At 34.5% G+C, this 288,358-nt stretch overlaps 5 protein-coding genes across 9 annotated transcripts; 2 read left to right on the plus strand and 3 right to left on the minus strand.

Moving 5' to 3' along the window:
• Positions 1-6,774: 6,774 nt before the first annotated feature.
• LOC145673274 (uncharacterized) lies at positions 6,775-73,578 on the minus strand. 2 transcript variants are annotated; one of them, XM_081742816.1, is made up of 9 exons: positions 72,678-73,578; positions 66,419-66,694; positions 61,957-62,088; positions 52,472-52,676; positions 36,855-37,085; positions 28,567-28,776; positions 22,858-23,016; positions 19,301-19,450; positions 6,775-13,989 (listed from the first exon to the last, which is right to left on the minus strand). In XM_081742816.1, exons 1-9 carry the CDS (start codon positions 73,242-73,244, stop codon positions 13,094-13,096), a joined length of 2,826 nt encoding a protein of 941 aa, XP_081598942.1. In that variant the 5' UTR covers positions 73,245-73,578; the 3' UTR covers positions 6,775-13,093. The 2 variants fall into 2 exon arrangements, with proteins under 2 accessions (XP_081598942.1, XP_081598943.1); XM_081742817.1 differs by having other exon boundaries at positions 6,775-13,986; positions 72,678-73,577.
• A 523-nt stretch (positions 73,579-74,101) lies between these two features.
• Positions 74,102-100,795, plus strand: twf (twinfilin actin binding protein). Its single transcript, XM_081742823.1, has 8 exons — positions 74,102-74,259; positions 81,665-81,742; positions 85,625-85,736; positions 86,874-87,036; positions 89,865-90,102; positions 93,265-93,408; positions 96,047-96,168; positions 100,166-100,795. The coding sequence occupies exons 1-8, from the start codon at positions 74,235-74,237 to the stop codon at positions 100,319-100,321; spliced, it is 1,038 nt and encodes a 345-aa protein (XP_081598949.1). The 5' UTR covers positions 74,102-74,234; the 3' UTR covers positions 100,322-100,795.
• Positions 100,796-102,723: 1,928 nt separating this feature from the next.
• Positions 102,724-142,311, minus strand: 140up (RPII140-upstream gene protein). Its single transcript, XM_081742824.1, has 6 exons — positions 141,892-142,311; positions 131,272-131,437; positions 126,199-126,287; positions 118,891-119,024; positions 113,159-113,273; positions 102,724-107,964 (listed from the first exon to the last, which is right to left on the minus strand). The coding sequence occupies exons 1-6, from the start codon at positions 142,053-142,055 to the stop codon at positions 107,829-107,831; spliced, it is 804 nt and encodes a 267-aa protein (XP_081598950.1). The 5' UTR covers positions 142,056-142,311; the 3' UTR covers positions 102,724-107,828.
• Positions 142,312-142,409: 98 nt separating this feature from the next.
• LOC145673275 (prenylcysteine oxidase 1-like) lies at positions 142,410-172,419 on the plus strand. 4 transcript variants are annotated; one of them, XM_081742819.1, is made up of 6 exons: positions 142,410-142,543; positions 146,589-146,713; positions 148,857-149,063; positions 155,084-155,258; positions 162,368-162,576; positions 168,489-172,419. In XM_081742819.1, the coding sequence occupies exons 2-6, from the start codon at positions 146,608-146,610 to the stop codon at positions 169,304-169,306; spliced, it is 1,515 nt and encodes a 504-aa protein (XP_081598945.1). In that variant the 5' UTR covers positions 142,410-142,543; positions 146,589-146,607; the 3' UTR covers positions 169,307-172,419. The 4 variants fall into 4 exon arrangements, with proteins under 4 accessions (XP_081598945.1, XP_081598948.1, XP_081598944.1 ...); XM_081742822.1 differs by having other exon boundaries at positions 142,460-142,601; XM_081742818.1 differs by having other exon boundaries at positions 142,494-142,628.
• Positions 172,420-190,199: 17,780 nt separating this feature from the next.
• On the minus strand, positions 190,200-205,460 carry LOC145673278 (isochorismatase domain-containing protein 2-like). Its single transcript, XM_081742825.1, has 4 exons — positions 205,229-205,460; positions 198,164-198,282; positions 194,094-194,224; positions 190,200-190,837 (listed from the first exon to the last, which is right to left on the minus strand). The coding sequence occupies exons 1-4, from the start codon at positions 205,422-205,424 to the stop codon at positions 190,678-190,680; spliced, it is 606 nt and encodes a 201-aa protein (XP_081598951.1). The 5' UTR covers positions 205,425-205,460; the 3' UTR covers positions 190,200-190,677.
• Positions 205,461-288,358: the final 82,898 nt, after the last annotated feature.

Below are 288,358 nucleotides of genomic sequence, written 5' to 3' on the forward strand. Positions count from 1 at the left end.
TCACAGTCATCATGAAGATGCAGACGCTTTTTCCTCTTGGTTCAAAAAAAAAAAAAAAAAAAAAAAAAAAGTGAAAGCTTTAATAAATGGACGTGAAGATGATGACAGAAATCCATTTGCTCAAGAAAATGGTGCCCTAATATACGTTGCCACATATGGAGTTATGGATGAGAAACCAGATGAGTCTGTCTTCAAAGCAGAAGATTTGGAAAAGCGACATTACAAAACATTTGTTCGGAAACGGCTCATCGAATGCCAGACGCCTTTAAGAGAACCGATTAAAAGAAATACATTTTTGCTTTTACACATATCGCAAAATAAGGAACGAAGAAAGGATTCAAGATTCAAGAAGTCAATTTTAAAGAGTGGCTGTAGCCTGTTTTCTCGCTCATACATAGCTTGTCAAATTCGAGGTGCAGACATCAAAGATTTCTTTGCTCACGAAAACCTTTCGTATCCTCCGTCACTCTCTTCAAATTTTCAATTGCGCAAGGGAACAAAATCAGATGTCATTTCTTGCTGAGAACCACTTGGAGCATCACAATACGATGTACCTAGTGTATAGTGTGTTATATTTGATGGAGCAGTATTAGCTCACATACTGAAGCATATTCCGGGAGAGACGTTTCTATGCATTATACTAAGTCATTTCAACTATTTTTAGAAAAAAAAAATGCGAGTGATGTCAGAATGGACATAGTTTTTGACAATTATGATCCCGACAGTCTGAAAAAAGAAGAACGAGACCAACGAGGAAAAGGACCAAGAATACTTGTGAAAGACTCTACACTGACTCCCAAAAAATGGGCATTGTTTTTGAATAATTCTGAAAACAAAACTGATTTATTTCGACGTCTGTGTAAACACTTACAGAACATAAGTGATTCTGACGGTAAGAGAGAGATTGTGTGTGCATGTGATGATACTGCATCAGCAAACTCTAACATGGACGTAACAAGCCTTATGCCCTGTAAACAAGAAGCAGACACACGCATGTTCTTGCATGCATTGCATGCCAGAAACCACGGACATAAGAATATCTCAATTAAAACTGTCGATTCTGATGTTTTATTCTTTGAGCTCAATGTATCACACTTGTGGATTGAATATGGGACTGGTAAAAAGTAAGAGATATATTCTTGTCCATGAAATTGCAACAAGCCTAGGAAGGTCTTACTCAAAAGCCCTGCTCTTTTAGCATGCATTTACAGGGTTGACACAGTGTCCGCTTTTGGTGGTCATGACAAGAAGACAACTTGGCAGGTGTGGCAAGCATTCCCTGAAATAACGGATACATTCATCAAACTTTCAGTTACTTCTGTTGAAATTTCAGCTCAGGACATTGCAGCTCTTCACCGTACTGCTGTACGATCGCTCTGGTTCTTTACTAAATGTTAACGACTGTCGACAAAGATTAATGACGAAAAAGAATTGTTCTTACGAAGGGATCCCACCTACAGAGGCAGCCTTATTTAAACACTGTCTGCGAGCTGCCCTACAGGCCGGGTATTACTTGTCTCAAGCTATCCAGAACGTGCCCATAATGCTCGAAATTTGTAAAGGCGTTGAAAGAAGGTCGATCGCGGTTATTATCCTCTGTGGTTCTTACTTCCAGAAGTTTCTGCGCACTGTAGAGAACTTATTCGCTGTGGTTGCAAGACTCTTTGTCAACATCCTTGCAAGTGTCAAAACTTGGGGTTAGTGTGCACTTTATTGTGTACCTGCGATGGACAGTGTGATCGAGAAGATCATTTTATTGTGAGTTGAACTTGTCTAAATAAGAAATGTGATTAACAAAAAAATTATTTCCCCTAGTTCCCTGAAGTACGTTTCAGATGTTAAGTTAATAGTCATACTATATCACTAATATTTTATCTTTTAAATTCTTAACATATTTAATTGTATAACTGTTTATTGTGTTGTAAATTTATCTCGCGCTGATGTACTGTTAAATTCATACGTTGAGTCTGTTTCATAAACATTTTAATATAAACTCCAAAAGTATCAAATTCAGCTGGGCGGTGGTTTGAAAATATGACGCCTTGTGCCTCGAGCTATTTTGTAAAATAATATGATTTCAGACAATTACAGTCTCATTAGACTGATTAAAAATGTTTTAAATGTAAAATATGTCTTTCGAAATGCACAGTTCCCATATTCCTTGGAATTTTCATATAGCGCAAATACTTTAATAACATGAAAACTATTCACTTTCGGACAATTAGTATTAAAGAGAATATATTTCAAATTTATTTTCGAGTAATGCAAAATTTCAGCTTTGTTAGTTTTTCAGTTTAATGCATAATATAATATTCAAAATACCTACAGCGGCTACTTTGCATAACGATGTCATACACTTAAACAAGACAAATACTATCCTTTGGGCGAAAAAACGATACACCTCTGTGTTACTTCATGATCCAACTTATTTAAGGAGAAAAATAGTGGTTTTGCACGTTTCTATCACCTTTCTTAGGTGAGAAAGGCATAGTTTTCTTCATGCATATTTAAGAGTCGACGGCAATCTTGTGTTTACGACGTCATATACTCGCCTTTCGCCTCAAAGAAAAGACATTAACTTATGTTACTTTATGATTCTATATATGAAAAAACATATTGGTGGTTGTTGCACGTTTCTATCGTTTCTCTAATGCGAGAAATAAATAATTTTCATAATCCATATATAAGGCATGGCGCCATACTGTGTTTATGATGTCATATACTGGCTTCTAGACACAAAGGGAAGCCAATCACATGTTATGTCAAGATTCTTCACATCCAAAGAAAGAGATTGGCGGTTACTGCATGTTTCTATTATATTTCTGTGGCGAGAAATTCCCACTTCTCGTACCAGAGATAAACCGCGGCGGCCATCTTGGATTTATGACGTTATAAAGGGTTTTCATCAAGTACAGAAGATAAACACTTGTGATTTGCTATTCTCCACGTTAAAAGGAAGATACTGGTGTTGCTATTATCAAAGGGCCAATGGAATTACAAATTCCATTAACTACATCTACGGATACATTCGAATATTATTCACGAAAGTTCGACATTTAGTCCTACAAAAAATTGATTATCTCAGTTATTTGTTGAGATACATCAATGATTCTGGTCGCGTTCGAAAGCTATTGAAATGGCCTTTGACGGTTGTTTCAAAGTATTTTTCCATAATCATAGCAGTTTCAAACTTATTTGCTATAAAACATAGAAAATCGTTTTGAAAATAAACATTTTCCAGTTTGAGACGCCATATTTAAAAATGGCGGCAATATAAAGCAAGTATTTATAATGAGAATAGAGTTACGATGTATTCTCTGCAAAATAAAGGAGAAACGAAGTTTCTACCTTGAATGATAATGGAGTTATACATTTTTAAACCCAGTTAAGTCGAAATTCGTTGGCGGCCATATTGATGACGTCATACCTAAAACAAGACTCCCGCCGAGGTGGTTCTATTTCAGGATTTACTTCTTATTAATAGGCCTATCATCCCTGAAAGTGGTATGTTGGTATCACATTTTGCACAATTCGGCCCTTTTATGCTGCTAAGCTACTAGACTATTTAGCATCATCCCCCATTGAGAATGGGTTCGACTTTTAGAACACACAATATAGATCTACCTAGGTGTATAATAGAGTGGGACTATCTCCTAAATCTATACTATTTTTCTAATGATATATTTTAAGTGCAATTATATTTTTTACGTAATATGCAGTGTATTTACTCTTATAATTGTAAATCTAATTAGTGTTCCTTGCGCATGATCGTGTACGTATTTAAATATTAATTGATTGATAATAATTAAAGTATTGTCACGCATGATGGGCCAGGCCGAATCATGATTCCTGCGAACTACGTGTTCGCAGGAGGCGCCAGGTGAAGATGGCGCCAAACTGGAAAATGAATTTTTGTTTCAAATGTAAATATTTATTAGAAAAAATGTTATGATGAAAAATTTTCCAAATAGCTTTCAAATAAATATTTTACAAACTGGAATACAAATAAATTCATCAAAAGGATAATAAAGTGGAATCCGTGGGTGGTTGGCTTAAATACTCCTTTACAATTGAAATAGACTTATACATCAATTGGCACCAATGCTTCACTCACAAGTGATACTACTTTGAGGAGTGCACGGAGAATTAAGAGGGGAAAAAGGGAGATATTAGGTATATAAGATAACATGCCTGCCCATATGCTTCATACTTGGCTCTTGAGATTGAGTTAATAGTGTGTACAGTACATCATTATCTTTAAAATAAATCAGACTTTTGAATAACATTATTTGCACGTGTTTCATGTGGAGGAATTCTGGAAAATTTGCCAAGAAAACATTTTCAAAGTTGGATACTGTTGCCACCACACTCTAATCAATCTCTGAGCTCGACTATGGGCTATAAAAGTAAGTTTTATAACCGGCAGATATACATTTCAGATTTCGTGGGGCGACTAATAGCCTTATTAAAAAGGGCATAAAATTTCGAAGCCCAGACCACCGCTTAAATCATCCCTGGATATCAAAATCACACAAAGAATATAAAGGACACGAAGCAAGCTTACTTTAAATGACTCAAATAACCAAGATATTTTCATGAATTTAAAAGCCAATTACTATATAAAAGAAGTCCTGACTGACTGATCAACATCTAAGCCAAACTGCTTAAGCTAGAAACTTCGAATTTAGACAGTATATAGGACTTGTGACCTATACAACAGTAAAGATTAATTTTTGGACTTTCCCTTTAGAACAAGTGAGTTTTGTTACACAGTCGAGAACCTACAATAGTCTTCAGAACTATGTGAATTCAATATTGAAACAGATTCATAACTTCTGGCTGCGATAGAGAGAGACTGAGAGACGAAACCTTTCCACCACTTTCAGCCTTAATAGAGTTGATGGAATCTTTTCTAAAGGCACTGAATTGATTGTCGCTATTTTGCTGTTTTTGTTCTATGGCGATAAAGGTTGAAACCGAAAAAGGGACGATTTCTAGTACTTTCTACTCAAATAGAAGGTTAACGGAAGAAATTGAACCTATTCCTTGGATGCTGAATCTATTTCGAAAAATTGCATCTTGATATTATCGTCATAGGCAGATTAAGGGGATGAGGTCGTACAACAAGCAAAGACGAACATCGCAGTGGTCAAACAAATGAGGTAACCACGCCAAATTTGAAGAACATAAATAAATAAATAAATAAATAAATAAATAAAATGCTATTGGATGACCGTCGACTGAAAATGCACGAGCTAGCAAACATGGTAGACATTTCAAAAAGAGCTATTTATATCGCACACTGACTGAAAATTAGGGCATGAGGAAGCTGTGCGTGATGTACGTCCCGCTGTTCCTCACAATGTAACGAATACAGTGTCGTGAGAAAGAGTGTTTGGTGATGTTTCACATCAATAAAGCTGAATTTTTGCGTTGATTCATAACCATGGTCCATCTCTTCACACCTGAGATGAAGGAACACTCAAAACAATTGACCGAGAGAGGAGAATCGGCTTCAAAGAAGGCGAAGACAGTTAAATCTACTGACAAGGTCATGTCAGTATTTTGGGATACGCGTGGGATAATTTTCATTGATTATCTTCAAAAAGGAAAAACAATCAACGGCGCGTATTATGCAAACTTATTGCAGTGTTCGAGTGATGAAATCAGAAAAAAACGGCCCCCTCATTTGGCGAAAAAGATAGCGTTGTTTCATGAAGACAATGCACAAGTTCACACATCCGTTATCGTGATGGCTAAAATCAATGAGTTAAAATTCGAACTGCTTCCTCACGCACCCTATTCGCCACATTTTGCCTCCTCGGATTATTTTCTCTTTCCACACTTGAAAAAATGTCTTCGGTGGTAAATGATTTGACAACAATGAATAGATGGAGTTGCGGTTATTGACTATGAGAAAAGTGTATCGAGCTAAAAGGAGACTATGTTGAGAAATAAATATAGTTTTTCCCAAATTTTTGGTGTTTTGTCAGGTCGGATACTTTTGGACCTATCCTCATGTCTTTACTACGGATAATTTGTATTCATAACTTCTGTCCCTTTTAAGCGTGTGCTTCAGACTTTTTTTTTGTCTCGCCCCAACAAACTACAGATTTGACTGATTTCTCATATTCTCCACATCAGTCGGTGCAGGGATGTCAGATTCACAAACACGTGCACATTTACTTGTTTGATAGATAGTACTTTTTTTTTTTTTTTTTACACGTGTTATATCCTGATAGAGATATCTATGTTCATCTAATGCCTTAGAAATATCTATGTTCAATCCATCACCCTAAATGTATCGTTTACATATGTAATATGTACTAACCTTGCATTTATATATTTCAGAATTTTTTGCTTTGTTCCCATTTTCGTAAAATAATAATAATAATAAAGCCATGGCTCTTGAGGTAACCCTCGTATTGAAAAATAGAAATGCCCTCCTCCTCCTCCTCTCAGAAGCGGAATCTTTTAAAACGCAGAGATAGGTGTCCACCTACTTTTAATAATTTTTAATAAGGAGTTTATATATACCACATTTCATCTTTCTAACATAAGGAGCTGGTGAAATTCAGAAGGCTGTTCGTATTCTACCGATTTTTAACGTGTACTTACCATGTAAATAGCCGTGCCACCACCACAGTTCGTGTTCTATATGACTACCAGCATTATGGAATATCTCAACATCACCACAGGTTATCATCCTTGATATGTCATCTTGTTTAAAATGCTAAGTCATTCTTAAGGCTTAAAAAAAGTTACACTCTCATGTTATATATGTACATATTTATTTATAATTTCACTCTTTTAATACTCACGATACAAGTTTAAAGCCTTTGTTTAGTGACTTCACTTACATAATCACAAAGAAGCACAATTTCTTTTTAATTGGTATACATAAATTACACTTGTGTCTTCGCAGCACATACAGAAATACTGGGTTGATCAATATATACTAGAAACACTGGTAATGTAAAACAATACTTTACTGAACGTACCTATTACACTGCATTAGTAAGCAACTTTCCTGCTGTTGAATTGCCTAAGAAAACATGGTGAAATACTTCATCTTGTCGATAACTTTTAGATTAGTAGTTAAAGCACATGGAATTGTAGCGTGTAACAGTTAAAAAGTACTTTGCCTAGTAATCCTCGCATTTTTGTCACACTCAAATATGTTGCATTTTCTCAGCAGTCATTTCGCCACTGCGAAGTGCTCATTAGTTTATTTAATGTCTTCCGTACTCTACTTGAAGGATTCCATTCTACTGCTGATATACTCAATAACAGCAAACAGACACAAAGATGAAGAGTTAGAAATTACAGGTAAGTAATTGTGCAAAGGGAATGATGGTTTTCTCCAAGAAGCTTCTGCTTTTAACAATTATTTAGCAAGATTGCAGAATCATTACATGTCTGTACCACTCTTTAAATTCATTATTTTGTAAACGTTAGCTATAAACGTTAGCTAAAGTGTCAGATGCACAAGGAGATGTCATGCTAATGGGGCAAGCCCGTAAACAGCCCAAAAATGTAGGGGGGGGGGGACAGAAGAAGTTAAAGGGGCCTATTCAACCATATTATAGTTCATTTGCAAGCCTACCGTGAAAATTTTAGGAGGGACAGAAAAAATTAGCCCCCTCATGAATACGGGCCTGAAGCGAACCGCCCATAAGGAATGCAATCCAGATAAATATTAGGCGATCAATGATTTTTTAAAATGATCTTTCATTCAATTGTCTCTTTTTGTTTTCAAGTATCAAATTCACCTGAGTGGCTCTACTATTCATCTATAGCCGGCCCTCTACTCCGGCAAAGTCTTTTAAAGAAGAAAAAGAAAAAAAAGAAAATACAGGGCGTACTCTGCAAAATATATTGCTAAATTACAGTGAAAGGTAAGACGAAATTCATCATGTTTATAAATAGGGGTAATTAAGAGAGCTTGAACAATATCCGTGCTGGAAGTTAAAACAAAATTTACATCCGTCAGGATCAGATGTTTCTATCAATCTTAAAATTTTGTTTATTACAATTACGAAAGAGAAATATTTTGGTCTCAAATACAGGGTGATCCGGAAGTGGGCGTACCCCACCCCTTTAGTTTCAACAGTATAGTGCTAGTTATGGTAGAATGTCTGTACACAGTTACCTTGAAGTCTTGAGTGTCTTAAGAGTATTAAACATTGGTATGATCACCATCCATGTCCTAACACAGCTGAATTCTGCGTCGAGTTCTCGCAGATATTTTGCGGAGATACTCTGGAGTCACGAGGGTGAAGGCGTGTTCGACAGCTGCTGGTAATTCCTGCGTTGTGTGATATCGAGTGTGTCTTACTTGTTGCTTTATGAAATCCCAGAGATCATTGTCTGGTGTCGTCGAATCGGGACTTCTTGGAGGCCAGGCAAAAAGTGCTAAAGAAGGAGGGGGGGGGTACGCCCAGTTCCGGACCACCCTGTACATTTATTACCGTAAAGTGTTTATTTTGCTGTTTCTTATTTAACTGCTCCTCATACAACAATCAAATAATTTAGTACTGATTCTGAAAAAAAAAAAAAAAAAAAATCAATAAAAATGAAATGATCGTTAGTGGTTGCATCCACATTATCTAGTTTCTTCGTATTTTACTCGTAAAAATTATATTGTCAGTTTCATGACCACCGATAAAATGGGGTATACAACACTATTATTTACTAATGTTCAAGAGCAAACTGTATTTAGTAGATATATGGTAGTGAAAATGAACACTGCATAGATACTTCCAAGCAAATTTTGAGAGAAGTAATTAGGCAGATTAGAGAATAAGAATTAATAAAGAAAGTATTATGGCCATGGTCTTGAGTTTGATAGATCTACAAAGCAGTAATAATAGTACGGTGACAGCAAGACAGTATTAACATGGAATCACATGTATGATCAGTCATGCATTAATTCACGTGAATTCAGAATACATAAATAAATCTTCGATTTTGTTTTAACAAAACTTTAAAAAAAAGTACTGTATATTTATGTCAACACTAATTGAACATTATTTTCCTTGTGCATCTAACGAAAAGGGTTCCTAATGAGACAAATGAGACACTAGAAACATACATGATTAAGAAATTATTCTATTATAGGGAATACAACAAACTATCTTTGCACGACATACGGAATGTACGTTTAAAGTTTGTGTAAAAACAAACCAAGTATTTCTTTAAAAGATCCACATCTGAACGTTATTGCTCAGTTAGTGTCATATATATATGTTCAAACTTCTGTGCTTATTTAACAGTATTGCATATTTACTGCATTAAGTAATATTTTTCCACTAAAAATACAACACAAAAATAAGAATTCCAAAAAAGCAATAAAAAATATTCTTACAAAAAGGTACGAAAATAATATTTCACAATATAAAATGGTACAAAAATGAAAAAAAAAAAATTAAACGACTAGAAAAATAAGTAAAATTAAAAAATTAGCCAATAACATGTAACGATATTAACATTTATACTATATACACGTATTATTTTAATATAAAAATACTTCTACAGCTTTTTAAAAGCTAAAAACATGCAAAGGTAAAACTCGTATTGCAATATGTTCAACATTTACGACAAGAATGACTTTCTATACGTTAGGACTCAATGCTTCATTAGCTAACAAATGACCGTAGACAACTCTACATTGTACACATTCCTACATTGTCAATGAAGATTTATATCAACATATTCGATACTTTTCTATAAAAGATAGAAGTGTTTACAATTATGTATAAACTATGTAAAGTTGAGTTAATATTCAGAAAATTTTATTATCAAGCTACGAAATAATATATCCTTCAAGAGAAATGATCAGCTTTGTTTTAAAAGCTTGGTTACAACCTGCATAGTAGCATGTTCTACAATAACACATTATTTATTTTGTTCATACTGGCTCATGTTTATAAAGATCTGCAGTCTTCAAGTTTCTTCAGGCTTTTTCCTTAATTTCTTTTTTCTTTAGACGTTATAATCAACATTAATCGACAGATGGATTCATTCACTTATGGAACAATTTTCTCCTCCACTTCCTACCGAAAAATTTTAATCTTACGCCCTTCTACCCCTATGGGCAAAGAACATTAAGATAGTAAGATTTCTCGTAATGTATTAAGAGACAACGATTTAAAAAAATGTTAATCGGGCAATTGAATCAGAAGTTATAAGAAAGGGATTGGCTCGCGATATACCAGCTATATTTGAGCCGTATTTTTTTTTTTTTTCTACAAATAGAGAAATATTAACCATACAGACTATTATGCATATAGTAAATAATGAATAATGCGGTCTGTTCTTTCTTGACTCTAATTATAGTAGGGCATACGGAAAACATTTTTCTAACCAAACAGATAAAATGGATGATAGATCTAAAAAATTAACATCATAGTTTCTATATATACGTATAGGTACACACACGTATTCAAACAGACAAATGCAAGATCTTCGAGAAAGAATGATGAAGTTTTGTGAGGTTGCTGTATAGGAGTAATAGGACTTGGGTAGTTGAATGATACATCGTTTTATTTGTCAACCAAATAGTTTATTCAGAACAAAAACAAATGCAGTGCTACCAGAACACACTATTCTGTCCCCCCCCCCCAAAAAAAAAAGAAGTTAAAAATGCGTATGTATGTCAGTATATTTCTATTGTGAACCAATCAAAGTACGACATACTTCCAATCAATTTCACATCAGACCATATCGAGCATGTCTGGAGTAATAGTGTCAATTGCCACAATAATTAGTGCTTTCAGTGTTCACATTATCGATTTCACCACGGTACACACGATGTCTTTGATAAGACCCAACAAGAAATATCCAATAGCGTGAGGAGCCAAGGAATGGACCTTTGACGTCTGATCAATTGATCTCCAAACGGAACCCTAAAGCACGTTAAACAATACAAGCAACGTGCTCGACAGGATTTCTATAATCTGTTTCACATAACTTGATAGGAAAAAGAAGTTTTTCCCCCCACCACGCTCAAGAACCAGTGAATGTTGGTGTTCCGTGGAGACCGCTAAAGGAGACGGTGATGATGAGAAATGAATAAAAATGGTAGAATGAAGAAAGTGGGAGGAAATGGGAGAACCTTGAGGAAACCCACGCACACGGCGTTTGTCCACCACAAAGTTCACCTGGCGCGAGCTGGAATCGAACCAGGGACCCCATGCACCAGAGGTGAACGCTCTATCACTGAGCCACCGTGACCCCGTTTTACAGTAGGGTAAACTTTAGTACATAAATAATATGCAATAGTTTTCTTCAACACAAAATTTGAATACAGTAATTGTTTGTTGCTCCGGGTTGATAGCTAAAAGGAGCAGCAGTACTTTCTCAACATTAGGTGCGAGCAAATTGACGTACGAATTTAGAGTTTACACTACTTTGTTTATTTGAAAAGCTTCCCTCCTTGTGAAGGTGAACGACTTGCTTTTCCCTTCTGTAGTAGAATGTGGTGGGAGGTAGGGAAGTTTCCTATCAGGTTGCCTGAAACAGACTTTGACCTGAACTGTGTTGTGGTGTGAATGGTGCACATCTAGAAACATACTGACATGAAAACACAAACATGTATTATGCCACAGAATTGTGGATTCTGGTAACAGTGCACTTGTTTTTACACTGAATACACTATTTGAGTTTCCAAACAAAATGCCGTCTCATTTAACCACCCAAATGCCATTACTCCTATACAGCAACTCTACGAAACCTCACCATTCCTTCTCGAAGATCCTGTATGTTATCGAAATCATGAGGTACAGTCTAATATCAGAACCATATATTACACAGTCATATTTTAAAACAGAGTAAATACTTTTACTGCTATATATATCAGTAACTAAAAGTTGTTTTGATTTCGACATGTCATGAATCTGTGTCATAGGTAATAGCTATGTAATTATTATAGTCTACTGTATAGCAAAAATAGTCCATTTTGTTACTTTTACACTATTAAATAGTGCTCCTTTTGTACGTTCTAACCGCACAAGATGCTTAACTACTATCACAAATTTAAATTTAATATAATGTATGTTTAAAAGCATTTTTCTTCCATTTTTTCATTACACAACTATGTTGAGGAATGCATTCTAAACCAATTATATGTTTTCAAGCTTGCCTGAAAAGTTCTCTTCTTCTTGTACATAACGAACTTCCTCATAATGAAAATAACACGAAAGTGAAGTAAAAATGACAAATTAGGTTGTTACAGCTTATGCATAACGTTCTTTGAAAGCAATCAAAATATTATATAATCTTTACATACCTACGCTATGCAAAAATTGTAAAAGTTCATATCTGAATACTCCAAGAAAAGTAAAACTTACAATACCGATCCACTAACAAACTTATATGGCATTACCTTCAACATGACTTGTGTCTCTGTTACAAAGGTGGAAGTGTTAGACCACCGAGCCATCATTTCATTTAATTTCATCATGATTTTAATCAATTACTGAAGTTTTAACTTCATTAACTGTCTTCACATCATAGCAAAGAAATACTTGGACATTTTTCAAGAAAATACCTATTTGATAAGTGTACATATTACAATATAATACATATGGCGTCTGGCTATTTGGTACGTCTCTGGTATACAGCTCCAATTAGTCTCATCTAAGTTTTTTAATGGTTTTATCAAGTAAATAAATTATTATTTTGATGTAGTATCATAAATACATGCATGGAACCAGTATTTATTCTAAAAGATGGAAGTGTTTTAGGTGAAACGAAAGTATTACAAATTACTACACAAAATATTTGTACTTATGAATTGCATGTACAGTTACTAGCGAAAAAATGTACTGTACCTACTCTACATAGGTTCCTTCTCAATAATTTCAGAACAATGATTCAATTTAATATGTTTACGCCAACGTATAGAAAATTACATTCTCTCTATGCTAACGTAAAGTGTACACAAACTGGCTATTCGTTTCTATCTTATATATATAAACATATAAGAGCTAGATACATACTTCGCTAGCAACTGTACTTACAATGGAAATGATGAATTAAATGTACATCAAATCAGATAAAATGATTGTTATATTTACAAAGTAAACTGTTTTCAAAATAGCGGCATACATGGCTGTAGACCAGGGTACTCTCCGGGATGGTGCTGTCCAACAGGCTGACTTTGTATTGCTGGAGACATAGCCATGGAAACAGGTAGACTTCTCGGAGGTTCTAGTGCACTTGCATATGGTCCTGGATTAGCGTGAAACCGTGGATCCAACATCATAGCTGGTGGGACTTGGTGCTGTGCTCTGGGCAGAGGTGGAAGAACGTGGTGCGGAATTTGAGTAGACGAATCTAAGCACTGCAATGTATCAACCTTGGTTGAGAGTGAACGAGGAATAACTCCAGGCACAACGGCATGGCTGGAAGTTGGGGTGGACGAGGCTTGTGGTAAATGTAGATCATCAGATTTTGACTGTGATCGTGAGCCTAATGAGTTCCCTGGAGGACCCATCTGATGGAAATCAAGATTTGGATGGTGAGGTTCAAAGGAAGAGTATACTGATGATGGTGGGACAGAAATGTGCGCTTGCGATGTCGTTGGTGGGTGGGAAGATAACTGAGATCCTTGCATCATCATATCGATTTCATGCGGCTGAGGTTCACTCCGACCTCCAAGGTACATTTGATCATACTTGACTTTTCGCGGAGGACGTGGTTTGTACGGTACTTTGGCAGAAGCATTTTCACTGTGATGTCTCTGAAAGTGTTCCTTTAATTTGTCCCTCCTAGAACTTGCATAGTCGCATTGCTGGCATTTGAACGGCTTTTCGTTTAAATGAATTCGCTCATGTCGAACTAGATGACTCTTCTCTAGAAAGCCACGCCCACACACAGTGCACGTATGTGGACGAATTCCCATATGAGTTCGCATATGAGATCCTAATTGTGACTTTTTAGGTGTTGAGTATTTGCAGTGCGGATAAGAACAACGGTACACATCTCCTGGCAAAAATACAAAAAAGTAACTAAATAATATGCGTATGGAGTCACATATATTATTAACACTAATTTGAACATGATTAATAAATACAGACATGGACAAATTATTAGCAAAATTGACTTCAGAACAAGATATGGTATTAGTCCCAACTAGACTATGATTTTATTTTTTGTTATTTGGCTCAGTAGTAAAGGGTTCACCTCTGGTGCATGGGGTTCCTAACTCGATCCTAGCTCATGCCAAGTGGGCTTTGTGGTGGACAAACATCGTGTTAGTGGGTTTTCTCGGGGTTCTTCCGTTTCATCCCATTTCATTCATTCCACTATTGTATTCATTTCCCATCATTATCGTCTTAGCCTAGCCGGGACGTAAACTCAAAGATTTCATTTAATTTTTTTTTTATCACCGAGATCAATGACAACTTTTAGCAACATCTTGTCTTCGAATGAATGAATAGTCATAACGTAACGGTGATCGATATCTATAGTCGAGAGAAAGTTTTACCTTCTATGCTCTACGTTCTAGTTATTGGAAGGATCGCTATGAAGTCATTAAGAAGTTGAGGACCAGTGTAGTTCGCGAAGTCAATCTGGGTCAGTTGATATGCTCGTTCTTCCTTAAACTTAAGGAAGATTAAATGTCATCTTGAATGTCACCAATAAGCTTAGCGACCCAGAAAACTATGAATTCAATACTAACGTCGATAATTTTGGACATTTCATTTTTCAAACCCTCCCAGCCCAATGTCGATGGGGCTGAGCTTAGGCCTAAATAGCATTAGAAGTGTCTCTATTCATCTCAGCGACCCCGAAAACTATGGATTCGATACTAATATCAGCAGTTTTCGACAATTTTTACATGTCACCCTCCTAGGAGTGCTAGGGTTCTCCTGCCCCCACAGTATGGTATCGGTAGTGTTACTATAGATTCGACACTAATATTGGTAGTTCTCTTGATTATTTTACACGTCACCCTCTTCCCAACCCCTAGGGGTGCTAGGAGTGTCTTACCCTCAATATATTTGTTTCTAGATTGTATACACACGGAAAAGAAAGTATTTGACAGTTGACAAATTTTCTTTTGCCAATAACTCGGGAACAAATTAATTAATTCAAATTATAACTATTCTAAGGATAATAACAAAAAAATTAAAATTAATTAATTTGGATCTTTTTGTTGTTATCCTTAGAATAGTTATAATTTGATAACCTGCCACAATTGGTACTTTAAGAGGTTAATTTATTGTTGAGTTATTAGGGAGAAAATTTTGTCAACTGAAGAATACTTTCTTTCGTGACTGTACATCATATATGGACTAAGTTCGGAAATTTGCTTCAGATGTTTCACAGTTAAGCTAGAAAATACACACATACATATATAGTTTTTTTTTTTTCAATTTATTAACCACCCTCTTAACCTATATTCAGTTGCGTCCTTTCAGACTTGGACTTCTTAGTTTCCATTTGTGTATTAAATTTCAGCACGACCGACTGAGTACTTTTTGGTGCAGTGAACTGTCATTGTTGCATTTGTCATTCACTGAGAAGATTCTCCTTGTAGTCAAATAAAAAATAACTTTTACTGACCATACAACGACAATAAAAACCGCCAGGTGCGGAACCCAAGGCGCACCCCGTTCCTCCCTCTCTAGCTTTTGAATTTCAGATAGTTCTAAAGCACAGTTCTGCGACTTTTATTTTATTCTGATATTTTCTATTTTTTCAAGGTTTGATAACGAAACTTACCGCTTATTCCATTTTTTTTCAGGTATAGAAATCCACGGATTATTCACGGTTGGGTGAGCACCCTGTATGACGAAGAAACAGCTTCACTGGGCTGTTATATCGAAAAAAATGAAATCTTTGAGTTTTACGTCCCACGGATATGCCGGTTAGACTAAAGGAGACGGTGATTATGAGAAATGAGTGAAATGGTGGAATCAAGAAAGTGGGAGGAAACGGAAGAACCCCGAGAGAACTCATAAGCATGGTGTTTGTCCACCACAAAGTCTACACGGCGCGAGCTGGGATCGAACCAGGAACCTCAAGCACCGGAGGTGAACGCTCTACCACTGAGCCCTCGCGCCCCCAGCTGTTATATCGAGTTTAGATCATTCAACAATTGAAAAATGTAGCTTAAATATAGTACATTAATTTTAAAACTGATGTACCAAAATTAATTATATATAAATAAATAAAATAAACAAAAAATACACATTAAAAAAAATAGTAGGAAGCATTTTATTGGAAATGCGTATCTGAAACCATATTTTGTTTTATTTTATTTCACAAATACGTAAAACGAAATGCTATATATATATTATTTCCTAGGTAGTATTCATTGAGAGAACTATAATTTATACAGAGAAAAAAAGGCTGCAATATGTAAGGTGAACTTCAGCAAAATTAAAAAAAGAAAATAAATAAAAATAAAATAAAGAAAAAAATAATGTACGTAAAAGATCCTACAAAAGTGACGATTTGGAATTCTCTTTCGGCGTATGGACCAGGCAAAATCCACGTGGTAGGAGTAATATGAACAGTATAAAATGTAAGGACGTCATTACAGAATGTCTGATGCCTACAATCAATGAATTATTTTCATCTAGTGACGAAATATTAATGTAAGATGGTGTATAGTCATCGATCAAAAACTGTGAGTGAGGAACTTGTTTCTAGGGCATACAGGGAAATAACCAGACATAAACACTAATGGTCGGGAAACAGTTCACACATGAAACCTATCGAGTCGTTGTGGCACGTGCTGACATCAAAATTGAAGCTAAATGTCTTACGACAAAAACTTAATTTATGGAACACTTCTATCAATTTAGAGAGAGAATGCTGAATTTACGCAAAATATAGATTCAAGATTTTATATAGATTCACGATTTGTTAGCAAAATATAGACTTTTGGCAAAATATATGCCAAAAAGATTGTATTTATAGCTAATTTCAATGCACTTAGATGTAATTTTTTTAAAAAATTAAATTCTTTATTTTGCTAATAGTTTGTTCACGTCTGTAAATAAATCAATTACGACGCATACGTTAGGAAGTTCGCATGCATGTTTAATTTGTGGCAGAAAACTAAAAAGTACAGGACACCGACTGAATCTCCTTACTCCCATTTCTTAAACTAAATCATACCACACTTCAGAAACATTTTAACATCTATTACTGAAATATTTAAACTACCCTTGTAGATTCATCAGAAATAACTTACGTCATTTTGTAGAGTTATTAATGAAATATGAACAAAATACTTTGAGTCGTTTTTGAGAAATTTGTTGAAGAAAACACCTCGGCCTCCAAAGTACCCATTGTGGATTTTTCCACGATTAACAATTAATGCAAAATTGTAGGGTTGTTAATGAAACATTTATTTATGCAATCTGAAATCGCATGAGTTCTTTTTTGAGAAAATAATTCGAAAGGAACTTACCCCTAAAAGTAAACTACCCTTTCTGAATTCTTTCAGAAAATTGACTTAAGCCATATCATAGGGTTGTAAAAGGAATATTATTGCAGTCTTCGGTGACTTACATTAGTATATACTGAAACTAACCTTTCAACGAATGCAAAGCTACGAACTCTTGCAGTTCAAACATAGATTCAAGCATAACTTAATTATATAATAGGAAACGTCTGATAAAAGTGTGTTTAATGTAAACCTAACGTTGTTCGTATTTTTTTTTTCCCAACTCATCCAATTATTAAAATATGAAACGAAAATGCAATGATAACAATTACAAAATTTCGTACAGAATCTGGTGCTTGCTATCAACCAACAGTACTGACACCACTTGCTGGAATCCTATCTGAATAACTTTGCTACTGATTCTCAAGTAGTTACTATGTATAAGATATGTAGATGGCGAAAATGTTGTATCAATTAGGGTCTATAGTGACAAGGAAAGAGTTATGTGCGTAGTGCTTATTCGATTCTAGGAGGGCTATCCAGAAAATAACACATGTTTTAGAATACAGAGAAGATAAGTGAAAGTAAAATTTTTTTCTATACACACTTTGAAGCGACATTCTTACACCACTTTTCGACTATTAGTCGTACAAGTTCAGACACATATCACAGCGATAAACAAGCTTACAAAGTACACGCTAGCCTGAAGGTTTGCGTCGTCATCAAAACGCTGTCTTAATTTTCATGTGGGGAAACAAGTAGTAGTCATTTGGTGCGAGAGCCGAGATATATGACGGATGGTCGATAAGCTCCCAATAAAAGGCCTGGAAGAGTTCCTGAGACTCCTTGGCCGAGTGCGGGTGAGAGTTATTATGAAACAGCAGGACTTTTTCACTAACTTTTCCTCAGCTTTGTTTTGATTTGCTCTTCGAAGCTTCTGTAATGTTTCATAACATTTTTCAGCGGTAATTGTTGCACCATGTTCCAAAAAGTTGACTAACAGTATACTTTCCTATCCCAAAACACAGAAGCCACAAGTTCTCTTGCAGAAATGGTTTGCAAGCCTTTTTTCCTTCTTTTTTGTGTGTAAACTGATGTCTCCCCACTCCATAGATTTTTTTTTTTTTTTTTAGAATTAACATGCTTAATCCAAGTCTCCAGTAATGATACGATCAATAAAGGAATTACGGTCTTTGTTATAGGCCACAAAGAATTTCAAGGCGGCTGCCATCCGCTGAGTTTTCTGTTTCTCTATCAAAATTTTCGGAACCCATCTTGCACACAACTTATGGTAGAATAAATTTTGGGCCTCAACTTCACACAATACGCTCCGTGAAATTTGCAGAAACTCAAACGAGAGCTTCGTTATCGTAAAACGACGATTTTCAAGAATTTTGTCATTGATTTTTTAGACCAGAACATCTGTTACAATGCTCGATCGACCATTTCGGTCTTCATCGTAAACGTTTGTGCGGTTATTGTTAAACATGAGTCACCAACGTTCCACTCCACTTTTACTCATCATCTCTGTACTATAAACTTCACATAATTGTCGATGAATGTCAATAGATTTAGTACCTTTGCAATCAAACAGTTTTAACACACTGCTTGTGTGTGCTAATGAAGTATAGCTACTTACTATATGAGAAACAAAATTTAGAGATTGAAACAATTCCCAGAGACAACCGTGAAGGTGAAAATATTAAGCATTTCTACTTAACAAAGGGAAATCACATGTAACAACGGATGACTAAGTTTAGGAGTTCTGCGTAAAAATGACAGCATAGCTTCGTAGTTATACATATTCATCTATTACGTTATTTTGCAAATTTATAGCCAGAGAAAGACTGAAAATGAAACGAGTAAAATGTTTCATTTCCTCTATGTTCTTACCAGTATGTATTCTCTTATGGGCCATTAAATGACTTAAATATTTTGTAGAGAATCCACATATATCACAAAGGTAAGGCCTATCATTGCCATGACTTAGAAGATGTTGTTCCAGCGTACTTTTAATGGCAAACGCGCGACCACATGTTTCACCTGGAAAAGAGATATATACATGAGGTAAGTTATATATAAATATGTAACTTGTATAATATAGCTAATATGCTTATCACTGAAATAACCCAGTATCTATTAAACAAACCAAGATAGTTTTCTACTCATGTTTACACAATGCTTTTTAAAATTATACCGTTATTAATATTCCATGGCTTACTATCATGTAGTCGAGTTATTAGTACGCATCTTTTGATGTGTACGGCAAGAGGTTCCATTCCCAGTGAAAGGAGAAAATTACGAATGCTGACATTATGTAGTATCGCAATTTAGAAATTATTAGAATAAAAGGTCTAAACTCTGTTGAAAGTACAACGTCTATAATACAAACCGGAACAATCGTTCAGATCCCATTCTACTAATGATCTTATTTTGCGTATCTCGGTATTGCAAAAAGCCTTAAAAGTATCGGTAAATCACAACCTTATAAATATTGGTTTGCTAATTTGGTCTTTCTTGTATAATTAGCGATAGTATTTCTACAAATGGCATGAATTTCACTGTACCTTATATATACAGGGTGTTTCAAAAGAACACCGACAACGTTTGGGAAGTGAATCCTCACACCAAGGTAAGACAAAAAGTATAGACCAACCTGGGTGCACAAATGCTTTCTTTCGGAGTTATGGGCTGCCGAAAACGTGAAAAAATGAACTTTAACAGGTTGACTGCCAAGGTGATTTGAGGGTACTGCTCCCAGAAGGCCATAAATTTCTTCTTACCTTTGGCTCAATTATTGACAGTCATGTCACATTTTTGTCGCGATATTTTGCTTCTGCCGAAAACGTACCAATGGAAGCCGAGCACTATATGTCATGCTCATGGTCTCACAGTAATTTGTGACAATGAGCATCATATATGATGCTCAAGAACCTGAATAGGTTAGTAATTTGTGATATCGAGCATGAGCATCATATATGGTGCTCATGGCTCCACAGAAAAATAAGGTGATCACCACATATGATGCTCATGGCAATCAACTTGTTAAAGGTCCATAGCTCAAAACTATGGGGCCTACCGTAGTTGGGTCAGGACTTTACTCAGGAAATAATATGTGCTCTATCCAAAAGTACATGCTTCAGAATGCTGCAGTACTTCCGCAACAATTTTTATAGAGGTAGGTAGTGAGTACTTCAGATTATATGCCCGTAATCAAACTGCCTGTACAAAAATTGCTGCGTGAGTACCTTCTGAAACATGTATTTTTGGATAAAGCACATATTAGTTCCTAAGTAAAGTATTGACCCGACTACGATAGGTCCCATAGTTTTGCAGCTATGGACCTTTAAAGTTCATTTTTTTCATGTTTTCGGCAGCCTATAACTCCGAAAGAAAGCATTTGTGCATCTAGGTTGGTCTATACTTTTCGTCTTATTTTGGTGTCAGGAATCATTTTCCAAACGTTGTCGGTGTTCTTTTGAAACACCCTATATATATATATATATATATATAAAAGATAGAGAGAGAAATAAGGGGAGAGCTTCTCAAATTAATGAAAAAAACCTGCAGTTTGCAGCACATAAGGTGTGGTGGTAACAGTGAGGATGCGTGTGCAGCGCCTGACCGTTGTTTAGTGCTGTACTGCATGAGGAATGGTACAATATCCCTTCGGAAACCCTTCATGACTCGCATGCCAGCACCCCACGAATCAGAACTTCCTGTAGACTAACGGTAGCCGCACGCTGCGTTAATCAGGTGAGTTGCATTTTCTGCAGGTGTTTCCATTATCTTGATACGCATCTGTCTACATATGTGACGTTTACTAGTAGTACGTTACTGCTATTTGTGAAAACAGGAACACTAGCAATGACATGTGTGAGAGGAATGAATTTTATATCACACAATCGTTGCATGGCTCTAGAGATATTATTACAACTTCAGGACTGTACAACTTTTAACCTCGATGAATCAGTATGGCGTGAAGTTTCCTCGTGTTGCAATCAGAGTCTATACGTCACAGCATCAAATCGCTCAGGTGTCAGATGTGTTCCTGAAGAACTGTGTACCACGCTGCTTGTATAAAAGTCAATAAGACATTGACACTGTCTGTAGGTACCGGCCAACCATATCCCAAACATGTACGATGCGCTACATGTCAAGGCTACCGTGCAGGCCGGGAAGCAGTGATTCCAGTCGTTCACTGAAGAAGAAGAAAGAAAAAAAAAATAAATAAATGCTCAATCCGAGATATATGGCAGCGAATTGTAGCGGCGCTCTTACATTAATAATCGCCCACGGCCTATGTTCTTCGGGATTATTTTGTCTTGCAAATATTTCTGCGAAATATGCGTCCAGTGTTTATTGATGACTTCGGTCTCTAAATTCCCTGATGTACCGGTCACTTGTGATTGCCCCTCATGCATAGCAACCATGATCGCATATTATACCCACTGATGTCCACATAATCACATTCCTTTTGGCGATGACGCTCAACAATGCTTGTAACGATGTTCACGCGCTATTGTGGCCTAAGGAGTTTCTGGTTCTGGAGTTCAATGGAAGCCGACGTAAAGGAATATGATCTGCCACTGCAGCATTCAGCATACGCCACTGAAACTCGACGATGATAAGTCCACACCTTTTTCCGTGCTCTATCGTCGAAATGCCACTTGGACAACACTATATGATCCGTTACGGCCAGTGATTTCAGTGAGAGGCACTGGGGGATTGCCCCTGGAACTACATATCTTTGATTGTACTCAACGTAGGTTAGCAGTATTTTAGCAGTACTACTTTCACCTCCTGTGTTTTGAAGGACCCCCTAGGGAAAATGTTTTGAAATCACCACTAGTTAGCTATGAGGAAATATGTCTGTTATCTAGTGGTGTAGAGACATTGCGCAGTCCACTCCCGGATCATTACTACTTACAAGTTTCTTCTGTCCATTGTTTCCATATACGCACAACTATAGTGGAAGTATGTTTTGCACGCGCACCACTTTTGCGGTGTAATAAGATGCTTTTCTGTACGCCAACCATGCGGCTCCGTTCGAACGTAGTCCAGTTTATATGGAAGCCTTCGATGTCGTCGAGGTATAATGAAGCTTGCTCTAAAATTTTCTGTTAGATTGTCCATGCTCCATTACCTGAGTGTTGAAGAAATTGCTCTCTCACGGTACTACTCCGAGCACGCATATGACATCCCATTGAAATTGTAATCGTTAGTATATCATATCCTGCCGTACAAATCATGTGAGATTGAATGTATTTCCGTTATTCCGTTAAGGTGCTGCAATTTTCACAAATAGCACTATATTTTAACATTAAAAGCGTAATATAATATTCACAAGAAGATAATTTCCTTGGAATTAAATCATAATACGAAAGTCAAGACAGTTGAAACATGTGAGGCCACTAGCCAGAATTAATATAAACTTTTTACACACTTACATTTGAAGGGTTTCTCTCCCGTATGGCAGCGCATATGAACTGTAAGATTGGTTCGACTTCTGCACCGATAGTCACACTCTTCACATTTGAAAGGACGCTCATCTGAATGCTGCAACCTGTGTGTCAGAAGCAGCTGGACTCGATCACAGTTATAGTCACCTGTAAATATAAATAAAATCTGAAAAATACCCAGAAAAGTTATATGTAATACGCGTATCAATTACTGTATATATATATATATATATATATATATATATATATATATATATATATATAACAATCCCACATTATTACCCATAATAAAGTTACCTTGACAGACTAGAACCATATGTTTCACTTGCCACGCAAATGCTCTACTACCATGCGATCCAACAGTCGCACACATACAAATTCAACTGTCTATACATAGTGCTATAGTTGAAGAGTTTCATCGGCTACCGCAAGATTGCACCATGGTTATTAACAACACCTCTCGATGCTACTGAGATGTGTATTGAGTACAGGACGCTTGTATTAGTGCATTGTGTGTTCCTTGATAAACATATTGGTTTCCCAAGAGCAAATAATTTTCATTACTGAACATTATTTTGCTAGTGAATATTCGTATGCACATGTTGCAGATGAATTTCGTAGGAAATATCCTGATGTGGCAGTACCTAGTAATTCAACCATTACGAGATTAATCGCTCGTTTTAGAGAAAGTGGATCTGCTGCAGACAAGAAGAGAACCGGAAGACCGCCCATTTTGAATGATGCTAAATTGGCTGAAGTTAAAAATGTGATGCAGCGTTCGCCCTCAAAGAGCTTGTGAAGACTATCAACGCACTTCCAGATTTCATATGGAAGTGCTCAGAGAGCAATGAAGAGGTTACACTTTCGTGCATATTATGTTCGCAGTGTTAAGGAATTGAAAGAGCCGGATAAAGATAAGCGCGTAGTGTACTGTACAAGGTTTCGTCCATTTGTTGACAATCATGAAGTTGCTCAGTTTGACTTTGTTTTCTTCACTGATGAGGCATGGTTTCACCTTAGTGGCTACGTAAACAATCACACGCTCGAATTTGGTAAACGGGACAGCCATTTCGAACATATGTTGTGAAAATATATAGTATTATATATAATAGTATTAAGAAGTATTACTTAATGGCGTCTGGTTTATTATTATTATTTTGATGTGCGAGACTTTTGGACCACAAGTTACTATCACCGACAGGAAAATGAAGGCAACTAATTGTTGCGAAATTCTACCGTTCGACATAATATGTGTCTGTTCCACAATAACTTTCGTAAAATTTATCTAATTTTAACGAAGCCTGGTGTGCAGTTTAGTCAAGACTTAGAAAACAAACTTATTGTTTAGGGTTGAAATTCGTGAAGAATAATAGATTAAACTAGTTGATTGAGTTGAAGTTTAACGTCACTTTCATCAGCGTGACTATATGAGGCGGGGACTTACAGCTTAACGTGGGATCCAAACCACATGAGCTCCCGTCGGGAATCGAACCCGAGTCTCCGCGCCAGAGACGCATATGTTAACCATATAGCCACGAGAGAGCTCAAAGAATGAAACCTGCTCTTTATTATAAATATTGACAAACAAAGGGAGTGTTGGCGATTTACATACAAATTTTAGAATACTTTATTCGTATACAAATTGACTGTACACATGGTCCTCTTCATCATTCTTTATTGAGCAACTATTATCTTCTATTTGGGTTTAATTGGAATTCACAACACTCATTCTTCGACGCGGGGTTATAATCGCAATCTGACAGCTTTCACCAGTACATAGATAAACACAATAACTATTAGTTACAAGGTGTGATCAAAAAGTACGGTGAATATACTTGCACAGTGACATCTATCAACGTTATATCTATTTCAACTAGTAAGCCCGGTAGCCTAAACCTTTGGTACAGTCAGTGTCGAGTTTGAATGAGTTGTTATATGTCAGTTGGCTTCCAGAGGCAGAAGAGTGAGGACGTGTTTAGAGTATCTGTCTCGTGTCAACATTTTGTTTTAAACTGCAAAAAAGTGACAAAGAAACTAACGAAATGTCAAAACCAGTGTATGGCGATGAAGCGGTGGCATTGAAGACTGTTTGCGAGTGATATGAGCTATTCCAAAGGGGCAAGGAGTCTTGAAAACCAGCAACGATCGAGACGTCCTTCGATATCAAAAACATACGAAAACGCGCAAAAAGTGGTACAGATGCTTTATTCAAACAGGTGAATAACTATTCGAGAGCTATTCGAAGAACTAAACATCTTGTACGGGTCTGTGAAAAGCATTTTAACCATCGATTAAATGGGCAAGTGGCCTCCTTCTTCATCACGAAAACGAGCCTTGCCACACCTTGCATTTGATCCACGAGGTTTTGGTCGAAAAAATATTTCTGTCTGTCCACATTTACTGTGCTCTTCAGATATAGCATCATGCGACTTCTGGCTCATCCAAAAATTAAAACCGTGCTTTGACACCATTCCTGATATTGAGAGGACTACGAGAGAGCAGCTGAACGCCCGCTGAACTGTTCAAAATTCTTCTAGAAATGCTTCCAGTCTTGAATTCAACGTTGGGATAAGTGCACTGCTAGCTAAGAACAGTACTTTGAGAGAAATTAAAACGAATTCCATGTAAGCTTATTATTCTGTTTCTAGACCTCGTATCTTGAAAATATTCACATCTTCCCAGATACTCTACCTCATAAACCTAACTCAGACTACATCTTGCCTTCCAACTGACTCTCAACCGGTCTCTCAAAATACAAATCAAATTAGACGACAGAGTATGTGCCTTATTCGCAAGACACTTTCCATACTACAACTATTATGCAATAGAAACAATACCCAGCACAATCTACCCCACGTTACAAATTTGCACATATACATTATGTGGTAAGAAAACAACTGCCCATAACTTTTGTAGAACTTATTCGATATTAATTACTTTTCATTAAGCACTTCCAAGCATAGCCTCTATTTGAGACTAAAATCGGCCAAGGGTAAACAGGATGAATTTAACTCGAATTTCGAAGTTTATATATATAGATAATATATCAAAACAATTTTCCACGATAATTTTCTTAAAGATTATCCGATTTTGATGTAATATGGCGCATATTTTATTGTGGCTTTCCAATCACCTCCATTACTGAGATTGAAATCGATTAAAAATTAGAAAATGAATCTCATATTTTGGAATAAATAGTCCAAATAAATTTCGCAAAAAAAATCATTCGATTTTTATAAAACATAGGGCCTGTTTTCTTTGAGAATTAAGAATTACCTTATTGTTTCAAGCTTAAATTAGAGACAAAAGAATAGATTGACTACTTAAGAAATGTTAACTATAATTTTTGCAAAAATTACCAATTTTCACTTTTTTTTCTTTATTATTATTAAAAAAAAAAATCGTCCTAATGCGCCTACTGTTTAGCGTTAAGCTCGGATACGGGGAGATTCGCACTCCCAAATTTAAGACATGTTACAGAGTAATTTCCGTTGGGAAATTTCCGATTTTTATGAAACAGTATACAGTCATAAGATCTTAAACCTATTAGTTGGAATTGAAATTGGCCAAAAGCGACGTGTTGAAGTCCCGCAAAGAAAGAAATTCTTATGCTCACTTGTACAGTGTATGCAATTCTGCTAACTCTAAGAGGAGCTAGGAACATTCTGCTCACTCTGGAAGTGGAGGAAGAGCTAGGAATTTTGCTAACTCTGGAGAAGCTATTAAAGGTCTGCTCTAGAGGATGAGGAGACAAGAACATTCTCCTAACTCTGGAGAAGCAGAGGCGGAAAAAGGAGCATTTTGCTAACTCTACAGAGAACATAAGTGATTACTTTTCCCCTAAACCAAAGTGCATACACATTTTACGTAGAATTATTTTCATACAAAATGAAAGCATGTACAACTACGTTCTTCTGTGGTATTTTCTGACTTCATTACGTACAAATGGGCGCTCGAAAAGTTTTGCACAATGGGCCGTAACTTTTTTATGATTAGGACTCGGATCACACCATTTTTTGGATGTACTTGTGTCCCTTATATTGAAGTTGTATAATAAATTTTCTTCCTCTATTTACAGATACGCCCACAATAGAGAAGGAAGTAGACAAGCGCATTCGTCAACCGCTGTCTTTTCTTTAGAATTCAATTGTGTTAAAAGTCAAATTTTATCGATCAGTCATCTTTCATTCTCCTTTCACAGTTTCTGACGCGAAACGTTTATTACCGAGTGATATTTTTATCTCATCCACAACGCCATAATTAGATCTCACTTTCCTACTTGAATCAAGAGAGAAGTTGTGTGTACTCCCCCCCTTTTTTTTTCTAACATATACAAAAGTCTCAGCCAACATGGACTGACAGTTTATTACTGAAGATACAGTGAAAGAAAAAACTTGTGTTTGTTGTACAGAAACTTAAGGGTAAAGAATGGCAGACAATATGCTTTAAGGACAATATACTTCTTCCAGCCTACGTCCATCTATGAATTCGGAGAAAAGGATAGAAGGAAATAATATTTAACAGTGTTGAATACCTATGCCTTGTTTATTTTTTAGCTCACCGATTTATATGGGGAATCATTCTTCTGTTTTCTTTAAAATTAAAATGTGATTTTAATATTGGGTAACGGACACTATACGATACATATCACAAAATCCAACCAGGAGAAATGTTATTGAGAAAGGTTTAAGAGAAGATGAAAATCATATAAATTCCAAATTTCATCAGGATATAGAGGTGTATGTAATTTTTCATGATTTGAATTCAATTATTTCTTCTTCAAATCTATTTAAATTAAATGTCCCTTCCTTCATGAAAATTAATTTTTGTTATATATAATTTAACTATTCAATGATCATATTTAATTTTAGTAATATAACATATATCATGTAAAGTTCTTCTTAGGTAGAGCATAGGTACAGCAAATTATATACGGGAACGTTTTCTCCCACTATCAAATTTTATTATAAAAACCTTCCTGTTATAAACAGTATGATATAAAATCACTTTAATATAAATAATCCTCTAATAATTGGGTAAAGAAAGATATCCCAAGGCCTGAGCAGCCTACAGAAGGATCTCCACAGAACTCCGAACAAACTAAGTGAGTGGATTTAGGATCCCCAATGCTCCATGCAGGCCGGGTGGATGAGGTTAGGAATCCCATAGAGTTCCGAGCAAACTAAGTGGGCAGGATGGGAGGCCTAGAGCTCCGAGCAAGCTAGAGGCTTTTGGATTAGGTAACTCCCAGAGCTCCAAGCAAGTTAAGGGAGTGGTAACCAGTTGTAGACTGATACCAACTGTGGAATTTCTTCCGGTTTTATAGCTGCTTCAGAGTGGCAGTGGCGCTGTTTCGTCACATGACTAGTGGTGTCGCTGTTGTCCCTTTCGACTGCCACTGTAGTAGTTCGTAGTAGGACGCACATGGTGTTGTTTATAAATAAAACATGTGTTGTTTGTAAACAGATCCATGTTCAGGATATCACAATATATAATACAAATTAATTTGAGAAAAGCAACGGGGTATTTAACTAGATTTGAAGAAGAAATCAGAAAAATCACACCATTAAAATTCCAGTTCATTTCAAAGCAGAAATAAATTTCCCATATAAATCAATGGACTAATGAAGATGGTGTACACATTCAAAAACCTTAACGCATTAAATTACTTTCAACAATATATTTCCTTTCACTCACATGAATCACATTTAAATGGCGGGCCCCGGAAATGTGTCTTCATATGATTATAATAATCTTTGTTCCAATTGCACATAAACCCACATACTCCACACTTATATGTAACGTCTTTGGAATGGATATGAGCAACGTGTTGCTCGAGATATGATGTATCTTTAGCTACGTAGCTGCATAGGTGGCATCTGACTCCTTGTCCTGATTTCTCTGCATCTGCAAAGAAAAAGAAAAGAATATTTTGAAATACTAAACATAAAATACATTAGCAAAAAATTCAGTGTTTTACCTGGACTCTATTTTCTGGTAATATTTCGTTCACGTTTTAACCTGGACCTTTTCGGGCAGAGTTGATTATGAAAACGGATACCGTAACTTAATGAATTACAACTTAAGGGGCTAAACTGACCCATGATTACAAATACTCACTTGGACTAACCCTACCTCTTTTTAACAAGCCATCCACTTCTCATAACGATGCACACGTAACTTTAATACTTAAGTTAAAGCAAGATCTCATTTGCCCAACGATTTGATTAATTCCGTTTTATTTTTTTACGAGGGTAAGTCAACTGAAAACCATAAAAGTAGAAATAAAAATCCGCATATGGCGCCAGTGAGCTGTAAGTTGGCATGCCTGTTTACGATAGTATGCCGGATGTCTCCTAGGTGGCAGCAGCCGGCAGATGCACAAACACCGGCGCAAAACAGTTCCAAAATGCCAGCCCCACTAGCCACATGCACCAGCGAGGAGCAGCGTTCTGTGATTCGGTTTTTGCGAAGTGAAGGTGTGAAACCGATTGACATTTTTAGTCATGGATCGGCACATCATATTGTGAATGATGTTCTCCAGTTTCATAAGGTGTCTGCAAGATGGGTGCCCCGACAACTGACGCCTGAACTGAAACAGCGACGTGTTGATGCGTGCGAAGACCTTTTGTGGCGTGCTGAACGTGACGGTAATGACTTCCTGTCACGAATCGTCACTGGTGACGAAACATGGGTGCATTACCATCAGCCTGAAACAAAGCGAGCGAGCAAGGAGTGGCGGCAGGAAGTTCCACTCCGATGAAGAGGTACGCAACGCGGTGCACGAGTGGTTGCGCCGTCGTCCAAAAGACTTTTTTTCTGCAGGTATTCAGGCTCTTCCGAAGCGCTGGCGGACTTGCATTGAACGAGGAGGGGACTATGTTGAAAAGTGATTTACTTCTGTACCCTGTGTGACCAATAAATAATATTTAAAAAAATACTTATGGTTTTCATTTGACTCCCCCTCGTACATACATACAAGTGTAGTTTTCCACAGATTTGAGTGGCATTTTTTCGTTCCTTTTCTTAACAAGACTGTTCTTTTTGAAATGTTCTTTAAACTGTTATTCTATTGGCTGGCAGCAAATTAAAAGTTACGGATTTGCCTAGGGTAATCAGTGACCTCAGTTATTCAGGACCTAAATTAATGACTCAAAGAACCCGTAGATTCAAAACATCAGAAACATTAATCAATCAACCAGGACTGTTTCACCATTTCAAGGCGGCCCTACTTCATGTTATCCTTCAATCTCTGTGACTCACTCAAAGGCTTTTTTCGGTACTTTTTCAAAACAACTCATTAAGTATCCCGAGTAAGTTTGTGAAGCGAATATAAATTGTCCCGTCTATTTTAGATGATCTGGTTTAGTAATCCACCATATTCAGTTTCAGGTATAAATTGTGGAGTTTTTCGTCACATAACTTTCTCTATGCACTTTTGTTTTTCACACTGAACATTCTCACAGAAGTTTGTAAAAAAAGTAGATGTGTTTTATGACAATTATCTACTTTTTATTTACTCACGTTTTTGTCTTACTGTAATATTTTCATTGCTGTTGATATCGTTCCAGCGTAGACTATTCAACAAGTACTTTCTACAATTCTTCCAATTTATTGATTGATTGATTTATGTCCTTTGTTAGCTCAATGAGATCTACAGTTTAAAAGTGACATATGAAACATTGTAGCGCATTCGATGCTGTCCAATCGGTAACAGAACTTGTAACCTCATGCATTAAAGACTAGCACTGTAGCCACTAGATTAAACAGGATACTTTTTTTCTAGAGTATGGTTAATGACTGGAGTTCCTTTTCTCCCCATCACTTTGTTGTAATTTAATTAGTAATGTTAAGGCAATAAACAATATTGAAAATTTAGAAAGTACTTCATCTCGTATTTACCAAGTCCTATTAAATAAAATAACAAATAGTTCCGGGTCTTTTCTTATGGCCTAGAAACGAAAAGGGACAGTTTATGAGTAAGTCATAATTGTGGGTCTCTACACATTTTTCGTTAATACTTCGGAATTTCGGAAAATAACTTTCCCTACTATGACATTAGAACAAAGTTTTAATTAAGACAAAGATAACGATGCGAACAGAAACAGAAATTACTGTGTTATTTTCTTACATAGTCTTCACTTACATTCACACTTATCCCATCCTTTCACAAGATTAAATATCTCCTGTTCATAAATCCCTGTGTTAATGTGCGTACGGCAGCTTTCACGTCTTCACTGGTGGTGAAACATTACCCTTTTAATATCTAACTAACTCTATGGCCTATGGAACCCGGAGATTCAATGCCGCGTTTACAAAAGCTCTCCATTGACTTCTGTCCTCAGCCAACTGGATCCAGTTTCTACTTTGTATTCCTATTTCTCCGAGATCCATCTTAATATTGTCCTCCCATCTGCGCCCATGTCTTCCTAATGGTCGTCTTCCGGATGAACTTCGTTAAAATTTTGAAAGCATTTCTACTATATTTCATTCTGGCTACATGACCTGCCCACCTGAGCCTCCTAGATTTGATGACCATAACAATGTTTGGTAAACGGAATAAATTATGTGGTTTCTCGTTATGAAGTTTCCACCATTCCTTATTCCCGTTTCTCCTGGATCCGAATATCTGTCTTTCGATCTTCTCAAATACTTTCAGTCTACGTTCTTTAATCAGAGTAAGCGGCCATGTTTCGCAACTATACAGAACAACAGGCATGATTATCGTTTTACATATTTTAAGCTTCAAATTTCTAAACAGATTTCTCAACAATGACAAAAAATTTTGAATTGAATAATAACACAAATTCCCTGCTCTGAGTCGACATTTAATTTCTTCGTGAATATGGCTTTGGTCTGTTAATATCGATCCTAGATATTTGAAAGTATCCACTTTATCGAAGGTATTTGATATTTTTTACTCTTTTAATTCCTTCCTCAAAGCACTGCATATGAATTGCAGTACTGGAGGTCAATGTGCCCACTCGTAATGAACAACAGCCCTCTGTTGACCTTAGGCTAGGTTCACACAACACCTCTTCTCTCCATACCTGTCACTCACGCACTGCTCAACTCTTGCTTCTCTTCTGACACGCACACGAACAATACCCGTTATTCTTCATTATACCAACATCTCTGCTAGCGCTACGTGCACGGATATTTTGAGTGCTATTAGGCAATGGAGGGAATATTCTTACATTATCTCAGCATATTGCAAACCTCAACCTTTCTTCAGCTGCATAGCTACATGAGATCTGAACTTACTGTTTATATGAAGATTCAAACCACATATAGCTCTGGTACATGGAGTCCAAGGTTCGATCCCAGCTCGCACCTAGTGAACTTTGTGGAGGACCAACACAGTGTGCGTGGGTTTCCTCAAAGTTCTCTCGTTTTCTCTCACTTTACTCATTCCACCATTCATTTATTTCTCATCATTACCGTCTCCTTTAGTCTAGCAGGCATAACCGTGGGACGTAAAACTGAAAGATTTCATTTTTTTGCCAAACCACATATATATTCCAATCGTAAGTTGAATCCTTATTAAAGGCACAGCAAGGTCAAGGAAGTCTTTTTACTTTAAATGTTCCATCTGACCGCCCTGTAAATGTAGCAACTTAATGGAAATTATGCACTTTCCTTATCTGAATTAAAAACAAGTAAATATCCGAAGTTAAAAAAAAAAAAAAAAAAAAAAAAAAACTAAATAGGGTTGTTAGATTGCCTAGGTATCAAATACACTCTACGGGTCTATATTCCACGAACTAATTCTAGGATCTTAAATATAAAATTATCTATAATTATTTATCTATGTAATTTTTGACTTACATATATTGTTAACTTATTCACAAGGAATATAATTTTATTGTAACAAAGAGCTAGGTTTAAATTCTTTTTTTTATTTTTATTGTTGTGTCTGTATTATCACATGGTAACTAACAATATTTTTATTTAATGATTTGATAAAGATGGAGAAAAATTTTAAATAAGTTTCTATGGAAATGAAACGTACAATAAGATTTCTATTTTCAAGTCTATAATATTAACACTTAATAGGAAGGATAAGATTAACTGTTGTAAATTCATTACGGAATGAGTTTTACGAGAAAGCGGATGCATCAAACCTGTTCAAAATAATGCAGTATATTCTCGCTATACCAGTCAGTAATGTCGAACAAGTGTTTTAGCGTTAAAAAAAGCTTTAAGATTAGACGATACAAAAATATGAATAACAAGGTAGGACTTCTTAATAACTAGTCTTTAATATTATTGTCATCAGTTTGGTACAGTATACGATTGGTTAGGAGTAATGGTAGTGTTAGTAATATAAAAGAGTAGAAGTGAGTGACATCATCGCCTAGGCCATATTACTACAAATAGAACTTAAAATACTCCTTTTGTCATGAGAATTAGGGACATGGGAGGATTTTTGAAAATACATATATTAATGGGGGTAAAGAGGTGTTTACATAAGGCATGTACCGAATTAAATCTGCCCTTTTTAAAGTGGTGTAGAACCTTTATTACGCATTGTATAAGTTTATGTTTTACATTTATTGAGAGCAAGTACATTGACTTAAAGTATGCTCAAAGAAACAATGCAAAGAATTCATGGATTGTATTCATGGCGCAGCTTCTTGCGGATTCCTTTCATTAGGATTTCGACAGACATTTTCTTGATCGTCCTGGCAGCAGCAATCCACTTTCGCTGAAACTTCTGAATAGTTTTCGTAGTCTCACCTGTCTTCCTCAAAACGCCTTTCACTCGCGCCCAATAACGCTCGATAGGCCGGCACTGTGGGACGTTAGGTGGTGTACGGAATGTTACAGTGGGTTCATGTCTTTTTTGACAAATTCGATCCCGTTGTTCTTCATGAACTCTATCGTCGCTTTGGCGTAGTGGGCTGGGGCGAGATCAGGCCAGAATATAGTGGGGACATCGTGCTTTCGAATTAGTGGCAGCAGTCGCTTCTGTAAGCACTCTTGGACAGACCTGTGTGTTCACCGTACCCTTCGTGACAAAAACTGAACTCCTTTCTCCGCACTCGCAGATCGCCTGCCACACAAGATATTTCTCGTCGAATTTCCCCACTGCAACCGTTGTTTCGGATCGTGGGAGATGCTGTCCAGATGAGACAGTATAGAATTGTTGGCCAGGAAGCGCTGAAAAGTCGGCCTTGACATAGGTTTCGTCGCCATAATAATGTGGCGTTTTTCGCGTCCGAGGTAGTCATAGAGTTTGCGAGCACGTGATGTGATGACTGTGCGCTGATTTTCTGAAACACGTGGCACCTTCTGTTTTTTGTATGTCCTCATACCTTCGCGTTGCTTCGATCTCTGTACCATGCTGATACTTGTGTTGTACTTCCTGGAAACATCCCTGGCCGAAGCACTTGGATTCTTCTTTATGGCACTCACGATCCTTTTGTGAAGTCGAGGGTCACGTGGGCCGTAAGGATTTCGATTGTGTGGTTGTCCTTCGATCGACTGAGTCGTAATGTACTGTGTCAGTATGGTTTGGACAGTTCTGCGCGGTATTTTCAGGACCTTCGCAATCGAACTCCACGGGCGACAAGGATTGTGGAGCCATTCATCGACGACTTGTTGAAGGTGATCTCTTTTCATTCATTGCTGTATCTGTACCTTGCAACATAAAACAATGAAAAGTACATAAATTTTTAAGTTAACGTACGTGCTATCAATATATGTAAAACATAAACTTGTACAATACGTAATAAAGGTACTACATCAATTTAAAAAGGGCAGATTTAATTCGGTACATGCCTTATTCGGCCAAGAATGTATCTCACGAATACCTTAAATCAGAGAAATGAAACTCCGCATATAAATTCTTCATTAACAATAAGGAAATACCTATGTCAGCGTTTTTGAAAATTCCGCTCCTAATGGAAACACTTCTAAAATACTCAAACTTCCGTTTGGTTTAATCTTGGTTCCGTTCCGTTTGGTAAGTACCAAATGTGGGGGTACGTTTAAGTTGGAGATCTGAAATTTCGGTACAGACTTTTAATTAAAAATAAGGAGACGCGTATTTCAGCGTGTCAAAGATACTGAAATGTCTTTTTATTTATTCACAAAGTGCCGAATTTAGGGATTCGCTTAAGTTGGAAATGTGAATTCGATACAAAGACTCTTCAATAAAAATAATAGAAAATGTTTTTCAACCTTTTTTGAAAATTCCGTTTCTAAGGGGGAAAAATGGGAGTCATTTCTATCATATCCAAATTTTACTTCTTTATTAAGACAGTACCTAATGTGAAATATGTTTAAGTTGAAGATGTGAAAATGGGTATACAAACTTCTAAGTTTGCGAAAATTCCGCTTCTAAAGGGGAAAAAAGGAATTCTTTCTCTAATATTACGATTTTCCTAAATTTATTCACAAAATGCTTAATGTAAGAATTCGTTAAGTTGGAGGTGTGAAATTCGTGATTTAAACTCTTAATTAAAAATAAGGAAACACGCATTTCTGTGCTTTTGAATATTCTACTCCTGAAAGGGGAAAGGGTACAATCGGTACTATTATACTGAACAGTGCAAGTGATTTACTTATAGACACCCATGCCATATTAATGTACACTCATCGGCTTAAACATTATGACTTACTTTTTGAACGAAATTGTTGACTGACGTGAGAGGCACGAGGCATAGCACCACCAACAATAAATACTAAGAAAAGAATTCCATTATGGACCTAAGTAAAATAAGTTTCAAATTTTGAATATGCCCTGTTTCTTCGTTGCTTAAATAAAAAATAATTAATTATTATAAAATGAAAAGACAATAAATGAGATATTAAAATAAATATGTAAAATTTTAATGTTAATGAATTTGTAATTTTATTATGTAGTGCGGTTCAAAAAGTAATGTAACTATCATATATGTGTTATATAAACTAGTGTACGGTCCAGAGTTCTTTCTTAAATTAAGAATAATTTAAGAATTCCCATGGTTCAGGAGCCATATACAGTACAACGATGATGTTGTATGTTGTCATTATATATTTAATATAGGAATCAGGGCAGCAGTGCTCAAGCACTAGCCACAAAATAGAGAAAAAAACAATGTAAGAAATATTTGAAGGTTGATCAACATATTTATATTATTACGTTGCTTTAGTGATGGTAGTCGTTGTCAAGGGAATGCTTTTAAGATATAACTACTTTCACCTAAGGATGTATCCCAGGGGGAGTATGGGGTCCAAAACTAATACGAAAAACAGAGTATATCACGAGTCTCTCAAATTAGAAAATGAAATTCTGTATATAAACTCCCTATTACAAATAACTGGAAACGGGGCCGAGCATTTTGCAAAATTGTCGTTTTAAGTGGGAGGGGAGAGGAGCGGCAATTTATATATATATATATATATATATATATATATATATATATACAGACGCGGATCCAGGATATGATCAAGGGAGGGGCCGCTTTATCTACTGTAAAGAAGGATTGAAGCCTATTTTATCCAGTGTATACCTGAGCGACAAGGAAGGGGGCTATAGGCCCCCTTGGATCCGCGTGTCATTGGGATCGATGCTAATTGTTTGTGATAACAGAAAAACGGCATACTCGTTTCAAATGAATTTTTGAACATAGTTAGAAGCTACCAAAAGTGTTTTTAGCATGTTACTCTGATTAACGGTCGTATCCTAAGGGGATAGAAGAGATCAGATTTCGTAACAAAAACAGAGTATATTATGGGTTTTTATAATTACTTTCATTGAAACACGTATTGTAAGGGAGTTCTAATATTTTCTATAAACCTACTCTCCCCGTGCGACGAACGAAAATTTCAGTTATAAGTTTTAGAAGTAACGGTGATAATAATATGCATAGAAACCTTCAGTTTATAATTTGTATCCCGATTACACAAATCCCACTGGTCTCGGAGCTTGCCTACAATTCAATCTGGCAATCTTAAATCTAAAGTGCAACAGCACTGACTTTAGAAACTGTACTCACTTGTACCATCTTCTTCCTTTCCATTCTCTCCATCTTCATTCGATTTATCTTTATGAATGATTTTCGTCTTCTTTAAAAGAGATCTTGCTATTAATTTTCTTTTCCGAATTCTTTTCAGCATTGCCAAACGCGTAGCTGACGTACGGCCCAACTTTGATAACCTTATTCTTTGCCTACGCCGCTTTTTAAATTTACACAAACGCTGGATGCTATCCGTCTCATTTATGCCACCTAAAAGAAAGAAAGAAAAATCTTTACTTGTATAATATATATTGTACATATATAAGAATGTCAGATAAAACTTCTATTATCACCCAAACTGAAATACTTCCATAAAGTCAATAAAACCTGAAAATACAATCTTCAGTGCTAATGCATTTGGATTTGAAACTATTAAGTCAATGCTTTAAAGTTCATTAAGAAATGTTATATTGACAAATTTGCAACGACTTTCATTTTTTTCTTTCCAAAATACAGCAAAAAAAAGTAATAAAAACTTACACTTTATCAATGCAACTACACTGGTGAAAATGTATTTAAGAATACACCCTATACATCGTCCGATTCAAACGAAATTCGTACCACAAAATGTGTGTCGGGCATAGTATTAATAGTTCGAAGGCCGAAACAATGAAGCTAAGTAACTGGTATTAGATTTACAGATGCTAAATATAGTAATAACAGTAATAATAATACGGATCTCTAGATCTAATACCAGTTATTTAGCTTCAGTGTTTCGACCTTCGAACTATTAATACTAAGCCCGACATACATTTAGTGGTGCTGTATAAGGCTCTACCGGAGTAGTTTTAACAGTGTGGGGCTTATTTTCTATGTTTACCACTTTGAGAGCAGCGAGTTTATAATTTTAAGTTTGTTAAGCTTTATAGACTACGTTGGTTGGTACTAGGCACTGAATTTATGATCCTTAAAATTAAGTTTATCTATCTTTTAAGTTGTACGTCCCATGGTTATGCCGAATAGGATAAATAAGACGGCGATGAGGGGAAATTAAGGAATTGATGGAATAAAGGAAGTGGGAGGAAACGGGAGAACCCCGAGAAAACTCACGTACACTGTGTTTGTCCACCACAGGGTTCACTTGGCGCTTAAAATTAAGTTGTGATACATAGATGGTATATTTATTTATTTGAACAATACCTGTAAGGAAACATTAGCAGATTATTGTTATATTATTATTATTATTATTATTATTATTATTATTATTATTATTATTATTAATGAAGAAACATACACCATTTTAAACAAATAAAATGTTTGAACTCATCATATTGTTTCGTAAATTCACAGAAGTTGTATTATAGAATTAATTGATTAAAAAAAACTTCTAATAGTTACTTATATGCTGCAATAGACACACTACACGCACAAATACACTGTAAATAGAATACTTATAGTGTATTCACTCAAAGGAGTGTAGTTCGGCAAACCTCTTTCAGTTCCCATGCTGACTTTTATTACAACAGCATTCCTTCCTCCCTCCATCCTTCTTTTGACCGCATTTGTGGGATTACAACGTCTTAATGGCTAATATGAAACAGATGTCAGGCAATGTAAGAAAAGGAAGCTGGACTTAGGAACAGAGAATCGAGTATTGCATACATATTTAAGGAAACCAGAGTGGAAAAAAATCATGATTTTTTTTTAAAAAAAACATTTTTGTTGATTTTTTTATTTAAATCGATTTTTTAAATTTAAATCAAATCTTTTTCCTCGTATAATACAAGTCGCGAACTGAAGAAAAAGCATTAGGAATTAGTATTAAATGCTAATTATGCCATTTAAGTGAAAGTATTGGGGTTGAATTTTGAATTATCCCCAATCGTTAACCTATATCAATCCCAAATAATGTTTCTTAACCCTTTTAAATTATGGCTTTTTTTAAAGGTAAATTATAGACTTTCAGTCAAGCAGCTACAGCATCATCCCAATTTATCCTAGGATCATGGTACACTCATCACTCTCTTTAGACTAGAACAGCTTTTGAAACGGCAACATTCACATTTCCCTATCATGTCCCTGAAGCGGAAAATTTTGAGAGTAATCGGCATAAAAAAAAAAAAACCCTCTGGATTCCCCTGTGTTAACGCACAGATCTCAAAATCAACTAGGAAATACTAAGGGCTGTACTAAATGTGTATACAAAATTTCAAGATTCTATCTTGAGTAGTAAGGGTGAGGAAGCTATTTAACAATGAGCTAAGAACATTCCCACAATGCCCCAGATGACCCGGATGTAATATAAAGATTTCCTCAGACATCCCTATTTATCCTAGGATCATGATTTGTACATTATTCTCTTCAGAATAAAACAAATTTTCAAACGGTACCCTTCAAATGTCTCCATCATGTATCTGGGGCGGGGAAATCACGAAAAAAGGATTTTTCTGTTAAAAATATCTTTTTTCTTAAATTTTTACCTCTGTGGACCCCTCCCCCTGTTTTAAGGCAGAGATCTGAAACAAACCTGAAAAATACTGAGGGGTGCACTGAGTAAATGTGCCAAATTTCAGTCTTGTAGGTGCAAAAGTAAGCCCACGAAAAATAATATTCCCCAAATACCCCAGATTCCCGTATAAAACAGGATCTCAGGTAACAGTTTCCTGAGACATCCCTATTTATCCTAGGAGCATAGTACGTACATCATTTTCTTCAGAACAGAACAGCCTTTCAAACGGTACCATTCATATGTCTCCATCTGAGGCGGGAAAATCACGAAAAAAGCTATTTTTGTTAAAAATATCCATTTTGAAACATTTTTGCTCTCTGGACCCCGCTGCTTCCACGCAGAGATCTGAAAACATCTGAAAATTATAAAGGGGTGCACTGAACGATTGTGTAAAATTTCAGTCTTCTGAATGCAAAATGTAACCCGCCAAAAAATAATAATAATACGCATAACAAAAAATATATTTTTAAATTTATGACGTCATCACACACTATGCTTCAACGCAGAAAGGCATGGAAGCATATGTAACGTGTTCTAAAATGCCCACAGTTTTGAAGAAAACGAAGTAAAAATCCTTATTGGTACTTTTTAATCGAATAATGAAGATTCTACCCTATCACCTAAAAATAGGTGATCAAGGTTAAGCATTAAGGAAAAAGTACAACAACGTTTATCAAAATGACACTTTTTTTTTCACAAAAGTTACTGATATTTGGCAAGGGCCTATTTTTAAAAACTCAGAACTAGCTTGCGGCATGAAATACATAAATTTCGCCTAAAGTTATAAAATTACACACACACACACACACACACACACACACACATATATATATATATATATATATATACACACACACACAAAAAAAAAAAGAGAGAGAGAGGTGATAGGACCCCTCTAAATACGCCCTATTATCTGGGAACAAACAAACAGACACGTACAAAAAAGAATTTTCGTCTTAAATGTCGATGGTAATTTCTTCGTTGAAATAGTTAACGATTTTAAAACCCAAATCCAATGTTGCGAAAAGAAGAAAGCAGGATTGCTCCGTTACCTGTTCAAAACGGGATTTTCCCTAATCATCCTCTGCATGACACTTGTTTTCATACTATACTGTACATTTGAATCTCATTGTATTATGATTATTAACTTCCATAATCGAAATAACAGAACAGAAACGGGATTTTACTTATTTTCACTTTAAATTAATTTATTTCGGAATTCGATTTAAATCAACAATTTTTTTTTAAATCAAGTGATTTAAATCTTGATTTAAATCAGTCTGATTTAAATCAATCCACCCTGAAGGAAACTACAGTATATACCTATTAAACAACAATCTAATTAATTGAAATGACAGCGTTTGGAACTGGAACTGGAACTGTGGCAACTAAGACTCCACATGGAGTTGACAAGTGTGACTGTTAAAATTGATTTTCTAAAAACACTCACTAGTACTACCCATTTTCTATAGGAACAACCATTCGTTGCCATAAGAAAAACCTTAAGTTTTATACAATTTGTATTTCGGACTTCCTTTTCAATTATAACCAGTCGAGCAGGTCCGGATATCATGCGTGGAAGTAGATTTACAGCCTTTAACAATCATAACCATAGTCATACAGATTCCAAATCTGGGTGCCAAAAAAAATTAATGTTTATTTAAAGTACCAGGATAAAAAAAACTATATTACAGCTGGCTGCTTTTAACCGATCCGGATTGTAGGATTCATCTATTATCTCAACACTTTACTTCCTACAGTCAGTACATATATTATTTCAAGGCAACGACGTATTTCACATGACTGCGAAGCTTTATAAACAATGGCTAAGAATACATATAAAACATCCGTAACATCCATCTCGTGTTAGTACATAGGCTGTAATATTAGCTTTCTAAATTCCGGAAAATCTATATTATTTAATAAAATAATTTATTTCGTACAAAATATAACTTAATAATTTAGCATTGGGAATCATCTGGGATACGGAAGTAGGCGGTGCTAAGCTCTTAGCAATTCATATTATGGTACATTTCAACGATATTCCAAAACACGTCTTACCGTCTATATTTATTTACTGCACAAAAGAATATAAATTTTCAATATTTTATGGCAGTTTGATTAAATAACCTTATAAATTCCTTTAAACCTCAAATTAATTCGATTTTACATTTATTAACTTTCACTGTTTATCTTGTATATCCATCAATCGATCAATAATTTAGAAAAAGATAAAAATGCATGTATACAGAATTTAAGCACTTTCCGCCCATTGATTCATTTAGTATTCCAGAAAAACTATAATTCATAGACTCGTTTTAATAAACTTTGTTTTGTAAATTAATGGTAACGTATTAAAATTAATAACAATTAGCTTAAAATTAAATAAACAAGTATTTAGAATAAAATAAAAACAATCAATAATCACAATGTGAAACAAAACAAACAAGATTTGAAACGATCGGTTTTCAGAACGTTACAATTCCCCGGCTTCACCCAAAAAAATTTTATGATCTTTGTAGACAAACATAAAATTTTCACGTGCTGTTATTCATAGTTATCTTACATTTATATTTTTTTCTCAACACTGGATAAACTAATAGAAATTACAACTTAACAAAATTTTAAAAACAGTAACATTTATAACATAGAATTCGCTATTTACAGGCTCTTATTTAAAACTTTATTTGAAAAGTTCATATTTACTTTTCTTTATATTCTTACATTTAATAGTTCCAAAGATTCTTCACAATCAGGTGGACGACTTAGAACATCTGCAATTTTATTGTGTTGTCCAGCAATATGTTGAAAGTGTAAATCAAATCGTTGAAGTTTTAGTATTAGTTTCGTAGTCCTAGCGTCCAAATGTTTTAATGTGAGAGCATGAGTGGCTACGTTATTGTCACAATGAACAATTACACTTCTCCCAAGGATAAAGTTAGCAAAACGTTCGCACACCAATAAAATCGCAGCTAATTCTAGCTGAAACACAGAATACGATAATTCGTGAAGTCGTAATCGTCTACTGGCGTAACCGATAACTGATGGATCTTCGTAATTCCCATGAAACTGCTAAATACCCCGCTAGATTTTCCGCGCATGCATCACTGAAGATATGGAATCTTAATGTAAAGTCTGGCTGTTCAAGTGCAGGAGGTGTACTAGCTACTATACGTAATTTCTCGAAAGCAGTTATAGCTGTTTCGTTCCATACAAATGGTTTATCCTTTTTCAAGAGTTCATACAATGGACTTGATAGATTAGCATAGTTGTTTATGTATCGTTGACGCCATCCTACTAGCCCTAAGAAAGATCTAAGCATTTTTCGTGTCTTTGGTATAGGAAAACAACGTATGGGCTCATTTAATTTAGGGTCGACCTTTATCTCTTTTCCATTGACTATATGCCCTAAAAATTTTATCTCAGGTACGATGAAACTGCATTTTTTAAAATTTAAGGCAAAGTTGCCGGCTTGGAATATTTTGAAAGCAGCTTCCAGATGGACAAAATGTTCTTCTAGCGAAGGAGAAAAACATAAAACGTCGTCGAGATACACAATAATAAAAATTTGGTATTCATCCCAAAGAATTCATTCATTGTCTCCTGGAATACGGCAGGTGCTGATCTCAAACCCATGGGAAGTACACACATACAATATTGCCTTCCTAAATACACAAAACTTGTACATAACCTCGACGAAGGATGCAAACGTACTCCGTAATAACCGGACGTACAATCAAAAGAAGAAAATACACGTGCACCAGTTAATCGAGATAACAGATCTGCTATAGGCTCTACTTGGACTTTAGGCGATATGACCTTGGCATTTAACCCTCTTAGATCTAATACTGGTCGTACTCCTCCTGAAGGCTTGCGGACACAATGGATGGGATTACGGTAAGGTGAAGACTTTTCTTCTGCAATACCATACTCAACCCATTTCATTAACTCTTTTTCAAACTCATCCCGCAAAGATTGAGGGATGCCATATAACTTTCCCACAACTGGTTCATGATCTGTAAGTTCTATCTTATATGCCTTCGTGCGGATGGGTCTTGGATAATCTGTAAATAATGGTCGATATTTCAGAAGGATATCACATAATTTACTCTGGATATCTTCTGGCAAATCAGCGCGCTGTTGCACAAAGTCTTTGATCTCATCCTCAGATATACTAGGTTCCGGTACACGGATAACTTCCTTAACTTCGTGTAGGGACTCATCGGCGGGACTGTAATTTGTGTCACGAATAAAAGAAAGATGTACAGATGTAGGTTCTATAAGACAAACAGTAATCATATCTCCATTCTCATCAGTTAAGTGTAAAACCTGTTTTCCAACATCAATAATCCCATTAAATTTACGCATGAAAGGGCTTCCAAGTAACAGATCTGGATGCATATTTTTCACTACAAATACTGGTACTTCAAAGACATGTTCCTGAATTAAAAAAGTTAAGAGCTGCATTCCTTTAACATTAAAATTTTCATTACCGGCAAATGCTCCCAAATTTATAGTCTCTACATGTCGTAGTTTAGCATTTGGAAACTTCCGTTGAATTTTATACCAAGTTCGTTCGCTTAATAGATTTAATTCTGCGCCAGAATCTATAATAGCAGTTAAATCGAATTCACTTAAAGTACATGGTATTTTGGGGGAAGGATAATAATATTCCTCCTTGCCTATAATTTTAGCATCATCAACATCCTCGTCAATGACAAACGAAATGCTATATTTAATTTGAGTATATTCATCTGCAACTACTTTTGATTTCCCGTTCTCACTTGCAGAGGATATAAATACTGTTGCGCATTCTTTTTTCTCTGAGAGATTATATCTATTTAAGAGTTGATGTTTTCTCTCCATTGAACAATTAAATTTCTTTAAATTCTTAAAATTCTGAGTTCCCAATCGCTCTCCCTGTCAAGTTTGGATGACAGCACAATTGCGTAGTATTTTGTGCACCAAGTATGGGCCTACATAACTGTCGAAGTATTTATGAACTTTATTTTTAACCGAAGAAGAGAGGGAATGTGTTCTAACCATTACCAAATCTCCTTCTTGTAAACTAGGTGAATTATCACAAACTTTAGCACTGGTTTCAAAAGTCTTCCTTATTGTAATTTGTCTATCTTCTGGTTGTAAATCAATTAATTCTGGAGGCCATTTATAAGATCTTTTAAAGACATCAGTGGCAGCGAAAGATAAAAAGATTTCAGCTGGACAATGATTGGTAGCTTCACAAATTGAATGATTCAAGAGATCTTGCGCTTCCTTCAGATTGACTCCATTTAGAGTGATCTTCGGAGCATTTTATTCGCATTATTCTATTTAATTCCCTGTGTCTTCTTTCCACAAGTCCATTTGCCTGAGGAGAATAGGGTGATGTCAAGTGATGTTCTATGTTATGGCGTGCACAAAATTCTTTCCATTTCTTCGAGGTAAATTGTGATCCGTTATCGCTTACAATATGTGTTGGGTAAGGAAATACATAGAAATAATATTTCTGTAGAACTTGAATAATCTCTTGAGCGTGTGCGGTCCTCAGAGAATAAAAACATATAAATCGAGAGTACACATCTAATACAGATAAAACATAATAGAATCCACGACTATTAGGTAACTTTCCCACGATATCTACACAAAGCTTCTCGTGAGGACACTTCGATTCAATATGGCACTTAACAGTGGGAATCGATCGATTTCTTGCTTTTGTACGAGCACATGTTAAACAGTTATTGATATAGTTAGCTATATCTCTCTTTTGGTTCTTCCAATAAAATAGTGCGCGGGCAAAACCAAAACACTTCTTAAGTCCAAAATGACCCTTTTCATGTATTTTCTTTACTAACACATCCACCAACTTCCTAGGAATCACAAGCAACCATTTATTTTTACGTTTTTCTTTAACAAACAGTATGCCGTCATTAGTTGCAACGAAACTTCCGTTCTGTTCTAATATTGAAAATAATTTCTGACAGTAATTATCAGTCTTTTGTTCTTCTCGGATTACTTCACTAGATATTAGATCTGGGTCTTCGAATAATACAAAATCGGTTCTTATTATTCCTGTGTCGGAAGGGTTTATGCTTTTGCCCTCGCAACCGTTTACCCTTCCTATGAACGATTGCGCCACACGTTTTCCGAACTAAGTGGATTGTCACCCGAGCCTTCAGATTGGCTAGCCCCTGATCTTATATCTTCAATTGGTGAATGACTTTCGTTAGTTTGACAACTTTGGTCTTGTGAAAACTGAACTCTCCTACGTTGGTTATTGTTCGACGGTGTTCGTGCATAATTTCCCCAGTTTCTTCTCTTGTACTGGAAACGGTAATTATTGCTACGAGTACTATTGTCTGCAGTATGTGTTACTTGAGCAAGATTAACATCGATTGGTTTTGACGAACGACCATTATCCGGATTATTACGGGAGCGATAACTGACTATATTACGCTTGGCGCCTTCTCCAGCTTTGATGTTCGCGAGCCTAATCAATACATTCTGGACAGATTTTGCGGGAACCACTCTTAACAATCGAGAATCTTCTTCCGGAAGGCAGGTTAGAATAGTATCAATGAGCTCTCTTTCCCTATAATCTTCCGCAATACTATGATATTTCTCAACCAAATGCCATGCGAACTCGAGCGTGGATGGAAACTTACTCTTATCGTAACGCATGGTTAAGAGTTGTTGTTTCTGAGCCCATTCTAAATCTGGTGATAAATATTGCTCTCGAAAAAGTCGTATAAAATCTTCATAGCTTTTAATTTCAGATGCGACCGTTCTAAACCAACCTTTAGCCGCACGTGTTAGAAACTGCGGGAGCAGGAATAGTTTTTCTTCGTCAGTTAAGTGAAACATATTACCACATCTTTCAAAATCTTCAAGGAACTGTCTCGCAGCACCAGCTGTTCGTTGTCCTCCGAAACGGGGGAATTCGCGAAGGTCTTTAGGTTTTAGCGGTAACTCGTACCACACATCACTCTCATTCAATCCGAAAGGATTTCTTACTAAAACTTTTTCAGGCGTTTGACCCGTTATAGGATAATGAAATCCAGTTTCTAAAGAATTTACCCTACTCGATCTCATATTTACTCCGTTATGAATGTGATAAGGCACGCCTGAATTAACTGTATGACAATGGTTTACTATAGGAGAAACAGAACTTTGGCTATAATTTACGATGGGAGAAACAGGACTATTTACCGTAGTAACGGTAGTTGTAACAGCAGTAGACATAGACGTCACACTCGGAATCTCGGTGGTTCTGGATATATTACCTGAAAAGAGAGGAGGAATACATGCATTTGCAACACTGATATCACCACAATTACCTGACATTATCTGTTTGCCTGAAAAGGATTCAAATTTTTCTTTGAGCCACTGGTACTTACAATCTTGCTCTTGCAACTTCTTACCGTATTGTATTTCTAGATTACTAAGTTTTCCCTGAGTTATCTCCATATCATCCGTCACCTTGTTAAACTTATCTTTTTGTCCACTCACTTCATCACTCAATTGATTCAATCGGATATCGACAGTTTGTATCTCAGTTTTCAAATCCTCCTTCAACTCTTGTTTGCAGTTGGTGAGTTCTTGATGCCACTTCTGTTCAGTCTCAATCATCCTTTTATTCATCCGCTCTTCCAACTTCTGACAATGAAGTTCAAAATTCTTATTCTGATCCTCGAATTTCTTTTCCAAATTTTTATTCATACATGTCATCTGATCCTCAAAATTTTTATTCATACGCGTCATCTCCTTCCACAGTTTTGTCAAAATTGTTTCAGGTCCTATATTACTACTTTCAGCAACTTCTTCTTCCTCTTCAGAACCCTCATCAACCTCTACTAGTGACTGACTACTTTTACTGGTACATATATTGCAACACCAAGTGCTTAATATTTCTTTTAGTTTGGTTGAATCCAGCTTCTCACAGGACACATGAAAATAATTACTACAAGTACTGCACATTATACTATTATCAGTATCCTCTCCAGTTACTTCCACACCTTCACAACACATATACATTAAATTGTCTCTGCTTTTAGCAGTTTTATCACCTTTATTCTTCCTTACCATATTATTCAATAATGTTCCGCCTACTTCCAAAGTCCCAAAATTTTCTCAAGAACTTTTTTTTTTTCTGGTATCCACTATCCTCAACGCTGATATCTTTTCAGATCATTGTCGTTATCTTCTGACTCTGGATCTGCGACCAGTAACGACATGTGTCTTCAAAGTCCGGTAACACGGTCGCCATTCTCTGTGACTGTTTAAAATTGATTTTCTAAAAACACTCACTAGTACTACCCATTTTCTATAGGAACAACCATTCGTTGCCATAAGAAAAACCTTAAGTTTTATACAATTTGTATTTCGGACTTCCTTTTCAATTATAACCAGTCGAGCAGGTCCGGATATCATGCGTGGAAGTAGATTTACAGCCTTTAACAATCATAACCATAGTCATACAGATTCCAAATCTGGGTGCCAAAAAAAATTAATGTTTATTTAAAGTACCAGGATAAAAAAAACTATATTACAGCTGGCTGCTTTTAACCGATCCGGATTGTAGGATTCATCTATTATCTCAACACTTTACTTCCTACAGTCAGTACATATATTATTTCAAGGCAACGACGTATTTCACATGACTGCGAAGCTTTATAAACAATGGCTAAGAATACATATAAAACATCCGTAACATCCATCTCGTGTTAGTACATAGGCTGTAATATTAGCTTTCTAAATTCCGGAAAATCTATATTATTTAATAAAATAATTTATTTCGTACAAAATATAACTTAATAATTTAGCATTGGGAATCATCTGGGATACGGAAGTAGGCGGTGCTAAGCTCTTAGCAATTCATATTATGGTACATTTCAACGATATTCCAAAACACGTCTTACCGTCTATATTTATTTACTGCACAAAAGAATATAAATTTTCAATATTTTATGGCAGTTTGATTAAATAACCTTATAAATTCCTTTAAACCTCAAATTAATTCGATTTTACATTTATTAACTTTCACTGTTTATCTTGTATATCCATCAATCGATCAATAATTTAGAAAAAGATAAAAATGCATGTATACAGAATTTAAGCACTTTCCGCCCATTGATTCATTTAGTATTCCAGAAAAACTATAATTCATAGACTCGTTTTAATAAACTTTGTTTTGTAAATTAATGGTAACGTATTAAAATTAATAACAATTAGCTTAAAATTAACTAAACAAGTATTTAGAATAAAATAAAAACAATCAATAATCACAATGTGAAACAAAACAAACAAGATTTGAAACGATCGGTTTTCAGAACGTTACACAAGCGACTGTTAATTATTTGAAACGAAGGTTTTGGTTGGCCATTTAGTTATCGGGAGTGTTTTCCAGAAGTTAGGTCTCCGTGCGATCAGACGATGATCTATTTATGGCACGAGCTACCACATGTAGAAGGCACCATTCTTTATATACGAACTGCACTTTGGTTCAAGAAATGAACTAAACGTAAAAATTTGTACTTTGTGATTATTTTGTGTTTTAAAATTGATTAAAATTAAAAATAAAAACTTTGTTTAATGTTATTTTTTCTTATATATATTGTTTAGTTTCTTTACGAGTTTACATTTGTGGATTATTATTTTTTTAACAAAACTTTTTGTTAGATATAAATTATTACTTTCCACAATACTGATGAATATTTTTACTTTTACTCTAATTACAGGTCATTTGCTAGTCTACTTTTTGATCACTTTCTAGTGATTTGAAGCGAAATTATATAATCAATATGAAGAAAGACCTGTTTTCAAATTTTTGACACAGTATAGAATTATATTTTCTATTAATGTTACAGCTTTATAACGAAATTATTGCTAATTATTATTATTATTTACAATTTTTAATAATGTTTTATGATAAATAATCTTTGAGGCAATGTTTTACAGTGTTTTATATTATATAATGCATGTAATAATTTACTGTCATCTTTTATTTAGCTAATTGCTATAGTTTTATTTCTTTCTTTAACTAAACAAGTGACATGAACACCGCCTGATAACAGTAGGTGTATCGTGTGCCTGCTTTCGTCTATTTACTACCTTTGGTGTAAAATTAAAATTTATACAGTTTTAAACAAGTGAACACTGAAATGAGAACATTATAAGAATTTTACACACTTTTACTTGCATTACAAATATTAACTTTTGGTAAATATTAGATACAAATACCTGTATTTTCAGAGTCCGTTCATCATGAGAGGCAGTCACTAACCCTCCCTTTAGGTATTATTTAGCAGAAAATATTATAAAAACTATCTCTGAAATGCAACTTTGAAAAGGTTTTGGGAAATGGCTTACGTTATTTATTTTTTTAAAAAGTTATCAGTACTTTTAAAATAATTGTTATGCTTATGTTTTATTACTGTGTTTTTAACAAAGCCAGAAAGCATCATTCTGAAAAGGCTAGCTGACTAGGCAAGTTAAATCGACGCTATCCTAGCGTTTTTTTTTATTTTTTTTTTTATTTGGACATTGGGTTTAGACAACGAAGTGGACACATGAACTCGACACCTCGTTGTAACTACGGCCAACTCTGAGAAATTTAGCTAAATAGAGGTATGCTTTGTTTTCATACTACAAGAGATAAGGTTTTAAAAATGTTTTTGACTCAATACATTATCGGTGGTTTTAAAAACACTGCATAGCAATGTTTAACAAACTCTAAGCTTGGCGTATTTTTCTACGATTGAGGATATTTTGTAATTTTCTATCAATATTTACCTATAACCAGAGAAGCATTACTTTACTTTAAAAACATCAATGTGTACGGTGTATGTATAAACTATAAAAATATTACTAATGAAAAAAAAAATGGAAATTGTATTTGTACAGCGAAATTTCATTCGAATCGGACGATGGATAGAGTGTATTCTTTAATGCGTTTTCATTAAGCGTAATTCTTTTATTACTTTTTGTTTTATTTTGAAAAAAATGAGAGTAGTTAGTAGTGCTCCCGCAGCAACTACAATCCCTACCTCAACTGATAAATAATAATAAAAAAATATATTGTTAATCATTGAAAGCAGGGACAAATATCACAGCCTGGTGGGGTACTTTACCGGGAAGTAGCCAACTACATTTTTAATTCCTTACCTATTATTACGGAAAAAATTTACACCCAGAACTTTATCTTTTTCAAACTCCCCACAATTTCTATTGCAAATATCTCCGGCCGAACAAAAATTAATATCGTACTGATAAGTGAAAACTTTCAACTGGGATATCTTCCGGTAGAAACTTTTATTATTTTCAAAAAGCTGAGCTTTGCATAAACAAATCCTTAGAAATTTTCAAGAGAGTATCTTCTTACATGATTCCAAACAAACGAAATTATTGTTACAATAAAAATCAATTATAATTTAAACGAGCATTCCATATTCGGCTCATTCAGAAGCAAAAACTTTCAAATTAATACTACTAACACAAGCCTTTTTTGGCACTCTGTTCTTCCTAATTTGGAATATTATTTAAAAAATATATATATAAAATAATAATAATAAAAACCTTAACCAACAGCCGGCAAAGCTCAGTAACTGTCCTAAAAGAAAAGATAATCACCTTACCTCAAAACTAAACTATCCCAAAAAATATGGAAATAAACTGCAAATTTCCACGACTAAGAATTAGCAAAATTTGTAAACAAAAAATTAACTTAACAACACATATTTACTAAGGCAATCAAAGCCAAAGTAAGTGCAAATTATTATTACGAAAAATATAAGAATAACGTAGTTTTATTTCTCTTTTAATCTCAATTTTATCTTTCAACTTTCGGCTTCCTTCACAGAAACAAGACTGAAATAACACAAGTGTCAAAGAGACATTAAAATAGCAACTTTCATTACCTCTGCGTCCGATCTGTGTCTGCGTCGAAAGTTTTTGAAAAGAAATAACCAAGTATTCGAATTCATGTACTCGACCACACACTTACGTCGTACATAAACTTCACAACAGGACAAAAAGAGATAGTTACTTAGAAAAGGTATACTTTTTGTACTCATCAGTTTACATAGCTTCAACCAGCTGGGCTACTCGTCCGTCAGTAACCAACTCTTTCCCCACCTTCACAAACATGGAAACAGCCCAGAAAATCAGAAACAAAAATTTCAAACGATAGGAAATTTCAATAAGTACAAGGAAATGACATCTAGATTCAAATCACAAACTTGTTTCTCTGGTCAAAGTCTATTAACGATGTAATTCAACAACTAGCAAAAAGCAGCCTTCCTACTCCAAGTACTGCCTTAAAAACTATCCAGCAACTAACTCGGTCACGAGAACGAACGCACTACGAACCAAACGGCAGGGTTACCAGCTGTCGGTTGTTAGCAATACGTCACAAAACTTATTAGAATTCTCGCTACTTATTGTTATTATTGTTGTGTAACATTATGTTCAATCAAACTACGAAAGAAACTATAATTATTTTCTTTTGTTTTTAAATGCATCTTCTTATTGCATCCCTTCAGATTCTAATCGAAGAAGCTGATTGTTTTCCCCAGAACATTGTGGGGTTAAAACCATATATGCCACAAGTTGCACATCTGTCAACGTAATATTTCTTAATAAGCTTTAAAGCATTGATTTAAAGTATCAAATCCAACTGCATTAGCGCTGAAGATTAGAATATATCGTATACACACCCCAGGGACGTACGCATATGGTGGATCTCCCGACTTTTCTGTAAATGTAGTTTAATTTTGGGGATAACTTAATAGATATTAATATAATTTATCTTCATATTGAATTTGGACCCTACGAAAGCTCCATCACAAAAAAAAAAAAAAAAAAAAAAAAAAAAAAAAAAAAAAAAAAAAAAAAACTGCACGTGCCTGATACATCCATTTTGTCACCATGTTGCTATCCTTTGATTGGGTCACTTAAAAAAAACCTAAAAGGCAGAAATATTTTCTTACGACATAGGTAAAAAATATTATAATCGAAGTTGACTTCATCTAAATATTAGCAGCTGATTATTTAAAAAGATATAAGAGATTGCAAACTTATAGCTGTAAATCAAAGAGAGAAAAACATATATTCCTCTAGAATATTACAAGAAAACATATGTATTTCTATTTACCCAATTTCAATTTATCTCCACTTGAACAATCCGGTCGATCATTAGAATCTGTCTGCGTCTGCGTGGAGTTAGTTCCAGAATGTTGCTCTTCGGGCTTTCCATTATCAGTCACATCCATTCCTTCTTTACTGCTGCTATCAGATATTGATGAAGATTTCCAACTTGCATCCGTTTTCTCTGGAGAAGAACTCATATCCTTTTGCTCCTGCCATGAATATTCGAATAACAAATAATTCAAGTGTCACTAACGTTATCATTAAAGCTGGGAGATCTAGATCCAAACGTCATCGAAATAGGCTAAATAAAAATGCACTAACATATTTTAATAATAATAATAAAATCAAAACCTACAGGCAAACTAACAATCATTAAAGGGGCAAGGTGGCTCAATGGTAGAGTGTTCTCCTCTTCTGTAAGATATACCTGGTTCAAATCTCTGGTGCCGCGAGTTTGTGGTAGACACCATCGTGTCCGTGGGTTTTCTCGGGCTCATTCCAAAAATTACTCAAAAAAATATTCACTTTCATTAATCACGCCTCCTTTTGCCTAAGGACATAACGTGGGGCGTGAAACTAGGAATTTCATTACATTTCCTAACATTAATAATAAGGTACTTCTATGCTGTTCAAATAATATGCGTTATTAAAATATAGAAAACTGCATAATTAGCAGCGCGAGTAACTACCACGAGTTACTTCTACAGAGTACAAGTATGCACTAATTTGAGAACTAGTAGCGTCCTCCATGTTAGGTTGGCTTACCTTGCCAGAAGGGAATTTCCCGATAATTTATGAAATGTTATTATAAAGTAGACGAATGTTAATATAGGGGCGATTGCACTAGGTTAATTCATACAGTCCGAGATCTGTATTTCCAACCAACTTTAATACAGAATGGAATAAAAATATTGTAGCTCCCATATGTTTGTAAAAGAGAGAAAACAATTCGTAAATAAAACATATTTGGTAATTCTGAATGAAGTGGTTGGTTGTCTGGCTTTCTCATACGCTTCACACACTATTAAAAGCGTTCTTGGTTTTTCTTTTTATCAATCTGGTTGGCGACACTACGTGGGCGAAAAACATTTATATCGTTTACAGACGAGAAATTGTGCAGTTTGTAAAACAAACAAACAAAAAAAAAAAAAGAAATCTTACGTCCCACGTTTATGCTGATTAGGCTAAAGGAGACAGTGATGATGAGTAATGAATGAAATGGTGGAATGAAGAAAGTGGAAGGAAACGGGAGATCCCCGAGAAAACCCCCGCACATGGTATTTGTTCACCACAAAGTTTACTTGGCGGGGACTGGGATCGAACCCGGGACCCCAAGCACTAGAGGTGAACGCTCTACCACTGAGCCACCGCGGCCCCTTGTAAAACGGAAATTCACTCCTTTTAACGCTCTTGTATTTTTATCTTTCGTAGCAAGTCACGATTATATTATAAAAATAAATGTTCACTACAATGTCTTGTTCACTTCTGGTAAGAAGTAATTTACAATCAAGAATTTCTTTCAAATTCCCTGACTCTTAACAGACTTTCCTGATGTCCTCAAATTCCCTTACTTTTCCCGGTTTCCCACGTTCGTCGCTACCTCGAAAGTGGAATGAGAATGGAGAAAACGGAAATAAAAAAAGTCAACAAAATCACATGGCTTGTGATTGAATCAGGGACCCCTCGTACTTCATACAAACGCTCTATTACTATGTCATCGTATTAGTACGATGAATTGCGTTGATTTTAAGTTTAACGTCCCTTTCAGCAGCGAGGCTATATGAGACGAGACCTACTGATTAACGTGGAATCCGAAACACATGAGCTCCCACCAGGAATCGAACCCAGGTCTCCCATGCCAAAGACGCGTACGCTAACCGTTTAGCCACGACGGAGCTCTGGTATTAGTATGGATGCTGTAATAATTGACATTAGCTTAACTTTGCGAGCCATATATACTTCTCAACGAAATCAAACTCGGTTCTTCTGCATCCAAGGATGGGAAATCTACCCATTTAGCCAAAGCCAAACTCAGCCTTAAATTATTTTGTATTATAACTATTTCGTAAGTTACTTTTTGAGTTGCGATCTACTTCGTAAGAATAACGAATAAACGAGTGTAAGTATGCATTTTGAGAATAGAACTCTATTCGTATTCCTAGGAATTATTGCAGCAAACGAGTCTTTTTCGTGTCTTTTAAGCATATTCTTGCAGTCTCACAAGTGCGAGTAAAGAAATTTCGAAACATAAAAACCACAACAATCAATACTTTGACTTTGTACTAGAGATGTAAAAAAGCCGGATTTTTTGAATCAATAGTTTTTTTCACATAAAAAGCCGGCTTTTTCGAAGAAAAAAAAAAAAAAAAACACGAGAATTTTGGAAATTTTTGGCTTTCTTCATTTTCATGATTTTTCTATCTAAATAGCTTTCTTATAGTATATTCTTTAGTTAGATAAGAATTCCATGATCTAAAAGCCATATTTCGCTCTGAAATTCACCATCAAGATGGATGGAGCACATGTTTTACGAATTAAAGCTAACATGAAGAATGTAGTATTTGAGAGCAATTTTAGAGGCTATTTAACTTTATTTTAACTTTTGAGTTATCGACATTTTTTTTTTCTAGATCATTTTAGTTTGTCATCCGTGTTTCATTTCTAAGAGCTTAGTACTCTAGCTTCTAGCGCAAAAGTTAAACTTATGTTTTTCTATATATCCGTCAAAGCGTACGTTTTTCAATATAACCGTCAAACTGTACTTCCACATTTCTGTTATACTGTAGCTGTGCAATGATTTAGCAATAATTTTTCGGATACAACCTTGAATACCAATTTATACAAATAATCAGTAGCGGATTTAGAAAAGTACTTTGGGAGGGGTTTCTCTGATTGTTTCGTTTTCTAAAAGTTCCTAATTTTATTTGGGAGGTGCTTGAAGTTTATGAGTACAGGCATAACTAATATTTCGTTTCGTTTATATGTTTAGCAATAATCTTTCGGATACAACCTTGAAGATCATTTTATACTGAGAATCAGTGGCGAATTTAGAAAAGTATTTTGGGAGGGGTTTTTCTTACTAATTTTTAGTTTTTCTAAACATTCATAATTTTTATTTGACGGGAGCTTAAAGTTTATGAGTAAAGGCATAACTAATAGATACTTAGTTTGTTTTAGACATTCCGTAACTTTGGGGAACAGGCTTCAGTCCGAAAGACCGCCCCCCTAACCTTCGTAAAACCGTCACTGCTGGTAATTAGTAATAATAACGATTTAAAAACAATAACAAAGGAAATCGGCCGACTCACAGTACACGCACTATTTGTACATTCACAGATGAAATAAAGAAGAGCTTTATCAGAATGGTTTTTACAAAAAATAATAATAACATACATTTAATAAAATAAAAATTAAAAAAAAAATATATGATGTATGATACTGTTTTTCTGTATGATGTTCACTTTCCTTAAGACTATGGTTGCGTGAATGTGTCACCAACTGGTGACCGCGAACCCACCGGGCCCAGGCGGGTAAGCTGTCAACACTCACTGACCCATCCACCAAACCAATCATCCCCGGAAAATCGAAGTCAAATTTGACCCAAAAATGTGAAGATTTCCAAGCCTCCTTCATTCCCACTCACAGCCCGGTGTCCAGATCTGCAGCTCACCAGCCGCATCCCATCACGAGATAGGTTGCGTACCATCAAACTACCGATACAAGACATCGACCCAAGAGTGAAACTGACAATGAGTGCTTCGGAGATCTTAATGTTGGTATTTACTAACCCAGACAAAAGAAGAAAAAAAATCTCGAACTGGATTCTGAATAGCGCAACGGAATTGAATTTTGTACACTAAATGCCTAAACTGAATTTTAGTTGGATTTAACGAAGTGAATTTCTGTCAGGTCTGCTATTTCAACCCCGGTCACACTAAGTGAAATCAATTTCGTAGGTTTTAACGATAAACTTTTGATTGTTATTCACTGTTTACGTACTACTTTCAAAATTTTGTATACTACATACTAACAATACACAACTGAGTTTAATTTACTACTTAATACTAAATAATGAGTTTTGTACTTGAAAAGAAAAGATTTTGTTTCGGCTCGTACATTTCATTTGTACTAATTTTCTGTGTGACAAGAAGATAAATAAACACAAGAAAATAAAAAAAAAAAAAATAATATGTTCCAATGTTTGGTAATTAGGAATTAAATTTTAACACATCTGAATGAGAAAGTTGACGTACAAAATTGAATAAATTAACATTCTATCTTCTTCCCATCTCGTGAGTATTACTTTACACGCACTCAATTTCTATTGAACGTTAGGCAACTCTGCATATTATATGACATCTACAAATCTTTCACAATGAAGACAAATTTAATCACACAGTAAATACCCTATACTACATATATGCATATACATCACATTTCGCTTCTGTGTGCTATATACTATTTTTTTTTTTTTTTTTTTTTAATCCTTGTACTATTCTCGGTCTTACTAATGTTGTGCTCTCCAAGTGGGGCCAGCATAGAGGATTTATACACATTAGGTCACCTCTTTATACAAGCTTAGGCCTGTCCACATTTTTCCTTTCCACAACAACTCATAACGACATGGAGCAAATACACACACAAGGAAAATATTCAATAAACTGTACTTAACCTAAAATCCCTAAACCTAACTATCTAACCTAACTTAACCTAACATACATTAAAATCACTTCCATGAAACATATATTTTATTTAGTATATAGCCTAAGGACGTATTGAAACGAATCCCGTTAAATTTATAATTTTCTAATTAAATAGCCAAAAATTACAAAATATGCTCTCTGAAATCTGACCTTTTGTTTTCTCACGATGGGAATTCAGAATACAAAACAAATATTTCACCATTGACAAACATCTCCCATTACCAATACCCGTATATTACACCCTTTTCATTAATGAGAGCCGAAAATTCATGTAAACATTAGTCTCATCATATCCAACCTAAAGTAAACCTGAGCCTAGAAAAAACAGTGAATAGATTTGCATTCTAATAACGAGCAGTACGTGAAATTTTGAGGTTTATACACCTAACATATATAGTTTGGGAAAATGTATGTACCCGAAAGGTACACACATTTCATGGTCGGTTATGACAATCGTCAAAACACTGAAACTTAAGGAAAGGAACCCCCCCATTGAGCGAGCAGTGCTAGTCACATCATGAATCTATATACGAAATAACTTAGAGAAAACGACGTGGAATTTAAAACATTTTAAGCATCACAACACTAATAGACACACACATCTTCAATTCAGAAACGATAAAATTTTGCAGGTTAAGTTCTTCCGAAATAGAAATTTGGATGCACAAATTAGTCACTTACTTGGTCAATTCCATGGCATACAACTATACCTCACGTTTTATTGATTGTCCAGTTGCAGACTTTACCAAAGTTTCTTCATCCGCTTACCTATTGACAAGTTCCCTGGATGTCTCAAAACAATCAAAACTGGGACCAGTACGATTCCATGCTTTCTTCACGAAAAAGGCAACGTGCTAATCTGACGCAAGCAGATTGCTCTCTCGAACCACTGCACTGTGAGCAAGTCAAACTATTTCCTATTGCGCCGCAGTCCTCAGGAGTTCATATTCCTAAAATGGTCCACTGACAGCTAATTAAACTGAAATAAATTGCAGTTACTTTCTCTAGACAAGACGCACCGCACGTCTGCTCATGGCGGCTCCACTAACCAAAAGAACAAAGATAACTGGGAGAAGATTCCCAATTGGATTCTTTACAATGACGTAATGATAGGATGATCTAAGATCAAAAGGACCGAAACTCTTCACGACAGCAGAGATTGGAGATGCTCCAATCACAGACAATTTAGATTAAACAAAGAGATACATCATGACGCTATTATGGCTGACTCTACAAATGTGAAATTTTAAAGAAGATTTATGAAATAAAATTTTGATTTTCTTTTGATGATCCCCTAAACCAAAAATATCCATGAAAATACACTGGAAAGGATTCAAAACGACCGGATATGACATTATTTTCTAAAATAACACTAGATTTTGGCTAAATATATAAATATTATACAATATAGATAACCATATATTTTCGTCTAAATACACTTAAAATTATTATTTCAATAGAGTTTACGCAAAATTTGCGATCTACATGAAAATTGGGCAAACAAATAATTATATTTCCAAAAGTTCAATAAATATAAAATTCCTACATATATAATGGTTGCTCAAAACTTCCGGGCCATGTTCATTATACCATGTATAAGGTAACATGGTCGAATGTGCTGGGTTGAATCCCGGACTTCCCGATAGAAGCGCAAAAGCTAACCACTCAGTCTGTTTGTTGTGCAGTTGTATTTAGCTTAACATGTCCAAAAAAAAAGGACTACGGAATATATTTTAGCTTAACTTAAATATATTCCGTAGTCCTTTTTTTTGGGGGGGAGGGGGGGGGAGTTCCGTAATATGTTGAATCCCTCTTGTTAAAAATTCAGAAAACTTGAGGACTGGGTAAACCGTCACCATGCTGTAGGCATCGGAGGACCACCGATGGTAAACCAAAGATATCTCGCCAAAAATTGGCGGCCCCGCAGCGACGATCCGCGGTGGCCCCACTTCCGTTTTGAAAATTATACCACCAGCGGCACAGACGCGACGAAACGCCAATCAACAACAAAATTACTCCCCCGAAATATGTTAAATCGCCTATATGCGTGATTTGTTACATTAAGGAGAGTCTATAAAACACTTTTAAGAAAAGTAAAAAATACGTGCCCCAGGATAGGCGCGAACCACCAACTTTTGTATTACTAGGCGCGTGCTCCTCCGACTTGGCCACAAAGACGATGGAGAAAACGTCGCTTGTAGAGGCATAAATCGTTGAGGTATTTCAAATTTAGCTAATCAGAGTGCTCCTGTAACCGTGTTTATTCGACGATAGCCGTTTGAGATTAGATAAAATCCGTTCGCCATGTAATTTTGTAACAAAATGACGCGCGTCTATTTACTTTATTTCATGGTTCTCCCATATTCACTTTCAAATGATCGGCTACAGTTGTCATCTAAATTCATACAATTATACGCACTCATCTCAAGATTTTTCACATCATGATGTAGAGGCAGGGGTTATTCTTGACCCTTGTAGGTCACTTTAGGAACAATTCGTCAGGAAAAAATAATATATAATAATAACCGCATGTACATGAATGGCGATAGTTCGTGTTGGTCCCTTCGCGATTCTCCGCGACGCATCGAAGAAGCGCGGACCAAAATGAAGTCCTCGCTGCTACGCGGTGGTAACTTCAGTACTCCGACTCTAGATATCTCTTTCGACTCGACGAAACCCTGCCGCCAGTGGCACACTAGCGGCAGTCCTTCGACGCGTCGCTATAACGACGATCGACATTTACCAGCAAATGGGCCACTAGGTGTTGGTGACGTTTACGGCATGGGGGTGATGGTGGTTATATAAAACTTAACTGTAGAATTTCAAGAATATACAGAACCAAAAGCTCTAGAAGTGCAGCCTTTAAGTATATCATATAAATCTAAATATTTCTCTTAGGTTTAATTTTAATTTCATTTCGTTTCAAAAAGAGGATATGGAATATTTTGAAGTAAAAATATTACATACAATTTTGCTAGTTATTTGTGTATTTTTTTTTAAAGAAGTGTTTACTTTTAGGGTTGACTGGTTTACACCAGCTGTTTTTTTTAAATAACTGGTTTAACCCCCCCCCAAAAAAAAAGAACGAAAAATGCGAATCGTGTGAACTTCATGAGGACGTTTCCACATATCAAACCATCTGCATTAGTTTTATTTCCTTTTCACCTTTTAATCAAGGTGTCCCATGTTCAATTCTCGATCGAACCACAACCCTTCTTTCATGCGTAAACCAAGTTGCGGTTCGGATGTTACTTTAAGCGAAAGTCTTCTGCTTGATTACATCGGTATTACGTAAGGATATTAAGCCTAAACATACGAAACGAAACCAAACTGTTTATTTCAGCATGCCTGAATGCCTGTTGTTTTATAAAGAAGCCAAGGTTACTTAAATATATTGATAGGAATTGGCAAAATTTATCGACTGCCTACGTAGCTTCCAACATTAGCTTGGATTGGACTTTCAATGATATCTACATACTAAATTTGTAATTTAATACGTCAGTTTTAGCGTACTGATTATGATACGTTGACCTTTAAATTTTACATGCAAAGCAATAACAGGATTTCCCCGTTATCGTTTTACATTTAAAGTAATAACGGGATTTTCCCGATGGTTAGGGCGGGAGTTTCTCAATTTAAGAAATTGACTGACTGGACTTCTTTAAGCTTATGGGACCTCTTCCAGCATAGCCCCGTTGTTGCATAATAACACCAAGGCGGAACAAACTTATTTCTGTGAATATGTAATATAAATACATAAAGCAAAATATCTAAATCAAAAAACCTGGTTTAAACTTCCCCCAAAAAACGGGTTTTTGGCATTTTCAAAAACAACCATGGTTCTTGCCAACCCTGCTTACTTTTCTATATAGGAGGTTAAAGAATCCTTATTATATACATTGGTTAATCCTTTGGAATTCATAATGTAAATATGTTGAAGTAAAATTGTTTGAAATATCTTTTCGAAATTCATGGTTTATTTTCGAGGTTTTATATTATTATCAGCATCAACCACTAATTAAATGACTTTTTGTGTTATAGAGAAGCGAAACAAAGTCTGCTTTATCAATTTAAAGCAGAATTTTGAAAAAAAGCCAAAAATTTCCCAAGCAAAAAAGCGAAGCAGAAAAAACAGTTTTTTTCCCCTCAAAAAAGCCGTTTTTTCCGAGCCCTTGCATCTCTGCTTTGTACATAAGCACGACGCCTATCGTCAACCAAAATTACAGCTAACATACAAAAATAAAAATTTTGGTTTCAATTGGCATCCGAAAAACAGACCTGCACACGCTTCCAGGATGTCAAGCCGGAATTATCGTCTGAAACAATGAATACCACACACTACGGTAAGGAATAATAATTTTTACTTTCGAATTAAGCTTAAAATGCGTTTATTAACATAAAAAGTTTACCCTGTTGCTTTAGTGTCCTGTTCAGTGCATTAATCAGCTCAATTTTCGGTGTGTTGTTCTACTGCCATCCTCGGAGCGTGTAGGGTTATGTGCTGAATCTTTTAATAGCTAATCCAATCTCTAAGAAAGAGTTACCATAATTCTTACTTACTTAAGATATTTCACAGAATTAACAATTGAATGTAGTTTTCAAGGACTAGTATTTGCTGTACATGTATATCACTGAAAAATGCACCAATAATGCACAACAACCCTGTTGAACACTATGCTCCCCCAACAAAAACTTATTATGCTACACCCCTGGTATGTCTAGTAAGAGTGTCTAGATGGACATAATGGATGACTATATATACCATAACATTTAAGAGGGTACTAACCTCTAGTTTTCCTGCTGGCTGTTGTAGGCCATCTGAATCGTCTCCGACATCAGACGAAGCTTCTTGGAGTCCTTCTATAGCTGTTGAAACGGCCATGTTGAGAAAGCTATCACTGTCAATGGTCTGTCCTGGCTAAAATAACCACAAAAAATATAGAGAATTGCGTTGTAACTATTTCACGTTGACATACATTTGATGAATAAGCTAGAAAATACTGGTAAGTGTGATCTGAATAAGTTGAGAGCTTGGCATAGTGGCACATGCATAATTCAGAAACCAGCCTGTTCACAATTTCAGGGCTACTTATAACACAATTATTCGCTTTCGCTCTCTCTTAGAACACAAAATTGAAATATGACCAGAAATAATTACTTCTCATATCGCTATTAACGTAAGAAACTATATAAACTTCCAATTGTAAGTAGATAAAATATGTAGTAATAATAGCTATCACGTTCTACATACTATTATCTTGTTCCACTTCATTTCAAAACGACTGCTTCCAGCATTACTATGATACCTGTATTTTACGTTTACCTCACATACTAGTTTTTCATGTTTTTGAGAAGATATTTACAATGAATATATATATTCGTAGTAATGAATGAATATATAATTCTCCAAAGAAACGTAGGGATCCAATATAACCTGACAAGTAATCCACACGTTCCTTAGGGGAATTCCTTACACACAAACTGCGGAGGTTTGAAACATACATTTTTCAATCGAGCAGGTATGACTTCGAGTGTTATGTTCTAAACCGCACTCTCTACGTTGCGTTTTTTTGAATTACAGCCCTCGGAAGTTCATTTTCCCACGCTTTCGGTACCTTATATTGCCGAAACTATCCCTCAGTAACCAAAGTTCCAGAGTACTTTTTTGCTGGTTTCGGTGTCGGGAATTAGCTCCCTAAGTTTGTTCAAATAGTTTCTTACCATCCTGTACATATATATATATATATATACACACACACACACACACACACACACATATATATATATATATATATATATATATATATATATATATATATATATATATATATATATATATCGTATTTGTTTTTGAATCACACTCAATATTTTACAGACACGTTTCGAAAGCAAAAGCAACCATTTTAAGAACCAATTAAAACATGCTTGGCAAACTGTAATGACGTTTCAATTTTCATATTATTAGATCAGAAATTGTAATTAATATTAAATATTTCTTAAAAATATTAATCTGGTAATTGCAAAAATATATTCAAGCCCTGGTCTGGCTCAGTGCTAAAGCGCTTACCTCTGGTGCGTGAGGTAAATTTGTGGTAGACAACATCGTGCTCGTGGTTTTTCTCGGGATATTCCCGTTTCTTCCCACTTTCTCATTCAACCAATTCTTCCATCATCATTCACAAGCCTTAATCACTGTCTCCGTTAGCCTAACAGGCATAACTGAAGGATGTTAAAGATTTCATTTCATTTCATATTCAGGCCCTTTCCCCTCCTTAGGAGTTAAATTTTGCAAAGTCCCGTCTTCTCTAAAGCCTAATACCCAAGGAAAATATGTGTACACAATTTTCAACGTTTTATGCCAAATATTTCGGAGATCTGGTAGCTAAATGCCGAGATCAAGAACCATTCAAGTCCCCTCTCGTTAGAGGTCACATTTACCAAAATCTAGTCTTATCTATAGCTAAGAGCATAAAGATACCATTTGTATTGTACGAAATTTCAACGTTCTACATCTAGTAGTTTCGGAGATCTGCCAAATAAATAATAAAAAAAGGCCTTCCCTTCCCCTTAGCCGTCACATTTCGCAAAATCCTCTTTTATGTCCAGTCTACGATCCAAAGAGATTATTTAGTATTTTTTTTTTTTTTAAGGATTCTATGCCTAATAGTTTTGGAGATCTGTTGAAAAGTGAATCTCACACACACACACACACACACATTATATATATATATATATATATATATATATATATATATATATATATATATATATATATATATATATATATATTTGTTTAATGAATCCAATAGTTTGTACTTTTAATAATATATGACTGAAAAATCATCAGCACCGAATACTCAGATGCTTTAGACTGATTTACACATATCCTGTACTGTCATGGGTGCCTACAGAGAGGGGCAAGAGGAGGCAATTGCCCCCCCCCCCTTAGATTTTCGTAAAGGCCTAACTTTTATAGGCTCTTCTGGTGACAAAAGCTTGAGCTTAATTACTTTCAGAATCCGAAGATTTTTTTAAATCTCTGTTAATGGTGTAGTGTTCAGAATGGATATCTTTTTTTCTAAGAGGCAAAAAGATGAGAATAGCATTGTCCGAATTCCGGTATCAAGCAAGTTAAAAGTAAAAGAAAGAAAGCTGGTTCCTATATTATCTTCCATCTTTTTCTGCACAACACATGATATAGGTGTTAGAGGTGATAAGTGATAAATCATCGAGGTGATAAATCAAACTCGGGCGTGTTCTTTGATCTGTTCGACTTCCGTGTCGAGGCTGGAGACACTCCTTATGCAGAGTCGTTTTGACATATGATCAGCATCATACTAAAGGCGTGACTACTGCAGGAAACATGTTAGTCGAACTCTTAAGTATGGAACTAATCACTCGTCAGAACGACCCTGCATAAGGTCCAATGTCTTCAAAAATCAATCGACAATGCGAAATATACTTCACAATGAATTCAAAATGAATTGATTTCAGCTTGTGAAAAAGGAATTTTTAAATGTTTTAGATAAGGAAGAAAATAAAGAAAATCATTCTGAGTAATTGCTGATGAAAGTGTGGACATTTCTGGTGTAGAACAGTTGTCAGTAGGAGTTAGATATTTAGACTCAATCAACCAAAATAGAATAATTCCTTGGTTTTGTGGCTCTACACGAACTTAATGCAAAGGCAATTGTAACTGAAGTTTTATCATTTTTGTCAAAATGTGACCTCGATATGTCGAAATTATGTGGATAGGGTTATGATGGATGCGCCACAATGGTAGGAGCGGAAGGTGGTGTGAACAGAATAATACAAAAACAATATCCTAAGGCATTATTTCTTCACTGTACTAGCCATAAATTAAATTTGGTTATTAATGACACTAATGAAGTTAAACACATTCGAAATTCATTTGCAACTATGCAAAATATAATCAATTTTTTCGTGAAAGATCTGTCAGGAAAAATCTTGTTCCTAATGTGCCTCTCTTCTGTGAAACATGATGGTCTGCAAGGAACAAAAGCATCAGAATATTTTTGGAAAAATCTCAGAAATAGTGAATTGCCTAAAACAAATGTCCTGGTGGAAACAGAAGCGCGTAACAAAGTGTTCATTACGTACTTACATTCCTCAGTGGCATCTGGTACATTTATAATATCAATGCACATCATGGCCAAATACAGTACTACTTTAGAGCCAACTACAAATGCTCTACAGGGAGAGGCAATACAACTTTCGTAGTTACAAGAACACATTGGAGTTATTTTGGACATGTTTGAAAATAATCGCTGAGATGTCACCAACTGATTTCACCAACTTTCACATCTGTTAGATGGGGTCCTCGGTTCGATCCTAGCTCGAACCAAGTGAACTTAGTTTTGGACAAACACCGTGTGCGCGGGTTCTCCTTTTTCCCTTACTTTCTTCATTCCACCAATTCATTTATTTCTCATCATCACCGTCTTCTTTAGTCTAGCCGGCATAATCGTGGGACGTAGAACTTAAAGATTTCATTTCATTTGCTTTCACCAACTATACACAGGTAACGAAGCCTCGGCTGTCGCTGTTGGGAGTGTAACAGAAATATTTATTTCGCTTCCAGCGACTATTTGCACAGTAGAACATTGATTTAGTACTTTAATGACAGTAAAAACTTGGTTACGCTCAAGAATGTAGGAGGAAAAACTCAGTGACTGTGTATATTGTGTACACCGAAAACATGTGCTTGTAAACAAGAGGGTGTTCATAGGGCAAGCAATTACTAGATTCGCTAACGCGGGTCCTCGTCGGCTAGAATTTCTGTTCAACGAACATCAGTGAATGAAATGTAGGCTAAGTAGATTATTTGTGTTGTGTCTTTTTTCCTGTCAATGCTATCCTAATATCTAATCTGTTGATATTTTTTATATGTTTACTATATACTTAATGACGATATACTATGTGCTAAAAATAATTGATCAGTTCGACATGAAGGACTACGTGCATACGTCTTTTGATGTGATTGTGTGAGAGTATTACATAGATATAGATATATATAATATATGTGTGTTTGTATGTCTTGCCTCTCCTTGGAAAAAATCCTGCGGGCGCCCATGTGTACTGTACACATCTCACTGTAAAGGAGTGCATTGAATAAAATCAATATTTAATCATAAAAGTACATATTAAGTGACTCTTAAAACTCTGCGGTAACATCACATGTAGTATGGTCTCATTATATTATAGTTAGTTCCTTCAAAACTATTTACCTGGGTGAACTTCTCCTGAAGTGTCTGATAAACATGTTGATACTTCGGGAATAACAAGTTGTTCTCCACCAAACTTTGAAGAATGAAATATAAACACATTTCACTGGTTGAATATAATGATTCTCGATCTATGTGATCCATGATAGTGGCTCCATCTAGAGAGTTCCAATTAACAAATGTCAGCAGGGCTCTCATGTCTCTTTCTCTGGCTTGAATATCATGTCCAATCCATCGTGTTATGAACTTCAGTAAAGAATTCTGAGGTATAGTCCATGACTGAAAAATTACACATGCAAATATTATTTTAAAAGGTGAAAGATTTATTCATAAGCAAAGCTGTGTTTCATTACCCGAAATATAGCTACGATGTTCGTAAGAAAACAAAGGGCCTATCTGGTTTGCCATAAGCACCAGAATGTGTTACGTGATCAGGTCAAAAGTCACGTTGCATACTAAATCGAGTCTAGGAATTCCAAATCAAGATGTGAGATACTTCAAGCATGTAACCTCCACGTAGGGCAATCTAGGTAATTCGAAGAAGATGCATATATTTTATCATTATCACTGATTTTACTCAACTTGAGATTTTGACAATGTTCTATCCATATTTATCTTACGGGCTATACATAATTTCTAAGCTCTCCACTATGTCTTTGCAATAAGGTTTCTATTAGCTATCTTTTTATTACAGCTTTTGAGATATGTGGCCGACTTCATTTTTTTTTTTTTTTTCCCACTGATATTCCATTGACTTGACTTTCCCATGTTTCGTGATTATTTTTGACTATGTTCCATCCATTTGAGGACAATTTCTTTTTTGAATGTAGAATCTACAAAATTTGTTCTATATTTAGTCTAATTTTCAGCCATCTCCCTCTTTAGGTTTTTGAGATAAGTGGAGGAATTACTTGTTTTCCCTTGATTTCCCATTGACATTAATGTTAATGTTTCGTGCTTTTTGACTATGTTCCATCCATTTAGGACAATTTGCTTTTGGAATATAAAATTTACATAGTCTCTTCTATATTTGAGCTGAATTTCAGCCACCTCCCTGTTTTGTTTTTTGAGCTAAGCGGAGGAATTATTTGTTTTTTATTTAGTCCAAGAGCCAGACCCCTAAAATCTGGTCAACGGTACCATCCGGGGTGGCAAAATCCCCCAACACTTTTTGAACAGATACGTGGTCCAGTATGTCAAAACTGCTTGGTGGACTCGTTCGGCATAGCTTTATGCCAAATATGACGTTATCAATATGACCGCCTACTGATTTCACCGTAGCAATTTTAAACGATTATAATTGCACTATCGTTCAAGGTAGAAACTTAATTCTTGCTTTATCGTCGAGAATATACTCTAGGCCTACATTTCAACACCAAAACGTTCCTAATAGTTGCCGCCATTTTGAAATATAGAGGCATATAGAGTCATATGTTGATAACGTGATATTTCTGATATTTTAATTCTTAGAAACCTACATCTAGCAGTGCATAAAATGAATTATTTCCGTTATTTGTAAAGATACAGTTATGATTCAGGTGTCGTTCGAAAGCTCTTGAAATGCACAACTTTGTTATTTCATGGTGTTTTTGTGTAAATATAGCTGTTTCATAGTTATTCGCCATTAAAGGTTGTGATTGAATATGTGACCATGACATTTCTCCTTTTAGGCACTATATTTTAAAATGGCGGCAACCATTAGGAAAGTTTTGGTGTTGAAATGTAGGCCTAGAGTATATTCTCGACGATAAAGCAAGAATTAAGTTTCTACCTTGAACGATAGTGCAATTATAATCGTTTAAAATTGCTACGCTGAAATCAGTAGGCGGCCATATTGATGACGTCATATTTGGCATAAAGCTGTGCCGGACGAAAGTCCACCAAACAGTTTTGACATACTGGACCACGTATCTGTTGAAAAAATATTGGGAAATTTTGCACCCACCGGATTTTACCAGAATGTTGTCTCGCTCATGGACTAATTGATTTTCAATTGACATTAATATTAATGTTGAGTGCTTTTTGACTACGTTTCATTCATTTTAGGACAATTAGGTTTTGGAATAGAGAATATGCATAATCTCTTCTATATTTGAGCTTAATTTCTGCATCTCCCCCAAGGTCTGTTTATATCATTGAAACCGGATAGGTCCTTTTGTTCTCTCATTTTACCTTTTAAAATTATTAACATTATTGCTGTAACACAAGTGTTAGTCAATTTTCGTATTAACGCTTCACATAACTAATATGCTGTACTATCATTGGTACAAGAAATATGAGACCAGCTAATAAAATAATCTAAGAGAAAAGATTCGCAAACCTTTCTGAGTACCAAGGATATTTGTTAAACAGAAAGAACACAGCAACATTATCGAAACTAGGTGACAAGTTTGATTGGCAAAATGTTAAGGAACTAAAACACAAAATAAATATTACTTAAATTCAATACGAGTACTAGATTGTATTCTTTGTACAACAGCAGATTTTTGTAATGTCCCCAACTATTTCCGTAACCTTATACAAAAGGACAACCACAAAAAATTATATTACTATCTTTTACCGGGTTAACTGCCGCAGATGGTGCGCTCGAAATACAAAATTTACGAAAAAATGAACAGAATCAGACAAAATGTCGGCATGAGAGTAACAAAAAGGTAATAAAGGTCATCAGTGTTGAGAGATTAATTAGGAAGACAAACGAAGTTAATTCTAAACTATATGAGTTCACGTATTGATATGATATTAGGTAAAACAGGCAATAGACCATAAAATGACAGTGTTTCCAAACCCACTGCCTTATTAACTAAATTAGCACGTGTATTCTGCAGTAATGGAGGGAATACAAAAAGGTAGAGTGGAAACTAATAAGAGGGGAGTTGCATCTCAAACAAATGTGATGAAATGAGGCAAAAATTTTGTGCGCTTTCCTATTTTATGGGGGCATAAATATGTAAAATCCACGAAAGAAATGTGTTACTTGACTTAAAAATAGGATTGCGCACGTAATCAAAATATATTGGGATCTTACTTCTTACAAGAATTATAAGGTAGAAGTACGAAATGGGAAGTGTGATCTTTATCACGTAGCATTTCATACGAAAAGCGTGATCAAGTGAAGTGCTATGTGCAGGCAGAGTACAAAGTATTCATAGAAGTGTCGCAAAGCTGTGACTCACACAAGGCATACGTTTTATGCCATATAATGTCTTTCCACTAACCTCGTTTACATGAATACCCACCGTCGCTGACGTACTTGCTCACTACGGACGCATCATCTCGCTACTAGTTGGGCTTCTGCACTGACTCAATTAGATAGAATTCGTTTTTTTTTTTTTTTTTTTTGGTGGCCACCTAGCACAAATAGCTTGTTATCTTAAGTTAGTTCGTGTTTTAAGAACTATAGTTTTTATATCATATGTGTACACATTGTATTTAAACTCAATTCTCCCAACGTCAATCTGAACTCATTAATGTAACTGCTTCCTTAAAAACAGTATCCATGGCAGTAACAGATTTCCTGCTAAGAGATCTTCATATTTCACGAATATATGTACGTATGTCCCCATAAAATGGGATAGCACTCTATGGATTAATTCTGTCTTTGGAGGACCAAAATTATATATATAGGGTGTCGGGTGAGGAAATGCAAAGATTTTGGTAGAAATGCAAAGAGAATAGAATTGTATTCCCACTTTTGCTTAAACACACGTTTATTAACATTCGTAACCACAATAAGCTATAGCAAATTCGAATCTTGTAATAGAGTGATTAGTAAGAAATCTTCTCTGCTTTCTAATGAAGACACTACATTGACATTTCACCTGGGTTTCTGGGTTTCTGGTACACAGCATCGTTTCCCCCAATTAGATCCTGCTACTCTATTGCCAGTGTTTCCACCCAAGAATGGCGAAAAATTGTTTGAAAAAGGGAATTTTATAGCACAATTCGAAAATGTTCCCTCCATTATTTCCCTCTTGTATGCAGTACGTGAACAAACTGTATACCGTATGAAAGCCTGTTTCAGTAGCTTTAAAACGAGGTATAATACTTAACGTAAAACCAATCACAGGGTGTTCTATAAGCTTTCACACGGAACTTGAAAAGTGCAAGCGGCAAAAAATTTCTTCCACCCCTATCTCCGAAACGAAGGGGATTAGACCCTATATTCATATAGGCATTTTGGCTTAGAATGACCTCCCCTATCACCTCCCAAAATCTTTGCATTTCCTCACCGGACACCCTATATATATATATATATATATATACATAAGTTTACAAGAGAAACGAGCTGTTATTATGGAAGGGTAATTAATGCTTGAGTCTTCTGTGAAGTGAATAGAATAGAAATGCAGTGTGTGTAATGGAGAAACACGAAATGTTACCCGGGAGAGCCTAAACTAGGTATATATATATATATATATATATATATATATATATATATATATATATATATATATATATATATATATATATATATATATATATAAGGAAACCGCTGCCGATCAATAAAAAAACCGTGAAGAACAAAGTTAAACTTCCCGTTCGACCTAACGTAACCTAACCGAACAGAAACATAAACTAACCATAATTAAGCTACTTTAATAAAAAAGTATCAATTTTTTAAAAAAGCATGAACTTCCAGTGAAACACCGAATGTAATCTAACCTATAGCAAAAAAGTATCAATTTTTTTTTTAAAAAAAAGTCCGCCCCCCTCCCAAAAACTCAATTTATTCGTCGTCCGTTTCTAGCAAGACACTCTCTTACAGTGGTCCTAAAAATTGACGATTTTTAAGCTTTCGTAGCTCGCTTTATGTCGAAAACCAGGCGGACAACCAACTTCGCAAAATATATTTTATTGCGATTATCACTGATGCTAACCCCATTCAGAGCATATATTAAGAATACTGAGTAGAAGTTATAAAACACCACAATTCACAATCCTTTATGAAAACTTTCTTTGCGCATTAATAGATTTTAGGTGCTGGTGTAGTTTTGGTGCACTACATTTTGGAAGATTTACAGGTGAAATTGAATACTGTGAATTAAAAGATATATTCATAAGAAACATATTTCTGCAGGCGACAAAATTTAATACAAAGTAACTCGCTGTATTTCAGGTTTAAAACTGTAGGGTTACTAGTGTAAGATCATTACAAGTACTTTACGGGGGATAAAATAAGTGAGTGCATATGAAAGATGACTCTATTAGATGTTATTTTTCCGACGGCGGTGTATTCCTGCACAGTGTACAGAAGCTGTATCTTTTGTCTGCAAGTAGAACGTTACTAGTGTAAAGCCATGACAAGTGCTATTGGAACTCGCATATTTGCCAAAATCCAAGTTTTCTCCATTGTCCTCGCTTACGTGTATACGCACCTACTCCCTTCGTACGCACCCACGCGCTACAGCGCCGTCACACCCGCTTCGTCCCACCCTGACTCGGTTAGATAGCATTCGTGGTTTCGTGCGTGTGTAGCTTTGGCGCACCAATAGAAATAATTGTTGAAAAATTGTAGTTCTTCCACTAATTTCCTTCCTATTGTCTCCTAAAAGATTTGCGCTGGACGACATGAAAATCTCACTTGGCATAGATAAAACTCAAGGGGTCACCAGATATAATTATTGTAAAATTACAATTCTTTTTCGATTTGCGTATAAATACGGTTTCCGAATGTACGGCATAAGAACTACAGTGGAAAAGCACAAACCTGTGCTAGGTGACCACTAAAAAGTACGAATGCTATCTAACCGAGTCAGGGAAGGTTGGCTGGTTGGCCCGCGCGGTAGCTTGTCCGAAAGGAGCAGGCGCGTCAGCGAGGATAGTGAAAGTGGATTTTGGCAAATGTGCGAGTTTCAATAGCACTTGCCATAGTTTTACACTAGTAACGTTTCACTTGAAGCACAAAATACAGCTTCTATACACTGTGCAGATATACACCGCTGGCGGAAAATAAATCAAATAGTTATCTTTCATATGCACTCACTTATTTCATCCACCGTAATGATTTTACAGTAGTAAACCTATGCTTGTAAACCTGAAATACAGCTATATTACTTTGTATAAAATTTTTGTCGTCTGCAAAAATATGTTTCTTATTAATATATCTTCTCATAAAGAGTATTCAACTTCACATTTAAATCTTTTAAAATGTTGTGCACCAAAGCTACACCAGCATCTGTGCTTCATGGTGGCCACCTAGCACAGGCTAGGCAGTTACAATTACAACTGTGCTGTATCTTCATTAATAACAGCATCTTACCTTATCGGATAGAAACGCTTCTATTTTCGGTAAAGGATGGCTCAATATTTCTTCTTGATGCATAACATCATGGATGTGAATTTGGACATATAATGTTGCATGTTTTGATAATGCTGGCATATTATATTTCTCAGCCATTTCTTTCACTGATAAGCAATTTGTAACATCTAAGTACCTGTCAAGATACTCGGCACAGTAGTTTTTCAACTTCGTAACTAAGAAATGATTTGCTAATCTCAACAGTTCACACACATTGTGTTTATCAATAACAACCGATCCCGTATACATATAGTTTAACAAACATTGAAACACCTCCGAATTTTGACACGTTATGGTTAATTGTTCTTTGACAATTTTATGCATCTTCAACACGGAATCAAAGTACGGTGAACACGATGCCAATACATTCCTATGTGCTCTAAATTGTTTGCCTTGAACATAAAGAACTATATCACAAAATCTTCCTTGTTCCTTTTGTGCTCTTAGTTTTTCTAAAATAGCATTACCATGTTGATTTTCTGTAAAGTTCATCGGATTATTTGGCATACTTGTCAAAGCCATTTTCATCAGTTGTTTTAATTAATACTTGATGCAAACTGCTAGTCGCGAAATCGTAACATTACATTAAAAATACTCAACTAATATCATCCTCGAGTAATTTTTCACTCAGCAGAACACACATTCTGATACTTTTAATTTACTATAGTCTATTTATTTACACGTACTGTCAAACACACATTTCCCACAAACATCACTCCTCCCCTTTAAAATCATTTTCCTCCAACTCCATCTGTGAGGGAGGATTTTATTGGCGCTAATGTCAGATCATTATTGCAATTGAAAAATATACAATTGAAACATATCCAGTATTTATTGTAATGTAAATTTTGTTATTTACTTTCGGTCCACCAATTTTACGTTACTTAAGTATATAACAATTAAATCGAAGTAGAAACATTAAAATTATTTTATTACATTTGATTGTCATATCCATAATCGTCTTTCTTAAAACAGTTAAACCTTAACCAATAATGCAAGACTACTTTGTATTAGCACAGGACAGATTGTTCATAATACAAAAATATGTCTTAAAATTAAAAACCAGTAACTGGTAAGTATTATAACATTATGGAAAAGAAGAATAAATGTCTTTTATTATTTCCTGAATTATAATGATATAGAATAGCCAGCTGTTTTACTTTATCCTTAAGTAAGGGTACTATGACACTTACTAAGTTCGAAGGATGAAAGTAATGTAAAATAATTTTTGCACATTAGAATTTTCTTCGGTGAATAATAGCAAGATTAGTAATATCAGTTCTAGAACTAAGAGCTCTGTACGTAACGTCACTCTCAAAATCAGGACAAAAGGAAATTGTTGCAAATCATAAACAAACTGAAACAAATACAAACTTCAGAAACAAATATACCTTTTGTAAACGCCCCTACTAGATGAACTGAAGGTGAAGGTGGTTGTTGGCAAGTGTCAGATAAAGAACGGGGGAAGCATTGAAGACGACAGATATTTTTAAAAAAGAAGTATATATGTGCCTATAAATGTCTCATCAAACAGGAATCAGGGGTAAGTGTTGTTCTAATTATGTTATGTACCATGTAGAAAAGTCTAAGATATATAATGTTTCAGTTTGACACTTTACAATGTAGCATTACGAAAAGCCGTAGATGCATAACAAATACTAGTAATGTCTTAGTTGTGCTGTTTTATGTAACATAAAATTCACGAAGCAGTTGAACAATGTAGAGGCTTAGACTTAAAAATATAGCGTAAAATTCACAAAAAGTACAGATTGAAAGTATGGGAGCCACTATTTGGGAAATGTTCCGGTGAATCCTAATACCTTACCAAGAAAGAGGAACGTCAATGGAAATTAATTAACTCGAGCAGACGATTCTACCAAATTTTGACACATTTCTTACATTGTCAGGTTAGGTTAGAGCTTTGTATCTATTTCTTTCTATCTTCAAAGCATGCAGTAAATGAGGAGCTCCATTACTACTTGCTGATTGACTTTAGGAGGGCTGAGTATAAGTACAGTATGGACATATAGCATAAAACAAATCAACCTGTGCTAGGCGTCCACTAAAAACAAATCCTATTTAACCGAGTCAAAGCAGAAGCGCAGCAGGGGGGGTGAGCGTTAGCAAGGTGGTGCGTTTGTAGGGAGCAGGCGCGTCAGCGATAGAGGTACTAGTATGAATAACCGAGGATAGTGAAAGAGCGCACTTACACATACAATACTTTCACTGCCACTCAAAATTTATGTCAATATGCTATGCACTGACAATAATTACTTATATTCACACTCATTCCTTCACGAAGAGTGCTTCACATCGTATTTTACCTAAAATTTTCTATTTGGTAGAACCATCTGCTCAAGTAAACTCGTTAACTATGCAGACGTCGCATCTCTAAGTCTGGGAATAAAATAGAAATAGCGTAGTAGTCATTGCATTGTACTCCACCCTCTAGAGAAGCAATTAGATATGATACAAATTCTGGCATCCCGCTAGTATAGTGGCTAGCTCATGCGCGTTTGGTGCACAGCGTCTTGTCGGGAGAGAATTGTAATAATAACGCGGGTTAACAGCTGTATCGCCGGATCATTTTTAGAAAATTTACCACGAATTGAGAATTTAAATTTTGGTTTGTGAGGAAATGTGGTTGAAAGTCAGGTGAGGGGAAAAGTTGAAGTTGAGAAAATATTTGTTGTTGTTAGTTGTGTTCGATGTCGTAAGCGGCACTATATGTGGAAGTGGAAGGAGCTCTTTGTTGGAGAGGTACACTTGTTATGATTTATGGGAAAGCCAGTGCGTAAATGACAAGATCGTCACATATAGTATTTGAGTTTTATCGAGTTGTACAAAAGTAAGGAATGTCAGTTGTTGACATTGCGTGAAAGGCATAAGTGAACTGAGGAATTGAAACTAGAGAAAAGGAGAGGAACACCTAACCTAATTATGTTGGTACTTTTTTTTTTTTTTTTTTTGATAGAACTTAGTACCTTCCCCAAAGTTGTGCAACACGTAAGCCGTGCATTTTATGACATATAAAGTATTTTTCCTCTATCCTCGTTTATGTGTATACCCACCGCTGCTGACGCGCTTGCTTCCTACGGACGCACCCTCTCGCTACCACTCGGGTTCCCTGGGTGCTCCTTTCTTGACGCACTTAAATAGCATTTGTAGTTTTTGATGGTCACCTAGCAAAAGTTGATTCGTGTTTTATGCACTAATTTTTGTCCTATATCCACAGTGCATTTCTAATAATAATTTTGTTTCTTTGTTTGTTCCGGCGATACAGGAGTAATGCCGTGAACGCATTTGGATGATTCGGATTCCACCTTCAACTATAAATTCAAGTTTACTCAGTGCTCATACTGAAAAGGGATGCTAAACTTCAAGAAACAAGCCACAAGCGATATAAATTCTTGAACACGTTATAACAGTTCCCTTGTGACTGTATGGGTAGCGTAGGCTTTAATCACCAACGGTGTGGGGCACCTGGTTACGATTCCCGATGGTAGCTCACGTTAAGCTGTAAGTCAGCGTATCATATAGCCTTGATGTTGAAATGGGGCGCTATACTCGAATCTAACATACTAATGTAAAGTGTTATTTATACGTAGTAAGGTATATTTAAGTTACAATTACTGTAAATAGAGCTCCATTCTTGAGAAAAAATGTGTAGTGAAGGAACGAAACCATACGCAAACGTAAAATAGTTTATTGTAAGTGAAGTGACTGAATATTGCTCGGCCCAGCGCCGTTGCACCCTAGATCTCTTTACGCTTTTAGGTCGTATACTTCCTGTGGATTACGAATCAAATTATAGTATAAGTGAACGGGATATGGACAAAATCTCGCGGCCGAAACTTCGCCGCCCAAAACCTCGCGTGGCAAAACTTCGCCTCCCAAAATGTCGCATGGCCAAAATCTCGCCAGACCGAAACCTCGCCGTCCAAAATCTCGCGTGACCCAAACCTCGCTGCCCAAAACCCCGTGAGCCGAAATCTGGCCTGGTGAAAACCTCGCGGACCAAAATCTCGCTTGGCGAAAAATTTCGGGAATGAAACCTTTCCTTAAAATTTACCCAATGAGTTTCTTAATATGCAATTCCATATTGCAAATAATAATAATAATAATAATAATAATAATAATAATAATAATAATAATATAAAACATCGTGTGTGTGGGCTTTCTTGGGGTATTCTCGTATTTTCCCACTTTCTTCATTCCATCATTTCCTCCATTCTGATCATCTGCGTCTCCTTTAACCTACAGAAGCTAATCGAGGGCCGTAAAAACTCACATATTATTTCATACTTTCATAAATATTATTCGATTTTGTTAGAATTTCCTAAGGTCACCGTCAAAGTGAAATAAAAACCATCCCAGGCTCAAACTCCATCTATATTGAAAATTTGATCGAGACAGGTAGGGTGGTTCAAGAGTTATTAAGTCACAAACGTAGCCAATTTAATTTTTATGTATTTCTATATGTTTCCCCCTTTCCCTCCGCCTTCCGGTCAAAGTAAAATGATAAAAGCCGTCCCAGGCGGTAACTGATCTGTCTGGCAAATTTGATCGAGATTATTCTCGTGGTTCAAGAGCTATTAAGTTTTATTTATTTTTATATATCTCCCCCTCCACTTCATTATGTCGTCAAAGTGAAATTACAAAAGACATCCTAGGCCCAAACCTCATCTATGTTGAAAATTCGATCAAGATCGGTCGGGTGGCTCAAGAGGTATGATGTCACAAACATTGTAATTTTCATTTTTATATATACAGATTTTCAAAGCACGCGTTAGAATATTTTCTTGTCATTATTTTAATGCAATTATTTGTTACTACAAAATATATACATATAGCAATATATAGAGTATTCTACATCAAAGAAATAGTCGTGACGAGGTTTTATACTGATGACATTTCTTCCCAGGCAAGATTACGCCCCGCGTAGCTTAGACCAGGCGAGATTTTGGGACGCGAGGGTTTGGCAAGACGAGGTTTCTGCCTGGCGAGATTTTGGACAGGCGAGGTTGTCGCCGCGATGTTTTGTACCCAAACCAAGTGAACAACAGTGTGGGATAAATTTTGCGTAGAAATCTTACCTTAACCATTACGGTATGCTTTGTCGTCTTTAAGTATATTTGCACCGAGGAATGAAGTGTCGCATATAAATTATGATTTTTGAAGATGTGACTATAAAAAAGTTCATAGTCAAACACAGACGAAGTTAATTTTAGACGAAGATTAGGATTTAGGCCTATCTAACTTTATAATAATAATTTGCAGTTTTAATTATATTAAGAGTTGTTCACATATCTTCATATTTGTACCAGTTGTTTCACCACATACTTGTATATTTGCAACTGTTATTCACTAAACTATATTCAACAACACTGAAAAAGAGTTGAAGGTAGAAGTGACGTTCTGTAACACCTTAATTTTAAGTATGTACTCTATATATAATTCGTGTAGTTGTGTGCATTCATACTTTAACAGAACAATAGAGGAATATTTTTTAATGAAAAAGTGAATTGTTTATTACACATGAGCAATTAAACAGACGTGTTAGTTCAGAGTTAAATTTTCTTTTTTAGCACCAAGGTTATATGAGACAAGGATCTATAGCTTAATGAGATTCGAACCACATGAACCCCACCAGAAATCGAACCGGAGCTCCCGCATCAAGTAAATACTTATTTGTAAACAAGTGATTGTGTACAGAGTACATAAAATATTTGAGAACATACTGTTGACACTGAGAAAGACGAACATATCTAACGAATAACGAAACATATACAAATACTGCTGCAGTAACGGTTAAGCACATGTTTATTCAACGTTAACCATCATCAGCCGCAGTAACGCCAGAAACTGTTACATGCACATATCAGATTATCCTTGTTCTTTTTTAAGTTTAACGTCCCAAAGTTATGCAACGAGGCTAAGGAAGATTGTGATGAGATGAATGATAACGTTGGAATGATGGGTAGTATAAGGAAAATCAAAGACAGTAATCAGGGAGTAGAGCTGAATGGTATTCACCAGGTCATAGCGTATGTTGATGATGTGAATTTACTGGGGGATGATAGGAAAACTATAGAAAGAAATGCAGAGATCTTATTAAATGCTTGCAGGGACATGGGTTTAGAAGTAAATGCAGAGAAACTAAGTACATGGAAGTTCGTCGGGACCATAATACGGCAAATTATGTATGCGTTAAAATAGCAAATAATACTTTTGATAAAGTGGATTCTTTCAAATATCTAGGATCAATATTAGCAGAAGAAATCCATATTCACGAAGAAATTATATGTCGAATAAAAGGTGTGAATTCGTGTTATTATTCAGTTCAAAATCTCGTGTTGCCGCGAATTCTGTCGAGGAGTTTGAAACTTAAAATATATAAAACGATAATCATACCTGTAGTTCTGTATGGTTGCGAAACAATGGTCTCTTACTCTGAGGGAGAAGAACATAGGCTGAAAGTATTTGAGAACAAGATCCTGACACTAATATTCAAATTCAAGAGGAACGGGAATGGGAAATGGCGGAAACTTCATAACGAGGAATTACGTAATTTATATCGTTTACTAAATATTACTAGGGTCATCAAATCTAGGAGGCTCAGGTGGACATGTCATGTAGCCAGAATGGAAGAAAGCAAAAGCGCTTTCAAAATCTTAACTGGAAGTCCAATCGGAAAACGACGATTAGGAAGACGTAGGCGCAGATGGGAGGACAATAGTAAGATAGATCTCGTGGAAATAGGAGTACAAAGTAGAAACTGGATCCAGTTGGCTAAGGATAGGAATAGTAGAGAGGTTTTTTGAACGCGGCATTGAACCTCCGGGTTCCATAGGTCATGGAGTTAGTTAGTTGTATAATAGCGGATTTTTAGAATCAAGCTGTATTGTAGGGTGTTTATTAGTGTCCCCCGTGTCCCGTCCAACAGCGCCCCACCTCAGGCTAGATTCACTAAATATGCATTAAGTCAAATCATTTTCTGTATCTTCGTTGCATTCTCCGTATTCTGGTTTTCGTTTCATGTGTTGTCAATTAGCACTGACCTAGAAAATCTGGAGAAGGTACGAAATTCAGGTTCCTCGTAAAAAGTCCTGAAAAAAGCAGGCAGTTTCATGAAAAGCTGAAGAACCTGGTAAAATCAGGAAAATCAACTTTCTCGTACGAAGGCTTTGTAAAGTCAGGAAATTTCATGAAATTGTGAAAAAACCTGGAAAAGTCAAGGATTTTAAGTACGAATTTTTATTTTGACGATTTTAAGTACGTCAAAATGCTCTCTATTTGCTTTATCTGGCTGTTTGGTAGGAAATATTTAATTTCTTTCGCTAAACTTCTCTATCTAGCAGATGATGAACACCCTGGTAGGACATATATCGATCTGGAAATTTGTAAACTGTGGCCTAGGAAAGCTGAAAAAGTCAGGAAATTCATGCTTCCCAAATAAATTGACACCCTTAATCAGAACACTGTGATTTTGTAATAACGGATCTTCTGATTCGATAAATATGAAAGAATATAATATTTCCGTCAATTAAAATCTCACCTGGGCTCAAAAAGAATGAGCTCCTTCGGAACTATAGACTTAGTGTAGTGCTTCTTCACGGGAGACCTAGGTTCTATTCTGTTCTATTCTATTCTAGCAAGTACTTGTGTAAATGGTTTTGTGTGTTAATTCACTGTAAATATGTTTTCCGTAGTACGTGTGGCTTAATTTGTGTGTAAGTGAATGTCAGTTGTTTCCTTGCAGTATTGGATCATTCAATAAAATGTTGCCTTAAAGGCAAAGTTCACTGCGTATTGTTGTTATTATTTTCAAACACAACAGTTTTGTTCGCATGATTTTAGGTACTTAAAAGCATATTTTTGGATATTTCGTATTTTGGGCAAGTCGAACTTTTGTCGTTTCCCTTTGAACTTCGCATGGTGATAATTGAGGTGTAGTACTACGACCACAGCAAAATTCCGTGTTTTTAATTTTCTCCTGCATGTACTTCTAAAGCTATGCCTCTGCAAACATTTAATAAAACCTGCATTTATTTTTATTGTCCGCATATCATACCTTATCAGAGTTACATCATTAGCATAAACCATAACCTGGGGATACCATTCAACTTTAGGCTCTAATTGTTGTCTTTAATTTTCCTTATAGCGTATTCAAAAACAAAGTTGAATAATACTGGCAACAATGTATCTCCTTGTTTCAGGCCGTCCTCGATGTGAAAACTCGTGGACAAGTGTTTTCGTACTCAGACTTTACTTTTGGTGTCATTTAAATACGTCTTAATCTGACTAACTTTTTCGGTATACCAAATTCGGTAAGAATGTTATACAATGTTTCCCTCCTGACTAAGCCGTAGGCTTTTCTGAAGTCACTAAATAATTGATATGCCGGGATATTGTATTCCCATTTCTTTTGAAGTATTTGACATTTGGTAAATATCTGGTCGATAGTTAATCGATTTCGCCTAAATTCGCACTGATAATCTCCAATAATTTCATTTGCGAATGGGGCCAATCTTGCTCATAGACTTTCCCGGCGGGAGCTCATGTGGTTCGGATTCCACGTTAATCAGTAGGTCCACGTCTCATATAGCCTCGCTGCTGAACGGGACGTTAAACCCAAAATCAACTCAACTCAATTGCTCATAGACTGTTTGAGATGATTTTATAGATGTTGATAAAAGAGAGATGCCGTAAACAGGTTTACCTTTGATTGCGTTGGCAACGTAAAATGTTCTGCAAAATATTTCATATTTTATATTTGCAATAAATTTAGTGCGTCAAAGTGCAAACTCTCAACAATTTATAAACGAGTTAGATAAAGTAAGGAAAAATACAGTTTTTACACAAAAACAGAAATAAAGTGGTTAGTATCAGTCTGTATTATAGATGTGTTTCGTACTGTCTTACCTTAATTCTGTTGTTCTTTGCAGCAAATGATGCCCTTATCAAGTTCTTCGGGAAATGCAGAGGTGGTAATATTCGGGTATTTAAAGTATCTATACAAAATGGTAGGTAGATGATGGTTTGCAGAATTAGACTACATTCATATATTATAAAATGAGAAACTATTTAACCTGAGAGTTGCATGTTCTTTTCCTATTCGGACTAATTTATGATATCTATGTTTCATCAGCTAAATCTGGTACAGACTTCTTGTGTGTTTACAGCTTCTTATGGCAGGTAAATACGACTTCCTAGATTTTATGCAGTTGACCTTGGTTATGACGACACGAAATGAATCTAAAAAAGTGTGTTGTTATAAACGAGATGTATAATATCATCAGTATTAGGCATTGAAGGATGGAAATGGTTAAATAATGGACTACTCGATCGAAGATAAATTTATGAAACTGAAATGAAATGAAATTTTAAGTTTTATGTCCCACAGTCATGCCGGCTGGACGAAAGGAGATGATAAGAAATGAATAAAATGTAATGAAAAAGTGGGAGGAAACGGGAGAGCCCGAGAAAACCCACGCATACGGTGTTTGTCCTCCACAAAGCTCACTTGACGCGAGCAGAGATCGAACCAAGGATCCCAGGCAAAAGAGGTGAAGGCTACTACTAAGCAATCGCGGCCCCAAAGATAAATTTATGAACGTCGTACTAAGCATGGTATGAAATCACTTGTCTTGTGAGGAATTAGTTGGTCCCACTGAATATTCGACGCGATAGTCGAGGTGTCGCAGAAACCAGTGTTGCTATAACCAAATGCAGCTGTATTTATTCTCCTTTGTTAAAGACCTAAAATCCACCACAAAACCTTCAGAAACCATAAATTATTTCTTCAGCTTCCACTATTACAGTTCATCATAGTAGTGGAGACTAAACAAAATATATACGTGTTTTAACAATTTTTGGTATTAGAGTTTACATATTTAACAAAGAAGAATAAACTTATAAGAGTAGGAATTTCGTTTTTACCTGCTATAAGAAGCTACGCGCTCAGTAGTCGTCCTCAAAAGACTTAGCAGATGAAATATAAGTTTCACTCTCTCTCTCTCTCTCTCCCTCTCCATATATATATATATATATGCGTAACAAATGAAATCATTAACGCTTATGTTCATATATCTTAAGTATTCTTTAGCAAAGTGAGTTATGTCTGTGAAATATTATTGGTAGGTAATTTGATCGCCTGTCAATTATTGTGTCAAATTACGGATTCATGTCATTGGCTACTTTGTTTCAAAGTTCTCATAGAATTAACATTCAATATAATTCCCAGGAAGCATGGTAGGTCATGAATTAGAGTTCTTACTAAGTGTAGGAAAAGAGGGGGGACTTGTTCAATTCTAAGCCATATGAGTTTGAGTTGAAGCACTTAATTGTCGTGGGTTTTTCTTGAGATTGTTCAGTTTTCTTTAGCCAAAAGTACATAACTGCATGATATAAAGATTACTTTCGTAAAATAAAGAATACTTTTCTACGTTATACTCTGTCGACTAGCTGAGCTCCTCTATGGCTAAGCGGTTAGCGTACGCGTCTTTGGCGCGGGAGACCCGCTTTCAATTCCCGGCGGGAGCTCATGTGGTTCGGATTCCACGTTAATCAGTAGGTCCACGTCTCATATAGCCTCGCTGCTGAAAAGGGACGTTAAACTCAAACTCAACTCAACTCTGTCGAGTACCTCAAGCTCTCGAAGCGTGAGCTTAGCTGTATGTATCGTCATTGTGATCGTGTCTTAAACAGTTACTTTGATTTCAATTTTGTCACATCTGCGTTGAAACTCTATTGTTGTAACTATATATAGAGCAGGCGTACACAGGAATTTATTTCGGGAGGATTCCAAAGTCAATATGAGAATAGTAAAATTTCCTCTAAGATTAGGCTGAACTTCCAGAAAAGTCGGGATTTCGGGAGGGAGTCCGGAACCTCACCCCTTGTGTACGTTCCTGATGGGTGTTAATAAACTAGATCGGTAAACTGTAAGAAGTGATTCCTCTCGTCAAAATAAGAAAAGTAAATTTGTACGGACCTGTGGAAGAAAGTACATTATATTGAAGTTAGCGCCGTCCAAAAGTGTGAAACAACACATCGAAGCACGCGTTATTTTGAACACGAGGAACTGTGGAGCTGTCCAAAAATTCATATTTCAATAATATGCAGTGGGTGCGAAAGAGATTCTTCACAAGGCATAAAGAATTCCCCGACATTCTCGAACCTAAAGGTGGCTCCAAAGTAGGCAGAATGTAAGAGTTGACAACAGTGAACAGGAAATGCATCGGAGGAAAGTCGAAAGTGTTATGATCCATCAGTTCTACGGTATCTCATGATCAAAATAAGTGTGCTGCGGTACCTCTTCATTTTCATCCTTTGAAGGGTTATAACCCCGAAATATGTACTTTTCCCTACAAATCCATATGAACCTTTTATCTTATTTTGATATGAAGAATCACCTCTTACAGTTTGTCGACCTAATTCATCAATACTCTGTGTATATATATATATATATATATATATATATATATATATATATATATATATATATATATATATATATATATATATATATATATATTAAGAGGTGATGAAAACACGCGTACATTGGAAACATTAAGTAGACACATTTAGCTTTCAGTTCTTAAACTAGCACATCGACACAGTAGAGAAAGGAACAAAAGAACATTAGAGAGAGAATATAAAATTTAGAATGGCATTTTTTTCTGACCTACAGCTATGTTAAAAGCTTAGTGAAGTTACTATGTTGATTTGATTTGATATAGAGTATGCCCATACGTTAAACATAAATAAAAGATTAGAGTCTATAGTGGAGTCAATCGCAAGAATAGCTGCTCAGAATGAAAAGACTATTATAAGTGTACCAGTTTTTTTTTTTTTTTTTTAATATTTATATATGTATTTATTTATTTTATTTATCTTTGTAAGTGTTATTATCGTATCGCAGTTTGCTACACAAAATCATAGAATTGCGATGCAAACGAAGAATTGCATCACAAAATGTGGTGCATCTATTGCAAGAAGATAGCAGCATAATAAAGATTTGTATTCATGATAGAAGAGCTCCTTTGTGGCTAAGCGGTTAGCGTACGCGCCTTTGGCGTGGGAGACCCGGGTTGGATTCCCGGCGGGAGCTCATGTTGTTCGAATACCATGTTAATCAGTAGGTCCACGTCTCATATAGCCCCGCTGCTGAACGAGACGTAAAACTGAAAATCAACTTAATTCAGCTCTTCATAATAGAAGGGTTTATAGCTGTGATAATTTTTTTCTCGAAAACCCGACGTTTCCTTGTAAGCACCTCCTTGGTTCTTATATACGACATTACCATTTAAATTGACCAAAATTACTTCAATATATTTTAATGCATTTTGAGTGCTTTGGCTATGTTAGGGAAAAAAAAGATAAAATTACCAGGTTAAAACACGGGATATATTGCCTAGGTCTGCAAATCTAAATTCGCTAGCTTTTCTTTTGTTTCTTTCTCCGTGAATCTTGTCAAAATTGGGAGAGCTGTTCATTAAATTTGGACTCCAGAGAGTTGTAATACAGATTAGGATTTATTTATTTAAAAAAAAAAAAAAAAAAAAAAAAAAAACGGTGTATGTACGCTGGAATTAAAACTTGGCAATCTTACCAAAGTCGTCGACAAAGAAAAAAAAAAGTATTTTAAATTTGTGAGCCTACGCAACATTTTCTTGTTTTAACCACTGATTTTATCATTTTCTCCTCTCTCTTACATATGTTGAAGGAACACATGGCACTTCGAAGCATATTTTGGATAATGTGGTCAATTTAAATAATAAGTTCGTAATATATTCATTCTAGTTTTTTTATATATTTTTTTATATACATATACACTATAGTGCAGTTTACAAAATTAAACTTGTTTTGCTTCCTTGTATAAATGCTGTTTATTTCGATTGCAGAAGAGCTTACTCTAGCAACTTTCAAAGAAGCAAAAGGAACATGGGAGCAAGATTATGACAAGATGATCCTTCCTTTGTTGGAAGAGCGTCAACCGGCGTATATTTTGTATAGGTAATGATTTTAATCTATAACTTCGCTTGCTAATAATTCTTCCTACTGGTAGAGTAAATCTAGGTGTTACTTTCGGGTAAAAATTGTTCTATAACAGATTTCCTTAAAGAACATGCTTTTGACGTAAGTGCAATGATAAGCCACCAGTTTTCATTTCCACTATGAACAGTTCGTTGAATTTTAAACATATCTTTGCATTAAAAAAAAATGATTTTAGTAAACCTTTATTATAATTACACACTGCATGTACAACATAGCGAATCAACCATCTCATAATTTACTGTCTTATGAAATTAGGTTTATTTCATGTATTCTAAACAGCAATTACAGAAATGTTTTGGGAACATTTTTTATTAATTCTAAACAGATATGTGGTGTATAAGACGCCGGTAAAGATTTACACAGACGGTGCATGTGCTCCTATGGAAGTGAGACGGTATGCATTCGTGACTTTTCATTTCTCTCTAAGTTGTTGCTGATTTTTCTCTCTCTTTCTTTCTAATTTTCTGATCCCGGACATTATTTGGGATCAGAAAATGAAGCGTCGTATAGACAATTATTAAAGGCAGTTTTGCGGCGAATGTTGCTTGAGCCATAATATCACGAAGAAGAGGTGTCATTGTTGGTCCGAGAGGAAAGGATTGAAAGACCAACATCGTTATAAAGCGAGTTAAATCTTTCTGCAGTGGTCACATGACAGTTATTTGCGAGTACGGAATTTTAAAGTGCAAAATGTTCTTTTGTTCATTTTATACAAAATTTTAGTTGATCTGATATTTTTTAACTATCTAATTTATCGCGCGTATTCGTGTATATTTTGATTGTTAATTATTATATTCGGAACAAGAACATTTTCCATGATACAACTAGAATTATTCTTTATATATGATAAAATTCGCACTTATAGGGGAATCGGTGAGACATAAAAGACAGTTGTTTTCTTCATTTATCTTTTATATATTACATTATGATGCTTCCGTGATGTTTATCATATATATTATATTTTGATATCAGTTTATTTTAGGCTGATAATTTCCGTGTATTTTGTTGTTGCTGAAATCTTGATGTGTCTTTGTTATAGTATGGCATTGATGTTACTTTATTTTAAATGATAACTACAAACACATTATTATATAGGTTGGATTCCAAGAATAGTGCTGGTTACGAATGGATGTTGATTAGCTGGTCTCCTGACAATTCAGCCATCCGAGAGAAAATGTTATACGCTTCCACAAAAGCCACGCTCAAGCAGGAGTTCGGAGGAGGACAAATAAAGGAAGAACTTCACGGAACAGTTCCGGTAATACTGTTATTAATTTAAAATGTTTCTTTGCAGGAATACCAATAAACTGGGAGTGTTCAATGAATGTATAGTATAAAAACTAACATTCTTATTGTGACTATGTACAAACCATATTAAGCGTTCCGAATAGTAGGGGCGAACTCAACGAAGACTTGTTTGCTGAAAATACACTCTGAACGATCAAATAGTCGGCCATTTATTTTGAAATTATTTTCTAACCCGAAAGAGGAACGCCTTCCGCAAACTAGACATGTGGGCGTTTCCGAGCGTTCAGATTGCACATTACTTCTGTTGCGCTTTCCCTTACTACACAGAACGCCATATTTCCTCAAGCGTATAGGAATTTTTTAAAAACGTTTTCGTATGTGTATATTTTATTACGCACTAAATTAAAGAAAAGTTGTGCCAGTTGATCTAAGTGGAAACGATAATTGCAGCGGTTGTCGTGCTGCCTTCCTCTGGTCGAGAATGGAATTAGTAGGGTCCTGACAAGTCATTTAGCATTAAATTCAAAAGATACTTACCTTGCTCTCCTGTAGCTTGTAGTTAAATTCAGGTAAATGTGCTAAGTATCGAATTTGCGCTGACATCTGATAGCATTGTCAAGGCACAAGTAAGAAAAGGTTTCGTTGGGAATAGGATGTATAGGAGTTAATTACATACGAAATAAAAGCCAGACTCGAATTTTTCGAATGCAGTTAGTCTCCAGGGTGTCTACCAGTCAAGAATATAAAAAAAAGTTAAGAAATTAGACCTGTTGTCAAAAATTAAGGAAATGAGAATAATCTTGCTTCTATCGGGTGAAATGTCAGTGTGATAAAGTGTATATAGGTCAAACAAAAAGGAACATTTTTACTAGAATAACAGCACGTTCGTACCTCGAAATTTCGGAATCTGCAACAGTTATCCGGTCTAGCAACGCATCTTAGATTATAACAATCATATCGTGGAATCATGTTTAATTGAAAAAGCAAAAACAGCAACGGAACGAAAAATTAAAGAATCATATTATATTCACAAAGAAAGGCCCTCACTTAACCTGGATAGAGGAGAAATAAATATTACTTGGAGTAATCTTTTCTACATACTTTCACAATTTGGAAAGCAAGAACAGAAAATAGTGAACAGCAGTGTACAGTGTCAGTGAGTTTCTATTTCCATTTGTTTTAATGTTTGACAGAAGACATGTTTTTTTACATATCCTAACCTTTTAACCATTTTTTAACCATCCTTCATGTTTTCTATCCTTTTTTGAAGTCTACCACAGGCTGATGAAGAAAATTGCATCTTCCGAAAGCGCTACCTGTTGCATGTAGAAGAAAATTCTGCTGCATATTTTAAAATTCTGCTACATATTTTTTTTTTTTTTTTTTTTTTTTTTTTTTTTTTTTTTTGCGGTGAGTAATAGCGTTTCCGCTTTTTCTCATTGGATATAATCACTGTCCGCAATATTGTGATAACAAAAATTAGAGTTTTGGAGAAACAACTCCCCAAAAGCTAGGAATGCATCGACAAAGCGAAAAATACTTTTACATGAAAGAAAATAATATAAAATAAGAAGTGAAATTAACTGAAGAAGATAGCATGTGATCTAAAGACCTTAGAAACTAGGAGAACGACATTTGGCTTTAATATATATACTAGCAAACCCGCACGTCCTGCGCAAGCACAGGACACTATTGTTATCTGAATGATTGAATATGATACAAAATTACAAATATTTATGGCTAGCAAAATAGTTTTAATAAAACGTTGGTAATATCTTTAATTAAGAATTTCTCGATAATTACTCGAATTTAAGACGTCCTCGAATCTAAGACGCACCCCGATTTCGCTGGGTTAAATTAAGGAAAAAATAGTAGTATGTTCCGTTTTTACTATTACTAAAGCGCTCTTTGATATTGGTCATTTTCGGTGATTTTTATACATCCCTCTCCCCTCCCTATGTTGCGGGCACGGCATAAGAATTATCCCAGGCCCGAATGTCATGTAGAAAATTTGATCGAGACCGGTTGGGTGGTTCAAGAGTTAAGTTCTATTTATTTTTTATATATTAATCTCCCCCTTCCTTAGGTTCTACCGTCAAAGTGAATATATATATATATATATATATATATATATATATATATATATATAAGTTCGAACGTCATCTATGTTGAAAATTTGATCGAGATCGGTCAGGTGGTTCAACAGTTACTAAGTTTTATTTATTTTACATCTCTCTCCTCTCCCTTCCTCCTACCCTAAGTTCTACTATCAAAGAGATATGATAAAAACACTCCCAGGCCAGAACTGCATCTACGTCAAAAATTTGTTCGAGATCGATTGGGTGGTTCAAGAGATTGAGAGTCACAAACATAGTCACTTTCAATTTGGATCTGAAGGTTTCTGTTCACAGACATCGCTATTGATATATATATATATATATATATATATATATATATATATATATATATATATATATATATATATAAAATTTATAATTGAAGTGGGATTTTAACAATATGCACAACCACCAATAATGTATCCGGGTCTTTTGCACAAAGGGGCAATTATTATTCATTTACTAACAAAAGAGCTCAAATTGTAATCAACATGATATTGCTACAGAGTTTATATATAGATTCAAATTCTAAATCAGAAAAAAATGTTTTTACTGGATTACTAAAGTTTCGAGTCCCAATCTTTGTATTCAAATCGGAAAATGAGAATCGAATCCAGCGATCATATCTTTTATTTTTCTTTCCAACACATATTCTATTCATTACATAGTGTTCTATTATGTAACATCGAAAATAATTTGATTTGAAACTCGTTTATTCTAGGAGGATGTTTCTCTTAGTGGATTCCATCGTCATAAAAGAGCTGTAGCAGCTCCTGCTCCTCTCACTTCCGCCGAGGAAGAGTTAGCTGAAATACGTCGAACTGAAGTTGGTGTAAACGTCGGGGTTGACACAAGGCAACAGACTCTGCAAGGAGTTGCGTTTCCAATTACAGAGAATGCTCGGCAGGCATTGTTAGAGATGACGAACGCCAAATATAATTATATTCAATTAAGGATAGGTAAGGATGGACACCTATTATTATTATTATTATTATTATTATTATTATTATTAAACGATCGTAAATGGATTCTTTACCACTATTCAGTTTTTATTGGTAGTTCCGTGAATCATTTTATATGTTATTCTCAAGTCCATTAAGATAGTTCGGGGTGGAGTATGACACTTAAAACCAGTAATCTTTTTCTAAAGATTAACATAACGAGAACTAGAACATGTTTTATTTGAAACGGTATGTATCTTTAAACAAAAATTACTTTTATATATTCCCCACAGTTTTCACAGAGATTTGTAATTCAATAAATAAGATTTTTGGTATTCCACCTGTTTTATTTTATTCCAACTAACATTTTAAAGGCACCTGACTGTATCATCAGAGTTGTACTAATGTAGGGAACTGTTGTATAATAGTTTTTGGTATAAGTTGTAATGCTACGTAAATTGTAATTTGGAAAACGCTTGGCAATATTCTGTTTTTGCGTTGTCTTTTTTTTATTATATATAAACGTACTAGACCAGACATAAAATACTACTTATATTTTTAGCATGGGTCGCCACTTCTTATAAAAAAAGGAAAAAAACTTATCAAAGAACTAATTTTTACTTCACGTATTTAGGTTCGTTGCTTCAAGACTTGTGCTATTATAATTTCGTTGCCACATGACACTTTATATTAAATCTGAACCATAGTCATTGAAAAAAAATACTAGCGGTCATTCCTGAAGGACAATAAAATATCAGTTATTTAACACTTACTGTACAGGTTGTACTGTACGCCGAAAATCTTACCGTAGTAAGTTTACACCTGTAATACTTTGCAGCTGTGCTGTAATACTTAAAGAATGCAGATGAGTCTTTAGTATTTTCCGATTTTTTAAAATAATACTATTATTTATAAGTGCAAAAACCACATGCTAGCAGCACTATAATGATATCAATACCCGTTTGTTATTTTCACTTTGATTTTCCGTTAGTTTTTATTCATAACTTTGAAGATTAAAATTCACAAGGAATGTTGTATTTTAAATGTTCTATTTCCTTAAAAGATATACTTATCCTGTTAATGCATTATGAGTTTTAAGACTAATTATTAGATAAGTAACACGCTCCAATCTCTCTTCCTTACTTGCCGCACAATTCTGGACGGTGAACAGTTCAACTTACCCTCTTTCTTTACGGAAATACTTTTCAAAAGCACAGTATACAAATTATAAAAACTAATTTTGACAATTGTAGACACTAGTTAAACAATCTCAAAAACACACCAAACCAAAAGGGTGAACAATAATAATTACATAAACAAATGAAAACATACAAAACCATTATGAACAGAATACTCAAAATATTGTAGGGGAAAAACTGAACGCTACAAAGTTTGTTACATTATTATAATTTTATTTTTCGATATGTGACAATCAAATATTATGACAACTTTCAGTTTAATTCAAATTTATAGTATTGATCATTTTTTAAATTATTATTTTCTTTTTTTAATTATAGTAAAATGTTCCAAATTTCACTTATTTTCAAACCCTCTTCTCTATTCAAGGTGTTATTTCTTAATTTTATTTCTGTTGCTTCTCTTAATAATATTTTCAATAGTTTTGCTAAAAACTTACGTTTTCAAAGAAACTTGTATGAGGGATTTTCTTCTAGCATGTGTTGCCAATGTTTATTTTTCTGATTTTCTTTTCTGCGAAGAAATTTGAAGAAGTTAGGTAGAACTGCTAGTACCTACTATAGGGTACATTTTAATATAAAAATTAGAAGTACCGTGTACTAAGGTACGTTTAGTTAGTTTTTATACGTAAGAGCTTATTTCTTTTAATTCGAATCTCTTCAAATTACAGAATCAGAAAAAATATTGTTACCAAAACTACAGAAGAATATTCAAGGTTATTACGAGAAACAATAGAAATAAAATCAAGGTATAACATCTTGAATAGAGAAGCTTTGAAAATAAGTTAAATTTAAAACATTTTATTACAGCCACTTGGCGTAATAGCCCTTTTGTGGTCCTGAGCCGCTCCAACGCCATCTGTTAGCGACCGGCTGAATACGTCCAACCTAGCGACGAGCTCGTGGTAAGCGCGCTGCGTTGCCCCGTCTCTAACAAGCGTGTCAGGAGCTTTCTAGACCTGATGGCCGTCACATCTTTTATTCACGTGACTCCCAGTTTGCCTCACGACGCTGGGTGGACGCCGGAAATCGAACTCGGGACCACGAGGACGTAAGTCACATTTTATTACAATCAATATTATAAATTTGAATTAAAGTTGTAACAATATTTGATTGTTACATTCCATGATCATCATCATAAGTATTCTGCCATTATTAGCAGGTCACTTTCCGCAACTGAGCAACATGCATGCACCATGATCTTCCCCTAACTTCTTCGTTTTAATGTTGGAATTTTCTGTTTTAATATCGTCTATCAACTGCAGCTTGTATAGTTGAAAAAACTATTATACAACAGTTCTCTAAATTAGTACAATTCTGATGATAGAGACAGTCAGATCGCTTTTAAACGTTAGTTAAAATAAAACACGCATTTGGAGAATGCACGAGCTGTTAAAAAGCTAGAGAAACTACGAGTTTTCTGCAATGAAGTTAAATATATATTAATTTTAGTATATATATATTAATTTTACGTTCTATGCGTAGGCCTATTAGGCTGAAGGAGACGGATAGTGAATGAAAGTAAATGATTGTGAAATTAAATTTTGTGCTTTCCGACTGGCAATGGAACCCGGACCACGTGTACCAAAAGCACATGTGATATCCATTAGACCAACGAGAAGGGTAAGAGCTTTCTACTGATTGTCTAATAATTGTATGTAACCTGATCCATAAAATCTAAGTGGTATTATCCATTGCAGTTCACATGATCCGGAATTGAACCTAGCTCTTCACACTAGAGGGAGCTTTCTATCACTGCGACCCGTTAATGATATGAGAACTTAACCCAATAATGTATATTGTGTATAGGAGGCAAGGACTTGTAAGATATATTTATTTATTTTTTTGACAGCTTTAAAATCTTAACCATGTTTTATTGATACAATATATTACCAAAAAATCGAGTCAGTTACATGCGTAAAGTAAAATTCCGTGCTAGTTATACTAACACAAAGTAACAAATTAGTTTTCATGTTTGTTGTAGACTTAGAGGAAGAAAGAATTCACCTATCAAATGCGGATAATGTGCCAATTGAGAAGCTCTCCAAGAAAGTGCCTTCTGATAAAGCACGGTATCATCTCTACAACTTCAGACATACACATGAAGGAGATTATATGGAAACTATAGGTAGGTTCTCTTATGTTTGTACGTATATGGTGGGTATATGCAGGGCTATTCAGAAAGAATAGTACAAAACCAAAGTGTGTTTATTTTGTACTGAAATGGCATACTTTTGGTCGGAAAGAAGAAAGGAAGGTTGTGAGTGTTGTATTTATTTGTAGATAATATCAAAGCTGCTACAGGCTCCAATTGTTATGTGAACAGTTAACAATGTGCATGGCGAGCGCTCGTATTGTGTGATAGAATTTGCACGAACAGGGTATGTTATAACAATGCAGAGAAATTTTTGTACAACATTTAAGAAACAAGCACCGTATAGAAACTACATTTTATGTATAACGGTATTTCACGGATGACAGGATTTTTTCCATGAATGGACGCTAATGAGAATTTAAAAATGTACAGTCTTTCAAAAACTAACCTCCCACTTTTTTTTTTTTTTTTTTTTTTTTTTTTTTTTTATCTATTCTTATTCATAGATAGAATTAACTAAAATGAACCTAAATCATCTTTGGCAAATTCAGAGTTTTATTTCAAGCCAGTATTAAAAGTTCTTACGTACGATATCAAGGTTATAATTTCCAAAGAAAGGAGGGTGCCCAGTTTTTGGATCAGTACTGTACCTAACAAACAAAAAACTGGCCTTTACTAGCCAGGTAGTTAATGCTTGTGCTGTTTGTGATTGCAGTGTCGTGTTCAATATTTGGTAGGACCTATGGAAACCCAAGCAGTGATTTAGGATTCCACTGTAAGCAGGAGGTCTCATCTCATACTCGTATAACTTCGAGGATGAAAACGGATGCTAAATTTCAATCGATAGTAATAATAATGATGACATTCATCAATAGAAACACAATTTGATGTTTTTGTATGAAAGATAAAGAGACGACTTTTCTTCAAATAGCATAGATACAGTTTAAATTGTTAATTCATATATTGTTTTCTTGCTGTTAGTAAAGACATCTGTAAATTGTTTATATCTGATTTATTAGGGATTTTATTCAGTCCTAAATGTTTTGACTTAAATAAAATCAGCGCCATACAATATTCTTGCCTTGCATCTGTTAAAATTACATAACTTTAAAAGCTTCTTTTTCGGTTTTTTTAAGGGCGAGAGGAGGAGTACGTTAATTACTAAAAGTTTACTCTCAATCTTACGTAGCGATTAGTCAAATAATCTGATATCCCTTAAAACAAAATTATAATTCTTCGTATTTCGATAACCTTATCCATATTTATTAAACTTTAAACCAGAAACTTGAGTGGCCCACAATCTACAGTTATGTTTACCAATTTCAACTAAAACTTATTTCCAATTCCAGAGCCTTGCGCACTCTAAATCATATTTCCACAATACTAATCGACTTTTCCTTAATTCATTCATACGAAACTGTTTATCTCCATAACTAACTGCTGAATACAACAAAACAAAAATAACGATAAGCTAACACTGCATGTGCAATATATATATATATATATATATATATATATATATATATATATATATATATATATATATATATAACTGTCCCCTACTATATATATATACAGTATGTATATGTAACAATATCCACTGTTAGGGTCAATTGGAATTTTAGCAAGTTTGCCTTGACTTCAGAGTATTTACTATGTATCCATGGCTAGAAGGCAAGAGAATTACATCTAATATATACCTTATAGCATCCATCAGTTTTTTAACTTTTGATATGTGTGATCATTTTCTCTTTATATGCTTACACGACATCAACATTATGAAGAACAAAACCTATTATTAAATGGAATTCGAGCCACTGCTCGTGTTTATATTCAGGGACTGACCTTTGTAACGAAATACAAAAAGCTTAAGGAGATGATTTTATTTTGTGTACAGAGAATAAAACAACTTAGATGTAAACAACATGAAGTGGTTCTTTTTTTTAATAAATAAATGATATTGGAAGGCTATCATTAAACAATTGTGGTATTATGATGTTTGTGTACTGTGGTCCTCCGACGAGTTGATACTTGCAGGGTGTGGTGATACATCAGGAGACAGAAAAATCGAGGGTGTGTACGTATTGGCCTGAATATAGTAGTAGGACCCAGGTTTTTGAGAGCTCCTGTTAACATTTAAATCCCAGTCCTTACACTTTCTTCTGGTAGTTATCACTTCGTATGAAGCACTTTGGAGATATACTCCGATTGATTTGAATACCCCGTGACAACGCAGTGAAAATACACTAACAGCAAATCTTGGGTGTCAATCAAATCGAACCGTAATATGATGCATCCATCAGTGCCTATTTCCTGCGTCACGCAGTGGCACGGCACAGTATCGCGTGAGAGTGATGAAAATGGCACAGTCCTGCGTGGTGTAAAATAACCCTTTAAAAAAAAAGTGTAAAGGACTGGGCTGCGATTATAATAATAAGTATGGTTTTTACGAAACTTTCTGTGCTAAAAATATTTACTATATTCGGCCCAATACAGTATTCCATTACGGATATGACGCTGTTATAGCTGTTCCATTCTTAGACAGGGAGCAAACACACTACATGGTTGAACATGTCTACATTACCACATCACATTCCTAGTAGCTATCTTTTCGTCAAAGGACTACTGTATAATATTATACCAAGATTTATCTCTTCATTTTTCTTTTCAGTATTTATATATTCCATGCCAGGATATTCATGTTCTGTGAAGGAAAGGATGCTGTATTCTAGTTGTAAAGCTCCACTATTGGAAATAATAGAAAATGACATTGGACTACCTATCGTGAAAAAGGTAAGTAGTTATTCATAATAAATGTAGATGTCAGTTACAAATTATAAAATAGAAAGAGATTTATATACATGACTACGATAAACTATTCATTATTCTTCAAAGCACTTTGTTTTCCAAATTATTACACATACGACAGCAACTTACATGAAAAGAAGCGGAACTCTCCTTGATTTCATCACACACTACAATAGTTCTATGCTTCGTTGGTCACACGACATGTTCAAGGGATAGCGAATTCAGACTATACACATTGTAGTGTTCTCTTTGTTAGTGGTCATCAGAAATGCAATAATGCGTTTTCTGAGTTGTACCAGGGTTTTGGAAGTGGAGGTATGTAAACACGGTCCTTAATATCCTTATAAAGCAGAACGTCTCAGTCTGTTGTAACACTAAGCACAGTACACTAGATAATTGCCAGTATTTGTATTGCCTGTCTGGTTGACACCAATAGATGGCGATGACGTGCAGGTTTTAAAGTACGATTTTAACCTAAAGTGTACACCGAGTCGTAAGCTTGGAGGGGGAAGTAATTACTATTCCTAAGGAAATTAAGTCACATAACGTAGATCAGGAGACCTTGCTGATCATGCGAACAGAGGTAAGTGATCGTTAGCATGCTCAATTCAGCGATGCGGAAGTTCATTGTTTAGGTAGCAATGAGTATCGATGTTTTGATAGGGGCTGCTTCGTCATGTTGGAAGACAAAATTTCTGGAGTCACCATTCAGTTGCTGAAACATCTGAAACTTATGCAGATAACAGCTATTCGTCAGTCTTGTCAAAGTCCATACATTGTCTCTGAAATCACTCAGAAGACATTAAGTTTCGGCAAACCCCATTCTAGCAGCACATTTGTATAATGTTCTGTGCAACACACTACATATTGCCACTGTTAACTATTTCAGATGAATGGCATGTTGCTTTTCACTGAATATTACACTGATGATAAAATCTTCGTCATGTTTCCTGATACAGGTTCGTCTTTGCTGACCATAGCTTATTTCCAGCATTATCGATGTATAAGTTTTAGTATTTTTCGTGTTGTGTGTCATACGTTAGAAAATACAGTTTCTTAAGAACCGATAAATAATTTCTAATAGTCCTGTATACTTGAGAGCTGATAGTAACAATCTGTTTTAGTGAACATCTAATTTTTACGAGAGAGGAAACTATGCGTCCACCGCAGTTAGGATGGCGCGTGTCTTTCATCGTAGGGGTAAAGGTGGGAGGCCTTGGTAGCGTAGTAGGTAATGCACGCTAAGCCCAAGGCTCACACTCGAATCCGTCGCAGTTGCACTTTAACATTTTTCGAAAGTCAGTGGAAATGCAATAATACCATAGCTAAGATACCTAAAATAAAATATAAGAGATGAGGGCCGAGAAAATAGTTGTCTGGAAAACAAAAAGGGTAACAGAAACAATGAAGAGTAGATAGAACCCTTAGGACGGAAAGGAGGCACATAAACATGTGGTTAGAGTCACAACGTGGACATATGACAAAATAAAAGATTCTTACATCTTTTAGAACACAGACTCACTGAAGGAACTAAATAGAAATACGAGACGGTATCAAAAAGTTTCGAGGCTATTTCTCTTGACAAGAAGGTACTTTATTTATCCAGGTTTATATACTGTCACCTTCAAAATAGTCATCCTGTACAGCAAAACAGCGCTCCCAGCATTTCTGCCACTCCTGGAAGGTGTCCTGGAAGTCCGCAGGAGCCAAATCTGGCGAGTAGGGTGGGTGCGGAAGAAAGGAAGAGTTGAATTTCCGTTAATGGAAACTATTACTACCGGCACAATGTTGATATTGGTCAAGAGAGGTTCCGAGAATGGTTGTTGGAAAAAAAGCCAGAATCGCCCAGTGTGATGCGATATGACAGCCACGAAAGTTGTTAGTCCATATCGTTCGGGACACAGTGAATGCAGGACGGTACCTTGCTATGCTTGAAGATTATGTTCTCGATATACGTGGACCTAATCTTTATGCAAGATGGGATCCTGCCTCATTACGCACGTCCTGTGCGTGCGTGGCTCGAGACACTCATTTCTCAGGACACTGGTTGGAACGTCGTGCCCTCCTTGAATGCCGAGCAGGGGGTCCTAACCTAATGACTGCGACTTCTTCCTCTGGAAATTAACGAAAGAGGAAGTTTATCACACAAAACCAAAAACTCTTGAATTGGAAGAGCGAATTTGCCAAGTTCTTGCAAACTTATCTCTGGAGTATCCGCAAAAGTCTGTCGCAAACATCTCAAACTGATGGATAACAGTGGTGCTTATGTGGAATTTTTAGCAATGCATAGAAATTCCACCATTATAAGGAACAAAATGCTTCGTTTCATGAAAATTGGTTTATTTGAAAAGTTTCAGTTTCAGTAGAGAGTTAATTCTCTCCCACCCTATAGTGCGTTTGTTTTTATACTTACTAAAACATTGAATCGCTTCTTGTGGATTCGCATTTTGACTTATCACTTTTATTTCCGAACTTAGATGTTTCTGCTATAAAATGTATTATACAAAATTCCCAGAGAACATCAGATGTGTTACAATCGTCAGAAATAAAAGTTAAAAAAAAAAAAAAAATGGGTTACATATATAACATACTATAATATAAACAAAGATCACTGTATAACAGACGAAAATATTTTAACTATCAGTTTTGAGTTCGAAAAATTCGTCAACAATATATATGCAATTATTAATAAGTAATTTTTGTACTTGCTTTTTAAAGGCGAGAAATGGAAGTTCTCTTAAAAATATAGGAAGAAAATTATAAAATTTAACTGACATATAGTAAAAGGTTTTTTGTGTATTACTATATTCACATCTAAGTGATCCAAAACGGTTTCTGTTTCTAGTTTGATATGTATGTATGATAAATAAATATTGTTGTTCTTAATATAAAGCAAACATTGACATATGAAAATTGCAGGATCTGTCATAATTCCTAGTTTAACAAAGCTTGACCTACAATGTGCACGACTAGGGAGACCAAGCATCAATCTTACACATATCTTTTGTATTTTTAACATGCTGTGAGCTATTGACGCCAGTAAATCACTAATATTTTTTCAGTAATAGTTCGATTAACTTGTTATTTTTATTTTAAATAGCTCATAAAACCATATGATTCATTGCTACAGCAACAAAAGTCTAGGAGCCTTGTGGTAATAGTCAGAATTTTAATTAATTACCATTATTATTATTGCACTTCTCTTCCCTGCTGTTCGTTGCAATTTATCGATAGCTTTCAACACTCATAAATGTTTTCTTCAATCAGGATGAAGGTAAGGGAGAAAATACGAGGCGCATCCAGAAAGTAAGTTTTCCTAGGACAGTAAACACAAGGAAGACACTGCTCGTTAAAGATTTGTAGCCACAGATACAACACAGGTAGCTACTTTCCAACATATTCATCATCGGAATTCAAACGCTTTTCATAGGATCAACTTTTGTATTCCGATGTCATAACAGTCAGCCACCTGAGAGTGGAACCAGTGTATAACAACCCTCCGTAATTGTTCATCCCTGAAAATGCGCACCAGACAGGAATTTTTTTGAGGTTAAGATGGTGATCTTGCTCCGAGCAATTTTCATGTCTTCTTACCCTTCAAGTAATTCCTCTCGGATAAGCACTGATAGTGATTGGCAATTGCAAACGTCTATCACACACTGATTCCACTCCCAGGCGGCTGTTACGACATTGAAATACAAAAGTTGATCCCACTGTATGAAAAGTGTTTGAATTCCGGTTATGAATATATTAGAAAGTAGTGTTACTTGTGCCTTATCTGTGGTAATAAATGTATCATGGACACTGCATCTTTCTTGTGTTTATTGATATAGGAAAACATACTTTTTGGACGCGTTTCGTACGTTGATCAATTCCATCAGAAACCACACATGATATTTTATTTTAATTGTTGTAGGAGTGTACGTTAACGTATTTTAAATTTGCTTTCTGTCAATTGTGTACTTATTTTTTAATTTTTCAGTTGGAAATAGATTCTGGAGAAGAACTGACTGAAGAATTCCTCCACGATGAAATACATCCTAAGAAGAACCTGCATCGACCAAAATTTGCCAAGCCAAAAGGACCTCCGAACAGAGGAGCCAAACGCATTACAAAACCTCAACAGTCTTCAACTTAACAAAATGAAAGAATAGGCCAAATATCAGAGTTTATATGGGAATGTGCTAATATGACAAGCTTGTTTTTTAAATGCTGATAACTTTGGTATTCGAATCAGTTTTATCTATCATGTATAATGAACAAGAAAATGCAGTTTTTACTAAGTATACTACAACAGTTTGTAATATGCAATATATGGAATAGTCAGCACGATCTCGGAAATACCAAAGATATCAGTGGAGGAGGATTTGCTTCTTTATCACAATGGAATGTAGACATGCAAAAAGCCTTATTTATTTCTACTATAGAGATAATTTATATATGTGTATAATGAAGATTTTGTTACTAATATATATATTGCTGCAATTGATTAATGAACCGACTTGAATGTAACTTTTAGATGTGATTTTTTTTTCGTCAGCAAGTAAGTTGGTGTGGTGAATGTGATCAGTTTGTAAAAAAAAATAAAATAAATAAACTTACACAAATTACATTAATCACGTTTTTACTATAAGCATAAACGTAAGAAACAGATAAAAGTTCTTAAGCTCAGTGGTTATTTTTTGTAGTTTAGAATTTTCGTTAGAACTTATCTTATAGAAGAAGCAAACGTAAAATTTCAAGAGGAAAGCAAATCACATGTGCTCTCATCGGGAATTGAAGTGTAAGTTTTCCATATCATGCTAATCATTTTTTAGCCACGAGAGATACAAGTGGTTATCAAAATAATAAAAACAAGGGAAGAAAAATACAACTTACCGTATTAATATGGCACAGGACCACCATTGCTGCAGAAGAGCTCGGATTCGTTGTGGAATAGAGGCATGTAAGTCATTTCCAGACGAAGACTGCACTACTCCTTATGCCGTGCAGCAAACATTTTCGTTACTGAGGATGAAGAAGATACCTGCTTCGATGTCTGAGCGCCAGAAATGAGCACAAGTGTTAAATAATGTTTAAATCTGGGAATTGTATAGGCTAGGGAAAGTGTTAAGTCATACTGATGTTCATGGAACTTCCTGAATTGGCACATCGTTATCTTGGAAAACTGTCATTACCAGAAACATCTGGACCAAACAATACACACGAGGACTGAAAGCCCGTTAAGTCACTAGCAGTAGTTCATCCTGTGAGCATAATCGCAGGACCCACAGAATGTCGAGAGCAGAGCCCTTGCCGTGTTTCACGGTAGAAAGGAGAGAATTCGGACCATAAGTTTCTTTGGGCGTCCACCATACATAAACACAGTGTATTGTTGGAAATTAGGTTTTACATTAACCACGTCTCTGGTGAGCTTTGACCTTTAACCTATACCGGCTCAAGAATTAAATCAATTTGAAGAAACTATATTTATTATTATTTCTTCTTAGAGATGGGAATTTTACCATCACGTTAATAGCGTTTCAGATTTAGGAAAAATCTTAGTTTAAAATCAAAGTGATTAGCCTGGATTAAGTTTTCATTGCCGGCTTAGAAACCGGGTGTTTGTTGCACAGGTACATTCATAATATTTTAACCTTCTTGAGCAAGATGTACGAAGTAGTTATACTCTTGTAAGTGTGCTAAAAATTCGAAAGCATGCTCGATTATCTGGTTTGGAAAGCGACTAACATTTCATACAGGTATAGTATGATGCAGAAAATATGACGACAAAACAGCAATGTAAAGATCGCGGCTCAAATTGCAGCATTCTTCGAAGATTGATTTGTTTGTCATAACTTCCTTTTCGGCTTCGAAGCTACAGTATAATAGGCATCGCCGTAAGTTCTACGTGGAATAAGAATTACATGTACTATTCTGTTACGCCAAAAACAAGAATACTAACATATTTAACTATCTATAAGGAAGATCAAGCACAAAACAAAAAGTTTTAAATGAATTAGAAGACGAACTGAAACTTGGCTATGGTGATACATATCATGGGATTTTTCTTCACAATAGCTTCCATCGTTGCAATAACTTCTATGTGATGCTCTGTGTCCCTACAAGAGTCAGTTACCGAAACGCCGGTTTGCAATTTCTAATGCACTCGCACAGGATTAAGAATGACAGACAAGTATCATACTGAACTTCTGCTTGTATTTCACTTTTCTATTAAAGCTAATGACAAACCAATGTTCTCTATGATGGAAACTGCAAGTGGGGCTACCATTTCATACAACTGCCGCGACGTCATAATGTGTTACTGAATCTACTATCATTACTGTACATCGTACTTCCTTTTCGACCACTTTTCAAAGGATGACTAATGTTCAACATAATCACGCGTCGTTTCGAACTTCTGATTCTTGTATTGATTTGTCCTCGTACTACTCAAATCCAATAGTAGGAATCAGATTGTCAAACAATCTCTCTTTTCAGTATAGTAAAAATGTGACATAATTTAACAACATTTATTATGCAAATAACACACAATGCAAATTAAATTATTATTCTATGTATTTACATTTCATATGAACAAACAAACAAAACTTCTTATGTATGTATATTTATTTTAACTGCATTAAAGAAAAGGTTTTTCATACTACTATTCCACAATTCATTATCAGGATGTAAATACTTTCAAATTTACAACTTAGAAAAAACTCTTCTCCATCTTTTGAGAGCTTTGTATGCTTTATCATATATGACGTCATTAATTGCGTCATTTTAACCATTTATTTCTGAAATGAGTCTGAATTACCGAAGAGTCGGAAATTCACATATTCTTTTGCCTTTTCACTTAAAATGCCTTCTCATATAATTGAATTTTAGTGTTTTGGGGTACATAATGATACTTACACATGTCTACAATTTTAGAACTTCGTTATTTTTGTGTTCTAACGTATCTTTTCAGCACTGAGGCTATGAGACATGTATTTACAGATTAACGCAAGATTCGAAACAATGTCTCTCACACCAAAGGCATCAATACTTATCACTTAGCTGCAAGACAGATCTATAACTTTAGACTTTTCAAAAGATTCTTCGAGTCCTTTTAGGTTCTACAAGTCTATAAACTAAATTACTATTGCGCAAAGAAAAAAAGAAAGATGTGTGCAATCATATTCATGGCCAATTGTATATCTTTCTTTCTTTCAGAATTGCAAGTACGATATTCCACCGGCTGATAATGACCTCGTTATTTGTGTGATGGTAGTAGTTGTATTTCTTAATCCAATTCACCAATTTTAAACCAGTGGTTCCCAACCTGGGAGGGGCATGAAGAGAAACAAAGGGGCGCAAACTACTTGCAGGAATAAACTGTGAAAGTTTGAAAAATATACTGAAAAAATATAAAAGCAACGTTTAAACAATTTATAACAAGCGAAAAATGTATATTAAATTACATTGGTTCTTATCGTTATTTAACTTACAAATGTTATGAATGTTGTTACAAAGAATTTTAAATTAAATACCGTACAAATACAAAATAACTATTGAGGGAGAATCAATAGTGGTTTCATGAAAAACAAAACTGATAAAAAAAAAACTGATCTGTACTACAATGCCATGTACAATTCTTGCTGGAAGAAAATATAAATGGTAAGAATGTGGTTATTATTACGTAACAGAAAAATCCTCGCCGTCTTAGACGTCCCATTTGACAAAGCACTCACAGAGAGGAAACGAAGTAACTTACTCGCCGGAAAAGTGATGAGCGGTTAGTGTGACTATTGACCTGCGCCCAATATAGACACGTTATACGCAGACAGCAATTATATACATCCAATGCGGAAGAGAAATTGTGATATCGAACTAGCTCGTTCGTGGTTGTTTGCTGTATGACTTCAAGATGAGCCTGTCAGCAGTCGCAAAAGAAAGAAAAAATAATAATTTCGAATACGTCAGGCATTTGGGGAGGATGCTGTGATTGAATGCATCGCCAGGCATTGGTTCCGGAAGTTCAGGTCGGGAGATTTGTTTTTGTGGTTAATGGCCTTGAAGGCAGCCATAGAGGACAGAAGTCAAAAATATGGTGAACTTGCCAAACGCTTCCAGGTTTCCAAGCAAACAGTCTCACTTTACTTACACTGTATAGGAGAGGTGTACAAGCTGAGAAAGTAGATATTGGTCGGAAGCCTACAAGGAACAACGAATAACAGCCTGTTCGTCGTTACTATCTAGGCACCGTAACACGCCCATATTTGGTCGAGTGCTCACGAATAACGAAAAGTGGCTTCAATAAGACACTTCCAAGCGTATAAAACATTGGTTGTATCACATAACTCTGTGCCACACTTGTGAAGATCACCACTGCGCCCAAACAAGATCATGTTCTATGTCTGGTGGACAAGTCGCCAAATGAAGCATTACTAGCTTCTACCATCAGAGGCCACACCATCGTTGCCGACCTATACTCGCAGCTGTTGCAACATGCATTGAAGCAAACACCAGCGTTGGTTTATTGCAAAGGTGTGCTGACAATGCAAGACCACATGTGGCAAAGTTGACCAGGGATACCATTAAGCGACTTGGCTGGAAGACACGCATCCAGCATCCTCGCCGGACCTAGAGCCATCAGATTACCACCTATTCCATTCCCTGGACAAGCATCATGTTAAATCCTTCAATAATGAGGCAGAGCTGCGCTACGCACTCACGGTATCTCTGCGTTTTTTAGTTTTATCGATGGAACAGCAGCTATAGGAACGTTAGAAAGGGTGCAGGATACTAATGGAGTTTACTTCGAGATCTAACGCAGAGTACCATGCGCTTAGTTTGTTTCTGACGATCACGTGCGGCAAGAACTTTTTAGGATATCAATTTTTGAGAATTCAATGCTACTTCTGAAGTTGCAGAGAGTTGAGTTGAGTTGATTTTAGTTTAGCGTCCCTTTCAGCAGCGAGGGCTATATGAGACGTGGACCTACTGATTAACGTAGAATCCGAACCACCTGAGCTCCCACCAGGAATCGAACCCGGGTCTCCCACGCCAAAGGCGCGTACGCTAACCGCTTAGCCACGAGGGAGCTCAAAAAGTTGCAGACGAGATCGAACAAAAAGCACAAATGACCAACGAACGAAAGAGAGGGAGCGTGAAACATGCTGGGTTTACAAAGAGGGCGCCAGGTGAGTAAGATTGGAAACCATTGTTTTAGAGACTTCATATACCTATTTCTAGGAGTCAGGCGAGGTTTTTATTGTAAGTCATATATTTTCATAAAAGGATGCTTTCTTATTAAATCTTGGTATTTTGATTTGTGCATAAACATCTTAATCTTTGAAATAAAAGAACTGTGTATTTATTTGTAATTAAATTTTCGCGTAATGAATCGCCTAGAGCTAATACATTTTATATACAGATAGACCTAATCGCGTACGAAGCCGTTTTTCGAATACAGAGATCAAAATTTAAAGTACGTACATGCACAGTGAATATTTTACCTGTGAGGTAGGGAACCCAATCGTTTTTCCTCTTCCAGATTGCTGATCCGAAAATCTTCATTGCTCGTCGTTATATACAGGTGTTTCACTCATTTCTTTACTTTTAAAGACTTTACGTAAACATTATACGTCCGTGCTAAGAACGGGCACGGTATACAATACACACATTGTCACTACCATCAATCAAGGTAATGTAGCTTTAGTGAGAAAGGGTCATTTTATGTTATAAGTATGAAAGAAAATCACGTCTTCGGCAAGAAAAACTTCGCCTGGACTATTAAGAAGGTGATCCAGTTAAGTATAGACTGAAGTATCTTAACTTAATGAATTGGATTAAGAATAAATAAACTTCTACAAGAGAACAAATTTAGTATGTTTATAGTACAGGTATGTTCTTATGTACTGAATCTAATTAGGATTTTTAGTTAAGGACAAAAACACACCAGTGTTTAGAATATTCAGAAGTAAATTACCGGGTATTCGTTTTCGAATATGCGGATAATCTGGATAATGCATATCCAAATATTATCCGCCATCTGTTTTGCTATCCGTAATCAAAACATCCAGATAATCAATAATAACTAATCCAGGAGAAAATTTATTCAGATGTATTCGTATTCCATTCTGAACATGATTATACGACTTCAGGTTGCCACCTGCCCGGAGAAAAATGGAAGATAGGTTATCTTTCTAAGTGTAAAAATCAAGTAATTATACAGGAAAATCTCAGTAAGAAACCACAGTCTTCTAATGCAAAAACGCTTTCCCCAAAGGCTTCACGGTTGTGGCCCGTTTTACCACAACGAACAATTAGAACTACGAAAGGTGGCGAAAACTGCAAAGCAAACTCGCGTTACAACCAGCAGGAACAGATCCTGAAACCCACCTACCTAGAACTACCACGTCTATCAAAACGATATCAACCTGAGCACTTGCATCACGACAAGTCTTTACCACACTCCTGAAAACACACACTTCGCTTTTTTCAAGAAATGGCATATACCAGCAGAATCCAAGCCATTCCAGTCAAAACACCCAACTCCAGTTTTATGACTTTTGTATCTTTGGGCTCTAAGCTTTTTTCTTTCGTTGCCTCAGATCATCTGTAGCTGTGGAAAGCCTATTAAACAGAATCGATTGATACGGACAAAGTGAGCAACATGCATACCCTACCTACCGTCCTGCTATGTCTGTTGCACATATTCGATGCTCAGTAGTACTCCGGAGAATTTTCGGACGCATAGTGCTCAACAAATGGTAGCACGGGAGCGTATGCAATTCAGCCTTCCGCATTATGAAGCCTTTTTGTAAAGTATCCATCGAATTCAATTAGTTTAAAATATTTCATAACCAATATTGGATGCAATAGTTTATAATACAGTTTGCCAATAAAGGACTACACCTTCATTGAACAGTCCTATATCAAACTGCTTGACAAACGGTTTTAAGTATAAAGCTCTCAAAAAAGTTAAACTTATATATATATATATATATATATATATATAAACATTCAGAACATATTATTTATGCAAGCAACATAAAGGAGGCTCCAGAGAAAATCGAAAGCATATCTCTTTTCTATCTGTGGTTATTACTACATCCTCGGTTCCGGCACTATTTCATATTATAACCAAGTAAACATTAAGGGTAAGTAAAAATGTATCAAATACCTAAGTTTAGTTTTTGAATTTTGTCTAGTATCCTCTGTCCCAAACTGATTTTTCACCTTTTATGTAATAAGGTTTCCTGATAAAAACACCTTCATATGTGTTTCCTGATATATGAACACTAGGTGGTCATATATTGAATCCCGTACATATCATTTAGCTTTGCAGTCTATGTTGCAAAGTGCAGTCTATGTTCTGATATACATTCAAAACTTAAAAATCAAAGTTCGGGCACATTCGATGAATATCCGTCAGCTGAATTCGAAAAAAACACGTTCCTGGTTCACTGCGGTTCAAACAACTAAGAGCACGAAAAAAGTTTTATGACCATGGCAGCGATATTACCGCCAAGTCATTTGAGTACACAGTTTCCTCTTATGCTGATCAAACATTACAAAATATTATTACTCTTACTACTTTCTGTTTTTGATCTGTACGAAACTGATACAACCTAACAAGCCCTTGGATTTTAATACTAAATTACTAGGGGCTGTCAAGATTTACTTTCTGAAGCATCGCTTGGTTCCAATGATTCTAAGCTTCTAGTAAAACCAACTTTGTCATCATGTCCTTTAGATAATAAATCTTCATCTTTAAAATGCGTCTCTCTTTGCAACTCCAGAATATTCCTGGAAAGAAGAAGAAGAAGAAAGTGATATATCATTTACATTAAATGGCAGTAAGAATGCATATTTACCTAGTTTATCGTAGGATATTTTTAATTTCGGAATATTCACCTTTTTCCACTCATCGATTCAATTATCACAATACAGGAACCAATATTGAAACTGGAAGTTCTACTAATTCTTAAAGGACAGACGAAACTTATTCTCTGATGTTGAATCCATATCAAAACAAATGAGTTCCGTTTCACAATGTCAAACTACGATAGACTTACAAACCAAGCGAATTCAATACTGAAACTTGAAGTTGTACATCTATAACTACTGGTTGCAAAAGAAATAAGATCAAAGATAGAACGTGTTTATTCTTAATCCATATTTAAAAAGCTATTACTCGCTATCTCTCACTGTATTCACCCTATGATGATTAATATTTTAAACCAGAAGTATTCATTGACTATGACTTCAGGTTGCAGTCTCTATATATAAAATTGAAAATCACTATGTTTGTGACTCTAAATCTCTTGAACCGCCCGACTGATCTCGATCAAATTTGTAACATGGATGAGGTTCGAGGCTGGGCTGGTTTTAGGCTATTCACTTTGATGGTAGAACTGAGGGGATGGGGTATAAAAAATTAAATAAAACTTAATAACTCCTGAACCACTCGACCGATCTTGGTCAAATTTTCAACATAGATGAGGTTCAGGTCTGGGATCGTTTTTATGATTTAAATTTGACGGAGCAACGGAGGGGAGAAGAAGGAAGGGGATAAATATAAAAATGGATTTATATAAGACAAAGTGATTATTTTTGTAATTTAATAACTCTTGAACTATCCGACCGATCTCAATCAAATTTTCAAGATACATGAGGTTCGGATCTGGAAACATTTTTGCAATTTCACTTTAACGGTAGATCCTAGGGGAGGAAGGCGTATAAATAAGAACTAATAAAACCTAATAACTTTTGTACCACCCAAGCAATCTCGATCAAATTTTCAACATACATGAGGGTCGGGCCTTGCGTGTTTTTCATTGTTTCACTTTGACGAGCCAACGAGGGGAGGGAGAGATATATGTAAAAAAATAAATAAATAAATAAATAATAATAATAATAATAATAATAATAAAAATGACTGCCTTTGTGACTTGATCACACTTGAACCTCCTGACCGATCTCAATCACATTTTCAACATTCATGAGTTTAGGGGCAGGGATTACTTTAGACTATTTACTTTGATGATGCAACGTCGGGAAGGGGAGGGCAGAGAAATTTAAAAATGGTCAAAAATGACCGATTTTAGTGTTGAATCCATACTTTTCGGGGTCGATGAGAGAAACAGTGACACTTCAGCCCTGATAGTTAAGGAGGAGGAGGGTACAACGTAGGGCAGGGAAGAAACATTTAGAAATGATCGAAAATGACTAATATAAGTATCAAATCCATAGTTTTAGGAGTATCTGAGATTAACAGTGACAATTCTGATGTGTGCCGCAGCATGGAAGAGGGGAGGGGGAGCTATATATAATAATGATCGAAAATGACCAATATTAATGTCAAATCCATAGTTTTCGGGATCATTCAGATGAACAGTGGCATTTCCGACCCGGTTTACATCCAAAATCAGCCCCGCCAATTGGGGGAGAGGGATGTGTATATATATATATATAATGATCGAAAATAGCCACTATCAGTGTCGAATTTATAGTTTTCGGGGTCTGTTAGATGAACAGTGATACTTTCGATCCCGTTTAAATCCAAATTCAAACCCGTAACTTGGTGGAGGGGGAGGAAGAGATATTTAAAAATGATCGATATTAGTGCTGAATCCCAATTTTTTTGGGGTCGCTGAGATGAACGGTGACACTTCAGATGCCATGGCCCGCAACATGGGGGAGGGGAATATATATATATATATATATAAACGGTCAGAAATGACCGATATTAGTGTTGAATTTATAGTTCTTGCGGTCGCCGAGATGAACAGTGACACTTCTGATGCTGTTTAAATCCATTTTCAGCCACGACACTTGGGGGATGAGGAGGGGTGACATACATTAAAATGATCGAAAATGAACAATATCAGTGTGCATTTAAATTATTTATTTCAATCCAGCGAAGCGGGTAATATGTGCTAGTAGAATAATAAAATCAGAGGTGAAACACACTCTTGTGGTATTGAATCGATATCAAAAACTTTTTGTTATTATTTATTTCCGTTTCATCTGTTATGCGACCAGTGCTCTAATTGGAAATCACAAATTTTCATCACTTCCAGTTTCAACAGATAGATAAAAGTCGCGACAGTTCTTGGTTTTAGTAGAGTGCTGAAGAGAGTGGTGGTATGTTTCCTTGAGACTCTGAATGAATTGGGAAAACAGCTTCTTGCTATCTATTATCGTTTTTGTTCTATGACGATAAACGTTGAAAACGCAAACCGTTGATTTCTGCCACTTTCGTTTTGAATAAAGAGTTAACGGAAGAGATGGAATCTATTCTTGAAACGCTGAATCGATTCCAAAAAATCGCTTCGTGATATATCTTAACCATGTTTTCTCTATGGAAATCGTTATTGAAACCGGAAATAATAGTAACTATGAACAACTTCTGCTTTTGGTGGAGTATTGTTGGTGGTAATAACATGTTCTCTTGCGATGCTGAATCGATTGCAAATAAACAGCTTTCCGCAATCTATTACCGTTCTTTGGAAATAGATGTTGAAACTTCAAACGGATGATTTCTACTTCTTCCAGTTTGAAGAGAGAGTTAACGGGGAAGATTTGAACCTATTCTTAGTTGTTGAATCGAATGAAAATATAATTTGTAGATATCTTTCATTACTTTTGCTCTATGGAAATCAGTATTAAAACCGGAAGTAATAGTAAATTTGAACTACTTCCGATTTCGGTAGAATGTTGTTGGTAATCACCCTTGAGACGCTTAAAAAAAAAAAATCTCGATTATCTATTACCGTTTTTCTCTGATACCTATCAACATACGGACAGACATAATCGTTCTGTAAGACTTCCGACACTTATGCATTGCACAACTTGGAAGTCTAAAAACTTTTCATCCTATCTCTTACCATTTGTGCTCTATAGAGATCAATATGACGCTGTAAATAGACACTTCTGGTTACAATAGTATCCATGAGGTACTGAAACATACCAAACACTGCTTCTCCCTATTATCGTTTTCTCACTATGTCGATCAGTGTTGAGACCGGAAATCGTAGATTTCTACCACTTCCAGTTTGAATAGGTGGGTATAGGTTGAGAAGAATAAACTTATTCCTGGCATACTGGATCCATATCAAAAAGCCAGCCATTTCTCACTATCTGTTCTTGCACTATGGAATGCTGAATTCATTGTAGAAAATATTTTTTCGTTATCTATTACTGTTTTTCCTCTTTGACGATCAGCGTTAAAACCGGAAACTATTTCTACCATTTCCGGTTTGAACATAGATGAAATCTATTTCTGGGTCGCTGAATAGATTCCAAAATGCTGCTCCTCGCTCTCTCTTAAGTCGTCTTTACTCTGATGCTTATCCACAGACAGACATGGTTGTTCAATGACTTCATATACTTAAACATAGCTTTAAAATTAAAACCTGATTAGTGGATTGGATGTGGCTGGTATATGTATTCGGCAAGGAAAGATGCAATTGAAGTACAAATTGAATGTGATCTATTATCTAGATCAAGTTTGAAAGAAAAATGTAACAAAAGTTTTGAACATACCAATACCCATGACCTTTAGCATAAAGACGAAACGGTTAAAGAAAGGTTAATAATTGGTAAGAAACTAAAGCACTCAAAGGAAATCCACTGTGAGAGCTCCATCAATCAGCCACTGTGCACCATTACTAGTGATTTAAGAAAGAAATACTGCAAATTTTAAAGAAACAGTGACCATTTTTAAATGATTTTACACAAAAAATGATGAAATGTACAGAAAAAAGGACTGTGTGAAATACACCACAAAACATGTAGTTCCTTTTCGTGCCTGGTTCTTATTTCAAATTTTCTCTTTTTACGTATAACTTCCTCTAAAAAAATGGCCCATTGTTTCCTGTTGTCTGTTGAAGTTTAGCGCCCCTTTTCAGCATCAAGGCTATACGAGATGTGAACCTTAAAGTGAACTCCAAATCACCGTAATGCGTTCAATTCTCTCCTATAGACCATCAAGTCCAAAACTTTGTGCACCAAAGGTGTGCGCGCTAGTTACTAGACAAACAGGGAGGACTGCTGTTTCTTCAAATTATCAGTGTGTTTTCTTAAACCACTGGTGGCAATAAAAGAGCTCAAGAAAATTTCTACTGACATTTTTAATTGTGTGTGTGATAATGTTACTGTGGAAGAAATTATTATAAGGTACGTATATATTTTTCTGATTGTCAGCGTAACATTACTAATTTATATTTCTCTCTCCAAAATAAATATATTTGACTTCTTAAGATGTATTTGCCGCTGCAGCTACTTGAAGTTCAGCGTCCTTTTTCAGGAGCGAGGTTACATGAGACGTGGATCTGCAGTTAAAGATGCAATCTAAATCACCGTCGTGCTTTCAAATTTTAATTCTTTACTACCGGGAATATAACCCGACATCACGTACACGCGCCAGCCACTAGACCAGTGGGTATGGCTTAAGACGTATTTAATCAAACCTGTAGAGAAATGAGTATTTCTGAAAAGAGGGTCAAGACACTTCTCAGTCACACAACAAATCATTTTACTTTTAAACCAATGGGCTGTAATATAATTAAATTATTTTACCTTAAGTACCGTATTCTGTTCCTCTTTGGTATTAATTTATTCCCTTCCTATATGGGAAGTAATATTTGGCGTTTTATTTGTATGTTCTACATCTGTTAACTGCACATCTCACGGCTTCTTTAACCCTAACATCCTTTGCCTTTAACTCTTCCTGTTGGCCTAGTGGCTAACGCGTGTGACTTTGGCGTACAGATTCTGGGTTCCATTCTCGTTGGGAGAACATCAAATTTGAACGTATTACGGTGGTTCGAATTCCACCTTAAATTGTAGGTCTACTGCCTCGGTGCCGAAAAGGGACGCTTAAATTTAATAAACAAACAAACGAATCTTTGCCTTTACCGAAAAGGACGCTTAAATTTAATAAACAAACAAACGAATATTTGCCTTTAAAACTTTACCGAAAATTTAACATATTTACCTATTATATCCTTTCTTCCATTTGTATTGCCAATATCTCATTTCCTCCATTGATGTTCCAGTCAGCTTCAATATTAGCAATGTAACTGAGCCTGCCACTACTCCAAGTGCACTACCTGGAACGATAAAAATAAAATCTTTAGTTTAACGTCTCACATTTACATTCTGCGGTCGGGGTTCTCAAGTAATTAGAAACTAGTAGCAGAAAATATATTTTTAAAAAAGTTTTAACTTATTGTAAAACTGTTATTTTTATTCTCATATAAGAGTTACGTACATACGTAACTATAAGTGATTAGCAGCAAAAAGCGGGAGCTTATTACAAACTGGAAATTATTTATGAGGGTCACTATGAAGAGAATGCAATAACAGTAGGGGAGAGGGTCATGATAAGAAACACGTTGAGAAAGCCCGGTGTAAGTTAAAACAGATGAATGATAATGTACATGAATGATCTTGGAAGGATTGAAGAAATAATTGTAGTGGGAAGAAACAAAAGAACCTACAAAGGGATGTTATCCGCCACGAACTACACGCATGGAATCGAAGCGATCCTTCGCACCAAAAGTAAAAGCTCTAATACTACCAAGCCATGGACAGTAAAATAATAGCCTGAAATTCAGAATCCCTCGTACGCTGTTATTTCTGTCTATTTTATATTTTCATTTTCTTTTAATTAACAGAACATAATTAATTCAAAGTATAGTTTCTATTTATAATTATTTTACCATCTATTACAAACAGCAAACACAGTTATGCTGTTTGTAATATGTATACAGTTTTGAGCGAGTAAATTGTTGCATACTCGAAATTTTTTGTACCTACTTGTAAGATGTTTCAATATATTTGGTCTAGGAATTAATTCGTGCGGTTGGACAAGAGATGGCGCAACGAACGGAGCGTCCCACAGTTCCGTGTATCCACACATGTGTTGCAAACCCCTGTCATCGCGTATCGTTCGTAGTATAGGGCAGTGGATTAAAGCGTCAACAACACCAGTTTGTAGTTAAGTGAACATGGCGCAATTTGTGCCTGATAAAGTGTTTTTGCGGGGTGTCCTGCTGCATTACTTTAACATGCAGAAAAGTGCGACTGAAAGTCATCGTATTTTGTTGGAAGTGTATGGTGACCATGCTCTAGCTGAGCGAACGTGTCAGAAGTGGTTTGCACGGTTTAGAAGTGGTGATTTCGGCTTGGCAGACCAAGAGCGAGCTGGACAGCCAAAAAAATTTCAAGACGAAGAATTGACAGCATTGCTCGAGCAGGATTCGTGTCAAACGCAGGAACAACTTGCAGCAGCATTAGGCGTTGATCAAACAACAGTCTTCAAACGCTTGAAAGCCATGGGAATGATTCGAAAGATGTCACATTGGGTTCCACATGAATTGAAAGACAGAGACGTTGAAAGACGAAAAACCATTTGCGAATTGCTGCTTCAACGACAGAGCAAAAAGGGGTTTCTGCATCGAATTATTACGGGTGATGAGAAGTGGATCCATTACGAGAACCCTAAACGAAAAAAGGCCTGGGTGAAACCAGGTGAACCAGGTCCATCAGAACCAAAACGAGATATTCACTGTGCAAAGGTTATGCTGTGCATATGGTGGGATATGAAAGGTGTGGTGTACTATGAGCTGCTGCAACCGGGTGAAACTATAAATGGAGAACGTTATCGACGACAATTAATGCGTTTGAAGCAAGCTCTGGCCAGAACACGACCAGAATGGGAGAACAGACATGATAAACTTACTGTTCAACATGATAACGCTCGCCCACATGTCGCAAAACCAGTCAAAACCTATTTAGAAAATGTCGGATGGGAAGTTTTACCCCACCCGCCATATTCACCAGACGTTGCTCCTTCGGACTACTACTTGTTCGATTGCATGAACAACGATTTGATTGGACAGCGGTTTACTTCTTCAGAAGATATCGAAACATGGGTCTCTGACTGGATCGCTTCCAAGGATGAGGACTTCTTTCGCCACGGAATCCGTACATTGCCTGACAGATGGGCGAAAGTGGTGGCTAGCGATGGACAATATTTTTCTTAAGGTATTTATGTATTTTGTGTTTGTACTACACCTTCAATGTGTGCGTACCAACCGCACGAATTAATTCCTAGACCAAATATATATAAACACTTAAAAGTAGCAACGAATTACTTGCTTGTTTCAACAATTCTGCTTATCTTCGTTAAAAGCAGTAAGCATGCAAAATAACAAAATCAAATCTATTTATACCATCTGTTAAAAAAAAAATATATTTCTTCAAATTTTTAGAGCGGTACGGTGGCCGAATAGTAGAGCGTACATCTATGATGCGAGGAGTCTGGTACTTGGTTCTATCCCAAGCCATGTGAATTTGTGATGGGCAACATTGTTTTCGTGGGTTTTTTCGAAGTTGTTCCGTTTCCTCCCACATTTACATCTCACTAATTTTTTCATAGTTATTTAGTTCCATTAATCGCTCATCTCCTTTATCCTAGAAGAGCATACCCGTGGGACATTAAATTAAAATACTGCATAATAAATTACTCATTATTATCACTGTCAAACATTTTACCTGAACCAGTCAACCTTATTCAAGATGTGGATTAAGAAGTGTAAGGAGTAAAGTGGGAAACGCTTATTTCAATTTAATCATGTCACAGAAGACAAAATTCTAATGACGCTGGCTTCAATGCTTTGGCTTAAACCACTGCACTGTTAAGAATGAAGAAGAAATTGGAAACCTTCTTGCTACGCAAAGACCACGTAGCAAAACAATGAAAGCTCACCCATCGGTGTTCTATCTCAATATTATGTTACAATTTTAATGACACTTTCTACTATTGCAGGCTTTCCAATGCTAATATATATATATATATATATATATATATATATATATATATATATATATATATAAAATAAATCACAATGAAAAAATATAGGAGGTTTCGTGAAGCTGTGAAAAAGCTTTTCAATTATCCAATAGGTAGAAATTACACCAATTGTTATATGAACATACTTCTACTCTAAATATAACTAAATGGGTAATTATCTTGTAAAATTTTATAGGAGTTTCTTAGTGTTTTTGTACATATCTCACCAGTAATAAGCAACGATCCTAAGGAAAGTGTAAAAAGAACTTGTAAAAGTCAAAAGTTGTAAAAATCAATACAAATTCACACACACACACACACAAAGAAAATCACACAACACATGATACAAAGAGTTGGTTTGTTAAGCATCAAAATACACAATTGCACAAAGAACTTAGTGCATCTAAGGAAATATATACAACAGTAAAAGTATCAGTTACACTTTCATTTCCTTCAGTGACTGAATAAGCTTATTTGTCATCTTCCGTTTTTCTTTGTCCTGCTCGTCTTGAATTTTCTATATTTTTTGTTCCATTTTTTAAGTATATGAATACTTTATGCGCTAACTGTACATTGTTTGGTGTAATTATCTTTAGACAATAAGCAGGAAAGGACGAAAAACAAGAAAGTCTCCATGCAACCACCCTACTATGGAGACAAAGGGCCCTTCAACCACCCACACCATATTTCCTTGTTATTTTCACAAGTGGAAGTAACAATGCCACAAAAATATAGGAGGTTTCGTTAAAATATAGGAGTTTATAGGAAGAGACGCAAATATATAGGAAAAGTAGGAAATATAGGAGTATTGGAAAGTCTGTTATTGGTTTTCATCAGAGCAATTAGATGAAAGGGTTAAATGGTATCGAGGGCAAATTAATTAACAAAGAAAAGTAGTGTTTTCTTGAGACCTTTTCTTCATAATTTGTGTTAACTTTTTTTAATCTTGTCACTTTCTTGTAATTAACTTCTACAAGTGCTGACGAAACATGAACTGATGTCCTTGACAAATTTTGAAATTGTAAATAACTATCGTAATATAAATGACTATCGTATAATTTTATTGGTTACTACTAAAGCTGATTTTTATTTCATTTCACTCTTCACATTCATTAAACCCTCTTTTTTGCTCTGAGAGGAAGAAAATGTAATTTTTCATTTAAAAACCTACGCTTATGCTCCTCAGATTAACACATTCTGCCTCTTGCGCAGTCTACATTCTCCGAACCAGGTGTGAGATTTTCGTTAGATCATGCAACATAGCGGCCGGTACGTGGAGGTTGTGCTATTAGGGCATATATTTAATATCATAATCTGTTCATTGTCTGTTATATATGAGATGGCCATATTTTGTGCATACTGTATGTTGCTGTGGAAGACGCGAACATGTTTGAGCATCTTTATCATATTGCATGAAGCGCAATGGGTTGTTATTGATAAATGTGAACTGATGTTAGAGACACTGTGCAAAGATCCAGGATTTTTACCAAATCTTATCCAATTTAAGCAATTTTCTTCTGTTTCTTGTATTTGTAATTGATGCTCTGCTAATTACTTCTCTTTAATTACATTAGACAGCAATTATGAAACTATCCCTCCTTTTAACAAACATCCTAATCTCTTAACAAAATAATAAAAGAAAATATTCTAATGTTTTACGTTGAAATTATCTGTCTTGAAATATAATGGCGTTTCAGCCGTATTTTCTCCATGTTCAAGAAGTGTCATGTGAAATCGTACGGAATAATTCTGGTAATCTGGAATTATTCTGCAATTGACATCAACAGAAGTTAGATCTATACAAAACTTACTGTAACAAACGGTACATAAAATTAGTTACTATTTCAGATCTTGTTCCAAGAGAAAAATGAGAAAGGACACTTAACAGAAAAAAAAAAATAGATTGTTGGACTTTTTAATTTTCTTTTTCTTTCGCAGTTCAGAAAACACTGTATTTTTACAAATATTTATCGACCTGAGTAAAAATATCACAATTCGTAGCCAACGAATAGCACTAACAGAATATATGAGGGTCGTCAGAAAAGAGAAGTTTTGGTGTGAAATACGAACAACAAACGGTGTGTGCAAAAGTTCATGTACACAAACTACATACTTTACTTTTTAACGTATTCGCCACATACATTCAAACACCTATCATTGCTTACGATTTATATATATATCTATATATATATATATATATATATATATATATATATATATATATATCTATATCTATATCTATATCTATATCTATATATATATATATATATATATATATATATATATAATCGGCCTACGCGATACGGAATTATACATGAGCATACACACAGTATTAAGGCTATCAGCTGTTGAGGTTTCTCGAGATCTAACTCTAAAGACTGTCATTATATTTTGATAAAATTGTAACAGAATGCAATGACGGTACAGAAAAACTGGTACCACACTATGATAAGTGCTTGAATGTCTTTGTGTTTCACAGCTAACGTCCCCTTTTTTCTAGTAAGCCCTCATATTATCATTATATTACAAAGTACTAACATAATATACAATCATTACATGACAAAGAGTAAGTTGGTTTTATTAAAAAGAATCCGAACATACTTACAAAGAAAAGAAAAGTTTTCAGGAAGAGAGTACAGATAAAATGAGCAGTCTTAAATGGCTCAAAATACAATCAAAAACTTCGTCCTCATTTACGAAGTTTGTACTACCATCGTTAATATATATTTAACATTATTGATCTTTTATTTTATATATATATATATATATATAGATATAGATATAGATAGATAGATAGATATAGATAGATATAGATATAGATATATATATCCTCTTTTTACTTAATACCTTTATCAGATAGCAATACATACCTAACGCACCACCAACAATCATCCCTCGTGGGCCCATACTAAACTTGTATCCTGCTCCACAAATACCGCCAGCTGCAACGTACTCCACCAAAGAGGACTTTCCTCTGTACGTAGCTATTGTTGTACTTACAAGCCTACAAAAACACCGTAACACGTACAATTACAAAAGACTCAGCATAAAATGGTAGCAGTAATAATAATTTTTAAGGAATACGGAAATTACAGATGACATTCCTATTACAATTTCCTCAGTATATAAAATACACATAAATAAAAATATATGCAATTGAATAACAAGTACAACAAACTAAAACAATACACAAATAACATGTGTACAAAACACTAAAGACATGCTAAATCACTTAATAACAGAATAAAAAAAATCATGATTTTTTAGAAATCATTTTCGTTGATTTTTTAAAATTTAAATCACATCTTTCTCCTCGTATAATACAAGTCTCGAACTGAAGAAAAACATTAGGAGCTAGTATTAAATGTTAATTATGTCATTTAAGTGAAAGTATTGGGATTGAATAGTGAATTAATCCCCAATTGTTAACCTATTTCAATCCCAAACAATGTTTTTTGAGCATTAAGGAAAAAGTACAACAACGTTTATCAACACGACACTTTTTTTTTCACATAAGTTACCGATATTTGGAAGGGGCATATTTTTAAAAAATCGGAACTAGTTCGCGGCACGAAATACACATAAAATACATATATTTCACCTAAAGTTATAAAATCTAAGAACTTTTTAAGTTTCGGAGAGGGGATCGGACCCCTCTAAATACGCCGCCCCTATTATTTAGGAACAAACAAACAACGCCCACACAAAATAATTTTCGTTTTAAATATCGATTGTGATTTCCCCGATGGAACAGTTAATGATTTACAAGTCTAAGTTACGAAGAGAAGAAAGCAGAATTCCCCCGTTACCCGTTCAAAACTAAATTTTTCTTCTGCATGACACTCGTTTTCATACTGTGCTGTACACACATTTGAGTCTCACTGTATTATGATTATTACTTTCCATAATCGAAATAACAGAACAGAAACGGGATTTTACTTATTTTCACTTTACATTAATTTATTTCGGAATTTGATTTAAATCAACAATTTTTATTTTAAAGATCAATCCACCCTGCATAATAACATACAGAGATATCTGATCTGTACTGGTAAATAATATAAAAGATATAGTAAAATTCATTGTTAAAGATATCTATTATACGAGAATATTTATTGGTCATTTTAAGACCTTTATTAAATAGGTTCTTTTACCAACTTAGGTACACATTTAAAAATTCAAAAATTCCTTATGTTACTTCTTGGAACATAAACATTTAAAATACGAAACAAATGTAATTTACCTAATAAGATGTTATATAACATTTTCAATTCAAATAATTCCCTTGTATTGGCTAAGCTTAATGCATCTGATGTCAAAATAGTTTCCTGAATTGATTTCCACTTATATTCCTTAAATTTTTCCATCTTAATCAGGCAAGAAATAAAGTTTGAATAGATTCTAGATTATTGGAAGAATATTGAGTATATGTGTTCCACATACTGGAACAATACTCTAGATGCTTTCTTACATTTGAAAAATATGGCATTAAAGAAGTTTTCAGACTTGTAAAATCCATAGACATCCATTTGATTAAACCTAGGTTTCTACGTGCTTTAGATGTAATACTTTCAATGTGCTTATTAAACAATAACTTATCATCAAAGACAAAGATTTAAATCTTTGATGAAGGTAACATTATTAACCCTTTTAAGTTCTAGTATCTGCTTTATCATTTAAGTAAACATAAAATCGGTTGTTGAATGGTCGTATAATAACGGTTTACCATTAAATTTTAATAAACTTTCTTACGTTATGTTTACCAATGAAACTAATCCTATTTATTTCAACAACAAGGTTGATGATGCAGTCACTAACAGCGTACATAAGGAATTTACAATTTATCTTATCTTTAAGATCATTAATAAACATCAAAAACAAAAGGGGACTCAAATTTGAGCCTTGGGGAACACCACAGTATATATTATGTATTAAGGATGTACATTCGTTATATCTACAACGAATTTCCTATTAAATAAATACGATTTAAACTATTCAATAAAAACTGACGAAAGATCATAAGATTTTAATTTATTAACCAACAAAAATACGGTATTTTATTAAATGTCTGCCTTCCAAACGTTGAAGTAAATAACATCAACCTCTCCACCATTTCTAACTACAACCAGAATATCAGCCATAAAAAAAAAAAAAAAAAAAAAAAAGTAACCGTAGATCTATTCTTAATAAACTCATGTTGCTGTTCGCAAATATCCATATAGATATGATTATACAAATATTTAAATATAAATTCGTCGAAACTTTTAGGTAATGTATTCAAAATAGATATTGGTGTATAATTGATAACATCTTTACAGTCATTTTTAGGAACAGCAGTAACAGCAACCATTTTTCCACGTCTCATGATATGCTGATGTGAGAATACTCCAATTAAATACCGAGGTCAATATTGATGCAATAATATGAGAAATACCTTTGATTATAAAAACTGGTATACTATCCAATCTATAAGAAGATTTTACCTTTAAACTCTTAATAACTTTAACCACAAGATCAACAGTAATAACAAGATAATATTTGCCATTATATACAGAATTAGAAGATTCTATATAAGACATGAATAATTTCTCTGATAAAAGGATTTAAAATAGTATTTAATTGTAATTAGCTTATTTCATTTTTTTAAAGATGTCAGTTCAATGTAACTTGCTAGATGTAGAAGAAGAAATAAGTAGAGTAGATACTTGAAACAGTGTACTCGAGTGTGTGAAGGTGTGCGAAACTTATAGCTAGAACATCGTAGTGTTGTCGATATGCAATTATTTTAATTGTGGAATTGGATTAAATATTCATAATATTATTAAACTGAACTATTATAAAATGAACCAGCATTTGTTACACAGTCCATTATATAGTAATCCAGTAATTTGCTCGTACAGAGAATATCTTTCATATTTACCATTGATAACAAGACATTTATTTATTTTTATTATTTTTATTATAGTTCAAAACATTCCAGAACTAATGTGGATTAGTACTTACTGAATTTTCAATATTCTTGATATATTCAAGTCTATCACTTCTCAATTTAGATTATATCGTCTCCTGTTAATCCGAGAGCAATTTATAATCATCTTCAAGTTTGGTACTTTTGTATTTCTTATGAACTTTCTCTTTAAATTTAATCAATGAAATGAGATCGCCAGGAAACCATGATGGATACTTTTTCGTTTCTGCTCTATACTTTGGTATATTGTTGTTAATAATGTTTTTAATATTTTAACAGCTACAACGACTGAGTTTATATTAACTCAGCCAACAAGATATCAGTTCAATATGCATAGGCCATTTTTTGATACAATGCAAGATAATTACCTTTATGATAAGCACAACGAATTGAGTTCACATTATTATGTGCTCACTTTTAAAAATAACAATTTCAATTGGATAATGTCATACATCCGGTGGAGCAATTTGGTTCAACATCTTTGGATGCAGTTATATAAAAATTAGAAAAAAAAATTAAGGATTAACATCTAAATTTCAATTATCCAAAAAAAGCAAATAATATTTTGGCTTTTGGTTTCACCCTTCGAATATTAATGAATAAAATACAGAAAATTTCTATTCATTCTCCAGTCTACTTTGGACCACTATAATCACCAAAAAATATTACACCATAATCCATACAAGCCAAACTATTGGCAATAGTATCAGAAACGTTATGGGAGACATCAGGATGCAAGTTAAAATGAAAATATATACAGAATAACAGTAGATTTCTCCCCTTTTTAATTGGAGTTTTCAGAACTACTCAGAAAAATTTCCAAATCTTTCCTCCTAAAAGCTTTAATATCTCTTTTGATAGCACACATTATACCATCACCTCTATCAATGATTCCAGGTAAATACAGTTTATCAGCTGTATAATACACATACGATTCAGGAAAATAGTATCCACTTAAATAAATTTCACCAGTGGTCGAGGTGAGACGGTATGCGGTGGTATGCCATACCGCTTCTGGTTTCTCAGTAATGAGGACATACCGTCTCTGGTTTTTCAGTGATCAAGACAATATTTAAATAGCCGGTATGTTGAGTCAAAATCATAATAAAACATACCACCTCTGCTTTTTTTCCACGTCGAACACTGAATTTCACTCAACCAAGTTTCGGTCATAATCACAATATCACACTTATAATCTGAGACACAGGCAAAGAGCTGTCGATCTTTTGTTTTTAGGCCTCTCACGTTCTGATTTAAAATACGCCATTTATTCAGTAATTGTTACTGAGCTGGAATTTGCACTACCATCTTCACTGATATCATCTTCGTCTTCAGACAACTTTCATAATATATTCCCTTTCGCCATACTTGCGGATTGTTAAAAAGGAAGAACATGAATGATGTTTTCGTTCTGAATTTTGTTCATTTGCCAAAATCTTCAATAAATTCTTGACAAATTCACTAACTAAATCTTCAATATCATCAACAGACACAATTGGTCTAAATCTTGTAAGAAATAATGCTTCATTTTAGAACTTGATACAAGGTTTGGTTTCTCAGTACAATGTACTACACACAAAATTTAATCTTCTGGTTTTGTTTTTATCTTCATTACAATCACTCACATTTTCATTATTTTAATTATTCATTTGCTTATTTAGGATTCTCCTCGTATTTTTTGATGCAAAATCTACCTATTCATTGTTCACATTCGTATTTTCACAATCTAGATTTAAACCTCTTGCATTGTTATAGAGAACAGGAAAATTCTTATCACAATTCTGTATACTGATTTCCTGTTCACAAACTCCATTGTTTCCATTTTCTTTATTTGTATTAATGTTACGATAGGCAAAAGATTTTCTGTACAAAAATTCTAAATTCATTAGTTTCTTACCTAAATATTAAAATTACACCAACTAAGGATATATTACTTTCTCTACCAACTAAATTCTGTTGATTTTGTTCATTCTCTGGTGTATTAATAGAAACGTCTCTCGTAGGCTCAGAAACCTTGGCTACATTTGTACTCGCATTTGCTTTTTCGATACATTTCTCACATTTAAAACCTGCACGCACAACAATATTTTTTCCTTCGATTAAATCCTTTACACATTCTAAGTGAAATTTCTTTGACCAGACTGAACAAGTAAGTGCCTTTTTCCTACCATATATGGAAAGTTTACAAAGAGGACAGTTCTCTGCATTAGGCAACATTCTATTTAATAATAAAATCTACCTAAAATAACACAATTACCTTACAATTAAACAAGATCTACCTTATTGGCCCTTATAAGGCAAGGTCTACAACACATAATTCAAAGAACAAAATAATGAACAACGGGCAATTGTTTCTCAGCTCTGCCAGAGGATCTAGAATAAAATTCAGGAGATCACGCTACCCTTCACTCCATGACGAAAAGAGCACAAGTGGGACGATAATAATAATAATAATAATAATAATAATAATAATAATAATAATAATAATAATAATAATAATAATAATAAGAATAAGAAGAAGAAGAAGAAGAAGAAGAAGAAGAAGAAGAAGGATGCAACCAAGTAGTGAAACCTCGGGGTTAACTCCCTAAAGTAACACTTTGAAGGGTTTAAGCCAACTGGTCTCCATTTTTAAGAAGGATATGTTGTCAGTACATTGTGAGTTTTCTGTCATCGCTGTATTGATTTTCTTAATCGGAATACGTTACTTCTTTCATTGCAACTACCCAACTGTCATCATGACGCTATACTACCAACATATGAGGTTTGGCAATAAAGCTCCTGAAATGATGCTAGTACTCTGTAATTGCTAAGAACAAAAAACTGAGAATAATGCCATGGCATTCTTCTTTTGCAGGATATGTGAAGAAAACACCTGTGCTCTTCTAAACATCGGTAATCAAAGACACCTTGCTTCCATTGTCATGGATTCTTATACTGGACAAAGCACGAACATTAAGTTTACTGTAAGTTAAGGAAATTAGCAACCAGATTTAGGTGATCATCAGAACTGTTTACGGCGAGAATGTTCTATCTCGTGGTCTGAATGGTGTGAGTCTGAATTGAACGCGCGGGTTCGTGTTGGGTGTGAAGACATTTTTAACGACCTCAGAAGTGGACGTCAGTCCACTAGTTGTTCAGATGATAATGTGGAGCGTCTTCGTCACGTGTTGCAGTCAAATTGTCCACATGATGGAGGATGTGCTGCACATCAACTGCCAAACGACCCGGCAGACCCTGAAGAAAATCTGGAATAAAGGAAGATTTGTGCCTCATTTTGTAACTGAAGAGCAAAAAGTTCAGAGTCGAGCTGTACAGAGATAATGCTCGATTGTTCGATCACATCATATCAGCCAACGAAAGCGGTACTATCAATATAAGAATCCATGACAATAGGAACCAGAGTATATTCGATAACAAATGTACAGACGGGCACTCTTTTTACCAAATCTTCATATGTCCTGCATAAGAAGAACATCAAAACATTAATCTCATGTGACAAACAATTTTTTATCATTAGGAGTTACAGAATACAAGCATCAAATTTGAAACTTTATTGTCACTGTGTATTTTTTCCAATAATCACCTATGTACTGGTCAGACTCAACACTGTTTGCAAGTATACTTATGTTCCCAATTCGATCACATCTACCACCTTAATCACCCTACTATATATACCGGTATATACGAAGTTTCCTCTGAATATTAATTTAGAAACAATAATAATACATAATTTCTCTGATATTCTAAACAAACAACCAAATCAATGACTATAATAAAATCTAAACTCCTGGCGCAACAGTCCGTATGGACCCAGGGCCTACCAGTCCAGCTTGTACCGCTCAGATCTTTTGAGTGAGGTATGGTCAGCTCATTAGTTCCTTCGCAGTTAATGCTGGCTTTTAGATTGTAGTTCGCTACTTTCTCTCAAGTAGTTTACCAAATGTCCTCGTGACGCTGAGTGGACGTCGCGATATCAGCGCTATTTAATGACTACGATGTCACTTATCTTGCCTCGGACCAAACCCGACACTGCATGAGAACACACTTCACTGATCTGACGAGAACAGTGTTCCAGTTCGACTAAGGCGATGTCCATTAACTACAGCTATTATATAATTCACATTATTAGAAACGGAAAAAGTCTCTCTGCAATGATTATACATTATATAAAAGATCAAACAAATGAAGACATTTTTGTCATACTTACATGTAAGAGCCAGCAAACAGCCCAAGCCTCCAACCCCATCTGAAAGCTCCTTTTCCGAACGCTACAGTAAATCTGTCTTGAAGCTGTTTCTGAAAGGAAAAAACTCTGTGACATATTTACCGTTAAGAATTGAATAGTAATGCAACAGGTCTACAATGGTTTGTACTGTGAGTATATTCTTAACCTTGATTTTAGTTTTAGGTTTTGTTGTATATTTTGTATAACAAAATATACTTGGACTTTAACGCTACCAGGAGTGTAATTATTAATTTCAGCAACATCGAGAACCATGGATTCGACATTAATATCAGTCGTTTTTGATTATTTTTTCATGCCCACTCCTTTCCACCACCCTAAGGGTGCTAATAGTGGTTAAATTTAGACTAAAATGTTATAGGGAGTGTCACCTATTAACTTAAGGTTCGCAAAACTATGGCTTCGATACTAATATCGGTCGCCTTTGATCATTTTCTTCATGTTATCATTCCCGCCCCAGGGGTACTAATGGAGACTGAACTTGGATTTAAACGGCATCGGAATGTCGCAATTCATATCAGCGACGCCGAAAACTATGAACTCTATACTAATACAGGCCGTTTGCTATTATTTTATATGTTACCCAACCCTCCACTCCCCCTAAGTATGCTAGAGATCTGCTTAATGGAGGCAGAACCTGAACGTAAAGACCATCGGAACTGCCATCAATCAATTCAAGGACTCCGAAAACTATGGATTCGACACTAATATCGCTCATTTTCAATTATTTTTACATATCACAATTTCCATCCCCGGATGACAAAGGGGGCTGAACTTGAACTTAAATGGTATCTGGAGTGTCACTAATATCGGCCATATTTTTATAACTTTTATGTGTGCCTCACCCACTCCCCATAGAAGAGCTTGCACCCACTAGGAGATAAACTTGAACTTAAAAAATATCATGACTGCCACCAATTAACTTAGCGACGCTGAAAACTAATGATTCGACAGTAATATCGGTCGTTTTCGATATTTTTGCATGTCACCATTTAACCCCCTCGTGTGCTAATGGCGTTGAACTTGAACTTGGCATCGAGAGTATCACTATTTATATAATCCACTCCGAACACAATGAATTTGACACTCATATCGGTCGCTTTCGTTCATTTTTATGTATCTTCCCCTTCCCTTTTCCCAAGAATGCTAGGGATTCTTACCCTAACTGGGAGCTGACTTTGGATTTCAAGGACGACAAAACTGTCACCAATGAACTTAGTGACCTCGAAGACTTATAATGTTTACTCCATAGGATGGTGATCCAGATAGAGCAAGCATTATATTTGATAGTTGTAAATAGGACGTTTGCTCGAGCGTTGACGATGAAACAAGTTATCCGAAGAAAGCTCCTTTCAACGTCAACTACACGTAAGCAAAAATTCTACGTACAACTTTTAGAGACACAAAAAATTCAGCATCGTAATTTCGGAAAATTAACAAATTACACAAATAAATAAAAAGTAAATTTTGCACCATGTACTCAATAGACAGCCACGAGGCATGGGAGATGACATGCACAATCGCAGAAAATACTCGTCAATTGATTTGATAATTTTAATTATATTGAAATACTTACAAGTCCCAATATTATAGTATGGGATATTATTATGATGTTTACATGTTGATGGATTTCTAATACTCTGATATCAATCGATAATTATATAACTGTTGAAGTATATGTCGCAGCTAGAAAATCATGCTGTTGCGTAGTGAGTCCTTTCGCGCCGAATAGTTTGTCTCCCGCTAAATCTCTTCAGCTCTCGCTGTTCGCGTGGGTTTCACGCGTTAAATGACGTAAGAGCAGACAGAGCTGTGATTGGCTGAAGAAGTGTTGATTAAGGTCACTCCGCCCACATGCATCCGATGAGTGGGAACACACACACACATACACATAGAACGTCGTCTGCTAGTATATGCTAGTCCCTTTAAATTAAAAAGAGAGTTAAATTGCTTGAACTGCATGTCAAAATGATGAATAAATGAGTTTATCACAGACTAGATCCGTCACTAACATAGGTTATTTTCTATTATTTTCATGCCACCATTCCTCGCTCGACCTCAGAAGTACTATGGGGCTGAATTTGGATTTAAATGCCATTGTTTATCTCAGTGACTCCGAAAACTACGGATCTGACAATAATATTGACCGTTTTCGATCATTCTTATGTGTATCCTCCCTCTAGGTGTACAAGAAGTTCTTATCTCGTCGGGGACTGAATTTAAAGGATATCGAAACAGTCACCAATCACCTCATGGACTATGAAAACTATGGAATTGACACTAATATCGTTTGTTTTCGATCATTTTTATAAGTTTCTCCCCTCGTCGCTGCGCCTCGAAGAACCGCTATGTGACATTTTTGTCGAAAATGAGTTATGAGGTGCACATAAACCTGAAAGCTGTCAAGTAGCGTCCCATATAATGTGATAAGTGAATATTCAATTATTTCGCCACAACAATGAAAAAAAAATAATAGACTGAAATTAAAGGCTTTAGGTCTTAATCATGTACGTATTGATTAATGTATACAAATCCTCTATGTGCTTATAAAGGCGCAATAGACACAAAAATAGTAATATAATATTGTTGAAGCAAGGTACAACAATGTCCAGTGCAAAATATACGCAGAACCAATTTTATTTATTTTTCAAGTGTTACCGTGTAACTGGCAAAATTTTAAGAGTTTGGAATGTGTTTTGATTCTCCTGAAAAGTTGTGGTTTTAACACACAGCGATTCTTCGAGGCGCAGCGACGATATTATATACACTTCTACTACTTATTACATGCTTATCAGTTTGTTGTTATATATATATATATATATATATATATATATATATATATATATATATATATATATAATATCATCATATACATTTCTACTGCTTATCAGTATCAGTTTGTACTATACATGAGAACTCTCTTGGTTAGGTGGTTAGCATAAGCAACTTGAGCACCGAAGAACCAGATTTGATTTCCAGTAAGAGCTGATGTGGTTCTGATTTCCCGTTAACTACCTCTCATATAGCCTATGTGCTAAAGGAGATATTAAACTGCAAACCATATATATATATATATATATATACATTGGCGTCTCTGGCATGTAAAATTTGGGGGGGACATCAAAGGAAATGATCTAACTTCTAGTATCTCAGCGGAATGTTAGATTATGTCACTTCAAAATATTGGGGGGGACGTGTCCCCCCCGTCCCCCCCGCCAGAGACGCCCATGTATATATATATATATATATATATAAGTAAATATTATTTTTGCAACATACAAACTTTCCATGTAATAAACATTTGAGCTTGCCATTCGCACTGTATGATTTAAATGTTGTAACTTTAACATGCTAATTATTTACTAAAAGCTACGGGGCATTGTTTATTCTTCTCTCCCTCTTATCTGTGACAATAGATGCAGACAAATTCGTCAGTTCCAGGAAAAACCGGAACATCTATGACCTCTCGTCTCTACTGGCTCTTGGTACTGGATCTGGATTCATAAACTGATTAATCCTGTTAACCGAGTATTAAATACCAAGGAGTGGGTACGAACTGTGGTTACTTGTTTTCTTTTTTACAGTCTGCGACATGAATCCGATGGTCATTTGCTATACATTTCTTACAAGTTTCCTACGAGGAAAAGACTATGAACACGAGATAAAAGCAAATCGTGTTATTCAGTCTTATATGATGCTGAATTTCAATTTTAGGTGCTATTTTGACTCCAAACTATCATGAATCTGTACGCCTATGAACTTTCACAGGCTAAAAGGTTTACCCGAGTACGAAAAATGTGCAAAATCGCACAAAGTTTTCGCATGATACTGTTGAATTTGAATTTTAAGTAGCCTCAGTTGAGTGTTTCTTTGGATATTTGCGCTGAAATTAACATTTATATACATCGTATCATTTTAATTTTGCCACTCACACATTCCTTTCTTCGTCATTCATCCTTCGCGCCAAAATAAATACAAGTAAATTTTCCAAGGTTAAAGTACTAACCTTGTGACACAAAAATGCCCCAAAATTGATCAGATCGTTTTTGCGTGGTGCTAAGTTCGTGTTTTGAGCCCCCCTCATTCCGTACTACCCTTTGTCCACCACGCCATAATAAATACATATAAAGAAATATTTCTATGCCTGGCCTTGCACCAAGAATAGTTCAAATCGATAATTCCTACATTCTATGCCGCTATGTTCTCGAAATTTTATTATTTGCTTTGTTTTACAGATCTATTAAAACATAAAATTGGGTTTATAATTTCAAATATAAACATAATTCATACTTTAATTTGTTCTTTAATCATCTCAAACTAATGTGAGAATTAATTGACTCCAGAATTTCACGATGATCTTAGAATAGTCACATTATTTATTAAATACTAAAACTACTTTCGTAGGATATCTTAATAATATAAGGATGTGTCTAATTCTCCAAATAAACGTACAAAATCTAGTAAAAAATAAAGCAATACGATACAGCTTGGTTGTATTAATAATATACTAATAAAAAGCTTAAAAATCCAATGGCTTTTAAGGTGTTTTCTTTTTTCAGGGCCCTCTTAGGCAAACCTTGCTCTCTGTTAAATTTTCTGTTCTATGGTGATCAACGGCGAAACCGGAAACGGTTGATTTTTGTCACTTCCAGTTTGTATAGTGTTAATGGGAAGATGGAATCTATCCTTGGGATGCTGAATCGATTGCAATAAAACACTCCTCGATACCTCTTACCATTCTTGCTTTGATACCTGTCGACAGACAGACAGATGGACGGACGAACAAAGCCATTCTATAAGCCTTTGACACTTATGCATGGCATAGTTTGGAACTTTAATAATCCCATTCTCCCGACATAGAATAAAGTGAAAACGCTGTCAAATACACAGTTGAAAGGAAGGTGAGCATACAATATATTAAAAACATATTGGGAATCTTATTTCTTCATTCCCTGGAAAAATAAGTGAATTGTTAATCAACAAACTTCCTCTTTCGTACTAACTAAGCAAGCAATCTACTTTTAAAATCATTATTACCTGTGCTTCCTTCGTGCTTCTAAATGCAGTTGCTTGATTCCTTTCAACGAAATCCATATAGGCAAGTTTTGAGCTATTCAAACCTCCAATAATAGAACCAGCAAAGACTCCACATAATGCGGCTTGTGTTGATGAATAAAGCTCCGGACTTAAGTTTCCAAATTCACTACGGAGAGAAATAAAGAAATATAAACTACAAGAGTGAAAACAAACATCTGGGCAACATGGAACTTTTAAAATCAGCTTAGATATAATCTATCTTTAATGAAATTCTAACCGTGAAGCACAGCTATTCATTAATTTATTCGTATAAGTTTCAACCACTGCTTGTCTCATCCTCGGTACGTGTGTATTAAGGAATTGTTTAAGCTGATTAATATTTCCATCCTTAGAAAAAACATTATTATACTTCCTTTACGCAAAACATGGCTGTGAATTTTTATTCTAATAAACCACTTGAAACGTTGATGAGGAAAAATCTTGTTTCAATGTTCCCCGGTCATGCTCTTAAAAGATGTGGTAAATAAAATGGAATAATAAAGAAATAATTAGTGAAATGAGAAGTTAAATCGGAGGGAAGATAGAATCCAGAGAAAATGTATGCACTCAATGCTGTTCACCAGTAGCGTATCCAGAATTTCATTATAAGGGATAAGCTTCCGTTTTCATTGTTTCAGGATTTTTGTATACATGCCCTAATATAATAAATTTGTTTGGGAGAGAGTAGAGGTCTCCACGGGCTCGGGCCGTAAATTTTTAAATATACAACCATATTTCTCGGTCTTTTTCGGGCCTAACTTTGTACATATACTGTACAATGATATATATTGCACCATTCTTTTTGGAGAACTTTTCAAACAACTGCAAAATGAAACCTCTAATTGCTGTAAATAAAGATACAATTTTACGTTAATTATCAAGTTTTTGTAATTCGGGTTTATTTCGGGGTCATTTGATTATCACACGAGCTCGGGCCAAGATGCTAAAACATATTTCGGACTCGGATCGGGCCTCACATTGCACATTCACGAGCCGGGCCGCGCTCGGGCTAAAAATTCTGACCCGTGCAGACCCCTAGGAGGGAGAGCTAAAACCTGGAGACCATCCTTTGCGCACATTACTGCTGCTTTACTATATATATATAAAAACACAATGCAGGAATGAAGCTGGAAATTTAATCGCTCCAATTTTTAAAAGTGCTCGTAAACTCCAGCGCCATAGCCAGGAGTGGCCAGGCAGTCTCATCCGCTGAAACTTTGTGATTTGTTGAAATTATAAATGTAAGCTCAATTTTATTCAGCTCACCCCACCCCACCCCAATCTAACTTCCGATGATCCTACAGACTTAAAGCACTCTATACAAAATTTCATGAGCTTGTCCTCTGACAGTACCAATTCTCCTATTACTGTTCTAAGAAGCCATTATGTACTCCATTCCTTAAATAAGCTAATCAATTGCAAACTACAAAAAACAACTTATGACGCAGCGTTCACCGAAGAATCGTTAGAATTGTAGATGGTTCTTGTTCGCAAATGAACATCTCGTGCTGTGCATCGTATCGCTATACAGAACAAAGCAATGCAGGCAAGCAGTTGCAAAAATAAAATTTAAAAAAAAAAACAAAAAAAACGTCAGATCAGCAGACAGGTGGATAAATAATACAATTTTTAATGAGGAAAACTCTTCATTCTACTATATTTCTAACTTGAATATTTCAAATCTGGAGATTATATATATATATATATAATGCTATTGGAAAGTAATTTTTAGACTTTTTTTTAAAATAATACTTGTCTTGTTTAACAATAATAATGATCTATCTATTAAAATGCTACAATAGCAATTAAAAGCGCCTGAGCTCCAACCTATAACTTTAGCTTTCAAATATTTCATTTACGGTTATGTGTGGTTTCACGTCTAACAGAGACAAACATTTTAAGTATTTGTACTTTAAATAGCCTAAATTAGTTAACTATCTTTTTCATAAAGTTTATGATATAAAATTATTGTTCAAAGCCTTTGTATTTTAATAAGCCTCCTCTAAAATCAATGCATGTGAGTTGTGCTTGCATCTTCCGAGTTCTTTTAAACTATATTTATATATTTGTGGCCAATCCTTTCGACAATGAGATCTCGGAAACTACAGGCTCTAGAAAGATGACGTTTTCACTGATCGATTGGAAATTTTGCGTAGATTGTCCAGTTCGAATTGAATATTTAAAAAACATGGCCATTATTTCTTTATTACATTTTTTTAGGGTACGCAGGAAGCGTAACTTTTTTTTAAGAAAAAAAGAGCATCATATCCTATGCGTTATACATTCCAACACCACAATGTTGTATATTGGGGTTGCATATGTCTCAGACGTTTGTTCCATAGCCAAATAATAGTGAAAAAGGAAGAATAACCATTTCTCGAGTCTTAAGATAAATCTTTATTTTTTGAGTGTTTTATCCAATGAACACCATATATAACTGACATTATAATTAATTGTATATGTAATGTTTTTGCTTATTACATACTGCATGCAAGAAGAAAGAAAACACTGGTCATACATGAATTAGAAACTCCAACCGGAAGTAGGCTCAAATCTTCCAAACGGTGCGAGATATTGAAAAAAAAAAAAAATAATAATCGAAAAAATCTCCCGTTTATGATACCCATCGTTGATTTTTTTAAATCAAGACGTCTTTCACTTGTATCTGTAAAGGGTCATGTACATATGTTGTGAGGAATGAGAAGGGGATTTATGCTCATATGCGAATGATGCGTTGTGTAGCGAGCGCAGGTTCAGCTAGTAATAATAATAATAATAATAATAATAATAATAATAATAATAATAATAATAATAATAATAATAATAATGACTCTTGGAATTTTGAGTTTAATCATTATTATTATTATTACTAATGAAGGATTGTAAATTTAATTCTCAGCGGATGACACTTTGAGGGCTCATAGTGGTTTGGACTCTTGTAAATAGTTGAAAAGTGACCAAAAGGACACGAAAAAGTGAGCAAAATCTCATAATGCTTCTTTTTTGCTTTGTCAATTTCTCCCCTACCTCTCTCTTTGTTGTTTTGTTTCATCTTTTCTTCTTTACTTCTTCTTTTTGAGCTCCCTCCTTTCTTAGGTTTTCAAAGTATGCTTTGTAGTTACGGTAAGCAGACTTAGCAGATGTAAGAAGCTTCTGAGTAAGTGGACCCAGTTCTGGCCTATTTCCTAATTTCTTCATCCCAGACATTATATTTAACTTAGCATTGAGAGTTCTCAAAGCCATGAAATATTCAAATTCATCAGCTACTCTTAAGAAGAACATACAAGAAGCGTAACACAAGACGAACATGATGAACCACACAAACACACACAACGTTGAGCGAAGCGTTAACTATTACGAAAGAAAACTAAAAAGTATTATGATAGAAGGAAGATTAGACAAAGAAGGGTTCTCAACCCCACCTTGAGAGCTTAAGCATCCACGAACCATTAACTGGGCTTTAGAAAAAATAAAAGCTGAAGTGAGAATAAAGCTGACTATTTCACATGTGGCAGCAAGTACTGAAGCTCTCAGAAGAGTAATGTAACAAGTTTCTGCCCTTTTCTATTTATTTTTATAATATTTTTCTTAGAAAACTGCCAATGCAAAACATAAATCACACGAAAAAGTCACTTTACCTACCGAAAAAGTAACTTGTAGTTTAAAAAAGTGATTCACTATGAGCCCTGAACTTTGAGCTATGAGCTTACGGTGTAGAATATGTATTTCATTGTTCATGTAACTAGTAATGGCCCACATGTGGGGTCATTACAAGTTATTAATTTAACGAAAGTTTTCTTTATTCATGTTAAATTATTTAATTACAGTTATGCTTTATTCATTTGTTCATAATTACATTTGTTTTAATATTAACGTTTTTGGCATCCCTGCAATATAGTATACGTAAAACTACGATTTCAAAATTGTTGGCGAAATTGTACCATCTTCAGCGCCACAAATTATAGTTGAAAGAAAAGTAAAACAAATACACTTATTAAAATCGTTCAACTAATGAATACAAATTAGAATAAACCAGGGTGGATTGAATTAAATCAGTCTGATTTAAATCACGATTTAAATCAAGATTTAAATCACTTGATTTTTTTAATAAAAATCGTTGATTTAAATCGAATTCCTAAATAAATTAATTTAAAATGAAAATAAGTAAAATCCCATTTCTGTTCTGTTATTTCGATTATGGAAGTTAATAATCATAATACAATGAGACTCAAATATACAGTATAGTATGAAAACAAGTGTCATGCAGAGGATGATTAGGGAAAATCCCGTTTTGAACAGGTAACGGAGCAATCCTTCTTTCTTCTTTTCGTAACATTGGGTTTGGGTTTTAAAATCGTTAACTATTCCAACGGGGAAATCACCATTGACATTTAAGACGAAAATTCTTTTTTGTGCGTGTCTGTTTGTTTGTCCTCAGATAATAGGGCGTATTTAGAGGGTCCTATCCCCCTTCTTTTTGCTAATTTGTTAACTTTAGGTGAAATTTATGTATTTCATGCCGCAAGCTGGTTCTGAGTTTTTAAAAATAGGCCCCTGCCAAATATCAGTAACTTTTGTGAAAAAAAGTGTCTTTTTGATAAACGTTGCTGTACTTTTTCCTTAATGCTTGACCTTTTAAATTATATCACCTATTTTTAGGTGATATGGTAGAATCTTCATTATTCAATTTAAAAAGTACCAATAAGGCATTTTACTTCGTTTTCTGTAAGGCTGGAGGCATTTTAGAACACGTTACATATGCTTTAACGCAGGGTTGGCTGGTTTAAACCATGAAAAAACGAAAAATGTTTGTAAAAGTGTAAGTTTTCGTAAAATCTTCAACACACATATTAGTGGGTTATCGCATGTCACTCCCGCATATTATTCCTATTATATTCAAATTTAAATTCCCCATTCATTACTCAAAGAAATTAGCTCTATACTACAAAAGCAACTTTTTTGTAAGGTTATGAATGTTTCTTTTGTGATTTTTTTAAATGGTTGTTATTGTTATGCAATTGCAATCAAAGGAAAATTCTAAATATTGTATCGTTTTAGTAATGTTTACTATTGATAATATACATCAAAATATCGTACTTTGGGGAAAGGGGGACATAAAACCCCCCGAGAGGCATTTACTGAAATCAGAAATATCTTTGGTATCTATTTATGTATAAATGGGTCAGAGCCAAAGTCGACTCAAATAATTCTTATTTTTATTCACTTTTCTTACTGATATGAAAATTACGTCGTTGTATTTCTTTAACTTGGACTAATCAAAGTCGTAGTGAACTAATTTGGACTAAATTAGTTCTGTACTCTGCAGTATTTTGAAACTGTCCATATGTAATTCTGTATAATGGTTTCAATTGTGCAACTGTTTATCTTTTTCTCCTTCTGAAATGACTCTTGACAATTAGACAATTATATTAAAAGTATGTAAAGATCAGTACAACGTATCAGGAGTCCTTCGTGAGTGAGTCGGCACACGTATCGCATTTGTGGCCAATTAGTCCAGTTTTCAAGTTCAAATGGAGGACAATTTGTTTCGGATGTAAGAGACGATAAACAGTTTGGACTCCGCTTTAAGCTTATGTGATCCGTTCCAGCACAACCCGGTTGTTGCATAATAACACCAAAGTGAAACAAACTTATTTCTGTTCATATGTGATATAAATACATAGAGTAAATTATTTAATTAAAAAAAAAACTGGTTTAAACCAAAAAAAAAAAAAAACAGGTTTAAACAAAAAAACTGATTTTTTGGTTGTTTTTTTTTCAATAAAAACCATGGTTTTTGCCTACCCTGCCACGCCTTTCTGCGTTGAGGCATAGTGTGTGATGACGTCATAAATTTAAAAAGATATTTTTTGTTATGGGTATTATTATTATTATTATTTGGCGGGTTACATTTTGCATTCAGAAGACTGAAATTTTGCACACTCGTTCAGTGCACCCCTTAATAATTTTCAGATGTTTTCAGATCTCTGCGTGGAAACAGCGGGGTCCAGAGGGGCAAAAATGTTTAAAAAAGGATATTTTTAACAAAAAATAGCTTGTTTCGTGATTTTCCCGTCTCAGATGAAGACATATGAATGGTACCGTTTGAAAGGCTGTTCTGTTCCGAAGAAAATGATGTACGTACTATGCTCCTAGGATAAATTGGGATGACTCAGGAAACTGTTACCTGAGATCCTGTTTTATACGGGAATCTGGGGTATTTGGGGAATATTATTTTTCACGGGCTTACTTTTGCACCTACAAGATTGAAATTTTGCACATTTACTCAGTGCATCCCTCAGCATTTTTCAGATTTGTTTCAGATCTCTGCCTTAAAACAGGGGAAGGGGTCCACAGAGGTATTAAAAAAAAAGACATTTTTAACAGAAAATTCCTTTTTTCGTGATTTACCCGCCCCAGATACATGATGGAGACATTTGAAGGGTACTGTTTGAAAATTTGTTTTATTCTGAAGAGAATAATGTACAAATCATGATCTTAGAATAAATAGGGATGTCTGAGGAATTTTTTATATTAAATCCGGGTCATCTGGGGCATTGTGGGAATGTTCTTAGCTCATTGTTAAATAGTTTCCTCACTCTTACTACTCAAAAGAGAAGCTTGAAATTTTGTACACACATTTAGTACACCCCTTAGCATTTCCCAGTTGATTTTGAGATCCGTGCTGTAACACAGGGGTATCCAGAGGGGACCAAATTAAAAAAAAGTTTTAAAAAATGCCGATTTTTTTCCCGCTTCAGGGACATGATAAGGAAATGTGAATGTTACCGTTTCAAAAGCTGTTCTATTCTAAAGAGAGTGATGCATGTACCATGATCCCAGGATAAATAGGGATGATGCTGTAGCTGCTTGACTGAAAGTCTATAATTTACCTTTAAAAAGAGCCATAATTTAAAAGGGTTAAGAAACATTGTTTGGGATTGATATAGGTTAACGATTGGGGATAATTCAAAATTCAACCCCAATACTTTCACTTAAATGGCATAATTAGCATTTAATACTAATTCCTAATGCTTTATCTTCAATTCGCGACTTGTATTATACCAGGAGAAAGATTTGATTTAAATCAAAAAAATCGATTTAAATCAAAAAAATCAACAAAAATGATTTTTATTAAAAAAATCATGATTTTTTTCCACCCTGGAATAAACTAATTTACATTTATAATAACGTTTACAGAAGCCAAATATGCTTTCAAAAGAGGCACAATATCGTTATCCAAAATTTAATAGCAATATTACTTAATTATGAACGTCAAGAAATCTGGTGAAAGCTTGCACATATTTACGCTACAGTACAGGTAGTTTCATTCTCAGGGACATTTTGTTGTTTACCATAAATACGTGGAATTTGAAAATCATGTAGTTTTAAGTTTCGAGAATCCACACTGGGTTCCATACAAATTCTTGACGATGTAGGATATGGAAGAAAACAGTAGTACTCTGAGAAAACCCACGGACACGATGTTGTCCACAAACTTACTTGCCGGGAGATCGAATCAGGGACCCCAGAAATAAGCCCGCTACCACTGAACCACCGTTAGAGTCGAGTACTAGGATAAGCAGTGACATCAAGGTTATTTTGAAACTAATTCAGATCTATCTTCAAATTTCGTGCGCTGCAAGTCTCGCATATTTTAATTTCCATATTATCTCTATACGATGCAGTCTTGTTATCGTCATTTACAATGTTAATTTTATTTCTGAAACTACTTTACACAGTTTCAAGATATTTCAACATATACTGAATAATCAAACATACCAAAATAACGTTTAACACAATTTTATGTTCCACTGATAATAATTAGGAGAGGGGAGGGGGGAAGAGCCGGGACGATATCATTGGAACTTCAGCCTTGGCATCAGGGTTGGCTGGTTTAAACCAGCTGTTAAAAAAAAAAAAAAAAACTGGTTTAACCCCCCCCCCCCAAAAAAAAGGAAAATGTTCATAAAAGTGTGTGTTCGTAAAATCTTGATGAACACACATTTGTGGGTTATCACGTTTCACTCCCGTATATTATTCGTATTATATTCAGGCCTAAATTCCCCATTTATTACTCAAAGAGATTATACTTCAAAAGGAACTTCTGTTTTGTTTTTTGTTTTTTTTTTATTTTATTTTATGAATTTTTATTTTATGTTGTGATTTTTATAGTTTATTATTGATATGCAATTGCAATCAAAGAAAAATTCTAAATATTGTTTCGTTTTAATACTGTTTACTATTGATAAAAGACATCGAAACGCCGTATTTTTTTTTGGGGGGGAGGGTCATACAAAACCCACGAGAGGCATTTATTGAAATCAGAAGTATCTTTGGTATCTATTTATGTATAAATGAGTCAGAGCCAAAGTGGATTCAAATAATTCGTATCTTTATTCGCTTTTCTTACTGATATACAAGTTAAGTCGTTGTATTTCTTTAACTTGGACTAATAAAAATCTTAGTGAACTAACTTGGACTAAATTAGCTCTTCTGTAATCTGCAGTATTTTGAAATTGTCCATATGTAAGTCTGTATAATGGCTGTTTTATCTTTTTGTCCTTCTGAAATACTCTTGACAATTATATTAACAAGTACGTAAAGATCAGTATAACGTATTTTTTATCAGGAGTCCTTCGTGAGTGAGTCGGCAGACGTATCGCTTTTGTGGCCACTTAGTCCTGGTTTCGAGTTCAAATGGAGGGCATTTTCTCTCGGATGTAAGCCGATACGCGGTTTGGATTCCGCTTTAAGTTTATGTGACCCTTCCAGCATAAGCCGATTGTTGCATAATAAGACCAAGGCAAAACAAACTTATTTCTGGCCATGTGTAATATAAATACATAGAGCAAATTATTAAAACCATAAAAAGCTGGTTTAAACAAAAAAAAAAAAAAGTTTTTTTTTTGTTTTTTCAATAAAAACCATGGTTTTTGCTAACCCTGCTGGGTATTTATTCCGTTAACCTCAGCCAACTTTTCAATATGGCAATTACTTATGAACAGGTAGGGTTTGGTTTCTTTTACTTATTTACAACATAAATTTGGTCCGACGGACCTTGTCGAAATTTCGTCCAAAAATGACTCGTATTGATAATCTAAACTGAAATGGATGCTGGTTTACTTTTGGCACTCCATATTTTAGAAAATTAACAGGTAAAATTTAATAATTTGCATGGTAAAACATATTTATAAAGAACACATTTCTGCAGGCGATAGAATTAAATATAAAATAATACAACTGTATTTTAGGTTTACATGTGTAGGGTTACTACTGTAGTATCATTACAAGTGCTGTACGATGGATAAGATAAATAAGTGCATATGAAAGATGACTGTATTGCATACTATTTTCCACCGGCGGTGTAATTCTGCACTGTACTGAAGCTGCATTTTATGTTGATTAAGTGGAGCGCTACTAGAATGAAACCATGACAAATGCTATTGAAACTCGTATCATTGACAAACCCACTTGCTTCCACTATTCTCGCTTACACATATACAGAGCGTCGCTGACGAACCTACTCCTTTCCTTACTACTCGGGCTCTAATCTTCGCCCTGCCCTAACTTGATTAGGTAGCATTCGTGGTTTTAGTGGCCACATAATACTTAGTACAGATTGGTTTGTTGTTGCACTGTTGTTTTTATACTATACATTCGGACGCCGTACTTATACCCATATCATAAAAGAATTGCAATTTTTCAACAATTATTTCTGGTTGCCCCCTTAACATCTATGCCAAATGAAATATTTTCATGTCGCCCAGCGCAAATAATTCGGGAGACAATAAGAAGGAAATTAATGTCTTGTAATCGGGTTCAATCGATCAGACGGTTCTACCAAAAACAAAATTTATAGGTAAAATATGATGTGAAACATTTTTTGTGAAGGAATGAGTGACAATATAACTAATTTCTGCCATTGCACAAGATATTGAAATGGATTTTGAATAGGAATGAAAGTATTGTATGTGTAACTATAAAACGGAAGAGTATAAGAAAGCAAATAGGGTAGAAATAAACGGCGGAATTTCCGGTTCACATGTTAGTCATGGACTGTGCCATGGATATAATGCAAACATACGGATTAAGAATTGTGCGATAAAAAGCGACACTAAGGAAGACAGAAAACCACGTGCCCAGTGGGGCTCTAAATCGCCTGCACTCGCTGACGCTCGCTCGGCATAACTCTCTGAATTAAGTGTTATTAACATAACGGAATGTGAATAGAATATCTCATAAAAGTCGGTTAAAACGTAGCCCACCAAAACTAAACTATAATCTATTTTTCCACTATCCTCGTTTAGGCGTATAACCGCATCGCTGACGCGCCTGCTCTGACTCAGATAGCATTCATGGTTTTTAGTGGCCACCTAGCACAAGTTGGTTTGTGGTTTATGTTTCTAACTCCTCATTTAGTGCGTTCTGCAAAGAGAACCCGAAAAATGTAAGAAATGTGTTAAAATTTGGTAGAACCGTCAGTTCGAGTAATGCCTTATAATTTCTTAACAATTATATCGAATGATGTGGCAAAAGTGAACCTGCACAATAAAATGTAACCAAGTTATATCTACTTACTCTCTGCTGTACATTAATTTTACTCTATCCCAACCAGTTTCATTTTCTGTACTTCTATATGGACCCGACGTTCCTGTTTCACTGGGAACTTTAACAGAGTCATATATTTCGAATGGCAGTAAACTACAAAGAGTTCTTCCAAAAAGATGCAACATTTTATACATTCGCTAATGATAAGTATTATACAAAGTATCGCTATATCGTTTGTCGTGTCTGATCTAAGTTACATAAACTTATTTCTTCATTCAGCTTTTAGGACTGTCATCTCTATGTAGCAGAAGAGAAAATAAAATGCAATTCAAACTGTTTCCTTTTTTCACTTCAAATTCGCACTACATAAAATAAATAATAACATAGTATAAACAAGTCCAATTTGCAAGATAGAATTGCCACTTGTGCTTCACGTGTTGTTCTTGTTCATTGACTAACGCAATTAAACAGTCATTTGTTTTCTGATAAATGATAAATTACAGAAGCAGACGACATTTCAATTGCACTAAAAATTTTTAAAAATAATACTTTAATTATTGTTGAAATAAACATCAGAACGTATATGTGTTAACTATGTTTTAACAATTCGATCACAATATTATTTGCTGTCGCTTAGCTTGCTTACAATTAAGCAATTAGTCTACGTAACACAATTCAAGTGGTAAGCCTAAAACACTGATTACCAAAACAACACCAGTTAAAAACACGTGAGACGACGAGTAAGGATTTTCTATAGTGGTGTATTGGCAAGTTAATTAGATGTTTTTACAGTTCGCTTGTATTTATTAATTTAATATTCTGTATCACAAAAAAAAAGTGCAGGTTTCCTTTTGGCGCACCACTCAAATAATTGTTGAAAAATTGTAATTCTTTTAGTAATTTCCTTCTTATTGTCTTACACAGAAAACAACGTGCCCTGCGGGACTGCAACCCGCCTTCACTCGCTATCGCTCGCTCTGCATTGCTATGTAACTGAAATATTAAACTTAGGCACAGAAAGGAATCAGCCTAGCTTATAAGGTATATGGTGTTCTAGAACCTTTCCATGCTAAGTTGCCACTAAAAAGCATGAGTGGTATCTTAACGGAGTCAGGGCAGAGCGGAGCTGTTGGGCCCGCACGAGATGCGTCCGAAGGGAGCAAGCACGTCAGTGATTGTGGGTATGTGCATAAGCGAGGATAGTGAAAAGAAGTGGATTTTGGCAAATATACGAGTTTCAATAGCACTTGTCATGGTGTCATACTAATGACATTCCATTTGTAAACATAAAATACAGCTTCTTTACACAGTGCAAGAATACACCGCCAGTGGAACATAACATTAATAGTATATCATCTTTCATATGCACTCACTTATTTTATTCACCGTAAAGCAGTTGTAATGATTTTACACTAGTAACCCTATACTTGTAAACTTAAAATACAACTCTGTTACTTTGTATAAAATTTTATCGCCTGCTGAAATATGTTCCCTGTAAGTATGTCTTTTCATACAATTTCACCTGTAAATCTTCCAAAATGAGGTGCGCCAAAACTACACCAGGACCTTTTTTTTAAAAAAAAGTAGAGATTGAGAGTACGGTGTGCAGATATGCTCAGTATTTCTTTCGTGTAGATTAACGGAGGAAAAGTTACAAATACATGTTCACACGTATTCCATTAAAACGACTGAAACCCGCAAACCAACTTGTGCTAGGTGCCCAGTAAAATGAGAATGTTATCTAACTGAGTCAGAGGAGAAGCACAGCAGGGGGACCAGCTCATTGGTGCAGCTGCAGGAATCAGGTGCGTTAGCGAATGGGGTATGAACATGAACAACGACAGTGCGATAAGTTCTTGGTATCACAAGAAATTGCATACGTTACAGTACTTGTAATGATTTCACACTTGTATCTCTGTACTTATACTTTTCCTACATCGTGTAGATATTCTCCGCCTATGGAAATTAGATGTTACACAGTTGTTTTTGATATGCACTCATTGGTTTTTACATGGCCTTAGATAAGACTTTAGATTTGTTTCATACTTGTAAACATGAAAGACTGTTCTCCTACATTGTGAAAAATTCCTTCGAGAGTCTAACTTAATATCCTACCTATCTTCTTTAATATACACCCCCTTATTTTAACTGTAAAATTATCATTTTTATGACGAATTTTTTTCTTAATCAGTATCGGATGCTATCCATCCACCCACTGAGTACAGGTGCAAACATATACCATATAAGACAAGTATGAAAAACACATTAATATGCATTATGTGCTCACTGCATGCAAACTCGTATCAGATCAGGGCGAAGGTGGTGGCTTCGCATGGTAGTGCGTGAGGAACAGGCGCGAAAAAATGGTGGGTATGTTCTTAAACAAAGACCAGGAGTCAACCTGTGTTAGGCAGTTACCACGATCTGCGTACGCTTTCCTTTCAGTTTATTTTGATTTTTGTACACTAGGTCCATTATTTCTACACTATTGTTTCAGTACTTGAAAACACAATACATTTTTGAGTTAGTCTACGCGTACTTGCCTCTCAAGCAATTCCATAATTGCGTATGAGAGTTAACATATTACTTTCACTTTTACGTACCGAGCATAATGGTTTCCTATTGAGAATTCTGGCTGATATCTTCCATTTTCCTTTTGTACTTCCATCACTATATCCCTCTCAGGTACGACTGTCACGTGTTTATATTATTTAGATACTCGCAAGTTTCAGAATAAGATACCAACTTGCTATTTATATATGTACGTCATGAAATAGATGGTGCTGCAATGAAAAAGTGGCATGAATTTCAAGAGAAAGTCACGTACATGTTGTTTGCCCATAACGAAGTTCACTTGAGAGCTGGGATCAAATCAGAGACCCCAGATACGAGACGTGGGTGCTTTATCTCTGAGCGACCGCGGTCCCCAGCCAACATGATGTAACTGAAACTATACATAGCAATAAATAACTGATAAATTTCTTCATTAAATTTTACAAATAATTGACTTCCTATTGTGAATCGTTACCAAATATGGAAACCAATCTTTTAAGTTTGCGTATGTGTGTCTTGTACGATGGGGAGTCCGAAAATGTTTATCCTCTCATTTTCCCCAGAGAAGTGAACAGCAATGAGGGAAACAAGACAGCGGGTACACGCGCAACACACCCAGACACAAGTGGCTATCATTCGCTCGCGATCCTGCAGATGATGCCGTCGTAGCGCCTGCGCAAAGCAGAGACGAGTCTCTCAGTCTGAGCCTAGTAGTTTTGGAGAGAGGGCGCGTTTTGACGTCGTGGTCAAAGGAGTAAGTATGAGTGGTTGTCTGCTATGAATGAACACGTGGCGTATCAGGAGTAGAAATCCATAACCGCCTCGTCGAAGTTACATGTGGTGGTCTTTTGTTGGATGATAATGCGACACCACACGCAGCGACGGCAACGCAAAACCATATTGCAACTCTTGCATGGGAGCGACTTGCCCATCCGCTATACAGTCCTGATCTCGAAGTCAGTGATTTCCATCTGTTTCCGGCTTTAAAGAAGACTCTCGGCGGCAGCGCTTTGGAAGCAATGCTGAAGTCACAGAAGCTGTTAGACGCTTCTTCCGTATGCGGAGCCCTGAATCTTTCCTGGAAGGGTTTCTGAAGCTTATAGACGATATGACAAATAAATCAACGTACGTGGTATTTATGTGGAAAAATAAAGATACGTCTGATCTTTAATGTCACATGTTATTTTTGGTCTTGCATCCCCAGCTCTATCCACGATCGCCTGGGGAAACTTATTTTCGGACTCCCCCCTCGTACTTATGCGGTACGACAGTATCAAGGACAGTAGGCTTACTTAATATTCACGTGGACTACAGCTTGAATCTGTTCCATTTAGCTTGTACCCAGATCATCATGCAAGTACAATCCTTACAGTATAGGCCGTACCGCACCTCATTATCTCACCTCCAAGAGAACTAAGCCTAGATTACAGTGACCACACTACCGATTCCGGTGCCACTGTTGGGAAACGTTACAGGTAAAATCTAGTAAATCAAAATGAAAGATAGCTTTAAGGAAGTATAAAATAATACTAACCTGGATGTGTGTTGCTATGATGTCAGGATTTTTTTCTTCAAATTCTCATTTATATATCAGGCAACATTATCACTTGTCTTTCATCGGCATGATTTTAAACTGTGTGGTAGATAGGCTATTCGACTAATCACATATTAGAGTATGTACTTCAATGGCAAATAATTAAACTAATAACGGAAATTCTGTATATAAAATGCCGTATGTACAGTCTTTCTAGTACAAATTAATATTCTCTATTTACAGGTTAACTTTTCCAAACTTATGAACATTATTAAATATTCGCTAAAAGTTTGCTTCTTCATCCACTTCACTATATTAGAAACTAAATTGGTATGGCTCTAAGGGATTTTTAATAGAGAGTTCGTTATTAGTTTGATTTCTAGAACACAAGTTCTAGTATTTGATTCATTGCAATTGAAGTACATCCTCAAAGTCAACAATAAGAGAAATTAGTATGTTCAAAGGTTTTGTAAAAAACTTAATTATTTATGTGCTAAGCTGAAAATTCTAGTGTAGCCGAAAGAATAATCTCAAATTACTCTTTTTGTAGTAGCTTCTAATATCGATCTAAACTTGTGCCGAGTTTAATTACTTTCATATTTAGAGAGAAGTATAAATTTCTTCATTTTTTTAATTTCAGACATAATTGAGAATAAGAAATGTCTTCGTTCGTAACAATACGCTTCAAAATATTTGTGGGGTTCGTGGTTTTCAGTTGTTGCAATGTGAGTTCGTTAGCAACCCAAAAATCTTTACCCAAAATTGGTAAGTTCACATAATATTGGTATTCATTAGTAAAACCTTAAGGAACTAAACTGACGCATGATTATAAATAAGATTGGACTAACCTTGGTATACGTCTATAATTGAATAATTGCCGTAGACTAACCGTGGTATACGCCTATAATTTATGATTGCCGTTCATTAACCTTATTATACGTCTATAATTTAATAATTACTGTAGATTAACCTTGGTATACATTTTATCATTTAATAATTGCCGTCAAGTAACCTTGATATACCTCTATAATTTAATGAATGTCATGGACTAACTTTAATATACGTTTATAATTGATTGATTGTCGTGGACTAACCTTGATATACACCTATAATTTGATAATTGCATAGACTAACTCTATTATACATCTATAATTTAATACATGCCATCCTAACCTTGCTGTTCATCTTATCATTTAACAATTGCCATAGACTAATTTTTACGTCTATAATTTAATAATTGCCGTGGACTAACCTTGGTATACATCTATAATTTAATGACTGCTGTGGACTAACCTTAGTATACGTCTATAAATTTAATGATTGCCGTGGATTAACATTATTATACGTTTATAATTTAATAATTGCAATAGACTAACCTTGATATACATCTTATTATTTAATAAATGCCATTTACTAATCTTGATATACGTCCATAATTTAATAATTGCTTGAACTAACCTCATTTCATAACTGGTACCTCATATACGTGTCAGTCATTTAATGATTGCCATTTCGATAAATATCTACCATTTAATAATTGTCATCTTGTTATTCGTCTATTATTTAATAACTGCCGTGGACTAACCTTGGTATACATCTATCGTTAAATCATCGCCGTAAGCAAACCTTGCTTACGTCTATATTAAATATTAATAACGACATGTACCAAGATTAGTCCAAGTTAATTCATTATTGTTACTCGCGAATGAATAACGACTGTTTTAGCTAGTACAATTTTTATCTTGTGATATATGTATTCTATACGTTCTATCACTCGAGAATTCTTCAGCATTCATTTTTAGTATTAATTAATATTAGTTCCCCTCGTTAATAGATAATTAAATTTCGTTGCCATAACTACTACATTTTCAAATCAGGTTGATTGTAACTCTTGCCATGTTTTATGTTTATAACACTTACTTTTGGTTTCAATTACTGCAGAATTCTTATATAATAGACTCAGTAATCCGGCAGATACCAGACCCGGCTGTACTAGATTATCGAAGTAAAATGAATTAAAATTTCTAGTTTTAATCCCACGATTATGCCCTTTAGGTCAGGGTTTCTCAACCTATGGTACACATACCACTGGTGGTACGCAGATTGCTGTTGGTGGGACGTACAACTTCTGTTCGTATTAATAATTAATATATTTTGGTGGTACGCCAGTGAAAAAGGTTAAGAATCCCTGCTTTAGGCTAAAGTAGACAGATGATTAATGAAAGTGAACGATAATGCAGATGTAAAAGAAAATGGAAGAACCCCGAGAAAATCCACGAAAACAATGTTGTCTGCCACGAATTGAGATGGTCTGGGATCGAACCGAGAGCTCTTGCATCAGAAGCGAGCGCTTTATTACTGAGCCCACCTGCCAGTTGGTCACGATAGTTGAAAATACAACAAAGAATAAAAAGGAGCAAACTCTCTAAGATAGATAGTGCTGATACATCTTGTCTAATAGAGTGCTGAAATCACGTAATGGAACAATAGGATGCATATTAAATAGTAATAATGAAAGTCAAATATAGAGACCTAAAGAATTCGATTAGAAAGCAATCGCAGACAGTTTCAGTGATAAATTTTGGCCATCTAAATGCATCTTTTTGTAGATCTACGTTGTTCGGAGAACTACACTTTTGCCAGATTTTCCTCCCTGTAGAAATAATGGTTCTGAGGTGATAAAGAATTTTTTCTTAGATTTCCCTGCCTTATAACCCGAGTTGGCTTTCCATTACCAGTACCTGATTTTAAATTATGCACAACAAGCAGGTAGAAGTTGGTACATGTCATTGCAATACCTAGATTAGAACTGCATGATCAAATAATAACTTGAAGTATTTGGAAATAATACTTATGGACTACTTACAGGTAAAATGTATATTTAATGAAACGTGGAAATTTATTCCAGCTATTGTGGGTGCTGGCATAGGAGGAACATCCGCAGCTTACTTTCTACAGAAGGAGTTTTCAGGAAATGTTCTAATAGATGTGTATGAGTCAAAAGAAGTTGGTGGTAGGTTAGCTACATTGAAATATGATGATCAGGAATATGAGACGGGTGGGAGTATTATACATCCAAGGAACCAATACATGGTAAATTTCCTAAATTTGCTAGGTAATGAATTTTGAATTACGTATTTTGCACAGAGTGTAATATAGTGAAACTCGTATGTAACAGAATCCTAACAGAATAAAAGATAAGGGTGATATATCTATATCTGTATCTATGTATCGATATCTATACCTCTCTCTCTCTCTATATATATATATATATATATATATATATATATATATATATATATATATATATATATATATATATATATATTATTATTATTATTATTATTATTATTATTATTTTTAACTGTCTTTGCTCAATAGGGACCCAATATTAAAACCGGGGTTTTGCTAAGGGTGGATATGGAGCGGATTCTTGGGACACTGAATACATATTTTTTTAAAAAAAATTCTTGCCATCTCTTTACTTTTTTGCTCTGATATGTGTCGATCGAGAGACAAGCGGATGAACATAATCGTTTTAAAAGACTTGTATATTTATGTATAGTATAGTTTAGAAGTGTAAAATATGTTTAGTTTACTTTCTTTTGTGTTGTTCGATAATGCTGTATTTTGTGGTTATCTTTTTCATTTCTAACAATTTCGGAATTTATGTTTTCTAAACTAAATATAAACGTAAAGTATTGTATCGCTATAAATTGTCTGTGTGGTATTTCGTTAATTCCGCACGAAAATGATTATTCATCCTACAAAATTATTAATCAGAAATTTGAGTACATGTATGGTTACCATAGGATTCTGCTAAGCACAGGTTTCATTATATTAAGTTAGTGAGTTAAAGATATTTAGTAGTTACCACAAATACATGACACTATTGATACATTTAGTAGAAAAAATAAGTTTAACAAATCCGAGTAAAACTCTTACTTGATTCTCATCGTCATTATGTTTAACAAAATTGTTTATTTATTTAGCCTTTTCAACTTAGTGTTGAGATTCTCTTGAGCATACAGCTGTCATTAATTACAGAAGCAGAAAAAAATTAGAACATAATTAAAATGTTACACAATTATTAAATATTATACATTTAATCGTTCACCAAATATAAAGAGAATGGATACATTACATTAATACATATGTTAAAAACTTATTATTCATGCTTAACAATTATTAAACATACAAGTTTAACATACACCAAATAAAAGAGAATGGATTCGTTACATTAGTGCAAATGTCTAAAACTTGTTATTAATACCTGGTAGTAGAGAATGGATATATTACATTAATACAAATGTTAAAAAAAAACTTGTTATATTTATTATTTTTGGTAGCTTGTCTTTTCATAAAAATAAATTGTATGCACACATTGTGAAGATCAAATTTTGTGATGAAAATACCTACAGAACAGTAGCTTTTTCTATGTGAAAAGGTTTTAATGTTTTTAACGAATGAGGCAATTTTTGCATGTCTGGAGTAATACATATACGTATTTTATTGAAAAATGCAAAATTTTGGGATTCAAAGTGAATATTATTTTGTTCCCAGTTAGAGTATGGATGTGGATTTTCTTATTATCTTAAACAGATGTTTCATAATTAAATAGTTTAGAATGTGAAACATATATTTTCTGAAGAGTATATACAGAAATCCAGCTCGTATGTGATGACAGTATTACGGGAAGTAAGATAGTGTCGTTAAAAAGTCAATTCTTTAAATTAAAGAATAATACCAATCAGACTCACTTTATTGATTCAAACTGATTGCTGTATATGTCCAAAATAATTGACCACGCTTCAGGAAACCACTCATTACGTTACGCTATATGTCCATTGAAGTGACACAAATTCCCTCTCAACTGCTTTACTCAGCCTGGGATGTCTTATTACTGTTTCTGAGCGTAAATTTTTCTCCTCAAATAACTCCATATCCAATAGTCACAGGCTGTGAGATCAGAATAGTCGCACACCTCCTTCCTAACCACCTTATTGGAGGTTCGTGATCCAAATTTCCCTGTAGTTTGGTGCAATGGCATAGTGAGGAGGTGCATCGTCCTGCTGCAATAAGCATTTTTTTTTTTTTTTTTTTTTAATAGTATTACAAGTCCATGAAGGATTTCACAATACTAATCTATAACAGTCTACTTCTAGATATACATTCTTAACAATCCCTCTTATTCAGTCATTGCCCAAATGTGACCGCTCCGCATTTTAAATGTATTTCTTCATAACTTAAAAATTTTATGTAGTATAATAATGGCAATTATGTCGTATAATACTTCCGCTTACGTGAAACAGTTTCATCGGAAAAGAGAACTGTGAAACCAAAGTTCATCTCTTTCACATTCTCATTAAAAAACTCACACAGTTCCGTCTGCCTGGCGCACCCATTTTCGCTTAGTTCGTGAATATGAATCGGTTTGAAAGGACGACAGATCTCACGTGTCAAACCACAAGACACAGTGAATTGGCTGATGTCAAGTTGACATCCACTGTTAGCAAACGCTTCCACAATCCTTACTGTAATACTACGAGATCTTCCAGAAAGTTTTATTTTTTAAATGTTTTCCGTTGGAGGCAGTCGTTTTCCGTGTTCCACAGTCGACGGCAACAAGTTACATTAAAACCATGTATCTGAGCTTCCTCTTGGATAAACAGTTAGTTAGCGTTTGCGCCTTTGGCGTGGGAAGCCCGGGTTCAATTCCCGGTGGGAGCTCATGTTCGGATTCCATATTAAGCTGTAGGTTCACGTCTCATATATCTTCGCTGTTGAAAGGGATGCTAAACTCAAAAATTAAATCAAAATCGCATATCTGCAGTCTTACGGCTTCACGATCATTCTAGTATGTAATCGCCTATGCTGGAACTGTAAATTGCTTGCATGTTGAGTGCACGTAGCTCCTACCTGAAAAAAAAAAAAAAAAAAAATGAAGTTTATTCCACCATTTTTTAAATATACAACAACAGACAACATTTACTTCAAGCATGCAGTGATATTTCTGATTCACTCTGTATATTGAATCATCGTAATAAGATGTAGTGTATATAGCTGTTAACGATGCATATTTTGTTACATATTCAAAATGAGAAAAAATAGTAACTGCAAGTAGCAAAAATAGATACAAATTCTATATTTATCAATAATTTCAATATATCAAAGACAAAATTTGAAAATTTATTTATTTTATCTATCACAATATCACCATATTTATTTTAAATTTAAATGTAATACGTAATTTTTACTTTATGTTTTCTTCTTTCGTTCAGTTAGTAACATTTAAAAATTTGCCCTGTTAAGCCTAATATTACATCCGACAATGACCACCGTGCGTAAAGAGAATTAGAAAACAAAAATGAAACATAGAATGATAGGACGATAGTATTAGAAACAAAACTTTAATGCTTAATTGCTAAACTGCAAGGATGGGTTGACAGTTTTGATGCTAACTATGGAACGAATCTGGCATAATAGTATTGCCGAAAATATTCTGTAGTATTACTGCAAATACTCTTGTAAATGTTGCTGTTGGTATGTGACAGCAAGGCAGCACACTTCATATCAGTGCTCAGGTTGTATTAGTTGATTGTTTTTCCACATTGTTTCATCACCATCCTTTTGTTGTCCTCACATTTAGTTCGTACATTAACAAGTTTCTATAGCTTTTCAATACATTTTAATTGGAATAATTGTATTTTCTAATTGTGATCCCGTCACAACTAGGTCACATAGCTACGTAAGCAGTGACGAACAGTAATACAATTTAATTGCGTAGCTTGTGATAATATAGATTATTTAAATTTAATTTACTGAATTTTAATAAACTAAGCAGTCATCCGTCTTTTAGAAGAAGTATTTTTGTTACATTTCAATAATGTTTATTTGCGACGTATAAATTAATTGGGTAGAATTCAACGAAATGTAAGATTATTTCTTAATCAGCTTCCGTATATTTAAAGTGAGCACTGCCTCGTTTGCATACATGTAGCCCTCTCTAGTGAACAAAAAAAAAAAAAAAAAAAAAAAAAAGTTTCGGAGCAGGATTACCCGATATGAAGAACGCTGAGCACGTAAATTGTTTCTAGTACACTAAAAATTATATGTTTTCGTAATTTCATTCAGCCACAAGGAAAGAATATTGATAGTTTTCGTACTTTTACAAGTTTTTTGTTAGCTTTCAACTATGTTAACATTCCAAAAGTCAGTTATTTGTTCGAAGTGAGTGATTGAATATTGCGGCTGTAATTTTCATGAGAAGCAAGTTTCGACACTTTTAGAACTAGTAGACTAAGTACCTAATTGAAGTAATTTTATCCCAGTTTGACTATAATCAGCAGTTACCGTGTTAGTTGAAAGTTGTTTAAATGCCAATATGCAGTGTGAATGTCTAATAAGTTTTGCTAAACAGTTCCATAATTTTAAACAGGAGGAGCTAAGTCATTTCGCAGTCTTTCCACTATCCGTAGCCAATGTTCAGCATTTACGGGGTTCAATCCGTAATACATTGAAATTTAATTCGTAACATGTGTAAAATTGTAAATTATGCAACAAAAATCGTATCTCTGACTATGTAATTTATTTTGTATGAAAATCTAGAGCAAAGAGTTCTTGGAATATAACTAAATTTATTATTGACTGTACGTTGCAGAAAAGTGAATTTTTCTATTTAATTTTTCATACAATTATATTTGGAATGCAATTTCATATTTTAAATTATCTAAAAGGACAGCAAAATGAAATGAGATAGCCACTTCTTACGAGATTCTGATTTTTTTTTTTTTTAATTTATTCAGTAGTTTATTTGAGAATTTCGAACCAACATTTTCATTTCTTCGGAGTATAATTCACTACTTCAATTTCTCATTAATAGCATTAATTAATTAATTAATTAATTTGCACTCAAAGTGATGTACATTTGTTTTATTTACATACAAATGTTGATTTAAGTGATTGGAAAAAATGAGTGATTGATTTCTTCGTCGTAATGCAAATCTAGATGATTTCAATGTGAATATAAATGCATTGATAATTTACCGAATAGATGAATTAGGGTTTAATTCAGTGTGTAATAATGTATTTTTCAAAGTAAATGTAGAATGATTTTATTTATTTAGGATTTGGTCACTGCAAAGTATATAATTACGGCTGATTACCATAAAATTTTGTAGCTAGAAATTATTCATTTCTTGTGTAGTTCATCTACAAAGTAGTTTTATATAATATTGAATTAACCGCAAACAGAAAGAATTGTGCTGTATTATTTTCTGGATTACTCTGTAATAATTTGAAATGTTTTGGAAAAGAAATGCACATATTAACTAATTCTATTTATGTTGAATCTTGCTAAGTATGAACTTATCTATCTTAATGAAGAAATAACTATTTATATAAATACTAATTTCTAATCAGTTGTTTAGTTATTTCAGTAGTATTGAATGAGTTTCTGTTGAATATTATGCATTGCTCTAACCTAATGTATGTATTTTTTTCCCCACAACAATAGAGTGCACCATCAGGTATGAGTGTGCCGTAAATGTATTGAATAACCTTTTATATTGAAATTTAGTTCCGCAGATCTATTTGGATTAATTTCAACCCTTATTTCCCAAACTTATCTTCTTCTAATCGTCGGTTTCCGCTAACGAAGAATCACTTTAGAGAGCCATGTTCCTTATTAAACTACGATGTTAGTGATGGTAGTATGACAACCATTACTTCTAATATTATTAGCAAATTAAATACAGATAAGTACATCTGCAACAACTTTAAATTGTATGGTAAAAAAATCCAAGATAAAAATTAAAAGCAGATGGTTTTGGATCCGACAGGGCTTAAAAGTTATCAGCGTACTCTCATATATGTACTTTGTAATTAACTAGTAGAGTTTAATAATAATAATAATAATAAAATTCATGATATGTTTTTTTTTTTTTTACAAATTGGACAATTTTCGTGTGCTTATTCGACTTCATACTTACTTTTCATATGAGGAGTGATTTTCTAAGCTAGATAATTCTAGAATTACACAATTTATTCTTAAAATCTTGTCTACTATTTTGAAAACTATCTTTCGTATTATTACTATTCGTCTACAGTAATAATTTGTGTCTTTGTCTTGTATAGGTTTAAAAAAGAAGAAAGCTCTTGGAGGGAAGTTTGGTCTTTATGATGGAAGAGAATTTCTTTTTAGTGAGGGTAATTCAGAAATTCTCAACTACGCTAAATTATTCTGGAGATATGGCCTTGATCCGTTACGCCTTCAAACTTTCATTGACAACATGATCTCTGATTTTGAAAGGTAATATATTTTTTGGTATAAAGAAGAAACTATCAATTCATATATTTTTCGATACTTTTAGCGGGTTATGTTGTATCTGTCTGTACATTCATGATGAAAAAATATTTTTTGTTCGGGAAGTTAGACAGAATTTAGTAACTTCTAACTGTTGCATACAGAGACATGTATGCATGTTTTAGAGAGAAAAAAAAAACCTAGTATTTTGAAGTTACAAGATGAATAAATGTGAATAACATAATAGGGTACTTTAAAAATATAGCTTTGTCATGATTGTACAGTATTATCCCATTCAGTAATATATATATATATATATATATAAAAGTGTTCCTCAAAGGTAAGGCCAGTTCTAAGAACTCATAATTGAGGATTCAAATTCTAACTTACTGTCTCGATTTTCTTATACGTATAGGATATCTTAAATTCTGGGAACCAGAATCACTATCATTTAGATGAAGCGGAAGGGCGAAAAGTGTTTTAAAGTAGAGTAACATACATATATGTACGAGGCGCATGTCAAAAAAGGGGCAGATATTTTTTAGAAAACAAGAAAATGATAGAAGAAATTTATTGCGATTGATATACGCGTACATACCTGCTATTTGTCCATGTAGTCACCGTGAACCTCCAGATATTTCTGATAGCGTCAGACAATCTTCCGTGTACCCTTTGTGTAAAAATCTGATCTCTGAGAGTGCAGCCATTCAACAAATTATGTCTTGAGCAATTCACTATCGTCGAATCGCTTCGATGCAAGCTACTTTTTCAGATGAAGAAAAAGAAAGAAATCGCTGGGGGTAAGGTCGAGCCTGTAAGGGATGATTGAATAATTCCCAACGAAATCTCAAGAGTACGAGCAGCTGTGTGTAGGTGGGCGTTGTCATGAATCAGAATTCCGGAGAGTAGCATTGCTCTCTGCCGATTTTGGATGAGACGTCGCAGATTATTCCGTGTTTGACAATACATATCTGCTGTAATTGTTCGTTCTGGTTCCAAGAATTCCAAAAGAATCACACGCTTTTTGTTCCCAAAACATGGTTGCCATGATTTTGTGAACTGATGGTGTTTGAAATTCTTGGTTTTAGGAGAACCAGTGTCGCCATTGCATTGATGCTGCTTCGGCTCTCCAGTGGTGTACGATATCCAGGTCTCATTTCCCGCCACTATGTGGGAAAAAAAAGTCAACCCTAACCTCCTCCCAGCGGGCCAAAAAATTAAGTGCATCTGTCATTCATTGCGCTTTGTGAGCGTCTGTCAGCATTTTTGGCACCTACCTCATACGGTTTGTGATAACCGAGCTTCTCAGTTAAAGTTCGTAGACACTTCTGGAAAATCTTTGACGAGTTTGAAACGCACTAAATTTGTACAGTTACTTAAACTCAATGTTCATTTTCATTCGTTATGTCTTAACATGAAAATAAACAGAATTCTGACTGAATGAAGCCAATTTTGATACGGTCTTTTCCCGGAATGAGAAAATCTCGAGAACAAACCAAAATCCTGGATGGTATTGCCAATTTTGTTACGTCCTACTTTAGGGCCATAAAAATAAATGAAAACATACCAAACAACATTTTAGATTGAATTGTCAATTTGTAATCACTTAATTCTGTTAAAGTAAAAAAAAAAAAAAAAAAAAAACGAGAACTGATTTCTTATTTACATACGCAACGGAATTTTGAAAGCAATCGCAGATTCTTGTCAAGTGGTAGACCGTCAATGAGATCTTAGCAACTGTGCTATCTAGCACATGTTCGACATCAACTTGCACTTTATGTTACTATTATCCTATAATCTAGGTACTTAATATGAATTACTGGTACGGAATCATACATTGAAGTTCAAGTTATCATTTATTGTCAAAAGAAAAAAAAATCGGATTACAGCTTAAGAAAACAGTTATAAATTTTGAAATCTTGTTTCAGAATAAATTTTGATTCTTTACATTGTTTTAGTGTTACATTCGGATAAACATTATGGCAATTGTATGTAGTTTACATATTCGTAGCTTACCGGTACAAATAAGAAAGAAGAAAAAAAAATAACTTTTAAACATATAGATGATACATTATAATTAGCTTCTTAGGCAGGTTTACATAGAATATTACGTTCCAACGAAACAGTCCTATTAATTCTCACTATTCATTGATCCATTCATTTTCGTTCAAGACTCAGGAAAGTGTGAAGAAATAAATAAATAAAAAAAAAAAAAATTATGAAGAAGAAAAATATGCTCCGTGCACTTCCGTCACGTGTTACATACGTGCCCACTTGTGTCATTTTAACATCTATATACTACATTATTATTATTATTATTATTCCTTCGTAGGAATCGTTTCATAAATTATATCTGTAGCATATTCCAGGATTATTTCTATGACACTGGGTCACATTTTTCTGTAACATTACAACACTGCATCGATTATCAATATGAATGAACATGATATATATTTATATACAAATGAGTATGAAGAAAAAAAATACATATTTATCACTTTCCTGACTATATTGTGAACATGACATTTCAGTATATGGAAATACGAGAACGACAAGTTACATAGCTAACCTAACCTTTAAGACTGCACGAGGACATCATATTAGAACTCTGTACCGGAAGCTAAGTTTTTGATTTTTACCGAATGCATACTATCATTTCATAATAGTATCAGTCTTAATAATTATATTAATGGAAGTATTACGATAATCCTGTTAGATGCGTGGCACAACACGAGATTTTATTTACACATGTGTGTCATGCTATTGATGTACTGAATAAAAATTTCACAAACCGTCATTAAGTTGCAAAAAGTTTGGGTTTTATAGCACCACTGGTACCCTCGCTGTCATCAATCTGAGTGGTTCCCGGTTTAGAATAAATAAGTAAGGAAAGTTTTTACCTTATGACACGTTGGTTATATCCTCCTCAATCCTCCGGATCCCACCTTTTCACGAATCCATGGAATTGCGCGCTCCGAAGCATTTACGATCATACATCCAACTTTAAACCACCTGACACCTACTATTTTCAGCATTCATAGGTGGTTGTATCAGGCGACGATTTACCAAAATTGTTGAAGATTAATTTAGCCTTCGGCATCCAATTCTTTTATTCCAATTATTTCTAGGTTGGATCAAAACACAAATTTTGATGAAGTTAAGTCCTAAAAGTACGATTTACGTATTTAAATTTCAAATTATCATGGATGACCGAAGGGGTCGCCTATTTCTTAGCACGGTAAAGATGGCTGAGCATCATGCAATACCTGGCGACTGCATAGCTCAACTACGCCATATTTTTCATATTGTAAAACTTAATATTCTATTGTAGTTACTCCCCTAAAATTTTAGAACTTAATGAAGTATTAATATTTATGACATATTTAATGAGGCACATAATTCCTCAAACTAAAAACAGAATATTGATAATTCTCACCTAGTCGTGTCTGTCCATTTACTTGAAGAGCACCAATCGATATTCACAACATTTTCATATCTTCTCACCCGTCTATCGCCATCTTGACCTCGCTACCCAGCATGCCGCAAGCACAAGACAATTGAATGCCATGAACCGATGCTCGACACGAATGATTATACAATGTCATGGGTGAGTGTTATGTAAGTGGGAATTTTACTATTACAGTGTTAATAGAATCTACCTAGCAAATTTAGAAAAATCCGATATAATATTAAATCATTTGTAATTGATATTAGTTATATGTGAATATAGTGGATAGTTATAAAATAACCCCACCATCCAGTGAATTGTATTAATAGTAAAGAAACATTTCAACAACTAACGTTAATAACTAACACGTAAAAACAAATAAAACATGTATTTGAACTAATGGCATGACTATACCAAATGGGGGCCACTTAACAAAACAACAGTAAAACAGTAACAATGTAAAGTACCGGTAAAAGGGTACGTTACAAGTTCAGTTATTGCGAACTGGCAATTAGATCGAGCTTTCTCGTTAACGTTTACCACCAAATCATCCGTCTAATCACTAGGCCTTCCGCTATTCTCATCGTCATGAACATTTGAACGCCCTTCGCTAAACTCTCTGTGCTTGACCTTCCCTTCTCTCATTACTGTCAGTCCATAAATAGCACACAATTCCCGATGGGTGTCAGCCGCATTCTGTCCTTTGGCGTTCAGAAATCTTATGGCAGATCTCACTTTACATTTGGCGGAATTTTGTATTACGGCAGGCATTTCACCTTACTGCTACTCACCCCACTCCGACGATTCTATCACTGTTGCAAGCACAGAATACTAAGACATGCTTCTGCGAACTCAACTTCATCAGTGTTGCCTGCCCCGCGAAAAAAAGTATCGCCCCCTTTTTTGACATTCACTTTGTGTTAGGAATTATTATGCTGAGTCTATGGTTAATCTTAGTGTTTCTGGAAATGTAGCGTAGAAAGTGATGAAACAAGGCATCACTTTCTATTGAGATGCAGAATAAAACAGACTCAGTCCTCTCCACGGGTCAAGTGGCTAGTGTGTGCCCATTTGATGCATCGGCTCCCGGGTTCGATTCCTGCTTGGAAAGCCTTGAAATTTAAACGCATTACGATGATTCAGATTCTCCTTAAACTATAAGTCTACGTTTCGTATAGCTTCAGTGCTAAAAAGTGACTCTAAACTCGAACAAAGTAAAGGAGGTTTTGTAAGTTGATTGTATGGAAACCCAAGTTAAAAGAATATATTTAGTGTGTTTAAGTAAAGAAAGTTAACTTATGAATAATGCAGAGTTTATAGATGTTACTGGTGCTGTGAATAGGTCTGATTAGATGTATCTTGTTTGATAATTGCTGAGCGCTTTTATTAAAGTATTGGCTACCTTTAAGATATTACGAGGCACTAGAATTACTCGAAGTAAAATAAAACTTCTGCAACCACTATATCATTCAAGAGGGATTAAGGAACATGGTGACTTCGTAATAGAGCCCTCCTTATAACTCGGGTTTGACGGGTCCCTGATTCGATCCCTGACCACGCCAGCTTTGGACAACATCGAGTCTGTGGTTTTCTCGGGGTTATCCATTTCCTCCCACATGTTAATTCCACCAATATTTCATAATCATTCATTTTTATTGATCATTTACCTCCTTAAGCTTAAAGGGCATAACCATCGGACGTAAGACTATATATTTCATATTATCCAAAATCATATATACTTGTAAGCAGATGTTTCATTACCATTAGCTGTATTAGGCTGATTGTACCGATTATTTCTATACCTGTTATTTCTAAAATCAATATTGTTTACATTATTTCTAGTTACATCACCATTGAATCTGGAATCACAATTTTCAGTATTTGTACCTGGTTTTATACTGATGTTACGTATAGAAAATGTATTGTTAGAATTATTGCGTATATTCTTATTTCCACTATACTGTACAGACTGTTGATTTTCATAATTTTGAACAATAAACAGTAAATGATAAAAAACTTGTGAGCAGATTGATCTTATTATATATACTGGTGGAAACATTTTGAGAACACCCTATAGAAAATCAGTTCTGGCCCAAGGTTCGTAAACAAGAAGCACATGATTGTAGGCGATAATGATCCCAACATGATGCCCTAGGAAATTTCAGAAGATCTTACACACGGTATTAAAGCAAGTAGCGGTGTTAAATATGTACCATATGAAGGAGTCTGGTTTCTATGGTGTGAAATTTTGTCAATTAATATTGAAATGAGTAGTGGTAGTAGATTTCACCACTTTCAATTTTAGTAGAGAAATTAGAGAGGAGATGGAATGTATTTTTGAAATGGCTTAATTGATTGCAAAAAACAGCTTATCGCTATCTATTACCGTTTTTACTTTATAACGATCAACGTAAGACCTAAAATAGTTGATTTGTGTAGCTTCCGTTGTGAATAGAGTTAGAAGAAAAGACGGTACATAATCTTATAATGCCAAATCGGTTCAAAAAAAAAAAAAGCTTCTCGTTGTCTCTGATTATTTTTTGCTTTATGTAAGTCAATATTGAAACTGGAAATGTTAGTGGATTTCTATCACTTCTGGGTTTATTAGAGAGTTAAGGATGAAGATGAAATTTATCTTTGGATGTTTAGTCGGTTGCAGAAAACCGCTGCTCGCTATCTGTTACCGTTTTTGCTCCAGAGTAATCAACGTTAAGACCGGAAATAGTTTGTTTCTACCACTTCCGGTTTGAATATCACTTCCATAAGAAACTCGATTCCTAACTTTTGAGTTTCTACACCCTGACCAAAATTATTGATAATTTATCTATTATTATTATTATTATTATTATTATTATTATTATTATTATTATTATTATTATTATTATTATTATTATTTGAGATTTCCACTGAAGCTTTAAGTATATGAAAATATATTGCTGAATACGTTTTGAGCTTATACGACCACTAATAATGGATACTCGTTAAAGTATCCGAAATTAGGATATTAGTTTCTTAGGAGTACCAAAAAGGTTAGTACTAATTGTAGTTTTAGCTACTTCAGCGTGAAAAATACTATAATCTTGTATTTTATTGACCATTGACACTTTATTAATGCATACACTTTTAGTTTTTAATTATGTGGAAAATCTACGAATAGTATCCTTCAAGTGTACCAAAATAATAATAATAATAATAATAATAATAATAATAATAATAATAATAATAATAATAATAATAATAATAATAATAATAATAATAATAATAATAATAGATAAATGTTTTGATGTTCCACTTGCCAAAGAGATCTGACGATGAAAGAAACAACTATATTTTGTTGAAACGTAAGCATATGAATTCAAAACCAAATAAAGTCGGATGAGACATTAAAAAAAAAACATATCAGTTATTACGTGTTTATTTCAATGGAAACTTCACAATATATATAACAGAGAGTGTTAGATTAGGGAGAAAAATCCAGTGTTCAAAAGTTTACAAAAATGATTTCCGAGACTTAGATCGTCCAATTTCAAAGTAATCGAGCAAAGTTTAGTGCATCTATACTATGTAGGTTTAATGTCATGTCTTTGTTTAAAATGAAATGCAATTCACTTTCAAAATAGTACATTTTATTTTCTTGTAGGCATTAATTCTCAAAAGTTTGTTCTAGGATTTATTCGTTGCAAGAAAAAGGCGAAACTTCTACAACTGTGGAAGAACTACTGAGTGCCATGAGTCTAAGATTCTTAAACGTTACAAATGTATCAACATATGAAGCATTCAAGGAATATGGTTTCTCACAGAGAACTATTGATGAATTAGTCATGGCATCACTTCGAACAAATTACGGACAGACAACTAAAGTACATAAATTTGTTGGTAAGTATGTATAGCTTATTCTTGACGTATACCTTGAAACAATGTTAGACGAAGATAATTGAATTAGCGAAAAGAGATCAGTTCAAGTTTATTGAGTATTACAACTAGGGGCACTCTAAATTGTAGAGCAATTGTGTAAGGTAATAATTTTACAAATTGTAATGAGAGGGCTTATTTCAAGATAGTAATTTTACGAAATGTGATAAGAGAATTTATTTCGTATGTTTATAGTCCCATTTGAGGGAGCGAAATTATTTCAGAAAGATGTGTCAAACTTGGACAGATTACAATTGATTTTTTCTTTGTAAACAGTTAACTTAATTCGAAATAGTGAAAAATATAGGTTAGTATAGTTATAAGGGAATAAAAGATGCCGAAATATTTTTTAAATCTTTCCTTCCGGAAGGAACACGCTACCTACTTTCATATTGTTGTACTGTGCATGTGTTGGATGTTAGCAACGGTACTGTATTGACAAAAAAGGAAGAAAAATACTAATCACCTCCCTATTAAGCTACCATCCTACATAACAACCACTCAAATTTTCTTTCTTCACAGTGACAAATGAGTTTTAGTACTAGATATTTTTGTTACAAGAATGGTACGAACTGAAAATGAAATCGTCACACAGCTATGATCTTTAAGGTGGAGACTAGTGATTAACAAAAGTGAATGTGTGTGAGAGAGTTGGTGGAGTAAGAACATAAGAAGAAACAGCTGAGTAAACACACGGGCACGATGTAGTTCACCACAAATTTACATGGCCTGAGATCGAACCAAGGACTCCTCAACACAGAGATGAGCGCTCTACCAACTGAACCATCGTGACCCCGTGAGAATAATATGGTAAAGATGTGTTCAGAGTGGTGGTCACAATATTTAAACTGATAATACAAAACTGGCTTCACATTCCCGCATACCCTTACGTGAGGATTTTCCAAAATGTTGGGAAAAGCAGAAATATTTTGTTCGTTTCTTTAGATTTTATGATCCTGAATCTTCGCAACTTATAAAAAAAAATTAACATCATTTTGTTGTAAATAAGCAAAGAAAAAGAAATTACACTTATCTGTTTCTAAGAGCATGCGCTACCAGAAAATGGTATCATAGTTTATATTCCCATTTAAGAATTTTGATCCAAATCCAATATGGCGGATTTCAAGATGGCCTCCGAGGTCTTCAGTTCTCTTCCACGTTTGCCTCATCTTCCACGTACTGTTATCAAAGTTTTAAACCCTGTTAAGTGAAGTTGTAAACTCAGATAAAAACCATATAATTATAGAAATGTCTCTTATTTATCTATCAAGCGTTCCGTTTGATGACGTATTTTCGGAATCATCACAAGCGTTAATTAAGATAGCCGACTTTTTAACGTAAAATGTCGGGATATATTTGGTACGTGGTAAGATTTGAAAGTTTGCTTGGACAATCAGTTCAGTTTCTGTTGAAGACTCGTCAAATCTGCTGTGCTAATCAATCCATAGACTTTTATTGATCGAGAAATTCATTCAACTGCAGTATTACTTGTGGAATCGAGTTATAGTTTTAAGCAGATGCAGTATTTTACAGAACTTCGAAAAGAAATGTATCAATTTTTGCAGTTGACTTTTTCGCTTTGATCAGATCAGAAATCATAATCTTAATGTAAAATGTCACATATTCATTCTGTAATAAAATTAAATCTCCTTCCATTGATGTACAGTGTATTTATTGTCATACTATTTCAAGAGGATGTCTACCTGTCGTCAGAGGCTTCAGAATCTCCATAAAGTAACATGTAAAATTTAATTCATAAATATTTTACAAAATACTGCACTTAGAAACGTGCAATTTTCTATACGAATGCCAAAGAACAATACAAAGTAGATGGTTATCTCAATTTTAAACTTAATGACTGAGATTAATTGTAATAATTACTTCCATAATGAGGGAATCACTACTGCAGGTAAAGGATCAAAAGATCACTTTCATACTTCATAAATTACTACGGGTGAAATTCTTTGAAGAGCACATGCTGGGGAGGAATGCATTGTGTCAATTTGAGGAGCGAAACTCGTGTCTACCACCTTCATTTTCATAATCATTTACGCCTTGAGCAGCCTTCCTTCCCACTCCTACCCACACTTCCCTACTGAGTTCCTACAACTTTACGACGGCAACTATAGAACAAGATAATGATCTTTGAAACCTCAGTATCGAACATACGTTTCCGATTGCTTTTCTACATCTTTTGTTGATTCAAGCGGACGGATTCTCCTTCGAACGGCTTTCACCCCTTCCACTGACAACTATACAACCAAAGAAAGTCTAAATGTTTCTTATTTGCCTATTTGTTTTGTTGTCTGGATGGATAGTTTCTTTTCGTTTTATATTATTCATCACAGAAAACCAGAGTATGATGTTTCTGCGGTTAGAACGAATTAATTGTATGCAGGGGTGGCAAAAAACAATCTTGAATAACTAGTTTGGTTTACCAAAACTCCTTTATATATTTACCATACCCGTGTATGCATGTCTGTCCGTGTGTGTGTGTGTGGAATAAAACACACTAAATAACCACTTCCTGGATCATCACCAAATTTGGTCAAAATATAGTGTCAAGAGTCAGGAATTGAGTTTGTTTTTAAAACCATGTACTCTAACCGGAAGTGGTTTAAATAATTAAGTGATTCAAATTAACTATAATTTCTGGTTTCAATAAATATTGATCTACGTAGAGAAAAAACGGTAAAAAATAGATGAAAGCGGTTTCCTCCAATCGAGTAGCTCTCAAGCGTCTCAAGTCTACCTTTCATCTCCTCTTTTGATTTGATCCTACTCCACAAAGTATATTTTTTACAATTGAGGCAGTGCTATTATAAAGTTGGAACTAACTAAGCAGCAGCAGAAAATCGTAAGAAGCAAAGAGTTCAAATTGTCGTGTTCGTCCGTTCTGGCGTTTACAAGAAAATCTGTCTGCTCTGCAGAAACGAAGGAAACAAATAGGATGAGGGTGACACCCCGCGGCGTTCTACCACACCCATTGGGAAAGGACTTGAGAGGGGGAGGGGAGAAATCCCTGCCTGTCAGCAACACATCTGTTCGTGAAGACCAAATTGGAGCAGACACCATCAACCACTATGTAATATATAGTCCACTACAATGTTACCAAAAAAAGTTCATTACTCGCGATCTACGTCATTAAGCATGAAATTGAAACAACTATTTAATTTCTATTGATTTTCTGTATTCATATGGAAAATTTTAAGTTGTTGAGTACCATACTTCGTTAGATATTGATGAAGTAAAATGTACATGCTATCTTATGGGAACTGAGAAACCAGTGGTAAAAGGTAAAAGATCCCCTTAACAAGTTTTACTGTGTTACGTGTTCGTGTTCTATAGCAGTGATGCCCAATATATAATGCATTGCAAGCAGGATGAAATAAGAACCACGTTTGGGGTTATCTTCCATTTACCTTGGCTTGATTCTCCCCGAGGCGACAGTTCTCTGAATGTGCATAAATTGTCTGAATCTTTGTTCTGTTCTGTGTATCCTGTTCTTGTTTCATGTGTCTAGGTCCTTCAGGATCTGAGCTATGAACATTTGAAAGTAACTCTATGAAATCTTTGCACTTTTTTGAGAGTCGTCCTGGTACCAAAACCCTTACATTACAGATCGAGCATGGTAAACAAAAGGTTAAAGACAATATTTTCCACATCAAAAACCAAGACTCGATTCAGGTGTATTATGATAGCAAACTACACTCTTTGTGTTACGCATCAAGTTTCAGAAGTAGCAGTGTCACGTTTATACCACGTGAAGAAAATGGGTTTGTGTGGTGTAATATTTTCTTAATATTGAAAATGGAAGTAGTAGTAGATTTTTATTACTTCCGGTTTTGGTAGAGATTAGAGTGGAAATGGAATATATTTTTGGGACGCTTAATTGATTGCAGAAAAGAGGTTCTTGGTGTCTATTATAATTTTTACTCTTAAGTGGCTGCTTTTTGCTACTTCTAGTTTGAATAGAGTTAAGACAGAAGATGGTACCTGTTTTTAGAACGCTAAATAGATTCTGCAAAACCGCTTCTTGCTATCTGTTACCGTTTCTGCTGTCTCTAATATTCAACATTAAAACCAGAATTAATGTATTTCTACCACATCCAGTTTGAATATCACCTATATCAACTAACCCGAATCTTAACTCGTAATCTCCTACAACCTGGCCAACCGGGCGGACGGACAGAGTAAATAAATATGTAAAGGAATTTTGGTAAACCAAACTCATATATTTTCGAAGTCCCGATGGAACATATTCGTGGGCCGCCATTTGGCCATCACTGTTCTAGAACAATCCTTAGGATCTTAATCTAACTTCGTCCTTCTTGCTTGTGTGGAGCCGGCAGCATAATTGAGTGGTCTAAGGCATTAGACTGGTAGCCACAAGGTGTCTGTTACGAGTTCGAGTCCCCCTTAGGGTGAGAGTTTCTCATCATTATCTCTCGCTTAAGGTGGATTACTAGGTGTTCTTGGTGCTATGCTAAACGCTGCTTGAATAGTGCAGCGTTGTCGAGTGTTACTGATGACAGATAATAAAGGAAGTAATGATGGAATTCTGCTTGGATACTTACTGAAGAAATTAGTTTTCGACCCTTACCGCAATTGACAGCTAAGTTTAGCTTCTCAAACTGCAACGTTAGAATCTAAGAATTTTGTTATGCTGACTACCATAGTAAACGTTCAAAATTGGTAACAACGCATTATGGCGTTCTGCGCAAGTTTCTTCTCAAAATCTACTTCCTTATATGTAAATTAATATTTAATTAAAGTATGAAACATAACACGGAAAACAGTCAAACAATATATCTATTTCGTAATGAGATCTTACTTTAAAATAGTTTACACATACAAATAAACATTTCATAAAACTGAGCACTTCTAGTAAGATCTAACAGCAAGTGCCATCTTGTAAAACGAATCAAATATATATTTTTATTTGTTACCCTTTTTAATGTCAGAAAACACAACCATATGAATCAGTGTCTTGTGTTGTAGTTGAAACATAACTCTATCTTATAGTACAATATCTATAATATGTAACGTTTCATTGCCCAGTAATTAAGGGAATGAGCTAAAATATGTATTGACTTTCGGGTCGTAATCCACCTTAAAGGTCGAAATCGTAATACATAAAACTCAAAATAAATGCGTAACTTTTTTTTTCTAAAGGATTCTGAATATTTGGAAGTTCAGAAATTGATAAATGGAAAGCTTGTGATTAGAAAAAAAAAAAATGTTTGTTTCTACCTTCCATCCCGGATAGGAGAATCAAACAAGATTCTGTTTCAGAAATTGTCTGGTCTCTTTTCGTTCTTCATTTGATTGTTCCCCTCAAAAATTTCAAACAGAAGGACACTATATATCGTATGAGTTGAACGGTACTCATCCGTCTGGATCAAACTTGGCATGTTGAGAGACTGACGAATTCAGTACGCATATAAAATATTACGCAATGCATACCTTTTGTTCCCGAGTCAAAACTGGAATTTAAACCTACGTAAATGCTTCAAATAAAAATTTAAAATAATAAGAATTGCCTATTAGTACAAAAATATATGTAAAAGAAAAACCCTCTTATTAAACGTTCACTTGAAGTATAAGGTAAATGAAATAATGAAATTATGTTGTAAACACGCTTGAGTAAAGATTTGCTTTAAAGAATCGTTAAAGGACGAGTCTTTTTCGTAATTTAGTACATCAATGTGTCTTCTTCTGCTACTAGACTGCCTACTAAAACATAGCTACAGAGTTCTAATAATAAATATTATCCAATAGCTTCTGTAAGGAAACCTTGAGAATTAAGTACTAAACACAATTGCCAACAATAATGATTTTCACTGCAACTCTTATTCACAAGTTTTATTTTACAGGATATGTGTCAGTAGCTGGCGCAGAGAGTGGATTATGGTCAGTGCGTGGAGGGAACAAACAAATTCCACAAGAACTTCTGCGACTTTCGAAAGCTAATCTTCGTCGTGCTCAAGTAACAAAAATCACTCTTCTAGAATCTGGAAAGTTCAATTTAAACTTCACACCAATGACAGAAGTATTACAGGATGACGAACAAACAACACAGAACAAAATAACTACGTACGATATTGTAATATTTGCAACACCATTAACAAAGGATAAATCAAAGATAACATTCAATAATTTTCCGGTTTCTTTCAAGTTTCCCGGCCATTATCATAGAACTGTATGTACATTCGTGTATGGTTCTCTCAACTACACACATTTTAAATTTCATGATGAAAGTGATGCACTAAGCGAAATATTAACAACTAAAGACGGTTTATTTTTCAATTCTATTGGAACAGTTTTGCCTGTGGATTACGATGGGGAAACAATATCACCCTCACATATGTGGAAGGTCTTTTCGCAATCTCCTTTGCGGAAACAGGAGTTAGATGCATTATTCAGTAAAAGGCAATATACAACTGTTATAGATTGGTTAGCCTATCCTCATTATATGTCCAATAACGATTTGGGTAGTTTTGTTTTGTCCAAAAATTTATTTTATATAAATGCAATTGAATGGGCTGCTAGTGCAATGGAAATGAGTGTTATTGGTGCTAAAAATGTGGCATTACTTGCCTACAAATCTTGGTTTGGTAAAGATTATGGAGATAAAATCCATGATAGCATTAATAGTTATGCACATGCGCGTGTGCATCATCAAGAATTATAGTGTCGGATTACGAGCTGAGTAAAAGCATTGAAAGACAAAAGGAACAAATCAGTCATTAGTTATCTGAGTGATATTTGCAGAGAGAGAGGATGAGGAGAGAATTTTTCTTCGCTCCATGTTTTTATTTGTTTCATATGTTCTGAAAATTGTTCCCTGGTAAAATAATAATATGAGGGAGAAAAACATTCCCTTTATTTATAGAAATATTTGGATGAGCCTGTGCCAATTTCATCATAGAAATGAATTCAAGTTTTATTGATTAAAACCATACACGACTGTAAGCATTGATAATTTTTCTTTTCTGTAAGGGTGTAGAATCTACGTTTGGTATAAGTACAAGCGAAGTCATTCGAAATATTCATTGCACTTCTCAGGTACTCTATAATAGAGTTTTATTGTGGCCATTCTGTTATTTTCTTTTTTTAATTATCTCGGAGCATTGATGTCTTTCATCCACTCATATGTAAAATTCAATAAATATCACACTGATCATAATTGTCGAGCAAATCAGGATAGTTTGATAGGAAATGCAATTACTCACCATAGGAATAATCATACTGCTTTCTAAATACTTCTAAGCAATAAATCACCATTGTTACTACTTATAATCATTGTTATACATTTTATATACAGTAGTATTGTTGGATATACTCTTCTGTACTCTATTTTATTATGAAAAGTGGTTGTAAAAATACTTGAAATAGATAGTTGAGACACAAGAATTTGACATTTTCCCACTTTGTACAATCTAGTCGTGCCATTAAGTTCTCATGCACAGAGTAGGGGAAGAAAATTACAACTAAGCGAGAATACGAATGTTTACAGACCAAGGTTGTGGGCATATATTGCTAGCATAGACATTCTAAATGATCGCCATGGCCATTCAGCGACGGTAACCCTATTCAAACAGAATTTACTGCATACCCGTGCGAAGCGACTGGTTCAGAGAGTCAAAAAGGGTAGCTTGACGTTTGGACCATGGCCCCCAAACACAACAGTAAACAACGGTTAAGGGGATTTAGATCTGGACTATCATGTTCTGAAATTTGACTCATCATTAGCGAAGTCCGGTATTTGCCGTGAAAGAGTGATTAAAAGTTTTCACACGCGCCTCCAACAGTATCATCATAAACCTTAGCTAATTATTTCACTCTCATTTTCACGAAGTAAATCTATAATACGATTGTAATACACTCTACCACACCATCACTGACGCCTTGTGATGAATACATTCAATTATTTTCACAAGTTCGGAAGCTTTAGCGGATTTTAAGATAATACTCTATCGTTTTGACTGTTAAAACTTTTTCTGGACACTGAAAATCTTACTAAAGTTTAAAAAGTATATTCCTGATGACAATTTTGTGCATCCTGCTGAAGCAGCGATTTTGTTTCGCATCCCACTACATTTTTACTTGAATTCGTTGTGTACTTTAGTGTATCTTTTTACTTAACAAAATAATAATAGGTAGAGCTATTACGCCATAAAGAGTTGGACGTGTACTACTTTAGACGGCCCGATCGGGTAGGTAATTTTGTGTACCTCTCGTGATAGAAAGTAAGTTTATCCTTAGAAAAAAAGTAGAAGAAATTTTGGACAATGATATTACTTAAAAATGAACAAGAATATCGGTAAAAATAATATGAAAGATTTCAAACTAAATGATGTAGATTGCATGTACTAAATCTAGTGCCTTTTAGATATAATATCTCTTCATTGCACCAAATGTGTTTCAACTATGAATTTATCTCACAGATATATTGTAGCCAATTGTGTACTTATCCTTTTATAACCTTATCTATTTACATTATCAAAACTGGGTTATATAATGTTATATAGGTTTAGTAATACTGTTATAGCTTTAATAATACTGTCATGGTTTTATACTAATTGCCTTACGAACGTGGATTAGCTGATCGACTGGGATTAATGGCACTGCATCTACCTTGTAAACAAAAGATTTTTGGGTTAATACCTTAGATCCGACCGTTCTGACTGAAATTTCCATTTTCTGTCAAGGCCGAGGCATTTCTTGTCACATCTAGAGCAAGAAAACTTAAAAAGATAGTCGCAGTCTTACATTTAAAAGCCTAGAAATTTCTCGTAAGGATGTCAGAAAATATTTCATTCGATCGGTTAAACAACAAAATAGTTATCAAGTAAATTACTTTCCTGTTTGTATCAATGTAATAAAACAAAACTACCTACTGTTGTGCACTAGCAATAGCAAATGGCACCTACGAATCAAAATCACGTGGCGTAAGGTGAAAACTATATAATGAACGCGCGTGAGCTCTAATGTGCCTATACTTTTATGACGCATGTGAAAGATAAGGTTTGGCAAATTATACTGTACATTCTTGCCAGGTGAATCATTCCTTTGGGAATTCCATTTTGTCGTTTATTAAATGCAACGCTACAAGTGTTAGTAAAGGAAGACAAAATTCAGGAACATCTAGTCTTGCCGCGACCTTTCTTACTACATATTGTGGTATGACTGTATAAGGTAATAACATCAATGTTTTGATATTAAATAAGGGCCCTTTACATCACGACAATATTTCAGATTGAATTTAATTATAGGAAGAGTTCTGTATCTCATGTAGATTAATATGGGACCAGCACAAATCAGTGATAGAAAACTGCATACTTTTTTCGACTAATTGTTGTAATATTGTGGACATGTGTAATGTTAGTTTTGCTGGAAACCTAGGGCATACAACAAATAAACAGATGTAGAAATAAGATTTTTTTGAAACCTTTTGAATCTAGTAGGGAAATTTGATAATTGTAAGTGTGTATAATTGAAGAAGATCGATATAAATTGTAATTTTTTAAAGTTCTAAAAGTTCTTGCATCGTATAAGTTTTACACAAATGTTTTATTTACAAGTTTTGAGCTTGAAATCATTTTCCAGCCTAATCAGGTTTGATAATTGAAGTACTTACTGTATATAGCCAATATACTTAATAGTATATGTAAGTTGTGACATTGCAAATCTGTGATAATATTGTTGATTGCTAATAGAATATGCAGCTTGTATCATCACAAATCTGTGATAGTATAGTTGATTGCTTGTCTGTTACTAATAAACTTATTTTCATTATTATAATTATTAGTTTATTTATTTACTTTCACGTAACACAAAAGAAAAGTCCGAAATCCCTACGAGTGAAAGTAGAAGCAATTTCGATAATTGGTCAAAATTATTTTTGGAAAAGTGATTGGAAATGAGAGGAATTGATAGCACGATACACTCAGGGAAAATATATAGTCACAGAATCAATAACAGACCTAATAATTATAATGACACAACACTAATTAGACTGTCTGTCTAAACTCCTAAAAGAAACTCCTAAACAATATCTACATCGAAAAAAGGAAAATGTTTGAATCCATCTTCATCTCTCGTTCCACCATCTCTCATTCTCCACTTGCTGCCACTTTACACTTCTTGTTTTATCTTTGTTCCCGATCTTTCTTTTGCTCATTTGTCTGCCATTTCTAACTCTTCAGTGATCTTTGGTATTCTGTTGTCTCCATTCTTGAGTTGAGTTGATTTTGGGTTTAACGTCCCGTTCAGCAGCGAGACTATATGAGACGTGGACCTACTGATTAACGTGGAGTCCGAACCACATGAACTCCCGCTGGGAATCGATCCCGGGTCTCCCACGCCAAAGGCGCGTGCGCTAACCGCTTAGCCACGGAGGAGCTCAGTCTTCATTCTTCTGAGGTGTCCAAACCATTGTATAGATTTCTCCATTCTTTTTCTTAAACTTTCTTCCCCAATTTCTTGACCTATGACGTTATTTCTTGTATTTCCCAAAATTGTTCATAAGAATTTCATCTCCGACGCCTAAAGCCTGCTTCAGTCATTATCGGTCATTACCCATGTCTCCGCTGCGTATGTTACTATCAATACAAGCTATGACTTATACAGTGGTAATTTTATTTTCCTTAGCATTGTCTCATCCCATAGTGGTCCTTTTACCTGTTGGTATGTGAGTTGAAATAAGCACTGACCTTAATGTTTACTTTGAATCTATAAATATGTATCGTATAGCGTCCATTGGCACATAGTGAGCTATTTCCATCACGCGATTGAATAGAAGCCTTGATCTGCTGATGAAGTAAAACCGTGTTGTTTTCCAAAATATCTAGAAACTAGTAATTGTTTGACTACTATAAGAAACACGATGTAGTAAATTTAAATGATAAATTTAATCTGAATATGGGAATGTTTGAGCAAACTGAATACATATGCTTATAGTCGCTTCGGAAGAAACATGAAGCACATAATCTTCGCAGCATATTGTACAGATTAATTATTAACAGAAGATACAATATCCTTATTTTTTTTACTCTCCTCGTTACATTTTTACAGGAGTTATAGTACAGTCTATATGGCATGTGTATTATGGACAAGCACCGAACTGGAGTGAAAATATGTAGGTGGTCAGAAAGTGGACTGGGTAGCATAGTGATTAATGCACTGATGCTGTAAACCGGAGGTCTGGGTTCTTGTCATTCGGAAAATTGTTGAATCGCACCTAAGAGGATATGGTATGAAAGGATAGGTTATTCCGCTAATTTATCATATAATAGTTTTTATGCAGTAGTTCTAGAAATGTTTTCTTAAATTTCGACGATACTGTGCGATGGTTTGTGTGTTCTGGAAGAAGGGTAACTTTTTTTTTTAACTCTATGTTCGAACCCAGGGATTCTGTATTTATAATCGCCTTTTGATTCTTTATATAAGCCTTATTCCTATTTTAACCTATCATATTGTTCCTTCATAGAAAGCTGATCGGTTTATATCGGACTGATGTTCAGTGTGTGAAAGACCATGTAGCCACCACTGGTCGTGTTCTGTCAGACCACTAGTATTATGGACTATCGCAACAAATTACGTTGGAGCATAGGCATAAGAAGTCCTCTCTATCCGATTCCTCTCTCCAGGTTTTCCATCGTTTGGAATCATTATGGATTGTTTGAAATAGGCAGGTGACACCTTCACGTTTTTATCCACTTCCAACTTAACCTCGCAACCGTATCTGGTGACAATCCTGATTGCCTGGGGAAATTTTCTCAACACTGGCACCGAAATTCTGCACGCCCCTTCCCAGAGTGTCACGGTACGTAACGCCTGAATGTTACCATTAAACCTGAGATAAATGTAGGCCTCATCCAATGTAACAACAGTTGTCTGTTTTGACTTCGCAAAGCGCTTTTCGTACAGTTTGTCTTACATTGACCAATGTGGTGTAGGAGGTGCTTCTGAATTCGGTACTTACATATGCTCAGTCCAAAACGGTGACAAGTGTTGTCGCTGGCAATGAGCTGCACCAGATTTAATATCTGGGTCATGTCATGTTGAAATGATGGATTCTTCTGGTCTGTCAGTTGATAAATTCTATGAAGCATCTCAGGCGAAACTTTCGCTAGTAATCTCGAACATGCCCTTCCTGTTAGCGAGGGGCCCTCGGTCCTGCATGGGGCCCTCTTCAATATCTTTAGCTGTGTTCCCCACGATGATTAAACCATTTTCTCAACATTGTTTTACTATTAGGTTGTAGATAAATGTGTGTGGAAAAAAGTTTGTCCCCATCTCAATAGCATTTTACTTCCAGTGGAGTTATAAAAGCACCAACACGGCACTCTGGCACCTGCAAGCACAGACATCACACTCATAATGATCCCAGTCTCATGTTTTTGGCGAAACTGCACGTAACTGCTGCATTGCCTAATCGACTGGATATAAACCGATCAATTTTCTATACTCTTGATTATGACGGTCGCATATGCCGTCAAAATGAAATGGAGAAACATTTCCTTTCTTTAATGGAAAATATAATTACTATATTTTATCTTAGATTTTTCGTTCACATCTTAACACTTTTTTCTTATGTTGTAATGTATCTGTTCCTTACGTGTCATAATTTATTGTTGTTGTTTAATAAATACCAGCTTATTATTTCCTACGACCTAGCGTACTGATTACTAACAAATGCTTCATCTAGAATATTCTCAGTGACAAACTGATGGTGATATTTAGGTGAAGGGTGACATGAAGTACAACTGACCGCGATGGCTTAGTGGTAGGGCGTTCACCACTGGTGCGTGGGGTCCCTGGTTCGATCCCAGCTCGCGCCAAGTGGACTTCATGATGGACAAACAGTGTGTGTGGGGCTCTTAGGTTCTCCGGTTTCCTCCCACTTTATTCATTCCACCATTGCATTCATTTCTCATTATCACAGTCTCCTTCAGCCTAGCCGGCATAACCGTGGGACGTAAAACTTAAAGATTTCATCTCATTTCATTTTTAATATCGTATTCGGTATATTAGTATCAGGGGCGGCTTTAGGATTTAATTTTGGGTAGGCTCGCTCGATTAATTAATAACAGTAGGAAATTACTTTTACAGTAGTGGTTGATGCTATTTGTTAAATAATTATCTACCATTAATATAAATAGTAGAAAATATATTTACTCTTTATTGTATATTTTAGCGTTTATATATTTTTCAAAATTTTTGGGTAGCGGGCCGCCACTGACTAGTAGTCCTCAAAGTTTAGTGCACTGTTGCATTGTATTTTCAGTGATATAATTTGAATGAGGCCATTCGTATTTGATGCAGGCGGGGCCAAAAGGTGAAGCCTCAATAGAATTTACCAGGTTTGACCCAGAGCAATAACTATTTTGTTTCAAATGCTCAATGAAAAATAAACTTGTGCCATACAATAGGCAATGTTAAGAAAAAGTTCAATACTTTCAATTGGTAAGGTAATTTACCAACAATTTCTCTTCTATTAGTTATTCCTGTAGAATTCTAGTATTACCCTCTGGACTTCCCTTGGAGCCTTACCCTGGATGGTTATAAAATAAAATAAAAAGCAGGTGAGCACTTTCTGTAGGGCTACAATTATTAAATTTGGTATGATTGTAGCTTTCCAGAACTAACCGACAGGAAAATTGCCAAAAGTGAATATTTTTAATTTTTAGGAGGTCTAAGGAGGGGATGAAGAATTTCTCTATGTTATTTAAACGTGCCTTTCTTTGGGCTTATCATGTTTTAGGTACTTAGAATTGGAATAAAAACTTGACATTCGGTATGCTTGTACGTTTTCGGTAGCACTACTTAAATCAATACAAATAAAAAATTCCAACTTTAGAGTAGTTTTATAGGGAACTGAAAAATCTTTTGCCATGTTATTTATATGGGACACCTTTTACACCCCCAAATTATTGACCACTTCCTTTAGGGCTACAATGTTTAAATTTGATATGATTGTAGCTTTTCGGGACAAACTTACATGAAAATTGCCAAAAGTGAATATTTTTAATTTTTAGGGGGTCTAAAGAGGGCATGAAGAATTTCTCTATGCTATTTAAATGGGCTTTTTTTTTTTAGGATTATAATCTCATGTTTTAGGTACTTAGAATTGGAATAAAAACTTGACATTCGGTATGCTTGTACGTTTTCGGTAGCACTACTTAAATCAATACAAATAAAAAATTCCAACTTTAGAGTAGTTTTATAGGGAACTGAAAAATCTTTTGCCATGTTATTTATATGGGACACCTTTTACACCCCCAAATTATTGACCACTTCCTTTAGGGCTACAATGTTTAAATTTGATATGATTGTAGCTTTTCGGGACAAACTCACATGAAAATTGCCAAAAGTGAATATTTTTAATTTTTAGGGGGTCTAAAGAGGGCATGAAGAATTTCTCTATGCTATTTAAATGGGCTTTTTTTTAGGATTATAATCTCATGTTTTAGGTACTTAGAATTGGAGTAAAAACTTTAAATTCGGTATGCTTGTACGTTTTCGTTAGCGTTACGTAAGTGAATCATCAAAAATAAAAATTTCCAACCGTAGAGTGGTTTTATGGGGAACTGAAAAATCTTTCCCATGTTATTTATATGCGACGTGTTCTAACCCCAAAATGTTTAGGCACTTCCAGCAGGATTAAAATGATGAAATTTGGCATGATTGTATCTTCCAGGACTAACCGACGGGAAACTTGCCAAAACTGAATTTTTTAAATTTCTTACGGGTCTAAAGGAGATGAAGAAATTCCCATGCTATTGAAATGGGCGTTTTCTTGGGATACAAAATCTTATCTTTTAGATAGTTGAAATAGGAAAAGAAACGATAGAATTGTGGGTTCAAGAGGTGCGAGGCCGTAGGCCGAGCAAAGACAGTGTATGGGGGGCGAAGCCCCTGGATGGGCAAATTCAGGAAATATGAAGAGCAAGTTCACAAAATTTACTGTTGATGCAAAGACCGATAAATAAGAAATGCGAGGCCATAGGCCGAGGAAACTAGAGGGGCTGGGGGCGGAGCCCCCAGCTAGCATAAGGTAGTCAATGGATAAAATGAGAGGAACGAACAAAAAGAGGTGCAAAAATATATTGAACTACATGGTTGCTAAAGTGTCTCATTGACAGTATAGTTTCTGTGAAACACTAAAGAGGTTGTCGATTCTTTTATTTGTAAATGCAAGTTGCCCACTACTGTTTATTGTGGCAGTATTTACTTTACTTAATAGTCTGATCAATTTACTAGAAACCCTAAAAAGAGTACAACTTACCAGATTAGTATTCGTTCAACCATCTTTTACCCTTGGAACAGCTATGATGCGACATGGAATGGAATCATATAGAGATCGTGAATGGTAGCAATTGGAATATTACACCATTCTGCGTGAAATGCATCACTTAGTTCCGTAAGAGAGAATAGAGGAAGGTGGAGATCTGCACCGGATACAGTCCAAAACGGACCCACAGATGTGTTGAATTATGTTCAGGTCCGAGAATTAGACGGGCCAGGGGAGGTGTTAAACTTCATTCTGATTTCTCTAAAGAACGCCGAAAGAGCTCCAGCTGTGTATGAGGTGGGGCTGAAAAGTTCCTGGTTTTGTTCCCTTTAAATTGAAGTACACAAATAAAGCCAATTGAATCCTAATTGTACAGCATCTGTCATTGCAAGTAGAAGATGAAATGGAAGAGGCACGAGGAAGTTTCGCGTCGTGGAAGTAGAGGACTGTTATGAAATTCTTATGGTTCCCGGGAAAGTCTGCAAAGGAAATTTATACAGTGATGTGCCAAACACTGGGAGAGAAATGTCCTTCATACAGCTGTGTAAGAACGTTTGATATCACGTTTGAAGACAAGCCATTTCACAGTGGAAGATGAGCCCCGAAGTGGACGCCCGTTAACATTAATGATCAGGAAACATGCGATGCTGTTCATGTGCTGATTCTTGAGGATCATCGAATATCCGCCAAAAAGATTGTCCAGATACTGGATATCTCCAGGGAGCAAATTGGTTATATTATCACAGTCCTAAACATACGCAAGCTTTCGGTGAAATGAGTGCCGAAATTTTTTGAGTGCGGATCAAAAGAAGGAGCATGTCAAAGCATCCAAAGCCACCTTGGTCCATTTTGAAAAGACAATTGCCTTTTTGGCTAGACTAGTGACAGAGGATGCAACCTGACTCCATATTTATGATCCCGAAACAAAGGAACAGTCAAAGGAATGATACAATAGTGGTTCCCTTCGCCCCAAAAAGTTCTGTACCCATGAATCGACCAAAAAAATTCTGGTGCCCCTTTTCTGGGACAAACATGGCATTATAGTGGTGGACTACAGTAGTATTGGCCCCACCCTACCGCACTCTTAATAATCCAATTTTGGGGCCACATGGACCATAGTGAATGAATCAGGGATGCTTTGGCCCTGGATTGCGTCACCTATTGAAATTTTGCTTATGCTTATTCAGGGGCCATGCACGTTGGTGTAAATGAGTCAGAGGTACCTTGGCCCTGCTATGACGTCATTGAATTGGGAGTTTTGGATCAGAGGTCATGATGATTCTTTAAAATTACTAAAAATATGGTCTTGATGATTCATTATGTTATGAAATAGTATAGGTTTACGAATGCTTTTTTCTTTTTTCCCTTTTATGGTATAAAATTTGGAGATTGTTATATCTTTGATGAGATGGACTAACACTGGTGCAAATGAAATCTTTAGTTTTACGTCCCACGGTTATGCCGGTTAGGCTAAAGGTGACGGTGACGATGAGAAATGAATGAAAGTGTGGGAGAAAATTGGAGTATCCTGAGGATAATGTTGCCCACCACAAAACTATTTTCGCGGGGTTTGAACCAGGGACCAACTACAGCAAAGGTGAACGCTCTACCACTGAGCCACCACGTCCCTTACTGGTGCGAGTTAATGTGTTTGTTTGACGTTGGGGTGACCTTATTTCAATCTTGATTATACAATTTGGGATCCCCACATGGACCATAGCGAATGAATTAGAGATGCTTTGGCCCGGGATTGCATTACCTATTGAAATTTTGCTTATGTTTACTCAGGGGTCAAGGATCACTCAGGACACATAAGATCACCTTGATTTACATCAGGAGTTGGGGGGGAATAGGACCTCGTTCCCTTTGATGAGTATAAAAATATTAAAATTTGGACTTTTGTTTAGCTTATCCTATTATTTGATGAGACATTTTCGTTATATAATAGAGTACAATGGTTTACTTTTTAAATTTGGAAGTCATCGTTCCCTTTGATGATTATCGATTTTGGAGCCTTATTACGTTATATGGAGGCGTAATTTAAAATTATTTCCTTAAATTTGTTAAGTACTTTGTGATCCACTTTGTTCCGTTTCAGGGGTGAACATGGATACCTTACAATCGTCCCGAGTTCGATTCTTGGTGCTAGTTTAGGAAATGTTGAATTTAACGTCCCCAGCGAAAATGATGGTGATGAGAAATGATAGGACGAAACAGGGGAAAACATGTTCCCTTTTAGGGGTACAAAATTGCCAAAATATAAACGTAAGCAATACGTTGTACCACGTGTTTGGTCTTTTGGTCCAATTTATCCTCTTGGATGAGGTCCTATTACCTTATATAGTTATATGGGCATATACAGGGGTTGATTACCTTTCATAAGATATGGGTATATTTGTGCACCCCTTTAAAATTTAGATGGAATACTTTGCCCCCCCCTTCAATTTTGGAAATTGCCCAATTTAAACATTTGGTATAATAGTATAGGATCCTAATATATATTATTATAAATTTGGGTGGTCCACCTCTTTCCCTTTTAGGGGCACAAAATTACCAAATTTTACTACAACCACGTATTTGGTATTTTGGCTCATTTTATCACCTTGGATGAGGTCCTATTACCTTATATAGTTATATGGACGTATACAGATGTCCATTTCCTATTATAAGACATAGGTACATTTGTGCACCACTTTAAAAATTTGGGAGGAGTACCATTGCCAATCTTTTAAATTTTGGAAATTTTCCAGTTTAAGCATTCGGTATTATACTACGGACTATAATATGTATCATGATAAATTTGGGTGGTTCACTTCGTTCCCTTTTAGGGTACAAAATTGCCAAAATATAAACATAAGCAATATGTTGTACCACGTGTTTGGTTTTTTGATCCAATTTATCCTCTTGGATGAGGACCTATTACCTTATATGGTTATATGGTCATGTATAGGGGTCTATTCCCTATCATAAGACATAGGTACATTTGTGTATCCCTTGAAATTTTTGGGAATGGTACCTTGGCCCACCCCTTAAGTTTTAGAAATTGCCCAATTTAAACATTTGGTATAATAGTACTGGACCCTAATATATATTACTATAAATTTGGGTGGTCCACCTCGTTCACTTTTAGGGGCCATTTTGTTCCGCTTTAGGGGTGAACATGGATACCGTACATGTGTTGCAATCGTCCCGAGTTCGATTCTTGGTGCTAGGTTCAGGAAATGTTGAATTTAACGTCTCCGCGAAAACGATGATGATGAGAAATGATAGGACGAAACATGAGAAAAACATGAACTTACTTGACTGAGGATTGAAGCAGGGACCTCACACATTAGTGACAAACGCGGATGGGATGATGTGATTTTGGACCTAATTAGTAACTCTCGTTTCCGTTCATGGATTAAATAAAAAGATGACTCTTTGCTTAAATCTGATTAGTTCATTGTTCGAGTGATTTTTTAAACGCTCAGCGTTTGTTGATCAGTAAGCGCTTCATTGATGGAAACAATGTTGCCAGATTTTGAAAATCTAAAATGCTCCGATTCTTTTTCGAAACGGTTCCGCTGAGTGCAAGAATTTTCAAAACTAAAAATTTTGAAAAACTAAAAATTTTCAAACTAAAAAAATTAAACTTTTCAAAACAAAAAAAAAATCGAACTAAAAATTTCAAATCAAAAAAATTTAAACAAAAATTTCAAACTAAAAGATTTCAAATAGAATTTGGAAACAAATTTTGAAAATCTAAAAAATTTAAAACAAAAAATAAAATCAAACTTTCTGTAACGAATTTTTTTTAAATTTAAAATTTTCGAACTTAAGATTTCAAACCGAACTTGAAAACTAAAAACTTTTCGAACCAAATTTTCAAACAAATTTTTTCAAACTCAGAAAGTTTCAAACTTAGAACTTGCAAATCAAAATTTCAAACTAAAAGTTTTCGATCTAAAATTTTGAACTAAAAAAATTCGAACTCAAAGTTCTCACTAAAAATTTTCGAACTCAGAAAATTTTAAAATCAAAATTTGAAACTCAAGTTTCGAATTAAATATGTTTTCGAACTACAATTATCAAACTCAAACTTTTCGAAAATCTTAACAGAGATTGAAAGTGATCACCTAAACAAATTACATCGTAGATTGTGAATTGTTGCTAAAGTTGAAAGTGCAGTCAGTTTAATGACTTTTAGTTTACTGATTTGAATTTAAATTATCTTGGAAAAGTATTCAGGATTAAATTTGATATATGATGATGAACCGTTTGGCTAGTCATTTATTTTGTAACGGAACATTGAAATGAAGTCTCAAGCTCATCTCATAAGACAAACTATCTAGTCAGCCCTAACTCACAAATTGTTTCGCGAGCCAAAGACCGTTGGTAAACCGTAACTTTTAGTAATGTAACATAGTTTATGGTTTAAGATTTATATTGAGAACGATTGAGTTCGTTTATGTAATGAACCCGTTGGCCAGCCATAGCCTGATTTCACATCGTAGCTCATGAAAGCAATCTTGTTGTAGTTGGGTAGCCGTGACCATTTTTCTGGACAGCCTGTACGATCACCAGGACTGAAATACTACTTAGTTTAGCGACCATTAAGACGTGAAATAAGATGAAATCTGAACCATCAAATGTTAAGACATCCTGCGATAGAACAAATAGAAATGTGTGTTTCCTTACCTGGAGTCGAACCCCAGATCGATTTCGCAAAGGTGTAGATTTTTGAATAACTTTAAGAAAAGGACATATTTCGTTTAGCACAGCGATTCATATCTTATGAGCTGGGAACTCGGACCTCAAAATCGACGTCTGCTTAGTTGTTAAAAGCAATGAACCAATTTTCTCTTTACATTGCCAAACACTTTAAAATATTAAGTCAGCTTCTGTCATATTGAAATTGCACTAAAAAAAATCACATGCGAAGGCGAAGATGACGAAAGAGAGGAGCGGCTTCTTGCACAAGTTTCGTAACGAAATGAATTTCATTACTTCAGTATCATAGTTTCTTTGTCATAGATGAAGAATGCAGAATTTGCAGTTTTTCTTTATGACATCATTCAGTTCTGTCATATTGCATTCTTTCTCTTTAAATTGTGTTACTGGTGCTTAGTTACTAAGATATCAGTCCTGTGTTTGTAACATTGAACTTGTCATTTACTGCAATAGTGATTACCGTGTTATCTAGTTATGCTATAATGTTGCATTGAATCCAATTTTTTCTGGTGCAAGAGGTTTTCAGTTCGATTCCTTTAGAGTCCTTCCCGTCGTTGTCATAGGATTATCAGTGAAATCATGTTACTTATTTCATGAAAGATCTTGCCAGTAGTGAATGATGCTACATTGAATTCAATTTACTATGGTGGAAGAGCTTCTCTCATAAGATTGTAAATGAAGAAAGAAAAAAAAAACTGTTACGATACCATGGTTCGGCTTTCCTTGTGTAAAAGAAATGAACGATTTGTCGTTTTGATCTCATATTGTTTTGTACCGTGGTGCTGTAATACGAGTGATTTGTATTAAATAACATTCACAAGAAGATCGATTCCGGCCGGAAAACAATTTCATAAAAGTGAACAAATGCATCTAATGCGAAAAGGATTCTAGTTTGATCCTGCTGACGTTCACTATTTTAAGCAAAGTTTTTATACGATAAAAGTACTGCACGAACAGTCTGTGCCTACTGCTAAAACTTAATTACATTTTCATTGAAATCAACATAAATAATATATTTGTATTCAAAAAATGTAATCAGTATGTACTGTAATAAACAACATTGTGTGTTTGTGTGTGTCGTGTGTGTGTGTGTGTGCGTGATGTTAGTCTAAACAACAGTCTTTTTCATGAATGGTTTTTAAATTATTGTTGTGGTATCTGCTCCCCGAGAAAAGCTGAGGCCTGCAAAATGATCTTCCTCAACTCAGTGACCTTGCTTGTTTCATGTTAAGTATATCATTATCTGTTTTACGTCGTGATGACTCAATGACAGAGGTGTGTAAGGTCGCTGGTTCGATCTTAGCTAACGCTAAGTTGCTTTGTAGTGAACAAAAAGCCGTGTGCGTGAGTTTTCTCAGGGTTCTCCCCACTATATTTAATCCATCATTACATTTATTTCTCATCATCATCGTCGTCTTTAGCCTAGTTAACATAACCGTAAGACGTAAAACTCAAAGATTTAATTTCATTTCTCTGAACCACCACGAGTGTTTTTTGTTCTCTTGACAGTACCGAGGACGTAAATCTTGTGTTCCTAGACTGCATAAGACGTGAACGATAAAATCTGAACCACCATAAATGTTTTATGTTGTCTCAACAATATCGAGGCTGTATAGAACGTGGACCTACAGTTCAAAGTGAAATTCGAATCATCATAAATGTAGCTATAAACACCAAATATTTGTTTCTATTTTACGTATAAGATGGAAAGCGTTTATGACCTTAGGCTGTATAAGACTTGACCGTACTTCTGTGGGTTATGTACTTAAACCCGTAATAATAACGCCAAAAATCGAACCTGGACTTAGCCACTGAAATCTCAAATGGGTTTAAGGAAAGATTTTTTTTATTATTGTAATGCATTCAACCTGGAAAATGCTGATTAGCACCTTGTCCTTCAAATGAGAGGAGTGAGAGGTAAGGAAATACTTCCGCGCTTGACGTCACATGAATGAAATTCTGTCCATCTTAGCATTTTGTTCATTCTGTGCTTTGATCAGTAAGCTGTTATTCGTTTCATACAAGTTCAAGTGTTAACGTGGCTAATATTTATTAAATCACGTCTTAATGGTCGCTAAACTAAGTAGTATTTCATTCCTGGTGATCGTACAGGCTATGTCCAGAAAAAAATGGTCACAGCTACCCAACTACAACAAGATTGCTTTCATGAGCTACGATGTGAAATCAGGCTATGGCTGGCCAACGGGTTCATTACATAAACGAACTCAATCGTTCTCAATATAAATCTTAAACCATAAACTATGTTACATTACTAAAAGTTACGGTTTACCAACGGTCTTTGGCTCGCGAAACAATTTGTGAGTTAGGGCTGACTAGATAGTTTGTCTTATGAGATGAGCTTGAGACTTCATTTCAATGTTCCGTTACAAAATAAATGACTAGCCAAACGGTTCATCATCATATATCAAATTTAATCCTGAATACTTTTCCAAGATAATTTAAATTCAAATCAGTAAACTAAAAGTCATTAAACTGACTGCACTTTCAACTTTAGCAACAATTCACAATCTACGATGTAATTTGTTTAGGTGATCACTTTCAATCTCTGTTAAGATTTTCGAAAAGTTTGAGTTTGATAATTGTAGTTCGAAAACATATTTAATTCGAAACTTGAGTTTCAAATTTTGATTTTAAAATTTTCTGAGTTCGAAAATTTTTAGTGAGAACTTTGAGTTCGAATTTTTTTAGTTCAAAATTTTAGATCGAAAACTTTTAGTTTGAAATTTTGATTTGCAAGTTCTAAGTTTGAAACTTTCTGAGTTTGAAAAAATTTGTTTGAAAATTTGGTTCGAAAAGTTTTTAGTTTTCAAGTTCGGTTTGAAATCTTAAGTTCGAAAATTTTAAATTTAAAAAAAATTCGTTACAGAAAGTTTGATTTTATTTTTTGTTTTAAATTTTTTAGATTTTCAAAATTTGTTTCCAAATTCTATTTGAAATCTTTTAGTTTGAAATTTTTGTTTAAATTTTTTTGATTTGAAATTTTTAGTTCGATTTTTTTTGTTTTGAAAAGTTTAATTTTTTTAGTTTGAAAATTTTTAGTTTTTCAAAATTTTTAGTTTTGAAAATTCTTGCACTCAGCGGAACCGTTTCGAAAAAGAATCGGAGCATTTTAGATTTTCAAAATCTGGCAACATTGTTTCCATCAATGAAGCGCTTACTGATCAACAAACGCTGAGCGTTTAAAAAATCGCTCGAACAATGAACTAATCAGATTTAAGCAAAGAGTCATCTTTTTATTTAATCCATGAACGGAAACGAGAGTTACTAATTAGGTCCAAAATCACATCATCCCATCCGCGTTTGTCACTAATGTGTGAGGTCCCTGCTTCAATCCTCAGTCAAGTAAGTTCATGTTTTTCTCATGTTTCGTCCTATCATTTCTCATCATCATCGTTTTCGCGGAGACGTTAAATTCAACATTTCCTGAACCTAGCACCAAGAATCGAACTCGGGACGATTGCAACACATGTACGGTATGTTCACCCCTAAAGCGGAACAAAATGGCCCCTAAAAGGGAACGAGGTGGACCACCCAAATTTATAGTAATATATATTAGGGTCCAGTACTATTATACCAAATGTTTAAATTGGGCAATTTCTAAAACTTAAGGGGTGGGCCAAGGTACCATTCCCAAAAATTTCAAGGGATACACAAATGTACCTATGTCTTATGATAGGGAATAGACCCCTATACATGACCATATAACCATATAAGGTAATAGGTCCCCATCCAAGAGGATAAATTGGATCAAAAAACCAAACACGTGGTACAACATATTGCTTATGTTTATATTTTGGCAATTTTGTACCCTAAAAGGGAACGAAGTGAACCACCCAAATTTATCATGATACATATTATAGTCCGTAGTATAATACCGAATGCTTAAACTGGAAAATTTCCAAAATTTAAAAGATTGGCCATGGTACTCCTCCCAATTTTTTAAAGGGGTGCACAAATGTACCTATGTCTTATAATAGGAAATGGACATCTGTATACGTCCATATAACTATATAAGGTAATAGGACCTCATCCAAGGTGATAAAATGAGCCAAAATACCAAACATGTGGTTGTAGTAAAATTTGGTAATTTTGTGCCCCTAAAAGGGAACGAGGTGGACCACCCAAATCTATAATAATATATATTAGGGTCCTATACTATTATATCAAATGTTTAAATTGGGCAATTTCCAAAATTGAAGGGGGGGGGCAAAGTATTCAATCTAAATTTTAAAGGGGTGCACAAATATACCCATATCTTATGAAAGGTAATCAACCCCTGTATATGCCCATATAACTATATAAGGTAATAGGACCTCATCCAAGAGGATAAATTGGACCAAAAGACCAAACACGTGGTACAACGTATTGCTTACGTTTATATTTTGGCAATTTTGTACCCCTAAAAGGGAACATGTTTTCCCCTGTTTCGTCCTATCATTTCTCATCACCATCGTTTTCGCTGGGGACGTTAAATTCAACATTTCCTAAACTAGCACCAAGAATCGAACTCGGGACGATTGTAAGGTATCCATGTTCACCCCTGAAACGGAACAAAGTGGATCACAAAGTACTTATCAAATTTAAGGAAATAATTTTAAATTACGCCTCTATATAACGGAATAAGGCTCCAAAATCGATAATCATCAAAGGGAACGATGACTTCCAATTTTAAAAAGTAAACCATTGTACTCTATTATATAACGAAAATGTCTCATCAAATAATAGGATAAGCTAAACAAAAGTCCAAATTTTAATATTTTTATACTCATCAAAGGGAACGAGGTCCTATTCCCCCCCAACTCCTGATGTAAATCAAGGTGATCTTATGTGTCCTGAGTGATCCTTGACCCCTGAGTAAACATAAGCAAAATTTCAATAGGTAATGCAATCCCGGGCCAAAGCATCTCTAATTCATTCGCTATGGTCCATGTGGGGATCCCAAATTGTATAATCAAGATTGAAATAAGGTCACCCCAACGTCAAACAAACACATTAACTCGCACCAGTAAGGGACGTGGTGGCTCAGTGGTAGAGCGTTCACCTTTGCTGTAGTTGGTCCCTGGTTCAAACCCCGCGAAAATAGTTTTGTGGTGGGCAACATTATCCTCAGGATACTCCAATTTTCTCCCACACTTTCATTCATTTCTCATCGTCACCGTCACCTTTAGCCTAACCGGCATAACCGTGGGACGTAAAACTAAAGATTTCATTTGCACCAGTGTTAGTCCATCTCATCAAAGATATAACAATCTCCAAATTTTATACCATAAAAGGGAAAAAAGAAAAAAGCATTCGTAAACCTATACTATTTCATAACATAATGAATCATCAAGACCATATTTTTAGTAATTTTAAAGAATCATCATGACCTCTGATCCAAAACTCCCAATTCAATGACGTCATAGCAGGGCCAAGGTACCTCTGACTCATTTACACCAACGTGCATGGCCCCTGAATAAGCATAAGCAAAATTTCAATAGGTGACGCAATCCAGGGCCAAAGCATCCCTGATTCATTCACTATGGTCCATGTGGCCCCAAAATTGGATTATTAAGAGTGTGGTAGGGTGGGGCCAATACTACTACTACCTACCGAATGGCGCATCTATTACCGGAGAGTATTATGCTAATCTTCTAGACCAGCTGAAAAGAGGCAATTAAAAAGAAACGCCGTGGAAAGCTCACAAAAGCTGATGTTGCACGATAGTGCACACCTTACGTAAGTCCAATAGTGTTTCTGCCAAATGGACTCCCTGGGATTCCAATTGGCTCATCCACTTTACTCCCCAGACCTGGCCCCTCCTACCTATCTTCTATTTCCCAACTTGAAAAGAACACCTAAAGGGGCACTGTTTTGAAGACATTCTGACGTCACATAGGTTGCTGAGAGCTGGTATGAGGGACACTTTTTTAATATGGATTAGAAAAGCTTCAACAACGCTGTCAAAGGTGAATTGATCTCAATGAGGAATACGCGGAATAAATATGTAATTTCGGACCTCTGACACTTGTTTTACTTGGCGAAGGTAGGAATATTTCAGCACCCCTTCGTAAATGGGTGCATTATCATCCGTATTATCCACAATTATATGTATACTCTGGTCTTGGGATTGAAATATGTAGTAACCCCGACGTAGAGCTATATGAAAAAAAGTACAACTTTGTTGGGTTGGTAACATTGTTAATATTGTGGTACTATGTAGTACAGGTCCAACAATGCCCCCATGTCGATATTTTCATTGACCAAAATTTCGTTGTTTTTATCTATTATTTTAAAAGTTGTAGGTATATTTCAAGATACAGGGTCCACTATATAAGGATGTGCATTTTAAGATATATGACCTTCTTTAAAATAACTTGGGAACAAAGTATTGCTACGAACTTTTCAATAGTCTGTCGTATTTATTTATTTATTATTTTTAAGCAATTTGACCAAGGCTCGAGGAAAGTTTGGCAGTGTAAGAATTGTACATGAATCAAAGATTTTTATTTGTTGCTTGCTTATGAAACGCTGCTCTATATAGGTAAAAAATGAATGTAATGTTTTAAGTGTCAGGTCCTGCTGTTATATACCTTGTATGTAGTTGAAAACTATTGCTGAATCCACATAAATAATACTACAAAGACTTGGTGAAGTAACAGGAGTAGGAGAGAATGATATATTCTCTGATAAGTCACAAATACAGTATCAGCACTTTCCAGCTCCAAATGTCCTTGTTTACATAGTTTGGAATGAAATCTTCATTTGTACGAGAATGATTTATTTTATTTTATCTTTTGAAAGTACGGTTCGTTTTGCACACTTAAAACGAAAAAAGTAACCACTATATATATAATCTGAATTTACACACAATTCTCCCTTTTTCTACGTAATTTTCTTGCAGGTTTAAATATTTATCGTAACAAACACCAAGTTTTTGGATATTATTTTCATAGCATTCTATCTCTGTGCTAATAGCCAGTTATTCAGGCTGTTTTCACTTCTTCACCAATGTTTAAATTTTTGCCGCTCACGAAGATCTTCAAATCGCGGAAGATGATGTAGCTAATAAACGCAAGATCTGCTATCTTAAATTGCCTGGATTCTTAGCATACTACTCAAAGATATCATCAGCTCTTGAATTTCACGTCATGAACGTTTTTCCCATCCTCACGAGAACAATTTGACCCATTTTCGCACTTTACTGCCACCCACTGCATTGCCACCATATACCTCCCGTAACTGACGATGAATTCGCAGCTTCATGTCTCTTGCTATTAGAAACTGAATGAATGACCGTATTTCAAGTCGGCAGGTCGCTTAATTTTCTTGAAGGTTAACTTTTATTACGAAGCATACAGACTAATACCGAGAATACATATTGTACGCAAGGGACACCGAAAGCCTGGGCACACTTATTCTCAATGGCACGCGAAATTTCAAACGCTATTCACCAACGTACTTTACTTAAAAATTAAATCTCATAGATTAGTCTTGAGCTCAATATTTCTATTGCTTGCAGTTAATGGAAATTTTAAAACAGTATTATTTAACAAAAACAATAAAAAACACAAAATATCTCGCATATTTTCTATTTATTTGTAACAAGGAATTAAACAATATTCAACATGTTATATACATTTCTAGTTGAAATACAGATTATTTATATATATATATACCAGTTCATTAATATATTCAAAAATCATACTCATTTAAAATTATCCCGTAAGCTAGTCTGGAAAATAAACTTGTTCTAATAATTAAAAAAACTATACAAAAATATATTCCATTTTTAAAGTTCAATTTTCCAACAATAGTCTTATATTATTTTCAAACTCCCTCCTATGTAAGTAATTAATTCTGTATTTTTGTTCCTTGCTCCACCAATTCTATACGGTGAGCAAATATAACAAATTCATTCAAATATTCAATTGTACACTCATCTGCTATCAGCTAAAACACAACCATCAAAATTAGTCTCCAGTCTGTTATTGAAATGTTCTCCTATTATACACCATCACAAAAAATACAAGTATTCATAATTTCTTGTCGCATTATATCTTAAGTAGCCCAGTATCAGGACCGATCTCCATCACAAGCTTTTGTACTTCTCTGAATTTAGGATTCGAAGCATCGCCCACAAATTGGAAAATTACAGATTCACTTGTTGTCAAAATTGCACCAACGGATTTCATATATTCAAAAGCGTATTTCCTGGAAAAATAAAAGTAAATAATAATTATATTTAATATGGCTACTAAATTGTGCTCTTGGGTACATAGTCTACACTCACAACTTCACCTGGTCCCCCAGGGACTACAAGGTAAGATTTTCAATAATTATATTTATTTAAGAAATTATCTTTGTTAATATCTAGCAATTAATAATTCCTCCAGGGTTTCAGAAATACAGCGATCAAAATAGATTTAGGAAAAATACTATGCTAATAAAGCCTCCTCGCTGATCTAGTATCTAGCGCGCGCGCCTTTGATGCACAGGGCCCCAAGTTTGATTCCTGATGGGAGTTCCTTGCAACCTGAACGCATTACTGTGTTCGGATTCCACTTTAAACTGTAGGTCGACGTCTCATATAACTTGGTGCTGAAAAGAGGCGATAAACAACCAACAACCAATGCTTAATATATAATTATAGTTTCGTTCGTAATAGGTGTTACAACATAGTTTTGGATTTTTCCACTGAACTTTTCGAAAAGACTCTTTCGAGAAGAGCAATTCTAGACTTGAAATATGCTAAAAGTTAGTGTATTGTAATGGTTCAATGTGTGTTTCGTATCAAGTATCTCACAGTCCCATTAATCGGCAAAGTAATATAAAAGAATGGTGCAAAAAATTCGAAGAGACTGGTATTGCAAAACGAACAGGCTTGCCTAAACAATCACGTGAGACTTTGAACTGTATGCGAGATTTTTTTATACTAAGAGCACTCAGAAATACACTCAACGTACAAGTAGAAGACTGCAAATGTCTCACGCAATTAGTAGCCCAGTTTTGCGCATATTCTTTGTTTTCAAATCGTGCTTCAGCTATCAATTTTCTATGTGAAACTGCAAGCAAAGATAGGGAATGATAGATTTTATTATAAATTTGTATTTAGTGAACATCTCAACCTTTACTAGGATGTTGGATGTACTTATCTTCAATAATACCAGGTTGAAAGGAAGAAGGGGGGGGGGGGGAAGTGGTAACATAAATTACGTTTTTTTTTTTTAGAGAAAAAGACTCTTTTTTTTTGGGGGGGGAATCAATTGACGGCCGTCTCTTGTTTTCTGATATTTAGTTGGTGTTGAAAGATATACAGAGTAGAGGTTTCGAGCACTTCCTGGAATTGAGTTTTTGTTACGGATTACGTTATTTGACGCACGGAAAATCTTCATATAATGGTGGAATATGTCCATGACTCCCCGACGATTACTAAGCTTTCCGTACTTTTCTCTCATAAATTTACGGGAAGTTCTTTTTAACAACTGTTAATGGCAGAAGTTGGCAGGATACTGCAGAAACATTGATTAATTCCACAACTACAGAAAGACAGTGACAACTTCATTTTCTAACGACGATCACCCACATTTTCATTCAGATATAAATGCTTACCTTAACATTAATCTTCCTATCTACTGGATTGGACACATTTCAAATGATCACTTATCTCTAGTCTTAGCCATCAAGTTCACCAGATACCACTTCGTACGATTTCTTACCCTAAGATTTTATTAAAAATTATGTGTATAGTCTCTCCTTTGTCATGAGATTTAACATAGTTTCAACAAAGAATTGTGGATGTAGTAGCTAGCATAGACCTTGGTGTATTAGAATGTTGTGGAAAGGATTAGATCACAGAAATGTCGTGTAACGTCTGTCTGAGTCACCAAAAGGCACGTACGGAACATACCTTAGTTAGGTAAAAAAAAACTTGTACAATTTTTCTGCCTGCTGGAATGGAATCTTTTCCTAACCATCTTTTCATTGCTGCGCTAACGATTCTGAAACCCTAAAAGTGATTATGAATTATACTGTAAATCTGAACTGTTTTTGTGATCAAAACTTTTTCCAACAACTTACAATATGCTTAGCTACGCGTTCTACTCCTCATTCCCTAAAGGGGAAAGAATTCGTTTCATTACCGCATTTTCAACTTAACATCTTTCCCAGTGCAATATGCTGAGCAACAAATTTAACTGTAAACTAGTTGACTATTCACACAAAGAGACATGTGCAGATTCTCAAATACAGAGTATTTTACATTGTAATTGAGGGCTATCTAATGGTACAGCATTCAAATTGAATAGATTCAGAAGTGAATCTGTATATTATATCAAGGGGTATGAGTGAGTAGTAAATAACAGTAATTTGCGAAATGAAAAACTGTCACCTAATTTTCAATAGCCTGGCGATTCACCTCAAAATCAGATGATCTTAAATTCAATTTCAGATGTCAAAAATTGAAAAAAAAAAAAAAAAAAAAAAAAATTGAGATAAAAAGGAAATGTGAGGTGTCTGCCTCCGCCAATAAACGCGGGGGATGTTAAGTACTATTCAATGACAGAAGTCTTAACCGTTAATTTTACCTCCTATGACGCGCCTATCCATGTAAAAGATAAAACATACGCTCCCTTCTTCCTTTTGGGGCAAGTGAGTAAAGACAAGGCACAATTCCTTACTTGACCTCGGTACATACTACATGCTACGTGCCTCCCACATAAGAAGGCAAAAAATGCACACAAAAAAGATTAACAAATTTTCTGTAAACTATCGATTTAATACTTTAAAATCCGATCACCAAAATGTAGTCACCTCCAAGCTGAATTCTATCAACCGACAATTTTTGCGAACAGCCTTCAGACCATAATACAGAAATTCTTATTTTTGTTTTCCAACTTGGTCTTCTACTTACATTGGTACTAAGGGCAAGCAAATCTTATCTGGTGCTCAGTAAAAGCAAAAAAAAAATCATGTTAAACACTTACAGATATGGAACACACAGTACATGTCACGAAATGAAAGAAATTTCTGGTTTAATATCCCACGACTACTCCTTTTAAGTTCAAGGAGATAGATTATTATAAAATGGTGGAATGAGAATGTGGGAGGAAACACCAGAACCCTGAAAAAACCCACGGACACGATATTGCATGCCACAAACTCACGTGGGTTGGGATAAAACCAGGGACTCCTGATACCAGAGGTGTGCTTTACCACTAAGCCATCCCATTTTAAACGACATTTTCTACTGCTTTTTATTATTGGCGTAGTATACTATACCAGTACGTAAAATAAAACGTTCCATTCTCGGTAAAACCAACATCCACCTCAGGCTAATTGCACATTTAAATAAAACTCTCATGGCGTCGAATCAAACAATGACCCTCGCACCAGATAACAGCTCTATCACTAAGCCACTGGGCCCCTACTCCACTAATATTCCTTTGTATTACAAACATACGTTACATACCTGTCAGACATACTTCTTGACGAAACAGCATCCACGGGTACGAATACATTATAACCGCCATTAAGTAGATCCAATGCAGTATTCAGGACACAAACATGAGCTTCTATGCCGCACAATATAACAGAATTTACCTACATATCAAAACAATTTATGAAACAAACTCGATTATAATCTAAGAAAAAAGAAAGAAAAGAAAAAAAAATACAATAGTAAAGTATGTTTTTAAATTTGACAAACAATATCCACTGATAAATTTATATACAGAATACAATTTCAATTTCTGAATAATTCCTGTATTTCCATGACCTCTGTGTTTCGTGGAGCCTTAGTTACAGAGAATAAACGATAACTCTCATTTTTTTTTAGATCGAATCTCACTCATATTATCTTGGGCGGCGATTAGGGGGGTAAAGGGAGGCAGTTTCCCCCCCCCCACTTTTTGAAATGACCCATTAATGTATATATCTAGCTTAATTTGGAAATGTAAAATTATTGTATTACCGGTTCATAGAAAACAAAGTATGCCATATAATATTTGATGTTGCGTGAGTATGTATTGGTTGTCTTCCCGTGGAGTTAAGAAAGCTACAGGAATTGCGTTGTGATTGCCACGGAAAATGGCCCAAAAATTAATCTATTGGAGCGCAATTCCAGATTACTTTCATTTCTTCTTACAATGTTAGTCGGCTCGATATATTAGTCAGCCGCTTTGAAACTAATTGAAAGAACATTTCACAAAAGAAGAAAAAAAGTCTTTCATGAAGCTATTCTTTAATTGCACAAAAAGTGACAATTTCTAAAATGTCTTTTCTTCTTTCTAATATTAAGGAATATTGATTAGAAAAGGGAGTAATAAGAAACAACTTGTACCTTTTGCACTGTTTTACAGTGTAACATATGAGTGAAGTGATGCGTTTAGGGGTATACGAGTGTAGGAGTGAATTCAACATAATTCTAGGTTTTAGAATTATTTTGTATAACTGAAGTGTGGAGTGATTCTAAGTATTGTTGAGTTTTGATGTCTTCCAAGAAAGTGAAATCTGCACCTAATGGCAACGAAGATATTTCGGAAGGGCCTTGGTGGCTCAGTGGTAGAGCGTTCATTTCTGGTGCGTGAGGTCCTTGGTTCAATCCTCGTTCAAGCCAAGTGAACTTTGTGGTGGACAATCACCGTGTGCATGGGTTTTCTCGGGGTTCTCCCGTTTCCTCCCACTTTCTTCACTTCACCATTTCATTCATTTCTCATCATTACCGACTTCATTAGCCTAGCCGGCATAACAGTGGAACGTAAAACAAAGATTTTAATTTCATTTTAACATGTTTCGGGAAGCTCCAAAAGTACTTCTTTAAATTTTGTACATGTGCTTGTAGTATTTACTGTCTTTCTAAGAGTAATAACATACATTTAGAAGCATGTGTGGAATTAAAAATAGAAGTTGTTCATTAATCCCCAGTTTCAATATAACTTTTTTCAAAACAAGCCTGATTATCTGTTAGTATGATTAATATTATCCTTTCTATTTATTTGTTTTGCAAATTTGTTATTAAATAGCTACCGGTAATCTGATCACAAAATTTTCCAGACAGAATTTTAAGATGTTCATAAGCAAGGAATCAAATCTTTTCTTACACCTTCGTTGTTTAAGAATATAAAGGGTTACAGTACCTACTTGTGTTGCTCTTGTCAATTTACTTAATAAAATATAAAATACGATATACGGTATTTTAACTGAAAAAGATAGTATCCTATTAGTTATATAACCTTTCGTCAAACAAAGTGTTAGAGACAACTAGTAAAACTAACACTGATATACAAATATTCAGATAATGTCTTGCCCCCCCCCCTCCTCCACTTTCAACGTCCAATCGCCGTACTGTATATCATACTGAAAGTTATTATATACTAACATACGTACTATGAAATATTATCAACAAGACTCTCTGCTCTCGAGAAACTTCGTTTCAAGAAAATTTATCCCATCAGTAAACCATTTTGGGAAGGAAGGGGAGTTCCGAAAGAAATCGATTATTTCACTTGCAAGATTTACAATGAAGTATGATAGGTTCCTCGTGGATGTATGGTTAGCGTTTTTGAGGCAGAAGACCGGGTTCAATACCCGGTGAGAGTTCAAGTAGTTCGAATCCTACATTAAGCTGTAGAGATCCATGTCTCATATAATCTTGGTGCTGAAAGGGACATTTCCATTATGAAATATGAACTAAATCATTACTGGCGTTCTCAAAAAAAAAAAAAAAAAAAAAAAAAAAATCTAATGAACTACACCTTTGAATATTTCACACAAGACTGTATATTTCACTACATTGTAAGGTGGTTAATGAAATATATTTTTATGAAACATGACAAAATTATTGCAGTTCATAAGCTGGCTTAAAAAAAGAACTTATACAATCATTAAGAAACTACTTGTGTCATAGATAGAGACATGATCTTGTGGCAATAAGAATTCGTAATTTCGTTATAAAAATATGCAGGATAAAATCGGTTAATAAAAATTCAATGTAAGAACACTTTTTTCCTTGGCAATTACAGTTAGTTACGTTTTATTTCACTTTAATTTTCACTTCTCAATTATGACTATATTAAACAATATTTGAAATTTTAAAAAATAACATTAAGCATCCTCGTTGAATAAAAGTATCATTTAAAGAAAAAAACACAGAGAGAACATTAATAGAAAAAATAACTTTAGTGTTCCCAGTTTACTTACGCAAATAACACGTAAGCGTTGTTTCAATGTTTTCTGGTGTTAAATTTGTTCTTTTGAGTTGATTTTGAGTTTATAGTCCCTTTTAGCAGCGAGGCTATATGAGACGGGACCTAATGATTAACATGGAATCCGAACCACATGAGCTCCCGCCGGGAATCGTACCCAGATTTCGACGAGGGAGCACTGTAACGAGTACAGATTTGTCTTTGTCAAAAGTTCAATGGTATTCACTGGACGCTGGACTAGCGGCACGCATGCTTTTGCATTGCTTTCCACTCAACTAAGATCGCAAACACTTCAGGATACAATGGGCGAGTGAACATCGTCACTAACGTGTTTTCGAAGTTCAGCTTCAATCCATCCTTCAGTGGTGGCTGTATGTGAGTTAGAAGCTATCATGGTAATCGATATCTGTCAGCATGCATTGTCGATCATCATAGCGTCGAATGGCAAGTGTGATGATATGAGGTGCCACCTCGACATTTCTTAAAACACGCATGTCATTTGTGAGCGTTTCTATATGCGTAAGGTGGCTCCGCATTGGGTTTTCAGAAACTTGACAGCTGACCAAAAACTCGACCGAGTGGTTCTTTTAGATTTTCTAAGCGGGGATATGATTCATGGTGAAACAGAGTGTCATCATTTTGACAGAGATAAAAACAGACGACTTCCGAAACGTTCCTAATCTCCTCCGCCAAAGAAACTTCGATGGCGATCTTCTGCGGGGAAGGTGATGACATTAGTTTTCTATAAGGCACACAGTGTTCGACCCATTCATTTCCTGCTCAAAGGACAGTCCACTAATGGAAACTATTTCTCAAACCTGATGTAGTGCCTACAACAACAGATTCAGTTGAAGTGAACTGACAAACATGGAACACGGTGTTCTCTTCATGACAACGCGCCGTGCCAGACTTCTTGCTAAACACTCAAGCAACTGCATGCCCGTAGATTTGAAGTGATCCAATATCCTCCTTACTCACCCAACTTAGCACCTTGAGATTGTCAACTGTTCCTTACCATGAAGAAGATATACCTGGAGGAGAAGCATTTTCATAAGGACAAAGCTGTTATAGATGCTGTAAACTACCGGTTATACACCCAGGAAGGAAATATTTTTACAGTGAGATAGAGACTGCAAATAGTACTTTAAATACCAAAGAACTATGTAGACCTCAAATAAAATTTCAACTCGGTAGCAAGTTACCTTCCCCGTCAGGCCAGAAACTATCCAGTCGACCTTTTCATATAAGTTTACAGAACATTTATTATTTTAAAATATACATTATTATTAATAAATTGCGTTCAAGCTTATCATTACGAAGAACTTATTATATTTACCTCTGGTTTGCTATTCAACACTTCACATACTTCTGGAGTCAGCATTGAAAATTGAGTTTTTACAAACGGCTTGATTTCATGCTTATCTAATTCAAGTTCTGGAACTGTGTTACCTAAACCTGAGAGAGAGAGAGACAAAAGATGAACATACAAGCACACACATATTTTAAATTGTTGACCATGCTTGTTAAATAGTAACCAAATATCTTTGTCTCGTGCACAATTTACTGCACACTTTCTCTAATTACTAAGCCGCAACATGGTAAGGCTAAGAAAAAAAAAAAATAATCGACCTCACCATTCCCATACCCGTCCAATGCTCTTAAAAAAATTCTATCCATATTTACTGTATTTAGAATACAATAAAACAATAATACCGAACATTCATTATACACTAGCACAGTATCTCGGCATTCTGAATACACTCATACACATAATAAGAAAACATGTATCACAACTTAACCTATCTCTTTGATCATCTACTACCAAAAAAACTATCTTATTTTCATCTTCTAATGCACTAAAATTATGTTTTAGAACCTTTTGGTGCATTTTAAGATTTTTAAATTTATTTATTTCTAAAAATATTTATCTTTTTGTAGGCATTTTATCAACATCTTTTTAAATCTTTGAAGTGTTCTTTTATCTTCTCTAAGTAGTTATATTGCTTGTTAACATCGCTTGAGTAATAGAAACACTGAATAATTTCGCAAAGTTTTAATGCAGTTTCCGCTAACTCTTCTGTGAAATATAGCAATTTTCCTAACTCTCGGCTTATTTTGAAGTGATTCCCAGACTTTTTTGACTCACTTTATTTTCCTGATTGTCAAGATCAGTGTTAACCCCGCATGGTGCTGAATTGGGAGAGTTATGTTTAATTCCCGATGCAGCATCATGTGGTTCGAATCTCACATTAATCTATACGTCCACCCCTAAAGTATCCTTGGTGGTGCAAGGAACGTAACACTCCAAACATACAACGAACCAGGATCACCTGAACAGTCTTTTTTTAACTATTATTTTTTTATTTTAAAGTTTACCAAGCCACGACTAACAAGACGCTGATAATAATGAATGAAATGGTGGAATGAAAATAATAATAATAATAATAATAATAATAATAATAATAATAATAATAATAATAATAATAATAATAATAATAATAATAATAATAATAAAAACTGTCAGGAAACCGGAGAACCCTGAAAAACCCGCGCACATGGTGTCTGTTCACCACGAAGCCCACCTGGCACAAACTGGCAAGGAATCCACGCATCAGAGGTAAATTAGGAAACCAACATACAGGAAATTTTGTTACGGTTATTTTTTCACGTTTATTGAACTAAGTAGAGACGAAGTAAACGACCAGAACAGCTTACCTTATTTTAATCAAACTTGCAAAACAATTCAGTTGGTGTTGGACTCTGTAAAATCGAAGTTTCGGATATTCGTTGCAAGAACAACGCTAGTAGAAGAACGTAATTTCAGAACAGGAAAATAGCAAACAAAATATAGCTTGTTACAATTCGATAACTGTTTTACATGTTCATTTTGTACTATGCATAACATTATAGGAAACACCAGCAAAAAAATCTTTCAAACTTCTAAGTTCCAGTGTTATACGCTAAAAACAAAGACTGAAGCCAGTTCCAGTGTTATAAGCTAAAAACAAAGACTGAAGCCGTTTCTGCAAAGTCTGAAACACTATTTTAGTTTTCTTTATCGGTGGTTGGTCCACAGCATCTTGATCAAACACAGTTGAAACTGTTGCTTTATCTTGTTATTTTAAGATATACAGAGTTGGTTCTGATCGGAGGGTTACGGGGCGTGTTCCCTTTCAAGTAAATAATTTTGTGAAATGTTCATACTAGTTTCAGGATTTGTTCTTGTACTTGTTGTTCAGGAAGATTTCCTTCACCCCACCCCCGCCTCATGTATATAATGTCACATGTGGATTTTGGGCTTCTTCCTTGTTGGAACTGTTTGTGCCTTTGGTGCGACATTCTTGGTTGTAAGAGAAATTGGTGATAGTTCATATTTTTTTCCAGTAGGTGTGTCTAGTCATATGGTAGTATATAGTAGTTTGCTACTGTGATGTCACGTGTTGTTTTCTATTTATTTGTAGTCGGTGTGTGTTAGCTGTTTGGTTTGTGCGGTTGTATAATACGTGGAAGCGCGTAGTTCAAGTTTCATTTTATTTTCGCTATTTTCGACGTATGGTAAAGTGTACTTTTTTTTTTTTTTTTTTTTTTTAATGTGAACTTGAGTATTGAGCAAGTGTTGTTGTTGTTTTATTTTTTTCGTGTGTGAAATCACTAATAATTAGTTTATTATTCATGAGTGTTCTGGTACGGTTAAGTATTAAATCTGTCTCCGATTGGCTAACGTTTTGTCGGGAGGTCTGCTTAGAAACTCTAGTTAAAGAATCAGGTGGTTTAATAGGTGAGGCTGGTTTGCATGTAGAGGTCGACGAGCATGCTGGATCTCTATATCATTAGCGGTAGTGTGTTTTTTATTTGTTAATTGATATTATTTTTATTCTTGATTTGTTTTCCATTTGTGCATTTTTTTTAAATTACGAAATGTTTTTATAGGGTTTCGTTTATCCAGTTATATTTCACGGAGGTATGGGGGGCGGTACTTCTGAATACAAGCTCTCCACATTTTACATTTTTTTCTTTTTGACATTTTTAGCTGACAATTAAATATCGTAGATGAAGATAATGGATAGTTTGGATTAGGTTAGGGTAAAAACTGGTTTTCACTTCATTTAAAGTATGTTGATTTTATTTGTGACTATTTTGGATCCACATTTTGGAGATGCGGTTGTTTAAGAATCGATTTATCTGAACCGGTTTCCAGAGTGGTTTGGGAAGCAGTTTCCAAAGATGTTTCTATTCCCTGGAGTAGTCTAGGAGTGAGTTTGGGGGGAGAATAACAATTTATCTGTTCCGAGGAACTGATACCTAAACTACTCCGGGAAGTGGGTCACATAAATCGGTTGCAGTTACTGTCCGGGTCAAAGTAAAGACTTGACAAAATGAGTGTGTGAATATAATTACTGTCAGTGCACAACATATTTAAATGAATTTTTAGTGATAGCAAAACTATTGTGTGTATAAGCGTTCTCTTACACTATCCTCCTTTATGCGTATACCCTCTTCGCTAACGCGCATGTTCCCTACGGATGCACCCTCATGATAACTCTTGGGCTCTGTTGTTGCGCTCTCACCCGGTTATATAGCATTTGTACTCTATAGTACCTACCTAGCACAAGTTGGTTCGTGTTTTATACACGGTAGTTTTTATACCATACGTCCAGTGGGCCATGCAGAAGTCAATCTGCAAGTAGTAATGAAGCGCATAATTTAGTATATGCTTTGCTAGAAGCTCAAACCTAACCTGAAAATGTAAGAAATATGCCAACATTTCGTAGAGCCGTCTGCTAAAATAATTCCGACAAAAGAGTCTTACAAATTGATTCACTGAATGAAATAACCAAAGTAAAAACGGCTAAATCCACCTGGTAGTAGCTATTGTTACTTATCATGCTCGGTTTTACTTATGTAAGTTTAGAGATGTCCCTCCTTTTTATATATAAAATTTTAGGAAAATTAACAGGAGAAACGAGGTAAAAATTTATGATTTGGAGTTCTGATATTTAGGTGAGATGTACAATTGGGTACTATTTGTAAGACGCGGAAGGTTTCGATGATTCAGAATGGTAGTAGTATAGGATGCCGGATTGGTGTATTGAATTTTACATAATTACATAATAATAGTAACGATAACGTGCAGGTGTAGTTTTCGCGCACCACTAGAAATAATTGTTGAAAAATTGTACTTCTTTTACTAATATACTTCCTACTGTCTGCTAAAAGATTTGCGCTGGGCGACATGAAAATATCTCACTTGGCATAGATAATATTGAAGGTGGTCACCAGAGGGAATTGTTAAAAACTTACAATTCTTTTCGATTTGCATATAAATACGGTTTTCGGGTGTACGCATAAGAACTACAGTGCAAAAGCACAATCTAACCTGTACTAGGTGGTCACAAATAAAGCACAAATTCTACCTAACCGAGTCTGAGTAGGGGCGAGATGGTTCAGCCTAAGGTGCGTCCGATGGGTGCAGGCGCAGCAGTGATGGTGGGCACATGCAAAGGGCGACAGTAGTGAGAAAAGAATGGATTTTGGAAAATATGAGTTTTAATAGCACATGTTATGGCTTTATACTAGTAACGTTCCACTTGTAAACATAAAGTAGAGCATCTGTACACTGTAAACAAATACACCGCCGACGAAAAATGACATCTAATAGTCATCTTTCATACGCACTCACGTATCTTATCCACCATAAAACACTTGTATTGATATTACACCTGTAACCCTACACTTGTAAACCTGAAATACAGCTGTATTACTTTGTATAAAATTTTGTTGCTTGCAGAAATGTTCTTTATGAATATATCTTTTCATACAAAGTATTAAATTTCACCTATCAACCTGTCAATCTTCCAAAATGTGGTGCGCCAAAACTAAATCAGCACCAAATATAATCTATTAAATTTTTATGAGAACCACAGATTACTGAATTTATGTGATAATTGAAGGGATATAGTATACGAGAGTGCCTCATCATTTAGCGAGGACTCACGAAGTGCAGTCTTTTAAGGATTATTCATTGAGGATATAGGAACTTCAAAATGAGGTAAAAACGCGACTTTCATTTAATTACTGAGTAATATAAAATAAAATGTACGTCGGTTTGCGTTGCGTTTCGTTGTGTTTTATGGTATGCGAAGAATAATAATGTGCCCTTGTACGTAGTGTATGAGTATATGTGGGGGATTTGAAACACATATCGCATGTCACGTGCACGTGGATGCTTCTTATTACTTCTAAATGTAATAAAATCATTTTTATACGTAGTGCAACAGTAGGAAGTATCCACGCGCACAGATCATGAGGCACTGTTGTATACTATTGCCATTGAAGTTTCTATGAAAACCGGGTATAGTCACTGTTCTACTGTAACTCGTCGTACCAGGTTAGGGGTGAGGGGGGTACATTTGAACAGGGGGTACCTTTGAACATTTAACATAACAGGCTAGAAATAATAGCATATCTGGTAGTTTCAAAATTTTTTAGTTTGGCAAAACTGCGTTGCGTGACGGTCAACTGTTATCTGCCATTTTAGTGTAACTGTTGATGAACAGCAGTATTTTGTTACATTTGTGGGGTGAAAAGTTGGAATTTTTGTGAAGTTTTGTAAGATTTTTGACAGAAGCCTGTGTTTTGATATTATCTGCCATTCATTGCAGAAGCAAGTACATTAATTTACTTATCTCATGTTGCCCTTTGTACTTCACAATAGTTTGTACTATCTGGGTATTACCAAATTCCGCTTGGTCATGCCGGTTGGGGCAGTTTTGAACAAAAATTAGGGGGCACATTTGAACATTGTTCTACCTCTAGTTTTCTGAAACTTATAAGTACCACCAACATGTTTATGCTCTCAGACAAGGAAGACAAATGTTCAGTGCCAACTGCTGATATTGTGTGTAGACTTTCTAATCCCACAACTTCTGGAGAGACAAAGCGTACTGCAAAAATTCTGACATTTCATGTTGATTTGCAGAATTTTAGGGTAGAATAAATTTTGTGTCCAGTGCCCGGTTAGTGGTGAAAAAAATGTAATTTCTTAGATCTCTTAGATTGTTAGTAGTAATAGGTTTTCCATTAAGCCTATCATGTATGACGAGCAAAATTAAAAAGTGAATCATAATCATATTTTCACAGATATGCTACGATGATCATATTCTTTTAAATTTTTCTTCAGATCACACCTACGCCTATAGATATGTTGTCTACATATCCTTTTGTGTGTGTGTGTGTGTGTGTAACGTATAACGTACAGCATATATGCAGGCCCGTATTTAGGTAACTACTATTCTGTGCTCGAACACAGGACGTCACAATTTAGGGGGCGGCATTTAAAAAAAAAAAAAAAAAAAAACAAGATTCACAATAAAGTTATATTTATTACTATTACACTCAGAGACCCGCGCAAGAGCGAGAAAATGTTTAATTCGTTCTAATTACAGTAGTTATTAATTAGCTAGCTTATCTGATTATTTTTAAAAAGTCATTTTCTCCTACTCCCACCCCAAGGGGTGAGGATGAACTTGAACATCATGAAAACTGATACCCTTAAACTCAGCGACCTCGAAAACAATGAATTCAACACTAATATCTGTCGTTTTCGATTACTTTTAAACTCTCGCCCGCCTCACTCGGGAGTTAAGTATGACCTTGAAGTTGAATTGCATTAAAACTGCCACTATTCATCTCAGTGACCCCAAAAACTATGAATTCAACTCAATTCGGATGTGTTTCCGAAGGGGAGGCAAATTATTTAGAGCACAGAGGCGCACAATATACAAATACGGGCCTGTATATATGTTTCAGCAATTATTACTATTATTATTATTTCCTTGCCATATGCGATTGGTTAATTCTTGTGCCTTACACCGTTAATGGTGCTTTGTTACATTAGCCTTGTTGTTCGTAAACGAATTCATCCTGAAAATAACAATTATTCTAGTAAAATAATGGTTTGTTCAAAACTGCCCCACGTATGTTCAAATCTACCCCATGCTTGTTTAAATCTACCCCCCAAGGGGGTACATTTGAACATCCCCTGCGCCCTTGCACAGAATGACAAGATCAAACAAAGTACTCTATTTTATGGCAAATATAGTGTATATTATATTTAGTTTTTGCTACAGTTCTAGGAGGAAATTTACTGTGTGTTTGGAAGCAAAAACGAATATTCGAAAACAGATGTTCAAATGTACCCCCCTCTCCCCTACTTAAGTTTTTCGTAAGCTTGAAAAATGAAATGAATTCTTTAAGTTTTACGTCCCACGTTTTTACCGGTTAGGCTAAAGGAGACCTTTTGTGGGTTTTGAAACTGGAGGAGCACCTCTAAAACTTAAGCCCTTAAGTCTACTCATTTTTAATAGACATTTCCATTTGTATTATAACAAATCGTACAAACCTTTCGGGTACTGTTCTGTGGCCAATACAGGCATATCTACTATTTTGGCAGCTTGAAGAATCCTGCTTGACATGCAAACAATATCATCAAAATATTTAATATGTGGGCGAAATTTTGTTTGTATGTCCGTTAAAAACAGAATTGTGCTTTTGGGATTGATCTTAATCAGTCTTTTAGCCAAATTTGCCACTGACATGATTCCTTGTTTACTTTGTCTTGTCTTGTCGTTGACCATTACCGGTCAAATAGGTAGGTGCATCAGCTCGCTAGTCATGTGTGCTACGAATGTCAAATGTGGACCTCACACGGAAGGTTTATGATTCAGGAACAAAATTGAATAAAATACAGGCCACAATTGGGAAGAAAGGACACAATCGGGAAAAAGGTCAATGTCAGGAAAAGGTCAAAATCGGGAAAGAAGTTCAGACAGTGAAAGAGGGCTGAAAGCCAAGTTGAACAGAGCAAAAATTTAAAGCAAAGTGGGAAGTGTATAATGAAAAAAGAACAAAGAGTAGAAAAAAGAAAAGGGATGTATGTACGTGTAAATACAAGGATCTTATAAAATAGATCTAAATGTAAGGGAAAGTGTAAGTGTAGCGCAAGGACACTAGAGAAAGAAGGTTGCCTCAATAATGCGCTCCATTGTGAGGAGAATGCAGAGGAAAATGACGTCATGAGTTTCCCCGTCTAGCCATTCGAGAAATTCTCTTCGCGCCTCTTCCACGACATAGCCTTTCCGAATTCCGCGCTTTTCTTTTCACATTTTTTAATACTAGTTTTCGGGATGTGCCTGGACAAAGGTGTGCTGTAGCTCTTTGCCGAAACTTTTACAAGAAAGATAACAGTAGTAAGGGCCTGACCTGAGGACACTTTGGACTTTGACCCCGACCTTTATGACGTCATAGGTCAAAGGTCAATGACCTTGGCCCGGGGTCAATGACCTAGGGGAACATAGGACCATCCCCTCTAAATTTTGGCAGGGGTACCTCGGCCCACCCCCTAAATTTTGGCAGGGGTACATAGGACCACCCCCCTTAAATTTTGGAAATTGCCAAATCTAAAAATTTGGTGTGGTAGCCTAGGACCATAGTATATACCTCTATCAGCATTGGGTGTCTATGTCGTTCCCTTTCATGGGTAAAAAATTGCCAAAAATTCAAATTTCGGGGGTTTTTGACCTAATTTATCCCCTTTGATGAGGTATTATTACCCTATATAGTTATATGGGCGTATACAGGGGTCCATTACCTTTCATAACATATGGGTATATTAATGCACCACTTGAAAAATTTGGGAGGGAGTACCTTGGCCCACCCTTTAAATTTTGGAAATTGACCAATTTAAACATTGGGTATTATAGTACAGGACCCTAATATGTATCATGATAAATTTGGGCGGTCCACCTCGTTTCCTTCTAGGGGTACAAAATTGCCAAAAATATAAACGTAAGCAATACGTTGTACCACGTGTTTGGTTTTCGACCTAATTTATCTCCTTGGATGAGGTCCTATTACCTTATATAGTTATATGCTCATGTATAGTGGTCCAGTATCTATCATAAGGCATGGGTACATTGGTGCACCCCTTTAAATTTTTGGGAAGGGTACCTTGGCTCACCCCTTACATTTTGGAAAATGTCAAATTTAAACATTTGGTATTATAGTACAGGATCTCAATATGTATCATGATAAATTTGGGTGGACCACCTCGTTCCCTTTTAGGGGTACAAAATTGCCAAAATATAAACGTAAGCAATACGTTATACCCCGTGTTTGGTTTTTTGGTCGATTTTATCCCCTTTGATGAGGTGTTATTATCCTATATAGTTATATGGTCATGTATAAGGTTCCATTACCTTTCATAAGATATGGGTATATTTGTGCACTCCTTTAAAAATTTGAGAGGGGTACTTTGGCCCACCCCTTAAATTTTGGAAATTACCCAATTTAAACATTTGGTATTATAGTACAGGATATCAATATGTATCATGATAAATTTGGGTGGACCACCTCGTTCCCTTTTAGGGGTACAAAATTGCCAAAATATAAACGTAAGCAATACGTTATACCACGTGTTTGGTCTTTGGTCGATTTTATCCCCTTTGATGAGGTGTTATTATCCTATATAGTTATATGGTCATGTATAAGGTTCCATTACCTTTCATAAGATATGGGTATATTTGTGCACTCCTTTAAATATTTGGGAGGGGTACTTTGGCCCACCCCTTAAATTTTAGAAATTGCTCATTTTATATATTTGGTATTATAGTACTGGACCCTAACATGTATTATGATAAATTTGAGTGGTTCTGCTCGTTCCCTTTTAGGGGTACGAAATTGCCAAAATGTAAACGTAAGCAATATGTTGTACCACGTGTTTGGTTTTGACCTAAGTTATCCCCTTGGATGAGGTCCTATTACCTTATATGGTTATATGGTTATGTATATAGGTTCATTTCCTATCATAAGACATGGGTACATTTGTGCACTCCTTTTAAAATTTGTGAGGGGTACCTTGGCCCACCCCTTAAATTTTAGAAATCGCACATTTTATATAGGCTATTTGGTATTATAGTACTGGACCCTAACATGTATTATGATAAATTTGGGTGGTTCACCTCGTTCCCTTTTAGGGGTACGAAATTGCCCAATTTTAGTACAACCACGTGTTTGTTTTGGCTCAATTTATCCCCTTGGATGAGGTCCTATTACCTCTTATGATTATATGGTTATGTATATTGGTCCATTCCCTATTATAAGACATGGGTATATTGATGCACCCTTTAAAAATTTGGGAGGGGTACCTTGGCCCACCTCTTTATTTTGGGAATTGTCCAATTTAAACATTTGGTGTAATAGTATAAGACCCTAATATATATATATATATATATATATATATATATATATATATATATATATATATATATATATATATATATATATACTATAAATTTGGGTGGTCCATCTCGTTCCCTTTCATGGGTACGAAATTGCCAAATTTTAGTACAACCACGTGTTTCGTTTTTGACCTAATTTATTCCCTTGGATGAGGTCCTATTACCTTATATGATTATATGGTCATGTATAGGGTCCATTTCCTATCATAAGACATAGGTAGATTGATGCACACCGGAAGGGGTACCATAGCCAATCCCTTAAATTTTGCAATTTTTCCAATTTAAGCATTCGCTATCATAGTACATGACCTCAATATGTATCATGATAAATTTGGGTGGTCCACATCGTTCCCTTTCATGGGTAAAAAAAAAAATTGCCAAAATATAAACATAAGCAATATGTTGTACCACGTGTTTGGTTTTTGGCCCAATTTATCCCGTTTGATGCGGTCTTATTACCGTATATGGTTATATGGTCATGTATATAGGTTCATTTCCTATCATAAGACATGGGTACATTGATGCACCCTTTAAAATTTGGGAGGGGTATCTTAGCTCATCCACTCAGTTTTAGAAATTGTTTAATATAAGCATTTGGTATCTTCGTACAGGTCTTCAATATGTACCACTATAAATTTGGATGGTCCACATCGTTCCCTTTCATGAGTAAAGAACTACCAAAAATCAAATTTTCGGAGGTTATTGACCCCTATTTAGCACGTTATATGGTTTATTACCTTTATATGTTTATGTGCCCTTTTAAATTTGGGAATTATCAAATAACAAAATTCGGTAAACGTTTTTCTAGGACCCATTGTTATTTCTCTTATGGCCAAATATTCAAAATTTAAAGGTTGTTGACCGGCTTTATTATTGAATAAGTACAGGATTTATTACTTTTTCATAAGACACAGGTGTATTTGTGTACCAATCTTAAATTTTGGGAGGGGTACATTTCTTATTGTCATATCAATAATTGGTAATTGTTCATTGGGTAAATCATTGTGAAACATTAGTATGATCACGTGATCAGTTATTGACCTATGATGGGATTAGGAGTCCAGGACATTGGTACATTTAAACTTTGTAGGATAATTTGAGAATGCGTCATTGGTATTGATTATTACAGCCAAATATAAACGTAAGCAATACGATGTACCACGTGATTGACCTTGATGAGGTAGTGTACAGGGATACATAGCTAACCTTATTGAATCTTATGACTCATAGTCTTAAGGGAATACATGCTACAACACTGGCAAAGTTATTGTTGATGCAATTTGATTGGTTGATCACTATCTTTCGTGCAATCTGATTGGCTGATCACTATATTTCGTGCAATCTGATTGGTTGCTGATTTTCAAATCTTTGCTGCATTCAGTTTTAAGTTTTGTTTAACATTTAAAAATCTTGGTTTCGTTCAACATTTTGCACTCACTGATAAATATGATCAAAACCGTTTATTTGTTAATCGAATAGTTAAAGACCGAATAAAGTTTGACGGTTAACCGTGGAACGTAAATTTTTTAGTTTAAAAATTTTTTGTTTGAAAGTTTTTGTTTGAAAACTCTGGTTTCAAATTTGTGTTTGAATTTTTTTGTTTCAGAATTTTGTTTGAATTTATGTTTTAAAATTTTTTGTTTGAAATTTTTTTTGTAAATTTTTAATTTTTTTGTTGCAAAATTTTGTTTGAAAATTTTTTGTTCGAAATTTTTGTTTTGAAATTTTTCGTTTCCAAATTTTTTTGTTTAAATTTTTTTGTTTGAACATTTTTGTTTGGAAAATTTTTGGTTTCAAATTTTTAAGTTTGTGCAGTCATTAGTGAAGAACCGGAACTGCTTAGAAGAAAATTTGGTTTGAAAATTTTTGTTTCGAAAGTTCTGTTTGAAATTTTTGTTTCAAAGTTTGGTTTGACATTTTTAAATGTTTGTGCACTCATTAGTAAAGAACCGGAACTGTTTAGAACTAAAACCTCTGGCAACATTGTGGTGCAATACTACACATCAGAACATGATGATGCAACGTCATCAGTTTTGCATCATATATAAGTATCGTTTGAGTTAGTATTCGTGATAACATCACCATGGCTACTTGTCTGCAGTTTCTAAACACACGTGATGTGATAAAATCATTTACCAAGATTACTGATTTACAACAGAATGTACCTTATAGAATCTTAGCTAGCCAAATGATCCCTACAAAGTTTGGATTAAGAATCGTAGTGAAGCTTCAAAATGATAAGAATATAATTTTACCAGCAAGATATTTACCCATGGAAGCATCAAAACAAGAAGAAGTGCTGCGTTTCTTAAATACTGGATCTGTATCTTTATGTTATAAAAGACTCTTGGGTCGAAGTCATCAATTTGAATTTAGTACACAGCCGGATTCGTCAGCAATTGTGATGTAATCATGAATTCAAACGTCAGCACATTCCTTTGACGTCAGACAGTTGTATGAATTTGGTTGGTCAGCATGACGTCAGTAACTGTGATGAAATCATGAATTCAAATTTCAGCACATTCCTTTCCTATGACATCAGGCGTAATTCTATAAATCAACCAATACACTGTCATCCCACGAAATCATTTGAGCAAGTGTTTTTCAGGAGGAAAGATGGGTACTTCTAACGATAAAGAGTTCATCTTCGCAAGCTATTATCCAATAAATATATTTCAAACAAAACATGTGATGATTGGTATCAGTGCTAGAACATTTGAACCAGTGATTCGATTGGGCAAAGCAGAACAATTTGGTGTACAACTGAGCTGTGAAGAATGGCAAATATTATGTTCACGAATCGACCAAATGAACGATTATTTTCATGATGAGCTAAATGTGACCATAGTCAAATCATTAGGCTCAAATCATGAAGTGGTGATGCGTACAGTCCTCGAAGAGAAGATGGTGCTGTTACGTAAAAAGAGTACATTCCATGTCTCTCGCAACATGGTGTATCTAACGCAAACGGAATGGAACAAATTCATCAGCGTATTCGAGTGTGTTAAACATGCAGTGGAAGTGTGCAACAAAACAAGTATATTCCTGAAAAAGTACTATTTTGAAAAATGTGTTATGCATATTGTACAACATGTATCTAGATATTGTGATGGTTGTCAACATCGTTCGTGGGTGCATACCTGTATTGATAAACAGTTTATTTGTGATCAAATGGACATTGAGATTCCACCAATTGATATTGCAATAGAGCTTAAAAGACTTCAGTTGGAATTAAAATTATACGCTAAAGACAAACTAGTGCAAGAAGTTCAAAATACATTGTATCGACAATATCCAGATCCTATATCTGGTATGGATGTATGTGGAGTGTAATAAAATGATCTATTTCAATAAATTGTGCTTTTTCATTTCAAGTACAACCCCATGTTCTGACTATTGCACCACAATGATGCCAGAGGTTTTAGTTCTAAACAATTCCGGTTCTTTACTAATGAGTGCACAAACTTTTAAAAATGTCAAACCAAACTTTGAAACAAAAATTTCAAACAAAACTTTCGAAACAAAAATTTTCAAACCAAATTTTCTTCTAAGCAATTCCGGTTCTTCACTAATGAGTGCACAAACTTAAAAATTTGAAACCAAAAATTTTCCAAACAAAAATGTTCAAACAAAAAAATTTTAAACAAAAAAATTTGGAAACGAAAAATTTCAAAACAAAAATTTCAAAACAAAAATTTCAAACAAAAAATTTTCAAACAAAATTTTGCAACAAAAAATTAAAAATTTTCAAACAAAAAAAATTTCAAACAAAAAATTTTGAAACAAATTTCAAACAAAATTCTGAAACAAAAAAATTCAAACACAAATTTGAAACAACTGTTTTCAAACAAAAACTTTCAAACAAAAAAATTTTCAAACTAAAAAATTTACGTTTCACGGTTAACCGTCAAACTTTATCCGGTTTTTAACTATTCGATTAACAAATAAACGGTTTTGATCATATTTATCAGTGAGTGCAAAATGTTGAACGAAACCAAGATTTTTAAATGTTAAACAAAACTTAAAACTGAATGCAGCAAAGATTTGAAAATCAGCAACCAATCAGATTGCACAAAAGATAGTGATCAACCAATCAAATTGCATCAACAATAACTTTGCCAGTGTTGTAGCATGTATTCCCTTAAGACTATGAGTCATAAGATTCAATAAGGTTAGCTATGTATCCCTGTACACTACCTCATCAAGGTCAATCACGTGGTACATCGTATTGCTTACGTTTATATTTGGCTGTAATAATCAATACCAATGACGCATTCTCAAATTATCCTACAAAGTTTAAATGTACCAATGTCCTGGACTACTAATCCCATCATAGGTCAATAACTGATCACGTGATCATACTAATGTTTCACAATGATTTACCCAATGAACAATTACCAATTATTGATATGACAATAAGAAATGTACCCCTCCCAAAATTTAAGATTGGTACACAAATACACCTGTGTCTTATGAAAAAGTAATAAATCCTGTACTTATTCAATAATAAAGCCGGTCAACAACCTTTAAATTTTGAATATTTGGCCATAAGAGGAATAACAATGGGTCCTAGAAAAACGTTTACCGAATTTTGTTATTTGATAATTCCCAAATTTAAAAGGGCACATAAACATATAAAGGTAATAAACCATATAACGTGCTAAATAGGGGTCAATAACCTCCGAAAATTTGATTTTTGGTAGTTCTTTACCCATGACAGGGAACGATGTGGACCATCCAAATTTATAGTGGTACATATTGAAGACCTGTACGAAGATACCAAATGCTTATATTAAACAATTTCTAAAACTGAGTGGATGAGCCAAGATACCCCTCCCAAATTTTAAAGGGTGCATCAATGTACCCATGTCTTATGATAGGAAATGAACCTATATACATGACCATATAACCATATACGGTAATAAGACCGCATCAAACGGGATAAATTGGGCCAAAAACCAAACACGTGGTACAACATATTGCTTATGTTTATATTTTGGCAATTTTTTTTTACCCATGAAAGGGAACGATGTGGACCACCCAAATTTATCATGATACATATTGAGGTCATGTACTATGATAGCGAATGCTTAAATTGGAAAAATTGCAAAATTTAAGGGATTGGCTATGGTACCCCTTCCGGTGTGCATCAATCTACCTATGTCTTATGATAGGAAATGGGCCCTATACATGACCATATAATCATATAAGGTAATAGGACCTCATCCAAGGGAATAAATTAGGTCAAAAACGAAACACGTGGTTGTACTAAAATTTGGCAATTTCGTACCCATGAAAGGGAACGAGATGGACCACCCAAATTTATAGTAATATATATATATATATATATATATATATATATATATATATATATATATATATTAGGGTCTTATACTATTACACCAAATGTTTAAATTGGACAATTCCCAAAATAAAGAGGTGGGCCAAGGTACCCCTCCCAAATTTTTAAAGGGTGCATCAATATACCCATGTCTTATAATGGGGAATGGACCAATATACATAACCATATAATCATAAGAGGTAATAGGACCTCATCCAAGGGGATAAATTGAGCCAAAACAAACACGTGGTTGTACTAAAATTGGGCAATTTCGTACCCCTAAAAGGGAACGAGGTGAACCACCCAAATTTATCATAATACATGTTAGGGTCCAGTACTATAATACCAAATAGCCTATATAAAATGTGCGATTTCTAAAATTTAAGGGGTGGGCCAAGGTACCCCTCACAAATTTTAAAAGGAGTGCACAAATGTACCCATGTCTTATGATAGGAAATGAACCTATATACATAACCATATAACCATATAAGGTAATAGGACCTCATCCAAGGGGATAACTTAGGTCAAAACCAAACTCGTGGTACAACATATTGCTTACGTTTACATTTTGGCAATTTCGTACCCCTAAAAGGGAACGAGCTGAACCACTCAAATTTATCATAATACATGTTAGGGTCCAGTACTATAATAACAAATATATAGAATGAGCAATTTCTAAAATTTAAGGGGTGGGCCAAAGTACCTCTCCCAAATTTTTAAAGGAGTGCAAAAATGTACCTATGTCTTATGATAGGGAATAGACCCCTATACATAACCATATAACCATATAAGGTAATAGAACCTCATCCAAGAGGATAAATTGGGCCAAAAGACCAAACACGTGGTACAACGTATTGCTTACGTTTATATTTTGACAATTTTGTACCCCTAAAAGGGAACGAGGTGGACCACCCAAATTTATCATAATACATGTTAGGCTCCGGTACTATAATACCAAATGTTTAAATTGGGCAATTTCCAAAATTTAAGGGGTGGGCCAAAGTACCCCTCCCAAATTTTTAAAGGAGTGCACAAATATACCCATATCTTATGAAAGGTAATGGACCCCTATGCATGACCATATAACTATATAAGATAATAACACCTCATCAAAGGGGATAAAATCGACCAAAAAACCAAACACGTGGTATAACGTATTGCTTACGTTTATATTTTGGCAATTTTGTACCCCTAAAAGGGAACGAGGTGGTCCACCCAAATTTATCATGATACATATTGAGATCCTGTACTATAATACCAAATGTTTAAATTTGACATTTTCCAAAATTTAAGGGGTGAGCCAAGGTACCCTTCCCAAAAATTTAAAGGGGTGCACCAATGTACCCATGCCTTATGATAGATACTGGACCACTATACATGAGCATATAACTATATAAGGTAATAGGACCTCATCCAAGGAGATAAATTAGGTCGAAAACCAAACACGTGGTACAACGTATTGCTTACGTTTATATTTTTGGCAATTTTGTACCCCTAGAAGGAAACGAGGTGGACCGCCCAAATTTATCATGATACATATTAGGGTCCTGTACTATAATACCCAATGTTTAAATTGGTCAATTTCCAAAATATAAAGGGTGGGCCAAGGTACCCCCTCCCAAATTTTTCAAGGGGCGCATTAATATACCCATATGTTATGAAAGGTAATGGCCCCTGTATACGCCCATATAACTATATAGGGTAATAATACCTCATCAAAGGGGATAAATTAGGTCAAAAACCCCCGAAATTTGAATTTTTGGCAATTTTTTACCCATGAAAGGAAACGACATAGACACCCAATACTGATAGAGGTACATACTATGGTCCTAGGCTACCACACCAAATTTTTAGATTTGGCAATTTCCAAAATTTAAGGGGGGTGGGCCAAGGTACCCCTGCCAAAATTTAGAGGGGTGGTTCTATGTACCCCTAGGTCATTGACTCCGGGCCAAGGTCATTGACCTTTCACCTATGACGTCATAAAGGTCGGGGTCAAAGTCCAAAGTGTCCTCAGGTCAGGCCCTTACTACTATAACGAAGAAAATGTATCGTTTTTCACGATGCTGGATTTTAGAGCCAAACTGCTGAACATTCAACCAAGAAGGCCAAGAATTTTGAAACCAACAGGTAAATGTAAGTTTAGTAAGTTGTAAACGTGCATCAGTACTTGTATAAATTCATGAAGAATGTTTTACTCTATCAGTCGTCCTCCTTTGGATTATTATTATTATTATTATTATTATTATTATTATTATTATTATTATTATTATTATTAATAATAATAATAATAATAATAATAATATTGCATTATAATTTACTGCTATATAGCCAAATGACGAGACGAAATACTTCGTGGCAACAGTAATAATATTGCCACGAGACATTTTCCTGCCTCGTCTCGTCCTGAAAACGAGACAAGACTGACACCTATTGCTTTCGGAACGAGACAGCCAAAAATTCCGTCTCGTGGCAACACTAGGATAAAGATGAAAGGTATCACGTATCCAATCCAGGGAATGTAAGGTGATGTGGTGAAACTTCCGCTCTTATTGTTGAATTATAGATAATATTTTGTTTCTCCTATTCTGAGAGCAGGTATGTAACCGACAAGGGGTGACGCTTAAAGTTTAAAATTTCAAAATGTTCATTAAAAAAAAAAAAAAAAAAAAAAAAAAACATGATGTAGGCCAAAATATAGCGTTCACAAATGCAGTTAGAAGTTCAAACTCTGAATATTCTCTAAATATCATTAGAATCAATTCATATATATATATATATATATATATATATATATATATGCTTGTATTGAAGTTTTGCATCCCGTAGAGCAATGAGGCTATAGGAGACGTAAGTCTACAGTAAGAATGGTATCGAGAAGAAACGAGACTCTGCCAAGTCCCAGTCTCTAAATTTCAGAAACAACGACTTGAATTCGAGACGAGTTTCCATATCGATCCCATATCATCCTTAGGGTACTATCTAGATGAGACAACACTGAGACAGTGTTGGTCTCGTCTCAATATATAAAAAAGCACGTCTCAGTTCGGCCTCGGTTCCATCCCTAGCCTGTGATTTTAACATGGGATCCGAAATACCAGAAATCGAACACGGAGCACTTTCCCGCGCCCAAGGTTGGTACCTAGTCATTTAGATGCAGAGGAGCTGATTTTTGGATACTTGCCTACTATGTTCTAATATTGATATAAAATTTATACTTGATTTAGATCTTTTGTCACAGCCAACTCTACACTTGCATCCAGACCATACAGATTCTCGGGAATCATCGGCTAGGAAACAAAGGTTGGAGAAGAGGAATCAGAAGACATTGATTCAAAATATATTGAAAGAAGGTGGTGAACGCTCTTCAGCAGGTGAGCCAGAAACAGAATCATCAGAAGGCCAGTCGGAAGAAAACAGGTATGAAATGTTATTTGAGAAATACCATAAAATTTTAGAAGAAAATAAACATTTAAGGCAGCAGTGTTTGGAAAATAAAGAAAAAAATCGTGGAATATCAAAAACAAATTAATCAATTAGCAAAAAACAGTTCAAGAATTGTCGGCTAAAATTGAAATGAAACGCAAGATAACCTTAAATGATGAGGTCGTAAACACGTTTTCGGGAGTGTTGAGTAAAAGCCAATTAGATGTCATCAAAAAAGAAACATGTAAAATGGCCACCAGACGATATTTCCACAGCATTTGCTATTAGATATTTTAGCAAACGTTGCTATATATACCTAAGGGAGAAACTACATTACCTTTTACCAGGAATTTCTTCCCTTCAAAGATGGGCTAGTACTTTGAATTTGACAGCAGGCATTCTAGCGGATGTTTTGAATGTTATGAATATTTTGGGTAATTCGATGACTAAATATGAGACAGAAACCGTTCTATGTTACGACGAAATAAGTTTCATCTGTATATGAATACGACCAAAAAGACGATGAGGTTGTAGGTCCGTATTCATACATGAAAATTATTATGGCTAGAGGACTCTTTTCTAAGTGGAAACAGCTTGTATACGTAGGTTTCGACTGCAGAATGACAAAGAACATTTTAAACAGCGTGATCATTGAGCTCCAGAGTGTTGGGTATAATGTGGTAGCGCGTGTAAATGATTGTGGTGGTGAAAACATAGGTTTGTGGAGGGAATTGTCTATTTCAGTGAAGTGCTGTTATCACAATAATTCTGTAACTCAGCAACCTATATATTTTTTTAGCTGATGCACCCTATCTACTGAAACTAATTCGCAACTGGTTTTTAGATAGTGGCTATATTCTTCATAATGGACATAAAATTACCAAGTCTCCAATGCAGGCATTACTTGAACAAACAAATTCTGAAATTCACTCTTGTCACATGTAGAGTGCGAAAAAACGAAAATACAAATCGTAAAACTCGCAGCACAGCTACTGTCACATTCCACAGCTACTGCTTTGAAACGTTATAAACCAGGACCAGATGAGTTACTAGGAGGAACAACAGGGGAGTTCATCGAGCTAGTAAGCCAATGGTTTTACATCATGAATTCCTACGTCTCTAACCCATCTGTACCAACGAAAAAAACCATACGGATCAGTAATTGAAAGACAAAATGAGATTCTAGACAAGATGTAATCTTTCATGAGCTCTTCATTTTGTATTGACAAAAATACGCTGCAAACATTCCAGAAAGCTGTCATCATTTCAATTAAATCCCTAAAACTGATGCATCAAAATATGGTTCAAAAGTATGACATAAAATACATCCTAACCCATAGACTTAATCAAGATGCACTGGAAAACCTGTTCTCGCAAGTATAAACCCGTGGAGGCCTGCATTATCATCTTTCTCATCTTAACTGTATTTATAGGTTAAGGATGATAATTTTAGGGAAAAATACAGGGGTTATTTAAAAGCAAGCTAATACAGTTGACGGAGGTGAAGATGAGTATATAGTTACGAATTATGTGGATGAGAGTATGAAGAAGAATTTCATAAAAAGCGTGAAGGAAAGAATGGGTGACCTAAATACAGATGAAGAACAGAGGAAAAGAGATTTAAAGAAGTTCTGGACACAATTAAGGAGAAATGGATACAATGAAGGGAATAGAGTAAGAAGAAACGTAGCAAGGAAAAGGAAGGAAGAAGACAAGAACAAGAAAATGGTTTCGTAAGAAACAGAGAAGATAAAGAGGATACTTTGGAAAGCAGGAATTAGGACTTACCGGGAAAGAGAAAGCAGAATAATTGAAGTAGTCAGAAAAATCAAGGGAAAAGCAATAGCGGGCAAAGATCAAAGGGGATCAATATATAGAGTAGGATGCGCGAAGTGTGTGAAAAAATTTACATAGTAGAAACAAAAAAGATGGAAGAAAGGATAAAACAGCACAAAGATGACGTAAGATTGAAAAGGGACAACAATGCAATATATATGTATCAGAAAGAGACAAACCCCAGGATAGAGTGGGAAGGAGCAGAGAACAGGACATTGGTGGAAAGAAGCCAGGGAAATTATGAAGGCAGGAGATAAGGTGATGAAATGGAAAGCAGGATTCTCAATAAACAAAGAATGGAAGAAGATTCTACTTAAAGAAGAAGAAATGAAAAGAAAGAAAGAACAAATTAATAAGGGAAAATAACAAGGATATCAGAGGACAAAAATTTATCCGCATAAACGTAATTATATTTTTAATTGGACAAGTGCGCAGCTGTACAAGTGAAAGTGCAAAACAGTGTTACTTTTTAATGAAAGGGTGGAGCCTAATTAAAATTTGATCTCTGGAAAGTATAAAAGAGATGATCAACTCCCAAATAGCCAGAAGGAATGGAAGTCTGATGACGACAGAGTTACTGTGTTGAAACTGTTACGTGATTGTTTATATATACATAGTGTTAATTAACTATACCAACAAACTGTAAGAGGTGAATCCTCTCATCACAATAAGAGAAAAAGTTCATATGGACCTATGGCGAAAAGTGCATAGTTTCAGAGCTAGGGCTGTCCAAAATCACGAGAAAGCTAAATTTCAATAGACCCTATTTCGAATTCCGGAAACTGTGGATGGTGGTTCTCATCAGCGTAAAGGAAGCCACGCAGACACAATTCCAAAGTGCATATTTCATCAATTGTCAATAGGTGTAGAGGGTATTCTCTACACGGTGTAATTCTCAGATATGTTTTCAACAGAGTTTTCAGATATACCCTGATTTCAAGAAGGGTCCAAAGTATACAGTAGGTAAACCTTGACAATAATGGACATCCAGTGTTTCGGAAGGAAGGTGGAAGTGTTAGGAACCGGCAGCTCCATGTTTCTTTGTGTTCGGAATAACGTGTGATGATACGTATTTCGTCACGGTATGTTTCACGTTTTCTTCACTTATAAGCATGAAAGAAAACTTCGCACCATGTGTTTTCCGAGCACGAGAGAGCGATCTGCTGACGATCTTTAACACTTCCTACATCGTGCCAAAGGATTCCGTGATCACTGTTATCAAGGCTTATCGTTTGCCTCCATTGGACTAATCATAAAGTCAGAGCATATTTCGAAATTCGGCTGATGGCATGTCTGGGAATTTCACCTTGAAGAGAATAATCTGTACACCAATCGAACATTAATGAAATATGTATTTTTGGATTGTGTATGCATGGCTTCCTTTACGCTGATAAGAACCATCATCCACAGTCTCTCGAATTCGAAATAGGGCCTCTTTGGCTTTTTCGCGATTTTGGACAGTCCTAACTCTGAAACTATGTACTTTCCGCCATAGGTCGATATGAATTTTTCCTCTTGTTTTGATGTGAGGATCCACCTCTTAAAGTTTGTCGATATAGTTCATTAACACCCTGTATATATATATATATATATATATATATATATATATATATATATATATATATATATATATATATTATCGCATAGCGTTGCTCAGTGTGTTGTTGTGTGTTACTTTGACAATATGGAAACCAGTGGCGGTCGGTGGATTGTGGTTTCGGGTGTTGCAGTAAGAATGATAAGAGACAGAAGATATAAAGTTGACTCATTAACTAATCAGCATAACTTTAGATGCAAATTCTATGTGACATGTTAAATTAAATAAAATTCAGTTTTTAAAAAATAAAAAATGCAGAACATTTTATCCGATTAATGACCTTAATTAATTAGTAAGTTCATTCTCCTCTCTTTGATTGGAGCAAATCTTTCTAATACATGCTGGTTGAACTCTGGTATTCTTATTGTCAGGTATTTTTCGATGGAAAGCATAACCAATGGTGATAACCTTTCTTGGGACATTCAATTTCTTGAAAGTGTCAATTCTTTCTCATGAAAAAAAAAAAAAAACTTTTCGTCTTTTGCTGACGCCATAGGTACAGTTAATATTAATTTCAGAAGCTTTGTAAATTCACTAAATATTTTTTCTAGATTATTGCGAACGATTCATTCTAGCAAACTCAATCCCTGACAGTGATCCGAATTCTTCTTCAGCGTTGACTGAAGAGAGTTCCTAGCAGAGATTAGTGTTATAAAAAAAGGTACATTGAACACACTTTATTCACAGTTTATCCAGGAAAATTTAAAATAAATTGAGGAAATGTATCTGGTGCAAACAACACTACTGCCATGATATCCTCTAAATTTAAACTGGATTTTTTTTCGAACACGCTCCTGAATTGCCCTTTGCTTGTTTTGTCTAAGCCTTAATTGCAAATTTTTTCCTCAGTTGAAAGCTGGTCAATGTTTTTTGTAAGTTATTTACAGAATTAAAGCGCGCACAATAAACTTAAACCTAATAATTAAAACCCAAAACAGCTGATACAAAATAGGTACTGGTATATGAATTCATAATGGCATATATTCATACATCAACAAACACACACACACACACACACATGTGAGTAAAAGAAAAAAACTACATTCCAAATCATCCGTCTTGGTTGTTACGCAATGCACGATGAACACTATATACTTCCACATGAGGCGAAACAATGCTTATCAATGTGATATGTTCTGGAAAGGAAATCTCGAAACCCGCCAGATGAAGGATCAGCATGTAACAGAAGCCAAAAATCAAAACATCAAAACAAACAGCACTGCCAGTTCTACGCCCAGAAATGTTAGCTGGGAGGGGTCCAAAGTATTTGAGGGAGGTCCAATACGTCTAAATAATATGGAACCTGTCTTATACTGCACCCGAAAAGACGATAAGTAATTCTTACTTACTGTCATCTATATTTTTAGAAAAAATGATAGAACGATTATTTTTATAAGAAAAGAAGAGTACATGATGAGGCGTAAAATAAAATATTTAGCCTACATCAATCGTTTCTCTGTTAAACAAGTATAGTTCGTTAAGAAAGTCTACAAATGTTAGTCAAGTTTCGAAATTTTGGGGAGGTCTGAACCCGGTGGACCCCCTCGTGGCTACGCCCCTGAGCATTGCTAACTAGTCCCAAATTCAATGTGGCGTTCCCCATCATACAGTTTTATGTGGAAATTATCAAGAGTATAAAATATACTTATTTTATAAAAGAAATATGTCTATACTAAAATACTAGACGGGGGAGCGCTTCTACATACTGACTTATTAATATTTGATTCACAAATTAGTGTAGAAGAAGCCTTCATTATCAATATAAGCTAAGCATTAACTTGTAAATGCGGGTCTACTTTCATTTGTTTTCTCCTCTACTAGATATTTTCTTTCTTATTTTGTAATTCTGCAATCACCTTTTTTAATTGTCATTATATTGATCTGCTTCAGTATGGCACCGTAATTTAAAAATATGAATGAATAAAAACAAATTCCATTTGTTAATTGCTAGTGAAAAAAAATCAGAAATCTTATTTAGCGTGAAAAACCTTCTCGTTCACTGGAAACTGTGCTGTGTTGCAGAAGCAATGCAACGACCAGTCCCTTTAACTTCTGAGATAGGGAAAAGGAGTCTTAACATTCGCTCCAATTGCCGCGCTAAAGGAATCTGGTCGTTGTATGCTCGCTGCAACACAATATAAATTAGAGACTCTGTTACGGATTATCTTTCGCTTTTTAAAACGGATTAACGGAACGGACTGTTACAGAAGTAAAAAAATATGTTATTTAAAGTGTATATATGCAAGTATTAAAAAGTATTTTTCTGTTCTTTACTACTATTGATAATTTTTTTTTCTTGAAATACTTTGGTCGTTGCGCAACGCTGCAACACTAACATTGGCCGCCACTGATGGAAACAAGACCTAATAGAATAGTTAAGATTATGTGTAACAAGTTTAAATTTTCATGGAGTAAGGGGCATTAAAAATAAATTTGAACATGAAATCAGTAAATCAAACCATTAACATTTCCAGTTCATTTTAAACAGAACAGAAAAATAATTCTCCATATAACCAATGTGCTAAGAAGGAAAGATGCTGTAGATGTTCAACAGCGTTAAATGTTGTGTGTATTTTACCCTATTTTGCCGGTTCACATACAGAGCCATTTTCGAACATTTCGAAAGTATTTTTCTTATATTTTGTAGTCTTGAGAACAGAAAAAGTAAGCTTTGACACTTGTAAAGAGTTTTAATGGAAATATATATTTGTCTTGTTCAAAAATTCTGGCCAATCACTTTTTCATGGAATGCTTTGTATTCTTATTTATAGACGGATCTAAATATAACAAGTGCGAAACTTTTTGTGCTTATAGCCATCTTTATTTCAGGCGGAAGAATTAACATATTTTACTGCTGTGAGAAAATCGATCGTAAAAATATACAAGAAGTCGGTGATCAGGATTTAAAAAAAAAAACGACACATACACCCTCCATTCCAAAAGAAACCGAACGTTTTAAAAAAACAAAAAAGCAATGTACATTTTGGAACAAATCATTTTTATTAATCAATGTATTCCCCTTCTGCATCGATACACATATTTGCACGCTCCAACAAGTTGTCAAACGACTTCTCCATGTCCTTTATTGGAATGGTCTTTAGGACGGCGGTCGTCGCCTTCTCAATGGCATCAATCGATGCGTGCCACTTTCCTTTCATCGCCAAATGCAGTTTCGGGAGCAGATAGAAATCGCACGGAGCGAGATCTGGTGAATAGGGCGGATGATGCAACCGAATAATGTGATTTTTGACCAAAAATTCAGTTACAAGTCGCGAACGATGTGATAGTGCATTATCGTCCAAAAGAGTCCAACTGCCGATTTCGCGATATTCGGGCCGAATACGACGAATTCTTGCCAGCAAACGCTTCATGACGCCCAAGTAAAACTCTCCAGTGACTGTCTGGCCGGGCTGAACAAATTCTTTGTGGATAATTCCTTTTGAATCGTAAAAACAAATCAGCATCACCTTAACTTTTGAGTTCAACAAGCGACTTTTTTTTGGGTGTTCCTTCATCCGGCGCTCTGCATTCAGCACTTTGCCGCTTTGTTTCGGGCTCATATTCAAAACACCACGTCTCGTCACCAGTTACAATCGATTTCAAGAAGTTTCGATCCTGCCGAGCACTTTTAACGATGTCTTTGCAATGCGCAATTCGATCAACTTTTTGGTCTTCGGTGAGTTTGTGTGGTACAAACCGCGAATTAACCTTCTTAAGGCCCAAAACTTCGGTCAAAATGCGGTATGCGGTTGTTTGAGGAATGCCTAATTCCATTTCAATAACTTTCACCGACGATTTTTTGTTATGTTTGAGGAATTCACGCACTTTTTCGATGTTTTCTTCCGATAATCCGGTTCTGGGACGGCCTAATCTTTCGTCATCATCCAGCGTCTCTCTACCCGATTTGAATCGCCTGAACCACTCGTAAACTTGCGTACGGGATAGACATTCATCACCATATGCATTTTGTAGCATTTGGTGCGTTTCACTAAAAGTTTTACCCAGTTTAACACAAAACTCAATTGCAGCTCGTTGTTTGAAACTCATTTTCCGACCGATGTAGTAGTAGTCCCCGACGTTGGCGCGAATGACTCATCCTCACTCTCTTTAATGACCGGGATCCGTTCGCCCGAATGACTCATCCTCACACTCTTTTATGACCGGGGTTAAAGGTCAATGACCTTGGCCCGGGGTCAATGACCTAGGGGTACATAGGACCACCCCCTCTAAATTTTGGCAGGGGTACCATGGCCCACCCCCTAAATTTTGGCAGGGGTACATAGGACTACCCCCCTTAAATTTTGGAAATTGCCAAATCTAAAAATTTGGTGTGGTAGCCTAGGACCATAGTATGTACCTCTATCAGTATTGGGGGTCTATGTCGTTCCCTTTCATGGGTAAAAAATTGCCAAAAATTCAAGTTTCGGGGGTTTTTGACCTAATTTATCCCCTTTGATGAGGTATTATTACCCTATATAGTTATATGGGCGTATACAGTAGGGTGTATCGAAAAAAACTTTTTTTCGAAATCCGGTTACGGCTAGTGTGGAATTTTGGCCAAATTGCATCAATAAAGCGTATAAAAAATCTCAACTCGATCAGACAACTCCTTCTGCTGCCGAGTAGAGACCAAATATTAGAAAAATCAACAAAAGATTCACTTTTCAACTGATTTTCCAAAAAATATTTTTTAAATATTTCCTATATTTTTCGGTCTTTTAAATTATTGAAATAGCATTGGAAAGGAGAAATAAATACATAAAACAAATTTATTACTGTTATTTCTGTACACCACAAGCATAAAAACCTAGTTAATTATTTGTAAAAATGCACTGATTTTCTGGCGTATCGTACAATTAAATTTTAATATAAAATTATTGAAGTCTCTTGAATAACGAAGAAAACACTTTAGTGCTAAATTCTAAGAGCAGTAATAGTATAAATAATTTACTCACAATGCCGTATGCATCTGCTTATCACACTAGATCACCTTCCGCCCACCACTCCCCGAACGCCTCTTCTCTTGTACTTGCCCAGCTGAAAGGATCGGTCTTATCAGTCGTCAGTAGTCAACCAGCTGTGTCGTACGTGATTGTCGCTGCTTGAGTTATTTATTAGTGCTGTAGGAAATTTTAACTAAATAATTTGTTTTCGTGTGAAGTGCAGTATGTAGAAGTGAGAACAGTGTTTCAGTTGTGTTAAGTACTTTTTATTAGGAAGAGAGTGACGGATACGTTGACGTTATGGCATCGACAAGTTTGTTACGGTTTGACGTTAGGAATAGCATTATTGGGACACCCAAGGAATTGGGTAGAACACAGCTACCAACCGTTGAAATGTATTGAGACAATACCTATGGGAGCGAGAAGGAAAAAATGAGAATTTCGGGATCCCGGAAAGAGCCTTCAACAAAGGATTTATCTTCTATCGTCGCCAGGAAGATTGTAGAAAATTGAGATTACGCCTCAATGTTGTGGTTCTTTGATCTAGAAGAAAAGGCACCTCTTGCACTGGCACTTTTCTTCGTTTTTCGCAGTTGCAGGCAAGAGTATCGGAACACTTACAAAAGGCTATATCAAATTAAATATTTTTGGCAGTCTGTTGAAAATCAGCATTTCGTTTCGCACAAGTTTGGAAGCCGGACTTTGCTGAGTTTTGCAACTCACGGACAATATTATGGTACTTCAATATCATTGCAACAATCCTTCTGACACTGAAAATTACTTCGCCACTGATTGAAGCGTAATCTCAATTTTCTACAATCTTCCTGGCGACGATAGAAGATAAATCCTTTGTTGAAGGCTCTTTCCGGGATCCCGAAATTCTCATTTTTTCTTCTCGCTCCCATAGGTATTGTCTCAATACGTTTCAACGGTTGGTAGCTGTGTTCTACCCAATTTCTTGGGTGTCCCAATAATGCTATTCCTAACGTCAGACTGTAACAAACTTGTCGATCCCATAACGTCAGCGTATCCGTCACTCTCTTCCTAATAAAAAGTACTTAACACAACTGAAACACTGTTCTCACTTCTACATACTGCACTTCACACGAAAACTAATTATTTAGTTAAAATTTCCTACAGCACTAATAAATAACTCAAGCAGCGACAATCACGTACGACACAGCTGGTTGACTACTGACGACTGATAAGACCGTTTCTTTCAGCTGGGCAAGTACAAGAGAAGAGGCGTTCGGGGAGTGGTGGGCGGCAAGTGATCTAGTGTGATAAGCAGATGCATACGGCATTGTGAGTAAATTATTTATACTATTACTGCTCTTAGAATTTAGCACTAAAGTGTTTTCTTCGTTATTCAAGAGACTTCAATAATTTTATATTAAAATTTAATTGTACGATACGCCAGAAAATCAGTGCATTTTTACAAACAATTAACTAGGTTTTTTTGCTTGTGGTGTACAGAAATAACCGTAATAAATGTGTTTTATGTTTTTATTTCTCCTTTCCAATGCTATTTCAATAATTTAAAAGACCGGAAAATATAGGAAATGTTTAAAAAGTATTTTTTTGGAAAATCAGTTGGAAAGTGAATCTTTTGTTGATTTTTCTAATATTTGGTCTCTACTCGGCAGCAGAAGGAGTTGTCTGATCGAGTTGAGATTTTTTATACGTTTTATTGATGCCATTTGGCCAAAAATCCGCACTAGCCGTAACCGGATTTCGAAAAAAAGTTTTTTTCGATACACCCTAGTATACAGGGATCCATTACCTTTCATAAGACATGGGTATCCTTGAAAAATTTGGGAGGGGTATCTTGGCCCACCCCTTAAATTTTGGAAATTGACCAATTTAAACATCGGGTATTATAGTACAGGACCCTAATATGTATCATGATAAATTTGGGCGGTCCACCTCGTTTCCTTCTAGGGGTACAAAATTGCCAAAATATAAACGTAAGCAATACGTTATACCACGTGTTTGGTTTTTGGTCGATTTTATCCCCTTTGATGAGGTGTTATTATCCTATATAGTTATATGGTCATGTATAGGGGTCCATTCCCTTTCATAAGATATGGGTATATTTGTGCACTCCTTTAAAAATTTGGGAGGGGTACTTTGGCCCACCCCTTAAATTTTAGAAATTGACCAATTTAAACATTTGGTATTATAGTACCGGAACCTAACATGTATTATGATAAATTTGAGTGGTCCACCTCGTTCCCTTTTAGGGGTACAAAATTGTCAAAATATAAACGTAAGCAATACGTTGTACCACGTGTTTGGTCTTTTGGCCCAATTTATCCTCTTGGATGAGGTTCTATTACCTTATATGGTTATATGGTTATGTATAGGGGTATATTCCCTATCATAAGACATAGGTACGTTTGTGCACTCCTTTAAAAATTTGGGAGGGGTACTTTGGCCCACCCCTTAAATTTTAGAAATTGCTCATTTTATATATTTGGTATTATAGTACTGGACCCTAACATGTATTATTATGATAAATTTGAGTGGTTCAGCTCGTTCCCTTTTAGGGGTACGAAATTGCCAAAATATAAACGTAAGCAATACGTTGTACCACGTGTTTGGTTTTGACCTAAGTTATCCCCTTGGATGAGGTCCTATTACCTTATATGGTTATATGGTTATGTATAGGGGTTTATTCTGGTATGGATGTATGTGGAGTGTAATAAAATGATCCATTTCAATGAATTGTGTTTTTTTCATTTCAAGTACAACCCCAAGTTCTGACGTGTACTATTGCATCACAATGTTGCCAGAGGTTTTAGTTCTAAACAGTTCCGGTTCTTTACTGAGTGCACAAACTTTTAAAAATGTCAAACCAAATTTTGAAACAAAATTTTTGAAACGAAAAAATTTGGAAACGAAAAATTCAAACAAAATTTTGAAACGAAAAAAAAATTCAAACAAAATTTTGAAAAAAAATCGAAACAAAAAATTTAAACAAAAAAATTTGGAAACGAAAAATTTCAAAACAAAAATTTCGAACAAAAAATTTTAAACCAAAAATTTTCAAACAAAATTTTGCAACAAAAAATTAAAAATTTTCAAACAAAAAAAATTAGAAACAAAAAATTTTGAAACAAATTTCAAACAAAATTCTGAAACAAAAAAAATCAAACAAATTTGAAACAAGAGTTTTAAAACAAAAACTTTCAAACAAAAAAATTTACGTTTCACGGTTAACCGTCAAACTTTATCCGGTTTTTAACTATTCGATTAACAAATAAACGGTTTTGATCATATTTATCAGTGAGTGCAAAATGTTGAACGAAACCAAGATTTTTAAATGTTAAACAAAACTTAAAACTGCAGCAAAGATTTGAAAATCAGCAACCAATCAGATTGCACAAAATATAGTGATCAGCCAATCAGATAACACGAAAGATAGTGATCAACCAATCAAATTGCATCAACAATAACTTTGCCAGTGTTGTAGCATGTATTTCCTTAAGACTATGAGTCATAAGATTCAATAAGGTTAGCTATGTATCCCTGTACACTACCTCATCAAGGTCAATCACATGGTACATCGTATTGCTTACGTTTATATTTGACTGTAATAATCAAAACCAATGACGCATTCTCAAATTATCCTAGAAAGTTTAAATGTACCAATGTCCTGGACTCCTAATCCCATCATAGGTCAATAACTGATCACGTGATCATACTCATATTTGACAATGATTTACCCAAAGAAAGAGATACCACCCAACTCTAAGAACAATTACCAATTATTGATATGACAATAAGAAATGTACCCCTCCCAAAATTTAAGATTGGTACACAAACACACCTGTGTCTTATGAAAAAAGTAATAAATCCTGTACTTATTCAATAATAAAGCCGGCCAATAACCTTTAAATTTTGAATATTTGGCCATAAGAGGAATACCAATGGGTCCTAGAAAATGTTTACCGAATTTTGTTATTTGATAATTCCCAAATTTAAAAGAGAACATAAACATACGTATATAGGTAATAAACCATATAACGTGCTAAATACTTATCAAAGGGGTCAATAACCTCCGAAATTTGATTTTTGATAGTTCTTTACCCATGAAAGGGAACGATGTGGACCATCCAAATTTATAGTGGTACATATTGAAGACCTGTTCGAAGATACCAAATGCTTATATTAAACAATTTCTAAAACTGAGTGGATGAGTCAAGATACCCCTCCCAAATTTTAAAGGGTGCATCAATGTACTCATGTCTTATGATATGAAATGAACCTATATACATGACCATATAAACATATACGGTAATAAGACCGCATCAAACGGGATAAATTGGGCCAAAAACCAAACACGTGATACAACATATTGCTTATGTTTATATTTTGGCATTTTTTTACTCATGAAAGGGAACAAGGTGGACCACCCAAATTTATCATGATATATATTGAGGTCATATACTATGATAGCGAATGCTTAAATTGAAAAATTTCCAAAATTTAAGGGATTGGCTATGGTACACCTCCCAAAAATTTAAAGGGGTGCATCAATGTACCTATGTCTTATGATAGAAAATAGACCCTATACAAGACCATATAATTATATTAGGTAATAGGACCTCACGTGGTTGTACTAAAATTTGGCAATTTCGTACCCATGAAAGGGAACGAGATGGACCACACAAATTTATAGTAATATATATATATATTAGGGTCTTATACTATTATACCAAATGTTTAAATTGGGCAATTTCCAAAATAAAGAGGTGGGCCAAGGTATCCCTCCCAAATTTTTAAAGGGTGCATCAATATACCCATGTCTTATAATAGGGAATGGACCAATATACATAACCATATAATCATATAAGGTAATAGGACCTCATCCAAGGGGATAAATTGAGCCAAAACAAACACGTGGTTGTACTAAAATTTGGCAATTTCGTACCCCTAAAAGGGAACGAGGTGAACCACCCAAATTTATCATAATACATGTTAGGGTCCAGTACTATAATACCAAATATATAAAATGAGCAATTTCTAAAATTTAAGGAGTGGGCCAAAGTACCCCTCCCAAATTTTTAAAGGAGTGCACAAACGTACCTATGTCTTATGATAGGGAATATACCCCTATACATAACCATATAACCATATAAGGTAATAGAACCTCATCCAAGAGGATAAATTGGGCCAAAAGACCAAACACGTGGTACAACGTATTGCTTACGTTTATATTTTGACAATTTTGTACCCCTAAAAGGGAACGAGGTGGACCACTCAAATTTATCATAATACATGTTAGGTTCCGGTACTATAATACCAAATGTTTAAATTGGTCAATTTCTAAAATTTAAGGGGTGGGCCAAAGTACCCCTCCCAAATTTTTAAAGGAGTGCACAAATATACCCATATCTTATGAAAGGGAATGAACCCCTATACATGACCATATAACTATATAGGATAATAACACCTCATCAAAGGGGATAAAATCGACCAAAAACCAAACACGTGGTATAACGTATTGCTTACGTTTATATTTTGGCAATTTTGTACCCCTAGAAGGAAACGAGGTGGACCGCCCAAATTTATCATGATACATATTAGGGTCCTGTATTATAATACCCGATGTTTAAATTGGTCAATTTCCAAAATTTAAGGGGTGGGCCAAGGTACCCCTCCCAAATTTTTCAAGGATACCCATGTCTTATGAAAGGTAATGGATCCCTGTATACGCCCATATAACTATATAGGGTAATAATACCTCATCAAAGGGGATAAATTAGGTCAAAAACCCCCGAAACTTGAATTTTTGGCAATTTTTTACCCATGAAAGGGAACGACATAGACCCCCAATACTGATAGAGGTACTACCATGAGCAAAATAAATGACGCGTCTCTTTATTTTGAAGTTTTTTGAAAATATCTCCGTTTTCTTTATATGTTCGAAATTTCGGAAGGTTTCCCCAGCAGGACAGGTTAATAACAAACCCGTTTTTAATATTTGTGTTAGATATTAGCTTAAAATAAAGAAATTAGAAGCAAAAAACATTAAATCGACAGAAATCTCGAGAATTACCAACTCTGCTAAAGTGGGAAATTTTCAAGAACGCGAGGGAATTCTGCAGTTCAACACGAAGCAGCGACATCTATGTCATTGAGAGAAGCGTGGATTAGATCTACAAACGAAAATTTTAACGAAATATTTCTAGTATGTCTTATTATATGCATTATCAGCGAACTCCAAATATATGAATCTATGCTAAGTATTAACGTATAGATAGTGCAAATAGTGGAAATTACCTATGGAAAAAGACGAATTGTTAGCCCAATCGTAATGAAAAATCGTCTTTACTGTAGAACAGGTTCAGCTTACGTAAGAGAGCAAATAGCTCAGTTAGGTAAAGCAACAAGTTTGTAGACCGAAGGTAGACGGTTCGAATCCCGTGGAAGTACTGTTGTCATTTTTATCACTAAGGTTATTTTATTTATTTTTTATTTGGGAAAGAATCAAATTGTAACATATGTGTGAAACTCATGACGATACCAAAAAAAAAAAAAGAGAGAGAAAATATCGTCGCATTTGCATTAGTGTCTCTAATTTTTGTTTGCAAACAGATTCGTAATTATTTCCCCTGTGCTCACTGATGCATAACGAATGTTTTCCAGTAAATGTTAATTCTAATTTGGAAAATTTTATAGTTTCACAATGTTTCTCACTACATAGTCTTCTATCTACGTGTTTGGATATTTTGATAACAGATTTCCTATTAAATGTTTAATTTTCTCTATAAATATTTGTCTTAAATTGAAATTGTTTTGAATTTACTACATAAGCAAAGTTGCCCGAAGGAGGGGAGCTCAAGTAATAGATATTCTACGTGAAAGCAACCTATTGTAGAATGATGATGCTTCTTACCTTCAGCACATAATCTTAACGTTAGAGAGTCAGAGAGAGAAAAATCCTGGGTTTTCCTCCTCTATGACCACCCATCTTAAACCTCTACATATCATTGTTCGTCTCACATAATTTCGGCTCTCCAAAGACATTCATATTTATTATTATTATTATTATTATTATTATTATTATTATTATTATTATTATTATTATTATTATTATTATTATTATTATTTAACACTCTTTATTCTACATGCCATCTCTCAATTTTTCGATACAGCCCCCTTAGTACTATGAAACTCTCTTCTTCCATAGTGAAATGGAAAAAGATCATATAATTGCCACTACTTTACAAGAATATAAATCAAAAACGTCAGTAGAAAGCACATTATAAAATTTACTTTTTGAGGCTCGTTTTGGTGCCCCTCTTTCTCTGGCGCCCCGGGCAGTCGCCCGGCCCTTAGTCCGCCCTTGAAAGTACGGACGCATAACTAAGGACTGCGAAGGAGAGGTTAACCTTCATGTTATGCGACTGGTTTGACGTGTTTGAAATGTTCAGTAAGTGATCAGTTGGTGAAATAATTTCGACGGTTACTGATGTTTAAAGTTTAGCTAAGACAAAGCTACCTAATCAAATACATTTGATATTGCGATGTCACAATTTGATTTTTCCTCACATAAAAAAGATAAAAACAATAGTAATAAAAACCCTTACTCGTACTGGGCTCCTAACTAACTAACAACCTAATTCTTACAGACTAGTTGCTCTGACCAACTGAGTTTCGATTTCTTACGCGAAAGAAATCTGTTATATTAAGAGGCATGCTTTTTATTATCAAAACTGTTCGAAGTAATACGAACATGGCTTAAGAACAGAGACGGAACTGAATTACCACTCGATTGACCTTGAGGGCAAATCACCAAAGCGTAGCTATAAACGTAAGTTCAGCATGCATTTCTCTGGAGTTGTGTTCAGTATTCCTATCTGCCAGTCATGCTTGTTCGTAGGAGTAATATGTTACAAACCTAACCTTTCGATAGAGCACAATGACAGAGAATCAAAATTAATGAATTCTTGCCCTTGTGAACTTGGGATACCACCATGTGCAATAAAACTGTCGCGTCTTCTGAAGTGATATTTTATCGAAAATAACTCGTTTTCCTTTATATATCCGAAGTTTTTGAGGGTTTCAAAATGAGGAAACGTTACTGACAAACAAGGACGCATTTAGGGGTGGGTCCAGGTGGTCCGGACTCCCCTCTGAAATCCCAACTTTTCTGTAAATTTAGCCTAAATTTAAGGATTATCTTTTAAATTTGATTATAATTTATCCTAATATTGAAGTCGGACTTCTCCCGAAATAAATTACTGCATACGTGCCTGCTGACAATTTTCAATATATTCCTTAAATAAGTAAAATAACTAAATTAGGAGCAAAAAGCTTCAACACGGGCTAACTTTTGTCCACTGCCAATATTGTTAGAAGGGATATTAATAGCAAAAACTGCTAGGCAATGCTGAACCTTGGAACTTCACTCCGAATAGCAAGCTTATTATTGAGAACTACATATGAAACATTTTATCAAAACTTATCTAGCTTTTACCTGGCATGAAATTATTATATACACCAAAATTCACTCTCCTAAAATGTGTATATAAACATTGCTCTACGTATCTACGAAGCAATGAAAATTATTTATCGAAATATGTGAGCAGGGAATTCTAACAGCCAGCCATTTTATTTAAATCGTAGTAAACCCTGTAACCGGGCGTTAACGTGAAGACAAAGCTTGGTCTATTTGTAAAGTGTTGGAAGAATATAAACTCAATGTTCGTAGGTTCGAATCTATCCACTCACCATAACAGTTTGTTCTTATGTGTAACGATGAAATAAGAAAGAAAAAATGTACAACCGTTAAGACAAAACTTCAACCAAGTCTGAAGAGAACAATACTAAAATAGTAATACAATGACGTCAACCAAAAATTATTTCATGTAACGTTTGGACGAAATTACAGCTGTTAACAATTGCAGAAATAAAAACAGGCTGTAATGCAGTCTAGACTTCTGAATGCATTTACTTCCTGAAAACTTCCGTCTCGTCATTGGTATGCCGTTAATCATTGTAAAACCTTTCAATTGGAAGTGAAATGACACAAACTAAAACAGTTTTAAATCAATAAATGTCTATGTGTAAAAGTAGGTGTCTTTTATCTGTAGTTCTGAGTTCCTTTTACTTTGAAGTGACAAATGAGAGAAGAAAGTATGGTGTTCGAAAAAAAATCAAATTTGAGATTTCAACGAATTTACACGTATTATAGCCCCTAACACCGAAAAAGTTATTTTTCGATACATGTCCATCAGTTCGTCCGTCCGTTCGCTACACTTTTCTGTGCACTCGCCTAGAAGCCATACCGTTCAACTTATCTGCACCAAATTTTAGTTTAAGATTTTCATAGTATTTCCTATAGTTTTTTTATTTCCCTCCTACTCCCAAAACAAGGGTAGTTTCCTGTACGATGAAAATAAAAAAAGATATTTTCTCATAACTGGCTCTAACGATCTTGTTTTCTTTCTTTTTTTATAAATCAATATTTAATTAGCAACCCTATTTTGTGGTATAAGGCATTTATCTGAGAAAAATCTACAAGCGGTAGTTTATACTAAGGGGGTGAGTTTTTTCTCAGTGATTTTCTCAAAATGGACTTAAATGTTTTCGTTCATATTTCATAAATAAAGATTTCATTAATAACTTATCAATATGGCATAACTCGTTTGTCCTAAAAAATGCGAGGGGTAGTTTATTCTTGGTGGAGTGTTGTCTGGGCGATTTTCTCAAAAACGACTCAAAAGAGTTTATTCATATTTCAAAAATAAATATTTCGTTAATAACCGAACAATATGGCAAGACTCGTTTGTCCTGAAAAATTATGCGAGGGGTAGTTTACTCTTGTGGGTGTTTTTCCTCCACGGTTTTCTCAAAAATGAGTCAAGCAATTTTGTTCGTACTCAGAAATAATTATTTCATTAAAAACCTAGTAATATGGAATAACTCGCTTACCCTGAAAGAATCCTCAAGAGATAGTTTATTCGGGGAGTTATTTTTCCCTCACGATTTTCTCAAAAATTACTCGGACAATTTTATTGATAATTCATAAATAAGTATTTCATTAATAACCCTATATTTTAGTATAAGTCATTTCTATGAAAAACAATTACAACGGATAGTTTATTTTTGGGGTCAAGGTTTTTTCCCGGACAATTTTCTCGAACGACAGGCGATTTTGTTCAAATTTCGCAAATAAATATTTCATTAATAACCAAAAGTATATCTTAACTCATTGTTCGAAACAATTCACAAGAGGTAGGTTACTCCTGACGTGTTCTTTTTGAACGACTTTCCCAAAGTGACTCATTTGATTTTTTTCATATTTCATAAACAATGATTGCATTAATTGGTCTATTATATGTCTAATGAAAATGTGCTCAAAGTGTGAGTTAGTTTTGTAGTATGGATTTTCTTCAATCGAAGTTTTTATTCGATAATCTGACATTCGATGTATTTGAATAATACGATAATTTTATTCGTATTATCCAAATACACACTTCAGTAACAACTGCGGCCTAACACAGTTAAGAAATTGAATTGAAAAAGTTTAGTGCGGTGGCCCTGTAATTGAATATTTTTTGAGAAACTTCCTAGCTTTTTGTGGTAAACTCAGGCTTTTCTTTTTCGAGCGACAAAAGAGAGAAGAAAATATAGTGATTGTGAAAATAATATCAAATTCAGATTTCAACGGATTTACATGTTTCATGGCGTCTACATACCGAAAATGTGACTTTTCGACACCCGTCCTTCCGGTCCGTCCGTTCGGCACACTTTTATATGCACTCGCCTAGAGGCCATACCGTTCAACTTATCTACACCAAATTTTAAACTTAGGGTTTACTTAGTATTCTTACAGGAGCTTTTCCATTTTTCCTACCACCTAAAATAAGTGTGGTTTACAAACAGCCGAAAATCGAAAAACGCTATTTTCTCAAAAATGGTTTTAACAATTTTGTTTATTTTTCATTAATCAATATTTAATTAACAACCCTATATTGCAGTATCAGATATTTCTCTTAGAAAAATTTACGAGGGGTAGTTTATTCTTGGAGGTGACTTTTTCTCGACGATTTTCTCAGAAAAGACCCTGGCGAATTTTGTACACACTTCATAAATAAATATTTCACCTTACAACATGGTATAAGTCAATTGACCTGAAAAATATATGAGTAGTAGTTTATTCTTGGACTTGAATTTATTCCCAGTGAGTTTCTCAAACACGACCAGTTGGCAACCCTGTATCTCGACAACGAAGCTGAATTCGAAAACTGCAAGAGGACCATTTGTCTCCTTTTGATGTCACGAATCACCTCCCGAAGTTTGTGGACATCTTTCAGGTTCACCCTTAATGAAGCTTCTTTTCGAAAAGTTAACTATTAACTTTAGGCATTGTTTATCTTTTTTTTAAATCACAAATGTCGTTATTAATTTTAAGGCAGAGAACTACTTCTGAGAGAATAGATCTTGAAAAATAATTTTAAAACTTAGACTTTTGTTTTCGAGACATTCCAGACAAGACGAGACATTTTACAAGCTATCTCGTGTCCAAAACATTTGCCTCGTATTATCTTGGATGTCACAAAGCGCGTCTTGTCTCTTTCTCGAGACATGTCTTATCTCGTGCGCATTCGTTAACACTTGGGAAGAATTATCTTTCTACTCAAAGCATTGTTTTTATAATGGTTGCATATTTATGATAATTGCTGTCCACATAAATTACAGTCCTTTCAGTTGAATTTATTATTATTATTATTATTAATATTATTATTATTATTATTATTATTGTTATTATTATTATTATTATTATTATTATTATTATTATTATTATTATTATTATTATTATTATTATTATTATTGAAATTGCAATATCTAGTTTAACGTTGGACGATTATGCACCTACGCTAAGGGAGAATGATGATGAATGAAATGGTGAAATGAAGAAAGTGGGAGGAAAATGGAAAATCTCAAGAAAACACATACCCATGCACACGGTATTTGTCCACCTCAAATTTCACTTGGCACGAAGTGGAATCGAGCCACGGACCCCCTGCACCAAAGGTCCCTGCAATGCTTTATTATTATTATTATTATTATTATTATTATTATTATTATTATTATTATTAATAATAATAATAATAATAATAATAATAATAATAATAATAATTGAAGCGAGCTTAACGAGTTTCAACCGTACGACTCAACCAACGTTTGGGTGCCTGTTCGTTCGTCTGCTCCTCTCATAAAAGACATTTCATTTTAATGAAACTAGTAAGTGCCTTCTTTTAGCTCTGCGAAGTAACTATTGCTTGGAATATGAATCTGCAAAATATAAGAGGTAAAATTAACCAAATGGTGCAAGTTTCCACTTATATATACAAAACAATTTTGCAATATCAACTACGTGAATCTTGTCCCATAAAGAAGCCGAAACCCCTACACCGAAGAGCCCTCCGAGATTTGATCATTGTTCACACGGACTGAAATTGTCATTTGAAGCCAAGACTTTAATATGAAGCCAATAATTTCTTTAAAATAGACGGAAAATTCGGAAGTTATAAGCATTTTCATATTTTTGCCTTTTCCCATAAGGGAGCCGTAGCCCCCTATACTGAAGACCCTCCCGGAGATTTGGTCATTGTCCACTCGAACTGAATTTGTCATTTGGAACCAACACTTTAATACGAAGCAAAATATTTCTTTAAAATAGACGAAAAATTCGAAAGTTATAAACATGTTAATAATTTTGCCTTTTCTCATAAGGGGGCCGTATTAGCCTACACTGAAGAGCCCCACGAGATTTGATCATTGACCACTTGGACTGAAATTCTCATTTGAAACCAAAACTTTAATATGAAGCCAAAAATTAAACTTTTATATCAATTTAAACTGACTGGGTTCCGGTTCCCCCCACTATTGTTTAGTTTAGTTAAGTGGTAATTTGTGACAGCTTCACATCATCAAAAGAATGTTTCACTTCCCCTCTCCTCCCCCAGGAGTTCGTGCTGAATCCACCACTGGAATCAATAGACACTCTTCCTATTCTTTTTGTCACCCTTGATTGTGTAGGGGCTCCCTCGTACAAATAAAGAAGCGGTAATATTACTATCAAGGGGCGCTATATATTAGGTATTTTTTTAGTTACCTACCCCTAACCGCACAGGGCCATCTTTCGTAGAATAAAAAATATTACGTGATATTCCAATCATGAAAGGGGAGAGGATGCTGTAAATATATTTCTTATTCATTTTGTCTGTCCTGCTTATCAAAAATTACTTTCTGTTGGAAGGCTACTGAAATGAGAGGGGCAAAATAAAAAGTCGTACCCCCTCCTACATGGTTGCTCAAATAAGTACTAAAGAAAGCATTTTAAACTAAGATATTTAAGATTTAAACTAGGAAACTAAGATATCCTACATTATGTAAGGATGGCATATTCAGGATTATTATTATTATTATTATTATTATTATTATTATTATTATTATTATTATTATTATTATTATTATTATTATTATTATTTGAATGTTTTTGGAGCACCGAAATTTTGTGAGACGAACAATGATATGTAGAGGTTTAAGATGGGTGGTCATAGAGGAGGAAAAACCAGGATTTTTCTCTGTCTGACTCTCTAACGTAAAGATTATGTGCTGAAGGTAAGAAGCATCATCATTCTACAATAGGTTGCTTTTACGTAGAATATCAATTACTTGAGTTCTCCTCCTTCGGTCTACTTACCTTATGTAGTAAATTCAAAACAATTTCAATTCAATACAAATACATTGTAAAACTTTTCCGTAATTAAACATCTAGGGAAAATTAAACATTTAATAGGGAAATCTGTTATCAAAATATCCAAACACGTAGATAGAAAACTATCTAGTGAGAAATATTGTGAAACTTTATAAAATTCTCCAAATTAGAATTAACATTTACTGGGAAACATTCGTTATGCGCCAGCCAGCATATGGTGAGCAGTGAGCACAGGGGAAATAATTACGAAACTGTTTGCAAACAAAATTAGGGACGCTAATACAAGTGCGACAACAGCATTTTTTCTTTTTTTGGTATCGCCATGAGTTTTACACATACGTTACAATTTGATTCTTTCCCAAATAAAAAAATAAAAAAATAACCGTAGTGTAGTAATAAAAATCATAACGGCACTTCCACGGGATCGAACCCGCTACCTTCAGCATACAGACTCGTTGCTTTAACTAACTGAGCTATTTGTTTTTTTACGTAAATGAGCCTGTTCCGGTAAAGACGATATTTCATCACGATCGTCCTACCAATTCGTCCTTTTCCATAGATAATTTCCACTATTTGCTCTATCTTTATGTTAATACTTAGCATATATTCATATATTTGGAGTTTGCAGATAATGCATATAATAAGACATACTAGAAATATTCGTTAAAAGTTTAGTTTGTAGATTTAATCCACATTTCTCTCAATGACATAGATGTCGCTGCTTCGTGTTGAAATGCAGAATTCCCTCGTGTTCTTGAAAATTTCCCACTTTAGCAGAGTTGGTAATTCTCGAGATTTCTGTCGATTTAATGTTTTTTGCTTCTAATTTCTTTATTTTAAGCTAATATCTAACACAAATATTAAAAACGGGTTTGTTATTAACCTGTCCTGCTGGGGAAACCTTCCGAAATTTCGAACATATAAAGAAAACGGAGATATTTTCAAAAAACTTCAAAATAAAGAGACGCGTCATTTATTTTGCTCATGGTAGTACATACTATGGTCCTAGGCTACCACACCAAATTTTTAGATTTGGCAATTTCCAAAATTTAAGGGGGGTGGTCCTATGTACCCCTGCCAAAATTTAGGGGGTGGGCCATGGTACCCCTGCCAAAATTTAGAGAGGGTGGTCCTATGTACCACTAGGTCATTGACCCCGGGCCAAGGTCATTGACCTTTAACCCCGGTCATAAAAGAGAGTGAGGATGTCATTCGGGCGAACGGGGACCACTACTACTGATGTACACAACACACTGACAGTTGAAACGTAATAACTTTGTTGCTGTGCATCCAAATGTCATGACATTTATACCAGTTGTCAATGAGGGACTACGCCATCTACCGGTAAAATATTACAACAGATGGCACTAGTGGTACTATTTGTTTTCAAAAGTTCGGTTTCTTTTGGAATGGAGGATGTATTACAATAGTGTTTTTGAGTTAGGTGATAATAGTTGCTGAGAAAATTGATACATTTCTTAAATTTGTTTACACCGTAAAGCGTTGTATTCCTTTAATATGAACATGAGAGCACTACTTTTTCATTCCTATTATAATTGATAAAGTACCTGAAATTCAAAGAAAAATCTTTAAAATATTTGAAGTAGTTCACAAGAGAAATTTATAGCATTTAGTAATGCTTTAAACTGCATCTGCAGTGTTCGTAGTCTTTGGCTCTATAGTGCTTTAAGCATGTCTCTCTTCGAAAGATCGTTCATCTGTTATTTACGGTTCGTGTGCTGTTTCAGGGAACACTATTTTTCGAACAATCTTTACTGGAGAAATCAGGATATTGCATTAATTTGCTTATTTATTTGTTATTACGCAATCATTTTAAGTGCGAGAACACGTTTGTTGTGTAAAATGTGCCAAGTTGTTTCTCTTGAACAAAATATTACTAGCAGATTGAATGATATGAGTATAAAAAGAAAAAGTAGTACTAGTCTACTCCCATTTTATATTTTAATTTGTAAAAGCAAGTCAGAAAAAAATCTAAATTAGATTTGGTATAGGCGGGTGCTTACCATTTTATGTTCTTATGAGCAGGAACGTAGCCTGAAGTTTTGAAATGGTAGGCTGAAATTAGATTCGTAGCTAGAAAGTGGCTAGGGGGGGCAGTCCCCTGAAACTTGCAATTGAGTAGTGACGTTTCAAAACTTGCCTTATCCACTTTTTTTCATTTTTGAGTTAGAAACTGAATTCAGTATTGTTGGATATGCTCTTTCTAAATATCATGTCGATTATTGTCAAAAGTGGCTACAAATAACAGTAATTCGCATCTGAATTCTGGTTGTCGGTGCAAAACTTGCTATATTTTGAAGCAGTGCCGGTGCAAAACTTGTCTTATCCATTTCGACCAATCATGTGGCTTGTTTTTGACGAGCAGGAATTATGGGTACAGTAGCAGATGACACTCTTACTAAGTCTTACTAAGGTGTTCTGTAGTTTCTGCCTTCATCACTCATTACTGACTGTCATTTTGTGTTCTAAATAGGTGAAGTTATTTAAATTTAGTGAAATATGGAAATTAATATTCAGCCTTCAGAAGCAACCAGAGGACGACGTAAGCAAGTTGGACTGAGAAAACGTGAAAGAGAAAAGATTAGACGTCACCAAGCCCAAGGTATGCCAAGGTATCCCACTTGCGAGCACAATGGGAAGACATTTCGTTGCAGAAAACTAACAATGAGAGATGTGCGTGATTTTCATATAAATTTTTACCAAAATGAAACTAAGGTTATGCAAGATTTGTATATTTTAAAATACATAGAAATGAGCAAGCCCAAAAGAGAGAGACCAAATCGTGAAGACAGTTCACGTAAAAGTGTTTCACTTAAATATTTTGTGAAAGTATCTGGATGCAAAACATTTCAGTTGCAGGTATGTCAGAAGACTTTTCTTGGTATACTTAGTGTTAGTAAAGACCGAGTTCAAAGAATTGCACGAAATCACCTACTCACAGGAGCATTGCCGAGAGAAAAAAGAGGTGGTGACAGACGATCGGCCGTTTATTTAGACAGAAAGCAGTCTGTTAGACATTTCTTAGAATCCCTGAAAGGTATTGAATCTCATTATTGTAGAGCAAAATCAATCAGAATTTATCTTTCAAGTGACCTTAATGTTTCCAAATTAAGAAAGATGTACAATGAATCTGTAGGTCCTGAACTTCAAGTTAAGAAAACTTTTTTCAATGATGTGTTTTATAGTGAATATAATATTGGTTTTGGGTCCCCAGCAACTGATGTCTGCTCTCAATGTTGTTGTTTAAACGAAATGGCCAAAAACGAACGTGACCAGGAGAAAAAAACTGATCTGAACATGCAGCTGAAAGTACACAAGAGACGGGCTGAAGCATTTTATGTTAAATTAAACGAAGAGGATCGCTTTATGGTCACTCTGTCCTTTGATTGTCAGAAAAATTTAGTTCTTCCAAAATTGCCAGACCAAGCGACTTACTACAGTAGGCAGTTGTATTTGTACAATTTCACAGTGGTCCGTCAACATGCATGTAGTTTGAGCTCTAGTAATGTTTTTTGCTACACATGGCTCGAGAATGAATACCCGAAAGGTTCCGTTGAAATCGCATCGTGTGTCTACGACTGTTTGCAGAAAATTTACTTTGATAACAGAATAAAGATTGTACGGTTGTGTGCTGATGGATGCGGTGGTCAGAACCGAAATTCAATTATGATTAGTATGTGTATGTACTGGTTGTCTCAAGACGCTCCTGAACATGTGGTAGAAGTGCAACTTATTTTTCCAATCCCTGGACATTCATTCCTACCCGCTGACAGAGTTTTTGGAAATATAGAGAGGGAAATAAGAAGAAAATCCATTATTGTTGAACCAGAGACCTATCTGGAAACGATAGGAAAATTTGGAACGGTTGTGAAAGTTGGTAAGGACTGCAGTGTATATGACTGGAAAAAATTAATTGGCCAAGTGGTAAAACCCCCATCCCAGTGGCATTTCAAATTCAATGTTACCAAACGATTTCACCTATTGAAGACTACTAACAAAAATGTACATATCAGGGGGGAACAAAGCTACAATACTGATAGTGGAGTTGGAAAATCTATTCTTAAAAAAGGTAAAACCTTACGCGACTACTATAAAGTGGAAGTTGAACAAGGGGTATCCATTAAACAAGCTAAACTTAAAGATGTTGAGAATCTTTTAGTAAAACATTATGGGGAAACTTGGGCTGCAAATGGTGTCCTGAGATTTTATAAAAGTGTATTCGAGTTGCACAGTAACATCACTGTAGAGGCGGAAGATCACACTTGTGAAAATCCCATGTGTGAACCATCAGATTGTGACCCAGATTGTGGTGAACCTATGATCTAATATTGGTTTTGCAGTTTTATAGAAATCTGTGTTACAAACTAATGGTAGCTGGTTTTCTTAAGCCTATTTATTATTTTAGTTTAGTTTACTTGAACTAAACCAAACTAATAGTAGCTGGTTCACTGTAGTCTCCTTACAGTATTTAGTTGAGTTTTACTTTAACAAAACTAATCTAATGATAGGTGTTTTAATCCAGCCTACCCACAGTATTCAACTTTGTACTTTTCTAAACTAGAATAGAATGGAAAGACCCATTTTTATAATGACAATGTTGGATAAAACTTCATAAATACTACATTGACCTAAACCCTTTTATTCATTTAAACCTAAATTTCCGCAACATAACTTGCCTTATCCATATTGCCGGTGCAAAACTTGCTATTATTAATTTTCAAAACATTTTTTTCGAAGTATATACGCATTAAATTTTAAAATGAAATTCTAAAGCCATTTCTAAGACTACAGAGAAGCAACAGTCAAATTTTCGCATATTAAGATTGGAAAATAAAATAATAAGATGTTTTTTGCGTTTTCTGAAAAATTTACTAAAATGGATAAGGCGAGTTTTGAAAAGTCACTACTCAATTGTTTGTTGTATGTATATATCAGTCTAAAGTGAATTCAAGCCCCTCCCCCATCCCCCCAAAAAAAGAAAGATCACGTCTTAGTGTTCTGACTACGGACCTGGGTGTAATACCTGATAGAAAATGCTAATTCATGCAGTATGTTTTTCATACAATGCAAGGAAAAATATAAGAGTGGTTCTGCTTCATATTTCCCTTACATATACGATTCCAATTTATTAGACAGTCAATAAATTACTAAAAAATTTCAATCATTTATTTGAAAAATGTAAGAAATGAAGTAATAACCATTTCATAACACATAAAAAATAATATTATAGATACATTTCATGGAAAACAATGATAGAATTATGTTGTTACTTACCAACTCTAAACTTTTTTGTAAATAAGTTCAATCCGTCTCTCTTTTTTTCGAACGAATACATCGAGGATTTGGGAAATAATCTCTTGGCGCTTTGCAAGCTTTTTCGCAATGTTTTTTCAATTGCCAACGCAGATAAGTTTGATAGTCTTACATTTTTTTTATCGTATTACGAAGATAAGTCTTGATAAGTTAAAGCTCATATTCCTCTCGCAAGAAGCCGTTGTAGCAGAAATACTCAATACAAGAGCAAGGATATGTTTCTGCGAGTGCTTTCTGTAATCCATTTAGCACTAAATATTTGAAGAGATCATGTGGTGAATAATACTCGTCTTCATTTGCATATACGAGGGACATACTGAAAGTCGTGATTTCACAACTGTAATCTTTATTTGTAGGTGAAACCAAATATATCGTCTGAATCTACAGACCTTTCTTTCACTTTTCCACATAGTCTCCGTTTTTTTACACACATTTTCCCCTATCGTTCTGCAAGTTTGAAAATACCCTTGTGATAGAATTCCGTCCCAGCTGCCGTACATACTGACGCACTGATTGCCGAATATCCTCCAGTGTCTCGTAGCGATGGCCTCACATCTCTTCCTTCACAAAACCTAAAAGATGGTAGTCGGAGCCGGAGGCTGCCATGTCGGGGTGTAGGGAGGATGTGGAAGTGTTTCTCACCAAATCTCCTTATTTGCTTCATAGTGGCACGTGCAGTATGTGAACGCGCATTATCCTGTTGAAGGATGATCTTTCCGGGACGTTTATCATGCAAGGCACACTGTCTTCGCTTTCTTCTTCCGCGAATTCAAGTGGTGCCATTCCATACTCTATCGTTTTGTTTCAGGTGCATAATAATGGAACCAACTTTCATCTCCAATCACAATACTCGTCAAAAAGTCATCACCTTCATGTCGAAATCTCTGAAGGGTTTGGGCAATGGTTAGTCCCTGACGTTTGTGGTCCTCGGTTAATAAACGTGGAACCCAACAGGCACAAACTTTCTGATAATCTAAGCTGTGAATCGTTTCTTGAACCACCAAGTTTTGCAGCAGTTTCATTCACAGTAATACGCCTATCTCCCCTAATCAGCTCATCAACCTTTACCCTGTTGTGTTCCGTGGAGGCAGTTCGAGGAGGCTCGCTGCGAGGCTCATCTTTGATACTCGTGTTTCCATCCTTAAAATATTTCACCCACCTAACACTGCTGGCACCCATGCACACATCTCCATAGGCATGCTGTCGAAACGAAACATCGCTGTCCGCCATTTTGGAAACATGCTAGCAACATAAAGCATCAACGTCTGGAAAGAAAGGTCTATAGAGTGAGATGATACACTTGGTTTCACTTACAACTAAAGATTTCGGTTGTAAAAACAGTTTGCTCTCGACTTTCAGTATGCTCCTCGTACAAACAGAAGTTCTCCTTTTAGTTTCTCCCTATTAAAACACGGGTATTTTCTTACCAAGCTTTCGAGTTTTTCTTCTGGAAAATGAAGTTCAGTGTTGTACACTGGATTTTTTTTTCATCAAGAAGCTCTATAAATCCAATCATTTGAAAATCCCGGAAACGTGTCTCGAGCTGGACGGTGATGCAGTCAATGATCTCGAATAAAAGCCTTCGTAATCTATCTATGACCTTATTTGTGTAATGACTTCCATTTTTATCTACACTATCACAGTTCAGGAGTGTTCTTATTTTTTCTTTTAACATAACTTAGTACGACTTCTTCAGATCTAAATGTCTTAAAAGATCTAATGCAGTTTGATATTTCGTTATTGTGTAGTTTAATACCCGATATTTTACTTTGCAGGATATCGAAAAGACCACTCGAATACACTAAAATACAATTGAATAAGTTCAGCAGGAAAACAAATGTCGAGTCACACAAGTCTCTTGTTAACTCAACTGCAATATGAATAGAATTTGAGTTCCACCCATCGTTATATATGATGTCACTTAAAGCAGATTTAAGTTCTGGATAGTGTTCCAATATTGTGGCAACACCACGGGAGTTCTTGTAAAGTCAGGTGTAAATTTCCTACTCGATAAATTTCTTGTATAGCTATCTTGAAGAATTAATGGATTTACGCAGTATTCAGTAGCTTTTATCAATTCAGGTGAGTAGGGTCATGTTTTTATTGGACATTTGAAAAACAAACACTAAAAAGAACGATGTTTTTTTATTATTGAAAATGAAACTTCACAGGTTTTGTTTACAACACCATATTTCGCATCCATACAGCACCGCAGAATTTTCATTGGAGAAAAGATATTCAAGTGACAATTAGCTTACATTTTCTTTACTGTTTATGCACTCTGCTGTTCTGTTGGAGGTATCAGTAAAAATGTTTAATGAGTATCAATTTGGGCAACAACGACACGCTGATCTTTCTCATGCTTCACAGCGTAAGCGTGAAGATTCATGAATTATCGGAAATGAATTTTCTAAAAGGTAGTCCAAACTTTTGAATATATATAGGGTAATTTTGAACAGGCCTAATATAGGCACATTAAAAGCAAAATGATGATATAGAAATTTAATTTGACAGAAACGTGAAATATCTTGTCTAGAATTCAATCTGTTGGTTAAGTTACTCTTAAAATGTATCGCGTTACTTTGTCATCAACTTTCCCTTATATACAGTATATGACACAAGTTACACTAGGTGATAGTTGTTAGTTATATAACTCATAATCGGTTCGGAAGTAGCGCTGTTTCCTGATTTCTGTCTGCAGTTATTTTGCAACAATATTACAAGAAAATTTTCTGAAATAAATTGCGTACTGACGATCGGTGAAAAGGATAGTAATGACTCTTAAAATAGACCTACATGCCATTCTTGCAGCAAAAACATACATTTTGAGGGGGTTATATATATATTGTAGATACATGGAAAATAATATCAAATTATTATAAGTTATTTATTGGTGATTGGCATAAATGTAATTTAAATAAAGTCAAGTTTTGAGAGATTACAAAGAAGGATGTGAAATTGTGATATGTTGGAATGGCACGTGTTATTGATATTGTTATTGTTTGTTGATGTAAGTCTGAATTTCAGAAAGATGTAATGAAAACTACTTTTTTTAGCACAAACACAATTTGGATATGACATAATATTCAGATTCGCAAAGATTGACTGTCTGGGAATTCGGTCACGATGTGACAAGGTCTACAAACGAAAGTTTGACCAATAGTTGAGGTAACCAACGTCGAGACATGAAACAACGAATTCCATTGTCTGGAAAAGGAGAATAAAAACGGAATCTACATTGGATCGAGGTGGGAGTTCTACATTAGAGTTTGAGATGAGAACTTCGGGAATTAAGATTCGACGTTTACAAGTAATAGACTATTCGTAACTACCATCTTACGTTGGTTGGCCTCTAGTCGGCTATTCGTTATAAAGCCGAACTGTCTGTATAAGCTCTTAGTTTATATTTCGGTCGACGTGAGAACGAGATACCTCCCATGGTCATCACCGAGAACTAAGACCTGCAACTGTCCAACGTACTGCCGAACGTAGTCCAGAGAGGAATCCAGGATTGGAACATACGTCGCTCCAGGGACCAGACAGAACATCCTAAGATATGTGTACCTCAACTATAGTGTTACCTGTGATCAAATCTCCAGACACCCGAGTACTGTGGTCTGAATTTATTAAGTCATATCCGTAACAACAACACCTTACACATTACACTTTCTAATTGGTTATAATACATGAGATTTTACAGATGAAATGGAGTGCTTTTGATTTACTAAATTATCCTCTCGTTAGCATAATAGATTTACGGAAACCTGTCCATTTCAGATAATGGGTAGAAGCAACTTCTCCGCGTCACAACGCATTTGTCCCCGAAAATTATAGGCACGACGCGAGGAGGTTGTCATGGTGCAGGCGGCCTTTGGTTCGATTCCCGGGCGATTCGTGAAGTAATATTTCGCTGTGTTATATTATTAATCAACCCACCATTGTCATGGTGGAAGCGTCCTTTGGTTCGATTCCCGAGATAGTTAGTTGTGGAAGTAAATTTTAAGTTGCATAAGCCCACCGTGTCATGGTGGTAGCAATCTTTGGTTCGATCCCCGAAGTATTAAAATATAGAGATGCAACAATTTTGATTGGGTTAAGGGTGGTGCGAAGCTGAGTGTTGTAGGAATGTTTCGAAGATAAATGATTTTTGCCGTACAGTATGGAAATCATAGGTAAATTCGGTATTTGGTTAGTGACCTTTACCCACGTTTTTAAGAGAAACGTGTTGTGTTTCTAAACCGTAGTGTAGTACCATATTGCAACGTTTTGAGAAGACAGATAATACTTAATGATATTAATGACTACCGGTTGTCCCCAATACAATTGTGTTTAATCATAATTACCTGTTGTTTTATCCATGACCTTGTGGAATACAGAATACAAAGATGCATTGACAGTAACAAGTCAATTTGTTACATTATTTATACGTATATGTAAAAAAAGAAAGTAAATACAGACAACTATATTTGTATAACCCTTATATTAGTGCACTTTTCCTTATTTGTTTCAATATGTATGAGTTTATTATTCCCTTGCCGTAAACATATTAAATAAAAAAAAAAAATTATGGTTATGGCACCGAACGTTTGGATTAGTGCGCACTTCTTCTATATACTTGTCACTTTATACTTTAGTAATACAAATGTATTCCTGTGCCCGACTAGTTGTTATATGATTTTATATATCTTTGACATCTTTATTTTCACTGATATTTATGAGCTTTGAACTGCAACTAATAATTTTAAAGCATCTCCAACTGAATGCAGAATTTCTGTCACCATATCTCCTCCAATACCATTTTCCGCCAATACCCTCACTGTTTTTTCTTCTTTTTATTTAATTTAATGTAACCAAAAGTTTTTTGTTTTCTTGCTGTTCGGATAAACGAATGACAGGGGACAAAATACGTTTATTTGGATCTGTCATAGAATGGCGTCGGACAAGGACAGAGAGATTTTCAGACATTAAAAATCTTTCCAGAACCCTGGAACACGATCATTATTTATATAACTATTAAATCACACTGTTTACTTATCTTTAATACATTTGCTTTCACTATTATATAGATATGGTTTGATATTTAAACACTGTTAAGTTTACCGCGTGCGCAAAGAGCATATCACAAAATCGAACCAATTATAAGGGCATTTGAAAAACTAAAGTTTATATAATTCGTTTTTTATGAATTATTCTATGTGTTTACATTGAAGTATATATTTTTTTGGTCACGTAACATTCCATTCAATTAAACGATTAAAGAAACATCATTAACACTTCTCTTTTTTGTATAAACAAAAACTCGCATTTTTTACCTGTTAAAGTGTCTTTTACAAATATTAAATATCTAGAACAATTACAGTAATGTGGTAACAAAATATAACCATAACCTCATTGAAGCAAAGATTAAACCTTCAATTTTACAAGGAACAAAATACTATTATTAACATGGCAGAACACACTTTTTAAACATGAAGCCTTGTATCTCCTCGTAGAGGAATCAAAAATCTTAATAAGGACAAAAATTTGTGCTACCTACTATCTATTTATATATACATATATATGTGTGAACATTTCTTAATTAGCCATTACATTTCAAATGATTTACTAACGGATTTGAAACAGTACTTACAACTAACATTGGCAGATTTTTAGGGCACAATTTTAGATTACATAAATTTTGTAAATACGTATCATATTTTAATATTGATTCAACAATTTTATTGACATATTTAGTGTTAGAAAGAGCTTTGTTTACTTTGGCAAGGTTAACCTGGACTGATTTATGAATATTACAGCTGATTTCACTCATATGACTTTGAATTTTATCAACTTTATACTGATTCTTCAACTCGTTTTTAATTTCAGGACCGCAATGTTTTAATGCAAGGTCAAGCCATATTTTTTCGTTTCCTTTGTAGGTTTCCATACCTTTATACGATTTACCGAATGTTTACCAACTGAATTTCCCGTTACGGGGTTAATGAGTTAAAAACATTTTATTATGAGTACCTTTGCTTGCTAAAGGACCACGATACAACTTGAAAAATTTTGCCACTTTCTTATTAATTGCAAAACTTACATGACTTTGACGAAGAAATACTAAATCATTAGGTTTAATTTTGTACCTAGATTCCTGTTTCATATTATATTTTTTATTTCGTTTTCGAATAACTTTCTTTCTTTTTATGTTAGCCATTAATAATTTACTATCTCAAAGAGATTGTTTATCATTTTTATTTTTATCAGATACAATACCAAAATGCCGAAAAACTGACTTTCCTTATTTTACATTGAGATGCAAGCTAGCCGGGCTTACTCCGAGGCTATTTGATATGGAATAATTCAACAGAATTACAATTTGGGGAATATATTTTTCCCATGTTGTGTGATCACTCTTACACAATAATTTAAATAATTGATTTGTTTCTTGGTGCATACGTTCAACAATTGATGATGAAAGATGATATGGGCTTATATAATGTATAGTGATGCTATATTTGGTTATTTTATTTTTGAACTTTTGTGAGCTAAAGCAACTTTCATTATTTACCAATACAGCATTGGGCAAACCTAAATGAGTAAAATAATATGACTCTAAACATTTTAAAACACATTTTGAAGTTACATTTCTCATTAGATATAGCATATAATACCTAGTAAGAACATCAAGTATGGACAATGCATATTTACATTTTGTGGATGATTCAGGGTAAGGCTCTAGAACATCAATGGATACAAGATTGCGTGGAGAATTTACCGAAACAGTTTGTAATGGTTTTGCTGGAGGGCAGGTTTTTATTTTTGTTTTTTTACATTTTATACAATTAGAAATAAAATCACTAATATCCCTCCTAATAGATTTCCAGTAACATACATCATTGACAAAACCAAATGTTTTTTTAAACTAAAATGGCCACGTTTACAATGCATATGTTTAATTACTTTCTGAGCTAATGAGGGAGGAATATAGATCCTCCAAGAGTTTGGAAAGTGAAAACTTTTGTTTATTAAAACATCATTTTCAAGTTTATAGAATTTATCCAAATTTTGATTTTTTAATTTTGTGTAAGGATCATTAGGATTGTCTAACCATTTAGCAATTCGGTTATACTCAGGATGTTCCCTTTGTTTATTGATAAGTTTAGAAACTGTCATATTTTTGAACAAAGTTGGCAAAACTTCTGAATTATTAATAATATATAACTCATCTTTAGGTGACAATACAACTTTGGAAAGGGTATCACTGGCTTGGTTATTTTTACCTGCTATGTGAACAAATTCAAGGTTAAAACATTGTAACTGTAGACTCCATTTAGCAAGTCTAGAGTTCCAGTGACGAATTTTATCCAAATATAGTAAAGCATGATGGTCAGTAAACACTTTTGCATGTTTACCATAAAGTATATGTCCCCAACGTCTAATAGCTGTTACCACAGCAAGAGCTTCAAGCTCTGAAATAGTGTAATTTTGTTGTGCTGGTGACAGAACTTTACTATAAAACCCTATGATATGGCGTTTGCCATCATACTTTTGATACAAGATATTTCCAACAGTCAGGGAAATAAATCAGATCAGTAGGAACCCTGATGTAAGGCATTAAATCTTTCATTTATGATATTTTGATCTATCATGAAATACAGATAAGATGCAATAAGATTTTTTAAAAAAACAATTTAATTTTCTTATCCAGAATGATTTTTCAGTCACACTTATACTGATATTTTAAACAGAATACATAGAATCCATTATAACATTTAGATGTATTTCATCGTCACTATGATTACAAACCAGCCGAAAATTTTGTAGAGAAAATTTTGATCATATCATATATTTATGAATGACTATCTTAGGTACGAGTTCATGGATGCTTGAATGTGGCCACATCCGTAAGATTTTTGTTTATTTAAAATATTTCATCACATGAGTACCCAAAAATTTGTTGAATATCCTCACTTAGGTACACGGAGAATTGTCTTCGCTTGGGTTGAAAGTGATGTTATCCTCTAGCAGAAATGATGGTATTAGTTCGCTGCAATGATCTGTAATTAGAAAGATAAATTGCAAATTTCAAATACAAGCATCATGCGTTAAAACACCCAAAAGGCAAAATCGGCGAACGGTTTTGAGGCACTCCTTACCTTTTCCTCAATGCATCTAAATAAATTTTATAGTTGCGTTTTTTCTTCACAAAATTTACTACACAGCAAGTACGTCTAGAGTGCGTGTAAAAGTTTGAAATTAAAAAAAAAAATATATGTCAACGTATACTACAATATCATCAGTTTGCAAAATGATTTCCAGTTCAAGGCTGTTAATTGAATCTTAGTTCAAGATCGACAATTACTCGGGTGTTTGTTATTTGTGATATTAAGTAGAAGCATGTAGCACTTTTTATTGCATGTAGCACTTTAGTATAACTTTTCATTGCCCATCATTTAGGAAGAGAAGGAAATCATACGACTAAACTACAAATTTATCCCATCTCTCTTTTGTTCTACAAATAGACAAGTAGAATATTTTACATAGTTAAAAGTTATTATTTAGATATGCCGAAGAAGAGCTGGGGAGTGCTTCGAAACCGTTTGCAGATTTTTTTTTTTTTTTTTTTTTTTTAATGTTTTAACTTAAGAATTTTTGTTTATTGTTGATAAATATATACCCATCGCATAAACCTTCTACGACATCATTTCAGTACATCTCCCCTTCAAACTGAACTGTTTTCCAAGTAATTTAATAATACCGCTATCTTGATGAATCGCTTGTCGAAAAAAGTACGAGAAGTCAAAAACTAAAGGGACTTGCAAGTTCTCGCACTAGAGTTTGGTAACACTGCTAGTATCCAGCGCTGAATTTAGTGTCGTCTGCAACATTTCTATGCAACGTGTCACTCTTATTCCCGCGTTAGTCGTTGGAGCGTAGCAGACCGTTAAACATGGCAGCTCCATTGTCATTCTGCACCAAAGTGGAAATGAGGGCAGTGATTCGCCTTTTGTTTGCGGAAGGTTTTTAAACCTGTGGAAATTATTCGTCGAATGCAAGCGCAGTATGGAGACAGCTGTTTATCGCGAAGCAAATTTATGAATAGCAGTTAAGAAATTTAAACGTCAAGTATCAGCTGGTAAGATTATACTAATACTATTCTGGGACGTGGAAGGTGTGGTAGCCGTTCATTTCACTCCAAGAGGAGAAACTGTGAACATTGAAAACTATTGTGATGAGTTGCGAACTAAACTGAAACCTGCAATCAGATCCAGCCGATACAGAAGTCATTGATGCGGTGCATAGTTGATTACAGGTGCAACCGAACTTTTTTTTTTCGACGGAATCAAAAAACTTGTGAAACGTTGGGAAAAGTACGTTGAAGTGCAGGGAGATTATGTAGAAAAATAATGTATATTTCAGTTTTCTATCATTAGAATAAATCGTCGTCAGATTCAACACCGCGTATCTCCAATTTTGGCGAATTTAAGTTTTTGATACCATTAGAATCAGTATAGGATGGCGCATAATCTGGTTAAGTAGTGCACCTATATCATGGCAAATGGCTCTGTTATTCCCTCAAAGTAATACCGCTTATATTGAGTCTGAAGCTAGTTTTTAAACATTTTTTGTCTCTCCTGTAAAACTGGTGAAATGTTACTTACGCGGTATGGAATCTTAGAGGACGAAATGTACCTTTTCTCGAAAATTCCTTTACTTTTTGACTTCCCTTCGTAAATAGATCATCTGAGAACTGCCTCATGGAACATAGTTAGGATCACAGAGAAATCTTAAAAAATGAACTAAGATCCTCACCATCTATCGTATAAATTTTCACCCACAAAAGTTTTTAGTAACGATTAACGCATCATCTTCTAGTCCGTCTATGTTCTTTTAGTTTACATCATGGAACCACAACCTCTACCCCTGGCACAATTTTAGTTTTTCGTTTGTTTGACTCTACCTGATCTCTTCTAATTGTTATCATTGTTTGTGGTTCAAATCACAGAATATTAACCATTCGACTGTTTGTATTTAATACAGCCAGTCTTTTCATAAGACGTTAGAGCTTGGCTAATAATTTTCGTGTTGAATTTTTTATATCCCTCAATCCAGATCATTCACTAGAAGAAATTGTATTATTATGTTCTCTTTTAATTTGGTTACTTGTGATTTTCATTTTACATGAACTTATTGTTCGTCTTCATCATTTTACAGGTTAATCTTTTAGAAGCACATTGATTCAAAAACTGTTGAAATTATAATATATATAAAGCAATTTAAGCATTTTAAGCGAAAGCGTAACTTTATACTCAGTAAAAATTATCAATATTATGCATATATTGATATAGACAAAATATATTCATTTTAGCTGTATTCACATATTCCACAGTATATATAATTTACACAATGACCCGGGATGATACCTGCGGGCACATTTTCATTTCAATTTTCAATTTTCTTGACTACTGCAATTAAAACGAATATTAATCACATATGAGGCACGTTCAACAAATAAGTGTACCAGATTTTTGTAGGTTTCAAAGAAAAAAAAATCAAAATAAACCTTTTACATGCTTACATTAGTACATATGTGAACTATTTTTCCATGTAGTCTCCATCCTTCTCGATACACTTTGTGAGATGAGGGATTAATTTTTTTTTATGCCTTAGTCAAAGAAGTTTGCTACCACCTCTTTTCTCCAAATTCTTCATCTCCACCTTCACTTCCTCGTCAGTTGAAATTTTTTCCCATCCATGTATATCTTCAGGGAGGTGAACAAGTAATAGTCTGAAGTGGGTATATCAGTCAAAATCGACGGTCTTCCACTCCTTTGTTTATCCTGCACATCACTACGACGTTTTTAAATTCACACCACACCACTTAAACACACTCGTACGATTCATAATTCCCTTGCAATGAACTAATTTCGTCTCGTTAAAAACTTCAGACGAAAATTTTCCTTTCACAACGAGATAACGGATAACGCTGCGAATCTCGCACTTGGCGGCAGTTTTTATTGACATCTTTAACGGGATACGTTACTATGGCCAGTTTTTGTCGTATTGACGCGTGATTGGGCTCGCTGGAAAGGATAGAAACTAACCTACATGACAGTGTGACCAACATAGCAATAAACAAATTCCCTCTGTTCGCGAGGGCACTAGTACATTTATTATGTGGACGTACCTCATAATTACATATTACGCATTGATGAAACACTTCCTGTGTACTGTAAGTAACCTTTAGCTTAGTATTTCTGTGAAAGTTGTCCTAGGTTCGATTCTGGTATTGAATAAATGTAGTTTGAATCTTCAGTCAAACTATGGGTTCAAGTTATATATGGTCTCGGCATTGAAAAGGGATGTGAAAATCTAATACGACAAGATATATAACATGTACGTGTATGGTTTTATCTCGGGAGGCACAGTTTTTCAATATTTCAAGGCAGTTCACTATTAAAACTATTCTTTAAAGAAGTACGAGGGGCAAAAAGTTCCCGGAAAGTTGTAGTTTTGGCATTTGTAATGCAATCACCATCAATCTTCTACAGTACAGTCTTTAAGTTACCTAATGACGAATCTAACAAGTGTCAACGCGTCTTAGCAGGCAGTGTACGAATACGATGTAGCTGAACGGAAGTGTGTAGTGATCAGTTGGTGCAATAATAGAATAGAATATATTATTGTCATTGAGCTTTACAAGCAATAGACAACGTCTGAATAAGATATACATATTGGTACAGATATTAAGACTATTCATGGCTTTGGATTGATTGTTGTAAATTTATTGAAGAAAGGAGGGGTCAGAACTTATATAGAAAGAGTGGAGAAACTTTATTAAGATCAATAAAGAAGAAGAATAGAAAAGGAACTAAAAAGATTAATGAAGAGGAAGAAGGGGTCATCTACAGGGTATGGTGTGAAGACTGCGATATGTCATATATAGGAGAGACAGAAAAGAGAATGAAAGGATAAAACAACATGAAGATGATGTTAGGAGGAAGAAAGATACCAATGCCATATACAAACATGTTAAGGAAACGAATCACGGAATTAATTGGGATAAGACGGAAGTATTGGAGATGGAGAAAAGAATGATAATAAGGAAGTGGAAAGAAGCGGATTGGATAAAGAAGGTAGGAAGAGATAAACTGATGAACTGGACAGGGGGCTTACCAATTAATGAATTATGGCAAGGAAGTTTGAATAGCATAGAGAAAAAGAAAATAAAAAAAGGCCCTTATAAGAACCAAAAATGAAGGAACGTGATTAATTGGAAAGTGAACATGAAGACTTATAGAATTGGCTGAAGGTCTCAGTAAATAAGAAAAATAAAATAAATAAATAAAAATAAAAAAGTACAACAATGACTATATATATATGTCTGTTAAAAGAATTTAAACTTTTTTATAACAATGACTATATATATGACGGTTAAAGAATTTAAACTTTGTTATAACAACATTTATATATATGTCTGTATTTCCATTAATTTCGATAGTGTCTGAAGAAGGGTATGCTAGATATCCGAAACAGTTACAAATTATAATTTAAAATAAAGTGGATTTTAAGCTTTGGTCAGTGTCTCTTTTGTAAAGGTGCATATATATAAAGAATAATCATTACATACAGACAATCAGTTATTGGTTAATATTATAATGAACAACCTAATAATATTTGAAATAAAGTGCCACTGCAAATTAGAACACAATGCCTTGACATTCACTAAACTCTTGAATCGAGTAAAATGGATTCGTTATCAACCAATCATATAACTTTTTCTTATAGACCTTAAATGGCAGCTGCTGTATGGAGGATGTTAGTTTATTATACAGCTTTGGTCCTATAACTAAACAATTTCACAAGATCGCCACAGACCACCGCTCAACCATCAAGTTCATGTGCAAATGGGGGAAAATTTGATCCAGAGACTCTGATAACCTTAAAAATAGTGTAGTACCACCAAGGGATGTTTGGCCTAAAAATGCTAAAAATGGGCTAAGATAAAAATGAGCCTCGAAGGTACATGTCAAATAAGAGATCAAAACGAACGCGACGCCCGAACTTCGGAAGATACCAAAAGAGGACTTTCACCGGCGTTTCCATCAATCGCAGGATAGTTGAAAGAAGTGTGTATGTTCCGAAGGTCCTTATTTCGAAGGCGATGAAGTAAATATGTACTTATATTGTGGTGATAAAGAGCTATAACAATGTACCGGGAACACTTTTACTGCACCTCGTATCTACCTTTCTTTCAAATCCAGCTTAGAAATTCGACCCGTATTCACATTCTCTCTCTCTCTCTCTCAAAAAAAAAAAAAAAAAAAAAGTTCTCTAAATAATTACAGTTATAGTAACACAATGTACTTTTCCATTTATCTGTGTACTGCCTTACTTTCACCACAGTGCAGAAGGGTTATTACACTTCGTAGTTTTTACATTTTAGGTTCTGCGTGTTGATGGAGACTTCCACAGTAAAGAATATATCATTTCTACTCTCCATATCAGATGTACATTCATTCTATGATTTCTTGTAGTATTTACTGGATGATATTCAATAAATGACGTACTGGTATGCATATGTGTAGATATATTTTATTGGAGATTAATTCAGTTACTCCTTTATCAGCCTCTTCATCAATTTAAACATTATTATTATTATTATTAACATACACTTACCACTTATCATTATATTTATTTTCAATATTTATTCACATATTATATCAAATTATATCATATTATATCAATCATAGATATATCAAATTATATTCTATTGAAGGCCGACTTTAGTAATACTGCACTAGGATCACATATCAACATATACAAGTAGGCATCATCATCCAGCTAATTATCCATCATACCGCGTTATTAAACTTACTCATTGCACTATCTGATAGTTCAAATTAAATCACAATATCATATACAAACTACAATTGGGATAGCGTCGATGTTCGATCCGAGGCTTACAAATTTTAAAGATGCATTTCTACACAATGCATGTTAACTAACTCATAAAATGTCTTCTTTACTATAATATTTATCTCAGTTTATTTATCCAAAAAACGATTCGAAAAATTTAATTTCTTTTAGATTTTCTGATTTCCAGATAATCTGGTACGGACCAATATCCCTTAAACATTCTCAGGAACAGTTTGTAATGCGTCGCTCAGCTATACAATAGCGGCGCATTACATCTGCCGAAAGAACGGATTTATAGAAGTCAGGATTTAACTTTTAACAAATACGTAAAATTCAAGACGATCTCCATTGAAGTCTTGTAGCAAATATGATTTTATTTATTTATTTTAACAGTACTTTGTGAATCACACTCAGATACTTTCCATGATATGAAACACTGGGTTCAATTTTTCATCAGGTACCCGTTTTTATCACATTACAATGATGTATGATCCTTGCTTTAGAAACATTTTGTTCTTATCTTTGTACCTATTTTTCCTGCCTGATGAAGTTCAATAGTACTGGGCGAAAATTTAAGAAAGTTTCTTTTCACAATTTATTCATGGATATTTATTTATAATAAAAAATCGAGGGGGGGGGGAAGGGAAACAAACTTTCGTTGTCTCGAACAGATAATGGCTATACTTTTGTTGCGAGAGACCATAGAATAATCCTTATTATTTATTATATTTTTTCATCTAATCAACAAAATTCAGTTTATGCAGACTATGTATCGGAACCTTCCGAAAAGAAAATTGTTTATTCTCTCTTATAGCTGTTTAGTCACATGTGCTTCAAATACCAGACGAAAAGGAAATCACCTCGCAAAGAAAGACAATAAATAAATTTATCATTGCAAGATATGTTATCTAATGATCGTACAAATATATGATACTAAAATAGATTTCGTGTCTAACCTGTAGCGATAACTTCCTCGAGAACCATCATTACTTGGCAGCACATCTCCCCTCCTCCTCGAGAAACATCCTTACTTGGCAGTACATCTTCCCTCCTTCTTTCTCAACCGGGCTGGGGACCGGCTACGGCGAAGTTAAAAATGTACTGCGGCCACTCCTGCAGTATTCCTTTAAAAAAAAAAAAAGTGTATACACATTAATTTATCAGTTAATAAAATTTATAATAATAAAGGTAAAATATTAAAGATCAAAAATGATCATCAAATGTTTTATGTTTGACTGATTTAAGATTAAATATGTAAAAATACTTTTAATTTCAATATATTATTGATTTGCCACGAATTAATTTGCAATTTTAATGAAAATGTTGGATTCGAAGTCTGAATTTTTCTATCACAATAACTGCGAAATCACAAGTTATATTTTCACTCCTTTCTTCGGTTTCTATCTGTAATTATGAGGTCACTCTTCTTGCTGTGGAAAAACTGTTGGAATGCGCTTGTGTAGTGGTTCAGTGACAGGTTACGAACGAGTTATATGATAATGCTTACATATTGATGGCAGTTTATTACTTTGCATTAATGAATTAGAGACTGTTAAAGTATAGTGTTTGTGTGATCTCCTAAATAATGTTTCCGTACCACGGACAGTGAGTATTCGTAAAGTAACAAGGTACACAATGCAATTCACAAGGGATTACTGGACGCTTGCAATGATCCAGTTTCACCGTACCACACTAGGTTGATAAGAGCATTTTAAAGGGATCATAAATCAGCAGCTTAACAACGCTGCGGATGGTACCCTCCTAATACAACATACCCATATCACCTGGACGTACTTTGCTGGAAAATGGCCAGTGATTGAGGTTTAAAAATTAGAAACATTTCCCCATCAACTGTATATCAGATGTTAACATGTGTAAAACATTAGCGATATGGATATAATATCAACTTACCAATGTGCAAAAAGTGGCACAGATTGGAATGTACACATATTCACAAGGAAAGCTATAGAAAGATATATGAAGCATTCATTTGTCGTCTGACTGCAATGATGAAGTGCGAGTTAGATCCCAGAAACTCGAAGTGGCAATTAAATGAATGATGTCGCCTTCCTTCACCACGTTGAAAGAAACTGAAACAAGAGCCCGCAAATATGAATGTCATGATCATAGTGACACATAGTGGTAATTGCCAAATAGTCTTGTACAAGCTGTCCCACAAGGGACAATAAATAATTAATGATTCCTATTATGCTTATGATTATCGTTTGCGCCCCGTTAGTTAGGCGATAAAGGCCAAATCTCCGGCAATAAAGATGACTGGTAAGTGTGTTCCACAACAATACCAGCTGCCATACATTACTTGACGTGCAGAATTTATTGACATTTTGGACCAGAACACCCGTCCTCCTACCACAAAACATGCATTTATAGACCTACGATTTGTTTTCCAAAGTGACAGATACATTGCAATGGAAACGCTTCCATAACGTGCCAGCATCATTTCTGCTGTAGAGCGCTCACTTCGAACACTAACACAGAATGATTTACTTAATATTATACAATCCCTACCATATTTTGAAAATATGTCATCACAGCAGCAGCGGATTACATTCTGTTTCAAGTGTCTCTCACGTAACATATCACCCAGTGGCGTATATAGGGGGTGGGGGGCTTCCGGGCTTAAGCCCCCCAAAAGTTAGTAAAACTCCCCGAAACAAAATCGTAAATATGCCATTGATATCACCTAACCGATCAATACAATTACCTTTCGTATTACCAAGAAAATGTGTAAATGTATTAATTTGTCTATCGAAAAATGAAATGAAATGAAATTTTTAAGTTTTACGTTCCACGATTATGGCGGCTAGGCTAAAGACGGTGATATGAAATTAAGGAAATGGTGGAATAAAGAAAGTGGGAGGAAACAGGAAAACCACGGGAAAAACACGCACACGGTATTTGTCCATCACAAAGCTCAATTGGCGCGAACTGTGATCGAACCAAGGACCCCATGCACCAGAGATAAATGCTTTACCACTGAGCCACCACGGCCCCAATTTGTCGATCGAGTTTTTTCTATATTGTAGTTTTATTTACTCATTATTCTGGCCAAAAGTATAAGGCAAATTCGTTTTCGCTTTGTTATGTTAAATATTAAGGTCATTCAGGAAAAAGAATAAATTTAAAATAACAGCAATTATGTTTTATGAATAATTTTCTGACACATTGTTCACTTTCAAAGCTACAAACATATATTCGGAAAACAATATTTTATTTAAAAACTTCAGCTTTTTTTTTTAATTAAGCCCAGAATTTAATGAAGGCAGAAACATTACTTTCAACAAATAATTTTATCAATAGAGACATGAAGTTCATGTTACACGTGCAGCATGAATGTTCTAACTGTTATAAAACGATGAATTTCAAATTGCTTTTTGTCACATAATTATCAAGTTCTTGAAAGATATTTCAACTTTTCCTACATTAATCTGCAAATATTGAAGTGTATATTTTTATCTTTTATGATCTGTTAGTTTATTGATAATAATATCATTAAAAATTATTGAGATAATTAATTAATTATACATTATTTTAATTATATATTAATTAATTAATTAAAGCAACTGTTGCTTTTTACTTCTCGTAAACATAATTTCATCTTCATAGAACCTGGTTTTCAAATCATTACTACAAGACTAAAGTGTTAATGTATGCTTGATTTATAAATCCAGTTATTTACTTTTTTCTTAAAAAGGTACAATGAAGAAGCAAATAACCATCAGACTCTCTATTTGCGATTTTTTCTGATCATGTCCAAACTTTGATTATCTTGAAGGACACTGTTGGTCAAGGAGCATTTCTAACACCCAGTTTCGGAGATTTGAGTGAAACTACGAATTATGTTAGTCTATAGGATTTCTACGATCCATATCAGACAAGTTTCACTCAGAAAGTATGTCACCTAGCATAGGGAGATTCATTTTTTTTAAATCTATCTATCTATGCCCTCCACTCATCCCTGCCTTGCGCTGCCTTACCGTCTTACTGGCAGACGCTTCTGTTCGTAAATCTTCAATAATCTACTCTTATAATCTCTCTGATGCTTTGTCACTGCCTTTTTGAACTTTTTCCCCAGTCAATGTCGGATGAGAGATTCGTCTTATTTATCCTAGGAATATAAATAATTTAATCTCTTTAGGGATAGGTATCAAACTGAACCTGGTCTTTGACAAAGAATTGATTAGAATTTAATCTCTTTAGGGATAGGTATCAAACTGAACCTGGTCTTTGACAAAGAATTGATTGTTGAGAAGTTTACGTCCCTCTTACATAAACGGTTTATCTGACGGTCCCTTTCTTCATAATAAATGTTACACAGAGTGACAATTCTCTCTCTTTTTGCTGTTTTAAATAGCAAAGTTACTTAAAGTAAAGAACAAATTAAGAATGACAATAGCAATAGGATTTTTAATTTTTTTAAAAAAAATGTAACAGATTTATAGATAATCAAACTTCTAAGGAAGTGATCCACTGCTAACTGCTAATCAACCTCCTCTGTCTCCCCAAATTATATTACTCAGGTACATTTAATATTTTAGGGTTCGGTCGTGTAAAATTCAGTGTGAAATTCTGTCGTCCATTAAAAACACCCTCTTCATTATTTTCATTTTATTTTTTTATTTTTATTTATTTTTCTAGCTGCGTGAGTCATGAGTGAACTATATATAACCTTCACACAGATTGTCGTAAAATTTTACGATCTAGTAAGACAGAAGATAACGGATTATTATTATTATTTGGTCTTTTATGCAGCAGTATAAATATAAATGAGAAGCTTATAAAGGAAGGGGCGTGATTAATTCTTCGTCTATAATCAAATAATTAATGGACTAATTCTTTTGCTTGATGAATATTTAAATATTTGCGTAAACTGAATGTCTATGTTCAAACTATATCCCACTACAAATTTAGCATTTCATTTGTTAATCTCACTAAATTACATGTTCTCTGATACTAGATTTAGAACTGTTAAGAAAATGACCAATATGAAACAATTTTCCTGACAGAGAAAATATAGCATTTCAATACTTTAAAATATACTCTTTACATACTTAGAAGTTCAATCTTACGACAGGTTTCGTACATATGTGTTGTTGAAGTGTAAAGCAGTTTGATGTTGTCTTAACGAAAAACAATATGCAAAATATATAAAGAGAGGGTATTTATTTTATTTTTATTTATTTATTTATTTATTTATTTATTTTGAAAATATGTCAACACGAGTCATTTAATTTTGTGTTGAGTTGACCACATCACCTCAAACTCGTCCAAGCTTTAACGATGGCTTAAAAACTCCTTAGAGTGATTTTAAATGTAACGGCATTCAGCGATGAAGCCACTTTTTATGCAAGTGAAGTTACAAACTGATGTAACATGATTTGAGATTTTTGAACTTTTAATTTATTAGTCTGCAAATAATGAAGTGTACACTTTTGTCTTTTATAATTTGTTAGGTTTATTGATAATAATATCATTAAACGTTATTGAAGTAGTTAATTATACTTTTAAAGCAACTGTTGCTCTTTACTTTTCGTAAACATTGTTAGTTCTATTTCCTTCAAGGTGTAAATTTGATAACCTAAAGTTGTAAAGTTAATGGTTGTTGAAGTGTGTATACATTTTTTTAGGACACTACTTACTAGATAAATACTATCTACTTAGGTTGATCAATAAAGACTGATAATCTGTGTGTATAAGATGAACACACCAGCAAGGCACAGAAAACGAAACACGTCTGTGTAGTGGGAGAAGTGACGAATAGATCAAGCAAGTTTGAAGGCCATGACGTCAGGAATGTGACCTTTGCAGCCTTTCAAGCACACGTAGTTTCAGTTTTACATAAGGCAACATATAAGTGACACGCGAAGAACAGTACAGTGCATTGAAATTCTGTTTTATCTTTATGACCCTGAATACAAGCAGCAGAGTTCTGTGTGGAAGTTTCCTTCACCACCAGCACCCAAGAAAGCGAGAGTGGTTGCTTCTCCTGACAAAGTTATGGTCATCTCATTTTTCGATAATTGAGGCATGGTGTATCAACATGTCCCATCACATACAACTGTCCCGGGAATGTATTATAAGGGTGTATTGAAAACTCTTCAAGGTCACATTCATCGGAAACGACCACATTTGGAAGAAACAGGATGGATACTACACCATGATATCACCAGGCCCCATATTGCCAATGTTGTTATTGACTATCTTGCAAGGATCAAGTTTCGTGTGTACCCCATCCTCCATATAGCCCTGATTTAACCCCTTGTGATTTCTTTCTTTTTCCAACTTTGAAGAAACACCTCCGAGGACGGCGTTTCGCATCTTCAGGGGCAGTGATGAAAAATGTTGAGGTGATTTTAAAGGATCTGTCCAAAAATTACTTCCAGCATGTCTTTGATGACTGGCAAAAACGTTGGGACAAGCGCATTGCATGTAATGGGGACTATTTTGAAAAAGACCATCAACATTTGGAGGAGTAGTACAGGTAATTATGTTTTATTCATTTAAGATCATTATTTATTGATCATCCCTCGTACTAAGTAATACTTTAATATTTAAAATATACTACTACAATATTTAAAATAGACTATTATAACATTTAAATACTATAATATGTAAAACGAAATTACATCATTAATTTAAAAGATTATCATGAGAGAATATCACACAACGGAAGCATAGTTTGGGTTTCAAAATATGGATGTCTTCAAGGGTTCAATTCATATTTGAAGAGTTGTGATCGATAAACTATACAAGTTTAAACAACTCTATAAGTCACTGAAACAGAGCGAAAGATTAGTTAGTCGTCTTGGTAATGTCATTTTGTCATTTTGACAGTTTTGTCGTGAGATCAGAACGAAATCTTTTCGAGATTCTCACGAAAGGATATCATAAGACTTTAAGTTTAGAACAATTAATTCGGCTTTTCATAGGAACTATCATTACATTAAATTTAAAAAAGAAAAAAAAAACTTGCAAACTTCCCACAGTAAGAAAGAAAAAAATTACGGAAGAACATGGAACTACTCAGCATTTCGCGGAAAGAACTAACGTTAGTTCAAGTCCTCTGTCATTAGTAGTAAGCAAATAATATAACAGAAATCTCAGTATTGCTCAAAAGTAATTGAAAGTAAATATATTTCGGAACACGTAGTACGTTGTAAACATTTTTTTTTTTTTTTTACTTTTTATTTATTGATTTACATTTTTATGATTCCAAAGCACTACAGTTACGGTGCTACTTCGTAATATGCTGACGAAGTATTTACTAGACAAATCATGGACAAACTCTGAAAGTCCTATCGACCCGTAAAATAATTTCTAATATAACGAAGGAAAGCATGATTGTCATTGTTTTGTTTTAGTAAGTTTTAATGGTCCGCGGAAAGTATTTTCTGTCTTCTTTAGCCCCCTCCTAAACAAGTTCGCCTCGGCAAAATTAAAGAAATGTATAATCATCGAAGTTTAACGTACAATTAATGTTAAATTTAAGTAATGTTTAACCGTACATTTAAGATTATAAAAATATCTTCACAAAGTGTATGTTAACAGTAAACAGAATTTCTACAAACTCGAACAAAATTATGTCTTTATAAAAATCTTCGTTTAAGATTTTTGCGACATTATGACGAGAAGAATAAGATTGAAGCGCAAGGAATCAAGTACATTATCATATTAAGAAGTTTTTTGATAACAACATTCTTTATCGCGCACAAGAAAATGAAATGAAATTAAATTTTTGAGTTTTACGTCCCACTTTATGCTGGTGAAGCTAAAGGAGACGCTGATGATTAGAAATGAATGAAATGGTGGAATGAAGAAAGTGGGAGGAAACGGGAGAACCCAGAGAAAACCCAGGCACACGGTGTTTGTCCACCACAATAGCACACAAGAAATAATATAAGATAAAATTCTAAGACGTGAGATATAGCACATTCGTTGCTCGAATCCACTGAGGAAGGAGTCAGGGAACACCGAAACAGTTCAGTGAATATTACATTAAATATTGGGTGCAGTAAATAAAAAATTCATTTACAAATTTATTATAAACATGCATTAGTTCAAATCCAAATCCTTAAATAATCATATTTTGGAATAGTTATTGTGAATTTATGTTCATAGTTAAAGAAATTTGATCTACAATTTGTAATTGTAGCAGTTTCGTTTTTTTTTTTTTTTTTTTGTGACATTTTACGCAATCACGAAAAAGTGTGTTCTTTCATACTGTTACAATTTAGTAGATTTATTTAATTTTGCACACGGCATGAACTTACATTTTGTAAGCCACAAGCCAAAGAAAGCAAAGTTTATCTTCCTAGAACCTGGTTTTCCAATCATTACTACAAGACTAAAATGTTAATGTATGCTTGATTTACGCGTATATTTATTATGAGTAGTACATTGATTTTATAAATCCATTTATTTATTTATTTTCCAAAACAAAGAAAGGTACAATGAAGGAGCAACCAACTTCATTAGCCTCTCTCTATTTGTGATTTAGTCAAGGAGCTTTTTTAACATCCAGTTTCTGAGGTTTGCGTGGAACTACGAAATATGTTAGTCTGATCGCAAGCCACTAGTAGCTCTCGGGGACATTTTCGATAGATTGCGTTAACACTCTTGTTGCCTAACCTTAATTCCTTCACTGTGCTGACCTTAACGACAGGGGCCGCTGACGACAACTGCTTGTTTCACCCTCGCAATTGCTATTGTCAGCCTCATCTCACAGTTGATTGTATATGTATGGGGTTGTGCACGTTATGTATTTCGTGTGTATATCAGACATTTGCTAATTTACTAGAAATGTAAGTTTATAAGCAATAAACATGTCTAAGATTTTTTTTAAATAGTTGGTAGTTCTTTTGGTTGGTAGCTCACAGTAGGATTTAAAAACTACGGTAGCTCAAAAGTTTCATAAGTTGGGCGACCACTGGTCTATAGGATTTCTACCATCCATATCAGATAAGTTTCACTCAAGAAGTATGTCACCTAGTACAGAGAAAATTCAATTTTTTTTTTTTTTTTTTTAATCTATCTATGCCCTCCACTCACCCCTGCCTTGCGCTGCCTTAGCGTCTTACTGGCAGACGCTTCTGTTCGTAATTATTTCCTAATCCTATTCTCTCCTAATCCTATAATCTCCCTGATGCTTTGTCACTGTCTTTTTGAATATTTCTTCCGCAGTCAATATCAGATGGGAGAATTCATCTTATGTATTCTAGGAATACAAACAATTTAAACATTTTACGGATAAATATTAAATAAACCTGGTCTTTTACAGAGAACCGATTATTAAGAATTTAACGTCCCTCTTACATGAACGATTTATCTGACTGTCCCTTTCTTTATAATAAATGTTACACGGAGTGCCAATTCTTTCAATTTTTACTGTTCTAAATAATAAATTAATTATTTAAGAAAAAGAACAAATTAAGAATTCTGTCCTGCATTAAAGAACCCTCATCATTATTTTAATTTTATTTATTTATTTATTTATTTTAGCTGCGTGAATCATGAGTGAACTATATATAACCTTGACACAGATTGTCGTAAAATTTTACTATCTAATAAGACATCATCATCATTATTATTATTATTATTATTATTATTATTATTATTATTATTATTATTATTATTATTATTATTATTATTATTATTATTATTATTATTATTATTATTATTATTATTATTATTATTATTATTATTATTATTATTATTATTATTATTATTATTATTATTATTATTATTATTATTATTATTATTATTATTATTATTATTATTATTATTATTATTATTATTATTATTATTATTATTATTATTATTATTATTATTATTATTATTATTATTATTATTATTATTATTATTATTATTATTATTATTATTATTATTATTATTATTATTATTATTATTATTATTATTATTATTATTATTATTATTATTATTATTATTATTATTATTATTATTATTATTATTATTATTATTATTATTATTATTATTATTATTATTATTATTATTATTATTATTATTATTATTATTATTATTATTATGTCGTCTTTTATACAATAGTCCAAATATAAACGGGATAACTTATAAATGAAGAGATGTGATTAGTTGTTCGTCTACATTTGAATAATTGATGGACTAATTCTTTTCCTTAAAGAGTAACTAAATAATTGCGTAAACTGAGTGTCTATACTCAAACTATATCTCATTACAAGTTTAGTATTTCATTTGTTAGTCTCATTAAATTACATATTCTGTGATACCAGCTTTACAACCGTTAAGAAAAATAACCAAGATGAAACAAGTTTCTTGACAGGAAACAAACATTAGATTTTTTGAGGGGAGTACTATGAAGATAAATCCACGTACTGAAAATAAGAATAAGAACTTTAAATTATCTTTTGTGTGTGTGTGTGTGTGTGCGTATGTTGTAACAAAACCATTTGACAGGTAGTTGAAATGAATAGTGTGAAATTCTTACAAAATGTAACGAAACAAGTGTTTATTATATACTGAAACGTTTTGAGAAAGGGAGCAAGCACATATGTTTGCGAGGAGAGGCACGTAAGGGGTACGGGATAACAATGAGAAATCTGTTTGAAATAAAACACATATTTTTGATTATAGTAAATAGTAAATAAGGGCATTAAAGGATTAGATAGTAGACTAAAGGAATAGCAACAAATTTTGAACAGTTTCACCCTAATTCTGACATTGATAACTAATTAAATTTCCACATAAATAAATATGTCCTGGCGGGTCCTGAGTTTATCTTCCGTTACAATACTGTATAAAAGAATGTAGAAGGTGGAAAAGCATAAAAGAGTTAAAAAGAATTCATAAACGCGATTTTTCTCCCTAAAATTCCTAAAACATACGAAAACGCTGGTGAATGTGTGGGTAAAATAATAGATATTCCTTGATACACAAAAAGTTTTTCCGCTCACCGTGATATAAATAAATTTGGACTCTTGAAATTTGACACATTGTGATTTGGAATATTACCAGTAATCATTACAATTTACATTACAGTGATTGTTGAATAAAGTTGAACCATGAGGTTCAGGAAACTGTATCATGTTGGACAAAACTGGGTATCGAGTTGGGATCAGATTACGAAATTTGAATTGAATTAAGAGTAGTTTTTGTTTCTCAATTAAATAATTCAAACCAAGCATAATTTATTATAAGAGACATGGATTAGTTGTAACTGTAATAATCTTGGGCAAGTGTGAAAATTTAAATCTTGTTATTTATTACAGCATCTTGTTGTTTAACGGCGATAAATAATTCTTATTCTGAAAGAAAAAATAATAAATAAAAACGAAAATTTCTACGAATAATTACAACTATGCCCGCCACTTTCCCGTGTCTTAGCGACTTAATGGTAGACTTTTCTACAGAATCCTCGACAACTGCTAGGACATAAACACATATTGACTCATAATATTTGTTCACACTGCTCCGTATTTGTATATTGTTACAAATAGTTATAAGTAGAGGGCACTTGTGAACTGTTGGGTCAATCAGTAGAGGCAAGCATGTTTTATGAGCATCGTTCTCATGAAAACACTGTGGCACTGAGTGCGAAGGTGGAACCCATGAAATAAGGCGAATATGGTAGAGGCCGTTGTCAGTGCATTGCTGATGCGCAAAGTGTTGAAAATAGGCGGGAAATGCTCATCTAAGTGATTATAATCGTGGCAGAGCTGTTGGTCGAATTGAGACAGGCCCGAGGTTGCACGTGTGATGGGAGTATTAAAGGATGTCATTTCCCAATTTCGGAAAGTCTCTGTTACACGAGGAACAGCTCTGTATTGTATGATGGAGATCGAAGAGGCTGTACAACAGCTTAAAAGGATCATACATAGGTCAATTGGTAACAAAGAATTGATGTGCACCTCATCAAATTGCTGACGTGATCGCCGGTGCTGCTAACTGTTATGTATCTTCAAGAACTATTTTATGACTACTGAATAGTGTTGAGTTGTATGCCTGAAACAATTCCATTATGAAGGTGTTTCATTATCTCCTATCGTCGTGGAAGATTACACCGGTGTAGGGAACATTGTGACTGGGGCCCAATGTGATGTTTTAGATGAATTGTTATTCTGTATGACAAGTGATTCTAAACACATAGTATAGACAGAACGAGGAGCATATCGTTCACAGCACAGCCATGAATGTGACAGGTATGGGAGTTTGACCTATTGAACATCAATATGTATTAATAGATATACAACTTATTACTAACTATGGGAATATTACAAACTAGATAATACGATAGTAATATATATAAATAAGTAAGTATACATAAAGTAAGAAAACATGTACTAATACAATAAAGTACAAAATACATAATAAATAGTAATTCACAGAAGAATACAAGAACGCACTTAAGAATATTACTACATGATACTAAAACAATACAATAGTAGTATTTAAAACATTCCATAATTAGAACAGTTACATAATTCTTATCTTAGCAATCACGGATTGCTATTACAATAATAATAATAATTAAGATTTAAAGTATTATAAAAGTGCTTGCTGAAAAACTTTGCGATCTGCTTTTATATTCTAGCCAATAAATATTTTCAAATAGTACCGAAAGCATTTGCCGCTAGTAGCTCGCAAAGTTTTCCTCACATTTAATATTCGCCTATGTTAAAATTAGCTTATTATAAAATAGTATACCCTTGCTTATTGATGCTCTTTCATACATTTGAGTTCAGTGGCTTACTATATGAAAATTTCCAATTTGTCTAATAAAATAAACATGATTGTGTATATCACTATTTATCAAATATTAACATTTTCTACCTAGTTAACCGTATTACTTCGTGAATGTCAATACAGGGGATAGTCAGAAAGTTTAATGTGGGAAACAGTTTCCTACGAGAAGGTCGTCTACGAACGGACAAACATCATGAAAGATGGAAGAACACTATTTCGATACAGAATTAGTTCTTGGAGAGCAATATTCTACTGAGATCCTGAAAGGATATGTTAGTTGCAGTGGGTCCTGACTTTGTTTACATGGACGTCAACCCGAGCCTACACAGAACTGTCCAAGCTACACAACACTGGAGAATGAGAACATCAACAATATCGATTGACCCCACCATATTTCTTATATTTTAATCCCATCGAACATGCCTAGGATGCTCTCGGAGGAGCAATTCACCAACCCGGACTCTACAGGCTCTCAAAACTGCCCTTGCTTTTCTTTTTGTTTGTTTATCATGTCCTGTTTCTTTGAATGTCGGGAAGTTCCAAGCATCTTTTGACAATAAACATAGACTAATATCCGTACTCATATGTGGTCATTTGATGTTTCCGAATCGTGCTACCAAAAGTCAATATGTGTTCACACTATAGTAATTGTCAAGCATAGTACAAAAGTAATATTACAAATTAAAATCAAAATATTTAATACTCAAACTAAGATCAATTACAGAAACAGAAGGATCGAGAGTAAGAAGCATGAGAATTGGAATACTAAAATCCATTTTGAATTCAATAATAGTAACTCACAGAATATATATGACATCGTGAAATTAGGCGAGACCTGTGTTGACTACTTCGACTCTTAACACTAGAAGCTAATCTGTAGTTTCAGTCTTTTTCATATATATGCCATTTTTCTAATCAAAAACAGAAAATTCTCCAAATATGTGAATGGTCAGGTGGTATCAGTTGTAACGGAAGAGACAGGGCATGTGTCTATTTGACTATTCAATACTACGTAGGTTTTGTCTATTTAAGAGTACTTTTAAAAGATGCACAGGTAATGGAACAGTCATTCATCTTTCTATATAGCCTTGACACCGAATCTTAACACCTATTTTTTTCCTGATAATGAATAGAGTGAACGTGTCGTATCTGAGGAAGACTTTTTAGCCTGTGAAAGGAAACTGCTTCCACCGACTAAAGAACAGGACTGTTTCTGAGTGGAATTTGTTTAAAGTTTTTTTTTTTTTTTTTTTTTTTTTTTACATATTTCTGTGAACCATATTTATTTATTTGGGTCGAAAACAATGAATTAACAATAGGAAATCAATCAGTAGTTACTCCATAGATCTTATGACGAAACTAATCACAAAGATCCTTTTTGTTGGATCTACAGTTATTTTCTTTTGCTATTGCATATGTTTTGTATCCTGTTCTGTTTGTCATTTTACCCATGACCAATCCAAGTGTTATAGACAGATATTTAATTGAAACGGAAGTAAGAATTTAATAACAACAACAATAAACGTTAATTTTAGTGCTATTTGACTGTATCATTAGTTGAACCGTTGAGACGAGTTGTATTGAGAGAAAGAATTATCCAGTGAAAATTGAGTAAAATTTGTTATATATGTGTGTGGAAATTTTATTAAAAAACACGATGAGAAATGACTGACTATTTGTCTTTGATAAATGCATGTCACTTGATTTTTTCAGTCCAAGACCTGCCTTTTAAGTTGAAATATCCAAACTTACAAATTAAACAGGAGGGGTTTAATAATTTTGAGATTAAATTATGGTGTAATTAATACATTTATTATGGAAGTTTGTAAATCACAGATAATTTGTCCAAATACTGTAAAATTTGATAAAGAGGAATCAGTACATGAGGAAATACTGCTGTTGTCCCATAAAGTGATGAGCCAGTAAGTTTGTTGTTGAGTGCATTTACAATTCGTATTAGTTATTGGCTCACAAACTTTTAGACATGGATGCTTGTATTAAGTATTTGGCAACCTTGGTATATGTAGATTTTGCTTTATGCTCAACGAACGCCTTGGGAGATTCAATCGGAGAAGTACCTGGTTAATTTGACAGCAATATATAAACTTGAAGCTCAGTATTGCTTTACGAGTATTTGATTATTGATGCTATGATTTAATATTAATCAAATAATCCTTCCATTTAATCAATTTAATCATGAGAATATATAATTAAATTGGAATTTTCTAGTGGCCTATTTTCAGACACGTAATGCTATCCAAAATGTGTAAATTGAAAGGTTTATTTTTGTGTGTATCGATAAACGAACACTGGATGTTTGATATCAAATTGTTCAGCGAATGGTCACTGAAAGAAATCATCTTTCACAACCTATGTTTTGACAGCTTTAAGATTGGTGGGGATTAATCGACGTTGGAGGAGAATGAAAGGCGCTAAAAGCATGCAAAATCAAGACCTAACTAGCTTTATTGAGTTTTAAAATTTACTTTTACTGACTCACTGAACTTGTCTATTATAGAGTATTTGGAAATCTCTCTCAATTTTTATATTATTAATATTATCACCGTTTCTGGAGAGCTTATGTATCAATGTTGATCTTTGTAAATGGAGAGACACTTTTATAACAGACTTTGCGTGAAAGTTGGAGCTATCTTATATAATAGTCAAAACACAAAAAAAATCATGCTGGTATTGGTAAAATGGTTATCTGTATTCACTCTTGAGTATAAGCTTGGAGTTGAAACCCGGTCGGATTATCGGGCTTTGCAAAAATATAAAAATAATGTGAGCATCGTAGTCCAATCGAATATACTACCATGTTATTCTCAACATATCAGCATTTTCTATTAATGAGGATATTAAGTGAAACAAAATCAAGTATAGGAATGGCGAAAGAAGAAAAGTTTACTTTGTGGGTTCTTCAATAAAGAGTTGAGAAAAAGATTCATAAAATGTTTCATGTGCAGTATTGTACTCTATGATTAACAAACAGGAACATTATGCAAAAACCATTAAAAAGGCTGGAAGCTTTGGAAATGTGGATGTGGACAAGGATAGAGAGCATTAGTTGGGTCAGACGGAAAACGAATGAGAAATTGTTAGAAATAGTCTGAGACAAAAGAACAATTTTAGATGTACTTGAAAAGATTAAGAAAAAATTACTAGAAACATTGGCTGGGGAAAAAAAAATATATCATAACAGACGTGCTAGGAGACGTGCTACCAGGAAAAAGATGTAGGGTTGGAAAGCGACTGTAGTTCACAGTTTAAAACAGAAAATTCCTGCGTGATGATGAGGAGGTAAGCCGAAGACCGCGATGCATGGAAGCTTCTTAGTTTGAGTGACCTCCCAATAGTGACCTACGATGATCATGATGATGATGATGATGATGATGATGATATCAGCAATCATTTCATCATGTATGGGGCACTAAAACAAATTATGAATCACTTTTATAATCATCTCCATTATCCAAAATAAAAGTTAAATTTCGCTTCATTTTCATTTTCCTGAGAGACTGAAGTTTTCGGGATAACTGAGAAAGCAACATGCAAACACGATGATAATATAAATAACAGGAGCAAGATACATTAAAAATTAAATTAACGGTAGTATGTGAATATCGGTGGTAATCAGTTAACCGACTAATGATATTCTCTCATGGAGCCTATTTTTTAAGTTAGTGTGTATGATTTATTCTAAGAAAAACAAGTACACTTATTTTTTTCTTTTTTGAAAACAGTTTCACATACTTCCAGTATTAACATAAAGGATGTCGTAGCCTAAAGGAATATTTATTCATACTCTGGCAGAAGAGAAGGGGAAAATAATTGAGATGCTTAAATCGAACTTATCACATTAAGTAAGAAATATATCTATATATCTACATTTATATCTATATTCATATCTTTATATCTATATCCATATCTATATTTATGTTTATATCTATATTTATATCTACATCTTTATATTTATATCTATAGCTTATGTTTATATCTATATCTTTATCTTTTATCTATATATTTGTATATATCTTTATATCTATATCTTTATCTTTTATCTATATATTTTTTATATCTTTATATCTATATCTATGTTTATATCTGTATCCATATCTATATCTATAACTTTATATTTGTATCTGTATCTATGTTTATATCTATATCTATATTTATATCTACATCTATGTTTATATCTATATCTATGTTCATATCTATATATTTATATTTATATCTATATCTATGTTTATATCTATATTTATATCTATATATCTTTATATTTGTATCTATATTTATGTTTATATCTATATCTATATCTATGTTTATATCTATATCTTTATAGGTATATCTATATCTATGTTCATACCTATATACATATCTATATATATCTGTATCTATATCTTTCTATCTATCTATCTATCTATCTATATATATATATATATATATATATATATATATATATATATATATATATATATATATATATATATATATATTTATATCTATATCTATGTTTATATCTATATCCATATCTATATATATTTATATTTGTATCTATATTTATGTTTATATCTATATCTTTGTATGTATATCTATATCTATGTTTATATCTATATCTATCTATCTATCTATCTATATATATATATGTATATCTGTATCTATATTTTTATATTTATATCTATATCTATATCCATATCTATATCTTTATATTTGTATCTATATCTACGTTTATATCTATATCTTTATATTTATATCTATATTTATGTTTATATCTTTATATCTGTTTATATCTATATCTGTATCTATATCTTTATATTTATATCTATATTTATATCTACATCTTTATATTTATATCTATGTTTATATCTATATCTATGTTTATATCTATATTCATATCTATATCTATATATTTATATTTATATCTATATCTATGTGTATATCTATATCCATATCTATATATATCTTTATATTTGTATCTATATTTATGTTTATATCTATATCTATGTTTACATCTATATTTATATCTACATCTTTATATCTATATTTATGTTCATATCTATATCTACTTATCTATTTACGTCACTTTAATAATACATTTACGTAACCAGTGCGATTTTTGTTAAAGATTTACTATATATTACAATATAATATATCATTTTAACAATGATTTTGATTATAATGCAAGTTATTGAATTAATTATAGTGAAAGTGTGTGTATCAAGGATAAAAAGAAATGGTACAGGACAATGGAATTACGAAAATTGAATTGTGAAGTTTTAGATGATGGCATCCGAAAGAATCCAAGCGTTTGATATCAAATTCTTGGTTTTCAATACATGACAGTTTTCAATTTAAAGAATTACATTACTACTTACGTGATTACATGAATAGATAAATAGGTTAAATGAAATTGAGATCAATACCGGGCAACGAGAGGTTAAAGAGTTAAAAATACTGTGAAGTTCTAGAATTAAGTTCAATTAAAATATTCGTTATTCTAATAATTAAACTTAGAAATAAATAAGGTAACTTAATTAAGAATTACAAAAAAGAACCTTATTTATTAAATGACTTCTTAGATAGTATTATTTCCTAACAAACCAACTGAAAAAGAAAATAAATTGAAATCCGTAATACTGACAAACTTATTACTCAAAAATTAATGAAAATCTTTAAGAAGTAGTCGACGTCACAGCAGTAGCACTCTTAAATTAAGATGTTCATGAAAAACTGAAACAAAAGCAAGTGTGTAATATTATACAGAATATCTTACAGGATGGATGTAAGTTTATTTTGGATCATATATCTTTGAATATCTTCAATTATTAGGATCATCTGGAAAAAATAAATGTTTCCTACATCTGTTTGTAACAAAAATAAACAAGGGTGCATGTTACCATCGGAATCATTAGATTAATAGTAAGAAATTAAATTGTAATACTTACAGTGATATAACCAAATAAAGGAGAAAGAAAATTATTGCAACATATTTTGACTTTATATGTCAAAGTTAACTAAAAAATATAATAATTTGATCCTATATGTTTGTGTATATTTTTACTTAACGCCAATATTGTTCACACTAAAATAAATAAATTTTAAAAAATAGTACTTGTAAAGTAATTGTAAAAAATGTAATTGTACAGAAAATAGCACAGATGACGAACAATTGGAACCAGAATACCTGAAAGTATAAGAACAAGTACAATAACGTTAAAAAAAAAAAAAAAAAAAAAAAACCTGCAGACAGACTTACCCTTGCTTACAACTGATAACTATGATCAACTATAAGATTATTTCAGAAATGAAATAGTCCTTTCTCACTACACTAAAGATGGCTGAGCGCAAATCTTGATAAGTATTACTTCAATTGCACTGAATGTATGTATGAGGGGCATTAGTATGCATTAATATAATGAAGTTTTGTGTCTAGCAGTCGCACAAAGCACTAACAAATTCTAAACCTTAGAAATGCGCACGTAACAGTGTGATATTTCAACCAGCTGTTAAAAAAGTAAAGTAAATATTTTTAACAGTTCTAATATTGTAACTGCTGTAATATCTTTTCCGTGTCCACATCCTTGTGTGTATAACGTATAGAACTGCCGATAAAGTTTATTACAAGGTATCATTTATGACACGAAAAAATAATTCCTTCGACTGAGAATGCATACTATTTATGCTTTAAGATCTAGTTAAAAGAACAGGAGAAAAACCGGTCTACACATGTATGGTGTATGATCCTCGTACAACAACCACGTTACTAACTGGTAGAAGAAGAAAAAGTAGACAAGAAGTTCCCATGTATAGTGCTAATCTTTTAAATACGCGAATACTTCTATTTATGTGAGATATCCTGTATTGAAAGTGCTTTAATAAGAGAAAAAAATTAGAAGATTATTAAAGAAAATTAGCTGCTGAAAAAAAGTGTGTCAACAAGAATCGGAATAGTAGAATTATATTAGATACTTAAAAGACTGGGAAAGAAACTGATTATTATCTTAACTAACACACTTATTATGTGTTCTTGGAATCCTGGGAAATGCAGAAATTCACGATTCCGCGGTTTTCCTGATTAATCAAAACATCTAGACGCAATGTAACACAACTTAAAGAAGGTCAAATTTATTAAAGAAACGTCATCATCAGCAGAAAGAAATGTGTTCGAGTCATTTTACACAAGAACAAATACTCAACATTAAATTTGGACAAAGGCATTCTTTACAAGAATTGGGATTTAGTTGTAAAAAGTTTCAACAAAAAACACAAGCCTCTGTGACTTGAAAGTATATAGACAGAATTATTTAGATTTGTATAAGTTGAAGCAATTAGTCTGTGAGTTAGAAAAGAAGAAGAGAAAGGAAAAAGAAGAAAGTAGCTGATGTGAGGAAAAGTGAAATGGAACCTTTTAAATTGTATGAAACATATGTGAATAGTAATTTCTTAGATTTTTTTTTTTGTGTGTGTGTGTGTGTGTGTTGGTACTGTTCAGTTGTGAATTAGTGTATGTAATGATCACCAATATTTTAAAAAGTGGTTGCTCATTTTCATTGTATTCTGTGCATAAAGGAACTAAGCAGAACAAAACATATTAATATTTGAGAAATCGAAGCTCCTCATTAGTGTCTGGCTGTCGAAGGCAACGGGATTATTTGTCGAAATCACACCAGGAATATAATCATCCAATCAGAATTTCCGAGACATGTAATAGATTGGTACTAGTTAATCTTAATAAAATGTATCAGATTGTACCTGTGTTAACTCAAAATAGTCTTATTTGAAATGAAATGGTCTCATTAGAAGTGCTGTAAAGATATGAATGTAGGAAAGAAATTTGCAATTAACAGACTGTATTAAGAATTGTACTCGAAATAAATTGATTAGCAATGGGCTAGCAACGGGAAGCTTCGTAATTAGCGCCAGGATATGCCACTGAAAACAAAGTACTCGACAATATCGTCTGCCATTTGGACACACTTTCTATTTTATTATATATAAGAGCCAAATACTGAAGACGAAGACGTTAACCATGGAAGATGGGAAAGTATCTTCAGAAGATAGTCGGGTATTCAAGAGTTTAAAGATACTATCAGTCATTCCCTTGGTGGGACTAACAAATATTAGGCTAGTCACTTACAGGATTTGAACCTGGAATCTCCTGATTGCAAAGAGAAAATTGTTCGTCTACGTACCTAAGTAGCACGTTATGCCCTATTTTACGAACAGTTACTAATAAAAGAGAAGCAGCACCGATATCAAGAGACCCCGAATTCACAAATAGAAAGTTAGAACTCCAATACAAGCTCGCACAGAACGAGTTGGATGATCTAGTTGAGTATGTGAATCTCTTTAACATTAAAATGGAATTACGAGGTGGTAGACAGCAACAGAGAATTTCCTTGAAGAAACCATTAAAGTATGTAATTCGCATGCGTTGCTGTTTCTCTGAAATCAAATATCTTTCACTACAACGAAGCAGCTCGATCTGCTCGAGAGTCCCTGTAGCCAGAACATAAAAAATGTTCAGTATCTTTCCTGTAGAATCCTTCAAAATTCTTGTGAAAACCTTTTTTATATTAAATTAGTGAATATGAAAACTTTATGGGCAAAAACAATTATGGATCAGACTGACACAACCATTTCACATCTTTGAAAGGCAGTTTTCAATTTTATTAATGTGAACACGTTTTTTAATAGGGTGGTATGTTAATGTGATGTTTTAATCTAAGTAGATCGCTGGAAATTGCTAAGTATTGGCAAAGTATCACCAAACATTATTTATTATGCTTCAGAGATATTGTAATAACATTCTACAGAAAGAAGAAAGTAGAAAATTGCAAAAAACAGCAGATAGCAGAAAATAAGGTATAAAGTTATAATTATTCCAGAAGCTCAAAGTTGATAGTTTCTAATTCTTTCTGGAAAAATTGTACTGCCAGCGTTTCCCAACATATATGCCACAGAGTTCTTTTAAAGACTTCAAGGGCCTTTCAAAATATTACTCATATTTAGTATTTTTTGTATATGTATTATAACAGTTTATACAGTTAATGTGTGAAGAGTATTTTTTTAGTTTTATTTGTATTTTTTATTAAGAGTGGAAGAAGACTTTTTCTAAAATTATGTTAATAATTTTCTCTAAATTCCATAAATAATTATTCATTTACTTAGTTAGGAAGGGTGGAAGGGTAAGTTTATTTTGAAAGAATAGCTAAGCGCAGAGGCAAAACCTGACATTAAGGGTATTCAGCGAACCGGCTTATAACGTAAGCACAAAAGAATTTATCAACATATTCGTTACTTACTCAGTAATGTATTAATATCACAGAGAGATTTTAGTTTATTTTTGATTTCTAATCAACTTCCTTTCTTCCCAATGGTACGAAAATCTTTAGTGGATTAAATATAACTTCTAAACATAACAAAACAACAAGAAAACAAATTAATTAAGATATTTTAGAACTTGAAACCTGAGACTTTAACTTTACAAAAAATAGCGTGGACATAAGTAGCAGCCATTCAGTTCTCAATTGACTTGAGTAGCAGTCATCAGTTCTCAGTTGACTGGAGTAGCAGTCATTCAGTTCTCAATTGACTTGAGTAGCAGTCATTCAGTTTTCAGTTGACTTGAGTAGAAGCCATTTAGTTTTCATTGACTTGAGTAGTAGTCATTCAGTTCTCAATTCACTTGAGTAGCAGTCATTCAGTTCTCAATTCACTTGAGTAGCAGTCATTCAGTTCTCAATTGACTTGAGTAGCAGCCATTCAGTTTTCAATTGACTTCAGTAGCAGCCATTCAGTTTTCAATTGACTTGAGTAGCAGCCATTCAGTTTTCAGTTGACTTGAGTAGCAGTCATTCAGTTCTCAATTCACTTGAGCAGCAGTCATCAGTTTTCAATTGACTTGAGTAGCAGCCATTCAATTCTCAGTTGACTTGAGTAGCAGTCATTCTTTTTTCAATTGACTTGCGTAGCATCCATTCAGTTTTCAGTTGACTTGAGTAGTGGCCATTCAGTTCTCAATTGACTGCAGTAGCTGAATTATGTAAACAATACGTTATGGTGTGGTTTCATAGCAATATGCGGTTCGTTAATAATACGTTGTAAGAAGTGATTAATTAAAGGATTTAAACCTTGTTAATTTATAATAAAATTTACAACGAATAGAAAGTTATTAAAGGTTGGAAGTGTGTTCGTATTTCAAAATGGTGGTCATAAAACCAAAATTAACAAGATTTGATTGAGAGAAATGAACAATTTTGTCAGGAGAATAATTTAAAAAATCTAAGTTATTTAAGAGAGTTTATTACTTCTGAATTTGATAAATTATAATCCAATAACATAAGTTATGCAATAAGTTCTTCTGTGCTTAAAAAGATGTAATTGAGCACTGTACTAATTTAATGCAATTTGAACAATTGATTTAAGTAACCTGACTTAACTTTATGACAGAATTTGTAGAAACTTCATAATTTCGTACTTGATAAATGATTAATTTCAAATGCACTTTTGCCCGGTATCTTAAGGCCTCTTCTATACATAAGAAAATGAATGTTAATTAAACTTGTGTTTTGAATTAGGCTAATTCTTTTGAGATAATTCTCAACCTGAAAGAGTTGAGAGCTACTTCCGTTAGGGATGACTATGAGCGATGACAATGAGGTAACATTGCTGGCATATTAGTGCTGGAAAATCACACCAGATTCACTACTTTAACTTTCTAAATTGGTGAATAATTGCGTTCAGGTAGAAGTGAGAATAATTTTCTATATTCTAATTATCATAGCTCTATTACAATTTCTCCTGTTCTGTTGGTATTAATTTAAATAAGGAAAGCTATTTTCATTTCTGAAATTAAAAAAAAAAAAAAAAAAAAAAAAAAAAAGTTGTTGATCAGTGTAAGGATAAGACAGACAGACTTTCACCAATTCCTCCATTCAATCAGAAGGAAGCAAACAAATCGGGCAATAACTTTACCAGTCAGATTTTATAATACAATATGAGAATACAAGCTTTATTTTTCTCCATACATGTCCTCAGGTTTAAAAATAAATAAGAACACGAGCAACTTAAAGAAGTAGGGAGATCATTTACATGACCTCTATAATTAATGAATGGTATTAATAATTAAATTCGAATGAGATCTGTCTACGCATCTTCTCAGTTAAGAGAAAAAGTACAGCGCTGTGAAAATAAAATACGTAAACGAAAATAGTGTTTCGTTTAGTTGGAGAGTAAAATGCGCTAATGGTAGCAGTTGAACCATTTTTACAATATCTTTATTTTCCTTTGCAGTAGAGTTTCGCTAGATAGCAACATGCATTTTTAAATTCTTGATTTTCAAGACTTTTGATAGGCACTGACAATGCCCTTATATTCGGAGAGAAACTCCCCTATGCATGTTACAGGATCTTACTTAATACGGATAAAGTTCAAACTCTCTGTTGTTCAATGCAACTTCTTTGTCACAAAGAACGTATGAAATTAGGCACAGTGTTGAATATGCAAGATTTTTTGAAGCACATTGGCAAATATATTTTTAAGTAATAGGTAAGTTTTGCCTGAAATGAAAACCTGAGTTTATTATTATTGCTTTGACCTATTTTTCACATTATATGTTAAGCAACTCATTTATTCCACTTTTCCCTATAATGAATCAATAATGTGCTTAATCAACTTTAGAGGGAAAAAAAGAATAACTTTGTCAACTTTTTTTCTTCTTTTCTTTTTTCTTTTCTTTTCTTTTCTTTTTTTTTTAAATCGCCTTTCAGCTTTTCTCCCTATGAGGAGTCAGTAATACCGTGTGATTGATACTCCACAGTTTGAAATATATTTACTCTGGACAAAATAACTGTGCGAACTTCTTAATAAGTTGCTATTCTTAGTCTTCTACTTGTTTGGTAAATGTTTACTTTCTGTCAGCCAAAAATTCTGTAATATTTTGCCATTTTAGGACATTTAGGACATTTTAGGCCATATTTTTAAAGCCTATAGACAACAACAGAAATCCGAGATCATTTAACTAGTTACTTTTGGAAATAAATGTGTGTGTATATATATGTATATTTATATTATAAAGCAGCAAATGTATATGTATATTATAAAGAGTATACATATATTTTAATTAATGTCGACCTGATTTATTTAACCTGACTGGAAAGTTAAGCTTTAATTCAAAGGCAGCAGTAGAGTGAGGAAATCACTTGCACAGGCAAACAAAGTTTGCAAGATATTTTAAGTGAAAAAGCAGTCTAAAAGAACGGAGTCAAATATCCAACAATATGAAAAAAACAGTTAAACATCCATTAGGAACGGAATCAAATATCCACCAATGTCTGGCTCTGTGGCCACAGCCTGTAACAGAACTTTCCTAAAGCACCATATCAGCAATTACTTGCTACAATTAGGGAAAGCTCTGAAATATACTAAGTCGGATAGTCAGTTTGAGGCCTCTCAACGCTCTTTTGTTGGACGTGATAAAGAATATGCTTCAACTCGGTGCTATTGAAGGTCTCTTCACAACCTGTGTGGAAACATTGAACCGAGGATTAACTAGGATAGTGACGACTGCACAGCTCATTAATCTCACAGAATGCATAGTGAACAATGACAAAAATCATGTCGAACATGAAGTTATGTAAAAACGGTATAATCACTTTGTTACGTTATTTATTAATTTCTTAGGGGGAAAAAAAAACCGAAAGAAAGGAGCGAGTCTGACCTTGGTTCACTCAGTTGTTCTCAGAATTAGCTGACCTCGTGAATAGATGACGCGAACTATTATCACACATTTGTCCTGATAAAACAAGTGCTGACCTCACTTATTTAGAATAAAAGACAGTAAGACAAGTCACATGACTGAAACTTTTTTTCTCCGAGTTTTCTAATCTTGATACTACAAATATAACAAGAATATGTAATTCGGTATATTTTAGAAAGTGGAAATTTAATACAAAGTTGAGAGAAATATAAATACTCGAAATTATGTGTAGAAACAAATGTGATCTGTGAAAAATGAGATTATAAACACTGTAAGATATTTGACTACCTGTTGAATGAACATTTTGACCTACAATTTAAAAGATCAAATAAAGTATGGTAAGAGAATATTTGAAAAAAAAGAATTTTTTTTTTTACTCTATTTCAAAGCTTTTGTGAAGATCGATTTGAAAACGATATTGGCAATGTCAGATATTGTAGCGTACATAAACGCTATTAAGATATATTTTTGTTTTATTTAATTTGCCAACTTAGAAACTATAATCGGCAAATATTGATTTGTTTCGAGGAAAAGAATCAAAATTACTTGTTTCATTGCTTCATGCTTTTTGAATAAACATTTTGTTATTGTGTTTTTTATTTTATTTTTTTAAAAATATTTATTTCGATTTTCAATTTCAATACTATCCTGACACGCGAGAAGAAATGTATCTGTATTCGCTTGTAAGAGATGTAACATTTTTTTAGGTACTTTGTTTTCTTGACTATACGGTGCGCTTGATCTATACAAACTCAGCAGAACACTTATAAAAGTTATTTGAAAATATTCCAAAGAAACGAATACCTGCTCCCCTTTTCTATAGCAACAAGCAGAGCATTAAAAATTATGTTCAAGTCCCTTTGCTAGTCTGTGGTTGAATGAAAACTCTACATAGTAATTGCGTTTTTGTTTTTTGATGAAAGTTACTTAATAACTCTTGGTAGTATCAAATATTTATGCTCCTATCTTTAAATATGTTTAAAGAAACAGGGAACGATGTCACATATCTTGTTTGCTCACGAACAGTTCTAAGATGAACTGCATATTACAGCAGATAAATTGTAAGAAATTTAATATCTTTATTCATGAGATTAAACTCCACTTTTTGAGTTAAATGAGCCGTTACGCTTTACAAAACCTTATTATAAACAAAACAATGGATTATATCCTGTTTCATCTAATCGAATGGATTCTAAATACACCTGTCCTCTTTTGTTACGAATGAAACTCAAAATAGCGAGTAGTATACAACCAATGGAAGTGAAACCGTAATTAAAGAAAACGTAGGTTCTTTTTCCGTTTATGTGACCATAAAAAAAAAAAAAACTATTTTCCTCTTTTGGTTTCGCAATTTCACACTCATTGTATCAACAGTTGACAGTTCCCAAAGCACGAAGCTTGTCACTCTTTCATTTTTGATTAATATGAATACTGATAAAGATGTTGTGTATTACACACATTACAAAGAGAGCTAATGTGTGTGTCTCAGAGATAATGAAACGAATATTATCAAATAGATGTGTTTTCGCACATATTCCACACACTAGCAGTAGTAGCATCACGTAATCTATTCTCTCAAAGTATGAACAGCTGTTCCACAAAACCGCACTATCAAAGGTCTGGTTGTAAACCTTTGATGACTGCTTGAAGAAGACGAGTGCTACTGTTTTCTTTTGTTCCTAACTTTGTGACTGTTTTCAAAATAATCCTTAACTATCAGGAAAAGGGACAGTAAAGAATGGCTACGTGATCTTTCACGCTTTCTCTGCTTTGTGCACGTTTTTCTACCTCAATAGCTATCGTAGCAGCAGTAATAATAGACGGAGAGAGCAAGCTAAATATAATTGTTCCCCTTGATGGAATGTCGATGAAAACTTATTGATAGAAATCAAGATCATGTATCATTCTCTGATTTATCTTTATCTAGTGTGAAATTTTGTATGATATCGGACTGAAGTATTCACATAATAAAAAGGAGTGATGAAAATGGTTTGCATGCGTTCGAAATTTGGTCATAGAGAAGAATGAAGAAGTGAGGTAGGTGAAACAAAACACTAATGAGGAAATGTTAACAAATTTTGAAGAAAGAACAACAGTGGATAATATTTAGAAAAGACAAAAGTAAACATACAGTATTAGGATTTTCTTTGAAAAGAACTTGTTTTGCTAAGAGGATAACAAAAGCTGCGAGGAGGAGCAGGAAGAAGAAAAGATTGCAATTATTGTAAGACAAAAAAGGGCAATTTTCACATCAAAATGAACAAGTTAGTGGAAGATTATTATACAAGAAGCTTCTAAATTTGGGATAAAATAAACTGCCAGAATGGCAGAATACTTAATGAAAAAGATGATAATAGACTAATTGTTATTAAGACCTAAAATACTTTTCTTCATCTTTTTATTCCATCTGGCTAAAACACGTTGAGGGGCTGTTTCGTTCTATACTCTAGCGGCGCTCACTACGTTTTATTATTCCTATTGTTAATGCTAACTCGATGCTTATTACCATTCTAATTATGCCTGATACTAGTGTGAAAGCCAAATTTATCACTGACAGATAGCGATATTTTCATCATATAGTTATGAGTAACAGTTTACAATGCTCGCATAGCGAAACTGAACTTCGTTTGACTGAAATTAGCGAAACCACCTCTGACCAAATCAATTGAATTAATTAAAAACGTACAAAAAAAAAAACAAAAAAAAAAAAAAAACAGATTTATTCATCTGATGAGGAGAAAAAAAAAGATGATCGGCAAATAAGCTAACCAAATGAATATACATAGGGACATTTCTAGATTTTATGTCTGAAAAGTTATTATAAAATGAAGAAGTGTTATAGGGACTCTCTTCCAATCTCTATATCTGGACAAAATATCTTTAGATGTAATTATTTTTAACATCTTTAAGATATTTGTCTAGCCTTCAACTTAGTGGAAATTTTTATGTTTACAATTAAAGTCTAAGAAGTCATTTTCACAAAAGGTAAAACACTAAGGCTAAATTTAAGTAGAAATTTACTAAAACTAATCTTAATAAATTAACAAAAAACTTAACACTAATTTTATGAGCTTACTTTTTAAGTTTAAATTAATATTACTTATTTACGCATCTTAAACCTAGAGTGGGCTCTTCGCTCCAGGGAAAGCAACGCAATACATAAACACGTGGGTGTCCCTGGACACCCCCCTCACCGCGAAGCATAGCACGACTATCACAAGAAACTGATTAAAGATATAATAATTATAATTTCGTGTACTCATAACTATCAAGTAATATGAATAGAGTATTTCAAAATGTACAAATTAACTACCAAAAGTTTTGTTTTTTTCTAACAAATGTCTAAACTTTGAAAATATAGGTTTGAGATTCGCCAATTAGATCATTTTCTCTCTACAAGATTTTGATTGTTTTCTGTAAATAATCGCACATCCTGCCTCGCTGCACATGATTTCATCTGGAAATAATTAATCCAGAAGACATCTTTTGCACGAGTAGGTGTCCCACACGAGGGGGATATTTATTATTTATTTATGAATTCATCACGCTACATCGAAAATACTAGTACAAAATACTTCAATATTATATTGACATTATCTTTTGGACCTTAGAGCATTTTTCTTTTCAATATTACTGCAATTTAAAGCTATATACTTATGAAAATAATCTACATATTTTTTTTACTAGTTTTTTTCTTTTTCTAGGCACTTCTATCTCTACAATTTTAATCCTTTTATATATATATATATATATATATATATACATATATATATATATATATATATATATATATATATATATATATATATATATATATATATATATATATATATATATATATATATTGAGAACATTTTAGATAAACTTTAGGCAATTATTTCTTTTATATTCTTCGATTTTAGCTGATACTAAGCTAATATTCTTTACTTTATTTCTATCGTCTCTACGAATTAATTACGTAACAAATCTACTGTTCTACCATGATTTGTTTTTCTACTAATTCTATAGCTACTCTACTATTATCTACTCTGATTCAACTAGTTCCTCTACTACTACTTTTATCTACTTTTACTACTTTTATCTATTTTCGTCTACTTTCATCTACTATCCTACGTTTAGTTCTTATCTACTGATTCTACTACTACTCCTACTTTTCCTCCAGAAAGTATTAGTCTAATCGCAGTCAGAACATTTAAGAACAAACAGCATTAATTGTAGGAAAATATTTAATTTGTTTTGGTGCTAAGACATCCTTCAAATCTATTCTTGTGTAAGAAAGTTATATAGAACTGTGCCATTTGAATGTTATGTTAATTTTCATGTAAGTAAAATAAATTTTAAAAAATCACCTCTAGATGAGTTTTGTCAGATTTCTTGCGCATTGAGATGTATGTGATATCACAATACTTAATGAATCTGGGAAGACTGTGAGCAGTGTACAGGACAACGTACAAGAAGGTGGAAATGTTAGCTTAAAGGTAATTAAATATGATAAATTATTTACATTAACTGTCTTTATTTAATAGTAAGTGTAGACCTAATCAGGAAACCCGTAAGTAACAACATTAAGGTATCATGAGTTGTCAGTTAGTTAGCGG

Source organism: Thermobia domestica, chromosome 16, assembly GCF_964235325.1.
Source record: "Thermobia domestica chromosome 16, izTheDome1.hap1.1, whole genome shotgun sequence".
NCBI lineage: Eukaryota > Metazoa > Arthropoda > Insecta > Zygentoma > Lepismatidae > Thermobia > Thermobia domestica.

Excerpts from the sequence above, each read along its gene's own strand:
- twf (XM_081742823.1), top strand. The coding sequence starts at position 74,235 with ATGTCTCATCAAACAGGAATCAGGG. Across the intron at positions 81,743-85,624 it reads TAAAGTATCTATACAAAATG|AAGAGCTTACTCTAGCAACT; the intron begins GTAGGTAGATGA and ends TTTCGATTGCAG. Across the intron at positions 96,169-100,165 it reads GACTACCTATCGTGAAAAAG|TTGGAAATAGATTCTGGAGA; the intron begins GTAAGTAGTTAT and ends TTAATTTTTCAG.
- LOC145673275 (XM_081742819.1), top strand. The coding sequence starts at position 146,608 with ATGTCTTCGTTCGTAACAATACGCTTCAAAATATTTGTGGGGTTCGTG. Across the intron at positions 149,064-155,083 it reads AAATTTCCTAAATTTGCTAG|GTTTAAAAAAGAAGAAAGCT; the intron begins GTAATGAATTTT and ends TGTCTTGTATAG. Across the intron at positions 155,259-162,367 it reads ATGATCTCTGATTTTGAAAG|GATTTATTCGTTGCAAGAAA; the intron begins GTAATATATTTT and ends AGTTTGTTCTAG.
- 140up (XM_081742824.1), bottom strand. The coding sequence starts at position 142,055 with ATGTATAAAATGTTGCATCTTTTTGGAAGAACTCTTTGTAGTTTACTG. Across the intron at positions 131,438-141,891 it reads AAATTAATGTACAGCAGAGA|TGAATTTGGAAACTTAAGTC; the intron begins GTAAGTAGATAT and ends TTCTCTCCGTAG. Across the intron at positions 113,274-118,890 it reads GATTGTTGGTGGTGCGTTAG|GTAGTGCACTTGGAGTAGTG; the intron begins GTATGTATTGCT and ends TTATCGTTCCAG.
- LOC145673278 (XM_081742825.1), bottom strand. The coding sequence starts at position 205,424 with ATGTCAGTGGCAAATTTGGCTAAAAGACTGATTAAGATCAATCCCAAA. Across the intron at positions 194,225-198,163 it reads TGTTGAATAGCAAACCAGAG|GTAAATTCTGTTATATTGTG; the intron begins GTAAATATAATA and ends TTTGATATGTAG. Across the intron at positions 190,838-194,093 it reads TCAAGAAGTATGTCTGACAG|GAAATACGCTTTTGAATATA; the intron begins GTATGTAACGTA and ends TTATTTTTCCAG.
- LOC145673274 (XM_081742816.1), bottom strand. The coding sequence starts at position 73,244 with ATGAAAATGGCTTTGACAAGTATGCCAAATAATCCGATGAACTTTACA. Across the intron at positions 37,086-52,471 it reads TGGAGATAAATTGAAATTGG|GTGGCATAAATGAGACGGAT; the intron begins GTAAATAGAAAT and ends TCTTTCTTTTAG. Across the intron at positions 19,451-22,857 it reads GGGAGAGAAACCCTTCAAAT|GTGAAACATGTGGTCGCGCG; the intron begins GTAAGTGTGTAA and ends TCTCTTTTCCAG.